This window comes from Diorhabda sublineata, chromosome 2, assembly GCF_026230105.1.
Source record: "Diorhabda sublineata isolate icDioSubl1.1 chromosome 2, icDioSubl1.1, whole genome shotgun sequence".
NCBI classification, from domain to species: Eukaryota; Metazoa; Arthropoda; class Insecta; order Coleoptera; family Chrysomelidae; genus Diorhabda; species Diorhabda sublineata.
This window is the reverse complement of record NC_079475.1, coordinates 10077305-10365662: the sequence shown is the minus strand read 5'-3', so window position 1 is coordinate 10365662 and position 288358 is coordinate 10077305. Positions and strand designations below refer to the sequence as shown.

Genomic DNA, 288358 nt, shown 5'->3' with positions numbered 1-288358 from the left:
GACACATTCACGTCTTTTTTTAAAAACATTTAATTAACCTTAAAAGGTTTTTATAGATTCAATAGATACGGGAAAAAGAAATGGAATACCATCTTAATTTTTACTACATATGGAGAGTGGAAAAAGATATAGACAGATTTTTTTTCTAATCTATTGTTTTTGTTTTCTATGGAAATGAATTGGTAAGAAATATTTGTTAATAAATAAAGTGAAGGACCGTTAGTTTCATCCCCTTTAATGTGAAAGGACTATTGAAAAAAAATGATGGTTAATACTTTCCAACGGAATTTACAAAATTATAAGTTACTATATTCAATTTAATTATTGAATTATCGTCACTTTGAGCAAAAAGAAAACTCATCGCATTGTAAAAGTGATACCTTCGAAGGAAATTTTGTTATAGGAGAAACTTCTCATAATTTTATAGGAGCATTTACCTCCTGAGTTTTGTAGCGTTTGTTTATAAACACCGTGTATATCTGTTCGTGTTCTGATAGAAAACAAAATATTACATAATATATGATCTAATTTTGTTTGTAGGCAAGTTTATTTACGCTGTGAATGGACCAACGCCTGCTCTTACCGTCCAGGGTATGACCATCAACCCACAGACAGAATCCGTCATCGATCATTGGGCGCCAAAAGAGGTAACTACTTACATTTTTTACTCAGAAAATGACTAAAACATTATTGAAAATTAGCAAATACGAATTCAAAATGAATAAATTTATATAACTTCTATAATTCTTCAATAACCATATGCTGGATTCATCCAATGTACAAGATGAAATAATTTTATTTATTTGTTTGTTATGCTTTCTTCAACTATGCTTAAAAATTCAATGTGTGGCTCTAGTTTTTTGAATTGATTAATCTTTTACCTCCAATGATTCCTCTTAAGCTTCTGATTTCTTGCTTACACTATATAAAATAACATTTTACTAGTTTTCAATTAAACCTAACTTAGATTTGAAAAAATACACCGTTACTCATACTATTTATTTGAGGACAATTAAAGTGTTTCCACCTTGTCTTTCTCTTTCATTTTTGATCCTCAATTTGCAAGATATCTTCTTTGAGGAGTTTCAATGCTTCAGTTACATAAACAACTTGTTGAAGTACTTGCTGGATTCATAACTTAATATTCTATTGCTTTCATTTATGAGTGATACAAAAAGGGACTAAACCTAACTGATAACATTCTTAACATTTGTGGAGGCAGTTTGATGGAATAGTGCCATATCAGAAGAGAACTATTTTCGTTGTTTCTCGTTAAGTGAATACAATTTTTCACGTGGAAAAACAATGGAGGGTACCGAAGGATTAACAATTACTTTAGCTTCTACATAAATGGATAATAAAAACCGTAACCTTGTACTTAAGAACTCTACAATCTACCTAAATTAACATGAGAGAACTGATGAAGTAAATATTACAACCAAACGGGTATGCAATATTTTACAAGAAAGATTACAGATGAAGAAACTATCTGCAAATAGTGGAGGCATTCAAGCTCAAAATGGTATCAAACCTCCGAATTATTTAATGCAGCTCCGATTTTCCTGAACATTTATAAATAAGCTCAACTTACCCTCCATATCAAAATCTACATTTTCGCAAGGTGTGCTAATTGTTTTAAAGGGGTGAAAACTACCCCTTATCCAAAAATATATTATATTATAGTTTTTCCTACTTTTTTTTATATTTTATATATTTTGACGTTTCAACACTTAAAAATCTTTAAAAACTACCCTTATGATGAAAATAATATAAGAAAAAATCTGTTAACGATTTAAAACATTACAAATCATCTCTTGGTACTCTCAAATGTACCTTCAGGCAACTTAGCATCAACAGAAAAAATCCGTGCATCAAAATTTGAAACTTTTTCATATCCTATAATCCAAAAAAAAATTTCAAATTCTTATTTTTTATGTAACTCCATTAATTTTAAAGCTATCACATCATACCAAAAACCTTTTTAAAGATAATTTTCAGGGCTAAGTATGTTAAAAGGGCATGAGACCTTTCACATTTTATTAATAAAGGGTCAAAGGGCTGTGGATAAGCAATTGTCGCACTATAGTTACAGATTAATTTTGTTATAACTTCGTCAATTTTTATGCTACAAAAAAAATTAAAAGAGCAAAATAATCGTCATAAAAAATGCTTTGATTTGATTGTTTATATGTTTTTGTATCTCTCATAGTTATGGAGAAAAAACGGCGAAAACAAAATTTTTTTTTAAATAAAAAAAAGTATTATTTAATGCTCATTTTTTTCAAAATTATGCATTTCTAATCAGTCAAACTTTCAGATGTCGTGAATAACATCCAAATAAAGTATTTGGTATAAGGCATAAGTTTGATTTTGATTTTCAATGAAGTGGCATTCGTTTTAGTGCAATGTTTTATTTTAGCTTTAACTATTTTCCATCATATCTCACCGAAATTTCAGTCGAAACGACTTCTATCAGTAGTCATTTGAAACTACTTGTTAAGCTCTTTAAACAGTATTCTATGACTTTTTGTTGAAAAATGTACCCTTTTTCCGTTATTTGAGGTTAAATGCTCAATTCAAGTTATTCATGTTTCTATAACTTGCTTTATTTTGGGTGAAAAATTTTTCCTCCCCTGAAAAGAAGGGATTACACACTTCGGCACTATATGGATCTTTTTTTTTGAAAACACACTTATCATCTGTCAAAATTTCAAATAAATCGCTGCGGCATTAAAGAATTCGGAGGGGAAATGCCTGAATACCTGGCCTAAAAATGAATGCCGAAAATTTTGACGCTGATTAAAAGCTCGCTTGCAATAAAACTTCAAAACAGATGTTTAAGGAAATTTTTCTATCGATATATCACATCATCAAGATAGCAAATCCGTTTTTTAAACCAATAAGGTCATTGCCACAGTATTTTCAGATTTGGAAAGTATAATATTTATCAATTATTTGTCTTTTTCACGACAATATTTAGTAATTTTTAACGTCATAAAATTAAAATTAAGTCAGATCCAAGCGATATCATTTTTCAACGTCCTATCGACTTTAGCCAGAAAAAAAATGTCCATGTAATGTTAATAATTCAATGGATTATCCTGCGAATTTCATGTCGTATATAACGTTTAGAAAATAATTGCTGTGTTTGGAAGATAATTATCTACTTTTTTTAATTTTTTTTTAAATTCAACATATAAAGAGCTAAAAATGATGATTCGTCTGTTTGCACTTTTCAAATGTGATGTATGTTTTCAGGAAACATTTGGAAATCCTCATGATATTGCAGTATGTCCGAATGGATCAGCCCTTTATATAGTCGAAATCGGACCAAATCGAGTTTGGAAATTTGATTTAGTCCACCCAAAATAATAATGAGAACGTTTCATTAGACTCCAGAAATAACATTTAAAATAGTGTATAAAAGCTTCCTCTTTTTAGGTGCATGAAAATAGCATTGGACATTTGATTCGTAGACATAAATAATGTCTTTTGACGAAGCTTATTCGTTATAATCACCGAATATGTTTAAAAAAATTTTAAAAAAGTGTGCATATCAATCTCATTTGTAGAAAGCGTTTTTCAAAATAATGTATTATAAATATTTAGATATTTCATCAATAACTTTATTTTCTGACAAAACTTTTGATGAAATTCAAATAATAGTCCGGCAACAACAACAAAATCTCTTAGTGAAGTAATTATTTTAATCAGTTTGTCATGACCGGTAATTTTAAATGAAAAAATTTTCTTGAAGTGGTAGAAAATTGATTGTATAGTTCTGAGAATCAAAAACAGCACGAACTTTAGACTGGTAGGTATTATGCAAAGTTCACTTTGAAAGAAAATCTACAGATATGGTATCTTGTAACTTTTTATCTTTTATTCAAAAAAGAAATCAAACTTTCATGTAGTAGTTTTTTCCTAATTATTATATCCTCTAAGTGCTCCATGAGCTCCATTTTCATTAATTTAGAGAGAAGAAACAACAACTAATTATACATTTCGACGATCTAACCAGATCGTCTTCCAAGAGACATCATTTTTGAACTGGAGATATCTCCTTTTGGTTATTTCCTAGAAGATATGAAAATTGATCGATAAAGGCGGCCAGATATATTTATTACTTTTATCAAATTATGTAACAATTACTCAATAAGTCCTGTTACTAACTAAAAAAAACTGTTTATTGCCAAAAATCGATTTTATTCATCAATGTAATCACCTTCAAGAGAAATACAATCATTCCAAGCCTTCTCTAACTTCTCGATGCGGTGATTGTAGATGGATGTATCTTATGTAGCAGGCTTCAGTTTCAGCAACCGCTTCTTCATTTGAACTAATTTAAGAGCATTTTTTTGAGTTCAGAAAATAGCCAGTAGTCACTGGGGACCATATCTGAACTATACGATGGATGACGAAGCAATTCAACCATCGTTACCATCGACCTCTGTGTAGTACTCTTTATTGATTGTCTCTCCTTTCTAGACATAGTCAATGAACAATATTCCATGCCTATCCCAAAATACTCAAGCCAAAACCTACACTTTTGAAGCCATTGCTGAGCTTGTACAGTATTTTTTTATCAAAAAGCAATGATAAAACACATTAAATTATTTTGAATTCATTGTTCTGAAAATAACAAAAGTAGTTTCACTTAAATGGCTGTCAGTTTTTATGACTAATCGAAATGTCATAAAATTTTCATAAACGTCATATAAATTTGACAATGGCAGCGACATCTGTATGTTCGACATGTGATAAAGAAAAACTTTTCATCTTCGGATTAGGCACATTTATTGAGAAAAAGGTGACAAAATTATGTATGTTTGAAAAAAAATCTAAGAAATTAATAAAATTATACTTTTATCAAAAAAATACACACACACTCTGCTGCTTGAAGAGTTTTCGCTAATTTCATATGATTTTGCAGATAAAATAAGTGCAATTCAACGTAAGGAATTCAATTTTTTTTGTTCCTTTCCTGATGCCTGCTAGTAGTGGATTTAAAGTTAAGAATAGACGATTAAAAATGTCTCTTGCAGTTTTTTCTTTATATAAATATTTCAATGTTTAAGTGCATTCAACGAATTTCCAAATTTATTAACCAAGCAAAAATTGCATATTTATTTATTGCAAACCGTTTTATGGAACAATTACATGAAGAACTTCTTACTTCAAAGTACCAGTGATTAAAACAAAAATTACTGAAGATTTTGTTCAAGTTGATACACTTTCCAGTCCTTATTTACTGGACTATAATGTAACTCCCGTACTATAGGGTATTATGGAAATATGACATGGGTAAATAATTAGGTAAATTAAAATTATCCGGAAAATTTAAGTTATGTAATTCAATTCAATATTATGAACTATCCATACTAGAAAATAATGTTTATGTAGACAATAAAATCATATATACTACTCAGTTTCGTATAAAATTATTTCAAGTCCTTACAATCTATTTCCCTAAAACGAACACTTTTCGTTCCATTCTTAGACAAATCGACATAAGTTTGGCAACGCTCTTGAAAAATCGACATAAGTTTGGCAACGCTCATAAGTCTGAAAACGCTACGAAAAAGATTAAAACGATGCAGCTTCAGATAGTTATACCTGAGTCATGATAACACGTGCTGATCGAGTTTCAACAACAATTTCCGAATTCCTGCAACCAAATCGTTCGACAGAACGTCCAGAATCTTCATTAAAGAAGAATTAAACCTGCCTGGGAAGTGCGTATGTGATCAGGTATCTATGCGGAAGGTCTCGTGGGTCTGTATTTTTTTTGATGATCACGTGATGGGCCAAAGTTGTCTGGAAATGCACAAAGATTTACATGGGCAAATGGACAACGACCGAACACTCCGTCATCTGACATATCTTGCAGGATGAAGCCACGCCGAATCTTAATGTTAATTTTGGAGCATGGACAGGCACACGAGGATTCGTTGAATGGCCCTCACGTTCATGTGACCTGACACCCTGTGATTTCTTCCTGTCGAGCCTTCTCAAAGACCGCGTTTTTGCAAAAGGACCACGGATCCTTCCCGACCTCCGAATGCAATTGAAGTGGAATCTGAAACTCTTTTTTTCATCACATTTCAAAATAATAAACTTTAACACATTTCCCTTTCATATTGATAAGCGAAGATTGAAACGGTGTCTTATAAGAAAAAATGATAATTTCTGTTATTTGTTTACTTGAGCGCATGTTCATATTTTGTCGATGATTGCGTTAAAACCGGCTGATTTGTCTATTATTCTTTAGCTGTGAATTATTTCTTGAGTGTTTATGTTTATAGTTTAGTCCCTCTTAAGAAAGGAACTATTGGTTGAAACTAGTGCACTAATCGCAAGTCTTCATAGTCTAGGCAAAAGTAACCGCAGCATTGCCGTCGAATTAAAAACACCTCAACGTACCGTGGACTACAACGTGAAAAAATATACATTCACCAGGATTTGGCGATAGAAAACGTTTGGGATGTATGAAGGATTTTGTTGATCCAGAATTAATAAAAAATTCAAGAATATTTTATAAAAGAACTGACTGTAATCACCCCAATTAAATGAAATTAATTCTAGATCTCAATAAATAATGAATAAGTCTTGACTTTGTCAAATAGCTCATTCAAATGACATACTAGCAATAAGTAAATTTACAATATTGAACAATTTAATAAAACACCATATTTACATATATATAAAATGTAATTAAACGTCTGGTATTTTGTAACACTTTAATAATACACTGTTACAATAAAGACTCAGTCTTGTTTCTTTTACTATTCAACATCTTGAGATGTAGATGTCCAGCTTTCGTGCCAACTCTTGGGAGATCAGCCGTGACATCTCCTTGAAGTTTGTTTTTCATCATTTGCCCATTTAATCCTTCGATCTTCCATGATTCTTTCGACGTGGTCTCTCCCAGATCCTCGTCTCTATTCCGTGATTCGTACTATCCTGATTTTCAGATCTTATCTTAGGCTCACTCCTTCGATATTTCTAAAAGTTTTCGTCTGTGATACATCATCAAAATACTTAAAGAGAGCTTGAATGAATTGGAAGAGCAGCAGGCATCCTTTGTGATTGTAAAAACTATCATTTATGAAACTATGTTTCAACACCTGCAAGTTTAAATACCATTTATTAACATAAAATATAAATAAATAAATTGGTTTCAATAATCTGACTACTGTTGGAAGTCAAGAGTATATAAAGCACTCTATGCGTGTTCATGCTCTCTTAAATACTAATCCTATTATGTGCAAAAGCTAATTGATTATATTTATGGTCGTCACGTCACATAAATACAAAAATAAGGGTAAGTAATTTGAGGTTGAACAGAAGGGCGGACAACTCGTCTCCTTGTCTTACTTCCGTGGTGATATCAAAGATATCTGTGTATTCTTTTCCTAGTCTGACCTTCAAAACACGTTTTTATATAAGTCTTATTATCTTTTCTGGTATGTTATTCTCTCTGAGCCCATCACATACTTTTGATCTTGTTAGGCTATCATAAGCCATCCTAAAGTCAATAAATAGTATGTATAAATCTCTATCATATTCCCAGTACTTTGAGGCCAGCTTTTCCATGATAAATATTTGGTCAGTAGTTGTCAGTCAGTCAGTTAGTAGTAGATATACCCTTTGGTTTGAGCATTCTAGTTCATCTCCTTTTTATGAATGAGGACTATCACTTCCTTCCATTCTTTGGGCATAATTTCCAGGTTCCAGACCTTAATTCTAATTTTATGGAAGACCTTCACCATTAATCTCCCACCGTACTTTATTAATTCTACTGATATTCCTGCTTCTCCTCATCCTCTTAATTACATTTTCAATTTCTTTTATAGTTCACGTCGGCTTAACTAATTCCTGGACTTTCCCGATTTCAGTGTCTTCCTTTGCAATATTCTTTCCCTGTGTTCAATACTGTTTTAACATCTCCAACAATATTGCCTTCCTTGAAGTTAATGGAGTGTCTAAAGGACATATGGAACCGCTTGAGTAAGACGTTGAGGACGGTAAATTTACAATAAATCTTTACCAATAGTAGACTTATGATTCTTCACAGTCACATTAAAATAAGACGAGATAATTCGTGATTTAACAGTGTACGAGGTCTGGCTATTAAATAAATAGACTGCGCGCCTAGAGAGCAACGTATCAATCTCAAATTTCTCGTTAAATTGAAAAAAAACTCCGACTGAGTGCGCGTAAATTGTTACAAGACGCCTATGGGGACAATTCTCTATCTCGTGCGCTTGTTGTTGAGTGGTGTAATCGCTTTAGTGAGGGCCGAGAGAGCACTGAAGATGACCAGCGCCCAGGTAGCTCTGTGACTGTTTCAACTCCGGAAACAGTGACCAAAGTCAACCAAATTGTGCGTGCAGATCCTTGAATGAGCATCCGGATGATTTTAGAGGATGTAACAACGATAAAGAAACGGTAGAAAAATTTTAGACGAGAAATTACACATGACAAAAGTCTGTGCGAAGTTGGTGCCAAAAAATGTGACTCCTGCCCAAAATTTCTTGCATCAACGGGTCTGTTCAGATTTCCTTGAGAGGCTAGAAAAAGATCTGCTTTGAAAGGGACCCGATTTGAGTCGATAGAAGCGGTAAAGCAAAAAACGGCAGAGCTCCTAAAGGCCTTCACCAAAGAAGAGTTCCAGCACTGCTTCGGTCAATGGAAAAACGTATGGAAAGGTGTATGGCGAGAGAAGGGGAGTATATTGAAAGGGAGCATTCAAATGTAGAATAATTTTTGTAATAAAACCCTTTTTCGTAACCAGTCTTGTTATTTTTCAATAGCCAAAAGTGCTTCTCAATGTCATCAGTATTATCACTTACATCTTTTTATCTTAATCCTTTTGAAATGAATGAAATAACTATTTGGAATTCATTGGTTTGAAATTTAAATAATAGTTTGTGTGCAGTAATTCGGAACACCCAGATTGTTAGTTCTTACCCAATCAAATGTTCATAAGCCACGATTTTCCCATAAAACTCGAAATTATTTTAGCGGTAATTTGAACCACGACAGAACCGGTTCCTTATAAGGATAAATCAACTCCTGCATGAAATGTGTTATTTAAATATGACTGTTTTGTCATTTTATCACCGATAAAGCGCCTGTTCTTATTAAACGTCTACATCTATTTATCAGTTATTTAAGTATTGTTGATAATTGATACCAAAACATTACAACATGAGTGGTTTCGGGGAAGTTTCGACTCAAAAAATAACAAAAAATATAGAAAAAGCAATCCCCCAATCCACAAAAAATACTAAAGCGTCAATATGGAGACAATTTATGGAGTTTTGTCAAGTACGTTACAAAAAGTAGCAGAAATATTGAAGTAATGGGCCTATAAAAAAGAGGAAGGTTATAAAAAATTAGAGGATTATGCAGTTAAATCAATTTGGAATTCAACTGCGAATTACATGTCATTTCAGAGAAAAGAAAAGTTCTGTAGCATTTAACAAGAAATATATAGTAAAAATGGCAAAATTGTGGAAAATAAACAACCCAGAGGGATTTCAAAAAAGATTCTTCCATATTGCTCATTATGAATCAGTTTGAAAGGGGGGAGAAGCTGCAAACTATAGAATTTTAAAGAAGAAAAAAAAATCAAGATGAAACTTCAACAAGAAGATTTGAATACAATACAATATTTTCAAAGACGACACCAAGTGGGTCAAAAAAATTGGAAGGCTACAAAAAAAATAAAAACATAACATCTAAACGACTTTTTTTAACTCTAAATCCCTCTTGGAAAAACAAAAATTGTAAATCAACCAAATACTCTGCAAAATTCGACTCGATATTACAAATAATAAAATTACCAATCATTCGAACCGTGGTAGTACAGTTTCTTTAAACCCTAAACCTACAAATTGATCCTGAACATCACGAAAATCTTAGTTCTTAGTTCCTTAGGAGCCTCGAATGAGGAAAATCAAAATATTCTACATGAGTGAATACCAGAGAAGAAAATTAGCCGAAAGTTATAAAAAAACACACTTCATATAAATATTGAATCCATCATCTTCTTGACAATACTTAGTTAGAAAGAAGACTTATGAAGATCAAGTCCTTTGAGATCATTTAGTGTTTTCAGTATTAAGGCAGAGCTTGTGTGTGCACGTTAAACTTCAGTGCAATTCATACTACAAAACCTGAGAAACGCCAATGAGAATACCTTAGTTTTAATTTTAAACTTTAAGTCATTAATGAATTAATCCCGCGCGTTTGTGGTGAATTTATTCAACTTCATGTATGTGCAAAAAAAATTATTATGCGTTTTTTAATAAACAGCTTTAACAAAGCAACGAAAAATATTTTTAGTATTGTTATTTCCAAATAACAAGGTATAGATGCGTCAAAAACGAAAAAACAAAAATGAAAAGTTCTCATATGAAAAAGTTATGAATGTTTTATTTTAAGCAGCTTTGGCATAATCTTATGACGTATTTCCAACAAAGTACGCACATTTTTTTTAGATTTACGATTTAATTCTTGGACACAAACCGCAGCCCCAATTTGTTTGTGCCTCTTTGGTTCATTATTTCCATTTTCTTTAGATTCACCAAGTGAGTTTTTGATCATCGTTCTGAGTTCAAAATATCGTACATCATCGAGATGACACATTGCCTTGTAGTTATGATATTTCAAGGTTCTCTAAAAACGAACGCCTTTTCTGATGCATATAACCTGAATTAATTTGGTAAATCACCCTTGCATTGCAAGCAGTTGTTCATCAATGGTCATATACTCACTGGTTGATTATGCATTTTCGCAATTATCAAAAAATCTTATAAATTTCTTCTTCTTCTTGTAGTAGGACGAGGTCCTGTCAGGTCTGTCATCTGCCCTCTTGTGACGCCGATGTCCAGCTATCGTACCAGCGTTTTGGGGGCCTACCGATTGGACGTCTTGTGTCTGGTTTCTCTGTTTTGGCCCATTTGGCAATCCGTTCTGGAGCCATTCGTTCTACATGGTCTCTCCATTGTCGGCGTCTTGCTCTTACCCATCTAACGACATCTTGTACTCCCAGTTCTCTTAAGGTATCTGTGTTGGGTATTCTATCGTGGAGTGTGGTACCCTTTATTGTTCGTAATATCTTCATCTCTGCTGTTCTCATTTTTCTCTTTGTTTGTGTTGTGTCTGCCCTTGTTTCTGCGGCATAGGTTAGTATGGGTCTGATACAGGTCTTGTAGATTCGCGTCTTACTTTCTATGCTCATATATTTATTTCTCCATATAATGTCCCGTAAATATCCCGATATTCTAGTTGCTTTCTTGATCTGCTTATCTACCTCGTCCCTTATGTTTCTGCTGCTCGTTGTTTCTACGCCCAAGTAGTTGAAATTCATTACTTGCTCTATAATGCGCTCATTTACTACCAACTTGCATCTTATTGGGTCTTTGGATATTACCATGCTTTGTGTTTTCTCGCATGAGATTTGCATGTTAAGTCTCTGTGCCGTCAGGTTAAATTTATGAAGGAGGCGTTGTAGATCGTCTCCATTTTCAGCTATAAGTATAGCGTCATCTGCGTAGCAAAGGATTCTCAGGCGACGGTTATTCATTTCGAATCCTGCATCAACTTCGTTTACACTCTCAATTATTTGGTCCATCATTACGTTGAAAAGGCATGGGCTGAGGCTATCTCCCTGTCTTATAAATTTCTTCAATTTCTTATTTCTTAGACCTTTTGATATATTAATGCTTCTAAATGTTCTTGATTTTAAGTCTTTTCTGTTTTAAAATTAGTTTTGTTTAATAATTTTTGAAATATTGATAAAAAAATGACATATCGACTAAACTTAGTCTTTATCAAAATATTTTGATTAGAAGTTAAATCGAAGCGTCAATTTTTTATTATCATCTAGAAAACACCAATAAATACATTAATAAACTGTCATTAATCGATTATTAAAAAAGAAACCCCTCATTTTCTGCGACTTCATTTAGTATAACATCCTTAATAGTAGCTGGCCACTGCTCACCAATATAGTAGCAGTTTTGACGCTGGCAACTCCAGTTGCTCGAAGTGGAGAATTTAAATATGAATTATGTGAAAAAGGAATTATATATGATTCGCTTTGACACGCAGCTCTAACTTTTTCGAATAATTTCCATAATATAATAACGATGTTATCGACGGTTGTAACTTGATAACCACACACATCTAATAGGGTGGTTGACAAAATTTGGAAATTAGATTAAGACTAAAACTTAGCAAATTTTTCACCCCAAAAATATATTATTTTGAGAAAAATAGGTGTTTGACGTTAGTATTTTGAATTTTTAGAAATAAATTTGAAATTGACCCGAAAAAGGCAAAGACTGTCTTGAATGACATCACACCTCTCGAAACAACCGTATTTGTTTATGACACTCAATTGTATTTTTTAATAAATAATGAATTCCATGTATTAAAAATACTGTATAGTGCCCCAATTTGAAATTACAAGTATAAAAAAGCCAAACAAACCATTCATATACGTTCCAAACAATAAAGAAATACGAAGAAAGTGGTTAAAAATGGTAAGGAGACAAGATGCTCTTACTTTATCAACTAATTCCACAAACTATTTCTGTGAAGATCATTTTGATGTAAGTATCAAACAAAAATGATGTATATAAATGTTCAAAATCTACCATAATATACCACACATAACAAATAAAATGTTATGACTTAATTAAGTTAAAGTTATTGAAACTTTGTATTCGCGAACCTAAAAATCAGTTAAGTATTTTCATTTCACAGTGGGTAAATCTGACTCTCTCTGACTGGTAACTGCTAATTAAATAAAACTTTGTTCCTTACATAATACTTACATATAAATTTTAACACTGAGGACTTTCGATGAACAAACATTGCAAAAATTTGTCAAGCATAACGACGTCAATTTTTAGGCAAATTTGTGCAGTTTGCTTTGTTAAAAAAATCCTGATTCCATGGCAAATTATAACTGTCTTTCAATATTAAACTAAGAATGAACTTTATTAATTTAACAATAATTGGTGAAAACTCGAAATAACCTGGTCACTTTTGTCGATTTTATTTTCCAAAAATATTATTAATCTTTTATTATTTTTGTAGAAAAGTTGTTTTTTTATTTACTAAATATCATAGTTAATCAATAGAAACTCAAAGCCATCCGATTTATTCTTAGTGGAAACAAGCCTATTATTCCAAACTTTCAATTTTTCTTCTTCACTCTGTATAAATCGTAATGAATAAAATTTGGTACCTAGCTGATCCTGATCTGTATAGTTACAAGTTAAGAAAATTAAGTTGTTAAGGCGAAAGAGCCTTCGGGCGGTACAAGTTTGTGTTGAGTATAAAACAAAAAAAAATAATGAACAGTATACATTAACTAACTGAAGTCTCGGTCAAGTTACGAAGGGTGGAATGCTGATCACATAATATTTTAAGTATTTGATGTAATCGTTGGAATAACGATATTCAGCAATTGATTGATTCAAACAAGGATATTTGAACAAAGCGGGGTATCAATGAAATATTTTATATATTTTGCTTCGGCGTATGAGGTATTTTTTGTTCCTGATATTCTATATTAATAAATAAATCAATTTCTACGGGAAAATAAATATTTTAATAAATCTCCGATAGACTGTAAATAAAAGACAAATTTATATAAAACAATAATTTTATCAGCAATTAGTACACTTAGGGTTAGTTTTCGACATAATCACCGAATAAATTGAGATATTTGTCATATCTGTGGACAAGCTTTTCAATACCCTCTTAAAAGAAAGTTGCCACAAATGAATTCGAGTAAAGTACAAAAGAGACTTTGAAACTGGAAATTCCGTAGACAAAGTAGTGATGGTGAATCTGCGGTTATCTTTAACCATTCAGTCAACTCATTGAACCAGGTAATCTTAATCGACAAATTTCTTGACTTCCTTCAACCTGACTCGGCGAACATGTTTACGTGGCTATAGCACAACGCCGACTGATGCCTGAATGTCAACAATGGCAGAGTGTATAGTGCGAGGCTTACCTTCATCGCAAACTTCTGTCCGCGTAGCGTCTCGGCCCTCGTATATATACTCTTTTCTAGCACATTTGATTGATGTCTTACTGACTACGAAAAAAATATTTTGCAATTAACAATAATAGCATACAATGGAAGTTTTTACTGCCTGACTATCAAAAATACTGACAATTTATGGTGTTCATTCAAATAATTTCGGGTTGTTATGATTCATAGTTATTTACGTAACTAGTTAGGCCTAATTTGAAAAACTCGCTGTACTCGTTTTGGAAAATATTACGCTTGTTGAACAATATCACTCTATTCAAAACGTGTTTATGTACAACGTTTTATCTGTTATGTCAGAAAAATACATTTTAAAAAACGAAAAATTACAATGAAGACGTTTATTCATTAAGTTGCGGCAAACAAACAATCTTAGTTTTAATATAACGTAATTCTTTTTATAAATTTTATGAAAATACAATGTAATCATTTATTTTATTGTGACTCAGCCTTTGTCGTTTCTTAACTCGCGCTCTTATAATATTTAATAGAATCTTTAATCACAATCAAAATATTATTGCGGAATCAAATGGTGTTAGAGGTATTGTTATCATTGAAGCAGGTCTTGAAGTATTCTTACTATAGAAGCAAACAACGATTCTATTAAAGAAGTCACAACAAGTTAGAAATAATTCCTTGAAATGTCTTCTTATAGTGAACCAGACATTCCATTTGAAGTAATATAGTCTGCAAATGCTGCAGTGGGTAGTTTAATAACTGATTAAAACAAGAAGTGGATACGCGCTGGCGTACCAAAAATTTGAAAAATGCGATTCGAAAAATATAATAGAACATCAACGAGAAGGTACTACGAGCTTATTTTGAAAATTTGGAAACATTGAGTCGAAGTACCCAAAAATATCGTTATTAAGACGTACACTAGGCTTTTGATTTGGCTGAAGAGACGCTCAGCATGATACCATACCAAAAAACAAAAGATTTTGTCGAAGGAGAATGTAGAAATATTTTTATTTGCAAACGTACGACTTAATTTACTATATGTTTATAATTTATTATTGAATAGATCTGTTCCCTAGGTCGCAAAGAAAAAAGGGATTGCGATAGCCTGCAGGAAGCCTGAACTGACGTTCTTACGAGAAGGAAACGTATTTGATGAAGGCCTCTTTTTTAAAATTACAAATTAAAATTACAATTTTAGATAAAATACTTGTTATTCGTGAATTTGTGGTCAATTAGCAGCAAAGATTGTTCAATAGCTGGGTCCACCTAATGTTAAAGGATATACAGGACATTGTTTCAGACGATCGTCAGCGTCTCTTAGAGACCCAAGAGCGGACATTGTAAAAATAAAGCAACACGGAGGATGGGAATCCAACAATGTAGCCGAAGGATATATTGAGAGTTCATTAGAAAATCAAAAAAATTAAGAAAAAATTGACATACATGTAGATATCACAGCTTCAAATGAAATTATCATTAGACAAGAAGTTCAAAAGAATATTCACCCAGAAAATGGACTTACTTTAAATAACTGTGTGTGAAATTTGGTTTCCAGTATACAACATCTTTCTATATTATATGTGCAAGTGCAGAGCGCTTCTACAACCAACAAAGTACTGATCAGTCTGAGGTACTTTGGCTAGATGCTTCGACACTCGTCATTAACGAAGCACACTGATAATCTCCATTCAGGGTGAGTCATGAGGGAGGGTATCTTGTGGCTAGTACCATGGCTACCGTAATTCAATACGGCAAATAACAATTTGGCAACAAAAATGTCTAGAGGCTACTGGGATCCATTTCGAAAATTATTTTCATTTTGTTGTATTTATTCAAATCTTATTTATGCACTTGAGGTCTATAATTTCAATTACTGTTTTAAAATGGTTGCTCGTTATTGTTATTAGTTACTGATTTTTCTTCATCTTCTTTAATGTAAGCAAAATCGATGTTTTTCCTCGTATCCTCTGCCGTTTAGTTATTAGAGAGGTTATCGCTTCATTCTGCCGTCGTTCATTCGATCTATATGTTCGTTCCGCTCTCTCTTTCTTCCCAATACCCAATCGCTGACGTTTTCAATCTTACATGTTCTTCTAATGTCCTTGCTTCTCTTGTTAATATAGGCCGGATGACAGCCTTGTAGATCCGGGATTTGGTCTCGATTCCTCTATATTTGTTTCGGAAGATTGTATCGTTCAGGTTGGTAAGCTGAGGTTTGTGCTGCTTTTGCCGCTTGGTTTCATCTCTTGTTGTATAATTTCATCATCTACAACCACTTTGCATCTGATAGGTGTTTTTGAGGTGGTCATACATTTCGTTTTTGCTGCAGATATCTTCATTTTTGCTGCAGATATCTTCATTTTTGCTGTAGATATCTTCAGTTTTGCTGCAGATATCTTCAGTTTTGCTGCAGATATCTCCATTTTTGCTGCAGATATATTCATTTTGTTGCAGATATCTTAATTTTTGCTGCAGATATCTTCATTTTTGCTGCAGATATCTTCATTTTTGCTGCAGATATCTTCATTTTTGCTGTAGATATCTTCAGTTTTTCTGCAGATATCTCCATTTTTGCTGCAGATATATTCATTTTGTTGCAGATATCTTAATTTTTGCTGCAGATATCTTCATTTTTAAACTTTTTCCGGTTGTGTTGAGTTTGAATAGTAATCTTAGTAGGTCATCTTCGTTTTCTGCAATCAGAACATCATTTTATACCCTTTCAGGTTACGAGTGCTCTTATTACTTCGTTCATAACGATGTTGAACAATACGGGGCTAACAGAATCTTCAAGGAAACAAGAAGATCATTGATTTTAGTTTGTCGTTTTTCTATTCTAATAAATCTTAGTTGATATATTCGAAATTTTTAACATTTATTTATATTAATATCTTATTATGTGATATATCAATAAGGTGTTTGATAAGATTTTTTAATTCAGTGAAAATTAAATTAATACGACAACATTGTTTTATATGTCGTTTTCAATGGTTATTTATGTTGTTTGAAAATCACTTTAAATGATCACGTATCAATAGTTATTTTTGCTTTCATTTCCTCTTTAAAGACCTTTTTTAATGATTTTTAATAACAGGAATTTTCAAATAATTTAAAATTTCTTCTTGGGTGGCAGAGCTTTGGATGAATGTTGTATTTCAATTCTTTCTTTTACCATCATATCGATGCGTACCATATGAGGATCAGATTCTCTTTTGATAATATTAGAGCATTGAAAAATACTATACAGCCTTTTTCAGCCCACATTATATATCAGGTAACATAAAAACACCCTCTCAATATTCTAGCTATTCTTGTATAGTTTAGTGAAAAAACTAAGTACAAATTAAAACGGATAGTGTGAAATATACAGGATGTCTCTTGAGTAATTTCTACATCTCAAATATGCTGTTGTCAATAATAGTTATTTGTATGCCAAGGACTGAAAGTGATACTTTATTGTAAGAGTCTGAAAATTGCGAGACGAAAAAGCCTAGGATAGGTTAGGTTAGGTGAGGTTAGATTGGGTTAGGTTAGGTTAGGTTTGGTTAGGTTAGGTTACGAAATTAAAAAAATAGAGGAGGGAAAGGTGATAAGCTACGACGAACTTCAGTCGGTCCTGAAAGAAATTAAAACCAAAGTAAATAAACAAAATAATAATAAAATAAATAAAAATAAGAAATTACCATATTGGTGGAACGATGAGATAGAGAAGCCCGAAAAACATATACAAGAAGCGGGGGCGAAGAAATCTATATAATTAATCAAAAGCGAAAAAATTGGCAGGCCTTATACGACGATCTAGAAAAGGACATATGGGGCGATGCGTATAAAATAACAATGAAAACGTTAAAAGTCATCGCCCCATACAATCTAAATGAGGAGCAGCGGCTAGAGGCTGCGTCGTTACTCTTCCCTAAAAAAAGGGAAAAAAATTTTCGAAAGGAGAGCGACGCGGAAATACCAACATTTATTGTAGAGGAAATCCTAGCCGCTGGGGAAGAAATCCAACAGGGTAAAATCCCCGATCCTGATGGCCTGCCGTCAGAGGCAATCAAAACCCTGATTACAACGAAACCGGAAATGATTAAATCCGTCTTTAATGAACTACTGAGTAGGCAAGAGTTTCCCAAGGAAGTAAAAGTAGCAAACCTGACATTGTTGCTGAAGCCTGGGAAACCCCCCCATTCGCCGGCCTCATATAGGCCGGTATGTTTGTTAGACTGTCTGGGAAAATATTATGAAATACTTATAAAAAAGGCTCGAAAAAACCTTTGATAATAAACTGATCTTCTTCAAGGTCCCGGGGCCACGGTAGTCGAAGGAGGAGGGTGTTGCTGGAGATGATCCATTCCATACTCCTCTACTCTACGGGGCACAAGTATCGGCGGAAGACATGAAAATAAAAAAATATAAAAACATATACATTATGACACAACGAAAACCGCTGCTTCGGATCTGCAGCGCATATAACGCCGCAAACCATCGCGGGTGCGATTCCCATTCATATATTGGTCGATGAGAGGGTCAGAATATACAAGAGAGTCCAAACTGGTCGAGAAGGGAAAACAACGGAAAAAATTAAAGAGGAAGAAAGTGAAATCAGGGTGCCAAGGCCGTGTGGACAAGGACTCTGATACCGGACGTGACGAAGTGGTACAAGTGTGCACACCGCAGAACCCACTACTTTTTCACTCAATTTCTAACGGGGTATGGATCATTCGGGAAATATACATATGGACTCAAAAAGCGCGAGACGACCTATGCCCCAGCTACGGTGTGACGGAGGATCCACGTCACGTGGTGCTAGAGTGCAGAAACAAGAGGAACTAAAAAAGATAATAGGAGGTGACGTCCTAGAATAGACAAGAAGGCTTACGACCGGATTGTAGACATTGTTACGGGAATAATAAGGGCTAAAGAGGAAAAAGAAAGAAAGCGTGACGTCTAATATTGGGTTATTTTAACGTGTATGTGTTGTCGTAATTTATTTATTTATTTTATCCGTTTTTATATAATACAAGCTTTTAAATTTTCAACTCTTTTTATTTATACGCCCTTTTTAATCTTTTATTTATACAGTTTTTTACGCAGATTTAGACTCCTTTAGTATTATTTTTTATTTATACAGTAGGTTTAATGTTTTTATTTATACAAATATTTTAAGATAGGATAAGGTTAGGATAAGTTTTACTTATTTACAAATTTTAAGTAGGATAAGTTTTGTTAGTTTTTTTATCTATACAATCATTTTATAGAGTTTTTTATTTATACATACGTTTTGTCTATTTTATCTATATTGTTTTGTCTGTTTATGTGTTGTAGTATGTGGTTTATGTGTCCTGTCTATTTTATTTATATTTTATACATTTATTTATATATTTATAGCTTTATTTTTAAGTCGAAGAAAAAAGAAAACGGAGTAAGGAGTAAAGTCCGCACATGTGACGCGAAGTTAACTTAGAACGGTTCAACATGCTTGGGTGGGTTAGGTTAGGTTAGGTTAGGTAAAGTTAGGTTGGGTTAGGTTAGGTTAGATTAGGTTAGGTTGGGAGAGATGGAAAGAGTGAAAAAGAAGTTTTATTTTTTTGGAAATTTTTTTTCCAAAATTTTTAAATTTTGAAAAATATTATATACTTTTATTTACATATATGTAGAATTTTTTGAAAATATAAATTTTTTTGCGTTTTCCGCCTTAATTTTAATTGCTTTTCTTCTAGAACACTGTATCTCGTCATTATTATAATTATTATTATTATTATTACTATTAATATTATTATTATTAATATTATTATTATTATTATTATTATGCGAAAGACTTATGCACTACTCAGCTTAGAGCAGGTATTATTTACCTATCCCGGATACAAAGTATCAAAAGTATTAGGTTCGGTTGATATAATGAACTTCGCACTTTGTGGCAAGTATTCAGTATTACAGCCTTCTGGATGTCGGCTAAGGTGTTTTTTGGTAATCCCAGTTTGGCGATACTATCGTGGAGGGTCTTAGACACGACGCCAGTTGCTGACATAATAAATGGGACTATTGTCATTTTCGAGCACCTTCTGCGACTGGTACTTGTAATACGGTGTATACGTATTGAGAAGACCGAACTTGTTGGCCAGTTTCTGGTGGATGATGTTGCACACTTGGTTATGCCGGTGTATATAGTCGGTATTAGCTAACACACTATAAGCAGATGTTATATGTTGGGTGGTCTCTGATGTTTGTTGACACTTTCTGCATTTGTCAAATTGAGTGTTCGGATCCTTAATAATATTTTTCTTGTAGTTATTGGTGTTAATAACTTGATCCTGGATAGCCATCATGAAGCCTTCAGTCTCTGGAAAGAGATTGCCGCTAGTAAGTCATCTGTTTGAAACTTCCTTGTCAACATGCGGTTGGTTGAGTCTATGATGATGTTTACCGTGTAGTGCCTTCCGTGACCACTGTTCCAACCTTTCGGTGTCCAATACTATATTTAAGTCAGATTCTGGCGATACGAGGTTGAGAGGTGAATAATTCTTATCCGCTTTGGATATAAACCGGTCCAGAGTTGAGACTTCCGATTTAATATGAAAGAATTTACGTAGTTTCATTACCTGTCGAGAGTGCAGGTTGATAAGGTCGATCAAGCCTCTTCTACCCTTCCACCTTTCGGGGTAATGTTGTTCTAATAGTGGATGAATTCGGGTGGTGGTTCTTCGTCATCATTGTTCGTGTCAACCTCTGAGTACCCTCTCTGAATATTATTATTATTATTATTATTATTATTATTATTATTTTAGTGGTGGTAGTATAACGAAGAAGACCCGCCAAATGCTTTTGTTTGGTTTGTGAACTTATTTAATCTATTTTAGACCTTATTATTACCAGATTTATTGCGAAAATGTTAAAAGAAAAACGCAATCTCCTCTCGAAAACGTGACTTTGACGGATTTGTCACTATTGAGTCTTTTGTTCAATGTTGACAAGCGGTAAAAATAATTTGCTACGCTGAATATTGGGAAAATGTGGAAAATGAACAAAATTCCGACTAAACTCCACCTAAAGCTTTAAGTTTGTCTTGTACCTTTCAGATGCCCTAAGTTATCAGTTTACAACTTAGTAACAAGTATTTACTCAGGTTTTATAATCTTGAAATGCAACAATGCAAAATTATTGTCCAAAATTAATGTCCTAACCTAACCAAACAACTCCCGTACTTTAAGCACAAAATGAATACAAGTAACCTGAATTTTGTAAATTGCTTGAAAGCTCACTTGGACACTCATTAAAAAAACTGCAAAAATACTCAGTTTCAGCTTTACTAGTTCCACTAAAAAAGATCTTTGGGGCCTCTTAGTACCATAAAACAAAAAAAAACAATACAAAACAACTCTCAATATCGGAAAAAAACAAGAAAAGCTAATACGGGTACATACGAGAAAATCAATTATTTATATTTACCCCACGATCTCTAGTTTGACATAAACCATCTGTTTTTTAAATCCCCTTCAACATGAATATCAAAATAAAAATCTCTCTTAACCACAATATTTTTTTCTTTTTTTCAGTTGAATTTTTTTAGTTGCATTGAAATTTATAAAATAGATCTATAGAATCTACTCAAATTGTTTAGATTTTTTTCAACATTGCCAGCTTTCTCGTTCCTATGTACGAGAATATATTGAAAACTTCTTAGCCTACTATAGAACCAAACAAAATTTCAATGTCAAAATTTTTTATTACTCAACATATTCTCCTTTTAATTGGATACATTTATTACCTGCAACGTCTTTAGACCTTTAAAAAAATTTTTCTTCTTGCTCTGCAAACCAGATCTCCACAGCTTTTATCACCTCCTCGCTGGAAAAAAATTTACGACCTGACCTGAAACTTTTTATCAGTTGAGGAAAGAGATGATAGTAAGACGGAGCCAAATCTGGAGAATAAGGGGAGTGCTCTAGTAATTCAAACCCTGAATCACGAATTTTTTGCATGGCAACATGAGATTTGTGTGCAAAAAGAAAACACCTTTGGATAGCTTTCCGCGTCTTTTCTCTTCAATTTTTTCCCGTAGAATGGTCGGTAATGTCGAATAGTAATCTCCCCTTATTTTTCTGCCGTTATCCAAAAAAATCGATCATGATTACTCCATGGCAATCCCAAAAAACTGAAGCTAGAACTTTTCCAGCAAATTTTTGGACACGTAACTTCTTAGGTCTTGGAGAACCAGAATGTCGCCATTCCGTCGAATGTTGCTTTGTTTCTGTATCGTTGAAATGTATCCAAGTCTCATCCATACTAACAATTTGGTTTAAGAAGTCTATGTCGTTTTCAAATCGAGCACAGATCGAACGCGATGCTTCTACCCTTGCACCTTTTAGTCAACATTCAAACATTTGGGGATCCATTTTACAGCAATTTTTCTCATGTACAAATTGACATGAGCTATATGATAAACGACGCGTTCGTATGAAATATTCAGTGCTTCAGATATCATCCGTTTTAGCCCAATTTTCGGGGACTGACACAGAAACTGGCCTTTCCGATCGGTCATCATCTTTAATGGAAAATTTACCTCTTTTGAAGCTTGCAGTCCAATTTATCATGGTCGCATACAAAGGACATTAAACAAGAGTATTAAGCATATCTTCGTAAATCTGCTTACCCCTTAACCCTTTTAAATACAGGTATTTGATGATGGCTCGATACTCTTTTTTCTTTTAATTTATTGCGTAACTCTGGTTTACTTCTTTGACGTTAAACTTTACACTGACACTTCTAATAAGTTATTGTTCGTTGCTATGGTAACGCAATATTTTTTTTATACATGGAACTGGTCTAGGCTAATTAGATATCAATACATCCTTGTATAAATATAATTATTACTTGTCTTACAAGTACATGTGTCAACTAAACAGTATAAAAAAATCAAATCACAAGTACATATATATTATACTATCTACACTCCTTTGTATTCTCTTGTATAGTCACGACTTTGAATGTTTTAAAGATGCGATCGGGGTGAGAAAACTCGTGTCCAGAACTGTAGACTCTCGTATTCAAATGAGAAACCGGCATAATAAAAAACCAAAACACCTCACAACATACCAAAGTTGCCACTAGTACCGTTTCATCATTTTTTTTTTTTGAGAAATATTAAATTTGAGTGAATAAACAAAGAACATTCTCAAACCATGGACTTTCAATAAGATATTTGTCTATTCAAAATAATTAATGATAATTCTTTTATTCGATATCGTTCGTATTCTGCTCATATTTTAGTTCTCTAATATTTGTCATATTGAACGTGTTCCATAAAAATATTGAGGATGGATTTTATTGTAGAGGACCATTTTTTTATTTCAGCCTCCTATAGGCTATAAATAAAAGACAAGTCCATATAAAACAATAATTTTATCACCAAAAGATTGAAATATTTGTCATATCTGTGGACAAGCTTTTCAGTACTCTCTTCAAAGGAGTTGCTACCAATGAATTCAAGTAGAGTACAAAACAGACCTTAAATTTTCTGGAAATTCCTCAGACAAAGCAGTAATGCGGTTTTCTTTAACCATTCTATCAACTCGTTGAAGCAGGTCATGGATTTCTGCAGCACTATGACCTTCAGCCTGTAGAAAACGAATCACATTTCGCAATTCACAGGATCAATAATGGCGGACATGTTTACGTAGCTGTAGCACAACGCCGACTGACGCCTGAATGTCAACAAAGGCGGAGTGTGTAATGCGATAGCTTCGAAGTCACTTACAATACATGCTCACTTTCTTCTGCCCGCGTAACGTCTGCACGGAACGATCTGAGGTTGAAAAAAAAACGGCCCTCGTATACTTTTATTATATTAATTAATTGGGCTCGTATTTACATCTTTTATCACTTCGATCCAGTGGCATTGAGATTTTAATGGAAAGTACACACTATCGGCTTATAATAATAATCTTGTTACCTTATCATGGTGAAAATTTGATTTGAATCAACCATATGGTGCTTGAATAAAAAGATCATGTTGTGGGCTAGTTCAGTTGCTTTGCCCCTTACAAACTTACAATAAAAAAATTATCAAGGAAATCATTTTTAACGGCAATGTATGGTAATGGAATGAAGAGCAAAAAACGAATACAAGAAGAAGGGCAAGAAGAGAATAGCTCAACAAACTGACAGGCATGAATAAGAGCAGCAATCAAGGGAATGATAATATGAATATTGAAGAAAGTACAAGAAAATGTAAAAGACGGGGAAAGACGTGCTTTGGTAACTAATTACTTAGGCATCTCCAAAGAATTGAGTCGTGGTAAATTGAAGTTCTGGACATTCTGCAGGTGAACTCGGTGATCATGAGCCACATCTGCCTGTTGAGTAGATTTTGCAAAAACTGCTCTAGGCGAAATTATACTGAGCACCTCAGAAGAGCATTTGCTGTGGTAGTATCGGTAAAATAGAGTCAAGTTGGTGATATTCCTTCTAAGTTGTTTCTGGTTAACTCTGAATTTCGCAGTCGAAGTGCTCTCTTTTGTATTGAGTCGCGCACCTTCAGAGTATACTTGAGAGCCGAGCAACTAATAGGCGAGCAATATACCAAAAATGGACGCATCTGGGTTTCGTAGAAGATTGAAAGCTGTTGCGGCGTATATAGCTCTTTGGTATCAAAGGGGGTTCAAAGTTTTTGTGAAGCTGTCTTGTCTCAATATCTAACAGGACCAAATCCAGAGTTGCATTGACCTCAAACCTTTCTGAGGTGTGTCCATCTATAGCGACCTGGATGGAGAGATTGAGAAAGCTACTAAACCAGTCGATGGGTGAGGACAACAAACCGTACGATCTTCATTTATTTAGAAGTTTATGATGCCAAATCCTGTCAAAAGCTTTCAATATGTAAAGTGCGATTGATCTAGATTCTTCATATTTCTCTATAGCTTCAGTCCATGTGTTGGTGACATAGATCAGTCAGTTACCGATTGATCTATGTTTCGGAAGCTATATTTATGGTCGCTGATGATGTTTGTAGACTCAAGATATATAAAGATTCGCTAGTTAAGGACTTTCTCCATAATCTTGGCAATTTCTGGGACTAAAAAATCGGACGGTAATTATTGGTTTTTTGTTTTTTTTTTTTGGTATGGGTTGAACTCGAGCAATTTTCCAATCTATAGGAAGATATAAGATAGAGAAAAAAGTTGTTAGTTCAACTGCGTAATTCTTCAATACGATTGGTGGTATACTAAAAGTATAATAAAAGTCGGTACTTGGAATGTAATGTCAACTTTTGATGAAGAAAATAATAATAATAATAGAAATAATGGAGAAATACAAAATACACGTTTAGAATTGCAAGAAACAAAGCAAACAGGAAGGCTCACAACAAATATAGACGGGTTTGGTTATTTCAACAGCGGAAATAATAATAACAGATTTTTTGAAGGTGGATTTATAATAAGAAGAGAACTAATAAACACTGTTATTAATTTCAAGGAAATTCCGGAAAGACTATGTAAAATATGGTAGCACATACAAATGTAAATAATAAATGGACATGTGCCTATAGAAAATAAAGAATAAAAACAGAAATACGAGTTTTATGAAGATATGGCAAGCAAACTAAAGAAAAGCTCAAATTCCGATATAAAGATGGTGGTAGGAGATTTTAATGCTACAAGAAAGTAACAAAAGAGAAGAGTAAGTATAAGCAAAGTAAAGAAAATGGAAAATTACTTATTGAATTCGCTATGGAACGTGAAAATTTGTGGTTTGAATCTAGAAAATACATTTTTATAAGTTGCTGCTTCAATGAAGAATGCAATCTAAAACAGCTGGGAAAAAAATAATTAAGATATTAAATTTCAGTTATTTATATTTGTTATCCTAATAAAAAATTGATCTTGATAGATTCTGCTCATTTTGTGCTTCTAAGACGGAAATATTTTCTATACGTATTGGCAACGCTGCATTCTCTAACATGACTGAAGATAACGTCTTATTTATAAATTGAAGATAGTCGTACAACACAAAATAAAAATATGGTCGGAGAGAAGCGCGCTAACGCGATGCCGAACAACTATTTTATGATTCGACTTTCATCAGAGTCGGGGAATAATGTGATTCGGGAAAGAATATGAGTATTTCAGGCATTATTTGTACAAGAATTAAATAAATCAATTCACTTCACCAACTTGCTTTTTAAAAAGAATTTATTTAGCAAACTGAGGAATTAATAATATAGTCTAAGATCTCACCGCTTGATCTTGCAGGTATCTGTTGTTTTTAATGAAATTAATTTCAAAGGAATCTTGAGGATCTATGGAATGGATTAAAAATAGGTTGGTGCCTTGTAAAAATTAGCTGCAATTACCTGTAATTAATTTTAATGTCATTAATATACTAATATGACTTGCCTATATGTTTTTTCAGTCAATTCAATATCATATGAAATAAAATGATGTAACAAATTAAAATAAAAATGGTTGCCAGCTCTCAGTCGGCCGCAGCAATAGGGTTTCCAGGTGTAAACAGGTATGTTATTGTTAATTAACTACTTTCGCCGTTTTCTTTTTTAATTTTTATGCAAAATCAAAGTTTTATATACATTGAACATGAAAATCCATGGCTGCCAGTTGCACAATGGCCACAAACAGAGGTTGTCATGATTTTTGTGAACGAATCTCGCTCCAGGTAAGTGGAAGCGCAAGAGAGAAGACGCACGCATTTTACGAGCGATGAATAAGGACAAAGCTTGGCAGCTGCGACACTTATACAGTTTATGTGCTGTTTAGGCATTTCGTAGTTTCATTTCATTATGCCCAAAAATTTATTTTTAATACATAATAAGTAAAAAATTCCTAAGACTTAATTTTCACAACTTTATACTAGTGTTAACAGCACGTAACAATTCGTGCATCTTCTCTCTTGCGCTTCCACTTACCTGGAGCGAAACTCGTTCACAAAAATCATGACAACCTCTGTTTGAAGCCATTGTGCAACTGGCAACCATGGATTTTCATGACTAATATGTATATATAAAACTTTGATTTTGCAAATAATTTAAAAAAAAACGGTGAATGCAGTTAATTAACAATATTATACTTGTTTACAACTGGAAACCCTATTGCTGCGGCCGACTGAGAGCTGGCAACCATTTTTATTTTGATTTGTGACATCATTTTCTTCCAATTGATGTTGCATTGACTGAAAAAACATATAGCTGCAACTCATATTAGTATAATAATGACATTAAAATTAATTACAGGTAATTGCGGTTAATTCTTATAAGGCAACTCATGATGTAAAGACTACAAGGTGTGTTCTTCCCAAGGGCTCATTTTTAACTCGTTCTGCGCATCTTTTAAGAGCCAATGAGACTTCGCTCTCAAATAGGCGCGTCGTTTTGAGAGCGAATTCTCATTGGCTGCTTCCCAGCTGGTGCGCAATAGTACACCTTGTAGTCTTTACATCATGTATTTAATTCAAATGTTTCAAATTGGCGCGTCGTTTGGAAGCGCATTCTCATTGGTTGCTTCCCAGCTGGTGTGTTATAGGACACTTTGTAGTCTTTACATCATGAGGCAACCTATCCTTACTTCATTCCATACATCCTCAAGATTCCTTTAGAATTAATATCATCAAAAAACAGATTAAACGATGGGATCTTAGACTAATAGGTTAGTTCCAACCCATCAAAAAACTGTCCTTGGTACGGTGACGATTCTGCGCAATAGAGATTACGTGTTCCAATATGGCGGTTACCATTATACGTCGATTCTATTTTGTGTTCCAACCGACTTAGGTATCGTTTTTGAGCCGTTACAGTGGCGGTCTTTTCTAGTTGATAGCAATTACTGTTACAAGAACCGTGCATAGCCGGAGATTGCGCAGAAAATATCTATAAACCCCTCCAATAACCGTTCCAAGAACGGTCCAGACTAACATGTTGGAACAAACCTAATTTAAAGTTACACTAATCTGACCTGCGTACTAGACGAATATCAAATTGAATGAACAAAGTATTAGTTTTACACACTTCTTTATACATTTAGTCTTATCTCATACAATAATAACTATAAAATTAGATAAATATATTTATGGTTCATTATAGTCACATTAATAATAAATAATTGAAAATGATACCTTAATGGGGTTAATGTTGAATCTTATAAAACTGACAGACAGACTAAACACAGTCAACTTATAGTAACGATAACTTAATGAGGTTAGAATTCATAATAATAAATAAGTAATTGATGATGATACGCCGCTGTGATAAGGTTTGTTTTGGATTACTTAACTCCAGCATACTATATACAATTTAATAAATTCAGTAATAGAGTAAATATGTTTTCTCGTTCCGCAAAATTCGCGTTAGTCTCAGCCATTATCTCTTAATTTGTCTGAAATCACTACCAAGTTACTTTCTCAAATGTACGAACATAAAGTAATCGATGGGTGCCAGGTAAGGCCAATGAGGTGATTTGTGAATAAATACGGATAATTTCACTACGATAATAATATAAGTGACAGGCACGGGTTGTAATGAAACTTAATAAAATCATTAAAAATTTGTCAAAGAGAATAAACCTTCTACAAGTTAATTTTTTTTTTATTTTGAAAACGTTGCAAAACAACTGACATTTTTTACTACTGAACTGATCTAAAAGTAGTTCAAAACAACAAAATTTATCTCAAATTTTGCCAATTCTTAAACCATTTTATATCCATTTATTAAATAAATATGTTTGATCTTCGATCAGTTTAAGCGAAATCATTTACGACCATTGGTCCTAATTTCAGCCTATATAAAAACGTCAATTCAGATTCTACACCTATCTATATTATAAAATGAATTGAAATGTATCAAATGAAAAATTAAGTATATGAAACGAGTCACTCCCCGTACTTAAGACTGGAAGCTATTAAAATATTCTTAGAAGCAGTATAGCAGGAAGTCCAAGAAGAATAAAAAATCCAGTTCAGGTAATTTCAATTCTGTCTACTCTTATTCGAAAGGCATTTTTATTCGAGCGTACAGTTTTTTGTTACCACGGCAAACGCTTCGTGGCCATAATCATTTGGTTTTTTCATCATCTAAACAATTCGATTTAAATCGTAATTTCTCGCTTGTAGATTGGACATACTTTCATTGGCGTGGACAATATTCTTCAATAACAAACATTTTTTTTTACTTAATTACAAAAAAATCATGTAACTGATATTAGTGTTGTAAAGTTCAGAGCCTCTTTTCCTTTCTTAGTGAAATTATTTACAATATTCCAGAGTTATTGCATCTTTAGAATCAGCTTCACTTTCCCATTATAATAATGTAGGGTTGTGATGTGTATTTGGGGTAATTTCCCATAAAAATAGTGAAAAGTTTAATACCCTGTACAGTAAAAGATAAATTAAAGCATGAAAATATTTTGCTACCAAAGCATTTGAGTAGTAGATCAAAGTACTAATACGATATTTTCTCGTTTTTTTTCAAATCACCTCGTATTTTATGTGAATATCGAAAAGTACTACCAACATACTTTTTTTGGAGCATTCCCTATACTAAAATTTAATAATCTTAGAGATATTTTTATTTTTCTTTGTAAAACAATGATTATTTATACATTATTTTTTAATTTACTGGTTTGGTTTTTTTTTGGTGTTTTGAAGAATTTGAACCAGACTTTCACTAATGATAAAATAATATGATCAAGATATCGTGAGAATTTTCAAATAGGGACTTGACAATTTTGAATTTCGAACTGTTAGTGTCAGTTTATTCAGTAGACATAACCTTTTCATCATGGTGAAGTACACTAACGAACAACGTCTGCAAATCTTAAAAATTCACTACAGAAATTCGAAGTCGGTAGCCGCTACTTTAAGAGCGTTAACTCCGATTTTCGGTCGTAATTCTCTACCTAGTACACAGGCAGTAACAAGTTTAGTGAAAAAGTTTGAGTCTACATATTCGTTGTGTGATGTTGCCAGTGAGACTACGGGTTAGTCGAAGTGTCGAAAATATCGCTGCCGTTGAAACGTCCGTAGCAAATGATCCAAATCAGTCGTCAATTCCACGGCGTTCTCAAGAGTTGGGCATCGCCAAGACCACTTTATGGCGAATTTTGCGTAAAGATCTTACTTTATGACCCCTCCACACTCTCGCGAGAATCTCGCTGAGAATCTTCACGAGATTATCGCAAGAACGTAGTGAGAACTTCTTTGGGTACACACTCTCAAAAAACTCTCATTACAGTTCTCACTTCAGTTCTCCGCTCGATAACGATGGACGCTGAAGTGACTGCGCCAAGTTATGTGTGTGTTGTGTGCATTTGCATATTATAATTATGCGTAGAGAAAAGAATGACTCCACGCATCATCGTTTTTTAGTTTATTCTTCAAGTTCGTTTGTCCAAGTTCCGTTCATATTGATGCCTTGCGGTGCACAATATCGGCGACTCGCCCGTTACCGAGAATCATACGAGTGTGGAGTCAATAAACCTTATCGCCCATTCTCACGTTCTCGCGCTCCTTTCACGCGCTGTTCTTCAACTGCGCCAGAGAACGCCGGAAAAAGCGCGTGAACTTGAAAAATCGAATCGGCTCGGTTTCTCACATGTTTCTTGCGTTCTCACGAGAGTGTGGAGGGGCCTTTACACCCATACAAGATCTGGCTCACTTAATAATTGAAGCCGATGGACCATTTGAGTTGACGTTCATTCTCCGATTGGGCCAAGATGATCAATTTCATCGCAAAATCATCTTCAGTGACAAAGCTCATTTCTGGCTCAATGGGTTTGTCAATAAATAAAATATGCGCTTAATGAAAAACCACTTCATCCACAAAACATAACTGTTTGGTGCGGTTTGCATGCCGCCACGAATTGGAATATGTGGACTTGTACAGTATGTGATTTCAACAGGACGTTGCCACACGCCACGCAGCACACGTTACAATCGATTTATTGAAGAACAAGTTTGATGAGCGTGTTATCTCAAGACCAGTCGATTGACCGCCCCATTCGTGCGATTTAACGCGTCCAGATTTTTTCTTTGGGGCTACATTAAGTCATTGGTTTAAGCTAATAAGCCGACGACGTTGGAAGAGCTCAAAGCCAACATTGAACGCGAAATAGCATCCGTTTCGGCCGAAATGTGTGGCCGAGTCATGGTAAATTGGGTCCGACGAATCATCCGCTGCAATCGTGCTCGCGTTGGCCATATGAGCGAAGTCGAGTTCCATTCATAAATGTCAAACAAGTTGGGAGATAGCGATGGAGCAGTTCAATCTTACAGTCTCAGTAAATCGAGAAAATCATGAACGATTAAAGACTTCTGTGGCAAAAGAAAATTGAATTAATGTTTTGTTGACAGTTACTGAAAACCAAAATATCCAGCAAACAAAAAACTACCGAGTGTCCGCTGGGAAGGTATACTACTTTGTTTTGTTGCCATTTTGGTAAACATTAGTGTTGACAATTCTTATTTGACAATCGTGAAGACGTGGCAAATTTATCGATTACTGTGACGATAAGAATGTTGAGTGAAATTTTTGGGAAAAACAACGTGCAAAAAGACGCACTATTTATCGTGTAGTGAATAATATTGTAGAAAGAGTTGATAGGCTCAAGCATGGAAAACAACTTACTGCAAGATCGGCTGAAGACATTACTGCTGCTCAAGAAAGTTTTCAAAACAATCCATCAACCTCAATTCGACGCCGTGGTCAGGAGCTTACTCTTCAAAGAACATCTTTGGCCACAATTTTGCACAAGATTTGATTCGTTTCTATCTAAGATTCAGTTGACATAACAGCTTACAGCCGTACATATACCAATAGGATGTTACAGCTCGTCCATGACAGCCCCGATTATCATGAAAAAATCATAATGAGTGACGATGCATTTTCATTTGAATGGATATGTGAATAAATAGAATAGTCGATCTTTGCATCTATTAAAAGTGACAGTCTGGTGTACAATTTGCTCAGAAGGAATCATTGTACCTTACTTCTTTGAAACTGAAAACGGTGTCAATGGAGAGCCATGATTGAAAACTTTTTGACGCTACGACTACATGCTTTGGGCTTGATTAACACGTGTTATCAACAAGACGGTGCCACATCGCATACAGCCAGGTTTACAAAGGAATTACTGCGAAGCCTCATTCCACAATAAGTTATTTCAAGAAATGGTGATGTTGATTGGCCTCCACGGTCGCCTGATTTGTCTACTCCGGACCTCTTTTTGCAGAAATCAGAAACGCTGGATTAGCTCAAACAAAATATTTGTGATAAAATTAATGAAATATCGCGTGAAATGTGTGAGAATGTACTGAAAAATGTGCTCAAAAGGGCTCGCATTTGTGAATCTAACAGAGGCGGACATTCATCTGATATTGTATTCCATACATAATTGCCGACATTAAATAAAATATTTATCGATATATATTTCATTTCATCAAAAATTATAAACATCGGGTGCCTTTCAAAGCAGATCTTTTTCTAACCTCTCTAACCGTCAAGGAAATCTGAGCAGACCCGTTGACGCAAGAGCTTTTGGTCAGGAGTCAGATTTTTCGGCACCAGCTTCGCACATACTTTTATGTTTACAGCCTCGGCCATCATCCGGATGTTAATTCGACGATCTGCACGCACAATTTGATTGATTTTGGTCACTGTTTCCGGAGTTGAAACAGTTACAGGACGACTTGGGCGCTAGTTATCTTCAGTGCTCTCTTGGCCCGCACTAAATCGCTTACATTACTCAAAAACACGCGCTCGAAATAGAGAATTGTCCCCATAGGCCTCTTGCAATAATTTATAGCACTCGATGGGAGTTTTTTCCAATTTAACGAGAAATTTGAGACAAGATATCTAGATACCCAATGCCCTCTAGGCGCGCAGTCTATTTAATAGCCAGACTTCATTGAAATCGCCATTATTCCGACAACTTCCTATTACCTTATAGAGACAGCAACTTGGCAACTTCTATGAAATTTTTTTCATATAATTTAGTACTAAATAACATAATAATTAGTAAAGATAACACATTCCTACTTAACAAGATCTAGCAATATAAAAAAAAACAGATTTCGATTTTTTGTACTTTTTTGTTAGAAGTGAATCTAAAAAAGAATCAACAGGTTCTATTCACGTGGGTATGGTATACGCCATTTTATGCCATATCACGGGCACACTCAGATCACGAAAAACTTTAAATGCATTAACGTAACAAAACAGATTAATTATGTATAATAGAAACTGGTTCTACTCAGAGGCGGACAATAGTTCTTAATTAAAAGAAATTTTTCAATAATAATTCATATAAAGAAGGGTATTTTCCCGAATTTTTTTGATAATAGAAATAATGCACTTCATGAAAAGGTTAGGTTAGGTTAGGTAGGTTAGGTAGGTTAGGATAGGTTAGGATAGGTTAGGATAGGTTAGGATAGGTTAGGATAGGTTAGGATAGGTTAGGATAGGTTAGGATAGGTTAGGATAGGCTAGGTTAGGTTAGGTTAGGTTAGGTTAGGTTAGATTAGGTTGAATAAATGCATTTTTAACGAAATGTGGACAATGTATCCTCTAGAAATTGATAATTCATTGAATAATTAAAAAGAATAATAATTAAACATGCTTTTTTATTATGTCTGAAGTTTACTCTTCAATAATTAATTCATAATCGTGAAAATATTGTTCGGGTCGGGGGCGGAGGAGACTTGAATACCAAGGAAAAAAATTACTAATCACTCCAATGGGTCGATCGCGGTTAGTCGATTGGCCAAAAGTGGTGTACAACATGCCCATTAGAAGAAATACGATTCAAAATTGAACAGAATCTATAATTCCAAAATAAAACCGGGAATCTATAGAGAATTGAATTTTATGAAGAAAATGTGAAATGAAATTTTTTATTTAACTCGATAATTTCTGAGTTATTTGCGATTGAAAATTACAAAAAAAACACGTTAATCAACATTTTTTCACGAACTCGAAAATTACGCATTTTCTGGAAAATATTATTCTTATCAAAACTGAAGCTTATAAAAAAACAAAGAAATTAGTCGGTTTAAATTAAATTTTTTAAATAATATTGAGTAACTTATGAGGCACTGAAAGCCAATTTTTTCTTTTTCGTAAATTTATGCAGAGGTTTGACCTCAAATAACGGAAAAACGATCAATTTTTCATAAAAAGTTGTGATAAACATTTTTAAAGTTCTTTTTTAGACCTTTGAAATGAGCTTTTATAATACTGCCTAGCATAAAAATTAAGCGAACTATGATGAAAATAAGTGGAATAACTCGATTTGAAAAAAAAAAAGTCGGTAAATTTGACACCATATGCGGCAAAATTAAAATTAATCGTAGCCCATGTAAAATTATCTTCAAGTCCTAACAACACGTTATAAAAGTTTGAATGGTTTGGAACACGTATATTTTGAAAAAAGTTGTTTAATGTTAATTTTTTTTTATTTAAAAAAACGTTATTTTTTCAAAATATCTCAAAAACTATTGAATCAACGAAAGAATTTTTTTGCAACTAAAATTTAGCTTTTATTTCACTGAACAATTTGCATTGTTTTAAACTCACGTAGCTTGAAAATTAAACGAGATATAAGCTTATAAAGTATTGATTTCAATGATAAGGGAGAGTGTTTTTTACCCTTTAACATATAAATTCTCTGAAGAAAAAAGCCTAGAAGAGTTGCAACTCTTATGGTTTTGTAGCTTATGAAATTCCCTACAAAATGATGCATGGATGAATGCTAAAAGCTTAAAGGGAAGCCTTGTTATTATTAAAAAACCGAATACATTTTTCTAGAGATAATGCTGGAAAATCACGAAACGTCTAAGCTTTGATCTTTTTGGAGTACGAGTATTTATTCTTTTATACATGCTGTTTCTCCTTTTTATTTATATATTTGGATTCCCACATGTATAAATACATGCAAAAAATAATATATATGTATATTTGAATTAAAGAGCGGCTCTTTCGTGATGAACACCTGCTTAAAATTTCTTTCTTTATATATACATATATTTGTTATATTTAAATTATATATATTTTTTCTACTCAAAATCGAAAATAAAATGATTTCATACTTTCAGCCGTTTTTTAAATAACTGTATTAGGGTAGTTTTTAAGGATAGTTACATATAAAAAAAAGAAATAGTACTTACATTGTAAAAAAACAACAATCATTTCACATGTTTAAACATAATGAGCCCTATAATTGCTTCCATTTAGTAATTTGGAATTTTTTCCATTCTGAGGAGTGATTTTTGGTGGTTGTATTATTAAAAATATTGAGGGTCTGATTTTTTACACTTGAAGAAAAAAATTCTCCTATTACGATCCAATATAAAAAAAATTTTATGTTTTTACCACATTTTTTAAATAATCTTCGTATGAGGGGTTGTTTTTAAATGTAGGTGAGCTGTAAAATATCAAATTATTAAAATCATGATACAAAACAATCAACACTTATTATATTTGAACATAACTATAGCCCATTACCGCTTTAATTCGTTAGTTTTCAATTTATTGGAGTAAGGGGTGATTTTCATCCCTAAAAAATAAAAAGCATACTTTGCGACCAAGTCAGGTTTGAAGAGGAGGGTAAGATGTACTTAATTCCAAATGTTCAAGAAGATCTACGAAGGTCTTTGAAATTGTGAGGTTTCGGTCGATTTCAAGCTTGAATGGCTGTACTAATATTGGCGGATGTTTTGGCAATCCGTAGATGTCATTTGTACGTCTGGATGCAACGTTGTGGTTCCTTGCAACGGGGCATTATCCATAAGTTTCGTGTAGGTACAATTACTTTGTCCTTTGTATATAGTTGTGACTCCCAGAATCTTTCGGTTAAAATATCTCTGGAAAGCAGCTGAAAAATAGGGTTTCAAATATCGAACTATGTGATTAGTGAACCATGCAGAAGCTTACACCCACTGTCGTGGATATCTCCTGCGCGATTTGTGGCTTTGATCTTTTGGCAGACAATAATTGTAAAAGTTTGTTGAAATTTTTATTACGAAATCTTTAACAGTCGGCTATGTAAAAATGTGGAACTCTTCACGATATTGCGTATCATCGTCGCGCAGGGGCCATGCTAATTTTCCAATTTTAGTATATGTAATATGGGCAAATTTAAATAATTACGCCACTGACCAAACGAATCTAATGGGTACTCTATAGGGATTCTAAAACCAGTCCCAATCCTACAATAAAGACGTCAGTTTATGGTCGTTAACCCCTCCTACCTATCTACAACAGCACTGATTGTATTCAGACGAAAATAGGCGCACTGAAGGACAATTTTATTTTTATAAGCAACTTCATTGAAATGTTGAAAAGTATAAATGGAAATTTTGTGGTAGTTGAAAATATTCGAATCATATCTATCGTGAATATTTTCGAGCAAACCAAAACTTAACGTTATAGGAGGGTATGTGATTCTCTAGATTCGATGTCGAATATAATTTCTTCGTTACAAATATACAAACGTTTAGATGAGTGAAAAAACTACTGCATTTGTTTTTATTTTTTTTTTTTTTCTCAAGAATTTGACTATTTTAATTATTTTTACTATGTAAATACGACTTTCAAATTAAAAGGGCGTTACGATTCTCAAATATCTACTTTGCTCTGCCACTGACCTCATTACCTTATTGTGAAAAAAGTTCCATGCCAATTTGGCAGATGGTCGAGGGTATGCAGCTGTCAACTGAAAGAGATTTAATTTAGTGATGACCTATTTATATCGCAAAATGGTATTATAGACTCAGAAATTGACATGACACTGGGTTTAATGGTAAAATCGATAAACCTATTGCATAATATTTTCTTCTTCTGTCATACACTCACGTAATTTTCCCAGAAAATTTTTGTATCGAATATTATCAATTTTGAGTTTCACCGATTCCAATATCCTATATCTGATCTGGTTGTATACGGTAATACTGAAAATCTCATAATAAACCTCAACAACAATCAATAATAGGTTAGGTTAGGTATAGATTAGGTGAGGTTAGGTTATAATTAGGTTAAGATTAGGTTAAGTTGGATTAATATTAGGTGAAGTCAGGTGTTAGGTTAGATTTTAGGTTAGGTTAAGTTAAGTTATGGTTAGGTTGGGTTGGGTTGAGTCGGATTAGGTTAAGATAGGTCGAGTTTTCAAAAGGCATTCAAAAACATAAAAATAATAGTTAGTACATACCATACTACTTTATACAGCAGCCATATGGAGGGAGGAATTGAAAAATTATAAGAACTGATATCGATACAACAAAAATGGCGTCAGCATACCGAACGGTATCAGCGCAAGCGCTGTAATTAATCGTATGAGCCCCGCCAATTGATTTAATTGTGGCAGAAAGGTGTTTCCTTTATAAATTGGGACATAAATGTCTCATTTCGTACGTTCGTTAAAAAAAATAAAGAAAATACCAGATGACATCCACGAACTATGCAATTGCCCAGATGATACAGAACATGTAATATATGAATGCGCCCGATGGAAGGAAGGAAGAAGGAAAATAAGGAAAGGGTTAGGAACATTGGCTGTAGAAAATTGGGGAAAATACAGAACCTTGTGAAAAAAAAAATTAATGAAGAAAAAGAGATAAGAAATGCGGAAAGAAGTAAGTAGTTGAGAAAACAGTAGAGGATAACATACGAGGGCAAAACCTCATTCCGACTCCCTCCTATGTTAATAGTGGAGGGTGGTTTAGTGAGCTCACGAGCTCATAGCATCGCACAGCCCGCTATGAGGAAGGTATAAGCTTCCACCCCACATCAGGGCAAAGAAAACAATAATTTTTTCACCGTTTATGTAATTTCGGATACTAATAAGTCAATTTGAACACATCTGAGTCCAGATTTATGCAGTAAATTTGACTTAGGGTTACAAGAAATGAAAATTATGTCTTTACTCGTATAATGAAGAATGGTAAAGTCCCCTAGTCATTGCACTCATTTGAGCAATTTTAAGCTCGTGCACGCGCAAATGCTCAGATCAGTACGAATTTTAATATTTATCTAAACCAATTTGTAGCAATAGTTCTCTTTTTTTTTCATTTTATTCTATTACTGCTTTTATAAAATGTCACGCTAATGTCAAACCAAATAATAAGCTTTCAAAATATCTTTCTAATTCGATTCACATCATGTCTGATTATCCCGCAACTAACAGCACGTGCACTCATTGATATTCATTTTTACTTCTTTGGTTATCTTAATCAATTATTCATTACCTTGAATCGTTTATTTTAAGTAGACAAGTCAATTAATAATAAGTTTTGTGATATTTTCTAATAGATAATCTGTCTATTATTGTGCCAAAGAGTAATTGTGTTTGTAAATGAATTTGTGGTTTTGATTTTATCCTACTTTGAATATATTTAAATATTGCACACTTGTTAGAATCGAAATGCAACCATCAACACATCTGTACTAATTTCGATACCATCATTTTGAGCGATTTGATGTAAATGGTGGGGTCGGAACGTTCTCAATTTTTGTCACATGTTGAATACAGTATCTACAGTTTTCAGCGGCTACATTTTTAACATCCGTCTTATTGGATCACACTACAGTTTAAAGTAGATGGAAGCCACCTACTTTCTTATAATTTATAAACTTATAAACAGTTTCTAACAAATGTTGAACATTATAACGTTCATGGATATTGTTATATGCACAAAAATTCTTGTATTTCACTTTTTCTATTACTGCAACCTGGTATTTTATTCTTTTGGCGACTATAACAGGATGCATTATTCTTCCAACTATCATCTTTGCCTCAACCTGTAAACATTTTCGTTATTTGGCTGCTATTTTAAAGAAAACACTTTATAACACAAACCGTTTTATGGCTCAAAATGCATTGACACAGCCAAATGCGTTGAAATGATATATAATTCTACCCTGTTAGGTTTAGGTATAAATATGTAGGTAGAGTTTATTCTATTGCAGGTTTTTTGCAGTTTCCCTGTAACCTGGTGAGCCGTTTGTCCAAACAAATGGCTGACGACAGGGAATAATGCAGCCACAACTGAACCCGCTTGGCCCTCATTCCAATTTAAAAAAAACAAAAAAAAATACAAAAAAAGTTCTCTTTTCTTTTTGTCATCTGGACAATGGGGGTTCGCTTTTCTTCCTTTTCAGTCAGGGCTTCAAGTACAACCCCACAGCCCCAGCTCTGCAGATGAGTAGCTTTTAATTCTGAATTCTATTGCATCTCATATATTAACTGAAGGCTAATCACTTTCTTGGATCGTGAAAAATTTTATACAAAAATATAGTAATATAGGTTGCTCCAAATATTATAATAAAGTGTTTTTTCTACTTTCAGTTAAGCTCATAAAACATTTCTCTCTGGCGAAAATACATACATGAAATTTTCAAACCAAATCATACTTTTGAAGTTTGCTTTTCACACTTGGAAGCCCCCAATATGTGTAAAATGTTGAATTCATCATCTTTCACAATTACTTGAGGTATGTTGGCATCTGTTTCGAATTAAAATATTGCGGGTATGAGAGATGGTAGTGACTAAAGATATTACCTAGCCTAACCAAAATTTTTCCGGTTCAGTTTTTAGATCTTTTTGATTATTAACGAAATTTTTAATTTCAATATTATTTCAAAAAATTTTCAAAATCTTTGAATACATGTTTATCTTGTTATTTGGTTATTATAAGGTGCCGAATTGGCCGGGACAGTCATGGATTTCCACCTTGTGTCCCGGATTCTTCCACGCTCAATATTTATTCCGGATTCATGTTTTTTGTCCCGGATTGTGCAGAATTTATGAAAAGGTTCTTATTTTCAGTATTTATTTTAAATATATTTCAACTAGAATTATTTTTACAAAATTTGAACCGAAAAAATAGTTTCTAAAAAAATATACTTGTATAAAAAAACGATTAGCAATACTGATGTCAGTGGCGCAGCAAATTTTTCAATCAATTAGTTATATTGAGGTTGTTTTATATTATTGACGACGATTTAATGCATTTTCTCAACTGCAATAAAATTTTTACAGGAAACTTTGCTTATATTGTTTAGAGCTCGTCCATGACGTAGACAGTGAAGCCGGTCCTCTCTAGTTATAAAAGAATTCTAGAATTGGGTGAATTCACGGCGCCTTAGATGTTGGTAAATCTAGTGTAAGTGTTTAAATAAATTGAATACGTTAAAGATAGTGTATATGAATTCACCCCACCGATAGAAATAGTATACATAAATAATAAAAACATTATAATATGTGGAAAACGATTAAAAGAAGTCGAGGGGAATTTTTCTGTTCCAGTATTCTAAACGACAAGCTGTATTATAACTTTGACTCACTTTTTAGATATTCTATTTATGGTTTCTTATGTGCCAAAATTATGTTGTGACTACTTTTATATTGAAAATTACTAAAATGTTTTAATTATTTTTATTCTGGAGATCTGGATAGTTTAGCAGTCACGTCAGTAAATAATTTGATCTCATAGTAGCCATCAGTGTAATTTTGAAATTAAATGTCAGTAAATAATTTAATGTCATCATCAGAGGTAATTTGAGGCTAAATTGGCATAATAAATGCCTGTGATTGTTACTTTTTTGCAGAATACGGTTTGCATGAACAAGAAAATTTTCTTTTTCCTTTCTATACTACGTTAACAAACGATCGGAAATTTCCGCCGTTTGCGACTCTATTTAAACATATTTTTTTTAAAATAGATCAGAGGGGAATATTAAAGACAAGTACATTGAAAATCCCAGAAGATTGAAGGAAAGAGACAAAGGAGTAAATCGCTAGCACGATTAATAGATCAGATAAAGACAATTATAGGTCATGAACTATAAAAAACCACGAAAAGGTTAGATTAAGAGAAATCGGCTTAATTCTCAAACCACTCCGTGCATCTAACAGAGAAACTCCAGATCGCCATTTTGTTTAAAGCTAACCGCTTTTCCTGTTTTTCTACAATTTTTTGATATGTCGCTACGGTATATAATGGAAGAAGAGAGAGAGCGAGAAATTTGAGCAGTTACTTTTTCAAATATTCATCATCAAAAATTTTTCATCATTTTTATAATAAAAGATAATTGTTGAAACATATTTTTCCAAAATTCTATTGCTCCCGAATATCGGTTATTCGTATACACTTCTAAAAGAAATATAATACGGCACAGTACAACGCTGCCTACACATGCATGTTTTAAAAATCCATCGAAAACGAACCATATGGTACCAACGTATATATAAGATTTAAAACCTATTAAAAATGTGTCCATTCACGGCAACTTAAAGTAACCCTGAATGGGAACTGACAGTGTGGTCGTAGCATGTAACAAGACAATTCGTTGAAGAATTATAAAAGTACTTTCAAAATTAAAACTGATATTCAAATCAAAATAAAATTTCAAATTACGTGTATTACGTAAGTTGCTACTTAAATTATTTTGATAAATAAAAACAAATATTTATATTTGGATATAGCTTAATTGTTTTCCAAAATATTCTTCAAATATTAAACCAATTGTTGAATAAAAAGAAATCATTGGGCGCCAAACAAGAACTGTACGGCGGATGATCCATCAATTCGATATTCAAAAACGTTTTCGTTTGAACTGATCTGCGAAAACTCACATTGTCGTTGTGGAAAATGATTCGTCTTCTGCGATTGGTTCCTCTGATTCTTTCGAATACTTCTGGCGAAAAAATGCTGGTGTATTAATCAGATTTGACGGTTCTACGTTGCTCTATTGGAACTGATGGGACACATCCAGTTATTCCGAAAAAACAGGCGACTATTTGTTTCGAAATGCAGCTCCCGCGAACAAGCTTTGTTGATGTTGATTCATCTTGAAAGACCGATACAGTCGATTGTTGTTTGGACTCGCGTTCATGTCCATAGATCCATAATTCGTTGCCTGTCACGATCTTATAGACGTTTTTTGAAGTACCGCGAGTGAATTTTTTCACCATTTCTGTGCACAAATCGACACGAGCTTTTTTTGAACAATTGTCAAATTATGGGGTATCCAACGCGAACAAATATTTTTGATAGCCAAATGCTCATCCAATATTGAATGTATGCGAGTGGAACTAATGCTCAAGTATGCTTCAATCTCACGGTATATCTCATCTTGCAATATCAGTTTACACACAGCATCAATGCTTCATTGCACAACGTTTCAAGTACCTGTAAACAACTCAAATAGCACTTGTATGACAACACGTTCTGAGTACATTCACTATTAAAAATGTCAAACTTCAAGATGTCAATGTCATATTTGACATAATCACATCAATGTTGCCATATGTCAAAACAAAATTAGCAGCGCTCGTAGTTGTTATCTTTCAGCAGTACACAATTAACAAACATAAAAGTTAGTAAGCAATTAAGTCACAATTCCTAGTTTCCAATTCCTAGCCAAAAAAGAAATATCACAACATTGACACTTACAAAGAAACCAAAAGTAGAGAAATACGTAAGATATGTGAAGCACGAAACTACAAAAAAAGAGAAGAAGATCGACAAGCAGTTGGACAGAACAAATAAAGATGGTGGGGAAAAAATGATGAATAAGATTGTAGGGAATAAAACAGAAACACAAGTAAGCAAAGAATGGAAACAGCTATAGAAAGAGGAGCCCATGCACTGACTTAATATCAACAAGTCTTATACTTGGAAAGGTAGAAAGGAAAAAGCGATTGCAAGCTGTTATTAGAGCCAGAGGAGGAAACACTAAATATTGATACGTTAATTCTAAAGAAATTAATCGTTTGATACTTTTCCTCTACCAAAAAAATAACTCAATAACAACATATCCTACTCATTATAAAGCTAAGATGGCTTTGAGATGCTACAATCAGAAAAATAATGGAGGCTGTAGATTTTTTGCTATAGACTTTTGACTGCGAGCGTGCGACTTGTGTCGATTTTTTTGCTCACGAATATAAGAAAAGCTATACAAGTTGAATAACTTTCTTAATTTAGATTTGCCCAGGTGTCACAAGGAGATCTTCACAAGCACGCAAGACGCCATTGAAAATCGAAGGCATCAGGATCAAGTGAGTAAGTACTTGTATGCTTGTAGAGTGAAGATTTTTTGTGGCAAAAAATCACATTTCCTTTTTTTGCAAACTCACAGACCAAATGGTTAGGAACTATTTCGTTAAAATTAAAATGTCTCAGAAGAATATGCTTCAATATATTGAACTAGGTTTTATATAAAAAAAACTACGATTGAAAAGACAAGCAAGATTTTTGATATATTCATCCTCTGGGACCGAAATTATGGTCAAATACAATATAAGAAATATGAAAAAAATAATAATAAAATTTCCACTTACTATTTTCATACATACCAGACCATAATTTCAGTCCCAGACGATAAATACATAAGTATTCGGAAGCTCGGAAAATATATTAAAGTTAGTTCACTTTGGTGTTTCATTGCCACGTTCCCAATAAGAAACCTTCTATTTCAAAAAATGCAATTTAATAGTTGATGAAAAAATTATATACTATATCATTGTGTACAATAATATATTAATAAATTATTTTGAAGAGCACCGTGTAAACTTCTAATGGATATAGGCAGATGGTCCAAATTATACTTTTTTTCAATAGCAAAGGCTTGTTCTCAATGTTGAGATTATAAGAAATGCATAACGACTTGACTGATTGACTGTTTATTTGTTGAATCTCGTTCGGTTTCGGTAAATAATAGTCACAATTTGAAGCAACATAAGTATTAATTAACGCTGCTTATACTTTTTATTGATTCACTAATAAGTTCATGTTGATATTTATGTAATGAAAACATTAATTGCGTGTAGAAGTTAATTTCATGATTTTTATTTATTTTGGTAATGCTAGACTTTTCTAATTTTTTACTGAAACGTAATTTTATTGCTTCATTAGAAATCATGATTTGAATAGTATCCTGCCAGTGCATTTATCCTAATAGTGCGAAAATCAAATCCGATCATTCATTCACAAGAATATATTATATGAAAAAATCCAAGGATTGAGAAATTTTTATCTGCAACTTTTTATTTTTTGGCCCCGTCTTTCAAAAACGATTATTTTTATTACATATGTGAATAAGAAACAAATTTGAAAACCATTTTTCCCTGATTTGAAGAACTTATTGAGTTGAGAAGCTGAAAGTGAATATACTAGTGATAATAGATGGTTTCGGAAATATAGAACTTTTTATTCTTTTTTTTTTTGGAATTTTTGACATAATGGTTGAAATACAGCTTTCTAGCGAAAGTATGCGAAAAACTATATGAAGTATTATGTATTTTTTTCCGAAAAATGTTAGATCAGTATAGTTTTCTGGGAAATCCAATTTTCATGAATTTTTCTCAATTTTCCGAGCAGCTTATAGCTTTTTCGAACTCCTAGAATTACTATGACATCAAAATATAATTTTTTCATTCAACATATTTTTTTTGACAAATTATGATTTACCAAAAATGCGCTATTACTAGATATCTCCTCACAGCGATATAGTGAGCTCAAGCTGTTCGCATTTAATTTCTATATAGCTGTGTAGATATGCCAAAACGATAGAAATTCTCGCTAATATTAGTTAAAAATGTGATAATGTCAAACTTTTTGAAAATTGTAATCAAGATTTCTGCACAACCACCAAATTTGAACATTTTTTGAAAGCAACATATTAGAGTTGCTACTTTGGTTTCGAGATATGGCAACGCTTATGTCAAATCTGACGATGTCATGATGGAAATCATGACATTTTTAATGGTGAACATACTCAGAACGTTTTGTCATACGACCGCTATTCGAGTTGTTTACAAATACTGGAATCATCTTGTTCAAAATATGGATATAAATCGCGAACATTTTTTGTGCGATGATTTTCAATGACTTTCCACGTCGATTAAACCAACAGCAGTGTGCCGATCAACTCGCTTCGATTTTTGTTGATGAAGTACCATCTTGAGCCACCAAATTCAATCATGGTCTCACTTTGTTACAGTCGATACTGAAATTGCAAGATCGTCATGTGACATACATTAAGATTGAGGTATTCTTGAGCATACATTCAATATATTCATGAAAATTTGACTGCCAAAAAGATTTGTTCGCCTTGGATTCTGCATAATTTGACATTCGCTCAAACAAAGCTCGCGTGGCTTACCGAAAAGAAATAATGAAAAAATTCAATCTCGGTGCTTCAGAAGAAACGGTCAGTTCTGAATTTATTGCCAGAATGAGAGTAACCAATCGCAGAAGACGAATCATTCTTCAACATACATTAGTTCAAACATAAATGTTTGCAACAGACAAAACACCGAATTGATGGGTCATCCTACAGTCTTTGTTTGGCACCTAATGATTTCTTCTAAAAAATGTTGATCAAAAATAAACTGCGGGTTGAACATTTTTATACACCTGATGCGTTCAAATCACATATTTTGGACGTACCTCAATCGGAATGGAGAAAAAGCTTCAACAATTGGTTCAAACACATGCGAAATGTTTTGATCTTATTGATGAATATCAATAAATCCAGTCATGTACAATTATAAATAACTTTTTTATTTGTCTATCGCAAAAAGTAGCGACCCTCCTATGGCTTCAATTTAGTATCTTCAAGAGAAGTTACAATAAATGCAAGTGTTTACAAAATTGAAACTTTTATTTATGAATCATATTTTTCCTTTCATAAACGAATTATTATGAGAATTGTAGAGAATAAAAGTTTTAAATAAATTAAATTATTTTTCTATTGTTTTATTTCTAATGTAAACATCTAACAAACCGTCAGTCCACGTGGACTCATCATATCTCCACTGTTTACCAATGAAAACATCGAAGATGTCGGAAAGCATATGTATGCCAGACAGTCTGTGATAAGCAGTGGCGTCGCTTGATGAGATTCATTTAATTAATAAATTTCTTTAAATAAATCAAAAATAGGCATATGAAGACAATCAAATTGCACAGTGTAGTGAGAATAAAGACAGGTATGAATATAATAATAAAGATTTAGATATACACAGCAAATTATATTCGAATGCTTAAAAAGAGAAAATCTGATAATGCAATCATAATAAGAATTGTTGAATTAACTAGATTAAATGAATTTTCCATTTATCGAGTAGTTACGAAAGGGGTTGCTGTGGATCATTCACAGAACCGAAAAACATCTAAATAAAAACTGTTTTAAACACAAAAAAACGAATAAACGGATACATATTTTTAAAAGTATTTATAAAAATAATAAATTTATAAAATGAGGTATCTACGCCTATGATAGATCAAACAAAATTGTCGATAAGGGTTTTTATAATCTGTAATTGATATTGGAAGAACTATATTGCAATATCATACTGCATAATGAAGTTTACAATTATTACAGAGCTTATATATAATTATATACGTTGATAATGTGTAACTATAAAAATATTTTATGTCTCATTTCTCCTCCTACTTCGGGAATACATGAAAGCCCCTTTCTTATCAACCGAATATCTCCGCCCATGTTTATATTTCAGGTACCAGCGGCCTGTCAGTTCTTTCTACACAACTTAATTTTCTCTTCGAGATAAAAAAGAGAGAGAACGAACCAAAAGCTTTCGTTTGAAAGAGGGAGAGAGCTGTTCATGAAAGAGCGCTTTGCTTGAGATTCCACTTGAAACTTCCGAGGACTTCATATAGTGGTTTAGATCGCACTGGTAGTACTTTGTAGTTCGACGCGTATGGATAGACAATTGTTTCGTTTCCTAGTCTGGCGTTTAAAGCTTTCTAGTTACTAGCCTTCGGCGGTATTCACTGTGTTTTGGTTTCATAACGGTCCATCTATCTCAACCGAGTGTTTTGGTTTTTTCTTCAAGTGGTGTGTGTATAATTCAAATCATGTCTCAATTACAAACAAAATTCATGTTGAAGAACAAGTGAGAATTTGGATTTCAATAATTTTTTTCAAAGTAAGTTATAGTTTAAGGTTACTAAAATTGAAAAGCGATATATACACGAAAAATATTTAAATTTGTGAAACTCAAATGCCAATTTACCTACTCAGTTTCCAGAGATTTCCTAAAAGTTTACGACTTTCAATAGAAAATATTTGTACAGCGTTATGAACAATCTTTTCATTCCAAAAAAAACCTAAAAAGTATTTCCAAAATGACACTCGAACATACAAAAACAAAGATAAAGGCAAACCAAAGAATATCGAAATGTTTTCAATATAGTCTTAAATAAAATCGGTTAGAACAGAAAAGGAAACCCGCAGAGCCTTCATAGAAATCGAAAATCGAAGTTAATGATAATGACAACACCACAAAAACAAACAAGAAACTAGAAACGATGACTCATTCAAAATTATGTATATAATGGGGCGGTTATCAAGAACCACGGTGAATCTAGAAGCAAGGAAAACGAAGGTAAGTAAACAATTCGGAACACTGAATGCGATAATAATTATATCCAAAAAAATCTCCAGAAAGGCGAAGCTACATTTGTTCAAAACAATAATAATACCAACAGTGAGCTATTGATGCAAAACGTAACAAAGCAGATGATATATCATGTTGTTAATAGTATTAACTTCAAAATGATATAAAATATTATAACGTTTCTTTATCCTACAGTACAAGAACATGCTGTACGCACAGCGCGCGTATTGTTAAGCCACCCTCGGATAAAACCACGAATGGATGCGAAGAAGTAAATTCCATCACCCCCTGTCATTTCAACAGATCCTCGTTTGCGTCGCAGGCTCGCGCGTAGACTCCTTCCTCCCCCCTGAGTTCTATAGGAGATTCTGGTGGTCTTACCTTTTAGCCTGTTGGCTATACATTCTTGACTTCTTGGTTTCTGGACGTCTTAATGTGTGTATGCTTTCGCTGCCTCGAGTAAATTCTTTTCAGCCTCCTTCGACAGGAAAAGATCTAATTCGAGTGGTCCTTCACCTTCTTTCCAACTGTCCCCGGTGTATAACTCGGTACTTGCTTATGAAGTACGGAGTTACCGTGTGAGGGTTGTCTTCTTATGAGTTGACTCGGAAAACCTAGGATGTTGGAAGTAAACTTAGCTTATCCATCCAGTTGTCTTCTCGGCCTCCCGTGTTTCCTTTAATCGTCTCTGGTTTAACTTGCAAGTTCAATTAATTCCTCGTTACGATGTTTTTCTGCCCTGTCGTCTTTGATGTCCATTACAATTGACATAACTGACCATTATAAAGGGTTATTTTCCTGAAAAATTACTTTCAAACGTCAAGCGATACACATATCTATTAACAACAAACAAGAAGTGATAAGGCTAATCAAGCAGTTAGCGAGAAATGGTGCGCTGAAGATGAGTCAGTCTACTGTTTCGTCGTTACCAAGAGACTTGCAACGGTTCCAAAAGACAAAGATGCATATCCGAAAGAACATCGCTGAGAAATTAGGCCCATACTGGTGTTAAAGTCCAACAAGAGCTTTGATAAACACGGGGAGTGGCTGTGAGTGACTGGACATTCAAAAGAAGACTCAAGCAGCTAGCCTTGAGTCAAAAAAAGGTCAGCTACTGGTTCCAAATTAACTCCAGTCCACCGAGCAGCCCGTTTACGATTTTTCAGAGAACATGTTAATTGTACAGACGAACAACGGTTCTCCGTTTTGTTCTCAAATGAAAGCAGAGGGTTTCTGCATGGTAGCGTTAGAAGAGGACGTGTTCACAGAAGACCTGGATGTAGTGTTGCACAAAAGAAAACGTACCTTTTGGAGGAAGTTTGGGCGGGAATTTCAATTGAAGCATAAACCGAGCTGGTTCTTATTGAAGCTGGCGGTGGAACGGGGGGATTAACCAATATATAGAAGAAATGTTTAATTTATTACATCCTTACGCCAGTTTCATGGGCGTAATGTAGGACAGTGCTCGTTCCGTGCATCAGTATTTATAAGATGTCGAAATTGCCTCAATAGATTGGCCAGCGCGTAGCTTGGACTTAAATCTTATCAAACATTCATGGGAAGAGAAAATTTGGGGCTATTAATACTACAACAGCCACGAAATCGGAGTTTAATATGGCGCTCACTGAAGAAAGGGATAGCATCGAACAGGATCGAATAAAGAAACTTATTGGAAGCTGTTATTAAGGCCAGGGGAGAGAACACTCAAAATTGATAGATCAATTTCAAATACATTTTTTTCATCGTTAGATTCCTTTCCGTTTGATACTTTTTCTTCACCAAAAAAATTATTCAATTAAAAGCTAAGATAGATCTGCAATCAGAAAAAGAATTGAGGCTACTGATTTTTTGCTGAAAACTTTTGACTTCGAGCGTATCGATATTTTTGCTCACTAGTATATGAACAACTATACAAATTTAAGTTGAATAACTATTATTTTTAATAAACTTTCTTAATTTATATTTGCGTTACAAGGAGATCTCCATCAGCACGCACAATATAAGTTATGTCTCATCGATCTAGGATTTAAAAGGATTTTTCTACTCATCCCGTAGTTTATTTTATATCTATACAATACGAATACTACACTCGCCTCATAATGTTTCAATTCGCTTTGAAGTATTCTTCGTTAACCAATTCATTTTTAGTTATTCATTTAAGCAAAGATCAACGCGAAGTAAGTAGATTCATATTTTAGTTTGAAAAAGGTCAAGTAACAAGGTCAACTATAATTGAAAATATATGTCTTATTATAACTGATAGCGTTCGCACTTGTACTGAACTCGTTGAGATACATTCCGTTGTAAAAGATGAAACCAGCATGAAATTATGAAATAAATGTTAATGATATCGAAAACACAGGGGAGAGACTCAAACTAACAATAATTAAATTGAAAATATCACAAAAAAAGTGGGTAACTAAATCGAAATAAAGAAAAGCTTGTAAAAACCTAAAAATACTAATATAATAGAGCTAAATAAAGACACAAATAAAATAAAATCTAAATAGAAACTATACACAAGAAATCTACAATGAATAACGAAATTAACTTTTAAAATATACTTGTGAAAATTAACTAGACTACAATTCTAAAATAGGTAATAATTTGTATTAAAAATCGATAACAACATTAAACCAATGCGCTGTATCCTCCGAATTGAATATTATTATTATAATTAAAGTCGTTTATAAAGTAGAAGGCACTTTCCAGTAAATATGCCTCATATTATTACAAAATACGGGAATTGATGTAATAGATTTGATTTCAATTGACAAATGATTGTGTATTTTTTATGCATTGTAAAATATCGAGCCCTCAACTAATTCTGAACGTGAAGTAGGTAGATTAAGGTCATACTTCACGTTCGTAAGTGCATAACTGTGATCGAAATAGGCGAGCGGATTCAAAGATAAATAAGAAAGGAAAAGTCAATATTTTCAATATTTTGAAGAAGCCCCTGCAGTTGTTTAGTCTGAGTAAATATCTTTTGAAATTTGATGATTGGTTCAAGTTGAGTCGCACTACACGTATGCCAGAAGGAAAGGGCATATCGGAGATGCGACTCAATAAGGGCGTAATAAACTGTTAAGGAGGTGGATAAGCTCAGTTCTTTGGAAACTGATTTTAGCACAAACCAGGCAGAACTTAATTTTTAAGATATAGCGGCGATATCTAATTTCCCATTTCAAAGAATTGTCTACAACAAGCCCTAAGAATTTTACTGATTTAACGACGTCAATGGTGGTGTTATTTAATTTAATATGAAAAAACTTTAGTTATAGAAACGTACCATCATTTGAGGGTGATTAGATCACTAGATATGATGATATGATATGATATGAAAAAATTGTTTGGTGGAAAACCATCACTGAAGAGGAGAAGAAAAGCTCTGGCAAAAAGAAAACTCTTTATTAATCAAACCAAACTCAAGGGTTATCTGATGTCTTTAGATAGTCGTTTTGTTTGCCAAAATTGTCCTTCAAGCGCTTCCTCAACGAATGCAAACAATACTCACATACGCATAAGATCAGTTTAATCTAAAACCCAACCTGAGACCAACACTCAACTCCCCCAGAGAAATTATGAAATTCTTGTAGTTCCTCAAAGAAAACCGATCTGCATCCGAAAATATGAATCATGTAATTTATATATTGCAATAGATTTTGTCACAGACGTTGTAATGTAATGTAATTTTCATATTTTTTGTTTCTGTGCCAATGCCCAGCTATTTTTTCACTGAAAATTTCCCCGTATAATCATAATCCAGAAATCAACAGCCAATGTAATTGAGGACATACATCAAAGATCTATATAACTGTAACAGTTTTTATTTTGCTTTCACCTAATTTCAGGAAGTTGGATCGTTAAATTTCTTAGATCTGAGTTTATATTATTAATTATTCCCAGAGTAATTTATGGATAGGATGATTAATAGACATATTACTACTAATACTTTCAACATTGGTAAGTGCTTTTTCCGAAACACATGTACTCATTCATGTACGTGCACGTGAAATATACAACATAGGAGAGCACACGTTTCAAATTTTGGTGTTCTATAATAATATTTAGTCGTACATTATGGATTAATTATTATTTATGTAACCAGAATGGAATAATATGGATTTTTAAATTCTTTCCAAGACAAAAAGAAAGGAAAAAATGGAGAAGTTTGTAATGATTGTAGGTTACTACCACTAGACACTAGATATTTTGAAAAACTTCTGATCCACTAAAAACACAGTAAGCAGAATTATTGCGAAATTTCATAAAATAAGAACGACTGAAATTGCATATCAACAAAATGTTAGCAGTCGGTTATAGTAAAGTTTTCAGAAAAAATAAACTGCACTCAAGTTTAATTTGTTCCCGAGCTCAAATCAAAACTTTGTAAAAAAAACAATAAATTAAGCAGAAAAAAAAATAAATAAATGAAGTAATTTCAATAATCTGACTAGCGTACTCGACGTACATCAAACTATTAAGAGCCCAGTATCAGTGTACAAACTGCCTTAAATACTAAATCTTATCGTATACAATAATAACTATGAATAATTATAAAATCAATTGATACGGATATTTATGATCGTTTAGAGTCACATTAATATCAAATAAAAATAAGTAAGTTACCAATTTCCTTACTTACTTACTAAGATAACTTACAAAGGCTACTGTATAGGTTTGAACAAATAGCGAAAGCTATTAACATACAAAATCAAATCTGTTACAGTATCCAGTGAACCGAGAAGATTTAAACTCGCGATATATGATCAGAGTTTAGAACAAGTGATGTCATCCAAATATCTAGTAGCGAACATAACAAGTAATAGAAATTTAAAGAATGAAGTGGAAGCTGAAACAACAAAGGCGTCATTAATAATATGAGAGATGTAATTTAGCGGAATAAATATCTGACCACCAGGAGCAAAGTCAGAATGTACAAGACCTGTGTGACACCAGTAATGACATACGCCATAGAGACCAGAGGAGGCTTTTAAGAACTACTGAAATGCGAACGCTGAGATCAATAGCGGAACACACATTATTTGACCACAAGATAAATGATGAAATAAAGGAGAAGGGAATGAAGAGACTACGCGGACAGAATGTCAGATGACTGGTTGGCAAATATTGCAACGGAAGAAAAACCGAATACATGCCGACCACCAGAACGACCACCTATAAGATGGTATGGAAGCTGGTCTTCATCATCCCAGCTGCAGCTCGACTACCATTGATGCAAAAACAGGACTAAGTCTTAACGTACGATGAAGAAGACACTTTGATCAGCGTACAAACTGTCTTAAGTACTAAATCTTATCGTATATAATAATAACTATAAATAATAAAATCATTAGATAAGGATATTTATGATCATTTAGACTTCTTTGCCGAATGATATTTTAAATTTCACTTTTGAACCGTTGCCAAGTAAATTTCAGAGAATTTTGTGTTGAAATATAGTAATTTATATATTGGACGAAAAAATATTTGTTAATTCCAGGAAAATTTGAATTTCAGCGATGAAAATGGGCAGGAGAAACTAACCGCCCCTGAAATTGTAAATAGATCCACACAAATCAGTGGATATTTATTAACATCGGTGTCAAAGGAACAATGTGAAACTGCATATAAACAATTCATGGCAATTGGGAAACAAACTGAAATTCTTTTCTGAGAATGTGTGGATATTCACATATGCTCAAAATTCAGGAATAGCAGCTTAACATTCAATTCACTAAACGTGAAAAACTACGTTGATAGTTCGAACCAATATCTCAACAGGCTAATAGAAAAGGAAATCTCAAGATGAGCGTACAGAAACAAAACTATTTCAAATAATCCACTAAGTTATCAACAGTTGATTTGACTCATATAATAAAGCATATAAGCTGAACGAAAACATCGATCTTTTCCATTTTCATTCGCGAAAAGGCATAGATGTTAACAGATGATAAAATTGGGTCTTGAGAATGAAATTGTATTGTATTTTTGACCAATTCGTGGTTAAAAAATATCAATAAAATAAGCAAATCAATAGTAACGATTGGATAGTCGGATAGTTTAAGTTTTTCTTGTGTCTTTCAATTCATTCTTCTTTTTTTTTAATTCAAAAAATCTCAGGTATTTACGGCTTCATAAAACTATTGTGATTTTTTTAAAGTTATACGTGAGATTTCTAAACTTCATTCCTGGCAGAACCCATTATAACTTTAATACGAGCCACCTGAAGTTTTCAAATCCCCATTTATCAACCCAAATAATTGTCAGAATGTAAAAAATCTTTTCTCTGGGACAAACCAACTAATTTTATTTTACGATTCAGCTGTTCGTTATTCAAGAAGATTTTAGTTTTATTCAGTATGGTACTCAGGTAAAAATTATTTTGGGTTCAAATCGTTCAATCATCTTGTCAGTTGCACATGTTCCTAGAAGGTTTAATAACTTAATTCCGAAGAAATTTTTCGTTTTACCTAATGTATGGGCTTTGTCGAATCTTTCTGAAGGAAACTAGTTATTTAAATAATTATATATAAACTTCCATTGTGTTTTCAGGTCCTAAAAACAACTGATTTGATTTTTTCCTTATGAAAAATCACTACGTATCACTCAATTTATACAAAAACATTATTTTTTTCTCATGAAAACCAGGCATTTATATGTTTAGATACGAATAAATATCTGAAAAACAAATAGATCGGGTACTCACAATAAGTTTGAATGATTAAATTTCATAAAAATCTTTTTTTATCATCTTAGAATATTGGAGAATAAATTCAGTGCTAATAGTGAACAAAAAAACAAAAGAAATTTCATAAAAAATTATGTTTAAACAACAGCTAAAATTATGTGTCACTCCCATTTGCATTATGGTGGAACTTAGTTAACAAAAAATTGATAATTGAAATATTACAAGTCACAACGAGGAGGTGGCTGGCTTTTTTAGTTTCAATCTTTGGCATATTATTTAGGGATTTTAGTTTACCAAAAATAAAACCATCTCTATCTTCATATCCTCTCTACCTCCTGGGAATGACAGGGAATCGTGCATTTCCTGCTTGAACCAGTTTCTGAATTTCTTCTTCAGTCTATCGTGACAACATTTGTAATCATTCCAATTTATTAAATCTATATATTGAGATGCATCAAAATTAAGATGAAGTAATTAAAATCATCACCATACTTTCATTACATCTTGATCCAGCTGCCATAATGTCCAAGTTCCTTAATATATTTCCTAGAGTCAGTTACCATTGCTAAAACAATATTTTCTGAGTCAGATAAAAACTTATTTCTTCGATTAACTAAACGTATCTATACTGTTTTTCGAAGTAACTAGTATATTAGATGAATTAATGAATAGCTCAATCCTTGAGCAGAAGATTTCACTTTAATACTGTAGCACATCTGACTATAAGCTTTAGTAACAAATCGGCAAGAATTTCAAGATTCCGAGAAAGAGTTAACCAACGGGAATGACCAACTTTTCGTGGTTTTCTATTTGACAAGTCTTCATGAAAATATTTCGATTAAAACTACAGTAGAACCCCGGTTATCCGTGCCTCGATTATCCGTGTTCGCGATTATCCGTGGTGCGAGGAGAATAGTAAAAAAAAAATCAGGGCGCCCGACTTTTGAGATGGAATACCCATTTCTTTCCTTGCTCAATACCACCCTTTGGAGTAATAAATTATTGAAGATTTGTTGGGTAAAAAATAAACACCTTGAATTTATTCGTATGTACGTAACTATTAAAAATATGCACCCATTCATTACAAGAAGTATCCGTATCGGAGGAGAGAAATTATGTAAAATAAAATATTAAACTTTAAATGTGTACATATGTAATTAAGGTTTCAGACGCCTGACCTATTATTGATTCTGAGAAGCGTTTATGTCTAAGTAGAAAGAGTCGCAAAGCCTGAATTGCTAATTCATTCCAGCAAATGGTTTTTGTTGATTTTCCCCCTACTCAAACCTCACTTTTGTTCACTTTCAGTGTTTCAGTAGCTTCTGATTAGTTTTCACCTACTGATCGGTTGGCTAGTTTCTTTGTTTATTGACTATGGCTTCAAAACGTAAGCGTGTCGTGCTTTCTTTGGAACAAAAAGTGTTCATTATTAACCGTGTCTTAGATCGCGGTGAGAGTGTAAGAAAAGTGGCGGGTGAGTTTGGTGTGGGAGAGCAGACAGTGCGTGATTTAATTAAACGAAAGGATGAAATTTTGCGGTTCATATCTTCAGCTGATTCCACATCTCTACTAGCGTCAGGAAGAAAAACAATGAGGAAGTCAACATTATCTGACATGGAATCAGCTTTGTTTGAATGGTTTAAACAAAAACGTGCTGAAGAGATTCCTATCTCTGGACCGATGGTTTGTGAAAAAGCTAAGTGGTTTCACGAAAGGTTGAATATTGATGAACCATTTGGAGCTTCACAGGGTTGGTTATTTAGATTTAAAAACCGGCATGGGATTAGACAATTAGACATTCAATGCGAAAGTCTAAGTGGCGATTTAACAGTTACTACAGTTTTCAATGAGGAATTTGGTTCATTGATCTCAAAATTAAACTTGTCCCCCGATCCAATATACAACGCAGATGAATCAGGACTCTTTTGGAAAATGTTACCGTCGAAAACATTAGCTGCGCAGTGTGAAAAGTCAGCTCGTGGACATAAATCTAATAAGGAAAGGCTCACTGTCATGACATGTTCAAATGCATCGGGTACACACAAGCTAAAACTAACAGTGATCGGGAAAGCTAAAAAACCACGATCGTTCAAAGGAACAGACGTGAAAAGACTTCCGTGTAACCATTACAGCCATCCAAAAGCTTGGATGAATCAGGCTATTTTCAAAGAATGGTTTTTTCAAGATTTCGTGCCATCTGTGAAGAAATTTCAGGAAGAAAATGGACTTCCAAAGAAAGCTGTTCTCCTACTTGACAACGCTCCTAGTCACCCATCAGAATCTACCCTGAAAACCGAGGATGGGCTAATTTTTGTCACCTACCTTCCTCCTAACGTCACATCATTGATACAACCAATGGACCAGGGCGTCATTTCTTCCTTAAAACGGAGGTATAAAAAGATTTTTCTCCGTTTCCTTCTCCAAGAAAATTGTGTCGATTCAATGAAGGACCTCCTCAAAATGTGGACAATAAAAGATGCCATTTTTGCTGTTTGTGATGCGTGGGAAAACTTGCCATCGAGTACATTAAGACTTTGCAGGGCAAAAATTTTGGACCAAGAATATGGGGAAGAAGACAACATGGATGAGCACGATGATGTACAAACTTGCCTTGAACTGTCTAGATCTATTCCAGATTTCATCAATGTTGACCGAAACGATATTGTTGATTAGCTCCAAAAAGATGAAAATGAGGAGGGGTTTGAAATCCAAACTGATAGTGACATTGTAGCGCATTATCTTAGTAGTGATACACCATCTACTTCTCAACTGCCTGATTCGGAGGAGATTGATAGTGACACAGACAATTGTTTTGGTCCGACAGAAGAGAAAATTCAACCAACAAAAGCAATGGAAGCAATTGATATTCTTCTGAATTTTTGCGAGCAGGAAAATTTTGATTTAAACGACGTCATCAGTCTCAGAAAAATCAGGACCGAGGTGAGAAAAGTTATTGCCAACCGTAAAAAACAAAAACTGATAACATCTTATTTTCGACCTATGTAAATTCACTCTCCGATGTATTTTTCATTCTTTTTGATTTTTTAATTACTAAGAATGCATTCGATTTATGTTTTCTTTTGTATTTTGTACATAAATATAAACTGTTGTTAGAGAAAATATGTTACGTATTTACTTACAATAGCGTCTAGTAAAATATTACTATCTCCGGGAATATCTCTAATTGGTGTTAATTATATTTGTACATGCTTATAAGTGATAATTTGGATGTACTGATTTACATTTCTACAAAAATTGATGTTTAATAAATTTTTTCTCGATTAACCGTGGTTTTCATTTATCCGTGTAAGGGGGACCCCACCATTACCCCGGATAATCGGGGTTCTACTGTACTTATAAAAATTTCAAATAAGTACTTCTGGTTAACATTTAAACTTTCCTAATCAATTTCTGGCAAATTCAATTCAATTTTTTTTATAATTTGCAAAAGTTCTTCGCAATTTTCAAGCTGTTTGTTTATTGAACCAGATTATCCTCTAAGAACCATAGTCTGTCCATCAAGATATTGAAATAGGGGCCTCAAAGTTTCATTTGCATATAATATACAAATTATCCATTGCAAGGGTTTTCTTGGACTAATTTTTAATATTTTGATGACTCCAGATTAACCGTTCGTAGTAAAGGGTGGGCCAGAAAGGCGCGGGTGGTGGGGATGAGTGTGATTCGATCGTGGGTCAGAAAGATCAACAAGAACAGAAGACACAATTCTACAAGTCAGAGTTTCAGTTCATCGCAATCCTGGTCTATCGACTTCGCAAACGATTAGCCGAACTTGTGGTATCCAGAACATCGAAACAACATTAAATTACACCCATAGGTATTAAATTCAAATTGTGCAGAAATTACAGCCAAATGTATATTTTTATATTTAAATATTCTCCATTCTGCTCAATGAGCTTTCGTCTGATGACTCCGCGCTCATGAGAGTTCTGATCCTTATCAGCAAAAAACTGACCAAGGTCATCCTCATTTGTGAAAGTTTGACCATTCAAGGAATGCTGCAAACTTTGAAATAAATGGTAATCAGATGGTGCCAGATCAGGGCTGTGTGGGAGATATGACATCACTTCCCAGCCAAGCCCCAATAGTGTTCTACGAGTTTTCAAAGACGTATGAGGTCCTACATTATCATGATAGAGCACTAAACCTCTCCGATTTCAAAATTCTGGCCGTTTTTCTTTGATTGCTTCATCCAGCTTAATTAATCGTTGGTTGGTTCCTTGGAAGTAGCTCAAAAAACACAACACCTTCATAATCTCACCAAATTGACATTATGAGATTTTTTGTTGTTTCTCAGCTTTCGAAGTGGTTTGTGCAGGTTCATCATGTTTGCTCCATGATTCTTCTCGAACTATGTTACTGTACAGGACCCATTTTTCATGGGTTGGTTTTAATACGTTTAAGGTCCATAACCTAACCTAACCTAGCCTAGCGTCATGCATATTTCTTTATAGTCGAGAGTGGCTATAGATCCATAATCTGAATTCCAACACTGTAAATGTGAGACACGAAACGCCTATGACGGAGCTCCAAATTTAGAAAATTTGATGCAATGTCATTCTTACTCAAATATTTTTAATAAATGGAAATCTGAAAAAAAAACCATTTGAACAGACTCCCTTTTTGTCGCAATTTCCTAGATAGTAAAAACAACTTTTTGGTAACTCATCTACAACCCTACATTAATAGAAAATAACACGATGAGGAACCTAAAAGCTTGGATTGAATGATAACATGCAAAACTGCGTATTCAAAATCGAAAATCTACATGCTTCTGCCGATTTGTATATCCGTGGATTGAAGAATTCAAAACCAATCGATTCAGGGATGTAAAAGGAATATTTTGATATATACGATTAATGATATGTAATGAAATATATTGAAAATTCAACGCATATTCAAATTCAGAGTTCTCCGTGCTTGAGGACAGTGTTGTGAGATGTAAGTGCTAGCTAGTGAATCCGATAAGAAGAATAATATTCAAAAAGTTAAGTGACGTAATTTGAGTATTTGAATTCGTTTCGAATACGGTAACTCTAATTCTGATTTCCTTTCGTTTTCCTACTTTTTTACTATTTTCTTATTAAAAAATATATAAAAAAAAATATTAAAACGGCTTAGTAATCACGGTAAACAATTTAAAATGTAAGTAACTAAGCTGAAAGATAATTTGCATTACTGACCTACTAACCTGGTTGTTTATACTTGTATATAAATAATATTGACATTATTACAATTATGTGATGATAATCTGCACTAAAAATGTTGACATCACATTTTTAAGCAAATTAATAATGATTATAAATTATACAAGGTATTATGGTGAACGTTTTGCAGATATTTCCCACGTAAATCGTTGCTTTGTGATTTATTATTCGTATATTGTATCATAAATTCGTAAATTTTTCGATTCTTTTTATTTTTTTATATATGTATCAGATTTTAAGCGTGTATCTCACATATAATTTCTATAGAGATATTAGTTGCATTGGTTCTCCACTTTCCACATTTCAATATCCAATATTCAGTTCTTCGACTTAGATAGCTCCTCCTTATGTTTAACGAATGTTTATTTAACATGAAGAACATAAAATGGAAAAACGTTTCTTAAAAATAGTGCCCGCGATCTCGCAGCTCGCATTCTTCAAACCTATTCTTCATATTTCCGGAAACTCTTCGACAGATAAGGCTGTGTATGTTATTTATCGTTATTAGTTTACTCACGTAGACTCGAAAATCAGCTGGAATTGAGTTTAGGCTGCGGAGTTAAAACCATTCATAATTCTGTACAAATAATTTCTATTGACAGTATTGTGGGCTTTTTGGAAATATATGAAAACTGAGTAAATTGGCAGATTATATTCATACCCCATTCTTTGTGCTTACCTAAGACTGAAAATATGATCTGAACCAGAATTGGTACACTCCGAACAAGTTTTCTACTTTCTTGTCTATTGGTACTATTATCGCTATTCTTCACACTTCTGGCATTGTCTCTTGTTCTCATACATTACTTGTAGATAGATTTTCATTTTTAGAGCAGTTTACCGTTCTTTGTATTATTTCCTCTTTCGATGGTGACAGTCTCTTAATCCAATCTTGTATTGTAAGCTTTTCCTATTCGTTTTTTGCATTTAATATTTCTTTAACTTGCTCTTCCCATCTTTGAATCGTTTCGATCTCATCCATTATTATTTCCCCATTCTTCAGCTTCCTTTATTCTACTTTATTTCTCTATAGAAATTCCTCATTTCTTTATTTACAAAGTTTTCTTCTATCCACCTTATTCTGTTCTCCATTCTTTTTCGGATTTTTTGCCCTACACGTTAATTTTTCTTCGTCTCTGTAACATTTTCTGTTTGGCTTGGTTTCTTCTTCGTTAAGTAGACCATCCTATAGTTTGTGGAAAAGTCCTTGCCAGTTTGGAACATATCATGTATCTTTTTAGCTCTAAATAACTACAATATTCGTCTTGCTCAATCATCTTTCGAAAATTGTTATAATAAAATATGAAACTAGATTACTTAGACTTGTAGATAGATTTTTTTCTATAGCAAACCATACTCAGCATTCAAAACAAGACTTCCTGTGGCATCGATGGGTTATCAGTTAACATAAAATTTTGAAATCTCAACAATTTGGTTTCCTACCTTTGATTTTTCGTGATTTCGCTAAGGCCTTCGATTGTGTTGATTAACAAACAAACATATGGCATCCGAGGTATTTCTTTTAAATGATTTGTATCTTATCTTTAATGTAAAAAACAGCTCATACGGAATAATGATAAAATTATGAGTAATTTTCCAATTGGTGTACCTCAGGGTTCAATTTTAAGTCCAATTCTTTTTTTGGTATTCATCAATGATGTCACAGAATTAATAGTAAATTAACTTTATGCTGATGGCACCGGTGGAATGGTCCAGATATCTGGGCTCCATATTTTACCATGGCCATTTCTCTGTTTACAGAAATCTTTATCCTACAAAGGAGCTTTACAACTTCTAAAACTCAACAACGATTTAGTACGATCTTCAAAGTTTCTTGGTCTACATTTCGACGGCGCCCTTCAATGGTGTGTACATCTGTACATCTGTGTCTAAGCAGCTCGATTCTGGTTCTGCTTTAACAATTTACTGCTCGTTGTTCGAATCGCATCTTGTAGTTTGTACCTCTTCGAATCTATTTTCAAATCAGTTTATTTGGTTCGCAAGCACTTTCAAAAGAGAGATCCATGCATGAATACCCTACTAGAAGAAAAAATTTGGACATTTACTTAATAGTATCTGATAAAAAATTCCATCATCTTTAATGCCTTCAGAATTTCCGGAGGTATTTTTGCTTGAAAGACCTTATTCTGTGGCAGAATTGTACAATTTACCATAGACTGACATAATTTAATATTTAGTATCGAGTAAGATATTAATATTGAATTATAATTATCATTTAGGCAAATTATTATTTTGTAATATCTAATTAACATCTCTTTTGGTTGTTACAGGCGTTATGTGGTTGATTATGGTATCTGTGGCTTGGTTAGTGGGTACAACAATAGGAGTTCCATGCGAAGAAGCACGAATGCGATGCGCCTACAGAGATGGATGTGGAAGGGTTCTACAAAAATATATAGTTGACTGTTCAACAGTTTTACAAGGTGATAGATTTCCCACTAATTGTCCAGAAATATGCCAATATACACTTATTGCCCTCACATCTACTGAAGAAGGAATGGAATTGATGGACGTAAGTTAGATCTTTTCATTTTCTGCTTAACGCTGTATACGACGGAATTCAATGATTAAAAAAGTTATGGGTAATTTTCCCCTACTTTCATCGTAATGAAAACAAGCTAAAAAATTTTCTGTTTCAAGAAAATAAACTTCAGCCTGCGTTTTTGAGTTACTAGATTTTTATAAGAAAATATTCATAGTTTTTGCCTTACATTTGGATAGTAGTGGCCAAAAATTGTATATACAGTAAGATCATGTATACATTTAGAAACATCGCACTTTATTCAATTTTAATCTTGGTGCTGGGTCAATAACAATAGTTTTCATCATCTTGATGTGTAATATACTATGTTCCTGTATTGGGCAAATTGGGCAAATACCGTTATACGAACGATTCTGTTTTGTGTTCCAAACGACGTAGTTATCGTTTGTGAACCATTTCTGGGAAGGTCTTTTCGCTACCTAGTTGATAGCAATCACTATTTCAAGAATAGCGCATAGTCGGAAATTGCGCAGAAAATATCATTTAAACGCTTTCAAAAACGGTTCATGCTAACATTTTAGAACAAATTTAATGTATTTATCAATCAAACATCGATAAATGTTTCTCTCTGGTATGAAATGGTTTGCCTAGAATGTATTCGATAAAAAATTTCATTCTCTTTCTGAAAAAATTTATGAAAATCAATTTTTTTGTCTGGAAGTGTCAGGCAAGCCTTTTTTATTTAAAGTTTATGTTGAGGGAGGAAAATTATCTTTGATTACGTAACATGTTTTTTGTTTATTTTGTTCTTTTTAATGTCTACTTTAAGATTATCTTGATTTGCGGGCTCAGAAACGGCCGGAAACATCCAGCAAAACAGCTTAAAATCCATTGACTCCGAACTCATTTTTGATAAATAGAATTATAGTCAATGAATATAATCTAAAATAAATTTTTACGTACGGCCCACGACTCATATTCTTCTAGATGATTAACAGGTATAGGTATACATTTTTTATAGATGATATCCACTATCACTAAAAGTTTAAACTCAAATTCGCATAATTTAACTATTTCAATTGTCTGAAGAGTAAAATGTTTTGACATTTCTTAAGGGTTTCTTTTTTTAGAGAGAAATTTCCTCCCTCATCACACACTTTAAACAAAGACTGATTTTTTTCTGAAAGAGAATGAAATTTTCTATCTATTTCATACCATGAGATAGATTTTTTCAATAATTAATTTATTTAAACATTTTTCCGGCCTTACAAATCCACGCAAACCTCGCATTTCCAATTCCTATAGTTTCGACTATCAATTTTCATAAGAAAAATTACGTGCACGGTATGAGAGGACTTTTTAGATTTTCAGCTCCTGGACTAACGGCTGAAATATCCTTCAATGTCTGAATAAGTGTATTTTCGAAAAACAGTATTGCTCAAATATCTCTCAATTAATGTGGTCTTCTAAATTGAGCATTGAATTACATGTAATATTATGTTTCTCATCGCAACATTAAAACTTGTTTTTTGTAAATATGAGATATCGCAACACTGATGTAAATACATATATCAATCATAAAGTTTAAAATTTGTAATGAATGATGTACTCAGAACGTGTAGTTGTTATACGAGTGCTATTTGAGTTGTTTACAGATATTTGAAACATTCATCGAGGTAAAAAAATGGAATTTAATCGCGAACATTTTCGAGCGATCATTTTTTATGAGGCAAATTTGTGGGTCTATGAGCTATATTCGGTTTACGGTGGATGGGCTGCTAACCCGTTCCACTAGCCCTCCTCCTTTTCTCGGGCTTGGGACCGGCAACACAATCGCTAAGCTACTCAATCCACCCAGCGATCATGCAGGCGGAGTTGTGAAAATATCAAGGGACAAATCATCAGCAGGACAAAGAAGCATTGGAAGACCTAGGAAAAGATGGAGTGACAACCTCCCAGGTAACTGAGCAGAGGCAATGACGTGAAGAAAAACAGGCAATGATGCCTATACACAGCAGGAAGAAGAAGAATTTTTTATGACTTTGGACGTGGTTAAACCAACAACAATGTATTTATCAATTCGTTTCTACTTTTGGAGATGAAGCACCATCTCTAACCACTGTATTTCGCTGGTTTTCTGAATTCAGTCGTTGTCGCACTTCGCTACAAGATGAATTTCGTCAAGGTCGTCCAAAATCGGCTAACTAAACAAAAATCGATTGTATGGATCTTTCAAGACGCACGCACGAAGCATTTCGAAGCAAATGGTTGCCTATTTCTTGTAATTACTGGACATATGGCCACAGTTCTATTAGAGCAAAGTAGAACGGTCAATTCTGAATGGTACACCAGCATTTGTTTGTGAGAAATGTTCAAAAGAATCAGGGAAACCAAACGTAGAAGACTAATCATTCTGCACCACGACAATGCGAACTCTTACACATCAGTTCAAAGAAAAACTATAGATTTTATCTTATTCTCTCTTAAATCATTTTTCATCTGGGAGGTCAACGGAATGGAAAAGTGTATTAGTATTAATGGAGAATATTTTTAAAAATGCTGTAGCCATGTCCAGTAATAAATATTTGTTTTTATTTAATTTATTATTTCTTAGACTTTTTGATATATTAATGTTTCTGAATGTTCTTGATTTTCGGTCTCTTCTGTTGATAAAAAATTGACGATTCGACTTAACTTCATATATATTTTGGTAAAGACTGGAGTTGAGTCAAAATATATATTTTGATAAAGAGTGTTAAGTCGAAACGTCAATTTTTTATCAATCTCAAAAATTATTAAAAAAACTAATTATAAATCAGAAGAGACCTAAAATCAAGAACATTTTTTTTCGTAATTTTTTTTTACCAAAATGAGTACGAATAAGAGGTTGGCTTTCATAGTTTCATATCAAAATTCTTGAGATAGTGTAGATAAAAATTTTATCATTGAATTGTCTATTTTGCAAATGTACCAAATTTTAGTTTCGTTCGTTATGTTATTCGAGATCCATAATTCACAATTAACATTCAAACAATGTCGATTATAATAACTAAAATAAATTAAATATATCCCTGTAAGCAAAAACATATCAATTAGAATTCTTCTCAAGTAATTTTACGGCATTGAAAATAATTTTTAATAGTCGACTGTCGATAGAATTTTTGATTAGTTCTGGTGAAACGAAATTGCAAATGGTTCAAGTTTCAATGTCGATTAAAATAGTTGTAAAAAATTATTTTAAATTTGCAAAGTTCAACAAACTTTGGAAGACCTAAAAAATCCCACCCCAATCGTTGCCAAATCTTTCAATAAAAACGAAGACATTAACAAAAATTATCCAATTATTCACATATTATACGAGAGCGGTTCGAATATTATCGAGACAAATGCTCTGATAAATACTAGTTACATATTTTTGCCATCCCTCCGGAAGCTTTATTTGTTACAGTTATTAAAGAATTTCTAATACAACTCGGACATTCATGTCCACAGAAACAGGAGGCGTTCTTTCAAAGGTCCCAACATGTGGTGGTCGCATGTTGATAGATCTGGATTGAAGGGAGGAAAGAATATTCAAGTATTTCCCATATTGTATCGAGCGTCAGTTGTGCTGAAATGCTCTTCCATTTCGATAATTTCCAGCTTCCGAACCGTTCTTTCGAAGGTTCGAACATGTGGTAGTCGCAGGTTAATACTTCCAACCGTATGAATTTTTTGCGATATTGAAAGTGCTCGTGGTTGATAAACTCTGCATTCAAATACTAATGCCGAGTTAAGAGCTAATAGAATAAAGGAAGAGACAGATAAAGACAAAATGAAAGCGATAGATGTGACGAAGAGGCATACAAATTGATATTTAACTATCCTGCCAAGGAATAAATCAAGAATTCAGAATATGGTGAGATGGGTTGGGGAGCGTAAGTTAAGTTGGTTATATTTCTGTCGAAAGAATAACAGCAAATAAACAAAAATCAAAAACAAAGAAACCATTAAGTAGATCACCAAAAAGATTATATGTATATGCGGAAGTATATTTTTAAGTACCACAATTGGCCAACATTTGAACAAATAAGAACATAGAAGAACATGGCAAATTTTAGCATAACGCAAGTCGCATCTAATGAAACAAAAATGCTCCTGAATTTTGATATTGATCTTGAATTTATAAATTCATATATAAAACACACAATACGTTACAAAAGTATCATGTTAGATCAAAGTAGAAGTGAATTTAAAATATAGACGTTGAAATACGTGGGTTGCTATTTGTATTTTGAGATATGGCAACACTGCTTTGAATATGTGAAATCTGACATTGCCATTATAAAGTTTGACATTTCTAATGGTGAACATACTCAGAACGTTTTGTCATACTGTTTACAGATTACAGAAACTTTGAAGATCGTCATGTGACATATCGTGAGATTGAGGCATACTTGCACATTATTACCAATTACATACATTCAATAAAGTATGAGCATTTGGCTATCAAAAAGATTTCTTCACGTTGGATAACGCGTAATTTAACAATCGCTCAATCAAAAGCTTGTGTCACTTAGTGTAAAAATTAGCTGAAAAAATTCCATAGCCGTGCTTCAAAAGACATCTATAAGATCGTGACAGGCAACGAATCATGGAACTATGCTTATGAGCCCGAAATTTAACAACAATTGACTATATGGAAGAAAAGTTTTCGCGGTGGAATCCCTTCGAAGCAAATTGTCGCCTGTTTTTTAGAATAACTGGAAATGTCTCCACTGTTCCATTAGAGCAACGTAGCATGGCCGATTCTGAATGGTACACCAGCATTTATTCGAAAAAAGTGTTTGATAAAATCGGGGAAATCAATCGCAGTGACGAATCATGTCAACCACGACAGTGCGAGCTCTCACAAATCAGTTTTTGTACTCTGAAGAAGTGATTAAATTGGTTAAATCACATGTTTTGGAGTTACCTCGATCGGAATGGAAAAAAATGCTTTGACTATTGGCTCAAACGCATCCAGTAGTGTATTGATCACAAATTATAAATATTTGTTTTTATTCTAAACCTCGGTAGCAACCCTCGTAAAAACAAACGCCTCCAAAATTCACATGGACAATCATTTCTTAATAATTTAAAAGCAGCGAGGGCAAACCTTTCAAATTCTCTTTATTTTGGGAGAAGCAAGAAAATTTTCACAATCTATTAATAAGCTTAGCATATTCACTTGCCAATAATATAAGAATAGAAAAGCTTCTGTCTTTCTTGAGCAAAAATAAAACGATACACCGAATCGTGTGGTTGAATGTGCTTTGGATGAAAGCCAAACTGTGGTAGACCAAAAAGAAATAAAATTGAAAAAAGTAAGTAGCACGTCACCAAAAGAATAGTCATACCGATTCCATTTCGGTAAAACACTAAAATAATGAATTGATTGGGAATAATCACCTAATTATTTAACGTAAATGACTTTTAGATATACTATTATGTATCCAAGATTTATTACTTGTTTTTAGGTAAATTAATACATTGCATACATGACACTAGTCTCCCATTTTCTTGAAGGCACTCCTAGATGCAGATTTTATTTAATAACTTAAATAATAAAACGAAAATGTGAAAATATATAATGTGTCATTGACAATTTGCAAGTATATTAATATTTGGACCACCCTCAGCACAAATATCAAAATGAAAATCTGTTTAACGACAATAAGTAATTTTTTCTTAGTTGTTATACATAAAAAATAGGCAGAAATTTCTTTAATTTCTTATTTTTTAGACCTTTTCATATGTTTTTACTTCTAAATATTCTTAATTTTAGGTCTTTTTTGATTTAAAATAAGTTTCCTTTATAATTTTCATTTAGTCTGTATCAAAATATATTTTGATAAAAACCAAACGAAACGTCAAATTTTTATCTCTTCAAAAAATTATAAAAGAAACATAAATTTTAAATCAGAAGATACCTAAAATCAAGAACATTTAGAAGCATAAAAATAAATATCGGCCATAAATTGAATTATTCGTGGTTTATTGACATTTATAAGATATAATTATGTATTTTATTTAAAGTGATTGGTTCTTTTTATCATTAATAACTTCCTCATTCCTATGTATGTGTACTATTTATAAAAATTCTCTTTTTCTTGTATTTGATTCTCATTTAAGAAATTTATGAGATATCTCATAACTTGTTAACGCTTTCTTTCATCATATTGATGACCCTTTAATCTATTTTCTAAATACTGAGATGTCTGTCCTATGTAAACAGCGTCACAATCATTACAAGGTATCTCTCTATAAAATTGTATTATGTCCTTTATGACTTATACTAATATCATATTTATTGAAATAATAGTTGATGGGAAAGTCCTTGTACGTTTTGATGTTTAGTTTTTGTTCTATTTCTTAATTGGTTGTATTTGTTCATCTATTTCTTCAATATGTAATCAACTTTTCGGGATAAATATTTTTTCTTAATGAAGGTTTTGTTTTTTGAACAACTAAATATCTAATTTCAAGATCAGCCAAACTTATAATCACTTTTTTGTAACACGATTTGAGGTTTTAATATTTTGACAACCGATTTGGTTTTGTATATCATGTATACCATAACCAAGAAGTAGGTGAATAATAGCTTTAGAAAAAAGGAACAATATAAAACAATAATCAAGACCAAAATCTAGAACTCATCTACTGTTCATAGATTATAAAAAAACTGACGATAAAATAGACAAAGTTGTATGAGGCTGTATGAGTTTTTAGGTGTCCCCACAAAACTAACTAAGATTGGTGAAATTGACTTTAAATAGAACTGAAATCAAAGTATTATCTGAAGGAAGGTTATCAGAAAGTTTTGAAGGAAAAAGAGGGGTGAAGCAGGGGGACACCTCATCCACTTCACTTTTTAACCTCACATTGGAGGTAATCTGTTTTTATTGTTTGTAATTTGATATTAAGATAATTGATTTTGTTATGAATAAGAATTAATTCTTTGATTTATGTTCTCAATTTCATTTTTTGATATAGTAGATTTTTTTTTATTAATATAAGCCCGTTCAAAATCTATTCTATAAGCAGATTAATAAGTAAATTGATTATAAGTCACTAAAGTGAATCAGGAACCATCAATTGAGGATACTCTAGATCTTTTGACCATATTCTCTTCAATCATCTTTTAGTAGTGGCTGGTTGAATAGATTATTTATTAATTCATTGTTATGGTTATTGGATCAATATTTGTGGAAAAGTTCTTTATCACATCTTTGATTAGTGGGATGATCAGATCGTCAGGAATTATTTGGTTAGTAACTTACCAAGGGGATTTACTTAACATACGGAGTGTTTTGTATTGAAATGTTTGGGTTTCCTGTATATGTGAAGATTTTCCGCAGCTCCTTAGTTCTATTCCATACGACCAAATTGGTATGAATATAGTTTTGTAGATAAGCAATTTATTTTCGAGTCTTAGTTGAGACCTTTTATTAAGTAAACACTGCTATTTTGTAGTTTCAAGTCTAACTGTTTTCTCTTGTTTTTGATATGCAGTTTCCATATAAGTTTTCCATATAAATACAACCCTAAGTACTTGACAAGTGATTTTAACAGAATTGGAAGGTTTTTGATGAATATTTGCGTCGAATTTGCTCAAGTTAGTTTCCTCAAAATTTTCCATTACTAATAATGCTTTATAAACTAGACACGGCCATTGTTTTGACACAAGTGGAAAGGTGAAATAAGTTCAGCTCCTACTCTCACTTTTATTGTTTAGTACCTAATCCTGTACTTCAACCCAATAAATTCCATTATTCATTGATGAACAGTGGTACTAACCAAAATTTCCTTTTGTTCTTTGAAATACGTATTAAGATGTGGTTCTGATTGATAATTTGCAGACTCAAAGCATTGGTTCAAATTATATACGTTTGTTTTAGTGCGAATGTGGTGACAAATATTGTGAGAATCAAAAACAACGTACTGAAGTTTGTAGACCGGCGGTTTTACATTCTATACATTCCTCAGTAGTGCCATGTACAGTAGCCCAATGGATTTGTATGGCTGATACACAGTGTTCAAAAGCTTTCGAATATTATAAAGAATATTGCAAAGCCATGTTCCATGGCAAGAAGTGTACAGCAAGATGTAATAACTCCATTAATATTTTACGGAAGCAAGAGAAAGCTGCCAAACTGAAGACCTGTAAATGTGATGGTGAGTTTTTTGGTTATTTTAATTTTATAATGTGAATTTCAAGTAAAAAAATTTTGCTAAGACTATTATCTCAATTTAGTACTACTACTAGGCTCGATATTATTTTCTAAATACTTCATAGGCATGAAAATGTGAAATAGAAAAGCATTTAATATTAGTTATTCTAACATTCTAAGAAATATCTTAGATTACCTTACCAATTGACCCTACAGCTCAGTGTGAGCCTTGGCCTCCTCGTAAATTTGCCTCTAAATTGGTTTGTTCTTTACCAAAGTTTCATTGAACTTGATGAACTTGATCTAATACGGGGTCTATATGTTTTCTACTACTGTATATTTTGGCATTTTTGGTTCAAGCATCCGCTTGTCTCCCATGCTTTGAATGACGATAACAGTTTACCTTCAGTCTCTGAAGGCGATACAATTACACTGTCGGACAGTGTAATTGTTAGTGTTGGTGTAGTGGTGGTGTAAACAGTATATTCAGTTTGAATGACGATGTTTTTATTTCCTAGTATCTCATCGATTTTTCTATTATTTCGAATTCTGTTTCTATATATTCTTCTGATAATTTTTCCCTCAAATATTCTTAATCTTTTTTAGTCTTTTTGTGTCATTACCCAACTTTTACCGCCATAACTTACTATTGGTGTTATTAGAGTCCTGTAGATTTTTAACTACGTTCTTCTTGTTATTATTTTGTTTTTCAGCAACTTTAGGTTCGGTTCTTTATATTATTTCTTTTATTGAAGTGCTTGGTTCGACTTGGTTTACGTGTTGGTTTAACGCCAAAGTTCAGGTTGTCTGGAACGCCATTTTTTATCGTGGTATGCTCCGGACAGTGTCAGCGAAGAAAATATAATACTCCAGTCAATAGCAGTGATGACGAATACGATGAAACCAGTACTAATTAGGAATAACTAACCCTTATAAAAGGTTATCTACCACTATCAATTAGCCATCAAACCTTAACCGATACACATCTGCGTTAACAACAAACAAGAATTTTATATGAAAATGGATATAAGTAATAGAGCTGCTCAAGCAGTCACTCACGACAAGACCAGTGCGCTGACCATGAGTCCTCTGCGTCCAGAGTTAACCGTCGTTAACCAAAAGTCTAGTAACTTTCATCGAAGACTCGTTTCTGGCCCCAAATTAACTCCAGCCTAACCCAACCTATACTACTCATTATAAAGCTGTGACTAATGGGTTTGAGCTGCTGAAATTAGAAAAATGATGGAAGCTACAGATTTTTTGGTAGAAACTTTTGACAGCGAGCGTGCGATTTGTTTGGTTTTTTTTGCTCGCGGGTGTATTTATTAATATCATATTACAACATTTGAACAAAAATATAACGAAAGATGCTTATTTCATAAGATTTCCTATTTTTTGTAGGTTTCGAAGATTACGATTGTCATGGTATTCAACGAAATATGGATAAACTATGTTTCCACAAGCATTCCAAACATCGTAATCAAACACATCACGAAAATAAAGAAGACGAAACTCCGACCGTTATAATTACCAGCAGTGCATTTCAAGCAACGATTAGTTGGTCATTTATAGTTTTATTGGTGTCATTAGTTACCTAAACGATATACTTTTGTGACTCAAATTTTAGTTATCTGTTGAATCTACCTCTTTAGAATTAAAACGTATTTATTTATTTGAGAAAGTTGTGATATTTAAGCTATCAAACGAAAACTAAAAAGCCATATCGAAGCTGCCTCGGAGGAATGGAATAGGAATTTCAGTTGAAGCAAGATGATCGCTCAAAGTTTAAAACACAAATCATTTATTAAAACAGACCAAAAATTAGAAATATTTATTCAAGAAAATAAACAAGACATTCAACTTTTTTCCAATATGATGTGAAAAAGATGAAAATAATGTTAGAAGTTGAAATAAATTATAGAATAGATCTTTTATAATGGAAACATATATTTAGACGTTAATTTCATTCTATCATCAATTGTTTCTACTTTACCAGTTGGTTAAAAAATTTGTTTATCTTAAGAAAAATACTGTTAAATAATGAATGCAACCAGAAAAACCAACATACCCAAACTAATATATCTTTCTTATATATGCCATATATGTAGAAAAGTATCCAATAAGATACGCCTTTTTTTCTGTTTTAAGATAAAAACAAAATGCAGGTTTTATTTGATAGAAATCCAAAAAAAATTATATGAATATACATTTATTTAATTTCTTATTTTTTAGACCTTTTATATACGTTTATGTTTGTAAATCGTCTTGATTTTAGGTCCCTTCTGTTATAATATTAGTTTTTTTCCAACTGCGAACCACTGGTTAGGTAGAAATCAATCTTATCGCCGATAATGTAGATTTCGATGGTAAATGAGATGTAGTTCGCAGTTGAAAGGGACGATGGCAGCAGATAGCGTTCGCTGGGAGATCTTCAACTACATGAACCAAATATACCACTTTGTTTGGTATACCACTCTGATGAGACGTAATAACATCGAAACTAGTCAGTGGTTACACACCTCTCCTTGCTATTGCAAGAAAATGGGGAAGTTAATAGGTCGATTGACGATAGAAGATGTAATTCAATATTCGTCGATGCATTAACTCTTTGAAGAACGGCAGCATACATTTTCAAAATGTTAAATTTTGAAAGTATTTCATAGGTGATTAGTAGAAATCATTTATTTTGATATATATAATATATTGTAAAGAAATGTATTTGGTTTTCGGTCTCCTTTAATAATAATAATTTAAATTATTCTTAGTTACATTGAAATATGTAAAATAGAATTATAAATTATGCTAAAATTGTTTAGATCTTCTTAATCTTTAATATCCTTGTTTCTACGTAATCGATTTTTCATTTCAAATTAACTATTAAATAAACATTGAGGACTAAAACAATAAATGATAATTTATAGATGAATCATTAAAAATCGATACGGTTTCCTGTAGTTATAAATTGTATAATATTTTTTGTCAAATGAAATAAACATGAATTAAAGCTCAAATATCGTGAATTTTTATGAATAGGAGAGTAATAAAATGATGCAGCATTTACAAATTAAATTCCTGAACGCAATCATAATATTTGACAATTTGACAACCAAGTACCTCAGACAAAGAGTGCATCCTTTGAGACATTTCAAGTTATGTGCTCTTTTGACATTCAGTTTTTTGGGTTATTGGGTATGAGATTTACGCATCTAACGAGGATTATTACGTGACCAGTATCTACAATTATTACGTTTCCATTAATACAAAAAGTGTCCTTATCGCAAAACATAACATTATTTTAAAAAATTGGATCGTTTTATTGTAACATTTTTCCATCAAACTCTTCAGAATCGTCATCTGACAACTCTTGAACCAACCATACTTTGTATGGATGGAATTTATTATCACGTAAAATTTTCATTACGGATATTGTCGAAATATCAAGTTCCCTGGATATTTGTCTAGTTCTCAAATGTGGATCGTCTTCTAATAGGACACAAACATCTAAAGATTTGTTTCCAGTTGATGTAGTTTCTTTAATCTATTCTACTAATTTACTGACACTAGATCTTGTTATGGGATTTCGGTTAGGATATAAATTATTAAAGATATTATATGTTGACTTCTACACCTATCACCATATCCTAATATCATTAAAACATCGATTAGTTATTTTTCATATAAACGATCCATTGTGACTTTCAATAAACTTCAACAGTAACAATTCATTTAAACGTCAAATTTATTATTGTAGCAGTCATAGCCACCTAAATGTATTATTTTAAGTTCGGCGGAGATTTAGCTGTAATTCCGAAATTACGGCATTTAGATATAGGTAACATTAGATGAAAAATAATAAGTATTCCTTTATAATTTTCAAAAGCGAGAAATATACAGGGTGATCTATTTGATATAACAAAGTTCATTATTTTTCCGGAAAAAAGAGAGATCTGACAACAATGTAAATACATAAAACTCACTCTGTATAATTTTTCATATTCATAGAAATGAGAAATCCATCAATAATAAAAAAGCGTAAAGAATTTGTGCAAAAATGATGTTATTTCATGAATTCCATTGTGACTGTGACAGTTGGAATTAAAGGTTGCTTCTTATATGAGTGTATTATTTTAATAAAGACTGATTTTAGATCGACACGTTACAAATATTTACTCATAAACCTAAACCTAAAGACCGCTCAGCCACGAAACATTTAAAATGGTTTAGAAATTGAGAAATTGAAGAAGTATAAATTTCTTTGTTCATAAATTGTTTCGATTTTATGTCTATTTAATTCGAAACTTTGATTCTGAACAGATCAAAATATTGATGTATTGACCCAGGAGCTTCGGTCTTTATCAATTATTTTTACACACTGACAATTTGCGTGATTAAGAATCATGAATTTCACTCAAATTGTGTAGGTATTTATGTGTCGACGCTAGAGAATAATGCAAACGTAGAATTACCCGCCCACCCCCTATGAAAAATATATTTTCAAAAAACAAACAAAAAAGTCACTAAGCTGAGGAGAGTCGCTTACTAGAGCTCTCTTTTGGTTTTCTTCTGGCCAATGATCGTTCGCTTTTCCTCCTTTCTAGCGAGTACAGCAAACACAACCCCATGCAACCTAACCCCAGCTCTGCAGAAGAGCAACTCCTATATCAGGGCCAACCCAACAAACCTTCCTCCTATTCCAAATTTCCATTATCCTATCAAAAAATTTTTCCAACGAAATCCTCTCTCTATTTCTGTGAATTATTTCTAATGTATTTGAAATTGAATTTTTAAAGTTGTAATCATGTTTTTTTACAATATTAAGCTGTTTTGCTTTTATATTGATTACTTTTTAATATATTTTCTAAAACTGAGATGTAAACAGCGTCACAAGTACCTTGAAATGACGGTACTTTATACTAATATCATATTAATTAAAATAATTTGAAAGTTGTAGTATATACGGTGAGGAAAACTATTTTTTAGACGACGCCATCTGAAAGTTGCGTTTTGAGTGTTCCATGTAGTGAAAGTGACAGTTCCGTACTGCAAAACACTTTCGGGACGCTCTGGGTAGATGACTTTAACATCCTTAAATGTGATTCTAGCCACTTCAATGTTGACAGTTGACAGTTTCACTTCGATGATTTTGCATAACCTCAAATTTTGTATTTTCTGAAATTATTTGTTTTATCCGAATTTTTGTCTAAATTAATTATTAACAATGAATGATGATGAAAAAGAAAACTTCAGCTACTCGAATCCACGAATACTCAAATTTTCAGACTCGTCCTACAAAGTAGCACTTTCAGTCCTTGGCATACGAATAACTATTAAATTTTGATATTTAGGTTATGTTTTTTCCACAATTGATCATAGTATTTATCTTTTTCTGAATATCTATGTTATTTATTACTTATTTTTCAGGATAATTATTTTCTCTTGATGCAATTTCTGCTTTTTTTAAAAGTTATGTATCTTAATTCAACATCTTTCACCTAAATTAATCATATTTTTGTGACGTACGATTATTAAATTTATAAATTTCAAATCAACTATAAATAAATTAATTGGGGGGCTGCTGCTTATTTTTGAGATATGACAACTAACGATAAAATTATTTTTAAAAAGTATTTAGTGTGGTTAAAACAGATATTGTTGATTTCAAATTATATTTGTGAAGTATCAATGCTGTAAAAAGAAAACCCTTCATACTATTTTTGTTTTCGGAACTTTCGTTTCCACTCCCAAGAACTGTAAATGAGATTGTTTTATTTTGATTGGTGAATTATATATACTATAAATTATATCGATTTAAATTTTTTGTAATAATTAAGTAAATAAATTTGTTTATAAATTAGTTTTTTCACATGATTGTTTATAATAATAAAAACTGTACTAACCACGTAACATATAAAAAGAGCCTCTCCAAAAATTCCTAGTTAGCATTCATTTTTTTCTTTCTAATTTACAATACGAACCCCTGATAATAATAGTTATTTATGATGTGGATGTTAAAAGAGATTTTTTATTTTATTAGTGAAAAAGTTTTACGGACACACTTTTAACACTAGAGGGATCACGTAGAAAGAATGCCAGAAGACAGATGAGCAAAGTGGGCTAAAACTAAAACTGTAGGCAGACCACCAAAGAGGTGGTACGAGAGCAAGAGTTCAGCTTCTCAGGAAGATCCAGGAAGAGGGCCAAACGTACAGGATTGAAAAGAACCTGATCCTATTGAAAAAGAAAGAAGAAGAAGACTTTTAACACAAATTTCATGCAATGCTTTTTATACTAATGCCCTATTTTGATGATAAAATAGACGAATTTTGATTGACATTGTCAATATTTTAAGGTCATAAACGTTGTAAAGATTATAAACGAGTCACCAAATGAGATGAGAAATGCTGGATGGTTAATGTTCATTCTCTTATCAAACATCGCCGTTTCTCCTGAAATACATGTCTGAAAACCCAATACTTACCAGACATAATACGAAAACTACTACAGAGATCGACAAATTTGACAACGCTATCGAAAAAGATTAAAACGAAGCATGTTCGTGTTTTTGACAGTTGTGTTTATGATAACACGTCCTCGTCTAGTAGACGCGTTTTCAGAATGAATAACCGATACAAGTTCACGCTTAAAAAAATATTTTTTCTTGGTAAGTCGTATCTACGTACAAACGTCGATTGCTAAACAGTGTTTACCGAATTTCAACAACAATTTTCGAACTCGCCGCTACCAAATCGTTCAACATGCGGAAGACTTACCAGAAATTCTTAAGAACGGGCTCTGTTGCCGACGCGCCGCGTTCTGGACGACCGTTATCTGTAACAACTTACGAAAATACGAAACAATCTATAGTTTCGGATATCGGGAGAACTTCGATTATCCGATTGTTCTTTACGACGAATACATGCACTATCGACCTTACCATGATGATGATTCAGTATTCCATTTTGTGGTCGGATGAAGCAGCTTTCAAACTGAAAGCTATGGACAATCGGCATATTTGCGGGTTCAGAAGAATTAGAACTGTCTGGGATGTTTGTGGGGGCATCCATGAGGGGGATTTCGCGGGTGCGTCCTCTTTTAGGGTCACGTGTCGGACCAAAATTATCTGGAAGTGCTCGAAAATTTACGTGGGCAAATGGACAACGATCCAATACTCGCGACAATCCGTCAGTTCATGCAGGATGGATAGGCAAACGAGTATTTGTTAAGTGGATGGCGTGGTCACTGTGATTTCTTCCTGTGGAGTGTTTTCAAGGACAACAAAACACGAACTCTTCCCGACCTCTGAACTACTATTGGAGAAGAATTTGAAACTCTTTCAAGGCAGCTTGATATGCCTCATTGGACCCGCCTCTCCGTTAATAATCGTTGCCGTAAATGCATTTCGAATTCTTTTTATAGTTTCTTCTAGTAAATGTTGGATAATGTTAGTGGATAAGTGATAAGGAAAAGAATAAGAAAAGCAGGACAGTTATTTAGACTAGCTCAAGATAGGGAGAGTTTTGTCTTGCTGATCGCCAACGTCAAGGGGACTTGATACGGCACGCTAAGAAGAAGATCTCCATCGATTACTGCCTGTTTCTATAACTAAACATAATGAATCATTAGTTTGCAAATGCTGAACAATTATTGTTTTGAGACGCATTAATTGATGTTCAAACTTTTATATTGACAGTTCCCATAATTTCCTATAAGTAGAAGGTGTTCCGACTAATTGAAACAAATATTGTATCGTTCTCTCTCTCCTCCGAGCGCTTCAGTTAGTTCTGCGCATCTTTAGCGCGCATGAAGCATGCGTAAGTGAGATAAAGTGTCTCGAACGAGAAAAAAATGGCCCGCAAGCCGTATCAACTAGGCCCGCGATCGCAGTGTGTTAAAGAAAGAAGAATCATGTTTTTTAGATCATTTAGACTTCATCCGATTCCTCTACGGATGTTTTAAATACTCGTACTCTCAAGTCTACGGCGTTGTAACTAAATTGAAATAGGAAACATCAGGGAGTTTTGTGTGATTTCACTGTATAATTTATCAGGAATCATTGGCACCCAAATATTTAAAAATGGACCATGTCATGCAACCTATAATTAAAATTGTAAATTTTATAAGGAGCAGAGGACTAAATCACCTAAAGTTCAGGCAATTTTTACAACTTTTAGACTAAAAGTTATCTGATGTTCCTTATTTCACCAAAGTTCGTTAGCTCAGTCGAGGAGTAGTTTTAGAAAGATTTCTTGCATTACTTGACCCTATTCAAGCTTTCATGTTAGAAAAAGGTAAACCAATTGATTATGACAATGACTGGTGGATTGATTATGCCTTTTTGGTAGATAAGAATAATAATAAGTAATAAGAATTGACTGATCTAAATATAAAGTAACAGGGTAACAATCTGATTAATACTCAAATGTATTCATACATTCAAGCATTTGAAGCAAAGTTGAGACTGTGAGAAAATCAAGTAAAAAATCAAACTTTGGACCGTTTCCTTCATTTAGAATCATTTGGGGTACAGTGAACCAAAAAAATTTGGATAAATATTCTCAACTTCTGCAAAATTTGATTACGGAATTCAACAATCGTTTTGTTTCGAAGACCAATTTTCAACAATCCATTCAATTTTGAAGCTTCACAGGCACCAGTTCATTTGCAAATGGAGTTGATAGATCTTCAATCTGACATTATTTTGAAAGAAAAATTTAATGAGATTAAAGCTCTTATATTTTATACACGATATTTCAAGAGTTTGGATAATTACCCAGAATTAAAAAAGCATGCAGCACACATTCTCTGCATGTTTGGTAGCACCTATTTATTTGAGCAGATGTTTTCCGTCTGAAAATAAATAAGAACAAACATCGCACAAGACAAGACGAATGAACATCGCCAATCAATTCTCAAAATAACGACAACTAATCTGATACCTGACATCAATCAAGTATCTGGATCCTCAAGCTCAACATAATTACCTACCGTCTTTTATAACTTTGATATGATGTTTAACAACCGTATATTATATACTTATATAATTTAATAAATAAAATGTTATAATAATCCAGTTCATTTTTTTTAAATATAACTGTAAGTCGGCCAGGAGCGGAGTAAAAGGATTAATCTTCGTATTTTATCCTACGACTTCGAATAGTTATCAATTTGCTAAATTTATCTCGTTTATGCAAAGTCGATTATATCTACTACGTTGTTGGTGAAAAGAACAAAAATCGTGACGTGAAAATTTATTGTTGTATCACGAGAAACTCAATCCCAAAGATCTCTTATAGGTCCAAACAAAAAAATAAAGTTTCGACAAAAGAAAATATTCAAAATGGTTGATGTGTTTCAGATCGATGACTCAACGAAATATGTTGGAAATCAGAATCATTACTCTTTCAATGATGGTCAGTTTCGGTCAAAATGATTACTTCAAGTTATTCCTCCATGAAACACTAATTTTTTCTTTTAATAATTGTTGCAATAATTGCCTATTAGGTTTTTGTCATTTTCTGTACAGTTGCCTTTAATTTTTAAACGAATAAAAAATTAAGTATCACCACTTTATAAAAAAAGCAAATTTTCAGGTGAAAAATACCAGCTATGTGCGACAATCTTCAGATAACTGTTTTTAAAGTCGACTTTACTTGAAATACGCAATAAATTAAAAGAAAAAAGATGTATCGAGCCATCATCAATTACCTGTATTTAAAAGGGTTAAGAGGTAAGCAGATTTACGAAGATATGCTTAATACCTTTGGTAATCAATGTCCTTCGTATGCGACCGTAAAAAATTTGACTGCAAGCTTCAAAACAGATAAATTTTCCATTGAAGATCGGGCCAGTTTCTGTGTCAATCCTCGAAAATATCGATGCAGTTCATGACATGATTTTATCAGACCGTCGAATTGGGCTAAAACGGATATCTGAAACACTGAATATTTCATACGAACGCATTCATCATATAGTTCACGTCAATTTGTACATGAGAAAAATTGCTGAAAAATGGATCCCCAAATGTTTGAATGTTGACCAAAAGTGTCCAAGGGTAGAAACATCACGTTCGATCTGTGCTCGATTTGAAAACGATGTAGACTTCTTAAACCGAATTGTTACTATGGATGAGATTTGGGTACATTTCTACGATCCAGAAACAAAGTAACAATCGATGGAATGGCGACACTCTGGTTCTCCAAGACCTAAGAAGTTCTTGCTTCAGTTTTTATTACTGAACATTCTACGGGAAAAAATTAAAGAGAAAAGACGCGGAAAGCTATCCAAAGGTGTTTTGTTTTTGCACACAAATCTCATGTTGCCATGTAAAAAATTCGTGTTTTAAGGTTTTAATTACTAGAACACCCCCCTTATTTACCAGATTTGGCTCCGTCCGATTATCATCTCTTTCCTTGACTGAAAAAAAGTTTAAAAGGTCGTAAATTTTCTTCCAACGAGAAGGTAATAAAAGCTGCAGAGGTCTGGTTTGCAGAACAAGAAGAAACATTTTTTATGAAAGGTCTAGAAACGTTGTAGGTTCACTGTAATAAATGTATCCAATTAAGAGGAGAATATGTTGAGTAATAAAATATTTTGATATTGAAATTTTGTTTGGTTCCATAGTAGGCGAAGAATTTTCAATATATCCTTGTAAAAGTGAATAATTTATAAAACAGTAACACAAATTATATACTTTTCTCGCAAATATAAATATACTATGATGTTGTCTTAATACGATATTTTATAAAAACGTAACAAACCAATAATGACTACAACTCACGAAATCAGAGAAGAAAATATCACTCGGATCCCGATGGCACAAGAATAGAAACGGAGTAGGAGGATGACTCTCTACCGGCTGGCTGACTGCACGTTATTGCTGGAAGAGAAGCCTGATAAGTAGGGTGAAAGGGGGGCGCATCACCACACACGATGTTGGCCACACAGTGGACCACCCAACTTACATTACCAGCCCCGGGCCGTTATATGCTGCCATGCAACAAAAAGAGATACGGGCAGATAAATAAAACCATCTGCTGATCTAGTGTTAACTTTAATTATTAATTCAAAGTGAATTGAATTATATAATTATATATATATATATATATATATATATATATATATATATATACAGGGTGACATCAATAGAAATTATTCATAAATTCACAATATTCGGAAAATATGCGAATATCTACAGGGTAAGCCAAGAAGTGAACAACATGCCATTTTCTTAAACAATTCCATCTGCACGGCAGATCTACAAACTAACAATAATGTATCAGCAGTGACATTGACATATGACATCGCCATACTAACATCACACAGACATCCTATAATTGCATCAAATAAATTACAGTTCCATCTTAACAAGAAACTTTAAAGAAAACGAATCGAAAGAGTCCGATCGCAAAGACGACTATAAACAATCAACCTCTACCACAACGCGAAGATGTCAAATATCTTGGCGCGGACTTGGACAAGTGATTAACCTGGTGGAAACACATATTCATCAAATGTAAACAATTGGATTTTAAAACTAAGGAATTTATATTAGCTGATAGGTAGGAAATCCCAATTATCAAACAAAGTAGGTACTAATCTACAAAGCATTCCTCAAGTGCCAAACTTTGTCATAACTCGTGACCTCCATATGCCAACGGTTAAAGCATAAAAACGGAAATAAAAATCCATAAGTTTTGAAAAATAGGTTAAGCCTCCACCCAAACAGGTTGGTATCTAACCTAAAGGTGCAACCAACAGTTCAGCGTAGACTCAAAAAGCGTCTTCCATACGACCTAATTAGAAGTTTCTAACGAGTGTTGATGTATTTCCAATAACCAAACCTAATTGATCTGTATAGCTATATAAGAAAGTAATCAGTGGATTTCTTTTCGAGTATGTCAATTTATATTGTATTGTCACATAATTTGCTTATTGTTATAGATTGCAAATGAAGCGGACAATTAAAAAAAATAATTCCTCCGATATTTGTTAAAGTTAAAATATGTCTTTTCATTTTTGCAAAATGTTCCCTTTACTTACATCCATTGGTCGCATTTAACGGACGTATCGCAGAGCGCTACTGCTACCTATCGGGAACGGTAACGATTAGGAACGTGTTGTGCGTTCGATGTCAATACTATTATGTTTTCTGTGTCTTGTTACTCTATGACAGCTATTTTGGTTGCTTTTATCCAGCTTTCCTTATATTCTTAAGCGAATTCAATCATTTTTTTATAAGAATGGTTACAACTTGACGTTTGATCACAAAACACAGTCCTAGCACGAATTAAAAGCGTTCCGAAGCAAGGAGTCTACTCCAGAATGTGTTGAGTTCGTAGCGTATATGTCTCCGAACGAATCCGCTATGGTTGTACAACAGTTGCACAACGGTTTCGTCCGTTGCTTCCTAATGGATCGATACATTACTTCTGCTACCTATTTATTTCACGTTTTCTTAGATCTATCCACAGAACATACCCAATAAGACGGTAGACTTCATCGAAACTTCAGCAACACAAATTTTGTTCCGCCACTTACCAATCGTGACGCTAGTGTAGTGAAATTGTGTCATTACTGTCAATGTCAATTGTCAAGAGGAATAATCATTTCAAGATGTAAGTCCCCATTGGGATCGTGTACCATAAATCTTAAAAAATACAATGATCCTTAAGTTAGGTAGTTAACGCTTTGTGTCACCCAACCAGATGATTAATAGTTACCATCAGGAGGTGAATCAGGGGATTTAGAAAAAATAGATCAACCATAGACGCTATATTCATCTTAAGACAGATGCCGAAAAGGCCATAGAGTACAATAAAACCGCGTTTATGTGCTTCATAGATTTAACAAAAGCATTTGACAGAGTGAGATTACATGACGTCATTGAGCTACTAAAAAACGAGGGTAAACCAAAGGACAATAGACATCATTCGGGACATGAACAACGGAAATAGCACATATGTAAGAGTAAACAACGAACTCTCCAGTAAAATGCCAGTATCAACAGGGATCAGACAAGGAGACATTACTCTTCAACATTATAATGGACGAAATCATAAAAGAAGTCAAAACGGCAGGCAGAGGATACAGAATAGGAAAACATGAGTTTAAGATAGTTTGCTACGCTGATGACGCGGTTGTGGTATCTGAAGATGAGGATAATCTGCAAAAACTGCTACACAGATTTGAAACAGTTGCAGGAGAATTCAATATGATCATATCGAAACAAAAGACACAATCCTTGACAATAGCGAGAGAACCAAGAAGATGCAAACTGGCAATTTATAATAAAAGTGTAGAACAGGTTATGTCTTTTAAATATTTAGGGGTTAACATCACGAGCAATAGGAACTTGAAACAAGAAGTCAAAACGCAAACAACAGCAGCATCTAGGATATCAGGATTCCTTCGAACCGTGATATGGAGGAATAAATTTTTAAGTATCGAAAGCAAAACACGGATATATAAAACTTGTATCAGACCAGTAATGATATACGCCATAGAAACGAGGGCGGAGACTGCAATTACTAAACGGATTCTTAGAACAACCGAGATGAAGACATTACCCTTAATCACAGGGAAAACACTAAGAGACAGAATAAGAAGCAATGAAATCAGAAGAATGTGTGACGCTCCGGATATAGTGAGATGGGCCAGAACTAGAAGAAGAGCATAGAGAGATCATGTCAATAGAATGAACAACGATCGACTGGCGAAAATCGCAAAGGAAGAGAGACCCAATACAAGTAGACCGCCTGGAAGACCACCAAAGCGCTGGTATGAGAGCTGGTCCACGCAGTCACAACTTAGGCTGCCTCTTTGAAAACACAAGACACAGTCTTAAAATAAGAAGAAGAAGAAGAAGGAGGTGAATCCGTTTACACACAAGAGGTTGTATCTATTTCTGTGGATGATACTTTTAGTAGATACGTTTTCTGCTGCCTCTAATTAACTAAGCCGCTATCCCATTGATCCGAATTTCATATCAAGAATACTTCAGGTTGAATGGAAGTGGATAAATTACAGTTACTGTATAATTGACTTACGTGTTGGAAACTATTTGAGCATGAAAAAACTTTTCCATGTAAGAACCAATCGATATTACAAATTGTTTACTTGTATCCAGAACATATCAACAGCGATATCCTTAGATAAGGCACTTTAAAGATCAATCAATCTCTTTAATTACACAGACCAGTGTCATATTAAAAACAAGGAAGAAAAACTGAAAGACGACAATTTCGTGTGGGGTGTAGTAATGGCGTTGATATAGGAAAAATAAAAAGAAAGATAGAATTTAAATGCTCTGTATTCACTCACAATGGAAACATTTTTGTTGTTATCAGAACAAGTCAGTGAGGTTTTAAATAAGTTGTCTACAGCATTCAGCCGATAATTAAAAAAATTACAGTTCAACTTAAAATCAACATATACACCTCACATGCAATTACATATAAACGATTTCTGATTAATTGATTTAAAACAAGTCCATATCGTCTGCACAGCCAAGATCAAGAAAGTCGTCATCATAAGTGTTCAATTCAGCCCTTGAGGTATCGAGTGAATCATTGGAATTAATTACGGGTGGGGTAGATCCCTCCATACCGTCTCTACTATTTTCGTATCCATCAGTCTCTGGAGTAGGAGGCGGATTCACGAAATCTTGATCGTCAGTTTCCTTTTCTTTTCTTGTTGGATTCTGGGATGCCAACATTTCTGCTCTTGTTAAGAGATCGGGAAACATTTTTTCTCTTGATTTAGCTGAAATAAAGTGATTCATAAACAAAATTAATTTTATTTGTATAAAAGTAAATGGAAAATGCGCTTTTATAGTTAATCAAACTAACTGACGAGAAAATATATATCAGTGCAGTAATAGCGAGGGATATTCAATATTGTTATAATTCCGTATCAGTTTTCATGCGAAATGCAACTGCGTTTTTTTTTAGTTTTTGATTCAACTATATTTTATTCTTTAATTCTATTAATTATAAAAGATTGTGTTTTGATATATAATTGATTTATTGCATCATACATGACCTCGTCTTACGAATTATTTCAATCTAATATTTCAACCAATGTCTGACTGTTATATAATACTCTGCCAGTTTGTTTTTAGGAATCAAGTTATGAATTTATGAAATTATTTTATTATTATCTGTCTTTGACAAATGTGCAAATTTTTAATTTATCTAATCGTTTTGTGGGGAAAATTTAGTCCAAAAATTCCTTTTTATGCTATCCTAGTGATTCAGGACCTCTATAAAATTGGCTGGCCCAAGTCAAATAAATGTACTAAAACTTTACCGTAAATAAAGGACTTTTCGAAAGATTCAAGAAAATGTCTTCCAGGTTTTTCAAACTTGGTGATCCCTATTTGAATAAAAATAATTTTGTGCCTTTTGTTTCACATAACAATTACAAGCAACAAAATTATTTTGATCTAAATAAAAAACTTGGAGACCTTTTTGTTTAATTTTTCAAAAATTATAAATATTTGGTTTGCACTTATTCACGATGAATTTTATACTTCTTTTATTTCGTATTTTTTCTTTGGGAGACGATTGCCCAAATGCGTTGAAACAACTGCTGGTCTTAGAAGATTTTGTCCAAGATCATCCAGGAACATTTGATCACTAGAAACCACTATATATTTTTATATTCTTGCAAATATATGTGGCACCGTAGAAAAACCAAACAGAGTTCTTCAGAAAACTGAATTCTTTGCAACTACGAAATCTTTCAAAGAACAAATTATTGCTAGGAAATAACAATTTTTCGGTTTCCACCTAAGGATGGCCAAGAATCAAGCAGACGTTTTTCAAAATACAGTTTCCGATTTCCAAATGTTTAATAACAACATTTACCATTATTTAGATAAGCAGTTCGACTTCAGCGACGATAACCCGTCTATCTATGACAGAGGATATCTCTTTTGAAGGTCTTTTAGAAGCTGGCACTGCACTTGGTAGGAGAAATGGTGTCGGACGGTGTTCAGAAACTGATGCAGTGTGGATTTCATAAGATGCTAACTTCTAATAACTTTAAATTCAGAGATATTTTGTTTAGTTATAAACAAAATTTTGGCTCGATAAATGCTGCACTAAACCATTTTGTGAGTAAAAATCGAGTCTAAAAATTCTGTTACTTGCTATACTAGTGATTCTGACAAGTATAATGATATTCATTTATGAAATTATTGTATTATCATCTGTATTTGACAATCATGCAAAATTTTTAGTTTATGTTATAGTTTTGTGGGAGAAAATTGTCGTTTTACAACTAAAATTATGTTAGAATTCGTCTATTTTAAGGTGTCAATACTGTAATTGCGTGTATCAAGTTAGTCTTATAACATTATTTTTTGTGTTCACTGTATAATCCAATCTTGCTTTCTAAAGAAATAAAGTTCGATATTACAATTACTACTGATACCACAACAATGATATATACAGGGGAGGCCAATAAAAGCGTGTTAATTTTTCAAAAGTATTATATATAAATTATGATGAGATATCACTAACATACGATAATCAATTTTTACTCACCAATTTCCTGTCGTAGTTTCAAACGTTTTTCTTTTTGTTTTTTCTTAATCAAATTTTTATAGTTCTGTCGTTCTTCCCCAAATATTTCATTTCTTTGATCCGGAGTAATATGGTAATCATGTCTTACCAAAAATAAATAAACACCTCCGGGGGTTCTTCGCCGTGTTTTATTCTATTAACATGTTGTGATAAAAAAAATATGAGATTAGGTAAATATTCATGTTTAAATACGAGGATGGTCCCAGTTGTACCTGCCCCAACAACATGTCTAGGTCGGGCCAGGTCCTTCTAAAACCATCCTCTTATATGGAAACTTAATCTAAAATTGTTTCTTTGTATGTAAATGATATGACTGTTTTCGTAGTGGGATTGTGGCAAAATTAAATACCAATGTGTACTAACCCTAATATATTTCCGGGTCTCGAATATTTATGTATTCATATTCTGGTACTGAAATTACGGTCAAGTACAATATAAAAATGTGTATGAAAATATAACAATGTAATATAGAGTAAACAATTTTTATTATTATACTTTTGAAAGCTCGGAAATATATTAGAGTTAGTACACATTGGTGTTTAATTTTGCCACAATGCCCCTATGAAAACGCTCTTAATCTAGCTGGTAAAAACTTCGTTCCGATTCTATAGCGTTTTCAGTCAATCTTTATTGCACTCGGTCCTCAAGTCCCCTGGTCTGAGATCTCTCGTCGACATTGCCTTGCTTACTCCTTTTATCTAGATCATTTTGGTCTTCCTTGTTTACGCCGTTCCAGTGGGTTCCAATTCATTATTTGTTTTGGTATTCCATACTCACTCATTATCTGGTATGATATGGTTTTGTTAACATTAATCATTTCTCTTATTGTGATATTTGAAATATGTTGGAGCTTTCTGTAGATTTCTGCTTTTTGGCGCCAAAAATCTATTTCTAGTGATAATAGTTATTCTTGACGGTAGCTGCCACGTTTCACGCCCACATATAAGACAACGCTCTTAAAAATTGTGTTAAATATTTGACTGGACCATAGTACCAAGTTAAGTGCTGCAATTTTTTCCTTTTATTATTCATTCTTCTATTTCTAATTCCATTCTGCCACTGCTTGTGATTTTTGTTCCTAAATACATGTATTCTTCATTGACCAGTATTTGTCTTCGGTCTTCAATTTGTAAATCTTCTATTTCTGATCCGATACATACATACTTAGTTTTTTGCATATTGACCTTCCACCCCCATTTTTTTATATTCTGATATTCGTGGAAGAGTCCTAATCGTCCATCGTGTGATCACTTAGTCAGATACCCATTCTGTGACACGATCTCAATGTTTCATCTAAATAGATTTTGAATATAATTGGCGATAGACTGCCGTTTGTTAATCTGGAGGTAGAGAAAAACTGGTTGTTTATTTTATTTTTCGGGGAGGAGTTATCTTAGCTTGAATCAGATTTAAATTAAGAGAAGTCTTTTCAAGTACTTGCTAGGGTTTACTCAAAGAAACGTTGTCGTAGGCTTTTGTTAACGAACGGGTGTTTCTACCTGTTGCCATTTTTTTTACAATGAACCGGTTGAGTTTAAAAATACGGTCTACACAGGATCATCCTGCTCTAAGACAGGCCTGTTTGTATCAATACAAATTTTCAATAAGTAGTGATAATTAAATACGGTTATCTATGAAGAGTTTCATTTTACAGAATATGATCAAAAAAACAAATGCTCTAATTAAAAAATTCAAATTTTTCCTAAACTATAAAAGTTTTTATTTCAAAAATTTAGAGGTCTATAACAAAAAGGATAAAAATGGGTGGGAAGTTCCATCCAATTTCTTACCATAATCAACATACCACCATCAGCTTCAATATCTTTTACTTTATTGAATATATCTATAGCTTTTTGTTTGCCTAATATATTTATCGCTTTCACTGAAAAATTTAATATTAGATAAAATCCTATTTTTTTTATAGCATAAATCTCAGTAAATAATTAAATATAAGGTCTACAATCTACTTCTACATTTGATAATAATTTTAGAATGCATACAAATTAATTCCTCTTTTTCTTCAAATAATTTATTGGCAATGTCTCTGGCTAGATCTTCTGGTTTACCATTTATGTCTATTTTTAAATCTGAAATAATTTTTGCTACACCTTTGATGTCTCTATCACTACTTGTAGATCGACGTATTTGTCTAAAAATATGCAAAATACAAATAGTAAAAATAATAATTAGGTTAGATTGTGTTAGGTTAGACTAGGTTAGGTTAGGGACACACGTTCTGAAATAGCCTATAGAAACATCTAAATTATGGAGGGTACAGATAAGGGCATCTATGTACTAGACAACTTTTAGAATTGTTAGCTATGAATATGAAATATTTGATAATTAAAATCCTTGAAAAAATTCACAGAAAAGTGTATATTTAGTACCTACTAAATGGAAATTTATTAGGTACTAAATATAGTAAAAAATTAAGAAAACTATCATTATCCTCATCTATCTGCTAATAATTAAATTAGAAATAGGATTCCCTTTATGTATTTACTGTGTTAAATAACTGACATTCCACCATTTAGTGGAGTAAAAAAGATATTTTTGAGTTGACGTCAGATAAACCGTGATATTTCTGTGAATTCTAATAAGATTTTTCTACAGTAAGTGTTCTTAAATACAGACTCTTTAACATTCAAATTGGGAACATATTCTTGATATTTTTAGTTTTCTGTGAAATTAAGGATAATAACAATTCAACTAAAAGGCTTGTAATCAAAGTTACTTTGTTTTTTTTAAATTTAGGGGTATGACGACTTTGGGTACACATATTTTTGGTTCGTATCAGTGGTTAACATGTTATGTCAAGTATAAGTATAATGAAGAAAATGTAGTACAAAGTGGACAAAATTGAATTTGGAGAAAAATAAGAGCATGCAAATGTCTCTGTTTGTTTCAAAAAATTGTGTACTTGTAGCAATTGCTACAAAACAGTTCAATGTACAAAGAATTTGGGGAAAATTTCATGGAAAATATCCTGAGTTGGAAAAAATGGGACCTTCCCCAATGTTTCCTCCAGAACCAAAAAAAAATTATTGTATGGATTAAATTTAATGCAAAGAAGTTTCTAAAAACAAAAAATAATTTAATATTGTGTGCTAGGAAACTAGCAGCAGAGTCGAAAATCCATCATGATGCAAAAAATTGGATTGGATGTTAATGTTTTCAGCCATATTTTAACTAAAAGTTTTTGAAAAATAATCTTCTGGTCTTAACACAAGAAAACTTGGCTACAACAAGTAGCACAGGAAAGAGGAAGACAAGGGAAAACAATACAGCAAATGAAGGGAGTAGCCAAGGATTGGAAAAACTGGATAAAAGAATGAAAACTAGAACCCCAATACTCTGATAATAGAAAGGGCATGAAGAGTTCTAGTAGAGAAAAAGATGGTTGCAACTTCAAGTGTACTTTCTTCAAAAGAAAATATTTTCATTAGCCCTAAGTAAATAACATTTATTAAGTAAAATAATAAGTGAAAATCACTGCATTATTAATAATTATTACTTCTAGCTTGTTTAATTTGAGTATAAATATAGTACTCTGTCTAGTTTTACTCAAACTTGGAAATATTATTCAATACATACCTAAAATTAGTGTTTCGATCGTCATGCCTTCTTTTATTATTTGTTCTTTCAACTACTTTAAATTTGTTTTCATAATACTTGTGAGCTATTGTAAAATCATAGGATTCAACATCTCTTGATCTGTCTTTCTGTACAACATCACAGTTATCTAGAGTGGCAGCTAAAGTATCTTCTTGGAGTCGATTGCTCCATATATCGAATTTTTTATGTTTTTGAGATCTCTGTTGAGGTTGTGGTTTTAATCGAATTTTGGGTTTTTTAACCTTTTTTGTGTTGGGATCGGAGTCGCTATCGCTATCAGATTGACGTTCCTCCTCATCACTTTCTGATACTGGATTCGAGGGAAGCCTTGGTAAAGGCTGAGTTTTTGAATAATTTGTAGGACGTTCAAGAGGTGTATATTCATCATCAGAATCGCACAACTAGAATTATTAATTTATTAAAATAGTTAGGAAAACTGACTACATAATTACCTCTCCCTCTTCAAGAACAATGTCATCGTGTTCCATCGCTAATTTTAGTAACGAAACTTGTTGATTATATTAATAAATTTAAGAAAATGTTCTTCAGCAAAACCTAATTGTCTCTAACATTTCATTCTGTCAAAAATTTTTTCTTTCATTCCATTTCCCTCCTTTATCAACAAAACAATTACAGTGTTGTACTATTTCTGTTTTACCACGGGTTCGAAATATTAATCATAGAGGGCTGGATTTTAAAACAAATGAGAAATTATTATTTCCAAACGTCTTATATATGTAAGATAGTTGTCCTAAAAATACCACTATTTTGAATTTCAAATAACGTTTCCGAATAAAAAAAAATTTCCAAAAATTCATTATACTGAAGCTGTAGAGCTTATATATTATTGGTCCTCATACGCAATTACAAGAAGAAGCATAATGCGTCATGCGTCTTGTTTATAATTTACTTGATTCAAAGAATACTTAATAACAGTTTATAATACTTATTAACTTCTATCGTATAAACTACAAAGTAGTTACAATTTACGTACTTTCTATTTTCAGTTATTTTTTTGTCAGAAAACTTTGTCAATAATCTGAATTTATTCTGGAAAAATTAACATTACTAAGTAATTTAAAACATAAATGTCATCAATATGGCTTCGACTACAATAGAATTTGCTGTACAAATGACTTGTAAAAACTGCATAGACACAATAAAATCTCATTTTTCTGATGTCCAAGGTATCAAAGATATACAGTTCTATTTAGAGCAACAGAGGGTAGTTATACAAAGTACACTACCAACATTGAAATTATTACAAATTCTTGAATCCACTGGTAAGAAAGTAGCTATCAAAGGATACGCTGGTGGACAAGCTGCGGTTTCAATATTGGAAGCTGGGAATGAAAGTATTCAAGGGGTTGTTAGATTTATACAACCAACTTCAGATATATGCATAGTTGATGGTACAGTTGATGGCTTGAAAATGGGTACCTATAGAAGTTATATTTATGAGTGTGGAGATATTTCTGCAGGTATATATTATTTTCTATGCTTTTTTGTATGTGCAGTATTTAAAAAAAATACCTAATTCTCAATGTATGATACAAAAAGCAAAGTACTATTGATGAAACAAAAGCATTCCAATAAACTTGAAATAGATCATACACACTGCCAAGCATAAAATTAGAGTAATTTGAAGTTATTTTACATATTTTGGTTTTTTGTTTGGTTGTACCTGTTTGCTTGAATTAGCAAGTTTTTGTTGTTTTGATAAGCATTTGACAAAAAATAGCCCCTCACCATAATTCCTAAAAACCATTATCAGTATTTTATTGTTTCTGTTATTTCTCTGTCTATTGTATAATCAAAGTATTTCAATGAGAAGTAATTGTGTTATTGTGGCGGCTTTAGAAGATGGTCGCAGTTAGTGCCAAATGTCAAGAAACATTGATATAAATCTCTCAAGTCTGCAACGAGTAAAGCAGTGGTACAAAGAAGCTGATTTGCTGAACCAAAGATCTGGTTCAGGACTTTAAGAGCTGGAAATGACACTTTCTCATTTCTAGTGCTTTGAGAAACCCAACGGTCATGCTGGAAACAAAAGTGAGTGGACAGTTAAGAGGCGATTTTATGCTGCTGAATTATCTTCACAAACTAGAGCTACTGTACCGCAGCTTTCCTTTGAATACCAGATTGAATTTTACACGAGAGCACCTTGTTGGACAATAGTGGATTGGAGTGCGCGATGCTCTCTCACAGGCTCAGATAAAAATCAAAGTCATTGTTTATTCATCAAGACAATGCTCAGATTTATTTCTAACTGTCCATTAAAAGGTTTATAGCCAAGTACAATATTCTAATGCTGGACTGCCCACTTTATTCTCTTGATCTTACACTGTGCGGCTTCTACCTCAAATCAAATCTAAAAGGAATAAGATTTGAGTTTGTGGGAGCTGTGAATGAACTGACAGAGACAGACGTCCTGTACTGTTTTAAACAATGGAAGATTCTCATGAAAGGATGTAGTGATTAGAGAAGGGGTATATATTGAGGAGGATGAAAATATCATACCTTTTCAAATGAAGTTTAACCACTTTCAGAAATTTAACTTTATTGTTCCTTTTAAACTGAGTATAAAATACCAAACTGTTTTCTTTTTACACAAAATCAAAAATATGACTGAAGATATGTCTCTGAAAAAAAGATGAAGAAAGTTTCCAGCATACAACAGTTATTGGAAAAACCTGAACTTATCAAGGCGATTTCAGATTTAGATAAGTTGTATTAACTTATTTTAATCCTTGGAGTCTACATTTAAATTATGTGCACTTGTGCAACACTAACAGCTGGTTTCATAATTTCTCCTAACAGGCACTTTAACTAAATGTTTCTTTAGATTAAAGGGCCCTTTAACTTGGATGTTGGATTGAAGTGGTTCCATAATCGATTTGTAATGGTCTCTCAAGTTAAGGCTCCTTCAAGACGTTAAAATGAGATCGGCAATATTCCATCCTTTTCCAATGGGTCGTTAGAAAAAAAAGATAAAACGTAGAAGTGTTATTTTGTCGCTAACATTTCTTTTGGTTCGATCTTTGGTAGTTTTTCAATTCCTTTTTTATTTTGTCGCTAATTTTTCTTTTGACTTGATCTTGGGTGGTGCCCTGTTGTGTTTTGTATTTGCCAATTTCAATTATTCCATTCAATGATTATTTTTATCATTTTTAACCGTATTTACATGATTACAGTAATAGTAATAACACCTAATTTTAACGTTTAAATTATCTTGCAGACATTAGTATGTATTGTCTACTTCTTCAGTCTTCTTGAATTTGGCCTTTTGCCCTTCGGCACCCAGCCAGATTCATACTGTATTCGCGTATTCCCTCTATCGAGACCATAAAATAAGAAAAAGGAGCATTTCAAAACATGTAGTTATTTTTTAGTACATGTGTGAAATAGGCTACTTTCTTAGGTGTAAAAATGAGTATGCAATCAATCATTTTCATAAGTGGTCGTAGGAAAAAAACGTTATATAAGGTATGAATAAAATTCCCAAATTTCTGCAAATTCTAAAATCCTGAACTTGATTTGCAAACGTTGTTTCAGGTTGTGAAAACGTTGGTAACATTTTCAATCCAACAAATAGTCCAGAGGGACATTCTTATGGATATTTGGACAAAATAATCAGCGATGACAACAAAAGAGCAACATTTCGTTTTGAAAATAATGTTATTAAAGTATCAGATTTAATTGGTAGATCCTTTGTAATCACTGAAGAATCGGATAATACTAAAAAAATTGTTTGTGGTGTTATCGCGCGCTCGGCTGGTCTTTTCCAAAACCCCAAATTAATCTGCGCGTGTGATGGGACAACAGTATGGGATGAGGCATCGAAAAAATCTGCATTGTAGAATGTTAGCATTTATTTATTTTTTATCTAAGATACAGAGTCATTCCAAATTAAATTTTCTTTAAATTTGGTTCAGACCTTAAAAGCCTATAGTTTTTAACATTTTAAGCAAATTAACGTGCAATGCAATGCAAGACGTAATATTTCCTGATCAAAAGCTTGTGCAGATGAAGTTCAGTTGATTGTTTTATGCAAGATCTTGCACTTGCAGTATTATCGGTTTAGGCCGCTTAACATGATGCAAGACATTGCATGCAATTCCTTGCAAGTCTCTTACCATTGCATCATGGTTGCCACTAATCAAAATTTCAAAAGTAAAAGTAAGCAATTTCCTAACCTCAAACACCGGCAATAATTATATCTGTCTCTGCCTTACTTTTGGAGTCTGATGGACATTTTAGCTAGAGAGTTAGTCGATAAAACATAGAAAAATTAGTTGGGAATGGATGAAGAAACATTTAAAAAACTCCCGAGAAAAATGAAACTTAATATCAGCAAATTAGAAACTCATTTGCGCATACTTTTGATCAAGAAATATTGCGTGCATTGCAAGTTGTCTTGCATCATGTCAAGCGACCTTTAGATGTCATTTTATTGCATGCAAATTGCAATTCTAGGGAAAAATTTAGTTAAGAAGAATAAACAGATTGTAAAACTTAGCATTATTCAAATTCCTTAAACTAGGTACAAAATATTAAATGAAATTTGAGGTTAGGAATGTTCTGTCCATCATATTCCAAAAGAAAAGTAGCAGACGATATAATTTTTGCTGCTAATAATGCACTGACCACTTTTTTCTTGGTGACTTTACCTAGTTTAGTTATTTTCATTTTTTAACCGCACACAAATATTAAATCAAATATTTCTCTATGTAATATATTCACATTGCAATTTCTTGGATGTTGTCTTAAATCATGTCAAGCGGCCTCTTGAAGCAAATTGGGGATAGTCTCATATTAATTTCACTTCTTTTTCCAGTAACCACAGATTGAGTTCCTTGAGCGTGAACCCATATAATAGTTATAATTATGGAAGTATTTTGATTTCTTCATAATTGATTTATGTGATTTACATCTAGGACTAAAGAATGTATGGTTTAAGCAAATTTTATGGAATTTACGGTAGATAAGGAGTCTGTGCATATTGCTATACATGAATTTGTATGCTGTTGCTGAATGAATATAATTAAATCAACACAATGAAGGGGTAAGAACCAAAAGGGTCTAAGCAACAATATTTTACTTTGGAGATATTAGAAGTCAAATCTATGTTAACATTTCCACACTTTACCTGATGAACTGTCGAAATTTACACTTAATTCGTTTTTTTAAATTGTTACTTAGACCATTTTGGTTCTGAAATCACAAGCCCCTAGTAAAATATCTGATACCTTTTGAAACCTTATCTAATTGTGCAGATGGCAGTTTTCGATTTAATTTAGATTTTGTATTGATATGGAAACATTTAAATTGTTATTATACCTGATAGCTATTGCAACTACTCTCAATACATGAGCCTAGTTCAAACCCACCGCTTTGAAAATACATCCCTCAAAGAACGATGCATTCCAGGAAGACTTTTTATCATATCATGGGGTTATCAATTTTATTTGCTGCTTCCTCACTCTTAATCATACCTCTGTGAGATTAGCGGATTATCCAATATAGGTTTTTCTTTTTCTAACCTCAAAGTTAATAAAATAACTTATAGAATTGTTAATATTGTTATTAAATAAACATAAAAAAACCTAAATGAATTTTTGAGTCAAGTAATAATGCCATGACTAAAAAGGTTAAGTTTTTTATATAAAATATTCAAATATACATAAAATCTTGATATTTAAAAAAAATAGCAGATTATAAAAGATAATAAATATATTATTTCAATAATACAAACATTGTGGTAATTACTAGTTTTAATCTAAAGCTATTGGATTTTTACACCATACCAGAAATAGATCAAAATAGATAGTTCAAGATCCCCCTTATGGAAAATCCAATATCTAAAATAAAAAAAAATTATAATATTTTTATTTCTCTTTTTACATAACTTGAACTCGATAAAAAATTTATATTCTAACAAAAAGTTGAAATAATATTGAAACTGTTGTTTCGATGTGTACGTTTAGTACTGCTAATGAACCAAGAGATAGCACTGAATCGAGAACTCAAGTTGGTTATCTAAAGATGGTGATTGATCTGGGGTTTGGATATATTTGAATTGAACTAATTCTATACTGACGTCACAACTGAAAATCAATGAGAATAGTTTTCTTATGATGTTCAAAATTTGAAATTTTTTGCGATTTTCAATTAAATATTTAGATATTTTTTCACTTTAAATTAAATATTCTACTTTCTGACATTATTAAATATCAAGAACTTTTTAAAAAATGCATGTACCCTATTCAGTTCATATTAACTGTAGTGTGATTAGACCTTGAATGTTGAGAGCCGGCAACAAGGTCGAGGGTGGACAGCCTGTGAAACAAAGACAAACTGTCAACAGTTGCATGAGAGATGGAGATTAGGAATGACCGGCAGTAAACTTATAATTCATAATTCAATTGTACATAGTGTAAAAAGAGCAAAACTGAAACATTTGATTCATTAATTACATAACCAACAAATGTAACATTAACCAAATTATATTTTTTATAATAATCACTTACAAGCTGGGGTAGAATTGTTTCCATGTGTTCTATAGTAACTTTCGATCGAAATTCCATTTTTGCCTGTTTAATAGATCTAATTAAGGCTTCTGTTACTAAAACTTTAGCTATTTCTGAAACTAGTTCAATTGATTCGTTCGTTATTTTATTTTTTGGATTTGAAAACTTAGTTTTGATAGCTTCTTTTACAATAGCCTATGAATAGATGGAAAAAAATTAATATTTTATCAGAACAATGCAATTCTCACCGCCACTATTAAAAAGCGGACTATCATAACTTGTATTATTGATTGCATACAAATAGTTCTCTCGGATGATCTATAATACATGTTTTATTATTAACTTTTAGGTTTTGATTGTTCAATCTGTGGAACCTTGTCGTTTTTCCAGATATTCATGATAAGATGAACAAACTTCATATTTTTTTCCACACCTACACAATTCAACAATTTTTTTTATTATTTTCCAAAAGAACTCGATTTTCCCCCGAATTGTTCTCTTCCTTAATATAGAATTTAATTATTTCAGACTAACACATGGAAAATAATTTTGAAACATATAGAAATGACAAGGATATCCACAAATGAAAATAACACAATACTCCACAGAGTTTACAGTTTTGGCGAGAAAATCACGTTGATTCTGACTCACTCAAAACACTTGTCTTATCAAAATGTGAACCTTCTTAGGAAATAATTTCTTATATTTATAAATGCAAAAAATTGTTGACCAAGTATAATGAATTTTATAAGAATAAAGTGAACAAAAATACATTGTTTTATTCAAAAATAGCATAAATTGTGTTAGAGAACAGATTATTACTTACATGATTAAATGATACATCAATCTCTAGAGGAGCAGAATTTTTCACTTCATCAGTTATTTCCGCCATTGATTTTTTTATTCATCATCATGTTTTAATTAAATACGGTTTATTTGTATTATTAAAATTTCAATGAAAATTAATCAGTATATGTTTAATCTTTCAGAAACAACTAAATATGTTTTTTATTGGTTCTACTCATCTTCGGTTATTGGACTGCAATGGCCTTTTACTAATTTGTTAAGCAGAATATGTTTCATTTGATAATTGAGATTGTGGGTACGTAAAACTTCAAACACGTCATGCTCCTGATCGATATTTATAAGTTAATTACTCCTCAAGTGCCAGATAAAGTATTAGGTTTCAAAATTGTGCTTTAAACACAAACTGAAGAATAGTAGAATTTGTGTTTTTGAAGTAGAACCACAAATCTGCTCAAAAAAATATTCCCTTATGGTATTGGTTGCTGAAATGAGTATTATTTAATAAAGAAGACTATATATAAAAGAACCTAAGCTCAGGGGCGTCGAACCCATAGGTTTTTTGGACAAAATATTTGAAAAATTATAAAGCAAATATAATCAACTATGAATTTGTTATTGCAATGAAACTAGTGAAATAATTTTCAATATCTCTCTCCCGAATTGGTATTAAATGAGAATATTTTCCAGCCTGACGGTGTTATGATTCAACCCTCAGTTCCAGATGATGAAGTAAAGAATATTTTCCCATATGTGAATGTAATAATATTTCCTTCAGGAAGACAAATGTTCAAAATTAAAAATATGTTGTATTTCTTACAGTTATTATGTGCTCGAAGTTTAATGAATAAATTGATCAAATGTCCGAATATTATTTAAAATCATAACCTTACAGCTTGTAAAGCTACCCATGATGTAAAGACTACAATGTGTGCTATTGCGCACCAGCTGGGAAGCAGCCAATGAGAATTCGCTCCCAAAACGACGCGCCAATTTGGGAACGAATTCTCAATGGCTCTTTAGAGATGCGCTGAACGAGTCGAAAATGAGCCCTTACATCATGAAGCTACCTTCAACAAAAAAATAACTACTTTGAAAATATCACAGAGCAAGACTATATATTAACCATAGATAGCGAATAATTCGCTAATATCAGCGATCACTCCTTCGACAAGTGATGATGTCTGTCTTAGGACCGACTCTGTGGGACATTATGTATGATGGTTTTCTGAGAGTAAAAACATCCAAAAGAGTTGACCTTCTAGCATTTGCTGATAACCTTGATAACTATGTTGGAGGTGACAACCAAAAGATTGAGATACGGAAATTTCTGTGGGGATTTCCATCTACGTATTTATCTCATAGAGATATTACCATAGAGTAGGCATGCCTACAAGTGAGAGCGTCTCGCGAATGAAAAGAGAATCATTTATGTATTTCTATCTCTTTCTTTTGTTGCGTACTGCGCATGCATGTCTCTGATTCAACGGGCAATGGTAAAGTGCGTGCACGAAATCTAATCAACGCGCATGCGCCATTAGACAGAGACAGCAATACATAAATTATTCTCTCTCTCTTTCTATCGGCCAGACGCTCCCACTTGTATGGGCGCCTATAGCATGCCTACTCTATCTGTAATATCTCTATGATTTATCTAACCGAGGAACGAAATATGAGTTTTGAAAAATGGAAAGACGCAACTTTATTTTGAAATCAAGTCATTACTCTGGACACAAATAAGCAAATTGCGTCACTTATTCTACATGCAAAAACTCCAAAAAATATTCATATTTACTTTAGATTTTTAGCACTAGCAGCGCTATCTGTGTACAGAAGCTTGTAATTAATTAATTAATTTTACTAGAAAACATTCTTTGTTAAGTGCTTAGTTCTCTTTGTGTCCAATAGAAAATTATATTGATATACAGGGTGTGTCAATCTCACTTAAAAGTTCAGTATTAGGGTTATTTCAATACATTTCAAAAACATTTATTTATTAGATGTTTTTGAGGTCCATATTTTGAAATTATCTCTAGCGAGCGAAACATAATTTTTAAATAATGAGAATAAGGTTTTTTTGAGTCCTTTGAGAGGTGTTTACAAGTTTATATGAGAATCGTAGGTAAATAAAAGAACGCTCTGTAGCATATATTGTGTGTTAAAGAAAAATAATTTACTTAACTGACTTTCTTAATAAGATGCAATATCCTCTAGTCGATTAAATTGTAATTATTTGTTAGTAAGCCAAAAATCGAAATCGCTATGACAAGTGGTAGATGATTGTTAGATAAATAACAAAAAAACAATGTTTCTTCAATTTTTATAACAAATAATTCAAACTACATATTTTGACGTTTCTAATTGGTACTGCTAAATAATTTAATTCATATAAACGTACGTTGAAATTTTCCAATATTGTAAGTCAATTAAATTTTTCTTCATCAATTGTTCTAAAATTTATGCTGAGAAATTGATATTTTCTACAAAAATTGAATGTAACACTATTTCACTATGATATCCGAGGTAAATCCACAAAGAAAGTTCCGTTTGGTTAAAAAAAACATAGATACATGTACAGGTCAGAAAACATATTTTTTATACTGTTAACGTAATTTTCTATGTAGTTTCCAACATTTTGTAGATACTTGTCATGCCGTAGCACAAGTTTTTGTGAGACTTCTTTATAGAAGGTTGCCGCATGTGTTTGCAACCATGTTGTAACATGTTTATTCAGTTCGTCGTCAAAGTTGAAGGAAAGATTTTAGTTGAAAGAAAAGATGAATGTCTGTAAGAGCGAGGTCCGAGCTGTACTGAGGATGATCAAACACACATCAGCCAAATTCTTGGAGCAGTTTTTATGTCACGTCACAGTGTGAGGTTGGGCATTATCGTGGAAAAAAACAAACACCATTTGACAGTAATCCTTTGAGATTGTTTTGTATTGGACGGTGTAATTTCTTAATGCACTCACATGTGCATTGTTTGTTGTTGAAATCAAACGGCGAAACATCTAACCAAAAGGTGGAAATGAGTTGTCAAGATTACAAAATTTGCTTAGGGGTGTCGTAAGATACCAAAGCTTCATCCCCTATCATCCCCAACACCGTCTTCATTGTAACGTAGAAATTGAACTCACATTGTGAATGTACCTCGTATGAAGGAAATACTGAAATTAATTATGAAAATATTCGAACCAAGTCGAATTATAAATTTTTTTGCAGTTTTACAAAATTTTCAAACATTATTATTGAAAAGTAAAGAACATTCTGTATGAATAGTATCTAAGCAAGATTTATACTCAAAGACCGTAAAATTAAACCTCAAATTTTCTCAATTGTTCCAAAAAATTACTCAAGGATTTTTATAATCTGAATGAATTCCTCCTCACTGATTAGTAATTTTAGTTATCATACTCGTATGTTTAGAAAAACAATGGTTATTCTATAAAAAAATTTTCTTGTGTATAGTATTCAATTTTTTTTAATGGTTTACAATGGAGTCTGGTGTGTTTATTTTGGAAATCTTTCGTTTATATTATATTCTGTTATTGACCATTTTCAGACCCTTTTTTTTGTTCCAAGTATCCTTGGGATGATATTCGCTATATTTGAAAAATAACACGTTTGTGGAATAGTTTGTTCACATTATAAAGAGGCTTTAATACCGATAACGAAAAATGACCGTGCAGCTCCTTTTTGGATGCATTTGTCTTTGTTTCAAGAAATGTGTGTTTACATTTCGATATTTTTTTTTATATTCATGAGATGACATTCAATAGAATCCTCTCTGATTGTTTATTTAATTTGGAGATAAGAACCACCTTAAATCTGGGAAATTTTAAAATCACAGAATTCTCGATAACAAGATAACAAAAATGTTTTGTTTTGTTCTATATACATATGCAGCTATTCTTTTGGAACTTGAAATAAATGTCAATAACATTATTCTACATTCTACGTTCTTCAATTAACAAACATTTTCATGTGCTTACCTGTAATCAATAAAAAAATCACTAATTCGAAAAACGAAGATATGGCGTAGAAAAACAACATTCAATAGAATCCTCTCTGATTGTTTATTTAATTTGGATATAAGAACCACCCTACAATATGAGAAATTTCCAGTATTCTCGATAAACACTCAAAATAATACGAAGATAACAATATATAATGAGGGTTGATTACTGATAACTTTTCTTCACATTTCGAATTTATTTTTGATATTCAAAGGAAACATAACGTTCAACTGAATCTTTTCTGATATCGTTTATCTAATTTGGGGATGAGGACCACTTTACACTATGGGAAATTTTGAAATCAAAATCACAGAATTCTTGATAAATAATCAAAAATAATACAAAGATAACAAAAATGTTTTGTTCTGTTCTTTATACATATGCATAATTTTTCAATGAAACAGTTACTGCTGAAAATTATCTCTTCATTTAATACACTTTTCGTCATCACCTCTTTGTTTAGAATCGCTTTTCACATTTCACACACTAAAAATTCTTTTCTCTCATTATTAATCGAATAAAGAAAACATTTTTATACATATTTGTATGATAATTGATTGTTACTAAACTAATAATTTAATTTTCTTTCGAATTTTCAACACAGTTGAGTGTTATTTTCATTTCATTCAATCGATATCGCAATATTTATTCTCCAAAGTGCTTTAATGTGCAAATTCTAGCAAGTATATGAAGAATTTCGAATGCAGTTCGAAAGTATGTATCTGTTTGTGGAATAGTTTGTTTATTTTGGATCGATGGTTTACTTCCTAAATACCTTTGTCTTTGTTCGAAGAATTTTCGTTTACTTTATCATTTCGAATATATATTTTTTTGATATTTATGAGATAATGTTCAACAGTATCCTTTCTGAATGTTTATTTAATTTGAAGATAAGGACCACCCTAAATTATGGGAATTTTCAAAATCGCAGAATTCTCGATACCAAGATAACAGAAATGTATTGTTTTGTTCTTTATACATGTGCAGCTAATTTTTTGGAACTTGAAATAAATCTTATATATAATATATAACTTAATAACAAATAGTCACAAACTATAGACTTGCGTATCATATTTAAGATATCGAAAACAATTAGTCTTTCTGATGATGTGTCTCACATGGTATATCCCTTATTTAAAAATTATTTGTAGGGTGAGTGGATACGAGGAACTTGAAGAATTTTAATTGTTTCTTTTTCAGAATTTCACAAAAACCTAACGAATAATGCCAAATATCAGGATGGACTGTGGCTCATTCTGTATATACAATTTACGGGCTACAATTTGAAATTATTCAATTACACTTATAGTAATATAAACTTGCAAGTACCGGCTAATTTATTTATTATTCTTTAACTGTGAATTGTTTCTTTATATGATTGTAATTTAGTCTCAGTTACCCTGTGAAGCGCCATAAAGTGCTGGGTTTTATACTTTTTGGACCAAGACATCTTTTTGTAAAGTTCCTATAAAAATTGTTTTCGTTCTTCCAAATCGCTAGTCTTCATAATATGGACAAAAGTATCGTACAACTTTAAAAAACTATGTATCAGCCCAGTAGTTTGGGCGATAGAAAACGTTCAGGGCGGTCTTGAAAACCACAACACTCAGATCGATTAAAATCTAGAGATTTGCCTAGAGTGGAAGAGAGTTTTAACCAGCGTCTGATCGGAAAGAAAATTTATCTTCCAGCATTACAACTATCCCAAGGATCCGTATATTTGAATATATGAAAGTAATTGGAAAGGAAGAATGTACCGAAAGTAATGATTGGCCGTCATAGTCGTCCGACCTCAATCCATTGAATTGTTGTGGAATAAATTGGTCAGGTAATTCAGAAAATAGTGTTTAAAAAACGATTAGAACCAAATTGACAATTATTTGTCGAAATGTATACAGAGAATGCCAAAATTGTGCACAGATATAATAAAAGCAAAAGGGGGTAACATCGATGAATAATAAATTTATATTTGTAATATATATGTTCTTTGAAATATAAATATCAAAATCGATTGTATTTTTTTTATTTGTTGTGTATCATGCAAACTATAGGGTGGGCAAAAACTTTTGATTGGTAGAGTACGAATTTATTTTTTTATGAAAAGCTCACTGTAACATCTATTAATGCTGAAATTTGTCCAATAGTAATTATGTGTAGAAATAAAATTAAGATCTTTATTCATCAAAAATGTTTTATAATAATAATTTAATAACCTCGGCATTTTATAGTCTATTAGTGGATTATACAGTTACGTTTTGCGTTTAACAGGTACCGTTTAACCTTCTATTAGTGCCTCTGCCTAATTCCAACCCTACTTCAGATTCGGCTTAACCATGCGACGGAAGAAGAAATTTTTAGACCTTTATAAGTATATTTGTTTAGTTTAACGCATCAGTATTTGCTGTTAAGCCGTAAATAGTGTTCACAGTATTATAAGATTAGTAATAAAATCGCGATATTTACAACAACGAAAAGATGTTCCAATTAATTTCCACAAAACTTATTATTTTAAATGTACGCGATTGTATAAAATACGATTACCCGAAATTTACTGTACAAGAAACTGTCGATTGATGTTCCCGATTGACTGGAGTTGGAAAGTCCACCGTTTTTAAATTATTGCGGGGGAGAAAGAGAGCAGGCCAAGTAGAACTTCCCAAGAAAAGTCCAGACAGACCAATAAAAGTCCTTGATGAAGACACATAAAGTATAATTCGAAGAAAAGTTCACTCTTTTTATTTTAAAAAAGAAATACCCACCCTAGATAACCGCAAAGCACTTTTACTGGAAAGCGATGAAATTGTTTGCTGGCGACGAAAATACTTAAGAAGTATAAAGCAGTACAGAACAGAGCAGAAGAAAATCTTTTATCTTGATGAGATGTGGATTAGAGAAAGATTAAAGAATGTGGCAAGACAAAAATATAACCAGTACTCGCCAAGCTTTCATGGAAGGCCTGTCAACGGGTATTAAGGTGCCTTCAGGTAAAGGGAAAAGACTAATAATCGTCCATATTTTTGAAGACTATTTTGATGAATTGATAAAATATCTTCCGGCTGATTCAGTAGTTGTTATGGATAACGCAAGTTATCATTCTCGGCGCATAGAGAAGACTCCAATTTCATCAATTTCATTTTTTGTATAAAAGTGTACCTAATACTATGTACATAATGCCTAATTTTTATTCTGTTAAAATAAAATTCTTTCCTTTTTACGAGTATCCTACCGGCACGCCTTTGGCACAATATTTTCAGTGTTTGTGAATGGATAACAATAGGCTAAACCCATAAATTGACCCTAACCCGGGTGGTACTACCTACACTTGATAAAAAAATTTTTATAATGAAATCAATGCCAAACTATGAAAGTGGCTAATATTCGTTGGGTCACTCTGTGGTACCTTTGCATACCTAATGAGTTTTTATTGCTCCATACATTTCTGAAATAAACTATAGTCATTCCTTCATGTTATTAACACTAAAAGATTGATATAACGACAGTCATTCCTTCATGTTATTAACACTAAAAGATTGATATAATGACAGTCATTCCTTCATGTTATTAACACTAAAAGATTGATATAACGACAGTCATTCCTTCATGTTATTAACACTAAAAGATTGATATAACGACAGAGTACTAGCTTTTAAACAAATTCATTAAATATCATAAACCCTATACTGTGAATAGAAAAAGTGAATAAAAATTTAATATGATATATAGCGTGTATTTGGAAAAAAAAATAACTTCAGTTTGCTATAACAACATTATGAAACAGCTTTTATTTTATAGAACAATTGTAAAATGTGAGGCCGACAACAATTTATAATTTTATCATAAATATTATTATTATATCATTTAAGAGAATGTAGTTACTAAACTCCGGTGTATAAGCTAATCATCCAATATAAAGTAAACCTTACAATGGAAAAACTAAAACAATTTTTAATATCCATACTGAATACTCATCTCATTACCATTACATAATTTACTAACACTTATACGAATGGGCGTTATTTTTTTCAGCTACCGAAAGCATGAAAATAAATGGTAGTAAAAAGAATGTTCAGTATCTGAATATTATGTTAACAAAAAAAAATTAACTTTAAATATGATTTTTTGGTGGTCAAAGTTATGATATAGGTTTCCTCATGACTTTTATTATTACAAGTATTATTTGCAGCAAATATTGGTGTCCTTAGTAACCAATATAATTCATTAGTTTTCACTGTTTTTTCATGTAATCTAAAGAAGCTTATACGTTGCATCATTAAATCATTTTATATCTCTATGCAATTATGAATAATTATAGATTTCCAAAAAAAGGAATACGCAACGATTTGTGCAATTATTTAGAAAGTGTAAGCTTATTCTTGTGCTTATATATGAGTGGTCTAGATACATATATACATCTAGATATTCAAAACTCGTTATCGTATTTTCAAATTCCACTGTATGCAGGACAGCCAATAAACAACAATATTATACTCACGTGACTGTTCGAAGCAGTCGGCAGTGCATTTATAACGGTTTCATTTTATTAATTGTAAAACAATCATAGATTAATGTATAATAGTAACATTCCCTATTTGAGTAGAAAAAAACAGGTTCAACTAGAAAAGCATAGTCGATACGTGTAAATATCAAACCTATAAGATTATCTAGATCCAGAAGAATGGTGGGTAAAAAAGAGGACGATGTCAGATTTGTCCCTAAGCAAAAAAAAGGGAAGCATAACTTGTGATAAATGAAGAAGATATGTTTGCAAACATCATGCTAGCGGAGAAGTGTTGCGCCAGTTATGCCTCTTACAGTCAGTTTTTTACCAAAAAGTTGCGTTTTTATTGTTAAAGAGCGTAACCATGGAGCTTTAGATTTTCTAGGAAACTTACAAACATTAGATAATATAGGAGAGATGCCCAAATGTGATCCTGGTGAAAATAACTGTAACAAAAATCAGAAGTTGTTAGAAGATTGGGCAATCAAACTTCATCCTGCTATGGTACACCCGTAAAAAGTTTTAGCCATGACAGTTAAGGGTTGAAATTTAATAATCGATACTAAATCGCAATGCACGTCATCCCCATTGTATTTTATTGAAAATATAATTCCAGAATGATAACAAATTTTATAAAAAGCAATAATATAATCATTTGTTTACGTTAAAAAAGACTGGAAACACGTTTTTTTGGGGGGGTTTGCTTCTAGACCACTTATATATATATATATATATATATATATATATATATATATATATATATATATATATATATATATATACATATATATATATACTATTTAGAGCAACGATAGTGTTATAATTTGTAAGAGAGCTATTTTATGAAGTTGTCAATTATTAGTTATTTTTTCTACTTATCGCACAATACTAAGCCCCGTAAATGTAGGTTTGAATCTAATTCATCTGCGCCGATAGAAATACCTTAATGAATTTCATTCGCATTATGTTGAAATATATTTTTCCTTATAAAATATTTTTTAGAAATGTTTATGAAATTATTATGCTTTGTTCTTGATCGACTACATAAGACTTTTAATCGAAAAGCTTAAAATGGCATGAGTAGAAAGATTTTTTTTAATATAGCCGGTGTAGATAATTAACAATTTAAAAATAAAATTAAATACAAGCCAATCTGTTCTGATATACCTAAAAATAATTATTTATCACTAATATTAGGCCGTTGTCATGATTTTACTTTGAAATTTTTTTGATGCAATTCTTCTGTTTGTTCTTTCAACTTTAATAACGTTTCTTGCAAAAAGTCTGTAATGTGTTTCCTAGCCTGTTCTTCGGTAACATTTTTGTTTCTTAAAGTGTTAACCATTTCGGATAAATCTAGAGGTTGGCCGTAGTTGAAGGTGAGGTTTTTTCGAAATTTCAAAACGTAAGGCGGTTCATTAGGTAACACATCGTCCATTCCTATATGCCAAATAGGTAAAACTATGGGCGTTACAGGCGCTTCGTAGATCATTCTGCCAACGCCCCACTTAAACCTCATATTTTCTTTAGTCATGTTTACTTTACCTAAAAATAAAAATGGTACATTTAAAGTAGAACAAAATTCGCGATATTTTATTATATCGTTGCTGAGGAAACAAATTAAAATAATCAAACTGTATATAAAAAGCCCCGGAAAATTCAGGCCAATAACAAAACTAGAGACATTGTAACAAGCTGAAGTTTTGTTAATATTTAATGAAGATTGTTCATCTGGAGTTTATTTCTACTGTTTAAAAATTTTTAGGTATTTCGAATGTAATTTTCATTTTCAGTTCTGTGAGCCAATTGGTTCTTTTACCCCAGGTAGGTAGCTAACCTCGCCTGAGAACCCTCCTCCTTTATCCGGGCTTGGGACCGGCAGTGTCATCCGAAGAGCTACTCAATCCACCCATCGGATGACCAGGCGAAGCATCCGCACTATCAGGATGCCTACGAGATATAGTCTGATCCAACCGGTACATGTGCAAAGACTTGTATCAGACCCACCATGACGTACAGCACGGAAGTCCGCGAGGACACTAACAAGACGAAACAAATGCTGAGGGTGGCCGAGGTGAAAACACTGAGAACAATAGTGGGGAAAACAAGAAGAGACAGAGTAAGAAATACAGATGTGAAAGAGCAATGCGGGATACAAGACATTGTGAGATGGGGAAGACAACGTAAGAAGCAGTGGTACAACCATGTAAGACGGATGAACGAGAACAGACTTCCGAGAATAGTCCTAGAAAACAACCCGCCCGGCTCAAGGCCTCCCGGGAGACCACCTAAAAGGTGGAAAGATAGTTGGCAATCCACCTCTCAGGAAAAGATGCAGAGGCAGCTTCAGAATTAACAGATCGACAGATCTCCAAGAAGTAGAAGAAGAAGAATTTTCATTTGTAGTAATTACAAAACTTGAACGGTAATGAGATGATGATCTGTTCGATTTAAATTTTTTACTTAATTCGTTCAGGCCTCTTTCAACATATTTAGTTGATTCATTACCTTGGATTTTCCCAGTTGAAAAATTATTAGAGAAGATGATCTTTTTCTAATCACATATCTTCTTTTTCTAATTCAAGTTCGAGTATTTTCTTTCTTCTTGAGATCAGGATTCACACCCACACTTCAACAACTACCAATAGCATATTTTCGTAAATAAAACTTGTAGTTAATACGCGGCTCTCTTTATACAAATATCCCGTACAAATTTTCAATACCGTTCAAGTTAAATATTCTTTATGATTAAAATCCTAATTGATGAATTATCAACTCGATATTAATCTATTTAGTTAATTGCGTCCTGTATTATAAATCCCTTTAAATCTAAAATAAGTTGATGCCTAAAAACATATATGTACTCGTAATTATTAATATTTATTTTTATTTTCGAAATAAATTGTAAACAAGATGATAATTATCAGCAAAATATTTGTTACAAATAAAAAAAAAGTTTCAATACATTCATGAACTGAATTTTTTATTCTGAAACATTAAATTTCGATGTGCTAATCGATATTATAAACATAAGATTTTTTTTCTTTATTTAAATAAAAAGCGGCCCATTGAACTAGTTTGTGAAAGGTAGACGAATGACGGTCGGCGAACCGAACATCAAGTTTATGGATTGACCTTTATTTTTGAGATTGCTGTATTATTTCTCTTATCGCATTACAATGGATTTAGTTAAATAAAATTTTGGTAATAGATATATACATTTTCGATCATTCATTTTGATCTTAACTAAAACACTTCTAAATGCATAAATTGTATAATTTGTTCATCTAGTTCAAGGTTAATCACCTAAAATAATGGTATTACTTATAAAGCGTTAATTGGCACCTCGAAATTCAATTATTTATTTTTTCCATAATTTATTATCAAATATTATTCGTACGGTTTCTTTGAAGAGGTGATTCATAACGGTGAAAAGTTATTCAAAATTCGAAGAATATACAAGAATTAATGGGAAAATCATCTGATATGAAATTAAAATTGTGATCGCAGCAATTATAAATATATCAATTTACCATTATATATTTAATAGTCTTATAACTTAGACCATATAATGTGTTCGATATCGTTTTCCGAACAGTTGTCAATATCGACAAAAACTGTACAATTTCCTGTACAGGGAAATTTACGTCTATTAATTATGACACTTTTGTAATTTTCTATATTGAAATTTACAAAAACAACGCCTCTTATTGGTCGTATAGAGCTGCCAAAAGTCATTGACAATTGACATTTACTTACCATCGGGTATTTTGTATGTTTAATTGGTTTCGTTTTCATTTAAAACAAAATAATCAAGTTGTGTTTGATACATCCTTAAAAAGTTTTTATATGCTATTGGATCTTTTTGCAGAAGCTCGTTGTTTAACAATTCAACACGTTCCAAGTCGAACGGCTTGTTTTCCTTTAATTCCAAAGCCAAACCTATTTACGTTTTGGTTTTTTCCGAGAATTTACTTGGCAAACTTCTACCGCAACCCAGAAGTCCTTACATTTAAGTCCATAATCGAACAGAAAATTAAATAAAATCATTTCAACATGGAATTAATTATCAGGTTAGGCTAAATGCCAAACATAAACACGACACTGACACGATATTTGACCATGGCGCACAAACTGTACAGAAATATGATAGGGAATGGTATTTCTGTAGAGTATTCGATATCGAAAACTACATGTTCGTATAACTCTATGGAAAACTATAGAGAAAACAACATATTGTCATATTGCCTTTACGAGATATTTAGAAAGTTTTGACAAACAAAGATTTTTTTGGTGGGGAATTACAAGATATTTTCTAAGATAATTTACTCAGAAAAAATTCATCGTAAGCTTCACCGGCGTCAATACCTTTCTTCCATGGCTCTAAAACCTGAATGGAATAATTCCCTTCTTTCTTCTGATAATGATGTTACCAATTAACCGTTCTGCTTTTTTTCTTTAGGAGAGAACCACACATTTCATTTCTTTTCCCAAGTTCTTGTTGAGCGTGTGTTATAAGAAGCTTATATAAATTTATAACCCATTGATTACGACTAAAAACTACCAAGAAATAGTCCCTATTTAATTTTTTACTCGCCACCACGGATTAGCAAGCTCTCTATTATGTGGTTTATCTTTTTATGTATTACTTCTTAGTGTCACTACTACAATTCATGATCAATCTATTTTCTCAGCCTAAGATGCTGCTACGCTATATTGAAACCATAAACTAAACCAATAAGAACTTCGTCTAAAATACTCTATTCAATTTGTTTAGTAAAATTTTTGGTTTAATAAAAAAATCTCTTATAATATCGATCCATAAATTTACACATTTCGATTTTATGTGATGATGAATTACTATAAACTGTAAGGAACATTTTAGGTAACTACACCTTAAATAAGTGTTCAAATTCCAAAGGCGGAGTAAACACGTTAAGTTTACATTAATTTCGGTAATTTCCTTGAAATAGATAACAAAATTTTAGTGTCTATATAATTCGAGGCGACATAGTTACGATGAAAATTGTTGGTTATAAAAATATATTGGAGATAAAAACGTATCTGTTGATAATGAATCGGACATTTTGTATTTCTATACGCTCCAGACACACCTGACACCCTATCAATAGAATTATAATAGACGAATAGCAAGTAAAGTAAATTATATCTTATATAATTCGAGCTTATGATAATGTTCACTATCACATAGTAATAAATACTCGACGATGTTAATTTTATTCTCAAATTAGATTCAGTATCCAATCTGTTTAGTTCCGTGTCGATCTCCTAAATAAATGAATAAGAACAGAAAGTGGGACCCTGCAAACCATTGGCCTCGAGTAGTTTCAATTATGATTCAGACTGTGTACCCGAGCGTTAATTATCTTGCCTTGAAGAAATTTGGTAAAACGCCGACACATCGTTACGATTAGTGAAATTATTTGCATCGACATCTTGAACAGATATAGCTAGAAAGCATCAAGTAAGAGCTAGATGTTTATCGATGGAAACTACACTTCCGAATGTTGTATCTTTTTTCATACTTAGTGCAATCCCATTTATTCTCAAATTTGTACTTTTCATTGGACAAAATATTTTGAATTCTATATTCAAAACCCAATTGAATGATTTACTTATACAGAAACTAAGCGTCCAAAATTGCTGAAATTTTAATGAAAATTTCTCAATGCATGCCCAAATATATTTCCAAGCTTTTATTGATAAATGCTGACATCTTCAGGAAGAGAACTAAAACTTCTCTGACAACTCTCGTATAAAAAAAAGACAAAGACTGAATATTGCTGGTGCTTGCAGTGAGACCGGCTTCATTCCAAATTGATTTTTGCTTCTTATATTAATGTTTAAAGAATAAGACATTGAATTCAAATAATAAGAAACAATTCATTATAAACTTCAGAAACCAATATTCAAAGCTTTCTGGAGAAAAGTTCAACAAATGTGATAATGCTACTTTACGGTTATAGCTTTAGCATCCAGATTTAAGTATAAAAGGTTTTATACAGTATAACTTTGACATAACTGAATACTAACCTTCTGGAAAAAGATGCACCCATCCGCCTTTAGCAAGTTGTTCTATACAAAAGTCCACGGCATCCTGGTAAACCCCAGCACCTCGAACCACCGGTATACATTTACCAAGACTGAAAAAATACGCGTGTTGAGCGCAAGTATAACAAATATCATGCGCCGCAAGTGACCACCTCATCACCTTAGGACTTAGAAGATGCCTCAAATTTAATGTTCCTATAAAAAAAGTAATTAATAAATGATTGTAGAACAATCATCAAATAAATCATATAGGGTAGCCAAGAATCTACACACAGATATCCAGAGGCGCCTTGTGCCAACTGGTTAATAATCCGTGATTGTAGCAAGGACATCTCCAACAATACCTAAATTTCAAAAATATCAACGAAAGTCGTTAGAATAAACATCTTGTAGAAGCAGTAAAAAATCGTTTGGTAAACTAACCTAATCTATACAGTATTGATAATTTTCATTTATCGGTTTGCGACGTGAGTTTATAGACCAATATACCAACTATGAAGTTATAGGTGGAAGTTTTTTTGGGGAAGTATGCTTGAAAACCCACTTAAGTGTAACATCCTCAAATAAGCTCTACCTCACTTAGGAGGAATGTTTCAATACAGGTGAGTTAGGTAGGTTAAATGAACATAGAATCACATCTAGTGTCTGTAATATTTGTTTGAAAGAATATTTGCTAGACACCCATTGCATTAAAAATTGAAAAAATGTACAATAAATTAAATGAAAATCACAGGCAAGATAATTAATAATTATAGTCGTAGCAAAACAAGTATTCAGTAATTATAATATAGCAGTTATTTCATAAAAACTTTTTTACTTTGTTATCACTGCTAAAGCTTCAAAAAGTTACTGTTACTTAATATTACTTTGTCTAACATGCTAAAAATACATATAGAATCAGGTAACTCGGAAAAATTTGAAACGAATCATTAAATAGGCACGAGTACGATTTCCGTGGCGAAAATGAGGAATGAAATTTTTCGATATCTCGCTCCATTTTCGAGATATCTATAGTTAAAGACGAAAAAATCTACCCCCACGGGGTCTTCGCCTTTAAAAGCATTCGAAGCACACTTCTTGCTAGATAAGATGGAAACAACATATTTCTACATTTATTTATCAATGAAATCTTCAAATGATTGTTATTTATTTTATAAACAGTATTCTTTCTTTCTATTATTTCTAAAAAAATGTTGAACTATTCCTATATTCATCATATATTATGTAATATTTATCAGGGAGTGATGAAAGTCATATATAACTACCCATTTTGTTTTAGCAATCTGTTTTTTAAATATATTATTGGAATATTATGATAAATTATGTAAAAATTAGATAAAAAATTATTTAGTTTGTTCAATTACAAGACTTATTTGAATTTAAGGTGATAAAATCTATGTTCTAGACAAAGTATTAAATGACATCTGTTCTATAAAATATTAAACTAATGTTTAATTATGACTTCAAGCATTGATATCTAGAAAACGAAACAAGATGTATAAAAATTTTATTATTCATTTTCGATTAATTTTAGTCTATTTATGCTAAATTCATTGCAGATTGTGGTGCCATGGAAATTGTACTCTTCCCATTAAATACAACATAGCTTACTTTTATAACTATATGATACGGTTTCTTCTGGAGAAGTAGAAATAGAGATGTTCTAGAAATTCCCTCTATTAAAGAAAATATTTGTAAAATGAAACTGCTATGTTAACTTTCATTTTGTAAAACTTAGTTGGAAAGATTTACAGTCAATTAAGTACTTTGTACAGTTAAGTAATAATTTTAGTTATAGAAAAATAAAAATTAGATCAAACACAAAACCTTCAGTTCTGAACTTCTTTATTTTTTCTATATAAATTATCTTATGGCATAAAAAACAAAAGATCTTTTATAAGTCTTCATGAAGTCTTAGATACCTAATAACTTAAGAATCAATTAACTTTTTGATTAAGTTTCTATATTTCTTCTATTTTCAAAGTTGTGGCTGATGATTTGATGTGTCAAAAATAATAATTTCCTATATAACCATAACAACAGTAAATAATACTTTCCTAGATATTAGAAAAACAAATGAGTAGAAAATCGCCATACAATTCAGTGAAAGACTTTAAAACAATTATAATGAAATATGTGATATGACAGACCAATGTTTATATATTCAAGGTAACTATAAAGTGCAAAACTTAGATAATAAATTACTTATTGCCAATTTCCAATAACAAGCTTTTTCAGGAGAATACTTATGCAATATTCTACTTTATTGTTAAAGAACTTACCCCATATACCAGGATCATCAAAGCATGAATGGTGATTTGAAACTGTTATCAAAGGTACTTGTTTAGGCCTATTATCTAATAAATCGCTTATAACATGTCTATTGTGAACTTTAGCTCGATTAAAGAGATCTACAAAAATACGCATCATAAAAATATTCCTCCAATGAGGCAATTATGTACTATTACGGATTAAAATTTTGCTAAATAGACCCACAGCACATACGGTAACAGCACTAGCAATTTTCCAAATTGTGGTAGGGCTCCTTAATCTAGGAATGATCCAATCCAAGTTGTATGCCATTATGACACCCTTAAGCTGCCTATTTTTTGAAACTCGGATATTCCAATTATTCCACAATTATTTAATACCCTTGTTTTTCAGTGATCTTAGGTTTAACATGTTCACTTATTTGAAAATATATTAATTACATAACAGGAATAAAATTGTAATACAGACAATATGTGAAAATAAATATTTTGCTATGTATTTTAATAAAATGTTATTATTGTATTTACTATCTTGGTTACTGCAGGGCGACAATTAGATTACTGATCATTATTTTTAAAATTATCCACTGGCACTTACTATCTGACAATAATAACCTTGAAATTTTTAGCATGACGATGTCATTTAATTATGAGAAGCGTTCGAAAGTGTAAGCTTCATCGAAATAGTATTAAATCACTTTCGTATCTATTAGTTACTCTGCTTATAAGCAATTGTATGAAAAGAACTTGTTGTTAATAAAAGTTATTTCATATAATATAAGTAGATTGACTATCTAAAACCTAATAATTAGAATCGAAATTTATCTATGGCCACTACCGCATAAATTAAAGCACGAGCTCTGTGGATGTATAGAAAAAGTTTCTACCTTTCAATGTCAATTTTAATTTGAAAAGTGAAAATATTTTGAATTTGATAAAAGTGTTTAGTATTTGCGGGGGGCGACCAATTCAAAATTTAATTCAATCAATTTTAACTGAGATGGCATAAAAACTTGTTCTATGGGTGAGTAATAGCCTGCTGACTGTTTATTTATTTAAAATACGCGCTTGTAACCTCTGTTACCTACAATACAAACATTTTATATATAAACTGCGAAAAAAATTGTTTGAATTCTGACTTTCTACAATACTTAATATTATATACGTTATTTATTATGACGTTAAAAAATGCAGATCTTGATGTTTATTTTCATATGAGAAATCATTACAAAAAGATAGAAAATATTAAGAGTAATTATAATTTTTCTTTTCCAAAAGCTGCAGCCAAGCGTGCCTTTTGCAGTTCGACACACTGCAATACAGTACAAAGAACGATTAAATTTGAAAACAAGTAAGTAGATATTGTACTATTATGTATAATTAATGTAGTTTCACATTATTATCATACTTCAATAATAATTTAAAAAATGTGAAATTGTGATAATCAAATACAAGAAAATTAACACATAAATTTAGTTGAAGCTTGATTCAATTGGTGTATTCATTTACTAAATATAAGTGTACACTTCTCTGTACTAAAATAGTCATAACTTCAATGCATTAACCCGTCCAAATTTAATTTCTGATTCTATTTAAATAGTTATAAAATTTAATTGCAAACTTTGGTACTTTAAAATTTGTATCAATTGTAGGCACTTTTCAAATTTTGTTCATATTCCTTACTATGATGTTCCCAAACGACATATTTGCTCCTACTCTGAAGACAGAATTAGTGATACAGCTTTATTACCTCGACCTAGAACTCGAAGAAATCCTAACGATTGGGCTCCTGATAAAATGGTATGTAGTTATTTTGTTTCTGTATACTTAAATAGTTTCACAAGATGTTTTGTAATAAAGTATTTTTTTGTACATCAAACTAGAAAACTGTATATAATTCAATATATCAACTACATATAATGAAATTGTGTTCCAAATAATAAGTAAGATAGGTAATGGTTATCTTTAGTAACACCTGTCACCTAAATGTAAAAAAAAAGAAACCAGTATATATTGAAATTATATTTACAAACTGTTTTTTCGCCTTTTTTTCCTTTTTAGTTGGATTATTGCTAAAAGCTTGTTTTTTGTTTTATTTTTTTTAACTCATGTACTTATATCACCACTAGTGTGATTCTTTATTAAATTGTATAAGTCACAATCCGAGAATAAAAACTGACATTCTGTGTTATACATTTTGAAAAATAACTATTTTGTAGTTAGACAAGAAGTACAGATCCCAGTCAGTGGGTGGAATTCCAAAAAAATATAAAAACATGAAAAAAAATAATTGTCATTCGTCGCGTCAGCTCCATAGAAGTGAAAACTATTCAATACAAGAACTTCATAACTCTGAACGTACAAATAGAAGTTCCCACCGAAGGAAGAAACACAGTAGTAGTAACAGAGCTTCCTCCAACGTTTCTTGTTCAACATATAGTGGTAACGAAGAAGAAAGTGAAATAATCACAGGCAGTTCTAGAAGATCCATTGAGAATAAAAGAGGCGTAGGAGATAATAGAAGTGTGGGATCGTAAGTTTTTAATTTAACATAGTTTTAAGCAACCTATATAGCCTGGGATTGATTTATAGCGTTTTTGCATTTTTATCCACGATATTATCCCTATGCTCCCTTGATTTTATATACCTCACTTTGGAGGATCTTCTGTAGAGGCTCTCATCACGCACTAAACACAAGCTTCCAGCCTCAACTGTATTCGGGACCTTTCTCCTTGGCATTTCTGTATTTGTTACTCAATTAATCCAAGGTATATGTAGGATTTTTCAGTGCATTCACATTTCGAATGCCAAAGTTTTTTGGAAAGAGTACTGATGATAGGGGGTAAAACTGCAAATTAATATGTGATCACCTCTGCAATGTTCATGATATAGCCGATTTTACCATGTTAGATTCCAACACATGGTCTCTGATGCTTTGAAGCGCTTCTCACACCTTCTTAGGTTTGTGAATTTTAGGAGGGTAATAGAGCTTTGACATTGTTGGATTACTTACAGACAACTTATGCCTAATAGTACATGTTTATTAACAATTTTGAAGTCTTCCAAATTTATGTATCTTTTTAGGATTGAAGAACATGAATATTTGCATTTTCTATTAAGGATCACTGAAGATATAATAATGAATAATTATATTTCAAATGAAGATATCCAAAGAGTTTTTCAACAACATATAGCAATGAACAAACATGTATTAGATGAGGTAAATGATATTCTATTTATTTCAATGTTTTTCCTTCGCATTTCACTCAAAGCCTACAATCTCTACACCATGACAGCATATTTACTAACAATTATTTATAAGTAGATTTCTGATGGTAGTGATCGTCGTGGGTCATAAGTCCAGAAGTAGTGAAACTACGCTTCAACTGAATCATTGGATGTGTCGTTCTTATTCCTAATGCAGTCCTGTAGAGGCCTGTACTATCTTCGAATAATTAACTTGAAACTGGTACCACAAGATGCGCCCAATGATTCCAACGTTGGATGCTGGTATGTTTGGACGCGTCGCATGGCATTGAAACGTTGACCATGGAAAGTAGAATTTTTTTACCCGCGTCAAAGTAGTACCCAACGTTGAAACTAAGTTGGAATCAACACTTGTGGTACAATTACACACACTTCTACGTGTAAATGTTACATGTTTTGTATGAAAAACCAAAGTTTTGAACAAAAAAATTCGGTAGTATGGGTACTGGTCTTAGTGCCGATGATGATGAAGAGCTAACACAGTAAACAAAGTTCGATAACTACTTGAACTTCCTATATATACATAAGTCGCGCGTGCCGAAACTGAATGAGTAGCGTAGCTCCGCAAAGATCTAGGCGTTCGAGAACTGTTCGCTTCGCTGTCCCGAGAGAGAATGAACTTCTCTCAATGTGAATATCCGAACATAGATTTAAGCAAACCAATCTCGGGTTAAACGTGGCATGCGGCTGTTCGGCCAATCAAAAACAAGACACCACATGGTAGGCGGCTGTTCGACCCATCAAAAACAAGACACCATGTGGCTACACTGTTTCTATCAAGCCACTCTAGTACCATCTATTTTCCAATGTCATCTGACCAATAGTAGTGAAACTATCTACCGTTTTGAAAAGAGAAGAAATTTTCCCGCTATCAATTAAGGTCATTCCTACTATTAATACATTTTTTTTTATTTTATTTTAATGTAACTTTAAAATAAATTTATTTTAGAAAAAAATGGAACAGCACATAGCAAATCTTGCTGCAGAATTGAACCTTTCGGATAATGAGCTGGAGGTTGAGAAGAGGAGCCTCGAAGTCGGTCCTTCTTACGTTAATATATTATGTCTAAATGCCACTTGCGAATGTGAAAGTCCCAAAAGCGAATTCGAAGGTTTTTTGACATTTCTAGATGAAGAACCTGATAAAGAATACTTTGATGATACAGTTTATTACAAGCATAGTTTAGGTAAGTGATCATTGAAATACTGAAAGTTTTAATAGTTTATCTGCGACTATTTTGGTGGAAAAAAATAGATTTCATTAAAAACAAAATTTTGGTTTCTATTAAGACGCGTCTGAGGAAAAAAAGAGCATAAATTGAATCCGTTTAATGTATAAATGTCACTTGAACTACTTCTATTTTGTGGTGAACGAAGCGAGCAACTGAATGCATCGAGAGTGTGGATGGCTAACACTCCAACCGTCTTCACTTACCAAGATTTGTGTCGAGGGTCTCTATGAGACACGTCGCGAGAGTGTTGAGCGGACATAAAGATCAAGTTATGAGAAAAAAAATAACCTAATTAATTGAACAATCTATCTAGCCTCGTTATAATTTGATCATTTAATTTGAGTTGTATTTCATTTTGAATGTAATCAGAAAGTTAATTTGTTTCAGGAAGAGTTACAGAATGTACCGAACCGACAACTTCATCAGTGACTGTAGTAGCTAAAGTTTCTAATCAAACTTTTCTAGACCCTTCCACTACAGATTATCCAATGCCTACAACAAAGTCGGAAATTGTTTCAGCGAGTAATGAGGATCCAACTGAAAAGGGTATTGTTTAAATTCATTTGATAGTTAAAACTTTATTACACTACATTTATTACACTAATTACAGCAATACTCACAATTTAGTAACTATGACCTAATTTTAGATGTCACTTTTTTTATCAATCGCATTGTTTATATCGTTCGCCGTATTCAACTATATGCTTGAATATACTTTCCCAAGAATTCCAAAACATTGTGAAATTTTCTGGGTCCAGTTATACAATAGTCCAACGGTTACCCAATAATAAATTGAGCCACCCATCATCTTTTACAGTTCTTATTACATGACAGGATGGCGTGCGACTGTGTACCCTTCTCAGTTATCTTAATTTGATATATATTATATGACACACTGAGAATTTTGATATATTTGTGTATACTTCCTACAATTCGTTTTTTCTTTTTAATTGTGTCTTATGTTCTCTCACCATAAATTAGTCTTCTTCTGTTGTGTGGTATTCATTTTTCTTTTTATTATTCCTCTCTTACTAATATATTTATACATTCCAGATCTTCATATTAGAGAAATATTGAGTGAGGTTTTAATAACCGATAAAACTAGTCCCGAAGACAGTCTTCAAGACATACGTGAAAATATTGAGAAAGCGTGCGACTGTGACCTTAAAGAATCTGGGAAAACCTATATTATAGAACAAAAAGAAGCTATGTTGCGCGTTTCTGAAAATGAAGAAAAATGCATTCCAATAACGGATATTCCATTGAAAATCGATCGTGGTACAGACACGGCATTTGCTGAAGAAATACCCAAAACAGCAGATGTGAACATCCAAATCAATCTACCTCCGATAAAAGTTTACGAACAATCTATCCAGACGTCTCCCAGATTGCTATCAAAAAAACCGACAACTTTCAACAGATCCACTCAAAGTATCTCAATGGTATCTAACCAAAAATGTGATACTGACGATCTCGATCCATATACTGTGATAACACGTAAAGATTCAATTCCAGAATTTAATCCTAAAGAAGAAATGTCTTTGAAAACTTCCACTGAATTGGAGAAAGGATTGAACACTTTTTTAGAACAAAAATTATTAGGAGATGATTACGATTTGACACCGGAAAGGGATACATCAGAAAAATGTAATTTTTCAATGACCGATGCGGCTACAATGTGCCATCCAACCAAACCATTGATGGGTATTGTAGAAGAAGAAAGTTTGCTATTAGGAGATCTGTATGCATTAGATGATCAAATATCTTTGCAGGTGAGAAATTTTATTTTCATAATAGTGACGTAAAAATTTCTAATATTCGAAATTCATATGAAGGTAGCAATCAATCGAGGTATGGAAAGAATAAAATTTATTGTTGAATGTGAACGATGGCGTCAAAGTTGATAATTTGACCTTAATTACTTGTACAGTTCAGTCATCGATCGATTGATATAATTTTTCAGCACACGCTGAATTGAATCATCATTTATGAAATGTTTAGTTTAGATAAATAATAATTTCTATAACCAACGATTTCTGTCGACGTTTTTATCGATCAGAATTTTGTTTGCAATAATCCTATTGTTCATTGTATACAAATTTTAGAGAATGCTGAATAACAGAGAAACTTATGTGTGTAGGGAAAGTTTCGCATATGAGGATAAAGGATCTTCGAATTCACATCATGTGGACGCCTTCAGGGGATGGCTTTCGGATAAAACTAACTTGAGATATCTCAATACTAAGAGATTTGGTAAATTAGAATCAATGTTCAAAGTAGATTCTGGAACCAGTACGTCATCTATTTCAGTAAAAACGTAAAATTATCTTTTATGCAATAAAGATTTGAAAAATAAATTTGGTTTTCCGAGTTTTTTTAGAAAAATTATATACTATTTTATGTTACGCCTATTCTTAACCTTGTCAATTGTTAAAGTATGAAATTTTTCTTTTGCATTTTATATATTTAAAATTAATAGTAGCTAAATTCAATAAAGAAAAAACAACTTACTTGTGAAAAATGATTCATATAGATTTATTTTCAAAAGTGCTGGACCAGCTGCAAGCTACATAACTAACAATTATATTTGTGATCTAATTACTAATTTTTAAGCTTTTAAAAATACTCTTCTAATCGATTCTAATGAATACTTAAATAAATATAAAACAAAAGCAGAAAAAATCTAATCAATCCGCTGTAAAAATTTTAAATCAGCAAGCTCCAGATATTGGAACAGCTCTCGTGAAGGAGCATAGTAGACCTTAAGATTGCAATGCAATGTGGTCCTTAATCTACTTCTAGTATTCATATTAAATAAAACAAAAGATTATCTTGAAAATGCAACAATTTATTCATTTTATGACAAAACATATAAAATTAGTACAGTATAAAAACCATTTACATGTGGTTATTTGAGATTGATAATGCAAACTTTTGTTTTTTACTTATCGAAGCAATAAATATATTTTATCAAAAATTTAACCTCAATAATCTACATGCAATTTTCTAGGTGTCATAAACTTTTGTAAAATCTCATTGGTAACTTCGGCTCTTTTTTTTTGATGTTCTTGTACAAGGGGAGTGAGTATATCAATAAGTATCTTCTTCAATTCTCCTGTTAATAAATTACCGCTACTATAATCCTTTCTAATTTGCTCTAATTTATCGTCATCTTCTAAAAAGAATTTCAAGTATTGGTAAGTGATATCAACATCACAATTTCCCCCTAGTTTCCTATGATCTTCTACTGTGGCCTGTCCTCCAGAAAATGCATATTTGTTTATCTTATTTTTTACCTGTTTTGGGGTATCACTACAGTATATTGTACTATTAGCTTCAGAAGCAGACATCTTTGTTTGTGCACCTTGTAAAGCGGGGAAAAAAATCGAATGAAGTAATGCTGGTTTTTGAAAACCAATTCTAGGACATACATCTCGTGTCATTCGAAAATATGGATCTTGATCTATGGCGCAAGGTATTAAGCAAGGAATCTTTTTATCCTTGAATATGTCAGGAAAAGAGGTAGACAATGCTGGTGTAGCTTGAACAGCTGGAAATGCGATTTTCCCTATTACAGTACTATCATCAAAACCAAAAATCCCTTTGACTTGATTAAAGGTAACGCACTTTTGTATCCTGATCATATTCCTGTAAAATTCGGGCCTTTGACTGAAACATAAAACAAAAAATTTTTTTTTATAATTATACATATCTATTTGAGTAGGATATTTGAGGAGAATCAACAAGAAACAAAAAGAGTCAAAAAGCAACATTTGCTCTTAATTGATGTTGGAAATTGAAGTTCGATTACTACCATCAGCATTCCATGAAAAAATGAAATAGAAATTGAAATATATTTAATTTTTTCTAAATAAGAATTCATTTTACTAATATTACCCAATATAATCGACATCAGAGAAAATGAAAGTTTTCTCAACATCAAATCCCACTGCAATTATATCTTTAGCATTTTCATAGGCCAATTTGTGTGCTTCCTCTAGAGATAGATCCCTCCATAAAGTCTTCTCATCATCGGTCAATTGTATGACCAGAGGAACATCAAAAACATCTTGCAACCATTTACAAAACTAAAACAAATATTAACATTAAGTTATTACTACACCAAAAAAACTAATCTAATTCTACAAATAAGTGTGCTGCCCAAAATATTTCTAAACAAGACATGGAGGTGTTGATTCAAAAAATGCAACCATTCATTGCAGAAATGAGAAATAACTATTAATCATGGTTTCATAATGTACAGCAAATATTACCTGAAATGGGATTAAATGCCCAAGATGAATAGAAGTAGATGAAGGTCCTCTTCCGGTATAAAGGTAAAAAGGTTTTCCAGCTTCATAATTTGTTAATATTGTGTGCATATCACGATGTGAAAAAACAATACCTCGCCTTAAAAAATGATGTACTTTCTTGCCTGTTACTTTTTCAAATCTGTCTAATAGTTCCTTGTCAATCTTAGAACTGCCGAATCTTTCTAAAATGAAGATTTCAATTTTTGATTTAAATAGACAATTGTGATCAGATTTTCATTTATTGATAAAAATTGAAATCACATTTGTAGATTATTAGTAGAGAGAATACCTTACTAAATGAAGACATAGACCAGTAGAGAAAGAATCTGTACATATATGCAGTATACAGTATACTCAGAGCAGACTAAAAAACTTATGTTGCCTGATAACAAATAGGTAAATGTTGTTTATACTTACTGATCAATTTATCATAATCTATCCCAGTTTCATTGCTGCTTGTTACTGTCCATGGATCCACTATGTCATCTTTATTTTGATTCAGGTTTAATTCTACTAAATTATTTTCTACTTCTCCAGCCATATCTTTGTGTAATACTGAAAAATTAACTAAAGATATATTATTTCTCTGTCAAGTGGTATCTATTTGTGAGGGAAAGAAGTTAATAAAAAATCTACTAGTACTGGTAAGTGTATATTCTCACGTACTACTCCATACAATAAGTGTGTTGCAAGTTTAAAATTGATTGTAGTTATTGAGACAGCTGTTATTGGGAGACGATAATTAGATGGATCATCTATTTTGTTCAATACTCACATAAATAAATAAAATAAATAATATGTATATCAATCAATTGCTGATAATTATTCTCTAATAAAATAAATTGAATGTAAAATTTTATACTTAAATACTATCAGAACCAGCTTTACAGATGTTGATGTAACCTATAATTTATAAGTCAAATTTAAATAATAAGAAAGGTTAAAGCTTTCTTCTTTTTTGGAGTTTGTAACAATTTTCACGGTAGCTAGTTATTTAGAAGTAACTAACAATCCAGATATTTTAAAGAAAATAACTAACTAATTTGTTCTATTATTCTGAATCATACTTAGAATATATTTTTATATTTGTTTTAATTTAAGCCCCATTTCAAGTGCATAGAGCTAAAAAATTTTATAGAATGAAGCAGAGTAACAAAGTCAGGAAATAAGCTTTGTGGTTATATTTCTTATTTAATTAGTATTTTGTGGACTTAATTCAACCAATAGAAATTTAGAACAGGCCCTCAAGTGTGAACTATGGGAATTAAGCTTTAAAAATGACATGTCAATAATCAATATGGTAACCTCTGTTTTTATCTTTGACAGAGAATTATTTTATTAGAAAAAGAATTGTTAACAATTATTTTTTATTGTATTAGAATTTATGTAATCAAAGTGTTCATAACGTACATGTATTTAAACCTCAAGTGATAATAAAGGTAAATTAAAATCTTTTTTGTGTATTCAGTTAATAACAACTGTTACAAGTGGAAAATATTTTCAGATGGCAAATATAATTCCTCCTCTTGTTAGCGATTCTCCACCACCTCCCCCATCGGAAGATGAAGAAGAGGACGAGTTTGATGATTTTCGAGAGTCAAATGATCTCTCATATGGCTGTGACAGTAAGAAAAATATCAATATTTATGATTATTGTAAATATTTTAATAGTATAAATTATTTTGAAAATACCTACGGATAATTTATCTTAATCTTCTTAGTAATTGTTTCCTTTTTGTATTTTGAAATTAGTTTTTGGCTTCAAATTCGAAATACTTCTTACATTGTCTCAAGTAATTGTTTTAAAGTACATATGCGTTACAAGTAGCTTATTTGTGAGTACTAACTTTTTATCGAATGTAATAAATCTCGAAAATAAATTTATATTTGCATCATCACTACTAGAATGTTTGTGAAATTGTGGTTAAATTTTATGTGCAACATTAGAATTATGTAATATTGTATGTAACTAGAAAAAATTATTTATTTCTATTGATGGTTCACAGCTGAAAAATAAGTTACATTTTATTACTACCTAAATAAAAACTTATTTGATTTAGCAGAGTAATTAATTTGATGTTCACAGTAATACCATGTTTCATGCTACAGAAAATACTTATTCGTTAAATTCTTTGATTGCTATAGTATTTCTTGTGATTTGTCAAATAGTATGTCAGTTTTCCATCATTTGTATTTATTGACAAGAAAGAACCAACAAAATTAAATCAGTCATAGAAATTTTCTATTGCCCCCTTACCTGAAAATTAGGATTATAAATTAAGGGACAAATTGAAAATAATTTCAGTGGTCGAAATTGTGGCTAAACTGCTTTGAAATTAAGAAAATTAGATGTATTAGTTTAAATGTTTGAACACGCAGAGGTTGTAGGAACTACAATGTATAACCAAGTTAGTCTTTAAATTATATTTCTTTATTTTTAATACATGATATAGCTCTATACAAGTTAAAAACATGAATTGTTATGTGTGAACGATGATACCCTATTATAAAACACCGAAAAAACTTATTTTTTATTGTACTGCATTTTTATAGTTTTTACTAAAATTTATTTATTTGAAACTCATTAAGTAGCTTACATTACTTTTTTACATCATACTTATGTGTAGTATTCTGAATAATTATATACATTAAGTTAAAAAATATTACTCATGATGTGATTTGTTACAAAAACTGAAGTTCTTTGTCATTTTAGGTTTTTCCATAACATCATCCCCGGAACAGTCCCCCAAGAAAATTCCCAATGAAATGTCAACTAGTAAACATGAATCAGAATTTGATTTCGCACCTGATAGCAAAAATAATGGACAAATGGATGATGGTAAACTTAGTAGTAAAGTTGAAAAAGATGTTAATTCCACAATAAAAAATAATGAATCAACAATTAGTGAAGGTTCAAGTAGTTGTAATCATATAGCAGAAGATTCCAATGATCTTATTCTAAAAAATAATTTTGTTAACAAAGATTTAGATGTTGATTTTAAAGAAAACATTCCAAGTCAATTGATTCTTGAAAGTACATGTTTCAATCAAGAAAAAGAAATTTGTGATAATAGTGATAAAATAAATGAAACAACTCACAATAAAAGTACTGTACTTAATTTAATAAATGGACATACTGTGAATACAATGAAACACAGTAGTGCAGATAATAATTTATATACAAATTGGTCTGCTGATTTTGTAAATCTTCAGAATGAAGAAAGTCATTTCAATTCAGAAAAGTCATTATCACCTGGTTTGAATCCAGCTAATGTTGATGATATACATAGGATAATTTTCTCTATTGAAACTTCAGAAAATCGTTCTACACCAATAGATGATGTATTATCTGAGAACTTAGATACTTCTGATCAGACTTTTAATGACTCTCAATCCTATCCTAAACATTCCAATATTGAAACTTCAAATCTAGTCATAGATAATGTAGAAATTAATTCTGTACATAATGAGAGTATTCACAATATTGAATCACATTCACCCAAAAATGTTTCTTTAGAAACTAATACAATGAAAACTGTTTCGGCTTATTCAGATTTCAAGAGTGGAGATGTGAATTTTGGAAACTTCACTGAACAAAAAACATCTTTGGAACCCAGTTTGAATAATAAGGAAATTGAAAGCTTTTCAAAGGAAGAAATTGGAATAAAAAATACTGGTTATAATACCATAGATATTAAAAGTGAGGAAATTCAAGATGCTGATAGAGAAAATGATTTTACTAATTTCAGTGCTAATACTGTAGACCCTACACAAAATATTTTAAAGTCGAATAATAATGATCTAATATCATCAGATAATTCTGATTTAGACAATATTGGTACATTTGTTTCGAAAAATGGGGGAGATTTATCAAATGTATTAGAAACGGCTGATGAAGAATTTGCAAATTTCGCTACATTTTCTGCTACAGATGAAGAGGAGCCAAGTAAAGAATCATCTATGCCAAGTAAACCAACAGAAGATTTAACCATTTCCAGTACATATGGAAATTTTGCTGAACTCCCAACACAATCTATTATATCAAATACATTAAGTAAAACAGAAAAAGATGATGATTTTGAAGATTTTGCAACTTTTCCTGTCAAAATCGATCCTGATCCACCCAATCCTAATATGTCAGATGATGAATTTGGAGAATTTGGTGACTTTACATCATCTACTTTCGATTCTCAAAATCAACCAACTCCAGGAACATCCACTCAAAAAACCGAGTATACACTTTTAAATAAAAAAGAAGCATTGATAAAAGCTCAGGAGGTCATAAAAGATATGTTTAATCCAATCGAAGAAGTGTTAGATGACTTTCAACAATTTGACTTGATAAAAGACGATTTTATTTTCAATCAGATACAAGACATTACCAACACACCAGCTTTAAATTACCATTGGTCAAAATCTACCAGTCAAAAGTTGCTTCTGAAAAGCTTGAACATTGACTCGAGAAATATTGTAAGTATTTTGAGTTTCATTTATAAATTATTAAATACAATTAATTACTAAGTTATCAATTTCATACATATTCAATAATATTCTAACTGGCTCTAAAAGCTTAAGAAATTTACAATGCTTTTAGTTCTCAAATATGAACTTAAGGAACTAGTTAAAACCGATAGTTTCTGTCATTTCGATCTCAAAAATTGAAAAATGGCAGAAAATATTCCATGTCTTCTACTTTTGAAAAATTGTTTAGTGAATGTTTGGGGCCAGTAATATATTTTTTCAAAAGTAACTAGTTTAAGATAATCATTTTGCCTAAAGCTTTATAGTGGTCATTCACGAAATTCATCAGTACCAAGATTCGCAGCTAATTTGGGTCTCCAACCATTGGAACCTGTAAAAATGGAATCTATAGCCCCAACGCCATCACCATCAACACCACCTATTGTTCAGACGACCTTTCAGGCACAAACAGATATTCAAGAAGTACCTAATGCAGAGTTTGATTGGACTAGTTCTGGTCTAGTGAATCCATTAGATTGTAAGTGTTTAGTTGTAAATTTTATTTTATTTCAAAGTATTAAGTTTTGTTTTATAATTACTCAAACCTACAAAATAAAAAAATATGTGTTCTATTGTTTCATAGTTATTTTGAACACAAATGGTGCTGAGCTCTAATGCCGTAGGGTACTTTTTTTAATTGGCTCTGATTCTGTAGATTAATTGTTATATGTAAAAAGAGAAGCTTGCACCATGTACTTTGCAATAAGAATAAGCTATTCAATTGAATGAACAGAAATAACATAACTTATACCTTATGTAGAAGTATTATAATTTAAGAGCACCAAAAGCAAAGATATTTTGGACAGTGCTAACGGAGCGTAATCAAGTTACCTGATTAAGGAATTTTTGTAAATGGACCAGAAAACAAAGCACTAGGGAACCTGATATATAACTTATATTAATTTCATTATTAGGTATAATTTTGATAAACATTTCAGTAATATTTGGTAAAATGAAATTTTACCAAATTTACAAATTTGTAGAAGAAAAAAATGTTAGCCAGAGAAATCAATGAGAATATGAAATGTCCATACCATAAACTGGACAAGGTAGATCGGATAGAAAATCATTTTAATCGAACAATCCATTTAAATATCTAGACATCTCAGCAAAAATTTGGTTTTTGTATTTTTTGGTTCTTTGTTATTATTAAATTTGGCATGGTCAATCGCTAACAAATGCACAATAATAAACACCTAAAATCCATTATAAAATTAAAAAAAGGTTCCATAAACACAGAAAAACTAAAAATATGTATATAAACATACAAAATCGTAGAAAAATTGATGAAGGTAATACTTGATTTACTCAATCCAAGATTATGGTTACAAAAAAGCCCTAATGTTTGATATGAGGCCAAAAGCGATGAGACTACAGAGATGGTTACTGAAAGTATATAATCAAAACATTGATAAACAAAAAACTGCATTTTCCATTTTTGATAATATTATCACGAGAATGGTCATTATTATCATGTTTGAGAATTCCGTTAATACTATACATTATATGACCAATTAATTTAAAGGAAAACTCCATTTTTCTAATTATATTTTAATAATTATCCTAAAATGATATTTTTACTTCACTAATTGCTACACCGAATAGAATTTTTAGCTAGTGCATAAGAGAACCTTGACATACTTCTTTAACATTTTTCATGCTTGCTATGGATTCCCTACTCCGAATTCCCACTAATCCCAAACAAAACCTTAAAATTTATTAATGTGCACCTACATTACCTTGTAATTTAAGACTGCCAAAACACATTATTAGATCTAGAGCAATTAGTTGCATCTCTAGATATACCTAGTTCTAGTCCCAGTTATCCAACTTTATCCACCAGAGTTCAAGAAGATTGGGATGTATGGTTAGAGTGTAAGTATATTTTTAGGTTGAACAGTAGTGTACTGATAAAAAAAAAATTTTGATTCCAAAATTTATCATCCCGAACCATAAATTACATTAGGATCAAACTGAATGAGAACCAAATTTAATATCCTTTTTGGGAGTAGTAGTGTGGCACCTAATTTTTTTTACCTTACGTTGCATTTATACCACGTACCATCTATGTTTACAAATATTTCGCAGAAATTCGATCCTTTTTCGTTTATAGTTAGTTTCGACACTTTCTTAACAAGACTCTGAGCTATTGTTAAGTTGAATGATGCTAATAGAGACGCAGAGAATAAAAGTAATAGCGAGACAGCCTGAAAATGAGTTTGCTGACGTTATCCTGTTTAAATTGGATGTAATTAAACGAGTCAATTGTATATGCTTAACAGATCTATGACGTATCAACCATATGCCGGCTGATAAGGTTCCATCTCGTGCTAGTAGCATGTTATGATAGTGCTCGTTCACATACGACACACATCATCTATTTTGACGAAATTTGGCTGCTAGAGTTTAATCATCCACCACCCTATAACCCTGATTTTGCTTCCAGAGATTTTCAAGTTTTCTTGCACCTCAAAAAGACCAATAATCGAAGACTTCTTTCTCACACTGGCTCCATTAACAGGCTGCAGATTTCTACGACAGAGAGATATACAAGTTGATCCCACGATACGATAATTCCAGTGACAGCTATTTGAAAAATAGCTGAAGCATTGATGTTGCCAATTAATTTGATTTTGATTTTTATTCAATCTTCGTACATCATTTAATACTATTAAAAAAGGGATAATTTTTGTCTTAGCTCTTAGTATATTTAAAAAATAGTATAGTAATGGGGTTGAATGTTCTAAGAGTATTGCTTTAAAAATTATTAAAATGCTTTATTTATATTTTTTCTTATTAATGCAATTAGGTTCAACTTCTGGCCCCACTAATTCGGAAGATTCTAAGTCTGGTGTTCAAGCAGATAACTTCGAAGAATTTACTTCATTCCAATCATCGGAACCATCTCAACTTTCAACTAGTTGGCCTAACGTACCTTTAAGGGAAACCTACATATCTGAAGTTACACAATCCCATATCGATGTTGATGTTTATCTACAACCGACAATTGTTACTCCTGAAATGCCCAGAAAAATTATAAGCACCGAGGACGAACCAGAATTTACCGAAACGAACGTCGACGTTAAAGAAATTAATAATATCCAAGACGATGATATTGAATTTGATGATTTTCAAATGAGTACTCCTGTCAATAATAAAGATATTGAAAGTAACAGAGAAATAAACGTCGGTAATATATCTGAAGAAAATATTCCAAATAAAAACATTCTCGAAATACAAACTGATGACAACTACAGCAAGCATTCTAATGAATTTACCGATTCTTTTAAAGTTTTACCAGATGACTCTCTCATAAATTCAAATATATTAACGAATACATTAAAAGCTTCTCAAAGTTATTCAACTAATTTGAATGAATTGTTGGATAAAAGTGTATTAGAAATTTCAGACATTCCAAGAAAATACTCAACAGATAATTTACCAACAAATTTTCCGACACCTCAATCTATTTCATATAATTTTGGTACAACTGATATTTTTGAGAAGCCTTCAACTTCTTTATCAACATGTGACTCGTTTACCAAAAAAGATTTCGAGAATTCTGAAAAGGTTGGGATACACGATGAAAAGTCTACGGAAATTGAAATTAGTCATGAAGACGACGATTTTACAGATTTTCATTCTTCGGTTCCAATACCCCAGCCAAAAGTTCCTACGGCGATGCCTGTCTTAGAACCTTTAAAGCCTACAGTTGTTTATTCTAGCGCTCCTTCTAGTCAGATCAATTGGCCGGATCCAGGAATTACCGATGATGAAATTAAGAAATTTGAAGTAGCATTTGCAAAACCAGTTGTCCCAAAAACTGAAGAGACACTTAAAAAAGAAAAGAATGTTGAAGTAATTATTAATAGCACCAAAGACGTGACAACGCATCCTAAGAAATCTGGTACACCTGCACCAAGGTAACGTTTTTTTTTAATTTTTATTTTGAATGATTATTTTTGATATTTGTTCAAATTGATTCAAAAAATAAAGTACTACTCTGGCTATTTATTGATATTTCAATGGGTAGGCTTCACAGGAGGCGAAATAGGCTGTGACTATATATTAAATGTAAAAATAAGGAACAAAATTTCTAAACTCTTGGCCATGTTGACTTATTTTTATAAATAAAAGGAACCTACATTTTGTCGAATTTTTTTAAGTTCAATAGGATTTATTATGAATATCCTATATATATGAATATGTTTTCCTAAAACCCACTTTTTGGAATATACAAAAAAGTTTTTTGACAAAGTTTTGGTATTATTGTTCATATATCTTTTCATTAAACAGGATGTTTCATAAAGTCAGAACAAACTTTTGTAATTAGGCTCAAACAACTTTATGATCAAAAAGATTTAAGATTGTGTACTTTTCAAGAATATAAATTGCATAAAAGTGACCAATATTTGAAAATACGTAAAAAAATGACAGTTTAAAATTCAGGATAATATATAAGATGATTTATTATCTCTGTAACTTTGTTTAAAAACTATTTTTGTATTTCTTAAGACAATGTATTTTTTAAATTTCGATTTATGAATTGATTGATATTCTTCCTATATTTTCAGGACTGAATTCCCTATGTGGGACACCTCTCCAGTGCATAAAGTGCATAAAAAATTGGACCCGAAAAAAATAGAAATAAAACAAAATCCATCTACAGAAGAAGATGAATGGACAGATTTTGTTTCTGTCACAAAACCTTCGCCAGTTCATAAAACTAAACTATCAGATAGAAATAAAACTTCTAGTCCCGATTTAACCCTCTCCGTCCTCAACTTAGGCAGCATACAACCCGCGAAACAACCAATTCCAGTAATTACTCCTCAAGGTTTCGTCCAAACGAGATTATCTAGTAGTACAAATTCAGTTTCCCAACAAAAATCCAATTGTATAATTCCCAAACAGTTACCACAGTCACAGCCGTCTATTATTAGCAATCAATTCGCATCTCAAGCTTATAATGTTGGTTTCAATACTTCTCCATCTTACAACTATTCTACAAATCCATCACAATCATCTGTCCCCATTCCAAAGAAAAAATCTAATCAAATAAGTGGGAATTTTGTAATAAATGGACAAGAAGATGATGAGTGGGGTGAATTTGTATCCAGTCCATTACCTCCTCTTCAAAATTCTTCCAATACCCCAGGGCATCATAATTGGAATCAGTCAGTAACAACTTCACGATCCAATGCTGGTCAGTACTTTAATCAAAATCAGTTTTCGATTGGAAACGAAATAAACAGATCGAATGTGGTGACACAAAAAAAGACTAGTCAGTTACCTGGTTTGGTTTTGCCTGAATTGGATTTTTTGTCTTTAAGAGAGCGAACGGGAGTATCTAAAAAGAAATGACCAAGGAATCAGGTTGTACTGTAAGGTTGTGTATATTTGTACAGGTAGAGAATTCTAAACGGGATCTAGCGGAATTATGATATACGAGATAAAAAAATATTTTTTTAGAAATGTAAAAATCGCTACTTGAATAGTACCATTTTTATTTTCTTCTAATATAAAAGTCAAAGAAAATATAATTGAAAATAGTAGTACTAAATTCATAAAAGTATTATAAACAAACAACGTGGTCGAATATCGTCTGTCAACCATCATTTCTTCTTCTGTACATTTTCTCCAATCAAGTTTTGCAGTTATTATTCCTTCCATCATACTCTTCAAAACATTTCTTTCTCCCAGATAATCTAGCTTTTGCTTATCTTTAATATTTATTTATAACTAAATTAGTTTACCTAGTAGTACCAAAGTTTGATAAACTAAAATTGAAATTGGAATTCAAACACCAATGGCGGGGGGAATCTTAATTATTTCTGATGTTCTAAATAATTGTAATTTAAAATATTGGCTTTGTTTTAAACATTTTACTGCTGTTTTTGATATTTCATATGCAACATTTTTATGTCAAGTAATGATTTAAAGTGCCGCATAAAACGTCCCTTCATATGGTACTGACAAAATAAAAAGCAGAAGTTCTGAAAAGGATCGAGCACAGGTAGCTGTCTCAAATTTAACATAAAGTTCGGTTTCCTCAAAACCTTACGGTAGAACATAAACAAATATCGATGAATGATAAACAAAGCAGTAAGTACCTCTTGTAGTTTATAACACATACTAATATTTTCGATCCCTATACCATTGGCGTTTGAATTCGAGATTTTTATGTATTAGTTATGTAGCTGACGAAATTCACTTTTAGTTTGTTACACTATAATATTTATTTCAAATATTGTTGATGGAGTACTGCTACCGCAAGAACCTCAATATAACAAATAATTTCTAGTAATCTTTGAAAAATGATTGAAATTATACAGAAAACTTTAAAAAGAGTCTTATACCCCTATTTGTCCATTTCTGCTCTGCTCTGCTCTACTTTCTTCTTTATCAGTTATTTTGTTCTTAATCCTAAAACAATTGGCACTATTTCTCATTTCTATTTATAAATAATACCTTCTTTTTAGATGTTATGCATTTTCTCATTTTTTTCATTATTTACTGACAGTTTTCGTTTTTACTCTTGAGAATACAAGCGATAAAAAATTTCAAATAAGAAATTTGAAGAGAATACCCATGAAGAAGAGGAAATTTTCAATAAACAAGTCCTGCTAGGAATACCATCTCCGTTATATATAATTGTTTAAAAATTATATTTGACATTTCTCCATATTTTGAAAATATATATTATTAGAAATGAGAAAAATTTTTTATTTTCTTGGAGAATATTCTTGTTTTTCAAACATTCAGTAATTTACTAAAGTTGTAACTTTTGGTTAGCAATCATATTGTCATTAATGATTTTTTTGCTACGTCAATTAAGATGAAAAAGTTTGAATTATTCAACATGGTTTTTAGGAAATGTTTTAAATAATCATTTTAATTTCAAAAATCTAATCACAAAATATTAATTGCGGTATTTCCCTTAATATTTATTTCAAAAAAGTGTATCATTATCTTTCAAAAAGATGGATAATACACTCATATTTATTATGAGTAATTTGAAAAACTACTTTTTATATTATGTAATTTGTATTTAATTTTAGTTTATATTTTAAGGATGTTGTTCAGAACTTTTGTAAAACTGATATAGAAACGGTTTGGTCGGCCTATTGTAAAAAAAATTATATAACATATTGATAGAAGGTAGAATAATACCATTCAAATAATTGGAAACATAAATAAAAAAAATCTATTTCCATTTTTCTTCCAAAACCATTTCGGTGTTATTCTAACACAAGTTTAGAAAGTTGAATAATTTGTTATATGCACATAAATGTAACAATAATGCAGAGTTTCAACCAACATGAAAACAAAAGTTTAATAGGCAATTATTTGAAAAACAAAAAAAATTTAATCTACGTTTAAATGAGTATTTCTTGAGTTCTGTACAACGTTCGCATCTTTGTTATGATTTATTTTACTATAAAAATATCATAGATTTGTCTGTTGAACATATTTTTAATATTTATGTAAAAAGTTATTAGATATAGAATTTTGAGGTTAGAAAACTTCATAAAAAATTGAAAGTACAGTTATTCTTTACTATACTTGAAATATTCTGTAATTTTCTGTTTTTTTGTTAATACCACTTGAAATTTATTTTAAATCTAACCTCGAAATTTATTTACATTGCACTTAAATTTGTATTCAATTTTAAGCATTTAAATCATCAAGTTGTGCCTTATTTTTTCATTTTTTACAGCTGAACAATGTGAATAATTAGACGGAGTTGGGTTTAGTAGAAAAGAAATTTTTTGTGTTGGTATTTGTAAAATAAGAGATTAAACAGAAATTATAGTATACCATGCCAACAAACAAATTTTGAATCATTCTATTAAACCATATGAGAATTTTTCTTTTTATACTCAGCGCTCTTGATTCGAATTTTCCAGTTACCTTTCCCTTGAGGTTCTTTTTACTGCTGTTGTGCTTCTATTGCCATGCCATGTAAACAATCCCTTTTCAAACTTAATTTTCTCTGCACGACTTCTATTCCATTTTTTCTGCTATTTGTCGAAGTTATGTTATGAGTTTCAACCAGTTGATATATTTTCTTCGTAGTCCTTGTTTTTGTCCAACACTTGAATCTTTTCAAATTCAATTGAACATGTCGGTTTTTTAAAATTATTTTTTATTATTCTTTTTATCCTAAATTAACTTATGAATAGGTTGTGCTTAGTGATAGGTACATTTTCGGAAAAGATTTTAGGGGTTTTTCCCGAACAAAACCCAAATTGGCTTTTATTGGAAAAAAACTTTTCAAGGGCATTAATTCGAAATCAAAAAAATGAAACCTCCCAATGGTTGTGTTCTCATCGCATTGTACTCCTTTTTCAACAATTTTGTAGACATTACTTTTCTAGTAGAGAATCTTGTAAAATTCTTATTTGCTACTAGTGTAACAATTTGAAAAATTCGATAAACAAGTTCTCAACACAAAAAATGAGCGAATTGCGCAAAATTTATTTCTCAACAATAGTGCACTATAGGAAATAAATTGTTAAACCCGTTTTTACAGTCACTGAGGGTGCAAATGATTAGATGTATACTTAAAATCAAAATTACTGTGCAATATTTTTTTGACATTATTGTTGCCCTGAAATTATTAGAATATAAGTTGTTTTATGTAATAGTTTGATTGGATATAAAAAATAACATTTCGAAGAATAATTATTTTGAATTTTATATTGAGTAATTTATAATTAACAGCTCGTTCGAAGGAGATAAGTAATGGAATTATGGGAAATTTCACAATTTCTCATAAGAATTTAGAAAAAATAGTAACTCATAAATTTACATGAATCTAATCTAATCCGCATAATGTACTTTTAAAATTCCAACAATTGAATAAGTACCTAGTTCGAATATTTTGATCACAATCCATCTTAAAACTTAAAAATAGAAATTATACTTTATATAACAAATCCATTGGACTGTTACATGAAACAATATAATTAAGGTAATTTTTGGACACTATTTATATATTTATTACATGTTTCTTAAAAGCATTTCATTGAGTGATATTATTTAGTATTCCTGGTTGTAAATATTTTTTATTTTTACAACAAGGCCAAAATATGGTATTGTTCTGTACTTAATGTTATATATTATGAATGGTTATTATTTTTAAACGGTATATAAGGAGTGATGTGAATAGTTGTTACATAGATAATCATCTCAATATACAATACCCACTTTCACTGATATTTCTCTACATTCCTAATCTATCGGTTTCTTCTATTGAGGTAATCAGTGACAAGTTTGACCTGTTCCGGTTTGTCAGTATGTAATTATAATCTCTTGAGTGAGATTATATTTGCAGTGTCTGTAGTCAGATATGAATCTTAAACAAAATACGAATTTTTGTTTCAAGTGGTAGAAATACGTTGATGAATGTTAAGATCTGTCTATGATAGTGGTCGCCAAACAGTCGATCGCGAGCTACTGGTAGCATATGGATAACTTTTAAATAGCTAACGGTCACGCTCGAATTGGAAACTTTGTTATTGGGTTGCGACCGATGGGTCAAGGTTGTATCGATGAATGCAAACTACAGCCGTCGCGAAGTTCGCAATCAATAGTCACTCCTTTAACGAGAGTGAGGTTATGTTACATGTGTGTTCAATTCCATAAGTTCAACTTTAAGCGTATTCCTGGTTTATTTTTAGTAAGACTAGCTCGAGCAAAAACTTATCATTCTCGTGCAGAGTAGGAACCGATTATTTTTTCACGCAAGTTAAAGATAAATGAGTATGTTTGCTGTTTAAAATGAGTATCTCACTTGGAAATAAAAGAAAGGTTGAGCGCCATTCAAGATCATTTACAGTGGAAAAGGACTATCCGCTGAATTCGATACTGAAAAAAGGAATGTAGTTGAAATCTCAACTCAATGCTCAACAATAAACTTTTTTTAAGACACGGAACGAGAGCAAGGTAGCCATCGCCCAACATCGGAAATCGTACGAATATGGTGAGTTGATTAAAGCTACTGTTTTAGAAGCTGCAGATACAATATTTGATACCTTTAAAAACAAAACTTATATTATGTCTAAAATGGAATGTGGTCAGCTTTCCGTTAATACGATACAAAGAGTTGAAAACATGAGCTCTGATGTAACTTCTTAGCTAAACTAAACTTTGATCGTTGTAGTTATTTTTTCTTACAATTTGATGAATTAAGTTATATAGTTGATAGACCACATTTAGCCGTTTGTGTAAAAATGGTATTTGATGATTTTGAATTTTTTTCGCCCAGGATCTCATAATTCAAGTTTCAGAGAGATTATTGTGGAAATATTACATTTATGATATTCATATAGACTTAATTTCTTTGTTTGTAATGTTTTTTTCTATACACTTTATGTCCTTAATTCCGTTTTTCTCCGACATCTCTTCTTACTGCGTTTTGCTTTTACATTTACCAGTTTGCTATACAAAAAAGTGGTGGAAGTCTCCAACTATATTTGTTACAAAATAAATTTAAACGAATTAGTATCATATTTTATTCAATTATCAATAATTGTATAAAACGTGTAGACCTATGATAAAAAAATTTTATCGACTTAAAAGTATATTATTTAAAACACAGACACCTTAAAATAAAAACATATTTTATTTACACAATCAACATGCCTTAATGAATATCATTAGCAAAATATTTAAATGAACATCCATTTGAAAATAATATTAAATATTGTCACATAATTTTAATAGGTATACATAAAAATACTCGATCATAAGCATTTTATATCAATCCTATAAAAATGAACCTATAGTTAACCTAAAAACAAAATTTGGATTACTTAAAAATAATTTTATTAAAGATCATTTCAATCACAGTCTTTAATTATTATCACATTGCGTATTATCGTCACTTCGCCATTTTTGGTTAGCTTCGCGTCTTGCATCTGGCACTAATTGACTGCGCATACCACCTAGAACGTTGCTTGTAGCCTCCGACGCTATTATAATTGGTTTCAAAATAGTCGGTGGAATCTGACGCAAAACACCGCCTACAGCTCCGCTGTAGCCCTTTTGTTCTTTTTCGTGTGCTGCTACTTGAACTATAGTGCCAGCTGTCTCACCAATACCCTGTAAAAATCATAAAATTGAGAAAATATCATCAAACAGGAAAATGGCATAAAAAATCATTCCACGCTAAATGTTCAAGCGTAAAATGACAACCTCCTAAATATTATTGACAAAAAACAGTAGAATCGAGTTAATTTGGTTACTTTTACTAAGAGAAGAAATTACATCCAAATTACTGGGCATTATCAAAAAGTCAATTTATAGAGTAAAACTGGATCGAAAGAAGAATATTTTTCCAAACCCTATTGAACCGTATTCAAAAAGGTAGATTCACAACGTAAATTTAATTTGCATTTTCCGTGGCAGCGCTGCAGGTGTAGTTCTGCACATACACAGCAGTCACTGTGGATCAAGCGTAACGATATAACGCCGTTTTCAGTTCGATGTTGATTCGTGCACATGGAGGAGAGGGATTCAACAGTTCAAATGGCTGGTGACTATCTAGTGCAGTAAAGAATGTAGTGAACGTTTATCATGGTGATTGATGACGAGCTGAACGAACATGTTATACTTCATGCTTAAGACTTGTGTTGAAACAATAATTCGTTCTTGTTCATTGTAAATTGTGAGATGTGTTAAGTATGTATTGGTACTTGATCCAAAAAGGCTTAAGTAGGGATGGTAATGATAAATATGAACCTAAGTATTTTACAATATAATAGTCAATTGTTTTTTATATCTTTTATGTGAATCAGAAATAACACCAAAAATATTACTACCTCTTTCATTAACATAAAAGCATTTGTCATCCCTTCTCGAATATCTTGTGGTTGATGATATCTCTTTCTCTTTCCTTTAGATTTAGCTACCATTCTTACACTGGGACCAGGTGACAACATATCATATGCTGTTTCGGCAGTAATCTGAAAAATTAATAATAATAATCATAATATATCATTCGAAGAAAGAAAAATTGATGAACTTTAATTAGATCTACCTGTATCAAATGTATTAATCTAGAAGTAAGTTCCAAAGCAGCCATAGCTGTACATGTAGTAAAACTATTAGCACCTTTTTGGAGACCTCTAACGATCCTACCATCTTTTTGATATTGTTCAATAGGTAACCAAAACAAATCTCGTACTCCTTGGACTAGAAAAAAATTAAATAAAAATGAATTAATAAAAAAAAGAGTTGTAATTACTCTCTTTACCAATAAACTGATTTTTTGGGTTGTTATATAATTTTTTTTCTTTGTAATTATCATTCTGTATAATTAGGTTTGTGCGGTATTCAAGGTAAAAGCAACCAACTGTTTTTTAGATCCATTTTTGTTCACAGGTAGTAAATTTTATATTATATTATTAGAAATTTTTTTTGTAGAGTAGTTCATTTATTTTTTTATTTAGTTCACTTTTGAGTTTTAAAGTGAATGATTTTGTGCAGATACAAATGACATATGTGCCACAAGTTTTGTTATATATGTGGACCCCCATGTTTACTGACATTACATGACATATTTCGTCCAATGCTATTGATAAATAAATAAACTTTAAATTTTTGAACTATAGTTTTGCTTGTTCTAACTCGGTTCCATTGCAATTACTTTTGTACTATCACGATGACCAAGTACTTCTTTCAAGGTAGTATAAAACAATACAGGTTTCAGTCAAGTTCACTTCTGCACTAGGTTTAGTAAGCATTCTTTATATGCCTGTACTTGTGGCTTTTCAAAATAGTTTCTTTGTAAAGGAAATCAATTTACTAATATTCCACAACTCTTTTCAGACCTCAACTCCAAATCAAATTAATCCGTGCTCTAGACAACAGACTAAATATCAATTAAAATACTTTTAGAGCTTCAATGAGTCATAATTATTCATTAATTGTTTATTTTGGACTTTATTGAAAACCGTGTTTTTTTTTTATTGACGTACTTACACAGTTGAACAAGTGTATGCATCGGACCTACTCCACCCAGCAAACTAGGCAATTGATTTTTTCGGATGTCACTTAGCCATTCTTGAATTAAAAATGCCATAAGTTTGTCAACTCCTAGTAATCCATGTCTATATGTTATCTTTTTCAATCTCAATTCAGAGCAATTCAATTGTCCGAGACCCATCAATAGTCCAGGAATAGAACCGTGCGTCATATCTAAACGTTTCCCATGATAATCGAGTCGTATTGGCACTTCCAGGCTAAATTTAAGTTTTCTAAAAAAAAATTCGCTTAGAAATCTTTATTTTTAGATCAGGTAAATTCAAATTTTTAGTACCATATTTAATAATGAAATAAACTTAATAACACGCACTTTTGATGATAATATTAGTAAAATCTCTTTCTATTGACACAACAGGTCCATAATATGCAACTTAGGTCAATAATTTAGATATATAAAAGTAATTATATTACCAAGTATACATATATATGGTATATTTGAAAATTTGTGAGTGGATGAATCTTTTAAAATTTCAAACAGATGCAATTGGAACGATGTGGATACACTTGGTAAAATTGTATGTGATATGAGTTATGACACTTATTCCGTACACGCCATATAATGAGAGATATTTCTCTGGATGAAACCAAAATTTTAAAAAGTAATATTAGAATTATTTTACCTAAAGAATACCGGAGATCCGTCTGAAGAACTCGTAGTGGAATCTGTTGACACACTATCAAAATCGAACTGGTGCCTACTCTCTTCCATTAGCATAATCAAATTTTCATCGACTGCTTTCATGGCTTTTTTCTTAAAAATATCTCCATTTTCTATACTAACAGTCATGATTGGGGGTTGATGAGTGGGAGTATTATGTTTTGAACGATTACCTTGATCATCTACAATGCAGAGTATGTACATGTGAATATAAGAGATGAATAATGAATGACTCTAAACTGTATATTAGAGGTTCCAAAGATTTTAATTTTAAATTCGATTTTTTTAAAAATTCGTTCCAGTGGTTTACACTTGAATTTTTGGATATGAGGAACATTACCATTAAGTTGAAATTTTTTGAACCATTGGTGATATTACTAAACACACTGTTTACACTACCACTACACCATCAGTGTAAGTAGTTAAACTGTTTATTTTCAGAAATTTGGTAAAGGTAGCTTGAGCACGTGCAGAGGATGCCTTCTGATTGATACAAGCACAGAGCCATGTATGGACTTTCTGTAGACCGCATCTTCGCTGGTTGGAGAACGTTGAAGCGGACCTGATCCATCTAGGGGTTGGACGTTGGAGTTATCATGCTCAGGACAGAAAATATTAGCAGTCGTCGATTGTTGAGAAGGCACTGGATCGTAGCACCGGTTAAAGAAAAAGAAGATACCACGAGGTTTTTTACAACACCAACTGAAATTTCACCTCGAGCATTGATAGTAATGTCTCCAGAGAAAGAAAGACTGTCCCTAATATGTGACTCTGGAGATTTTGGAACATTTTGGTATGATTTTTATAAAAGTATTAATCTCTGACTAGAGTCCTTTATTGGCAAAGCTAAATTAACATTAACATTTTCGATCGCCACATTAAACAACTTGAAAATACTTTTTTTTTAAATAGAAATTACTGAATCATAAGAAATTGTTGAGAAATTCTTAAAAAAGGTTAGGCCTTGAGTATATTGGACTGATTAAGATTTTAAGTCCTAAAATCTACGTTTCATAAATTGGATATTTATTATTAACTACAGGTGACATAAAATTAAAATGAAAATAAATTAGAAAATATGTACCTTTGAAAAATAATTATCAGAACATGACTTTTGAATACTGTACCAATGAGAAATAATTAACAAATTTGCTTCAACTCACCTGATTTTGCGGAACTGTCATTACCAAGATCACTAAAAAAATGTATGAGAAACAATAACGAATCTTGATCAATATTGAGCCTAAGAGGTAACATTGATATTTTTAGACAGCATTCTTGTGTTGGTAGTTTCGGATCTGGTCTAATATGTAATGCTTTTATCATAACCTGAAGAATAAAATATCTGAATTTGTTGGTGTTACTCATAATGCCTGATCCCTCGAACCTTCCATATGTCTTTGGTTTTTATCCAACTCAAAGGACCAGACAGTTTAAGTGTTGGTATAAGAATTACAATAGTTTGTTATTAAAAAATTTTAAATTTAAATGTGGAGATTTGCTGTTCTGAAATAATCAGTTTAATATTTCAATAGCTACGTAGTACACTCCATGAGAGTTCTCGGCCGCACATAGTAAATAGAGTGCGGTCGCAAAAATCTTTATACACTCGTCAGTGACAAGTCTCGATAAGCTTTAAACAAAATTTCAACTTGGTGCTTTGGTCCATTTATATGAATAAACTTCTACAAAAAAAAACAAAGCGACTACGCATTGAATCAGTTTTATTTATAGTAGTCAAACTAGATTGACGATATGAAAACATTCTAGAAAAAATAAATAGAAATTTCGACAATATAACGAAACTATTTTAAAAATCAAATTTCATTCACTGGTCTCGAAATCAATTAATTATTGGACTGATTATAATTGAATTCTTGTGGGAAATTGGAAACGGTAATTTTTTAAAATTAATATAAATCAGAGTATTCAACAAAGAACAGGGCATATTTATTCTTACCATATGCGCCTGTGACTGCTTTGGTCTACTCTGGCTAGTATATTGATATAAAAATTTATTAAACTGGCTCGATTCCAATCTATCCACGATTTCCACATCAGATATTAAAAGTACTTGCCGGGAGGCTTGCACCGTTGTTTCGGGATAAACTTCATGTTGAAACCTAATCTAAAACATAATTATAATTAGAGTAAGTACGAGATACGATTATGTTATGCTGATATAAAATAAGAAACAGTTTCATATGTTGTTATAATTTTTGATATGTCTTCATTTGGTTGGCAAGATTTTCAACCACCCTATATAGAACTCAACTAAAGCTCTAGTTTTAGACAAATTGCCTTTAATTCCCGTGAATTCTGCTTTTTCTAGCCATATATATAAAATCGCTAGACATGCACTGCTTTTCTAATTTTATGTAACTCTTGTTTCGGATTGGCATTTTGGTTATCTATCGCCGATGTGAACATCCACGATTCACGATGACATGCAATAATGACGATTGACCGATCTTAAAGGCAACTAATAGAAATGGATCTTCATCATTCAGCTCATCTGAATCTACTGCTGGACATAAGTCTCCCGTAATTGAATCCATTTGAGTAGATTATGTACTGCATCTACCAGTTTATTGCATTTTCTAATTATCGTCAGATCATTTCGATGGTCGGCGTCTCCTACTATGCGTCTTAACGAGGTCTCCACTCAAAAATTCTGTATTCCCAGCGTCCATAGGAAAATTTAGCTACGTGGCCAAACCTGTGGCACTTGAAGACGTTTGATTTAAAAATTATGATTTTGAATCATATGGAAAAAACGTTTTGGAACTGGGTATTGATTATATTTTGTTTTTTACAAAAAAGTTAGTAAAATATGGAATGAATTCATTAAAAATAATTTACCTTATTTAAATGAAATTCCATATGAACGTCATGGTTTCTATTAACACCTCCTTTGAGTATCCAATTCATATTAGCCTTCTTTTTATGCACTTTACTTTTAATGAGTACCTCATCTTGTTTAGTCCTCGAAAAACTAACGCTGTCATTGAGCCGAGTTTCGGAAAATTGTACATTCACTTTCTTATTTTCACCCTCGGATTTATGAAAATCATTTCCGCCATATATATTCCATACAATCGTCATATCACAAAGAGTATATTGGGCGATAGGAACAGGAAATGACTTAGGTGCTTTCAAGTGATCTGTTTTGCCATCAGGGGTAACGTAATGATATTCTACGACTCGTAAAGGATCATTGTCCTGCCAAAGAACGTCAGGAATTTGTGGGCAATGTCCAAGTCCGGAATCTTTTCCTATGAAACAAAATTCGTCATCAGTATCGCTACTCCTATTAGAATTATAAGTGACATCGCCTAATTCATATTTCACTTGGGGTGGCAATTGTGAAATGGTATCTTGCTGAGCCATGTGTTTTTCGCCAGGGAAATAAAATACTTCGGGATCTATGCCAAAAGCCGAGATCTTATCTAAAAAATAAAATAAGTAATCAGATGTATTAACATCAACATGATATTAGACATAAATGCAAATTTGTGACCAACTAGAGATGGAAAAAATTAAAAGTAATAGTATACTAATATCGTCAATTTTAAAACTGCTCAATTAATAGAAGTTGGTCAATAATTATATTAATTTCTAAGAGCTGATAGTATGTATAACAATAATCCTGTATACTATTGTCTAAAACTAAATAATAAGAAATTGTAGTGTTCCAAGGTTTAATCAATATTATAATTAGAATCTTAGATAGAACTTCCAGCATAAGTAAATATAAAGTTGAAGAATTTGACACAAAATTGGATAGTCTTTCAAAAAATAGAGCGAATGTCGACATATTTCCGGATTTGTTGAATTTAATAATAAATTTACACTGTTGTGGATTCACTTACCTTCTTTCGGTACATCCTTTTCCTTCATAGCCTCTCCCAGTAAAGAATTAACATGTTCATGTTGACTCTTTGACAAATTACTAATCTGCGGTTCAACCGAAACTAATTCTGTTTCCACGCGATGTCTGGGACTAGAAAATGGAGGTGCCGAATTCGTTGAGGACGGTTGCACTAAATCTCCATCGTTTGCAAAATAAATGATCAATAACATCAACATACGACCACTATCGGCGCATGTATTGATTTTTAGAATGTTGTTAGACACTCGAAGGTCTATGTGAGGATGAGCTCTATCTTTCTAAAATTATGAATATTTCAAATAAAATGAATTTGTATGATTGAGTATAACAAAAAATGGTTGGGTGATTAAAAGTAACGGTTGGCAACTAATGATTTACTTTTCATATTTATCACAGTTTTCAAAGACTGCTAATATAATTTGTAAAAGTAGATATACGATTTTTTATTGTTTATAATCCAACTCTACTATTATAACAAAATCAGTCTATATTGTGCTTAAAACAATTTAATATACGTGGCGTAGCTGTTAAGTAACGAGACTAGCGTTGCTACAGAAAAAGTTGAATGCGATATCTGTGTTTAGAAAAACCAGTGTAGCCGTTGTTTTTGTTTGTATAGAGGCTGTTTTTTAGTTTGCCATGAAAAAGATCGAAGTAAAAATAGAACAAGGGATTGTTGTGAAATTCGGCATTAACTTGTTTGTGGCGTCCACGTGTTTTTGAGTAGTTTAGCATTTACAAGATGACCGAGAAGATGTTGAAGACGATTCACGTTCAAATTGCTCTTCAACGTCAAAAACGGATGAAAATATGGAAAAAGTTGGTAATTTTATTCGATTTAACCGTCGGCTAAGTAATTGTGCGATTGCTGAATCTATAGGAATTGACAGAGAATGTGTGCAGTCGTAAAAGTGAGAGCCAGGAACTAGAATGCGACAAGAAAGACCAATATCTAATTGACTAAAAGAAGTGGAGGAGATTTTAAGAATGATAGGAATTGTTAAACGAAAAGAAAAAAAATTGAGTAAAGGACTCCACAGAGATACTTTATTTTACTTTGATCATCAATACAGAATGTTTGGTAATAAAATATTGCGAACGCCATTTTAAAAGTAAGAATCAATTGAATTCAATCTAATTAGTTTAGTTTATGAAGATTCTTGAATTAGATGTAATATTATAGAATCTATAAGCCACAGATTATTGATCCCTATAAAAAAATTCATATTTAAAGATTTCTTACTTTATCCGTTGTTTTTAAACTAAGCTCAAATAAACCTAGTTCAATAACATTGACGTAATCTCTAACCAGATCAACGGGAGCTACAGATATTTTGCCATTTTTTGATGGTGCTTTCTCGCTTAAAAATAACTCGCATTCTTCAAAAATGAATCTCAAAGTGGACGAATTTGATTGAGCTGCAAAGTGAGAAGACATGCTGAAGTTTCCAATTGTGAATGCCGCTCTTGTTGCTAAGTTCAGTGGTCTGAAACATACATCTATTAATTTACTATCTTGGAAAATGTTTTTTCTACAACTGCTGAGGTTAACCTAATTTCTAAAATATTTTGCTTATATTGTGAGAAATGTGTTTTCTCGCGGAACTTTGGCCACATACATTTATATGTAAAATTAACGATAATTTAATTGCAGAGTTACAAAATACCTGTAATCTATGGCACAATCCCATACATTAAGATGTAATTCCGTTACAACTTCTTTGGCATGATAGTTGGCTATCGGATAATCTTGAACATTAAAAAAATCCAATAGCTGTGAGATCCAAGTGTTTGGTTCTGCACACATTCGATGCTTCAATGTACTTTTGTTTAAACCAAGAGCCACTCGAATAGTCTGAAATGAAGATAAAATATTTCACAAAGCATTTTTCAGTGTAAGAAAAAAATGTAATTGTGAAGTACCATTCCATCAAACCCTTTTGTTGCTCCCTTAAGAGTATATCTCACGAAACAAAGGAATTACTTTAGGCAACTGAGGCTTAGATTCCAAAAATATGTAGAATATCAAAAAAAATCTATAAGGCATTTAGAGGTGACTTGAAAAAGTGACTGAAACCAAATCTTTAGTGCATTTTATTAGTATTGGTATAAGTTTTTGTTATTCACGTATAAAATCGTTTCAAGATTTTTTTTTCGAAATTGTCACTTTTGAAGAAGTTCTAAAAACGAAAAAATAAGCCTTTAGTAAACCCACATTGATGAACTAGTTAACTTTATATGAAAAATGTATATTAAATAAGATTTCACTAAAATTATAAGTTACTGTTGACACGGTAACAAAATAATATCACAGGTGAAACATGTTGAAAACATTAGAAATTATGTCATACCTTGAGGTGATGTGTTTCATGGCCAGCTTGAATTCTAACCGAGACTGTAAACATTTCTCTTTGCCCACCTCTATTTTTTGAAGTTACCAACATGCCTCGCTCAGATTTGTAAATTGTTGGACATAAATGTTTACCTACAGGGGCACCATATTCTTTTAGAGGCTGCATTTGAGAGGGTATGGACATCATATCTAGAAGTAATGCATTAAAAATTAAAAAATAATTTACATTTTTTTTTAAACTGACGTCAACGAAAAGAATTGTTTGAAATTGTCTGAATATATTTTCAAAGGTGTCAAATTTAGATAATAAAAATACAGGGTACATCCTAATTTAAACTCTTTCCAAAAGTGTGCAATGGGTTAAGATCAGGACTTCTTAAAGGTCAAACTAATGCACTTCCTGGATAAAATTTTGTTTCACTTTAGTCCCATGTTGGCCTACATAATCATTTATTAATAAAACATCTGATGTAGTCAGTAGTTGTAAGACCTAACATAACCACATCTATCCTAGCCTCCAAACGGCAACACTCTCTTCATCATAGCTTGGTGACGTAAACTATTACCTGACGCAATTCCTAATGAGACATGGGTATTTCCGGCGTTTTAAAGAAATAATTAATTTACGTCATGCTGATATCAGGACGCATATGGTGATTATACCAACAAAAAAACTCCTCGCCCTACCATGCTTGTAATAAAGCAACAGAAGCATAAAATTTTGACTATGTGTTAATTGCACCCTATGGTGGCCTAGTACCGCTCTTTTTTAGTTACCAGACTTCCAGGTTTGGGATAGAGCTGTCGATGCAGTATATTGTGTCATTTTGAAAAAAAAAATGATCCGAACTTACTGTAGGATGGCGCACAATATAACATTAAGAAAAAAATAATAATTACCGCAATGATATAATTTTGCATTCTGTAGTTGAACACATACAAATCCTAAGGTATCATCTCCTTTATAACCACTAACTACGAATACGTTAGCATCTTCTAAGCTCAACAGAAATTCGCCTTGCTGTCCTGGTATGACATTATTGCCCGAATCTCGAACTGGAGGATGCATTTCTAAGATTCCCCGTCCTATTTGGATACTTAGAACAAAATCACTTTGTGATTTGATGATTGGTTCTTGAACCTGCAACTGTTTCATTGACTGGCGCAGTTTATTGTCATAAATTGAAAAAAATATATTCTCTTCTGATTCTTCACTGTCACTTTCGCTTTCTAAAATTTATATCAAAATTAATATTTGTTCATATAAACTTATCAGAGACAGCTATTATTGCAAAAAATTCAAATAACATTGTTTAAATAAAATTATAAGAACATAATATTATCCACCATTCAATTTATAATATGCAGAAAAAAAGAATCGAGATTGTGTACGTAACTAGAAGTTTCAGCAAAATGGCGAATATACGAGGGTTTTTTTTTTAACATATAGATTTTATTACTAAAAGTAAGGTACAATACAGCTTATTTCTCTACAGAATCACTTTGACGATATTGTAATACAACCCGTGAGCTGATCACATTTACCCACTGATGTACAAGGTTTGAAAGAATCCTATCATATGATTAGAATGAACGTGATCCAGACAACCCGATCATAGTTTCCAAAAAACCCTTGATAGACTAATTGTAAAGAGTTGTACTACATTCGTCGTTGTGTAGCATCTTATGTTTATTATAACTCACTTGAACCCATCAAATTAAAATTTACTTCATGTAAACAAAAGCTTACCATACTCTAGAACACCTTTACACAATCTAAATGTATCCTGACCATCAACAATTATTTCTTTTTCGCCATAACAAGAATAAGTTAAATTCGTTGGTTGTGATTTCACTTTAGGAGCACTTGGAGTCCATAGCAACAAATCGTTATTTATTCTGTTGTACAATAATTCGTAGATATGTTTTGACTTCAATTGGGCAGAAATTTGAGGAATATATACGTCAATGTGAAATTTAGCAGATTCTATAGTCGATTCTATGAATTGTTCTAGTTCGTGTTTGTCACCTGGTAGTATTATTTCGTCGTTATCATCTGAAAAATTCAAGTGATGTTCAATGTAATTATGCGACATATTTAACGTTGAGCTTTCACTTGGGTGGATAACCCCTTGGATAGGGTTGTCCTCCATCAGCATCAGACGATATATTATGATCGATTCGAGCAATACGAGAAATGTCTTAAATGAACTTACCATTTGGATGTTTGGAATGTGGGGTATCGCTTTGATGTACCACTTTTTTGGCGCAAAAAGGTCCTGGTACTTCTTTAATATGATTTTCGAAAGCACCGTAACAAGAAGCAGTCATAATATTTTGTTTGGGTTCCACGTTATCCTGTTCGTTCTTGGGAAATAATTTCAGAGTTAACCTAAATGAAAAGTTTATATTAACGAAAAAAAAAATGATATTATTGGTAGGCTAGTAGTTAGATAAAAATACTGTATTGAATTTTCCAATTTCAAAATTAAAACTACTCATTTGATTACAATTTTTGAAATGATATGAAATTAATTTGTGTTACCTAATTTGGGACCGTACATCTTCCATGGAATATCCATCTTTGTTAATGAATTCCGCTTTGCCTACAGGCAAGGGAATAACATTTTCGTTTTCATAATATAATATGTCCAAAGATTTAGATTGCAATGTAAATTCTTGAAAATTATGATCAGTCGCGACGCTCGATTGTATCACAACATCGGCAAAAATTAAAGACAAATAGTCATTCCTAACGCTTCTATTCCACCAAGGAATTCTGTTGATATCATAGGATGGACGGAAGTCTGGTACTGGGAACCTATAAATTTATTACAATTGAAAGGGATTATAATTCTAGTGTTTCTGGTGATTCAATATTAAGAAAAAAAAGTTTTAATCAATGAACATTTCCGTTCCAAAATCTTCGTCCTGTAGCTAAGTAATTTTTAGAACCGTTGGTGATATTCATACTGAACATATTGTTTACACTATCACTACACCAACGCTCATAATTACACTGTCAGACACGCGTTTCGGCAACCAAGTTATCATTTTCAGAGACCGAAGGTGTCCTTGGTTATCAAAACGCTCATCAGACAGTGTGAATGTGAGTGTTGGTTTAGTGGTAGTGTAAACAGTGTGTTCAAAACATCCCCTAGCATTAAGGTTGCTAATTAAACTGTTAATTAAAAATGCACAGTATTCTATTATCATATATAAATGAAAATTATGAAAAAACTTCTAATTTTATGAAATACGTCCTCTAGTGGAGGATCTGATAAAAATTTCCTAGTGTTTTTCGGGGTCACTATAGTTATAATCCTTTTTGCTGAAGCTAAAATATAATCCATTCCTGAGATATGACCTACGACCGTTCATAGTTGCCCACCCGGTACATAAATAATACTCAAGTCATAGTTCTATTTTATATTTTAAATACGAAAGCAAACCACACTGAATACTAACCTCAATTTTGCATTTATGAACGGACACAAAATTTTCCAGTCTATCTTAGATTGCAAAGTGTTCGGAAATAATTGCATATCATCATGTAATTTTTCAGGCGTTTTCCATGGATTACACATTGAAATGTCAGGGGCGCAAATATTTGGAGAATTTATTAATGCATTTATTCTGTCTATGAGGGTAATATCCAGTTCCAAATCTAATTTTTCCAATGACAGCCTAAAATTGAAGTAAAATCCAACTGCAAATACTTCTAACATAATAAACAAAAATTAAATTAATAGGAAAACAAGCAAAAAACAATAACTGCAAATTAAAATTGATTAGTCGTTGCAGATTTTGAAAAATTTTTTATCAAAAATAATTCGTTAGCATATCGTTCAGATGTATTACAAAATCTTCTTGGCTTTTCCTTTTATTTGTTCAGGTGTCAATGTTGTTATGTGTTCTCTTGTACTCACTTCTTCCACTGCCTTCTGTCAGAACATTGCAGAATCTTCTATTCTATATAACTTTTCAAATGCTAAGTCCATTATATAGTAATTTAAAATACTTACGTTATGTCTGATTTGGGGCCGCCCCTTCTAGTACCATTTTTTAATTTTTCTACGCGTTTAAAGGACATTTTTAAATTCGGTATTGACCCCGAATTTGAGGATTTGGGCAAAACACGTTCTTTGAATGAAATTAATTGGATATATTCTGCAGAGTTGTTTGATGTATTATATAGACATTCGTACAGTTCTACTTTCATAAATGACAACTCTCCAGATATAGAAAATGCTGAACTAGTAGTTTTTTCGGCGCCATCTATTTGAAAGGGAGCAGCAAACAACCTGAAATTTTTTTTACAAAATTAATTACTCACTTGAACCTTGAAATAATTTATCATAGCCATATATTCTGGCACTATTGATTGAATCTAGATGTCTGTATTCCTGTACTCTTTTAAGTATTGAGTTGCTCAGTTCAGTTAATAGTGGGGTTACACTGTCTCTTACCATATACACTGTTTTATCAACATTTACACTAAGTTTATTATTACACAGTCAATCATAATAGGGAATAAGACCACTATTAACGTTTTTTCAATTTCACTTTCATTCATTCATACTGGAATACAATAAAACAGTGTCATCAACAAACATTATATAATCGGATTTGGCCCTAGATATTTTAACCTATGTACATATAAAAGGTATTATTGTAGTGGCACCAGAACCTTGTGCCACACCTATATTTGCAGTTTTTGTGTCACCGGTATATAGAGCTTTCTCCAATTTCAGTATGTTTCGAAAAGGTTATGGCATACCTCTGTTAGCTCAATTTTATAAAGCTTTTGTAGTAATAACATAACGTTAGCGTGGCATAATTAAACAGTTAATCAATACCCGATATTAACCACAAATCATATTTGGAAAAAATCCAGAGTAAAAGTATTTTTACTGTTCCATGTTATGTATAACATGTCAGGAGTTAGTTAGTTAGTTATCACATAATTAAACGAATTTTCTAAGTGTAAACGTACTAAATAAATTTTTTGAAAAGTGATTTTCCACCTTCAGTTATTAATTATGCGAATTAAAGTTTAATCAAAATGTCAGAAATCGTTTTATATAATTAATGTTATTTATTTTTGTCTCATTCTAATAAATAATGTGTTTACTTCATATGAATAATTTTTGACTTTGGTTTTTACAAAAACAATATTTTCAGTACTCCAGTCATTATCAATTAATTGATATTTTTAATTAATATGTCTGAAGGAAATCTGCAGATTGTTTTGATCTGAAAAGAGGGAAGTTTGGTTGTAATATGAAATTTAGTTTCAGTACTAATATATACACTTAATGTTCAATATTTCACTTACTTTATATTATTTGAACAACAAGCTTTATCCAAAAGTTCTCTACCACGATCGAACTCTTCAATTTCGAAATTCGTAAAAGAAAACTCTTGCAATTTACCAAAAAAATCATCGACAATTTGTTGCATTCTTTCTACACTCGACGGAGCTAAAATTATATCATTTTCTACAGGTTGAAATAATATATCTTCTAATAATAGAACAGTAGCCACTGCATCAATTCTTATTCTGAAACTTGATATTTCAGCAGTTGGATCAGAATCAATGTTATTATCTGAAAGATGATCCGTTAGAAATTTATTACTTTAATATATTTAATTAATTTACATCGCCGTCTAGTTCTAGTAGTTTGATCTGTAACAGAACTTATTATACTAGAATTAACGCTCGATTCCATACTGCTACCAAGACCAGACATTGTACTTTCAAATATTCCACTTACGTTACTTTTCATTGGTAGAAAGGTATCTTCCGTACTCTCATCTAAAAAAATGGGATTTAATTAAGAGAACTTATAAATAAAATGTGTACCTAAGGCTCCCGATGACCATCCCTGTGCCGCTTTTAGACCTGCTATCTGTTCATCCGATAAAGTCTGTAATTGATGTTGCAGTTCTTGCTCTACTCTTTTGTAGTCCCACGATGTCATCGGTTTTGCTTCACATTTTCTTCTTGGAACGACGTTACTAGAAAAATAATATAATAAACAATGAAAATTTAGAAAACTAAATACTCGAATAAAACAAAATCAGCAGTTTCATTAATACCTTTTAATATTATGTTACAAGGTCATTTACATTGAGATATATTAAGAGACTGGAGGATATGACAGAAGGCCAGTAGAGAAGAAGAAGACATGTAACGGTAAGAGTAATTTCACAAAATGTGATAAATGTTGGAATTAGACCACTGCTCTTCAACTGATCAGCAAAGCAGCTATAATAAGATTCGTATGAGAATATGAAGACTGGAATGTTCCATATTTGAGTATGTACTTTTCACGAATGAGTCCAGATTCTGTTTATATACTTCAGATTGGAGAATACCTTTTTATGGAAGAGGTGGCGAGAGGTATTTTCCTTGCAACATAGAACAACAAATTTTGAAGTGGTGGCCTTTCTTTAAGGGCTCATACAGAATGAGTATTGTTGGTAAAAGGATCATTAATTGCTCGTAGGTACATTACAGAGATTTTAGAATCACATTTAGTTCCTAATTCCCCTTTTATAGACAATGACATTACACGGAGTTGGAAATTTCTAGCTTTGATGAAATTTTATAAAAAAATAAGAACTCAATTTTAGTTATCACTTTTTAAGGGTGATATCTCAGAAAGGGGTGGACTGAGGAAATTTTGTTATAGGAAAGATTTCATACGAGCAATCTCCTTCTGAATTTTGTCGCATGAATTTAGAAACATCTTGTATAAGGTGTCATTTCATTTCATTGCCTTTAAATTAATGCATAAAAATTAATGAAATATTGTTTTATTTATAAACTATACTTTTGGGTCGATTTATTGCATTTAAAAACGATACAATAATATTAAGCTCTGATTATTTTCTACAAGTATTATGATAAAAACTATCAACTTTTTTTAATTTTAATTGTGGGTAGTGTAAGTGATTCATTTCTAAATACTAACCTTGTAACCTTTTGCATAAATTTGCAGATTTAATGCTATTTTATGTTTGAATACATTGTAAAATTGCTAATTTCAAAAGGATTGTTTATTGTATATAAAAAAACGTTTAACATAATGTACAGCTGTAGAGATCAATGTACATATTTCCGGATCTACTATTTAGCTTACCTTGTATCAACCGTATCGGGTTTTGATAAACCATCTATAACCTCTATAAGAACATGGAATTGCCTTGGTGATAAGAATATTATAAAAGAACCAAATAGAACGTCTATAGATACTTTAGGCCCTTCTGTATCTTCAGATTGTTTTAATCTGACTTTAACCTTAAAACATTAATCGGATATCACAAAACTTATTTCTGCAGATATTAATATTCATATGCAAAATTCGATGAATGTCAAACTATCAAAAGCCCCTAATCCGTGTACAAGCTGCCTTAAATACTAAATCTTATCGAATACAAAAGCTATAATGGGTATTTATCGTCGTTTAGAGTCACATCAATATAAAATAAAAGTAAGTAATTTGATTCGTGAATGGAACTTCAAGTGGTGAGATAATTCACAAGTTGGATCTCTGTCTTGGTTACGTTAGTGCAATGTTGCGAAAGTTTTAATTGTGACCAAACTATAAATGCAAGATTCTATCAATAATACAAATCAAAAATTATGTTTCCTTATAAAACAGCCACTAATTATTTGTAACAGAGAATGTTAGTCTAGATCAACGCCACACTACTGGTAAGAACGTTTCCTCTTGTCTGTATTCAGAAGATTGGTTGTACACAGCTGCCATACCATGGCACTACCATATCATCCCATTCACAATATATTTTGATTCTAATGAAAGTTTTCTGTTTCCTTTTTGAAAACGCGTGTCTCAATAAGTGGATCAAAAAAGAAATTCAACCCCAAAATAGAAAAACATAAAGATTGAGACTAAATCATTTTTTTAATCTTACCTGTTGCTTATCAGTAATTTTTGCAAATTTTATAACATGCCGGTGATCGTCCACACATTGCTCGACTTTTTTAAAAACATCTTTAACGTTTACTTTTTCAGTATCCATCAAGGAATCTTTAGCACGATTAGAAGACTCTATCACAGTAACTAAAGAATCATTTTCTGTTTCGAATTGAGACTGAACGAAAAGCGATTTACTAAAAGTTCTAGCTTTACTCGAAAATTCCACTGTCGATAGTGTCACACCTGTTATAGAAAAAATTTTTGTAGTAAAAGTATTTTCCATATATGCTTTCTTTTGGTCTTGAGTAGTGTTTGTAGCTTCATCAGTAGATGGATCGCTACCTGCTTCATCTGAATATTCAATTCTAAAATGAAATATGATAAGTTAATAGTTTCAAACTGATTTATTAATAGTGAATTTTTTTTATTAATATACAGCACTTTTACAATCTACTCTATAAACATAATAATAAGTAAATTGTCTATAATTCACTAAACAGAGTCCATCCATATTCTAAGAGTATTTATTGTGGGATATATTCTGGTCATATTCTTTTCAATCTTCTCTTTGCTAGTAGCTGGTTGAGTAGATTATTTATTAATTCTTTGTTATGGTCAATGGATCGGTTTTTGTATCTTGTCTAATAGTTTTTTATCACATCTTTGATTAGTGGGATGTTTAGGTCGTTATGAATTGTTTGGTTAATAACGTACTAGGGGGCTCTACTTAACATACTGGAATGTTTGGAGTATCTTTGAACACTATCCATTAATGGTGAAATAAAACAACATTAACTCATAATATTGTAAAGGGAGCTTGCATGGTTTGAGATAATAATAGTTTTGGATAGTATATATACAACTTTTATTATTATTTTTAATTATTATTATTATTTTTTTAAGTCTTCGATCAATATTTATAAAGAAAAAAATCATTGAAAATTCAAAAATTTTGTTGATAGCTGAACCTGATGTTCTTATAGCTACTTGACAAAAAATTTTGAAATATATCACTAAACTAGATACAATATATACAAGTGACTCACCATGTAGATATTTTTACATATTTTCAACTTTTTCAATAAAATACTTACAAATCTATATTCATTAAGACTCCTACTCCAGTTGTGCTATTTTTAGGAACATGTTCAATTTGGAGAACTGTATCTACAAACTTTACTTTTACTCTGCTTAATACTGTAAGAAATAAATTATTACATTCGATTTTCAACAATGTTGTCTAACCAATACTTACTCGAATCTATGGTTTGAGCAAAAAGTTTAATTCCTTCATAGGATTCTATGGGATTTGATGAATTCACTCCATCTTGCCTTGCACATTCTTCTGCTAATTGCATGGAACTTGTCATTGAGTTCCACATTGATTCGAACATTGATGTAGCTGGAATATTGTTTACTTAACAAAATAAACAACAAATTTAATATTAGAGAAGCGTTTTATAACAAGTTTAAATTCTAACAACAATTATTTTTTGTCAATATACATCAAGACAAGAAATCTACAGGTCAACTAAGTATTCTAAAATTGATGGAGCTCAAAAGCAGTGACAAACCAATGAATCATATGCATAGCAATCATGTGCCAATAAAATTTTTTGTCAAAATTGAAATCGATCTCTCTGATATACAGATAGTTCGAAGCTAGCACAAAAAGCTAGTTCAGGTATTTTTGGACCACAAGCTTTCCATACTACTGGTAATAGGACGAGATCTCAGGCAAGGAATGCCTTCTGGTGTACCCTCTTCAACCTGACACAGCTCTACCGGCTGTTATCTTATTTTGTTCAATAAAACTTTAGTACTCTCAGTTCCTATTCTCAAGTAGTTTGTACTAATTATTTGCTGCTTCTCTAAAGACTATCGAATTATTAGTAGTTAGTTAGAAAATACAAGAGACAATTTTATACTAGGTTCTGATAAGAATTCTTTAAATATGGTTGAGAAGTTTTAAGCTTAGAATTATTGAACAATATTATTTTACCAGATTCATTTCTTTTTTTGGGTTGAACAGTAATTTTTAAACCTTTCACCTCAACATAGCTAGAATCTTTTAGTATGGACATAAACGGGACACTGATAAAAAGGCTCTCAATATATCCATCTACAAATTCCAATGGCCAATTTTGTTGTTCCCCTAATTCGTTTAGTGCCTGTAACAAAAAAATGATTGAAATGTGGATAGTACATTCTACATATGCTAAATATTTGGTACTATTTACATTTATAAATCAATAAAAAACACTCTAATTCATCTGGACCATCAAAATTAATAATTTTGACAGTCAGCACCCTACCCATAATCAACCAACTTTATAGATGTTTCACATTAATATACAATGTTCTAGTTAATATTTTAGCTAGTGTTTAGAACCCTAGATGATGTTTTAAAGTTAACAAAGTAAATATGAGCAGACGGACAAAACAATAAGCAGAAAATTAAGTACTAATTAAACGTTAATTAAGTGCCATATTACAAAATTTTCTTTAGAAAAACTAAAAAAAAATTACTATTAATGTCATGATATGAAGTGAGGATGATGTCTAAATTAAGGAATTTTCTAGCTAGGTAAGTGTATAAAAAACAAGAAGTAATAAGAAGAAATTATATTATTGGAGAATTCTTTGTACTATCATATTGATAGGAACTGATATGAGTTGTAATTTTTTGCTCTATTTACAGAATACAAGAAAATAAAATCACCTCATGATAATTGGAAGGCCAATAATAATGAAACTTCAAAGCAATAGAGATGGAGTGAAAATTGTTAAAAAGGACACTAACATTATACTTATATTTGTTATAACAGAATAGTTGATTTGCTCACAAAATGTTCATAAGATTCTTATTCTAAAAAAACAATAACATCTGAGTACTAAAACCTGTCCCAAATTCATGTTTAAATATAATTCTTTATAACAAGTGTACAATGGTTCTCTTTTCATTTATTACCCTTTCCAATTTTATGTTTGTAAGGTTTTCTTATCTTTCTACCTGTGAAAGTGAATCTTCTCATTATATTCTTCCTTTAAGTATGGTTTAACTTGGCTTAAAACCTTTAACAGGTAGAATTTATTTATAAGTTTTTATCATGGATACTTGCTATTATTGGTTTTTATTGTACTGAACTTCTTAATAATATTTTGCACTATTTTAATTAAATACTAAATTTATTTGAATAAACCAGGGCCAAAGAGTATAAAAATATTAAGAAGCCACAATGGGATCAAATATAATACATATAAAACCCTTACCAAAATAATGGCTTTGTAAGTTTCAAACCCCGAGAGAAGATAATTCAATTAAATAGAGTATTAGAGAAAATTTTTGAGCTTAAAAAAATAATATTGAAATTGGTTTACCTACTTTACAACTAATTAAATGAATTTACTTTACAGCTGCAATCTTCAATTTCATTTAATCAGCATAGAACATTTTAGGCTTAATGATTAAAGATATAAACAACAGATAAAAGTATATGATTTGTAGGTTATTCACAATAAAAATTTCCACATGTTTTCAAATGTGCAACTAATATATGATGCAAAGATTATAATGTAAACAAATAAATATACTATTTGTAATATCAAAAAATATCAATTATCAACTAATAAATGTAATGTGAATATTGTAATATTTTAAAAATGGATACGAAAAATTGTATTGCGTCTTTAGCATTTATTACCTGAACATCAAGGCTGATATTTTCTACAGTTCCAGTGCCATTGTATAGGTCAATATTCAGTTGATCTCGTGTTAATTTCTCTTCAAAGAACTGTCCGAGGTATCTTTGAAGCAAATACGCACACACATTTTTTTTTATACTCTCCGGTAATATATTTTGATACCACGACATTTTACTTGAGAAATATACATGGGATACAACTCTAATCACTCTTTGTTGTACATACAGACTGACATTTCAGAACGAGCAAAATATTTTGACTAAACAGGAATCAGCTGTTTCCGTTCATGCGCAAACATTTGACTGGAATCAGAGAATCACTAAATATATAATTATAATAATAATAATAATATATTATGATTATAAACATATAAAAGCTATTTTTTCACGTTGCAGCAAAGGAAGAGAAAGATGAATAATTGCAGACAACGAGGATATTATCTAAATACATATCAGCAATCGGATTAAATACTAGATGGAGGCCTAAAATCACACATAGACATAGCGCAGAGAAGACGACAGATTGTCAGTTTAATGATACTGTCACTGAATCATCACAAATATGGAGACAGTATAAATGTGTATATTAAGTTATGTTTTTTAAATATAACAATGGAGCTAAGATTGTTTTTAAAATATGGAGAACAAAATAAACAAATTAAAGAAAGATTTTGGTGTGGTAGAAGATTTATCTGACATACAATTCTTACAAATTCATAAAGAAAATTATAAAACTGAAATCAATGAAAATAATTTCGGAGAAAAACTTACTACTCTCTATATCATTAAATTCAGCATATTCAATTTGGTGTATTGCATGAAGCTGTTGGTATTTATTTACGTACGTATTTTTATGTTATAAATTTTTGCAGGAAAGCATATTACAATTTTTAGGAAAGTTCCTCTGAAATTTTGAAATTAGACCTGAAGCTACAAGATGAAGATTTGCAAAAAGAACTGGAAGTTTGTCGAAACTTTTTGCAGAGAAGTAGAAATATAAATTCTACTTTTTTAAATCTGAAAAAATTTTCAAGACTTTGTGAAGCTCGAAGATTGATAATAAATATCGTACTTAAAAAAGAACCAAGAATTTCTTTGTATAGAAACGATGAAGATGCTTTATGTATAAAATATACTTGTGATTCTCCCAATATTATGATAGAAATATGCTGGAAAATAGGCTGGGATTTGAAGAATTGTGACATTTTGGATACCATTGAAGTGTATTATAATAATTTTGGTAAGTACTAGTTCTTTTCAATATTTCAATAAACCATCTTATATGCAGCTGTTTCAAAATTAATTTTTCCTTAGTTTTTCACATCTCAAAAATATGTAGCAACCATCAATCAAATTATTTATAATTGCAATTAAATTATAAAATGGAACTCTAAATTTTACTTATATTATTTTGGTTTTTTTATCATTGATAGCTTTCTTGTTCTTATGTATGTGAACCATTTCCAAAAACATATCACAAATTAATTGTTTGTTCCTGTGTCCGAAATACAAGATACTTGATTAATTGAATATGAAGTACGAATGCTAAGAAAGCACTTCTTTGAAACTATGTTTTTCACTATATATACCATCTACGGCCTAAATATTTATCTGGTGTTTGAGTGGCAATGGGCATTTTTCCAAGCACCAGTGTTTGATGCACAGATCCTCTAAAATGACAATTTGGAATATGGGTTTGAAGCATTGGGCACCCATGTGCTCAAATGGGTACTCAAATTGTGTGAATGGGAAATGACTCTTCTAATCTATTTTCTGAATACTGAGATCTCTGCAATGTCGGAATCGTTACAAGGTACTTGACATATAACTTTTTTTGTTTTTGGGTGTTTTAGATTGAGTGCAGTAAAATATTTGGATCATGTATTATTTCCTTTAGGACTTATAAATAGGAATAAGAAATCTATCAATGATAACAAATACCTAAATAATTTAAGTAAAATTAGTTTTATTTATAAATTTAAATGCAACTAAAGATGAAACCATTTATAAAAACAGATTTCTATTTTGATTTTATTTTTATTTGGATATTTATGATGATCTTTTAATTAATATGATTACACAAATTGTTAGTGTCAAATCATATTTTGATAAAGACCGAAGTATGTTAAAAAGTAAATTGAGATAAAATATCATAAATTGATTAGACATGTTTTTTTAGAGTTACCAAATTCACAATTCATCCAGGAGGAATTAGAAGCTCTAACTCATTCTTCTTTAGATTTTAACATAAAATTAAAGTTGTGGAAAAAACTTATGTCGGATTTATCAGAACATACCAGACCAATTGTAATACTTGATAATGAACCAAACGATCAATCCGATAATGTGTTAGTTATTTCTGATAGTGATGATGAGAGGAGTGAAATAGTGGACATAACTAATCAAGTTATATATGTGACTGATTAAATCCGTAAATGTTGCAACATTATGTTTTTCTTAAATTACCATATTTTTGTTTCTCATTTCCATCATCTTACAAATAGTTACTGCTTTTTAAATGAGAAATTGTGGAAGAATAAATGATATTATTCTTATATATGAATCTTTCCTATTTTTTAATGTACATGTACCTACAATATCAATTTTTCTTGATAAACAGGGACATGAAGCAAAAGAGGCAAAACTTATGAGATTCTGAGCAGTATGATGGATCTAGATAAAACAAAGTGCATTTGCGAGTCTCGGGAAACTTTGTGAAAAAAAAATTGTATTTTTGTACCTGGAGCCATCTTTAAGACCAAAAAGCTATATACCCCACAACAGCTTCTGATCCACAATGATTTTTAAATTTTGATTCAATTACAAATCAACAGTTTTGCTCCAGGAAAATGGAAGGAATTTGAAGGTTAAAGAAAAGTCTTTGTTAAAATTAAAAATAAATAGATTTATTGAATATTTCATGTTCAGTTACAAATATAAATTCATAGTAGAAAAAGCGGCCGATTTATCATTTTATTTCTTCATATTTTTGTAAATAAGGTAATAATTTATTAACAGAAAATATAATATTAAATAACATGTGCTTATTATATTAATAACAAAACATATATAAAAAACAAAACGCTGGTATTTAATAAAGTTTGTCAATTGATTATTATTGCACTTTTTTCGTTATTTCATGAAAGTTAGATATACATATGTGTTTTTAGGCAAGTGTTAGGCGGTAAATTCGTCCTCTGTTTATTTATGTCATTTTATAATCAAAGTATCGCAATTTTCAAGAACATTTCTTATTATTGTGAAAATAAAACACCAATGAACAACGTGGTGCTATATGTTATTCAAGTTATTTATTATTAAAATTTAACGTTTACTCCGGGTTTCTTCACTTCCTAATAAAGTCCCTATTAACTATTATTTACCTAATAACCAAAAATTCGGTTTGTTCACATTCTGATAAATTGAACCTCCGAATAAATCGAATTATTTGCCAAATAATTATTAGGAAGTCACAATTGTCATTTAAAGAGTTTAGTAGAAACTTAACCTAAAATATTATACATCAAAAGTGGTTTATTACACCCATATATGTGATACTTCTATATGGATAGTTTCTATAAGTGGAAGCTGTTCCGACTAAGGAGCACAGAATGATAACGATTTCTCTATCCTCCGAGGTTCCAGCTCGGTTCTGCGCATTCTCAAGCATGCGCAGTATAGATAAAGTGTCTCGAACGAGAGAGAAAATGCGTAGGGGCGTTATTTCCCATACCAACTGTCCATATATGGTTATACCTATGTGTGATTAGTCATTTTTGGAAATATCCGTCATACAAATATAGGAATTGATTAAGGAAATACGGCTAATTCCGATCGTCATAAAATTGATTATTATAATTTTTGGTCCGTTGATGAAATTTTTTATCGTTTCCTTTTTCATTATCAATTATTCTGAATATAAACTATAATTTTCAGACCAACACAACTTCACGACTATTTCAACATTAACCTTAACAAAACACGTGCAAATTTAATTAAGCACAGATCGTTGTCACAAACACAAATCATAGGAAACTGTCAATAGAAGAACGTTTTTTCGCTTATTTCTTTACTTATTCAATACATGGACGATAGCTATATAGGCATCTTTCATAGTGTAACCAACAGTTCGGATTTAAACAAACTAGGGTAAAGAAACTGTAAATATTTATTCGACAATTGAAAGTTCCTACTAAAGTTATGCGGCTAATAACTATTTGGAAGTTTTTTAGAACGCGAAGAAACCAGACTTTGTTGTTGTTTCTAATTATTGAAGGATTAACTTCCTATAAGATAAGGGATCGAAATCCCTTGGAATTGAGATACTTATGTAATAAAGTGACTTCGAATTTGACTACGGTATAAAAAACAGTGGCGTACTTTGTTCTTGAGAAGAAGCAATACAACAATATATATATATATATATATATATATATATATATATATATATATATATATATATATATATATATATATCTGAATGTTGTTATGACTTTCGCGCGCCATTGTCCAATATATGTACGGTCCACAACAGGTAGGTATCTTCAGGACTCTGAGTAGGTCACTAGAAGTTGAACCGATTGCAGCTTCTATGCTATTGACGAAACGGCAAGAGCAAGACACAACCCACGACGTTCGAACGTCCCAAAAATCGTATATATAATGCAAAGTGCTGTTCCACTACTCTAAAAGAGCTGCTATAACAGTCTGCAATGGGCTTCGAAAAAGTAGGTAGCACAAGAAAATCCCCCAAATCAAATAAATAGAAAGAAATGATTATAAATCATTTTCTAGGTATATCGCATTTCCATATCAACTACTCAAAATATTCTACTGATACTTTTCCGTTTTACATTAATAAAAATATTAAAACAAAATCCTAAATACTATAATTATAAAAATTTCTATTATTACACTGACTTTCTACTAAAATGATCGCCAAGAAAGCTTAGTAAAAAAAGGAAGAGACATTCAGGATCAGCTTTAAAATAATATACCTCAAATAAAACTCAACCGTTTACATCAAGAAATACATAAAAAGGACAACTAGATGCTTGCAAGATCTAGACCAAACAGTGAGGATTAATTGAAGAAGCCTTCTTCAGATGAAAGTGGTTACAGCGATGCTGGATGTTTATTTTCTTTGGGGCGAAACTCAAAAGATAAGAATAGAGAAAAAACGGGTTAGATGTGGGAGGAGGTTCGAAATAACACTTTTATTTGTTTCTTTTAAGAAGGAAATATATTTTTTGTTTTACACAATTTACCAAGCTCTTAATATTTTGAAAAATAATGAATTTAATCATTATTTTTCTTTGTTTTTCGTGTATAGACTATATTTATTTTCAAGTAAATATTGGTTTTTTTAATAGAGCTTGTACCATCTGTAAAACTATCTCAATTTTGGCACTTTTTCTTTACAGTAATACCAATAATACGTACCCCAATCTTAGAGGGTCGAAATCACATTTTATCATATTAATTGTCTTTACAAAAGCCTCTTCAACCTTTCAAATAACTTGTAACTTGTAACCAGTATCTTGCCTTATGGATTGTCGTACTTCATTCATCCAGAAGTTAAACTCTGTTAAATAAATTTCATATATAATGCGATAAAAGTTATACATTGTGGAAACACTCAAAATTGTTATAATGCTTCTCCTTTTGATTAATATTTTAATGTAAAACGGATGTTTTGGAAAAAAAAACAAATACTTTGTTATTTTTTGGTCTTCGATCTACGCCACTGCGTCGTTAATGAGCACCATTATGCTAATTCAGAAATGTTGGTTGATTTTATTGAAATAATACATCTCGTGAAGATTCGGACGATATAACAATCTTTACTTCTTTTCCAAAAGAAATTATTTGATGTATCGAATATCGAATGTAACAATCCAAGATTCAAAATATCCAGAAAATTAAATCGACAGTAACATTTCAATTTCGTCGTAACTACAAATTATCTAAATGCAAGTTTTCCGTCAAGGAAAATTGTTTCTTGTAATTCAGTATCTCAATTGCGCCAATAACAGATAAAAACGAGGTACGATATGTCAAATAATTTGTTGTTGAAATGAAAATATTTAAAGTATTATAACACTATTATAATTTAAAAAGGAAACCGAATTTTTATTTTTATCTGTAAAATGTAAAATTCGGAGTTACGATATATTGAAGTATTAACGTCTATATAAAACATGATGCGAGTTCAATTTCACACACAATTACAAATAATTCTGTTCTGAATCAACTCAATAATCACGTTTTCAATTCCTTTTGGAAGAATTAATGAGATATTTACAACAATGCGTTAACAAGTGTTTTTCTCCTGTAGTTTCGGTATTTGAAGCCATTTCTCTCGTATATATATCTAAACCGTATTGACCCTCTTCAGGAAAACTAATGTTGAAAGTGACAATGTCTTCCGCAACACTGTGAGATACGAATTTCGATAAACGTTTTTCTTCTACGCCGTTTTTGTGTAGAGTTGCCATGAAGTCTGTCAGTTGGCGAGACATACGGAACTGGATCTCTAGCTCTCTTCCAGCAAAAACCAATGAATCCTACAAATAAAAACAAATACCTATAACGTATATTTTAATAAGAAGATATATCATCGAGTCAAAAACTTGATTGGTTTATGCATTTTTGAAATTTATGTACAAATCACAAATTTACGTAAACATACTTCAAATTAGAAGCAACGAGATTCACTACACTGTACCATATCATGATCTAGTTTTAAACATCAACGACGGTTCACGTGTCCAAGAAGAATGTACTGAGAGTAAACGGCCGACACAGTCACCCGATCTCATTCCGATTGAGTTGTAGTGTGACAAATTGTCAGAGAAGTCAGAAAGCAGTTTCCCACTTCCACTTAACTACTTTGGAACATCGACGACGATTATATTTATGCAGAAAATGTCAAAATTGTGCAAAAGGAGGTTATATCCATGAATCGAAAATTTAAATAAATAACAATTACAGATGGTCGTTTTATTATTACTATATTTTTATTTATATGTGTTTTTTAAAATATAAATATCAGAATCGATCGTATTTTTATTTTGATTTATTTATCGTCATCAAACTACAACCGAAAATATTTTCAGTGTTCAATTATTATATTCAAATCCTACCTGATGGGTAATAGGTACAAGTCCAAACAACCTTGTGGCTTTGGTAGGACCCCATTCTCCACTAGCACAATCTGGTAAAGGAACCATGACAGTTTGTAAATCTTCACAACAAATTTTGAACTTGCATACACTTTTGAATTTCATCGGCTCTCCCGTTAGGTATTCTTTAGGGGTGACAGCATTTGCAAATATGTCCAGTAAAAAAGCCCCGCTACAAGGTGCGTGTACTCTGAATGCAACCATATTTCCAACAACAGACTGTAAGAATATTTTATATTTGATTATAGCTAATCATTAATAGCACTATATATTTACTTACTTGCATTACGAATCTTTTAAGAGAAACTCCATCGAAGGTGTCACCTTCACTGTCGTAGAATTTCAGATTATAATGAAAGATGAGCGTGGCCTGCATGTGAGAGGGCATAGCAATTCGAACTGTGGCAGCACCTAAGAAAATAAATTTTCGTTATATAATTACTCAATAAAATTCTCTATATTAATTATTATTAGATTATTGAATCATAAAATGAGGGGAAAAGTGAAAGGAAAATGAAGAAGAGGCCGATCGCCTATGAACAAATCAAACAACGTATCTTTACACCAGATTGCAGATCGAGAAATACGAAAGGAGACAAAAAAAATGAAATAGAGACATTCCAAAGAGGTCCCAACCCCCATGACTAGCAGTAATAGAGAGAGGGAGTTGTGGAATATTGTTTAAGTAGTGAAATTTGAAATTTCACCTTTAACTGGTATTAAATTTTTGTGAGAAAGAAGAAATTAATAAAATAGTATTAAAATAAGAGATACATTAAATATTAAAAAAAAGAAGAAATTTGGAAAAAATAACTAATTCATATAATTAAAAGAAATTTACAAAATAATCTTAAAATAGAAGAAGATATTTAGTTTATATTTCGATTGAAAAATGAATAAGAAGTATTTTTGAAATAAGTGGAAGAAAAAGAAGAAATTCAATCAATTTATCGAATTCATTGAAGGCAAAATGCATATAAAATAGTCTCAAAATTGTTTTCCTTGTAGATCAAACTTTCCTTTTCATCCGAAAATATATTTTATATGATTAGAATGATTATGCATCTAGTTATTAAATCTTTATTTCTCAGAATAATTCGACCTAGTTATTATGTATTACATTTTGATTTTGCTTGAAATATAATATCGTGTTAGCTCTATGTTGTTTTAATAATTGAATGATCATCATTACCAAGTAATAACTAAGACGAAGACACAGAGAAATAACAATATATATATATATATATATATATATATATATATATATATATATACAGTGCTTTTCAGATAAAAGTATCCACCTTTAATAACTTTTGTAATACTGGTATTTAGAAAAAATCCAAAAACACGTCAATTTATGTTGGAAGGGGCAAGCATTATGGCTTATTTAAACTTACTGGAAAAGCCACCCCCTCACCCCTAGCAGCATCCCCTTTATTTTTTTAAATTACTTTTCATATTTTTTATGTAAAATTTGGATACTCCTCTTTGAGCTGATTTCAAAAATGTATAATACTTGTAGGTTAAAGTGGTTAGTTTATGAGATAAACAATTTTTCTTTTAAGAGCACAAATTTTACTTATTATTTACTTTCACCTTATTTGCCTGTACTAAAATGGGTTGTACAACAGTTCAAACTCTTTAATCTTTTTAACTGTGCTATTTATTCTACTTAAAAAATCCAAACAACAAAAAACTCTACTTTTTATTAAAGTTTGACATTGTCAACTAGAATTTGTAGTCACTATTGATAGTGTAATTTGATACATTATTTATTTTGTTTCTCTGAAAAGGTTTACTCTTTGCAAGAAAGAATTGAAATTGTAGGTTTATACTACCAAAATAATAATTGTGCAAGAGCTGCTGCTAGAATATTTAACGAATTACATGACGGAAGACATGCAACTCATAAGTATGTAATTCAACTGATGGAGAAATTTACCACAACAGGGTCTGTTTGCAATAAAGTGCATAAGCGAGAGGGACTCGTAAATAACGAAGCAATCCAAGTGGCAATTTTAGGGCAAGTCAGCTTAGAGGCTCAACAACCCCAATCGTTGTCAACAATAAGTAGAGCGATCGGTGTTTCATCTTCTACAGTTTTCCGAGTTCTACATAAATTCAAGTACCACCCATACAAAGTTAAGTTGGTGCACGAGTTGAATGAAGATGATTTTGATCGTCGTCTAGAGTTTTGCGAATCAATGACGCAAATTATCAATAACAATCCACAATTGTTAAACAATATTTGCTTTTCTGATGAATGCTCATGGTCATTAAATGGCTTAGTAAGTAGGCATAATTGTAGATATTGGGCTGAAAGTGATCCACATATTATGCGTGAATTCCATACACAACATCCCCAAAAGTTAAACGTTTGGTGTGGTATCCTAGGTGACCACATTGTCGGACCTTTCTTCATCAACGGAAATTTAAATGGTGAATCATATCTTGAGTTACTCAGGGAAGGGGTTGACCCACGTATTACAACAATAATAGAAAATGATGATAACATTTCCGAAGATTTACTGGTATTTCAACAAGACGGAGCTCCCCCACACTATGCTATGCCTGTCCGACAATTTTTAAACGAAACATTTCCCGCTCGTTGGATAGGTAGAAGGGGGCAGATGATGGAGTGGCCACCTAGGTCACCGAATTTAACACCCCTAGACTTCTTTTTATGGGGGTATTTAAAAACAAAAGTTTATGCTACCCAACCAGAATCTCTGGATGATTTACGAGAGAAGATAGAAAATGAATGTCGACAATTAAATCCAGCCGTATTAAGCAATGTCAGAGAGGCATTTCAAAATAGATCATACCATTGTATGGAAGTGAATGGTACTCATTTTGAACACTTATTGTAACTTCATAATAAATAGCACAGTTAAAAAGATTAAAGAGTTTAAACTGTTGTACAACCCATTTTAGTACAGGTAAATAAGGTGAAAGTAAATAATAAGTAAAATTTGTGCTCTTAAAAGAAAAATTGTTTATCTCATAAACTAACCACTTTAACCTACAAGTATTATACATTTTTGAAATCAGCTCAAAGAGGAGTATCCAAATTTTACATAAAAAATATGACAAGTAATTTAAAAAAATAAAGGGGATGCTGCTAGGGGTGAGGGGGTGGCTTTTCCAGTAAGTTTAAATAAGCCATAATGCTTGCCCCTTCCAACATAAATTGACGTGTTTTTGGATTTTTTCTAAATACCAGTATTACAAAAGTTATTAAAGGTGGATACTTTTATCTGAAAAGCACTGTATATATATATATATATATATATATATATATATATATATATATATATATATCATATATTCGGTTTGATACAGATTCAAATAGAGAGATTCAACACATTACGATCCTCACATTACAGTATGGCGTCAATTCATGACCTATTCGTAATTTATTTATCAGTCTAGATCTTCGAACAAAAAGATGAAATTATTGTGGTTATAAACACCTGATTTTTATTACCTGTAGAGTCCGTGTACATAACAGCTTTTGTATTAGGATCGGAGAAGTAAAGTCCGTATCGGAAAAACAATGATCGAACGAAAGGTAGCTCCTCAAACTCTTGTAAAGTAATAGGACTTTTGAGCAATTGCCATTCTGACTGCAGTGGGAAAAACTCGTAAATAAACTCTTTGGGATCAGTAAGAAAATAGTGGTCGTCGTATTCATATCTAAAACAAAAACATTTTTCCATCTGTTATAGTAAAATAAATATGTATATGCGCATTTCGAATATTGAATATTGAAGTTTTACAAAAAATACGAGCATAGCGAGGAACAAAGTTGGTGATTTTTTTATTTTTGAGGTATGTCAACAAGAATTTATGAATTTATTAAATAGGAAATCCACCCATTCCTATATTACTAGACTGTTATTGATCATATTAGTCAATGTCCTGTTGCAAATGGTTTGTTTGAACTATGGAGGGTAGAGAAGGAGGAACATCTCTGGGATAAAAAATGTGAGCTGATTTTTGATGGGAAAATAGGTGGCGCTGATTATAGAGGGTATTCTTTTTTTAATATTTTTAAACGTTGTTTAATTCTTTTCACCACCCTACTTAATATTCTGTTTTCGTTAGTTTATAGAAGCTGAAGCTAATTTCAGATATAGCAAGTGTTTAACTTCAGATCTAAATCCCATAGTACAATCAGCGCCACGTATTATCCCTACAGAATTCAGTCCATATTTTAAACGTATCGTCCATAAGAGATGTACCTCCTTCTCTACACTCCATAGTTTTAACGTTCACTTTGTCACTTGGAATCATCATCATCTGAATTAACGATTTACCACTTCTGCTCCATATTCGTTATAATTGCAAAGAAAATATTTAGGCTAAGGAGAAATGGTTTATGGAAAATCGTTCGTACGCTAAATTGTTCCCTCAAATCATTAATCACAATGATACAAAAAACTTTCAGATTACGAGAATTTGGGGCTTGTTTCCAATTTTTAGTATCTGGACATTGTTAACTGGGTATTTTTGTTGGAGTATCCAAATTTTAGCATTGCATTTCTTAAAAGGTCATGGTTGATTGTATGGAATAAATCTGGTATCTAATAAAATCGAAGACTAATCGAATTAAATCGAAACTAAATTTTAATTGATAGAGACCTCAAATCGAAATCATTCATCGCCAAAACTCTAATCACGGTTTAAATTGAAACAATTATTCTTACTTACCTCAAACTATCTGATTTAGCTTTATTACCAGCTTTTGGCGCTTCTTTAGCATTGACTAGATGTCTGGCTCCCCAGTTACATTGCACAAATCTCCACGCTCCAGCCACGTACACAGCATTCCAAGAGTTCCTGAATCTATTATCTTCGAATCGGACACCTGGTTGATATCCTGCTGATTTAGAGTAACCCTTAATCACCACACAATGGAGCCCAGCATAACTGCAAAAATATTAAATGAAATTTAATACCAGCTATTTCTTAATCTGTTTTACCAATTGGATGCTTCATGAGTACTTACAATAACACTGTTTTTTTACAATTAAGTTATATTTTTAAGTAACGCATCTAACAGATTACGAGGGCTGCTGTTTAAGTTTTGAAGTGGATAAATAAAAATCAATATTTATAATTGAATATGGCTTCATTGTTTTTCAAAATATTCTCAATTAAGATTAATATACTTTTGCATGTGTTTGAACCAACGATCGAAGAATTTGTGATTTGAACGCATCAACAGTTTCTTCGGATGGACTTTACGGCGAATGACCCATCAATTCGAAGTTTTAACTGTTGAAAAACGGTTTTGTTTGAACTGATGTATGAGAGCTCGCATTGTCATGGTGGAGAATGTTTCATCTTCTGCGATTGATTTCCCTGATTTTTTCGAACACTTGAGATCTGTCATGATCTCATAGTCGGCTTTTGAAGCACGGCGATTGAATTTTTAGAAGCTTTCTTTAAAATACAAAATAAGATTGCGTCATGAAAGTTTTAAATAGATATAAATATCTACTTTTGTTTGTAAGAATTAAATAAAAAGAAAATGAAAGTGAAAAAGTGAACGGGATGCAGTCCAGATCGTCAATATGACTTTTTTTAGGGCATTGTTTTATTGTTAACTCACCTGCATAATCTTTTAAAAAGCACATGATAGCTTTCAGTTCCATTTTTAATTCCTCGCAGCAATCCCATTGGCGTATCTCCTCTAAGGTTATCGTCAAAAGACATGGTATTCAAATTTTTTACCGTAATCCATCTGAATATTGTTCTGAAATAAAATATTCTCGTTATTCAAATATTATTTGTCACAACTCAATAACGTATGTAAAATTTGTAGTGCAATTTTCAAACAACGAAATAATGTCATTTATTCGCCATTTAAATTATATTTAAAGAGTCATTTTCTTCAATTCGTGTTGCATCGCATACTGAACGATGTGATTGTTTCACTTAATGACATCAAATAAGTGATGATTTCACTCAAGGACATCAAATTATCTGCCGTTTACAAGAAGCGACGTCTCATCAGTGCATTTCGCGGGATCGCTTCGAGTCGATTCGACCTACATCAATGAATAGAGTTAGTACCAAGTTAGATCCCATGTTTCGAAACATGCCTGGACCAGACTTGCAAACTAGCCTTGGACCTATCTAATTAACTAAGCCTAGCCCAAGCTTGCAAATCAGTCTTGGGTCTATCTGGACAACTAGGAATGGCCCGGGGTTGCAAACCATGCGTGGTACATTGTTATCATCCCCGAGTTTCATCAAGCCTGGCCCAGACTTGCAAACCAGTCTTGGGTCTATGTGGACAACCAGGCCTATCCCAGGGCTGAAAACCAAGTGAGGGACATTGTTATCATTCCAGAGTCCCGCCAAGCCTGGACCAGAGTTGTACATACTTGGCACAAGTTTGGGCCTATACTGGGCCCATAGTAAAATCCTATATGGGTCGTGCTTTTTAACGCGACGCGCCTCTGATGTTAGAAGAATGTCAAGATGTTTTCTGTTATTTTTGTTTCACGAAATCGTAAAACGATTTCTGTACATATAAGGAACTCTCATAAAAACTGTTGTAAATTTGATGAAAATACTGATTGGGCACCGCATATCATGAATATAATAAATTTAGAGACAGATAATACCTGCAAGTGGTTAGAACTAACACGCTGGAGTGAAGCGCAATCAGAGGAAGATTTTTATTTTTATCGAACGTTTCCAGCAAGTTTTAAAGTAGATAGTGGGGACGGATTTCGATTCTGCGTCCGCGAAAACACGAAAACACTTCATTGGGAACAACTCAGTTTTTTTCGTGTGCTGGTGTAATTACACATTCATTAATCTAATTAGCAATCGGGGTTCTACATTTATTATGATGGAAAATTAAATTAATACCTAGCTTTTTCTACATCCGATCCGCATCTTCCCACTAGTTGTCTAACTAAGTCTGTAAAGGATTTTTGGTCTTCTTGAGCTACTGATATTGCTATTTGATCTACGTTAGCAAATTCTACTGGATCATTATAAACCTGAAATAACACATGGAAGATTTAATTTAATTTTTCAATAACAAAAAAAATATTAAAACAGTATAAAATGAAAATAATAATTCTTGGGATTGTTAAAGTTGTTGGTGATTTTTGGAAAGTTTTCAGGGATGCAATCCCATTAATTGGTTTACTTTCCATGCATTATGACTTATGCTATAACCCTTCTAATAATAGTTTCCGTATTTCTTCTCAAAAAAGGCGTCTACGTTTGTGATAGCGTCCTCGCTTAAGGACATTATAGTGGGGCCCTGGAGGTAGTGAAAGCTGGTATTACTCCACTTCCATATTGGGAGCGAATGGTCTCGTCTTCCTTGAAAAACAAGGAAAATCCCTGGAAATACCAACGTGAGACCAGATATTAATTTCTATCATTTCTAAAAAGGTAACCACTTCTTTAGACCGTTTATCTGTGAACGGAGGTATCGTAAAAACCGTATTTTAATTATTTAACAAATACTACCAATTTAAAGGATGATCGGTCATAAATATCGATAACTTAGTTGCCTGGAATTATTAGTATCTTCAAAAAAACATTCCAGTTACAGTGGGAAAACACCAGACACCAAATTCAGTATAGAAATCGTTGCCATAATCAACATAAACTCAATCCTCTTTTCCATAAACCTCGATGATTAAACTGCTAATTATGTTACCTGAAATTTGCTTAGTGCTGGTGGAGCGGGTACAGGAGCGAGGCTAGGATAGGGCTGAACTTCCTCATTGTAACTGTCGTTGTGATCTAGATACAAAGATTCGGCTTGCATGAATTCACTACGTTTTTCATTGATAAGTTCCAACATTTCATGACTTTGTTTTTCTACCAACGCCGCCGTTGCCGCCCTAAAAAATAATGTTTTTTATTTAATTATTTAATGATACATGATGTTAACAAGGAACAATATCTTTTCAAAAGTGGTAGTATGTTCGTAAAGTGCAGGGAAGCAATTTCTTTTGCTTTCACGGAATTGAGAATATGTATGTGAAATAATGGCAATTTTATATAGATATTATTAAAGAAAATTATATTGAACTTTTAATTTTATTTACTGGTGACACTCGTTTTCCACGGATCCTTTATGAAATTGGATATTGAAGACTTGTTTCGGTAGGTTTATGCAACTTTACCCCTAATTGGTCGTGATTCCGTCGAAGGCGCGAGGTCCAATGTCTTCTTTCACAATTTGGAAAACTAATTAACCATCCAAGCTTCTTATCAAATTTTACCATCTTATATTACATTTTTAAGCATTACCAATTCGTAATAAAGTTTTCAGTTCTAATTCTGCTATTTTCTTTATCTCAAAGCATTTGAAGTCATTTTTCCGTGAAGACAAGACTCTGATCGAATGTTCGATCGAAAATAAAGGGATCTGCGTGGAATAAATTCTCAAGGTAAAATTTGAATTACGTGACGAATGTAGAAGGCTTAATATGGGGGCTAATAAGAAGATAATTGTCCAAAAATATTTATTTTAACGTGGAGCTTATAGTGCTTTTATTCGTTAATCTTTTGTTTGCTTGATCCTATGTGGTTGGTTGACTTGTTCTGAACTTTTCCTCGTGTCTTCTTCGTTCCCAGATATTCCTTGACCTGTCTCACATTCTCCATCTGTCTTAAGTGGTCGTATCATTTCACTTTTGTGGTTTCAATTATTTCAATATCGATGGAATATTAAGAAATTAAAAAATACATTCACATACAAACAAAAAAATGACGAAGCGAAATGAATAGAAGAATGTAAAAAGATGAAAAACCCATTCTATTAGTACATACCAAAATGATGATTATTTAATTAGCGATATTGACAACTTATTTTTAATGACGAACGTGAAGTTAATCAAATGTCTTATTTTGCATATTTCTACATTTACATTTATTATTTAAATGATTGTGTGCCAAGTGATAAAATAATTTCGTTTTGTCGATGAATCTGTTGCTAGGTTATAATATTGACAAAATTATTTAAACGAGAGGACAATATTTCAGTAGTATTATCATTTTTCAAAAGCTCTAATCCTGAAAGGAAATTATTCCATTATTAACTCGAATCCAAAGAATAAAAGCATTGAATATTATAGTATATTATTCACAAGGTGAAGTTTTAGAAAAGTAACTTCTAAAACTTACTCACCTCTCATGTTCTAACATTTTCCTAGTAAGCGATTCTTTTTTCTTGTCTCTTCTAAGCGTCATATTTTTTTCTAAGTCCTCCCTCTCTTGCTGATGTCTTAACGTCAAAATGTTTTGATCATCTCGTTTCCTCTTCATTTGCATTTCCCTCTCGAATTTTGATGTCAGCCTTTCAAGTTCTTTTTCCCATTCATCCTAAAAATACCATAAATAGTAATTAATATTATATATATTATAATATAATTAATATTATAGCTACTATTTTGATATTACGATACGAATTTCAAAAAAAACTTTAATAATAATATTTATTTTGCATTCATTTGATACGGATGATAAATTCGTTATCATATTTATATGGTAATATTGATATTACACAATGAAAGTGCCAGAAGTACGTGGCTTGACCTAGAGATGGCGGTAGTTGCTTGAAAAATACCACTGTATCAGAAAGTAAACAATCTATACATCATATGTTTCAATTTTGAAGACCCCATGTAGTTCAGTACACTTTTATTTGGAAAGCATTTAGCTCAACCAGTATGAATGTTGAACTAGATTCTACTCTCGTTTAGACTGCTCCATCGTTAAGTAAATTATTGCCTGCGAAGACTAACATCGCTGTGTTTGACCAAATGGGTTGACGACTACAGGAATGTTGTCTTTTCTTCTATTGAAAATGCCATATAATAGGCCTTTTAAAAAGTGCAGTACATCGCACATTTACTGAAAATTCGGACAATCTCACTCACAATACAACAAAAACAGTATTGTGAATATTAACGCCTAATTTTTGCTTTTTTTTTTCACTTTTTATAATAATACAAAACCACATGAAGATGAAAGTAAATTTTATCAACAAAACACCCTTCACATGTCGTAGTTGTAATGTTCATCACAAATATAGGATTCTTAATATTTTTCTAGTTTTGCGGCAATATTTTTTGAATTATTGGATGTACTTATGGATTGATAGCTCTATGAAGAAAATTTCTACTTGACTTTTTCTTTGAGACGTGATTTGTAAATCTAACGAACGATTTTCAACGAATGGAGTCCATCTCTCACGATTTTTTAGCAAACATTTTATTATTCTCATATTACAGAATATATGGTGTATGGCAGACGACTTCGAAAATATTATAGTAAAAAACTAGAGTAGAATTTTGATTTAGTATATGTATCAAGTATTTTTTACATTGTGTCTACTCCAGCTTTTGACCAGTTATAAAACTCAGTTAGTTTGGGTTTTTCCTCTGCACTGTCACAATTGTTATTTTTTTATGAGAGCCAAACAAAGTAGATAATTCTTTTTGCGTTTTCTATGCAGCCATTGCTGGTGGAATATATGGCTTATTTGTACCAACAATTTTGAAATTCGAAGATACTTAAATAAAAGTTCTGATTTCGCAAATTTGATGGCCTATAACTCAGAAACGAAGGGTCGTTCGAAACAAATTTGTCTCATATACAGCATTATTTTCACGTCATCTACTCACTCCCGAATTTTTTGCCACGGAACTCCCTGTATAAACATTCTATTACATTATAATGAAAATGCCCAATACATCTTGGAGGGAAAAGATGATTTCTAAAGATAATTACCGTCATTGTTATTCAAATGGCGTTTAAAACTGTTGATGTGGTCTATAAAACATAAACAATTAAAACGAACAAGGTCATAGAATTATTTTAATTCAGAAAAAAAATTATTTCGAAGGGGTAATTAGAATATTAATTTTACCATATTATCGTTGGTTGCAAATCAAGCAAATTCAGTATTGAATTGAAAATTATGAATTGGATGAAGTAATAATTTGTATGTTTATCTGATATGGATAAACTCAATAAATACCTAATCAGTTTCTAAACTCATTTAATCATTAGAAAGCTATAATTGCTGGTGGCGAATTTTGAATTTAGTATCGTATATCCAACTTATATTCAGCGTGAATATTCAAACTTGTACCGAGTGATTTTATGGCTGGTATCTTTTTGGCAACACTGCGTGAATCGTGTGTGATTGTCAAACTTGTTCAGTTTGGTCTTTAACTTAATCATGAATCGACTTAACGAACGAACAGCTCTTGAAAATTATTGAATTTTACTATGAAAATTCATGCTCGGTTAAGAAAGTGCATCGCGCACTTTTTCCAATTTATGGGCTGTTTGGACAGCCTATTGAGGGAATTATTCGGAAGCTTGTGACTAAATTTCTAACCCAGTTTACACTATTGGACAAACACGCAAACGTACAGTGAGGACCGAAGAAAATATTGCGGCTGTGTTACTGATGACCGTGAAATGTCGATTCGCAGCAATTGGGCCTCTGTTACTCCACTACGTGGAAAATTTTGCGAAAGGATTTGGGTGTAAAACCTCATATGGTATGGCTGGTGCAAGAATTGAAGCCACACGATCTCCCACAACGTCTAACATTTCGTGAATGGGCGCTAGCAAAGATATGCAAATTGTGTTCAATAACGAAGCTCATTTCTGGTTAAATGGATACGAAAACAAGCAAAATTGTTGTATCTGGAGTGAAGACCAGTTAGAAGCATTCCAAGAGCTACCAATGCATTCCGAAAAAGTCACTGTTTGGTGTGGATTATGGGCCGTATTTCTTCAAAAGCAACGATGGCCGGAACGTTACTATGAATGGCGAGCGCTACCGTGTGATGATTGACGATTTTTTTGTACAAAATGGAAAAATTGGACATGCCCGACATGTGGTTTCAACGGTGCCACATGCCAAATTGAGAGCCGCCTTCTGTAAACAGTTGATTTCACTTTTAGGGCCCGTTAATTGGCCGCATAGATCGTGTGATTTAACGCCTTTGGACTATTTCTTGTAGGACCATGCTAAGGTTAATGTCTGCAGAGATCAGAGATAAACCAATAGCAATTGATGCACTGGAATACCGACGATATGTTGGAGAGAGTGTGCTAAAATTGGACCTTGCTCTTGGGCTATCTAAAGCGGAGCCGCTGCCAATATTTGCATGGAATCATCTTCAAACATCAAATTATACTGATTGTTCTATCAATTACAATAAAGATTTCAACAATTTGTGTTTTTTTTTAAATCAAATCCTATACGGCTTAAAAAATTACTGATTATATTGAAACAAAATGGATGATGTAATGATTTTCTATACTATTAGAAACGTTATTAGGTATGAGTGCAGTTCAGAAAATTTTATGTTTTAAATGAAGTAGTATTGACGATAAATAACAAAATAAATAAGAAATAGTTGGTACTAGAAGAGTTCTTCTGCTTCATACTCGTAAAAAGAAGTTATTGAAATCAATAATAACTGGCTCAATTAATTCATCATAAATATTGTTATCTTTTCATATAGATACTAATTAAACTGTTCAAACTACCAGTACAGTAACACTTACAATTACACTGTCTGAGACGCGTTTCGATAACCAAGTTATCGTCTTCAGAACTAAAACCCATTAATTTGAGTTACTACTACTAAATTTCCTACCTTCCCTCGCGGAAAGCAATTCCGGTGGGAAAACTTCCTTAGTGGGAATACTCATATTTATTTCTTGAGTACTAAACTATAGAGTGGGCTGTAAGGAATGATCCCTTTGTCATTATTTAAACTGTTCTCACATATAATAATCTCAATGCTTTCGAATACATCCAACAATATATTATTGGATAAATGTTTAAAGTATATCCATTAATGTTTAGGAGCTTTAGTATATATGTTCAGCTCTAGCAAGCTCTAATAGATTTTGTTAGGTCACACTGTATATACAAAACTCTAAACTTATTCAAAGTTTCCTCAACTTACCCTGAATTCATCCCTAATTCGTTTCTCTTCTTCTTCTCTTTGCCTTTGGAACTTTCTATACAGGTCGTCTTCTTCTTTTCTATGTCTCATTTCTAATTTTTTCTGCTCATCTCGGTCCTGTAATAATACGTATTATCGAAATTACTAACAATTACAAAAGGATTCAAAGAATTATAATACGAGGTGTGGCCATTAAGTAACGAGATTAAGACTGCTACAGAAAAAGTAGACATGCTCCAAAGGTTAACTACTGTCTGGTATTAATATATAATATCTACCGTCTCTGTAGACAAACCAGTGTAGCCGTGGCTCTTGTTTGTATAGGGGTTGTTTTGTATTTCATTGTAAGAAAATGATCGATGTAAAAATAGACAAAGTATTGTTCTGAAACTTTACTTGAAACTGTAACTGAAAGAAGCTCGTAAAAATATTTGTATTGACACTTTGAATGCGATTATGTATTATATAATTATCATTTATTATGTAAAACAAGAACAATTATAGAAACTTCAATAAATAAGCCGCGAGCTGCACGTCTTATGTGTCAATGTTGTAAAATGTTTCGAACCTAGAATCGAAATTGGGAAATTACGGAGTCTATAAAATGAAACATTCTTGATAAAAAATATAACTTAATATTAGAATGTGATTGGCACATGTTTAATAACACAGGTGTCTGAACAAGCTTGAATCACAATTAATTAAGATCGATGTCAGTTGACTAGACTCACATTATCATTCGATCAAATAACGACAGTTTCTATTCTTTCGATTCAAAATAAATATGGTAAGCGTATAAACATCAATTGGAATTAAAAGTTTCATAAAAGAAAGTTGACAGTGAAATTCTTTAGTTGGAAAGAGAAATAAGAACTGAAGTGATGAAGATAAATAACAAATTGTTTCTTTTAATACAATTTAATATTATGTACGATTTCCAAATTAGTAAATTTTACAATCTACTTCAATTCTTGGAATTTTACATGTTTAGAAGAGTTGGCGCTTCATATGCATGATACTGTAGTTCATTCATTCAGTAATCTTTGAATAGCGAACGAAAAGGCAAAAAATTTTGTTTACCTTCCCTATTTCAAAGAGTGATGTCAATTTTTCATTTCACGATGCAATTACTTTCAATTCTCATTGCTAAAGCTCCATTAATTTTAAATTATGTCTCTTTTCAAATTCCTCACAACGTTTTCTTTACATCTTTAATTTTCCTGATCCATATAATTTTGTCAACTATAATCTTTGCTATTTCTTCTTCTATTTATGCTTTTAGGATGTTGCTTTTTCTCTCGCATTCGTTAGATATAATTAAAACAACTCAATGGTTTCTTTTTGCAACCCTACCAACTTCTTCATTGAATCCATCTCTATAACCTTTGTGTTTAGTTTTTAAGGAATTAACCATGTTGTTCGCTTCCAGCTATTACGTTTTACAGCTACATGTATGTGGTATGTTTAGCTTTACGATCCAAGGTATTATAAATTATTCATTCTGTAACTCCTTTACTTTCTGCTTCACAGATTCACCAATTTTTGTAAGACATAAATAAAAAGATAAAAAATTACAGTTTATCGCTTCACTGAAATTGTATAAGAAAAATAAAAAACCAATTTTAGTCACCACCTTTTAAGGGTGATATCTCGGAAAGGGGTGGGTATTATAGGAAAGACCCATCATACGAGCAATCACCATCTGAATTTAGATGTACCCTTTTGAAGCGAAAAAAATTTTAGAATAGTAAAAAGTATAACCACTTGAGAGATTGGGTACGAAACTAAAACGGAAGATGTTTGACTGGAATATTCAAAAAACAGTGAGACAGAATCTGAAACAAGCACATAATTGAATAAACCTCTATGTGAATGAAATCGGTGGATAGGGAATCAGTTCGTAGCCCAATTCGAGTTATTTGGTCGTGGAGAGAGCGCATTGTCATGGTGGGAGTACAGTTTTTCCTTTGCTAATGGAGTCGTTTTCTCTTCAGTTCATCGTCAAATCATTCCAACAATTCGACATAGTTCAGCCAAGTGGCCATTTTGCCATTCTACAGGTAGCCAATGTAGATCATATGCTGTTAATTCCAGAACACAATTCGAGTAATTTGATCGTGGAGAGAACATGTTATTATGGTGGAAGTACACTTTTTCCATTACGATGTGATGAAGGTTTTTCCTTGTTCTCGTACGAAGTTTTATTAATTATATTGGAATGAATTGCTTTCTTTTAAAATAGTGATTCCATTATCATTTTGTTATAGCGCGATAAATTAATTGCGAAGTTGCCGATTTGTAAAAGAAGATTCTAATTCACGTAAAATGGGCGTGTGAAACTGAATTTCAGCAATAAAATAAAGTGTATTTGTTATAACTCTCGATTATTGTAAATAGACGCCTCGTTATGTATTAACTAGGACACCTCGATAAATAGCCTGCAGCTTGGTGATGAATTTCCAATCAACGTCCTTCAAAAGTACGCCAACTGGATTGCTGAATTTATAACACAGAACACCCATCATAAAAATACTGTCGTCGACTTCTGGTGAAAGTAATTTAGACAAGAGTACATATTCAAGGTCGATAATGGTTATTAATCATTCACAATTCAATCCTGAAACGCAGTCGATACATTTCAGGTATAATTTTTCATAATTTTCTTAAATTTCTTAATTCTTTCATATGGTCTTCATTTTAGGTCTCTACCAATTAAGATTCCGTTTAAAAGGATATAATATTTACGTTTCGACTAGTTCCAGTTTGGTGCAGGAAATTTTCATTGATAAAGATCTAAAAATAAAGGTAATTTATCAACAAAATTTTCAATGATTTGTCTCACAGAAAGACAAACAAAACTTTATTTTACATTGGGCAAAAAACAGACGCCAAACGCTCGGAGACCACTGAAGAAGTGGGATGAGAGCTAGAGCTCAGCATCTCAAGAAGAGATTTCGTTATTAAAAGGTTACTATTAAAGAAAAAATAAGAACTACCTCTCTATCTCTACTAATCTTTGTTTAAGATCAACCCTTATTTTCTATTTGTTGATTATAAATTTTAATTTTTTAGCAAAATTTTTATTTTATCCACAGATTCGCAATAGGGTTGCACGATGGTAATGAAAATATAATAATTGGAGTACGATGAATTCTTATTCAGAATTTATCATTTCAATTTCTTCTAATTATGTTTGATTGATTTGATTTTTCTATACAATTTATCATTAATTTCCAGAACAATAACTGAAACGACGGTTTTTACTCTCATGTAAATAAACACGTGTTGTGTGTCTCCGTCAACAACGGCCAGTATCGTACCTGTACATATTGTACTTAACATTTTTTGCAAATAGTTTTAAATCAAAACAGAAACGTGTACGCGTTTTATTATGTAAGGTAAGTCGAATAATAAGCAAAGGAATACAATATTAAGTCACTGTTTTTCACCGATGAGTATTTGATTTATTTATAGGTTATTGTACAGTCAGTAATGCTAGCAAGACGCAAAGGGAGCAAGATATAAGACCACGAAGATCAGGCGAACAATGCAGATTTGCGTATGAGCACGGCGCAGTTACGTGAATCACAATCGGAACAGTCACGAGTTGAACAGACAATTAGAACGAAGAGGAACGCGCAGATTCATAATCATCAGACATAGAAGAATTGACCAACAACGTTAACAAGTTCTTCGAGCATTTACATCGATTTATTTCCTCCACTAGCATCTCAGTATAAGCCTGATGTTGAATATTACGCTCATTTCAAGAATTGTAATTTGAAATATATTCGTTACTTTAATGAAAAATACTTTATTAACCTAAATAAAGCATACTTACATTGTCTACAACCCTTTCGATAAAGGCCGCATGACATGGTGCAAGAAAACGTGCAAGAAATTGCATGCAATTCCTTGAAACGTCAAAATATTACATATACATGTCGTTTGACATGCTATATTCGTCATGGTTGCCACTAATCAAAATTCCAAAAGTAAAAGTAAACAATTTCCTAACCTCAAACTTTATTTAATATTTTGTGGGCAGTTTGAAATTGAAAATAACAAAGCTACTTAAAGTAAACAAGAAAAAAGTGACCGGTGCATCACTGGCAATAATTATATCTGCCTCTGATTTGCTTTTGGAGTCTGATGGACAGATTAGCTAGAGAATTAGACGAGAAAAACATAGAAAAATTAGTTGAGTATGGATGAAGAAACATTTGAAAAACTCCTAATGAAAATAAAACGTAATATTAGTAGATTAGAAACTCATTTGTGCATACTTTTGATCAAGAAATAATGCATCTTGCATTGCATTGCACGTTGTCTTGCATAATGTTAAGCGGCCTTAAGAACATCTCTACACACTTATAGAAAGTTAGTTATTTTTATTGTACTAGAAAAATATTTCCTAGATATAATTTATATGTCAAAACAACGTCAGATTGGACATGTTTTTAATCTAATTGACTGACACTGTATAAAAGAAAAGTCTATGAACTATTATAATAAATTTGCGGAAATTGTGAATAAATTTTTATCTTCGTATGATTTGTATGTTTTAAAATGTAAAATATGCGTTTGCCTCTCGATAAAACTTGCCTACGCGACGCTGTTAGTATGTTTTGGTATTCTGAAAAATATTGTAATAATCATATCTACTTAGCGAATATAACCTGTAAAGGAGTCGGTTCAAGCTTGATGAAGTTGTGAATATGACGCCACGTCATTTTTTTATCAAATATTTGGGCGTTATTTATACTATAAGGGGCGTGGGTATTTGTTTTCGATTGATTATATTGTGACTGGGTATTGGTCATGCATTTATGGTACATACTATAATGGTTTTTTTTTAAATAATAAACTTATTAAAATGACACACCTATTCTTATGTTTATAGCATCTATGAAAATTGACATTAAATAAATTTATTACACAAGTAGTAATCGCGTATTGAGTACAAATATTTTCATTATTCATCTGACACAGAAATCAATAGTTTTTTAATATTTGGTTTCTACTTTTAATTACAAAAAATGGAAACTGCCATTCGTTATTGATTATCCCAACTATAGTTCAATACTAATGCAAAATACGTATATTGCAAATATTGCAAAAAGTGCATGTTATTTGGACCAAATAAATATAACCCCATAAAATATAATTTTAGAATAAAATACTGAGCGTTAAATTTGGAATTAATTTTTGTTTGTTTCTGAGAATATCAATGTACAAAATGTGTATTTTCCAAATTTTTGTGCATATTTTATTATTTTTTAGTGCATAGACTGCAAAATTTATCGCATTTAAATACGATATGAGTAAGAATACATAGCTTTCAAACTAAATGAAGAATGGGGACACGGTTCACTTAATGGAATACTGAAATAAGAAAGCAACGAGAACTTAGAATCTACATTGCAATGATTGGGAATATGGAAGGGAAACGTGGAAAACTAGAAAAAATAGAAACCATGGAAATGGACGCCCTGGAGCAAATAGAACGTCAAGATTAGATCCAATCAGAAACGATACAATAAAAAATATTGATGGAAAGCTTCGGAGAGGAAAGATTGCCAAAAAAAATAATGAAGTGGATCCTACAGGAGAATATAAAGAGAGGAGAACCAATATTACCATAAATGCATGGAATAAAAAAATCAATGAGTGTACGAAATCTGAACAAGAAAAAGTGTCAATTAGGTAACGAACAACGTCGTACGACTTTTTGGGTACAAAATGAATATTCCAACCCAAATTACTGCAACCACAATGAAATTGAGAATTCAAAATAGTAGGTTTATGGATTTTATAAACTCAGTCGCATAGAAACCAGGACACGGAATTGGCTTGACTCAGAATACAGTTCAATCAAGTTTAGCGGTTCGAAATGTTGTTTTAAAGAGAAAATTCCGAGAAATGTTGTCAGAAATGAGACCAAAAAGGACGAACATGGAGAATTATTGAATTTAGTGATCTAACGTGAAATCAGGAATAGAAAAAAGGTTTGCATGATTAAGCTACACAGAAAATTTCAGTAAAATAGCATTTACCGCTGCTATCATCTCTCAGTTATTCAAATCATCATCCATTTAGCAATTTTTCAAGTTTGTTAACAAAAAGTACTCGGAGAGAGCTAGATCAAGTAAATATAATTGAAATTAATCCACTTATCAGATTTATGTTAATCTCGGGAGAATAATATTTCGACTCGAATTCTTGAGAATGGTATTATTCATCGACTTGAATGACGAGTTCGAGTACTGCCTAAATATGTATGAAAGTCGAGCAAGGAAGATGAGTCGCAATATTGGGACTCTCAATCATTTTTTAAGTGACAAGTACATCGCACTGTTGGAGTAATGGTATGCTTATCTTTCAAGGTTTCCTTCAATTTCTTGAGAGATAATATGAATGCACCTCAGGTTATTAAAAATCCGACTATTAAAACCTTTTAATACTTCGATGTGGCACAAAATTGTCTCTACCTTGATCATTAAGATACCCGATTTTTCCTGAATTAAATATGTTTAGGATATAATCGGTGAAATTTTAAGGAATTCACTATGTACACTCCAAACTCTGATGACTCTTCGAAGTAAGATAAGATAGGTGACAGGTAACGAGATACCTCAAGAAGATATCAATAGTCTGATTAGGAGTATGTCTTCTTTGCAGTAACGAAGCCATTTAGATTAACCTCACCCGATTGAAGCAAAGTTTGAATTACTCACATATAATAAACTACTAATTATTAGCGAAGTGAAACATTAAGGTTTCTATGTCACATAATATATTAAAGATAATGAAGAAATGCCAATTGTTATTTACTATATTTTCAAATTGCTATATGAATAAAAACAATTTTTTTTAAAAATTATTGTCCCCTTGATTGTGCTAATTTAGCACTGTATTCCTATCTCAGTTCTCACAACGATTATATCTCTTAGAACGAGACAAATTTCACACCAGACCTAGATCGCGTTTGAGTGCACTGTATAATTTATATACAACGTACAACGTTCATTTGAAAAAAAATGCAAAACGCATTATAAAAGACAATTGCTAGAAGTATAATAAACAGAATTGTTACAAAATTCACCGCAACGGAAAGCATGAGGTAATCTCCAAAAGCTGGAAGACCAGAAATGAACAATGATGGAAAGCTAGATATCTTACTGTTATTGGATAGAAGACGATACTCATACAACTACAACAGAAATTGTCAAAATGTTAGTCAGTCGGTAGTAATAAAGTTTTGAAAGAAACAAAAATTGCACCCATATAAAGTTCAATTAGCTACAAAATCTTTGGGTACGAATCGTTCGTATTTCTTTCACGAGAATTCAACAGTTGAGCGATATTTGGAGCATCTTGATACAGCAGTACTAATTGCGGCATTTCCAGATCCGAATAATAGGAAAAACTTTGATTCCAGTGGTACCAATGAGAATGTTTACCTCTACATTATCTTAATGTTCTAAGATTTATGGATGCCCAGTTTGGTGAATAATAAGTCGTCGATTAATGGTTAGATAAGTGACTTAATCTTACACCCCTTGTTTTTTTTCTGTAGAACAGTCGGGGCTCCGTTAAGCGACTAGGCAATTTAGAAAACTTAATGGAACTAATTATTATTATCGAAAACTGTAATTATTACTAAAATGAATCGAGATTCTTATTTATTTTTTTGTTTGATGTTTCCTTGTGACCCATACTCAAATTATTTTTTTAAAATGCAGAAAAACAAGCTTTTGAAAATATTGTAAACAACCTATTTGCAAAACCATTGATGATTTTTGTCACTGAATAAAATGAACTGTTTGATGTGATTTTTCTTTTTTCTTGAACATAAATATTTCACTTTTTATGAAATTTGTGCATTATTTTATCATACACTCGCGAATAAATAAATCAAGGTTCACTTTATTCGACACAATTTTTTACAATGGTCATTTGATAGCAGCCCTATCAGGTGTTTTTTCAAAATGTCGGGTTCGGTGATTCCATTGTTTAAATTATGTTTTCCGACCTTGAAATATTTAATTGGCGTGACTACGTTTTCCAGTGTATAACAAAATTATACATAAGATAGGTATTTCGTTATAAAATACATAATGTAATGTTGATATAACTGACAAACAATGCAGTTAAATACACATAGAACGGACGTTATCGAGAAGTGCACTTCCTGCATGAAGAGTGAATGATCATCACCGTGTACCTTCCATAACAAGATAGAAGTGGAATTGTGTATTCACAATCGAATCAGTAGCTTTCTAGGTACTTACCATTAAAGAAATACTAAAAGTACATATATGTAGAACAAGATTTTCTTTTTTTTTAACAGTTTATCTACTCTTTAAATATTAGTTATTATCCATAAAAAATAATTGTGTAACAGTACGACAATTGTCGTACTGGTTACGATTAGGTAGAACATTACTTTTTATCTTCAATCAAATCTTTATATGGTCAATACTTGTGAATGCTTAATAAAAATAAGAGAGGATAACGTTTAATCATCATAAAATTGAGTATATTGTTTTTGGGGAGTCGTTTTGGCTTTACAGCAACTCTGCACCTATACCTAAAAGATATTTTCTACAATACTTTACATCTTATTGTTCTGCTCCCAAACGAGGCTATTTTTTTGGGGTCTTTATGTCCCACTTCCCTACTCCTTCAAGGTACTGGAGCTTTTTAACGAAATAGGCTGTACATTCACAGAGTAGATGCTCTGCTGTGTCCATGGCTTGTTCGCAGAATCTGCAGTTGTTTCATATCGTTTGTCTTCATTACGAGAAATTCTTCAGATTTCTTAGCGGATGTGGAATCTTTTAGATTATCTTAGGCTTGGAGTGTTTCTCCACTAAGATTCTTTAACCATTCGTTCAGTTCGTTCTTAATGTCGCATCTCGTAAGGCCACGGACGTGCTCTGGTCCAGTTTTTGCCTGGTAAAGCCTGGTGGCCTGGAAGCTAAATTAGGGTTACCTTAATTCGATGTATGGACTCTTGCAGAACAAACATTCACAAAATATTTAAATTTAAATATAAAGACTGGATCGTAATAGTATTCTATGTTTTTGTATTCCATTTTGAAACTGATATGGAGAATCATATGAAGTGGAAGATGTTGGCCGGGAACTTAAGATTCAGATTTGCCTCAAATTTTTAAGTATCAAACCTGAAAAAGATGTCGCTAAGAAATCCAAAATATAGTTGTTGGAGTATAGCAACGATGCGCACACTAAATATAATTGTGCCTGTGCGAAATGAAAATGCCAGGTAGACGGGAAACCAAGAGAGCCAAATTTTATTGCTCTTCCCCTTCCGTCTGAAGAGCCCCGAAGGATGACCCACCACGGTCAGTCCGCCACCAGCCCACGCGACAGCCAGTCGCATTCAGCAGTTCACATCCAGTTATCAGTGTTTTTTACAGTCCATTCATTTATAATTAAACGAAAGACTTTTTCAAGTGCATTTTATATACTGCGTTACGTGCATACTTTTATTCATGTATTATTGTGCTTCATTTATGTATTATTAATAAAGTCAATCTAATAATACTTATTGTTTATTAACATTTAACAACAGGTTAAGCACTGAAGTGAACTAAAGTAAAGTGAATTTTTCGCACGATGGCAGAAAGCGTAAGGTATAACGTGCAAAAATTGAACAGTGACAATTACTCCACATGGAGTTTCAAAGTGAAGTTGCTATTGATAAAAGACGGTTTGTGGGACGTGGTTCGTCAAGATAAAGATGCGGCCACTACAGTTCCTCCCGCAGCCGGAGCCGACACCGCCGCGATCGCTGCTGCTGGCGCAGCTACTGCTACAGCCGTTACCGCTTGGCAGAAGAAGGATCAAGACGCTCAAGTCGTGATTGGCTTGACAGTTGAAGATAGCCAATTGCGATTCATCAAGGAGAAGAAAACGGCGCACGATCAATGGGAGGCATTGAAGTCACATCACCAAAAGAATACAACTTCAAATAAGGTACACCTTTTAAAGCGCGTTGTTCGCATGACTCTCGAAGAGAGGGGAGACATGGAAGCTCACGTTGCGAAAATGTCAGAATATTTTGATAAGCTCGCTGCACTAGGCGTAGAAATGAAGGACGACGTAATTGCTTGTTTCTATTTATCGAGTTTGCCGGAGTCTTACGACACTCTCACTACGGCTTTGGAGAGTAGGCCCGAATCAGACCTCACCTCTGAATTCGTGAAGAGTCGATTAATCGACGAATTCATGAGGCGCAAAGGGGCTCAAGAAGTAAGGGAGATTTCAGGCAAAGAAACAGCGATGAAGGCCGAGCATAAAGCAAATAGCAAATAGCAGTCAATCTAATAATACTTATTGTTTATTAACATTTAACAACAATAGTCATCAAATGTTACGCATACTTCAAACGCAGGTGAGTGGGTTAATTATAGTAATGATGCTATTGAAAGCGATCCGCTCCATCTCTCTGATGACAGACCCAATCCTGCTCTCAGCAATGATCGTATGGGACATAAAAATATAAAAGTTAGAAGAAGAGACTTCTCTCGATATAAACAAGTGCAAACTGATAATACCACAAACACTGATGTATCGTGTTCGCCAATAAAAAAGCACAAAAGGCTTTTGACTCAATTTGTGAGTGGATTGAAAAGAAACTAAAATAAATTTTTGATTATTTTTAAACCAAAATTTCACTCCAACTTTGATAAACTTAGATTCGAGGGCGCTAAGGTGTTTTCTGGAAAGAGGCTTTGGAAAATTGTAGTGTAAATGCTTGGGATAATTGTGCTAGACATACTGAAAAAAATATAGAAGGATCGGTTTAGTCGACAACGAAATTTGATGAATGTAGATATCGAACCAGTGATAATAAATATTGATGAAGACAGCTTAAAGTTCGTCCATTTCGTCAAAAAACATGGAATATCATTTCGTTGAAAGCCAATAATGTTGTCTTTAATGAAAACTATCACAAATTACTTAAATGAATCGAAAATAAATTGTAAATGTCATTGTTATGTTGATAAAAAAAATTGAAGGATTGATTTAGTCAAGAACGAAAATTGTTGAATGTAGATTTTGAACCAGTAATAATAAATATTGGTGAAGACAGCTGAAATTCCGAATCCGATGGACTCTAAAGCAAGATTCACGAGTGTGAATCTACTAACGCTCCTAATATAAATCAGTTTATAACGTGTAATTTTCATTTAGTTAAGAGAACACCCAGTTGGTAAACTAAACATTATTTCACATTTAGTCCAGTGACCACAGCCTCTGGTTTTCTGGATTTAGGTAGTTCTCAGGCCGCTAAGCGATATATTTTTGTTCAAATTTTCAAAATTCCGAATTTTGCAAATAACTCAAAATCTATGTTAAATTTCGGAAAAAGTGAACGGATCAAAAATGTAGTTTAAGAAATTTTCTACAAAAAAGGTTTCCTGTGATTTTTTCCTAAGAGCTGTCATTTCTTTGTAAAATGAGCTCAAGCTTCGAGGTCGCATCTTACTCGCCCCACGTAGAGTCTGAGGGAAATTACCTCCCCGGCCGAAAAAGAAACTGCTATGTCTCCTTGAAAACTCAACATTTCTGGACAAAAGAAAGTGCATTTTACTCGTTAGAGTCTCTACTTTTTAACTGCATATGCAAAAAATTCAGATTTGTAAAATTTTCTTGGAAAAACAACACGAACGGGATTGTTTTTTGCTGGTTGCCTGGGTGAACTTAAACACATTTGTCTGTGACTCTGCTATACCCAGCAGCGAACCCCTTGCATGAGGTCGTCAATTAGACGATTACCTTTAAAATGAGACCAATTATACTTTTGAACTCACTCTGTAATAGGAAAAAACTGCTTTTATCACTACTGTATTCACTGGACTATGTGGAGAACTACATAAGAGTTTTAAATGTTGATACTAAACAAATTCTCTGAATACTTAGTTTTGCAAAACTAGAATTCTATTGGAAATTAGTCTTTAACATAACAAGAATGGACTTTGAAGAATGGAAATATAAAAAAAAATTTATCATAATATTAACGAAGACTAATATTTTGAAAAATTTCTGTTTCCAGATAAATGTATCACATAATTGAATAAATCTTATCGGTACAGGAAATGTAATATAGTCACACTATAAATGGTGAGAGTTCAGTGCCACTTCAATATCATTTAGCACGTCGATATAAAAGGCGTGCAACTTAATTTGTGAGTGGGTTGAAAACAAACTAAAATAAATTTCTAATTATTTTTAAACCAAAATTTCACTCCAATCTTTGGTAACTAACTAATCTTGAAGTTTTTTTCCCATGCTTGTGTAGATAGTGTCTCTCAAACGTCGATTGAGGACGCCGGATTATTTTCCAACCTCTGCATCCATTTTTTTGTGGTAATCATTAAATATCTTTACAAAAAGATATAAGAGCCGCCCTACTGCAAACTGAATAGCAAACAACTTGTCCAGGTCCGCATCACAATATTTAATTTTCAGTATCAGCGATTCATTTAAAAGTATAGATAAACCATAAAATTACACAAAAAACTAACCCCTTGAAATCGCCAAAGTAAAACCAGTTACTTAATCGAATAATACTGAGGAAATAATTCGCGTAAATAGTAGTAAATAAATAAATACATAATTTTGTGATCAATAGTTAGTGTTAATGGCGAGAGCTCTAGCTCTTTAGTATCATGGAATGTTGAAAACAGTAACTGATTGTTTTGTTGTATAACACATTCCATTTGTAGAAATTTACCATACAAATGCACCGAATACATACATATCTTTGAATAAATTGAATTATTACAAATGAGTTGATATTGTTTTTCAAGAAGAAACATTGTATTTAAGAAAATTGTGGTGGTCTTGTTGTTTGTTCCCACAATTTTATTCTTTACTTATGTAATGTCCTGTATATATAAAGTATGAGACTGAACACAACTTTCAATTTCATATCCGCTCCTAGCCTTTCGTCTACATACTTCCACTTGAATTACTACATATATCCTTAAAAATGGGTCGACGACATCAGTGTTGGTAGAAAGTGTAATTTGATATACTTTTTATCAATTCGGTTTAATCTAATCCAGAGGAAGAATCTTTAGATCATTGATCTTGCAATTATGCAAATAATGTCGCAGAAGTGTGTGAGAAAAGTGAAACTATTAGTTAAATCTGAATCATTAAATCGCTCGTATGCTCGATAAATTGATTAATAGAAAGTAGAATGTTCAGTTTTTCTAATGGATATATATCGAACACAGTACAAGGACTTATTTCTCCATAAACAATTAGCAAAAAAATTAATTATAGTATATTTTGAAACTACTAACTTGAAAAACTAACCTAGGAGGAAACAGCCAACTTATTTTTTTCTGTAGCTTAGTGAAAATTATCGAATAAAATACCATAAGATACCAGTAAAAATTCATTGTCTATAGCAGTGTATTTTAGCCTAAAGGGGGCGCAACCATATCAAATTAAAAATCGATAATTATTATTAAAACAATTATTCACAGAACAAAAGCAAAATGATATTTATTCTATACTTTTCAATTGAAAGAAATGAGAGTGACTTTAATAATTATTAGTGATCCCCTTTGGATCTGTCTGGAGCGGCAAATTTTATTAAAAGAAAGTTTTATGATAAAAATGGACAAGTGGCCATTGTTCGATTATACCCTGGTTTAACTTGGTTAGCAGACAGAATCATAGATAACAATTCAAAGCATCCTCCATATTCTTCTTTCTTCCATTTTTTGACACATTTTTTCGCTTAACATTTACTCCTTGGTGCATTAGACTCATTGCTATCTCTAGTATATCGATCAATTTTTTCTTTTTTATAATAAACAATAAGAGTTTGTTTATTTTCATGATGTGTATTAAAAACAATAAAAATCAATAGCACTAGGAAAAGTTTTCAATTCCACCAAATCACATTTTTTTATATTATTCGCTTCTTTTCCTACCCGATGCTTATTTGAATGAAATTATGGTTTGTCCAACGCCAAATTTCAAGAAAAATTGTGTGGCTTGGCGTGGTTACTTCGCACAGGTCATTAGCAGGTTCAGAGGCAGTCCCATGTTCATATTGTAACTAGTGATCTTCTAGGATTTCGTCTGTATCATTTGCGTTATCTTCGGCTTCATCAAACCACTGCATCAAAGTCTCTTCGAAGGTTTTATCACCATAACACCCCCTTCTTGACAGTCCAGCGGTTATTTTATAATACAAAAAAACTCTTAATAGAAAGGTGGCGTTTGGTAGACCAGGATAGACTTAATTTCAATTGTCCACCTAAATTCCATTAGAAATTCGAAAGTAAGATTTAAGAAAGCTGCCCAATCACTTAAGGACTACATGGCTTGTCCTCAGACGTGTAAGTTTATAAATAATTTCAATTCCATTTACTTAGCAGTCTACCAGTCTTTGCAAAAACAGAAACTTAAAAACGAAGCGTAACGCTTATGGTTTGCTAATTGCGAATTTTTGCTGTCACATTAAAAGTGAATTAAAACAAATTAGTAAAGTAGACATTGTTATTAGTTGTTAAATTCAGGTGTTTTACGAAACACCTAATTTTAATTTTCATAAGTATTAGAACAAACGGAATCAGAAGCTAATTTAAAAATGCAAAAAAATTATGAAAACAACTGCAATTGAAGAAGTAGCAATTTTAGATCATATCAATTCAAATCCTACGACTAAACAAAAAATTGAACAAAGAATTTCCTTTTTCGCGTTCTGAAACATCATAAATTTCAGTTTACAGAATACATTCAGAACAGGAAATAAATAGAAATGACCCAGACTAATGCAAACTTTTCATTCAATATTTATTTTTTGTATGAATGTTCCTTTTATGTGAATGGATCAGTAATTTTTATAGACAAAAAGAAAAAAAAGGATATTCATTTAAGAAAAAACAACACCAAAAATTATCATTTATCATACTGATAATATTATATGTATCGGTATTAATAATTTTCGTGAATTTCTCGACATGAATCACACACCAACTAGTGACGTTAATACAGTCATAAAAGCAGAGAAATTTCTAATATACAACAAATAAATCAATAGAAGTTTCACCATTTGTTTTATGTTTATGTGAACATAAAACACTTCATAAGAAGTCTTGAATTGAGGATGATAAATTCTCATGGGGAAGTCATGCAAGCATGGAAAAATCCATTTCTGGACGTGTAATAAACGATATTTTCTATAATACTTTTCGAAAAAAACGCAAATTAGGATGAGAATTGTGTTAAAAACATTTTATTTTCATAATACTCGGCGAGATCTCTAAAAAACTGTAAATGATGATATTCTTCTAATTTATTTAGTTGAGAATGAAAGATGTTTGAATGTTTGCGAAAACCGTAAATTAAATCTTATTTAAAAGTATACTCATCATGAAGGGATTAGTACAATGGACTAACACCCTACATTCTAATAATCAAATTACTCACAAAACAAACACATTATTGATAATTAGCTTTGATTACAAAAGATATGAAGTGTCCTTTTATTTGATGTTGAGTTTATACAAATAAATTGATTGCATGATTAATAATTGTCGAACATTTGGAAATATTCACTTAAGATAGTTGTGTCTTCTTGAAGAATCGTGTTTTTCAAAGCCGTTGTGGTTGTAAAAGTTTTCATAAAAAGACAATATGGTGTCAATCAATCGGAATCACGTTAGATAATTCCATTCCAATGAAGTAAAACATAAAATGGGCTTCACTCACCAAATAACAATCTATTGGTTTTTCCCTATGTACTTTGTACGATTTTTGTAATTCCGTTTGTTTCAAGGCGTGTGCTATATGAAGGGCACTTGCGTCGAATCTCCCATATTGGTACGAAGGTGAAGTGTCACGATGATAATAATTATTAGGACTGGGGCTGCTATATCCGCCATAAGTTGGCGAATGCGGCTGTTGATGACTGCCATTTATGTGAGTCCGTATATGTAGACCTAAAAAAAACATTAAAGCGTTTATCCAAAGAGCACAATAAAGTAATAAAGTCGAAATTTAATTCTCTAGTATTTTCTTAGGTTTTTCTAGATAAATCATTTTGATTCTTTGTTTCTAATGATGAAAAATTAGTTGCGAAAACTGGTAAAAAACGACGTTTCGGACTTTATGACAATTTGTATAATTATATTAATTAATGGATCACCTACAACATAAACATCAAAATAAAAATAAGAATCGGTTTATTTTCAATATTTATGTAAATATAAGATAAAAGATAATTTGATATTATACTGTGTGAGTCACAAAAAAATAGTCCCCCACCGATATATGGAAGTATTATTAGATTTTATGAAAATACTGTAGATCGATTTTTGTGAGGAATTCTTGTAAGGACATATTTTCAACACGTTTTTATTATTTTCATCTGTATGTTTGTAACTGACTTTTTGTCCTTGATTTCACCCTACTTGTAAGGATCTTATTCAATTTAAGCTTCGCACAGTTGTCCAAGACTGCCGACAATTCGATAATTCGGTTCAAATATATGATTAGATTCGCTATTATTCATAAATTTTTTTTGTATCCTATGTACGAGTCTAAAAAAGATAGAACTAGTGGGCGAATTACGTAAGAGCGCAGTCTCAGACTTACAAAATCGAAATGCAACTATAAACACATCTGTACATACTCAAAATAGTAAATTGAACTAAATACAAAAATATAAAATACAGTTCAAACACGCTTTTAGAGTTACTTATACTGAAAAGTGAAAAATTAATTACATTTCAAAAATCCTAAGAAATTATATGTCACTATCATAAAATTATGAAAGCGTGGGGTGCTTTCAATGACATTTTCATAAAAAATATGTATTTCGGAATAAAACTAGTGACATAAAGTCTTAAATTACCATTTTTAGCTGTTAGGTAAATGAATTATTCGGAAGACCTGGAATAGGTATCAAATCTAGATCTAACAGGTTACGCGCAAAAATCTTTACCATTTGAGCTAACTTAGAAAAACGTACGAGCTTATTAAGAAAATGAGGAAAGAAAGGGAAGGAATAATGGAAAAGGAGTTCCTAATTCACAATAATCGAAAAAGATTTAGACAGTCCCTGGAAAGGTTATCAGTCTCAGATCTATTGGTTGAAAAACGAAAAGTTAATTTAAAAATGTCATAGAAAGCATACCTCGTTTTCTCATTAACAATTCTATGTTCATGTCAAGAATTATTTAATTTTATGTTGATTATGATTTTTAGTATTTTTAAACTATAATTTATTATGATACAAATATCTGTCTGATAGTGCCAAATACTTGGGAATCACCCTAGACAAAAAACTCAAAAAAAAAACAACTTGATATAAAAGCAAGAAGAACTTCATTGATTGATAGAGAGAAAATCCAAAGTCTCACTTGAAAACAAAGTCCTTATCTACAAATCTGTCATCAAGCCTCTATGGACATATGGAATAGAGCTATGCTCTAATACAAATATTATTCAGAGATCCCAATGTAAAATATTCCGTCAACTAGTAGATGCTCCATGGCATGTAATAATTCACACCATTCACTATAGAAACCCACCCAAATCCACTACTAGTGTGGTTGGCACCAAGAAACTCGAAAAGACTGAAAAAAATATAGGCCAATAGACTTAATATGAGGTATAAGAGGTTGCAACACTGGATGTAAGCCTCACCAAGACATTATAGATGTTAGATTATCTAGCACTTGCGAGCAAATTAACCCAGAGAATGTAAAAAATATCCTGATCGTTAATAAAAACTTGTAAAAAAAATATCTGTCTCTTCTACATTCCCAGCCCCTTATTTTTGAATCTATACAAATAAATTGAATTTCAATGTATAATTTAGAAGTAACTTCTTTTTACTAAATTCATATGAAAGTAGATGTTTGCCTATTTGTCTGTCCATCTGTTTGTTCCGGCTATTCTCTGAAAGGGCTGAATGTAATTTGACGAAATTTTCATTTGCGGATAGCTAATATTATAAAAATTAGCTTAGTCTATTTTTATTTCAGATATTCTACATATTTTGATAACAAATGGAAATACACGAGAAGAAAATCGAAACTTCAAATTAGGCATGTACGAGGATGGTTCGAATATAAACCGGAATTTTTGAATAAACACTCGCAAAAGTGGTTGTGCTGGGAGTTAGACTGGGTTCTGTTACGAAGCGTAGAAAACAGCCAGGACCCCGTATCCTCTTTTTTTAATGTACTTATAGTAACAAACGAGAAGAATGTACCACTGTCTGTTACTCTTCGATCATTATTCGTTTTTTTTTGCTCAAAGATAATGTAAAATCCACGGAAATTCATCGAAAATTTTCCGAGCTATTTTCTATAAAACTTTCAGTGATATGAAATGGATTTGTATTTAGCATTCAAATTAATAACCTCATTTTATATATTTTATTAACTACTACTATTATTACTGTTTATAATTTTGTAATTTTATTTAATAATAATTTCCAAATTGTTTATGAATTTAGTGAAAACGATACTAAACAAATATGTGAATAACAATGTGACAATAATAAATAAAGTCATGTGTATAAACATCGAGTTTCTAGAGCGATTTACGATTTTAAAGATTATATATAAATTATGTCAATAGTTATATAAATAAATAAAACCATTGTTACAAGGTCTACTGAATGAATTCGTTTATTATGAATTGCCTTATCATAGTAGCTAAATATTTAGAGACAAATTCAATTAAGAAAACTGATTCGAGTATTCGAGTTTTAGAATAATATATTCCGTTACAAGGCTGAATAATAAAAAAATTAATATGAATTAAAAATTCCTAACTTGATCGTTAAATGCAGTAACGGATTTAGATATATAAGACCCGGAGCTAAAATAATAACGGGTCCCCTTTAAGGAATTAGGTAGCCCGGAAAAATTAAAAAAAAAAATATCAATACGTTAGATTTGTGGCATCAAAAAATACAGATTGTCTTCCAAATGATGGGGCCCTCTTGGTCCTGGAGCTCGGGGCTATAGCTCCCCCTAGCTTAAACCGGCCCTGGTTGAAAGTGATTTGGCCCCAAGTTATGTTATGTCTGTTATTAAGAAACCTGCTAATCTGCATTATAATCAAAATATGTTTATTATATTTGCACTATAAAATAACTCGACTTCAACCGTTGTAGATTCACTTAATAAATCAAACTAAATTGTTTTTAAAAAGTTATTTTTAATCTTTCTTTTTTATACAAATTGTTGATATTTGTTAACATATTTTCAATGCTTCGATTGTTTCTCAATTTTGTATCTGCAGGAAAAATTGTGATAATAATTGGAAGACATTTATCATTTTTCAAATGCTCAAAATTGTTCAGCAAATGATATCATATTCTTGGACGATATTTTAGAAACGTTTGATGTAAAAAACTAAGTCGAAAAAATTAATAGTCGACTGATTGAGTATGACATAGTCTTTTACATTAACTTCTTCCAATTTACAGATCTTGAAGAACAATTCAAATTTGTCTTGGATCAGGTTGAAAGTGTAGTAAAGTGTAAAACATCAGTAAAACCATACGAACTGGCAATCGCCAAATGAAGTGGTATGCTGCACATATTTTGAATACGCCGCCCAATTTTTATAGAAAATTATAAATAAAAAAATCCTAATCAAAAACGAAAAGGAACTAGCTCTGACAATACTTGGTACACTTAAACCACGAGAATCAGTCTCTCCAAGGTAGAAAGACTGGTTTGCAGTTCAAATGTTTAAAATAATTTTGACCATAAGTCGACTAGAATTATGTATAATAACATCTTTCAAATAGTTCTCATAATTTATTTAATTCTAGCATATTTGTTCAATATTTATTAGAAAAATCGAATTTACGTTTTGATAACGGATATAATTAACAGGTACAAATAATTTAATATGTTATTAGGTTATTTAAAAGTAACTTAGTAGTCTGTGAGCTCCTAATCGACTGATGCAGTTGGTCTTAGTGATTTGGAATATTTTTGGTTAAACATTTTTTAACTATACAGAAATCAAAGTATTAATAAGTTAAATTTATTTATTAGCATACTATATTTCCTATATGAATACAATTTATGACTTATACACTACCGGTCAAAAGTTCCCAATAATCCATTCTTTGAAATTAAAAAAAATGCACTTTAACAAATTTCTCTTTCATAATGATAAGCGAAAGTCTAAAAAGTGTCTTTGTTTATACGAGAGCATGTTTATATTTTGTATATTATTTTTCAACAAGTATTTATAATTGTACTTTTGTCCTAATTAGCCCCGTGAGACGGAATACTGTGCAGTGATAATACTTTTTGGACCAAGACAAGTTCGTAGACGAATTGTTTTCTTCTAAGTTTTAAAATTGCTAAAACCAAGGAACTATCGGTTGAAACGAATTAGAAATACCTCAACGGAAAGTAGACCACAGAGTGAAAAATATGCATCCACCAAAAGTTTTAGCGTTAGAAAACGTTCAGGGCTGCCTTTAAAACCCACAACCGTTGAAAACAAACGTATTGTATTGATTTGTAAACGTGATCAACGATTCACGGGCTCAAAGATAGCAGCTCAGATCAATGAATTTAGAGATTGAGGTAAACTGGCAGCGCAGCTTAAAGAAATAACGGATGTTAGATTCATGTAAGCCTGATTGTAAAACACGGTGGAAGCTCGGTAATGGTTTGGGGATGTTTTGGAGAATGGGCGAATGGAGAAAAATTGAAGAGATTTTGAAGGAAGTAACAGCTAGAAAGTATTCATGTGGATCGCCATCACATGGTTAGGATAGGTTTAGCAATCGATCACGCACTATCGATTAACACATTCGGATTATTTATTTCTAAGCTGAACATTAACTAATGTGGGAAGTGGGAAGTAGAATAATAAAAGTCGAAGCGAGTTGATCGGCAAATTTCTGTTGCCATATGGCCCCGATTGACTATTTTTTTTTACCAAGTTGAGAGGTAAAAGATTTAAAAGAAAGTATAAAATTGATAGGGAAGCTAATAATGTTAACAAAATATTCCAAAACTTACCTTCCGAATCATTGCTAACTCGACTAGGTCCCCTTATTTGTTCATTAACAAAATTCGAACTCTTTGGAACGTTAAGAGCTGATCTAATTCCAACTGAGGATCCATCTAAATGCCCCGCTCCAATTTTCGGTACATGACTATTACAATACACTTCTTTGTCTTCCTGTCGGTGTTGGTTATTATAATACGTTTTCAATGTCAATTTCGTCCCACAAATGGCGCACTTGAAACACCCACTGTGGTAAAACGTAAAGTCTTTTAAAGGTCCTACTCGATCTACTTGATATACAGTTTCGTTGCACCTTAAGCATGTACTTTCGTAAAAATTTGGGCGGTACATAGCCTTGTAAGAATTCTGTAACATTTTTTTGTGTTCAAAATTATTTTTATGGATATTCTGGGACGGTAATTTTCGCTCTGATAACGTTGCTTTACACGCACTCGTAGATTTCAGTCATTAATTTCATTAAATGATTATTTGCATTAGCACACTTTCTGATGTTGGGATGCACTAGAACAAAAAAAGATTGTTATAGACACGCTATTATTACTGCAAACGATCATTAATATGCATGTGAAAAGTCAGTGGCGTACTTTTTCAACACATCAACAGATTAATTAATTTATGTGCAACATCTATAACACCACGATAAGACCTATGGTCATATACGGAATAGAGAGAAGACAACAAAACAAAAGAAGTAATGAAATGAAATTTTGAGATATGGCAATAAATCGGACATTACCCTAATAAAGTTTGTCATACGTGTTGTCATACGAGTGTTATTTGAATTGTTCGTTTATCGACGTGGATAATACCACCAGTGGTGTACAGATCAACTCGCTTCGACTTTTTATTATGAAGAACTATCGCTGGTTTACCAAATTCAAACTCAAACGCAATGATAAGAAGTAGAACCCACCAAAAAGGCATTAAATTTGGTCCATATGAAGCTATGCTCGGAACGGAAGTGAAAGTAGGTTCTCCTATAAAACTTGAAGCTCTACTTGATACGTGAGAGCACTAACACTGAAAGCAACCCAGTGGATTGCACTGAATACGATTGATTAGAGCACAGAACTCATCGATACTGACCGCGTGGAAAGTTGAAAAAGTGAGCGAGTGAACAGATGGATGTAACAAACTCTAAATATCCCATGGTTACAATTGGTGACAATTGGAGAAAGTAAAAACTAGTCTGCGATTGGATAGAATTGCTTACATCGCGTGACTTAGTATCATAGGGACAATTCCTTGAGAATTGCAGGCTAGAGAAACTGGCCATGCACGAATTTCGAAATTTTCTATGTACTCCAATGCTAATTTTTTATATTGATTGTTTGAAATTGAATAACCTTGTGTTAATGTGAAACCACGGCAAATTATTTATGCTTTTTACCTCGAGGCTCTATATAAAAATTCATAATACTCTTCAAATGACCAAATCGCTATTTTTAATAAAAAATTTGCTTTTATTCGAATCTTTCAATTCTTATAACCCTGTAGAGAAGATTCTACTGAATACGTAGATAACCATGAAAATAAAAATAGGGCACTTTTCAACTATAATACAAAACATGTTTGAGTATGTTTTTACTTCGGCCACGCCACGCCACGCCACATCTGAAGCTATGCAATCAAACGCTCAGTTTTATAAATAATATTCGTTTCTTATACATGACTTTCGATAAAAAACTATCATGGAAAAAACTTTTAGACGATTTAAAAAAAGAATACCAAGCAGTTTACCACAGTTTACGTTTCCACTAAAACTTCAATATTGAAATCCTTGGAGATCATTCAAAACACAGCTTTACAAATAGCTACAGGCGCATTTTGTACAACCCCACTTAGAAGCTGACAATGCCCAAACTGGTTTCCACTTTTAAGCTTGCATCGCAGACATCTATGTCTTTCATATGCTTCCGATATCGCTAATAATAAAGAGCATCCAACTCCTACGAACATCTTCACTCAACGTTTCCAAAAGATATACAGCACAACAAAATTGGACACACCATTTTAAGAAAGAGTCAGAAGAAACCTTAAGGATCTACAATTTCCCAATTTTTTTTTCAACAAATATACTAACCTCTCCCATCCTGGTTGATTCCCATTTCTAGTGAAATCAACCAGGGATTTCCTCTTTTCTACACCACGAACACAAAGTTAAAAATATACAGCACAGAAATTAGAAGAAACCAAGTGCCTGTCGGGGAAGGACGAGGAGAATCTTCGAATATTGGATAGATAGATACTGGGACCTGTCAAGACCGATGGAGGGAGACCTAAGAAGAGGTAAAAGAGGATTGTATAGTGATAAAGATCCAAATACTTGAATGGTTTGGACATATACGAAGAAGCCCTGATACGGAAGATAACAGAATAGCAGCCAGCCATAGAACGACCAAGAGGTCGATGATCCAAATCACGTTGAGAACAAGTAATGTAGGATATTGCAGCAGGAGGCTGGTGAGGAACTGAAGACAAGTCTTGGAGGATAGAGATAAGTGGAACAGGATAGTGAGGGAAGCAAACAAGAAGCTGTAACAGTTTGGTGAGTCAACAAAGAAAAGTCAGAGGAGTATTTCACCGCAAAAGATAAATTCTTCGAGCCCGATAGGTTAGGGTTTAATTTCAAAACTCCAAAACAGAAGAGTTTTCATAAATGTTTAATCAATATGAATTAACTTATGTTAAGAACCATTTTTGTATATTAGTTAGATTTAGCTCTCTTGGATTATGTTCTGTTCACAGGCTTGAAAAAATGGTTCGATGGTCATTTTCCTACAATGAAGAGGTGATATCCACTGTTAATGACTATTTTGAGGAGCTTGTAGATTTTTAATATAAAAAGGGTATCGAACTTTGTTGTTGAATTTCCTCAGCTAGCACGGAGTCCAAAATATAATGCTTTCAGTTTTGGAAAAAAATCAAAAGTTGTAGAACTCTTTCAGTTTAAGAGAAGAGTCGTAACTCAGTATCAAAATGAATCGTGTCGAGCAGCGCGTGGGGATTAAATATTTGAGTTTAGAAGAGTTGATTCAACTGGGGCACCCAAAAGCGTTACCACAACCGAAAATGTTGAAAAAGTTTGTGTTTTTGAGTTGCTAGATCTAATTAGTATCCAACTGAACATGAGAATATTGTCTGCACGACGGGTAACATTTACAAACACATACAATAAAAAATTCTTCAAGACATTTGAAATCGTCTTTTAACAAAGCATCGACAAGACAAAGGAAGTTTTCTTGCAAAAATAGTAACAATCGAGAAATCATGTATTCATCACTATGTTGTGGAGACCAAAGTACTGAGGAAGAGAAGCAATCCTCAGCAGACTTATTTTTTCATTACGAAAACGTTTTTTTAAGAAGATTATCTGAGATTATTTATTTTCTCAATTCCAAAATTACGTAGGGCGATCAAAAAAGAACACAGGAGGAAACTGCGCGAAGGTGTTCTGTGTAATTAAGAAAAAGCATTCAGTAACAGGTCTGACATTGCATCAGCCGCAATAGCTAGGGCAGATCTTAAATTAGTAAAGCATCCATCATATTGTCCTGATTCGACTTCTAGCAATTATTGACTGTATGGAAATTGATTTTATTCGGTTAATATGCAGTAATTCAGTGATTTGATAGGTTGAACAATCTTTCTTTGTAAACTCATTAGAATATTCGCTGGGAAAAATATCTTACCTCTAATGAGGATTATATTGTAAAATAAAGATGATATAATTATCAATTTTTATTTGTAAGTAGGTCAGTTGTAAATAAGAAAATGTTCCTATTAGATTTAATGAATAACTGTGTCATGTAGTTTGGACATATTGTATATATGTAAATATAAAGCGAGTGTAAAAAGTAGGGAATACATATTATTAGAAAGTATTTTAATGGATTTGGAAATTTCAATAATTTTTAGTTTCCTAACTAACAACGATATACTCTTGGGTAACATTCATTTTTTTACGCAACTTTACAATACTAAAATATAAATAATTATGCGGCTTCTAAACAACCCACAACTAACCACAAGTTTATACTATTACAAGATAACAGATAATTTTCATTTACGAGATTATCTCAATACCGCTATACATAACTTAGTGAATTAGAAAATTCCTACAAGATTAATTAGAACGGTACAAATCATCTTGTTTCTTAATGTGTTTTTATGTGTATACTTTCTTAAAATGAACAATAAACAATGCTGCAAAGAGCAAGCACCATTGGAATTTTCACATCAATTTTGCGGTATATAAATATTAACGAATTGTTTGGTGTACTAGTATAAAATTTTGAAACTTTCTTGTGATATACTTTCAACGTGAAGTTTAATTTACAGCATATGAGGTTTCATGAAAATACGATGGATAATTTTATCAAAAACAAATTAAAGCAGTAACGTTAGATTTGAATTAATGTCTATCAACTAATTGTTTCTAACGCCGAATCCATCACTGAAAGCATTTTGAAAAACGAAGCTTCTTTCAGAATGACTTTCCATTTAAGCACAAAAACTCGCTAATAAAAAGAAAGTCGTTGGTATATTTTTTTCGTCTCTTTCTTTGCACATAGGTTCGCAAAAGCTCCAGTAGTTTTTGTTTGTTTTTGTGTGGTTTTATTGCAAGTTTATAAGAGAAAATGTTTTTTCCTTGACAACGTGATAAAATAAGCGCGATCTCTGTAGTACCACCACTTTATCACTCATTCAACTCCTTCCGGTTTGTAGGTTATGGTAGGCACTCCCGAATCACTCGACATCCCAATTGTGAAATTAAATTTGTTGGAATGATTTAACGAAGTTGAAAGTAAAGATGATGAACTACTTGTTGGAAAAGATTTGATACTAATTCAATAAATAGAGAAAGTGATATTAAAATCTTATATCAATGTCAATAAATAAGTTCTCGATATACTAGGAAAAATATAGCTAGTTATATCCAAAATATTGATTTCGATAGATATGTCTACGCCTAACAATACTTGAAGCCATACTAGTTTCGTTAAGTTCATTATACATTCCAGACAAACCAGATAAACCGGCCGAGTTATTACATTATTAATATCATATAGATACTAGAATTGAATCGAGACTTCTCTGACCCAATGATGCAATCGAACATCTTATAACCCTTCAACGTAATTGGAACACCGCTGTACCTGCAATTAAATTTGTGTTTATTGCTAATTAAAGCATTATTTGGAACTAAACTCAACGCATATCGATTGTTTCCAAACGTATTTTGTTTTTCCCTTAGGCTACGAGAAAGGCCTCGAGTTTTTATTATCATTATGAATTATCCCAATAATCGTTATTGGGTTATTTTGAGGAAACAATTCAGTCTTGCCTGAAAATTATCTTCGAAATTTGATCAAAATGTATAATAATATTCCAATAATTTCGATGTAACTGTGAATAATCATTTCTTTCTTGAATATTGAAAATGGAATTTTGATATTAGAACTCTGTCAAATAATAATTTAATAAAATGCAAAATTAGATCGAAACGCCAAAAAATAATAATTGCAGTGATACTTCAGCAATAATTTGAAACCAAAGCTCTGTCAATTTCATCATAAAACTCAACGTTTTCAGAGTATAATGAAATATTGATGTGTTAACTGAATATCCAAAATTATTATTTAAAAACAAATAAATCATTCTCTGTAATGAATAATTTATCATCTAACTTATAACATACACATTCTTTGAATATAATTACATCATTTATTAATTTGTAATATAAGAAATGTGTAGGTGTTAACTGGCAACTCTACATTGCAAAAGTAAATTTTTTAGGTCTGTTTATATTGAACAAGTTTTAATAATTGAAGTTAGAATAGTTTAATAATCTATTGGCACTAGGAATAGTAAGAATGTATTTAAACAAGTGACTCTTTGAAATTAAACATTTTTGGATGACTTTCGCTACCTACCTCTGTCATACACACATGAAAACCCGTTTCGTTAAGTATCTTTTGCACTTAGACCCTGTTCACTCTCCCTAGTACTGAGGAAGACTACGACACGTATTCTCTTCTCGTTAAGGGTTAATTCCAGTGGCTATACACCCTTGTCATCACTTTTAGGTCGTTGTATTTACGTTTTTGCTGTTTTGGGTAGAATCTTCCTTCCCTAACGCTTGTGAGTTGATTCGAGTACTAGGATCTCTTTTTTGGGGTGAAGTTTTATATTTTTTGTTAACTTTGGTGTATCCTTAATTTTTGAGCGGCTTTGTGGTTTGTATGTATCTAATATGCCCAAAGATCTCATTTTCTCTTCGGTTCCTCATATTTCCTGCATTCTTCTGCATAGTTAGTGAAATTTCTCAATTCCTTATTCAGGCGTGTTCCCAATTCCTCGATTAGCTTTTCTGCCTTTGTGTGCATCAATACTTTCGTAGTAACTTTATACCTTATATTTCATTATTATATTATACTGGACCTGGAATTTCTTCCTATTCATTTCGCATGTTTATTTCGTTTCGTTACGCAGTTTACTGTTTTTATCGATTGATTCAATTCAATTCAATATTAGACCTTATTTGCCCGCTGGATTTGTAGATCTTGGTTTTTATGACCTAGTCGGCTCAATGGCTCAACGTAAGAAGCTTGAGTAAAACAATTCCTTTCGAAACAATCGTTTTTTGACTGTATTCCAAATTTTGTCTCTAGTTATTATCAATTCCGTCAAAACTACAATCTAATATCTGCTTACAAATTTAGTGCATTTGGTTTTATTGCCAAAATTAGGCTGAAGCCCTAGTTTGGGTGATTCTCAAAATAATATGACTGAGTTATACAGGGTAGTCCTGGAAAAAATACGGGAGTGAATAGATGACGTGAAAAATTTCCATTTATTCAATTAATACATTATTTTTTTTTTCTAAATACTTAGTTTATAAATTTGACACCATTTGAAACATAATTTTGATTTAGCATTGATCAACAATTTCAGATTTTCTCTGGTATAGACTAAAAAAACTCAATATCTATAATGAAGTAAATATAAAAAAGGTCCAAGTACAGAACCTCGGAGTACTCGAAACTCGTTTGAAAGCACGTCACTGAGAACATCAACATTACAATATATTGCGTCCTTCCTAGTAAGATATAACTTTATTATATATATTATAAACCCATATTATACAACTTTAGTAATAATATATCGAAGCTTACAACATCAAAAGCATTCTGCATATTAATAAACAGCGTATAATTTAATAATAAATAAATTCCATGCTAGAAATATTATTTTTTGTTTACATGTTGTACAGGGATGAATTTATCAATATATAACACTCATTACATCATAAAGATACAGTGTTTAATCAATTGACAATAATATACACTGAGTATTTATTTCTAGTGATATTATTTTCTTCTATTTAATCATTTACTAACCCGACCCTGTAGTAATAACATAAGGTTTCTCTCTTAACCTCCTATTGACTTCTTTCCCTACTCGTATTCGATAACTTCGCCAAAAATAATAAATAATTTCAACCACATCCTTCGCACCAAACCTACACTTAAATTAATATCCTCTTGATGATGTAAACATACTCACCGATTGATTAAAATGTCTATTGTATCACTTTACACCTGATGTCTTTTTTAAATACTTACGCACATTATATAATCCAATTATTAACTCACGCGGCGAAATACGTCGAAAAACAGATGAAACATACTCCTGGCAATAAAAAAAAATGATCACTAGCACCAATAAGAGTGATTATGTTCACTTCGTGGCCATTTTGCAATCGGGTTTGTAGTTTATGAGAGACCGAGCAACACTAACAGTTGAAATGTATCTGGTCGATGGAATTGACTCGCGTAGTCGGTATGCCGAAGTGTTCACCTGTTCTGTTCCTGCATGGCATGGGGACGAGGAAAGGTCAGCTTAGAATACGAGTACGACGTCAGCATCGAGGAGAAATCGCACCGAGCACGCGGCATGTGTATTATTGTTCGTGAGAATGGAATTTACAGGGGAATCCTGAAAAGTCTTTATAATATATCTATAGATATGAATATATTTCCTTAACATATAAGATATAAACAGCACGTGGCAACGTGGTTTCCCTCGCGCCGAGCTTCAGCGATATAATTCCATAGATTAGAGAGAGAATGGTCGTAGAGTGGAGGACATAAAAATTAGTAGTATTTTTATGTCTCCCAATATTCAAATATAACAATCAACGAACAATAATAGTTGTTGGTTCGCCGTAAACATTCGTGTTGCCACTTGTAAATCCCTGCATTGTATTGGTGAAATAGAGGTTTTTTCTTCGACTTTTAAGACAGTTTTTTCTTGATTTTTACATTCAAATCTTTCTAACAACTCTATGTAGTATTCGCTATTGATTATCTCTTGTTGATTGTAAAAACACTGCCTTCTGATATCTTTACGACCTCAACTATTTCACGATATAACCAATTCGTAGACACCGTCATCGAAAACCAATAACAAATGGTTCTTTTCGATGGAGCAGAGTTCGGATAAGAGCGGGAGTTTGTAGGGTTAGAACAGCTCTAAAAACAAGTTCTTGGAAATATCAAACAGTTAGAAAAACATGGCTCAATATTGGAATTGAAGTGTAATGTTGGTTCTACGTTGGAGAATGTATTGGTAAACGTCACATTGTTGGATATAATGTTTGAATAGATTTCGATTAATTAAAAAATTTTGTAAAATGTACGTAGGTACTCTCAAATCAATAGAATATTATTTATGCCAATGCATTCTTTTTCGAAATTAATTGGTGATAATATAAATATTTTTTGTATTAATTCTATTTTTTATGTGGAAAGCAAGCACAAGATGAAAAGAATTGCCTTGATAGTTGATTCCAAAGGCGTGCTCTTCTCCAAAGTGAGATGTCCCGATGAATTGACGTCCTGGAAGTCTGTACGCGAACTTCGTGTGCATGAGCCACGTCTGCCTGTCGAGTAGATCTTGCAGATTCTGCTCTAAGTGGGATTATGTCTTGAGCTGCCGGTCTTCTTTTTAAAAAAAGAATTCTGGGTCTTTGCTGCATTAAATTCAATCAGATAGCTTCCATCCTACTCCAAAATATTTTCAAGATCGATATTCATGGTGATGGTGTGTTGCTACTAACGGATTTGGGCCCCTTCGTTGGGATTTTATATACGGTCCAGCTGGTCTTCACGAGTACGGATCGCATAAGATGTCGCCATAAGACGTTGGCATAGAATTGTCTACTTACTATTTGAATATCAATGCCTTCAGTCGCCGACGGCATCTTGTTGATATTCAACACATCAGGTAAATATCAATGATTAGGCGCCGCCGGTCAAACAGTCGACTGCACGTCGGTATGTGAGAAATCCTTCACGTGGATAGTTTTCTACTTATTTTTGTTCCTCTTTGGACTACTTCGACTAGTCAATTACGCATTTTATACCAGATTTCAATACAAATTAAATCGCAATATGTTGGTTCTTGTGTGAAAAAGTCTATAATTATGTACGATATAGAAATCCAATGAAGATCGATTTGGTAATTCAATATTTCAATATTATTTTTTGATTTTGCTCGCACGAGATTAAGATGAAAACGGTACATCCCCCAGAAGTCCATAATAGAGGTATAAGGGCTTCAGTACAACAGGTTTCGCCCTTGTACCCTGAGGCAGCATTAGCGATATGAAATGTTTATACACCCTCATACCATTCAGCCCTGGGCAAGTGGTCACCTTGGCAAAGAGTCATCCATCCATCCAATAAATCAGACTTAATCCACACTCATAACAAACAGAACGAACTTTTTCTTCCGAATTTGTTGCTATATTCGTCCAGACGAATCAAATGAGCCCAAACTCGGTGGGGTTGCGTTGACGGAGTTCCTATGGACACTTTCCAGCTCTATCATTAGACCCTGATTACCATCTAGTATCGAAGTACTCGACAAAAAGAATCAAATGAACTGAAACTCGATGGGGTTGCTTCGTTTAATTACGGAGTTCCCGGGGCCATCACCCAGCTCCATCATTAGACCCCGGTTTCCATCTAGTATCGAAGTACTCGTCAAGACGAATCAAATGAAGACAAACTCGATGGGGATGCGTCGGCGTCGACGGGGTACCTATGGCCTCTTTCCAGCTCTATCATCAAATCAGCTCTATGTCTATTTTTTTGTATAATAATATTATTGCTTCTAAATGTTCTTGATTTTATGTCTCTTCTGTTTTAAAATTAGTTTTTTGATAATATTTGACAGATTGATAAAAAATTGACGTTTCGACTTGACTTCAAAATATTTTGGAAGTAGTCCAAGTTAACTTGCAAGATTTGATTACAAACAAAAATATAGGTTTGGTGTTACTAATTATCATAGAAAAGCGAAATGTTGTAACATTTTTTTTAAAGGGGGTGGTAGTCCATATGAAGTGGGAAGTTTATAAATCAAATTATTCCCTATTGATTCAAATTGCATATTTATGTACAATATGATCAATAGTTTAGTTAATACGTTCTTTAACTGCAATTGTCTATAGACAACACACAATACCCTTTTTAACTACAATTGTCTATAGGCAACACACAATACCGATGTATGTATCTTAACTTAAGAAAAGATGGCACCAATAAGAATCACGGAATTCCACTTGTTAGACAAAGTGAGACAACCAAAGCTGACTAACGTGAAAAGGAAGTGGTCGTTGTAGTTCAAATTTTTAACTTGTTATCGTTAAAAAACGGTTATTTTGACCTTTTGTGAATAAAAAATATAAATACACAGTATAAATATCATAATAATTTGTTTGAAATAGGTTGTTTGATTCATCGTATCAACGTTTATAAGAAATTGAAATTGCAATTCCTTCTAAGGTTTATCGTGTGTGTCGTGTTACCTGTTTTCTACCTGTTATGACAACGATTCTTGCACCTGCTTGGTTGTGATTTAATCGTTGTTTAATAACAATTAGAATTTATTCAATATGAATTCTCTCTCATGGAAGAAGATAGAAGATGAAAATGGTTTTATTTATTATTTTAAGTAAGTATAGATAAGTTTATACAATATTTCTCGATGTAGAAGAAATTATTTGTATTTTGGTATTTCATTATCGAAGTTTGTTGATTCATTCACATTTGAATACAGTTCAATTTACCTGAAAAATGGAAATGTGGGTTTTTTGCTATCAATTGATTGTAAATAAGAACTGATTCTTAGGTGAAAATAATGCTGTGATATGAGAAAAAATTTTTCGTACTACCCCTCGTTTCTGAGTTATAGGCATTTAAATTTGCGAAATTAAAACTTATATGTTCTAAATTTTACATCCAAACATTATGAATGTTTAATGAATGATTACGTATGTCTTTGTAGTGAATTTGACGGTATAAATAATTCTACACTTGTATCCTGATGACCAGGGGTGGCTCATGCCCAATGGTTAACAATCCGTAACTTTTACAGGGACAACCAGTGGCATATTTACCAAAGGGCCATGGCACGTGGCGCAGGGAGACAGAAACAAAATACAGAACATGAGTCTACGGGGCGATCGTGTTGACGGCATACGCGATGGTCAGCCCATGACAAGTTAATATCGGTTCTAGAAGGTATAAAAAGTGATCCCACGGAAGGCTTTGGTTAAAAATGAAGCTCTTGGCTCAATTAAATTGTCTAACAACGGTCATATTATCGGAATTTTGAGGATCTGTGTTAAAACAATTTAATATAGGTGTTGACGCAAATGTAGGGCTCCAGTAGTCATTCATCACTTTCATAGAAGTAAAAGGGGATCTTTTGATGCTTTTGAAGAAGCTTCCCAATATGCGACCAATTGTTGAGGAAGTTTCTTCTTTTTCTTTCAATGCATATCCATTAATGGATGTTCGCGACCACATTTTTCATGGCTTCTCTATCTCTAGCGGTATGGATCAATGTCTGAATATCTTGTATACCCGTCCACTGCCTCACGTTCCTCAACCATGACATCCTCTTCCGTCCCAATCCTCTCTTACCTTCAATCTTGCCCTCGACTATCAGCTGAAGGAATTGATATTTATGGCTTCGCATTATATGGCCAAGATATGCAATCTTTCGTTTCTTCACGATGTTAAAGAGTTCACGGTCTTTATTGATACGCCTGAGAATATCCTCATTCCTCACTTTGGCAGTCCATGGTATCTTCAGGATTCTGCGATATACCCACATTTCGAATGCCTCTAATTTGTTGATGTTTTTTATCTTAAGGGTCCAACCCTCCATCCCGTAAAGAAGCGCTGACCAAACGTAGCACCGCACAAGTCTCAGTCTAAGATCAAGATCAAAGTCGGTACATGTAAATACATTTTTAAATTTCATGAATATACTTCGAGCTTGTTCAATTCGGCATTTTATTTCACCGTCCGACGACCATTCTTCATAGAGCCATATTCCTAGATATTTAAATTTTTCTACCCGTTCTATAGTTTTTCCATTATATGTTACTCTAGATTTTCTAAACGTATTCGCTTCCCTAGTGATAATCATAAATTTAGTTTTTTTGATGTTGATGTTTAATCCCATGTTTTGGCTATGTCCGCCTACTATATTAATTAGTTGTTGTAGGTCATCTATATTATCTGTAATCAGCACTGTGTCATCGGAGTAACGTATGTTGTTGACCCAGACTCCATTGACTTTGATCCCAATGTCTCTATCTTCAAGTGACTGTCGAAAGATGTCTTCAGAGTATATATTAAACAGGAGCGGCGACAATATACAATCTTGACGTACTCCTCTGCGAATCCGAACTTGCTCAGTTAGACCATGATTTACTTTGACTTTTTGGTGCCAATACAGATTTTCGATACAACGAATGTCTTTTCCGTCCAAATCCAATTTTTTAAGGAGCTGCATAAGTTTGTGATGTTGAACTTTATCGAAAGCTTTTTCGTAGTCTATGAAGCATAGACAAACATTTTTTCTTTGGTCCATTTGAGGGAGTTTAAAAGACGCAAATATTCTTATGATGCAGTAACCGCCAATTTTGCATTTGTAAGGAAATTGGATACAAATCTGAACTTGCTTTATAATTGGAACAATTCTTGACATGTGAAAACAAAATAATTTTGAGGCAACTTAACCTTTTTATTAAAGAAAGAGATTCCATGTAGAAAAATAGCATTACGCATTTTTCTGTTCACATTTGTGCATCACTAAAAATGTAAATATTTGATAAATGGTGTCAATTTTTGTATGGCCTTGTTTAATTATTAAACGGTTTTCATTCCTTGATTTATGGGGCGGCAAACCTAATCGGTCCAGGCCGTCAAATTTTAAAATACGTCACTGGGGATAACCTGTATAAAAGATAGCAAAAATTTTTTTCAATAATTGTTGCATCAAGTCCCAGAATACCCTGTATATGCTGAATAAGTATTAATACTTTTTATTAGAGTTGAAAAAGCTGACTAGAAATAAAACGATTCAACGTATAATTTGAGTGTGACTTTAAAGCATCAAATTTCGATATTCTAGGTCGTATATGGCGAAATTTATATACAGGGTCGGACGAATTTGTGGCTTAAATACGACTTTTATGAAAAATTGTCTCAAATTACTTTATTTTGTGTATTTAGTAAGTTATCTAATAGTGTTTGTACATGTTCTGTTTATTTCACAAGTCTAACAACATCTTTTGCACAATTATTATTATGACTTCTTTCGAAGTAAAAACTTGAATAACGAATTAGAAAAGAGAATGATAAAATGTTACAAATACTCGATCCTTTTGTACGGAATGAAGGCAGCAACTTTAAATTAAGCAATAATGAAAAAACTGGAAATCCTTGAAATGTGGATATTGAGAAGGATACTACGAATATCATGGACAGATAGAATTGCAAATGAGGAAATTTTACGCAAAATGACAACAAGCAAGAGAATTATAAACTACCATAAAATCCTACAAATTAGAGTCCAATTCTTTCTGCGGTGCAATAAACCATGTCAAATCGAGGATCTTAATAACAACCAAAATACTGATCAAGACAATATGTCAATAAACATTTTACCTTTTGTAAACTTTAATAAAAATATTTGCTTTAAATTTAAACACTCTATATTTAAACATGTTTTCTAGTAAATCAACTGGGGTGAGACAATGGGACCATCCAAAATTCAGTGAAATTAAGCAACGCCTCGACGATTGTAACTACGTGAAGTACTCCATATATAGGGTGGCTTTGAAATTTCGAGTACTGCAGAACGCATTATATAGTAAGTAGTTCATGATCTTTTCAATTAATTGAGTTCAAAGGTTCAAAGAAATTAGTTTTTTCCCCAGATAAGGCGACATAGGACATAATAGATCCAAATTTATCTTAATCTGACGCGCTTGAATATTTCAAAGTGGCGAATTTTTTTGTACATTATAATATACATTATATAACATTTTGTTGTTCTTGTTATCTAAGCTTTGCAATCCAGGTCTCTATGACACTCGAGTAATTCCTCATTTAGCATCGTGGGCTTCCCTACCATAATAACCACCATTTTGTTTTAGTGGATGACGTGCCGCTATCTGTAGTATCTGGAGTTTTTGAAAAACATCGATTGGGTGCTAATGAAGGTTCCCTGTGTCTTGAAAGCTGTGAGCTGGAAGCAGTGCTTTCCGACATTTATTTTGCTTCGAACAAGAAAAATCATACAAACATCGACGTTGATTTCGCTGCTGAACTAATGCTCAATTTTTTGTATAATGTTTTCGATAAGTAAGTGAAGTCCTCAATGGAAATCTAATATTCAATTGATAACAAATTAAATAGAGTAAATGTAGCATTACAACGAAATTATTCTCGAAGAAAATTAATATGTGGCAGTTTTTTCTTGTCCAGTACGCTAGGAATGTGGAAACTGAAGGTCGTAACTTTTGACAAAATTGTTTATATCATTCTCCACACTTTCTAAGAGGTCAAAATATGATTTTTCTTATTTGGCGAAAAAACTAACGCCCGCATAAACAATATTTAGAAGAAATTGTAGATATTAGAAAAACGTACAAAGCTAGAAGTTATCTATCAAGTCGCAAAATTAGAAAAACAGCTAAATCTAAGCTTTTAATTTTTTTGCAATGGAAAATTATATATTATAGATAGTTCGGCATAAGTTAGGCAACTTTCGAATGTTCCAAATTTCGAATTGGTTGAAAATAGTTACAAGAACAATAGTTTGAAAAAATTTGGTGTTTTTTATTTCAGGGACAGAAAAGGCAAAATTCAAGTTATGTCGTCTAAATTGACTTTGGCAATTTTGAGTAATTGTGATTTGCAAGAAGTATATAGATACATTTTTCAGCAATTTTCTGATCATAATAACTGCATAACTCGCCAAAGATTACATTCTTTTTTATTAAAAATAATCGAAATTACTAAATATCTACACGAATACGCAAGCTATGGTCCAAAGTTGATAAATATATCAGTGGAAAATTGTTTTCTAAACGTAAGTTTAATACATTCAGTACGAGGATGGTCGTAGAAGTACCTAGCCTGACTTAGAGATGGCTGTCGTTGCTTCGAAAATACCATTAATAGAAAAAACACAATATATACAGCGTATGTTTCAAACTTAAAGACGCCACGTTGTTTAGTACTTGTTTAGCCATCAATAGTGGATGCTTTCGGTTAATTTGTAAACATGAAAACCATCGGTCATCGTTTTGTGATGTTACCAACAGTAAAATATTGGGTAGCAGAGTTTAAGCGAGGCTTTACGACCTACGATGACCAGCATCGCAGTGGTCGACCAAATGAGGTGACAACTCCAAAAATGTTGAAGAAAATCCACTGGATGATCGTCGACTGAAAGTGCGTGAGCTAGAAGACATAGTAGGCATTGCAAAAAGTGTGGAACACTCCATCGAGTGTTTGGCAATATATGAAATAGAGCCGTTCCATAATCATAGATGGAAAGTGGGTATATCACTTCAAACCAGAAACAAAAGAACAATAAAAACAATGGACTGAAAAGGGAGAACCGGCTCCAAATAAGACAAAGACCGTTCCATATGCAGACAAGATCATGGCGTCAGTTTTTAGGGATGCGCGTGAGATAATTTTCATTGACTATCTTGAAAAAGGAGAAATTATCAAGGTAAGTATTATGCGAACTTACGTTTGAGTTAAAAAATCAAGCAAAAATGGCGGAATTTTACTAAGAAGAAAGTGTTATTCAATCAAGACAATGTATCCGTTATTGCAATGACCAAAATTAATTAATTAAAGTTTGAATTGTTATTCACTCTATTCGCCAGATTTAGCACCCTGGGATTATTTTCTGATTCCAGACTTGAAAAAAAGGCTTGGTGATCGAGCAATGAAGAGGGGATGTCAACAGTATATGGAGCTAAAAGGAGATTACATTGAAAAATAAATATATTTTTTCCAAAATTTTTGTGTTTTCTTTGTTGAGCTCGGTACTTCTGGAACCATCCCAGTATACTAAAAATGGATACGTGGGATCATTTTTATGCGTCATGCTTTGTAATAATCTGTTTCAGTCTCCCGGCTTTGTAGGCATAAACGAATCTACGTTTATATTGTGGGCAGAAAACCAACCAAAAATACTCAATTGGATCCCGATTCTTAACAGAATTAAAATGGCAGAACCAAGTAAGTGATTATAACACTCAGCAAAAAATATTTATTTATGTATCACGGACGACAAATTACCTATTATAGCCGACCGTGCAAATTGAGGTACAGCTGAGACAGACAGTTTTCTCCGGGATGCTTATTACATTTTTTCGTCGACCTGTATATGATTATGTTGGAATTTCAGGAACGTTGGTGATATTCATACTGAACACACTGTTTATACTACACCAAATCTCACCATTACACTGTCTGGAAGGTAAACTGTTTACTCAGTCGTGAAGAAGATAACTTGATTATCGAAACGCGCGTCAGACAGTGTAATTTAAGAGTTGGTGTAGTAGTATTTAGTGTAAACAGTGTGTCATGTAATTTCTTTGAAAGTAATGACATAATTGGAAGTTAAACGGTTTTCCTCTGGGATTTGTCACGTTTTGACTAAACTACTTTTATATAGCGTGGTTTCCAAGTTTTAGATGAATCTACACTTGAGTAATTCTATCTTGTTCCAATAATTGCCATGTTTTGACTTAAGAAGCTGCAGTTTGATGAATGGTGGTCCGTTACCAAACTAGGCATAAATAAGTTGTGGAAAACAGCTTTTCTATTTTAAACGGCCCTACTATATGACCAGAATTCACCTTTAACCACTTTTCTATTTCTTGTTTGTACTAAGTGGTCTTAGCGCCAAAATTGAAACATATAATGATTGGATTCGAACTTATCGCACTTACCTTTTGCATACTTCACTGCTGGATGATAAACATGACTGCTGTGTCCATCCAGAACTAATGAAATTCGATTTTGGAGGTAGGCATGTCAATATTCAAGCAAATAATTTAACAAACGCAAAAGTGCGTTCAAAAAGAGAATTGGCAACTTAACTATTTCCTAAAATTTTTCCACCAATTTGTATTTTTTGTCTACGTTTTTCTATTTCTAACCGCCCTCTAACAAAGCCTACGTGTAAACAATCTTTAGTATTATAATGTTTCCCTTATTCATTATAGAGCACCGTCTCTTAATTAAACTTCACCATATATAATAATTAACTTTTTACTACTCGTATAATTGATGTAAATTCACCGGTTATTATTCACTATTTCGTTCGCTGTAACATTCAATTATATACTGACTTCTCGCTGTTAAACAAGTACGTATTTATACAAGAAAGGAATTTCTCAATTAATTCTAGAAAGTGAACGAACAAATAAATAAAAAGGTCTTATAAATTGGTTCTAAATAATAATATAAATAAATCACCGCTGTAATGAGAACATGTAAAAAAAAGTCACATTCCCCAGACTTAAGACTCTTCCACCATAACCGAACAGGATCGGCATCACGGACCATGTCGTGGATGAGTACCTCCTAATTTTAGCAGCTATAATATATGACATGCTACACAGTTAGTACAGAGCTTCATTTGGTAGTTTTTTTTTGTTTTAGCCTTACATTCGATCAAATGCACGTCCTGCAAGACCAGCCCAGTTCTTGGATTACTGTATAAATGTACAAAATGTAGGCGTTATACTCAATGCCAAAGATGTTTCTTCACAGGTCGAATTACCAGCTCCCATAAACTTTCTCATTCGATGCGGGAATATTGCACAGTAGTGGGAACAAGTTATAGCAAGAATAAATTATTCAATAAACTTCGTAAAATTATACCTTGTAGTCGAAATGGTCAAACGGTCGTTGTAGATGCAAAACCAATGAGGTAACTTCACTAATTAACCACTTTTCTCAGATTCATATTTCATCTTAAAATAAAACTGACATAAATATTATTCATATGAACATAACTGTTTCCGGGTAAATATGAATTACATGGAAAAACAATCAAAGAAACCGAGAAAAAGCTACGTCAATATTATTTCTAAAATCCTCTATCTTACTCAATGGTTTTTAAAATGTTTTCTTCTTGTAAAAGTGGCCATATGAACACAAATGATGCTGATGCATCTTATTAAGGAAGTGTTTGTCATTTTTTACATTTCTGGATATCTTTTAACTTTGTTCGTGCTCATAATGTCAAGGGTTTCTCAGAGCTGCTTAATAACTGCATTTAAATATTTATTTTGTTGTGGGATGAGGAATTTGTTTCATTTTGAAAAATAAGTTATTAATAAGATTTTGTACTGATTTTCAGTTCCATTTCAATGTTTCCAGATTATTTCTTAACGTTAACACTTATCTTGGTTGGTAGTTTCCATTTCCGATTTGATATTATTTGGAGTTTTTATGTACGAATGCATTTGTTATATTTATGCCCATCCAAATTATGATTTATCAATTGATCATTATCTTATGTCTCCATGCCTTTCTATCTTCTAATTTTAAAATTTTGCCAATTATACGTTCGAGGACTTGATGCAAAAGTGAGTAGATGTGGCGAAAATACTGCTTTGGCAAAAAAATTCTCATACGAACCCTCGTTTGAAGGAATAAAGACAACCTGTACAATCTAAAGATAGCAACAATTCATTTTTCCATAGATTTTTGCTTAAATGACAAAATTTATGATCATTTATGATTTATGTAGATTTTTAGATCGTTGTATAAGCTAAGAAAACCGTTCGCCATAAAGAGACATTCTTAAAGAAATTATCATAAATTGTAATTAATTAAAATACTTATATGCAGTATTAAATCATTTCTAATTGAACTGGATAGTGTCGAACATCGTGTTACTTACACAAGGAAAAAATTGAAATTTGGAAAATTAAGTTAGTTTACCTACAAAAATTATAATTATTTATTAATTTTAGCAATGATCAGGATTGTATCGTGACCACAGATAAAAAAGAAGTTTGCGATATTAAACCGATGTCTTCGCCGCACGCTCAATTGGCTCTTATTATAAAACGATTGGAAATGCAAAACAAAGAACTTCAGCAATTTTTATTTACGGAAAATTTGAAAGAAAAAAAAGTTATGAGATACTTGGAGGAGCATAGGATACATATTAACGCACAAATAGATAAATTAAAAACGTTAAAGGTATATTTAATCTAATGCTTAAAATATGACCCAATGAGGATAATCTGTAGCTCACTATCTAGACTTTTCATATGATAAAATTACATTAGTAGTAAATGCAGTCTCATCAGTAAACCTTTTTAATATAAGTAACATCTTCTAGTTTTCTCTTGTGATAATATGATGAAACGCTATTTATGTTGCTGTTTCATCTGACGTTTTGTTTTCTTTGGGTCAAATATGATTTTAACTTCCTCAAATGTCCACGTTCAGAATCAGTTTAGGGGTCAATATTTTACAACGCAAAAAAATGCATAATCACTTGCCAATTGAAATCAAATCTTTTCCCGCATTTCGAAATAATTTGAGGTCATATTTTATGGAAAGTCCGGACATACTGCGTATTGGTTTTTCTATGGACTTTAAACTAATTATTACCTATTACTATTACCTATAATTTTGTTATTGATTATTGTATTTTTCTGTATATTGAAATTTAATTTTATTTGAATCTTTATTTAGTTATTTTTATGTTTGTTTTTTTAGTTTTTACAAACTTTTATCTACAAATTGTAACAATTTTTTGACAATAATACATTCCCCTCTCTCATACTGGTTAACAAGCTTAGGTCTCGATAACTTAAATTATGAGTGTTGGTATAGTGGTAGTAAACATAGTAATCAGTAAAACTAGGCCTAAGTTACTTTTCAATCTTTCAGTAGTTTACAGTTGGGATAGTTAACTTTTTTTAATTTTTAGAATTGTATAAGTTCTAATAACATTTCTCCCAATCTCACTTTTCGTAAATCAACCAAGAAAAGGATTGCGGAGTCAACTCCAGTTATTAGAAATACTTACAAAATAGATCGATCTGAAACGAAATCTATAGACATACTGAGTCCTATAGCTTCAGGTGCTGAAACTGTAGAAAATATTAATGATAATTACGAAGGAGTTCATGATACTGAAGATACAAGCGGAGATTTTATAGAAGATAAAAGCTCTGCATACGGCATTGATGACATTAGTACATGGATAGGGGGTAAGACATTATTGTATGAAATATTATAGATATATAATGAGTTTGATTTCTATATTTATTTTGTTTTTTATTCAAAATTTAACAGTGTAACTGTTACAGCAAAACGAATACTGCTTACCATTGTGTTTGTATTAATATAATTGGTTACTATCAATCAAGGTATTCAATTTGTAAAGACAATTGCATAAAAATTGCTACTATTTTCTGATAATCGATCGCTGGAATAGTTTACGTGTTGAATATACAATCTTCTACAGTTAATTTTTCAAAAAATTTAGTGACTCAAAAAAACTGCATTTAGAAGACACTTATGCGATTGATTGGAAAATTATTTTCGTACGAACGTCCTTAATACACTTTCTCGTTCTAGTTTAACTACTAATTACAGATAAACTTACAAGGACACCTTCAAAATGAAATTATTAGATGAACATAACTTTTTCTTTACTTCTATGGTATATTAATTTTTTCTGCAAAAAATTCAGCTATAATATAACAAACGTCATTTTCAAAACAAACATGTACTTTTATTTTCAGGACCCCCAAACAACGGGCTAAAAATTAACATGACAACCAAATCTGTTTCTAAAACATCTCCTGGTGAACTCCATAATAATTTAGATGAAGCCTTGGCGAAACTTCAACAAATATTAGCCAACAATTTTTGTTTAGATGAATCTCTAGGTCATATAGACAATACCAATTTGAAGTATGCAATGTCAGAAGTCGAGGGTATGCTGACATCTTTCATAGATACCGTAGAAAACAGTAGAGCCAGTTCTATAAGGTCAAAGAAAAAACAAGATGAAATTGGTGTTGCAGTTTAATATATTTTCGGAATACATTTCTTCACATAGTTTCGGAGGGCTATAAACTTTCCTGGAATCACAATTATATCTATTTTTGAGAATATGAAGCCATGTTCTGTAGCTAGTTCTCCTCTGGCAATATGAAAGATGTATATTTTCGATAATGATAAAGCACCATGAGGATCCGTTGCAATATTTATTTCATAAAGCAGAAACAATTAATAAATTCTGTGTCAATCCAGAAGTATCAATTCTATTATTCTTATCGAGTAACTGTTTATATTTTTCCTATGACAAGTGGATTTTGAAATTCAATTAAATTTGAGCAAAAATTGTTTATTTTATTTTAGTTACATCCATACTTACACCTAGCAGCTATGATTCCCATTATCAATAAACACTGAATAAATTGTAATGTTTTTCTAATTTATTTAAACTGTTTTTAACAGTGGGTTGAATTAAAATATACGATGGTGTTTACTTACTCAATTTATTTATACATTAACATTAAATTCACTAAACTATGCCCTAAGACTAAACACTTATCTAATTCTTGACACACTAATTTATTTAAAAACCCTTCACACTAAAAGTCTAAACGCACTACATCCCTACACCCTTATAATGAGTTAGTTATTTTACTAGAATAAAATTTCCTAGAGTATAATGTATATGGGAAACAACGTTTAATAAATTCAGTCGAAGCAAAACTTGAAAAGTTATATTATTAAGAGAATTTCCTCATAAATATTTTTAAAACTATATCAGGCTGCGTATTTATTTCACACTTAAATTTGCAAACCCAAATTTAAAATATAGTTATTCCGTAGAAAAATCGATAAAACCCAACATCAAATTAAATATTTTACGCCTTTAAAAATCTGTTTTTTTTTTTAATTAGGGCAATTTCTAAAACACTATTAAAATTATTTTTTTACCCGTATTTCATTGTTGTTGGTGATTTGGAATAACCTGTACAAATTTCGTAAAGGTATGTATTATGTATTCAATATTTCGGTAAATAGAATCCTTCTCTGTTTATTATTCGCAGCAATCTTATTGTTAATTTTTATAACTATATATCTCACACACTGACAAAAAAGAATGTGTCGACATGTTTTTGTACGCCCGATTTCAATCATTTAGACAAAAGTGACCCATTTTGTCTTGTTAATATTCTGTGTAATTGTTTACAACTGTACGGTATAAATGGTTGTCTACTTATTAGGAAAAATTCTTGAAAGGATGTAATTTAGTTGTCAAGCAGATATTTGTATTTCACACAATTATTTATCTACATTAGCCACATAATCATTGATAAATCAGGTTAAAAGTTGATTGAAGTGGAGAAGTGGTTATACTCGATAGATAATATAATACATATACATATAATATTAAATAACACGATGAATTTAACATATCAGTTTTAAAATATTAAAATATCAGTTTTAAATACTAATGATAATTATTTTTATTAAGTGCTTATCTGTGTACCACTAATCATTACCCTGGTATCCCGGTAATTCCCACACAACTTCAGATAAACCTGGATTTCTATTCGAGAAGTTGATTATTTTTACTCCAATAAGAATAAAAACTTTGATTATCAGTAAGTATTTCTGTTAATGATCATTACTTTCTTAGTTCATTATTTGTGTAAGTTAATTCAACCAAAGTATTCATTAATATTAGTGTTATGCTATTAATAGTAGACAATTTGAAATAAGGAATATATTGTACTGTATGTAGTCTTCATTCGAAGACTAAAGTAGTTGATAAAAATCGTATAATTTATGCAATTTGTTAAAATAAGTATTTCAATACTGGAATAAGAAAATTCCGGAAGCTTGAAACATACATAAAATATTCAAAACTAACAGACTTTAAAGTTGAAAGTAATAATACCTAGTTATTACTATACATTTGTCGAAACAATTATTTAAATTAATTTATCAGTTAATATCAGTCAACTTAATGTTTATATCTAGGGCTGCCAAGAAACTTTTGGTGGCCCATGGCAAAGTTTGGCCCAGAGCTCCTACTTCCCATTACAAAATGATCAAAATCGGAAATTGAAAGTAACCTTGTTATTGAGCTGGCCCAATGTCTCATTTTTTAAAGTTCGTTTAAATCTTGATGAAAATTCGTAGTATGAGTTGAGCTTTTCTGAAACATCTCTAAACCGATAGGTTAATTGCTTATAGGACGAAAATATGCAATATATGATAAATAAATTCGAGGCAAGAATGGGCAAATAATTTTTTTAATTTTATCAAATATTGTTAGAGAGATCTGTGACTGCATTATTCTTTTCTGTTGATCTCTTTCAGCTTAACATGACTAGATACAGCATCCAGTGTTATGGAATTGATGTTAATAAGGAAAAAGTATGTACACAGTCAGATTCTCCAGTTTTTCCTAATTATAAACCAAATTATGTTTTCTACAATTTGGGAAAATCAGAAGTTAGTGTAGAAGCGATATATGGGACAGCTATTTCTTGGATTGGGATAATAACAGGGCCGGTAGTTGTGAAACCAGGAGAAAGAAAAATTTTAGAAATTGATGATAGAGTTTATTACGTTACAGGACAAAAAGTTCGCAATCTGTATGTAGATATTTAAATAATTTAATTTAATAATTTAAATGAATTTTAAGGCCTTTTTAACATTTACATTTCTTGTTTCTATGTATATGAATCATTTCTGAAAATTCCCTGTACTTGACTCTATATCTTCTTTTGAGAGTTAGACAGACTTTATGTCCTACTGATTCTATCCAAATTTTCCTGGGTCTTTCTTTTCTTCTATATTTTTGTTTCTCTTATTAGACTTTGTGTTTCTCATTAAGTTGTCATTATTGTAGTGGAGTGCATAGAGCTCTAGTACACTGTTCTACCGTTGATGGATATTCTTCATTCGATGATGGTCCTGAAATCCCTTTAAAAATTGATATAAACAAAATTGTGAAAATACTTGTTAAATTTGAAGTTGGGAAAATACCAATTGTTGGTAAGGTATTTGCATCCATTTTGGATTATTTCTGGCCTTCAAATAAAGCCAATGTGTGGGATCAAATCAAAAATCAAGTTAGCAATTTAATTGATCAAAAAGTAAGAGAAGCGATTGAAGGAATACTTGGCGCAGAACTCAGGTATGTAAGAAATGTATTGGTGATTCTATGAATAATGGACTATCCAAAGTCATTGGTCAATATATATATATATATATATATATATATATATATATATATATATATATATATATATATATATATATATATATGTATATATATATACATTTTAATTTCATGGAGTAATAATATTTAATTAATAGTACTAACAAATATTGCTAGTTAAACAGCATGCTTTCTCCGAAATTATAGAAAAAATGGTGATAGTCTATTCACAATATAGTAAATAGTTATTTTCCTAACAAGTGCGGAAAGTGATACTTTCCCGCACGCGACTCTAGTTGTCCCGAACGACGCGGAGCGAAGTTCGGGCAAGCGGTCAAGTTCGGGAGAGATACTTTACGCACGAGTTAGGAACATTATTTTTTCTACGACCGCATATACAAAAAAAGTATACCAACCCATTTTTCAAAAATTATTTTATTCCAACAAACATAATAATGTACAAAATTTTAACTAAAAATTACTAATTGTTATAAATATTAATATTGAAAACACAATTTGTTGTATTCTGTAGACTATTAAGAATTGCCGGTACAGTGGAGTTATTTGGTTTCAACTAGAAGGTAGATGACGTCGGTGAGGATGGCATCGGTTGCAGGTCGCATAAAGATGACGATGACGGTGACGGCAAGGATTTTAAGTCATTTGGTAGGGAAGAGCTCGGAATTAGTTTCATTTGCAGCCTTCAAAATGGCTTCGGGAAGTTCTTCGTCGGATGAATCCATTGTATTGTATCGGATTCGGTTTAATGTGGTTTAATTTAGAAGAAGATTGCACATATTCGGTCACTTCCAAGACGTTTTGAACAACTTTGACGTTTTAGTAAGAATGTACATGGTTATATAAAAAATATCTGTATTATTTTATATTTTCAAAAAATTAAAAATGCTACAAAAAGCTAGAAAAGGTTTAAATTTTTGTTTGATGGTCTATCTCGTAAATATTTATTTACCTGTAGTAACATAGTTATAATCTCAGAAGTAAAAAACTATTTAATAAGGCCAAAATTTGCATAATTCTACTTTCCCGCACTAGTGCGGGAAAGTGACAATTTCGAAACTAAAATGCGTGCAGGAAAGTGGGTTAAAACGTACGGTCGTAGAAAAATATATTTTTTCAGTACACGTGTGCATATACTTTTCAACAATGTGTGATATTGTTTAATTGACTTTCTTTTTTAAAAAATACGTTTTTTGAAGAATTTTTTACGTGATCGTAAGAAAAATAGTGTATACAACTTGTTGGGAAGTGTATTTCGCACTTATTACTTTAGTTAGATATAAAAAAATTGATAATATAGTGTTACTCCAGCTGAGACAATTCATGTTACAATTAATTGGCTCAACAGGCATGGGAGGTTGAGGCTAGTGTATCATAAGAGATGAGGAGCATAACCTGGCAGTTTTGTGAACATGTTGAATAAATACACGTGGTGTAATAAGATCAATTTAGTATTATTTAAAAGCGCTCGGATATCATACATAAAATACAAACAATTGATAAAGTTAAATTTGTTTTTAATTTTCAATTCCTAAAAGGCGGACCTTTATAATATTAGTCGTAACGATTATTTCTAAAGAATTGACAATAATTTTGATTTGATAAATATGAATATTGTTGACGTTTTATAGATACAAGCAGTCTGAACGGTATCAATTTAGAGGACAGATATTTTGTGGAACGTAAAGGGAGATTTCAGACCTTTCTTTTTATGTTAGGTTGAGAGTAACACTTGTTAATTAAAACTTTTTAATCATACTAACCTTATTTTTAAGGTCGCTGAAAACTCAGATTCAGATGTTGCATCAAGAGCTGGAGCTCAATTTACCCAACACGGGAGAACATTATTTTACAATCGCACAAACTTTAATTGGATTTGAGAAGAAATTCACGTTTACTAAAGAAGAAGATTCTGATTATGCAAATATCAATTACTTTCTCTTACCTATGTATTCGGCTGTAGTTAACATGAAGATACTATTTTATCAATTTGGAATAGTTAATCAAGCGAAATTGGAATTAACTAATGACAATATTAACATGTTAAAGATGTGGATGAACACTCTTATAGAAGATAAAGATGGGGCAGTTCAATACATTAATAAAGTTTTTGTTGACCAATACTATTTAGAATATGAGACGTGTTTTCCTGATATAGTGTACAATTCTATGGCAGCAGTGCGTCAGTATTGCGCGCTTAACGGTTTTGAATATATTGATTATTGGCGATCAATTTTAAAAGATCCATTTACTACGAAGAAACCCTACAACACTGCAATATCGTACTCCACACACTTTTCTCGGCCAACGCCTCTTTTAGCTAGAGAGATGATACCTATTGAAGTAAGTTGTCCATTGCAACCGAAATTAATCAACGGAAGAAGAAATAAAATGATAGGAATCACAGTAGCTATTTTCAGATCATCTAGGAATATTCCGAAAATTCAAGGGATGGTTATCCACTACGAAAATGGTGATTCGATAAATTTAGGAGAGGCATCTTCCGAAACAATTCCGATAGATTTCAAAGGAGCTTATTTGAAAAAATTGACAGTATGGGGATGTAATGCATTAGATATGTTTGAATTTTTGTTTACAGATGGTCGTACAGCATCCTGTGGATCTAATGTGGATTCAGCAAATGTAAATAACGTTTTTGAATTAGATTATCATCATATTGCTGGAATTATGATCACCAATGATGCCACTGGCTTAAAAGGACAATCCGCCAGCATATCTGTATCGTATCAGTTAACCCCAGAAGAATGATCCGAGGATTTTTTTCTTTATTATCAAGTTTTATATATTTTTAATCGATAATAAAATGTATCAATCTATCAAATTTTCGATTTTTTTTACAATTCTTCAGTCCAATATAATCAATTTCAAATATATAAATATCCATTTCAGTCCTCTGTTCTTTCTCCTCAGTTATTTCCACTCTTTTTAAAACGAATGTTACCGATCATATCCGTTTCTTTTTCGGCATGTTTCTTATTCTAATTCCGTCCTTCACTTGTACAATGCTATTTGCTTCCTTTCTGCACACATGCTCTAACTACCTGGCTCTTTCATTTTCAAACTTTTCAGAGAACTTTTCTTGCTTACCTTACCACATACTTCTATATTTTCAGCACTCGGCAATATTTCTTTCTTTGGTGATTGCTGTTTTTGCTTTAAAAATATTATTTAAGTACCCCATTATTTTACTACTCGAATTTCAAGCCCTTTCGTCCCATCATCCGTATTCCTAATCAGCACACCTAAAGTTTGTTCTTGGTAGCAGCATTGGAACTGGACCAGTTCATGAGTGTATAAAGTTTGTTCTTGGTAACTGCACTGGAACTGGACCAGTGCAGGCCAGTTCATGAGTATATAACTGCCAGTGCAGCTACCAAGAACAAACCTCTAGATAGTCGAAAAACTCATTCGTCCTTTGCCTTTGCACTTCCATATATTTATTATTTTCGCCATTCTTCGTAAAGCCAAATCTTTTTGATTCCTGTACCAATCGATTATAGACTTTTCCTATTCCCTACAGGATCTGGCTATTAAAATTTTCATTATTTCTCTATTGTTCTTATTAACAGGCAACAAAGAATTTGATTACGAATTATTGCCCAATCACCAGCTTTGGTTAATAATTTACTAATATACTATGTTCGCCTTAATTTATATATCTTTGAAAAGAAACATATTCTCCATTTTTTTTCAACAGACTCCTGAAGACGGTGCTCTTGTATTTGTAAGTCGAAGAAGTCTTCCGCAAATCCGTTGACGAACCGTGTGACCTCTACTTAGACTTAATCCTTGATTAGTTTGAAGCGGTTGTCACCTAAGTGTTCTTTTAATTTAAGAAGAGGTGAAAATCACTGGAGGCTAAATCCGAACTGTATGGGAGATAAGGAATAACAGTCCACCACATCAAATTTCTACACACTCTTGTATTGGACGAGTGAACGCTTAGTGGAATGCACCGTGTGTAGACCTCGAGGAAACACTTTTGGAATTTTATGACAACACTTGTATGCATACTGATGATCATGTATTTTACTCTAAAACTTTTTTGAATTTTACGTGGATACTAAGAAATCGAAAGAATATCTCGATGATATGTTTAATCTGAATTTCTGATATTTCAACTGAGGAGGATTTTATAACGTCGATAAAATGATTGAATATGCAAAAAGCACAATGTCAATGTGCTCCATTCGATATATTTCTACTTCAAATTTCATTTTTTGCTATAATCAAAGTATAATTCAAAAATCTTTTCATATATTGAATTCAGCCTACAGATTCCAGATATTACTTTTCGTTCTTCTTTGAACGTTTTTCAAAGTCAAATATGATATACCTATCCACAGTAGTTTATTACCGTTTCCACGAAGAAACTCGATATTCACACATTGGCGTTGAAAAATGTGATTTTATAATTAGGGTATGCTAAATATTTTGTAAAAACCAGCAGTGATAATTCTATGATTAACATATTTCACGTTTAAACTGCTAATGAAACAAAGTGGCTACTTGGCAATACTCTGTCTTTTCCAATATGTATCGTTAGAAAAAGAAACAACATGTACCGAATGGTACAGGTAAATCATTATTTGTGGAGTTTTGTATAAAATATTATCTATTTTATAAAAATAAAACAGAGACGTTATTTAGACCTACGATGGTGCATCTTATTCTTGATATCTGTCAACTGTCTTAATAATTTTACTACCACGTTTCCTACGCTGAGCCTACCGGCTATGCAACAAGCAGCACGGCCACGTACCATATCAAAATATATTGCAATAGAATATAACATACAGAACTAGAATATTCAATAATTGTAAGTAGTTAGTTCTTTCTGATACTTAAAATTGTAATAACATACCTCAAAAACTCTAGCTTACATACAAGACAATCTTCCAATTATTACATCTTTAATTATTTTTACCAGCACACTCTTTCCTAATCCATAATATTCTTTATCATTGATAGCTTTTTTGTTCCTTATTTGTAAACCATATCTAAAAATAATCTTTTCCTATTGCAGCATATCTTGATGTGGAACGTGGCTGCGATGTTTGTTGTCTAGCCGGTACGATTCCCGGCATAGAGAACGCGGTAGTAGAATTATTAAGACAGTTGACAGAAATTAATAATAAATAACGTTTCTGTAAATAAATATAGTAAAGATTTCTTTTAATGGTTCATATACAAATTTTTAGTTCTATTTCATCAATTTCAATACAATATTTCTTTTATGATTTTTTTATTTTGATATTCATGATATAGGTGATCTATTAATTAATATAATTATGCAAATTGGCGGAAGTAACATGTTATTACAAACAAAAATCAAAAAAAATTATCACGAAAAACATAAAAAGGTCTAAGAAATAAGAAGTTGAGGAAAAATAATATAATATATAATATAAATAAAACAATCAATTAAGAATTTAAATCTTTTAATTTGAAGATTTAGAAGAATCATTTTTTTCTTGTGCTACTCTAACTCTCGTGCTTCTTTTCTTGCCGTAATTTCAGTTTCCACTTCCATTAATATTTTTTTAAATATTTTTTTTACTTCTATCAGTGGATTGGCTGTTGATCTAAGTTGTTGGTTCAGAGACTTTTTCAGTTTACATGAATACTGTATTCACATTATAAGAATCAAGACATTTTTCTGCCTGTAACTTTCGCTTGCTTTTGCTGCCTGACACTACAGTAGATTTGGTCTGCAAAACACAACGGGTCACATGCAAAACATCAAATAACTTAGTCTTTGCTTCTTTCTACAAGTTTTCGTATTTAGCTTGGAGTTGTTGAATCTTTCCCAAAATTGGTACTAAGAACTCTTTTTGTAATCATTGTCAAGAATCAACCAGAATAAGAAAAATATTACAATAGAAAATAATAAATGTCACCGATTAAAAATAGTAAAAATAATTGTTGAATTGAATAATTGAAATGAAACTTCTATAAATGATCTAATTTATTTGTTGTGCAATTAAGGGTTAATAACTTTTTCTTCCAATATGTATTGAAGTGTTCTACTGCTATCTCCAATGCAACAGCTACATATTTTACTTCAACCCTAAACTTCCAATTATTGAAGTTTTCTTAGGGTAACTGTTAGTGAATATTCACTAACAACTTAAACTTCTCATTAGCTGGAATTTGGTGTCGTACAACCTGTATTACGATAGATCGTATAATATGTGTCCATTTCATATATGTAATACTCCTATATGGACAATATTTATTTTCTCTCTCGTTCGCGACACTTCATCTACAGTACGCATGCTTGAGAATGCGCAGAATCCAGTTGGAACCTCGGAGGATAGAGAAATCGTTGCCATTCTTCTTTATTTAGAACAACTTCCACTTATCGAAATTGTCAATACAGAAATATTACATATATGATCTATTTATAAATCCAAAAAATCATTTTTCATTAAGTAACAATCTATTATGTATAATCTTATGCTAGAAACAAATCTGGACCTGTTGAGAGTGTCGACAGTGGAGACAAGAATCGAGTCACATCTCGTACTGCAAAATGAGCTACAAAAACCAGTATCGAAAAAATGTTATATCTAGTAATTTAGTAAAAAGTGCAAAATTAGAAAAATACATTTAAAGCACTCATGTTTTTTCTTTGTCAAAAATTTTTTTTGGTTACCACCAATGAGACTTTTTTGTTACATTGTTTGAATGAAAACACATTAAATGTCACAGGAACTTTATTAAGAATTCGTTTATAATAAGAAAAACTAAAACTATGAATAACATTAATACAAGTTTAAATTGAACAAAAGCAACAATTTTGTATTTCTACATCATTGATTTTTCGTTCTGTATCTTTGTAACAACTTGTTCTTAATCCTTGTAAATTAATAGTGCATAATCGCAAATGTGATTCATGAGTCTCACAATCTTCATAATCGCTTGTTGATTGTCTGGATCTACCTCATCATCTGCGTCATTATGATATGATTTTCCAGTTCCGTTTTCCATTTGTTCCGTCTTATTAATTTTGTTTTCTTGAGGTATAATTGCTTCATTCGATCTATTTATTTTTTTATTATGCTCTGCATTTTGTTGAGAAAACTCAGCTGAAACATTGCAGGTGGTGGTATTCATCTTTGTTGAAATGTCAGATTTAACGTTCGGAAGTAACTTTGCTTTTTTTGGTATATGGACACTGTCTAAAATTTGATAATTCATAATAACGTTAGTACCATAGTATTTGGCCGGACGGAGAACTAAAAATTGTTATAATAGTGTACGTTCCAACAACAGTCAATGTAATTTTATTATCGAACAAACAATGGATTCAAATATTCAATATTCCAAGAAGCATTTGATCTAATTTCGGATTGTTTTTAGATCCAAATTGATTAATTTTACTATAATTATAAAAATTATCATAGTTTTAATCTCAATTGTTAGTGCAAGGGAAAATGTTGGTGTAGCGTGAGACTATAAAGTGTGTTCATTTTGTCAATAGTTTAGTAATCCTTCATTTCAGTAAATCAGTAGAAATTTATTTTAAAAAGACTTATTAGGTATCCAGTAAATCCAATATGTAAAGTTAAGTTTCAAATTTATGGGATTTAAGATAATATTCAAGTAACATTTTCAAGTTCTAAAACATTCTCACACATCGTCATGTCATAATTCGATGGAAAGGCTAAATACACTGCATACCCTGCAAATTCCTGCTATGTCACTATGCGCTTGCGTGCTTTTAAACGTATTATTGAATTAATAATAATAGTGAGATGTTTTCCTTCTCTGTCAGTTGATAAATTAGAAGATAAAAAATATAATAAAAATCCGTAGTCGTGTCACTAACTAAGAAAAACACATTTTTTTCCAAAAATCGATATTATTCAAAAATGTAATATTCTTCAAGAGCAATATAATAATCCCAACGCTTCTCTAACTTCTCGGTGCCGTTCTTGTAGAAGGATTTGTCTTTTGCCTCGAAACAGTCTTCAGTTTCAGCAAATGATTCTTCATTTGAGCTAAATTTCTTACCGCGAGCATTTTTTTGAGGTCAGGAATAGCCAGAAGTCACTGGGGCCAGATCTAGACTATACGGTGGATGACGAACCAATTCAAAGTGTAATTCGTTCAATTTAACCATCGACTTCTAGATCGGTACATTATCTTGGTGGAACAATGGTTTTTTCTACGACTTTTCCTTGATTTTTGTAGTTAAACGATCTCCATTTTGGAGATAGTCGATGAACAATATTCCATGCGTATTCCAAAATACTTTCCAGCTGACTATTGGACCTTTGGACGCTTCGGACTTGGTCCACCCACTCAGATGATGTTGTTTTTGATCGACTGTGAGTAAACGCGGCATCCACTTTGTAAAAAGCTTTCTCATGCTCAAATGCTCATGCATAATTATAAACACACTGCCTTCTAATATCTTTAAGGCCTCAGCGATCTCACGCAATTTCATTTTACGATTAGATACAACCAATTTGTGGACTTCTTTGATATTTTCTGGAGTAACCATCTCGATTGGACGATCACAACGTTCATCATGATCGGTGTCTGTACGACTACGTTTAAATTCAACAAACCAATAACAAATGGTTCTTTTATATGTATATTTGGAAGCAGACAAAATATAAAAAGAGCAAAGGTTGTTGTGGCGTTTTTTCAAGGAGGTCTATGTTCATCAATCAACATCTGGAGATTGAAGAAACTATGGCAGGTTTTTTTAATTTTCTGGCACCTTCAAGGAACAAGTTGACTAAGTACAATATAAGATTGAAAACAATGATTTGTTAGCTTATTTTCCTTTATATATGATTGTTGTTGAATAGTGTCAAGGAAACCCTTTTCGGAGGACAAAAAAAACTTGATAAATAACATTTGTGGTGAGAAGGGTTAATTGTATTTCTTTCAGATTTCACGAAACTATAACAATCAGGAAACTATAACCCGAAGAAGATCACCTATCATTTGATTGAGAATCCTAGCCTACAACGAGATTTACATCAAAATTTCCGAGCACCCATTCTTAGGATTTTGCATGAAAACTGTTTCTTCCACTTTTTCTTTCCAGTCAAAGAGAAATTAGAAAAATTTTAGCTATTTTCTATTCAAGTGCGAAGTTGATAAACGAAAAATACACAAAAACCATCAATTTTCCAACGTTTTGGATTTGTTATCTTTGCTAACTCCCATAATTTTTTTGTTTGATTGTTGAAACATGAACATCAAATAAAAACAAATGAAGTATAATAGGAATTATAATTACATTTTGATTACAATAGAAAAAACTAGCAATACGAATTATACTGATATAGATTTTTTTAATAAACTTAATATGGAACAATAAAAATAAATTGAATATTGATATGATACAAGTATTAACATGATTTAGTTTTTCTTTTATGTTTATGTGACATCTTGTTGTGAAGTTCATCTTTGCATCTAGCTAGTAAAAAATCGCAAAGGTGAGATATGAGTTTTGCAACCTTCCGTATCTCTCGATAATTGTCTTCAGGTACCTTATTCCTTGCGGGATTATCATACGTTTGTCTAGTTTTGTCGTCCTTTCGGTCGGTAATATCTAGTTTTTCCATTTGTTTCGTCAATCCAATTTTTTTTTGTGGAAAGTAATATCCTTAATCGATTCATTTATTTCTTTACCAAACTCTGCCTTTCTTCTCGAATATTCAGCTGAGAAATTGCAACTGGTGTTATGTATCTTTATCTTTATTGAACTGCCAGATTTAGCGTTTGAACGTGACATTTCTACTATTTTTGGCATATTGAAGCTAACTATGATTTCATGTTCACATTAACGTAAACAGTATAATGCTTGGTCGGACGGAGAATTAAGCATTGTTATTAAAAGGTACGTTCCAACCAAGGTTGTAGCTGATAGGTTAACCGGTAACTTGTTCCATATATTGAAAGCCTATAGACCAGAACATTGAAATGTTTTTGTCGATTTTTAAGGTCGTTTTCAGGGATCAATAAAAAACCGATTATACGTGTAATCTGATAGAAAAGATGTAAAATATTCAATAGTATATATAGGTTGTTCCATTCCAAATTTGATAATTGTAAAGAAAATTGAAATTGCTGTATAATACTTAACCCTTTCGCTTTTTTGTTTTTTTGCGTGTAATTATGGTACTCAACAGTTTAATGGGCTATTCAACACTCAAATGATATGGAAGAATTGTTGATTCATTTTTTATTTCAAGGGGATAGCTAGGGGGTACTGGGACACATAGATGGAAACTTTGTGCGGGACACATTTAAACCAATGGTATTCATTATAATTTTATTCACAACAAATTTTCATGTATGAAAACTAGAAAAACAATTTTTCCACAGAAGAACATTGCAAGCTGAGCAGAAGGTTGTTGTGCGTTTTTCTCTCTTATTTTTTTTCCACAACTGTGACATCTCCTACGAGTTGGTCCTTCATTTGGAAGATGATCCCCAACGTTCAATAACTCTTTGGGTGATTTTGATGGTCTGCCGTATTGGCGTTTTCTAACAACCTTGGCATATTTTCGAGCCTCAGAAATCATTGACTCCGCAAGTGGAACCAGAAAATCCAGGAAAGAAATTTTCTTATGATGTGTTTCTCTCCAAATAATCCATGCATTTACCGTACTTGTCATAAGCAAACGGTAAAAAAGTTTTTTCTACCATTTCAAAGACTTACGATCCATGTCATAAATAACAATCAATTGGTCAGAAAGATCAACACCCCCCATGAACCTATTGTAATGGGCCACAATTTCAGGACAAGGAATTTCCTTTTTATTACCAACTTTTTCTTTTCTTTTCACAAAGTTCATATCATTTCCATGACAATTTGAAAGCAGCGTTACTTTTCTTGTATTTTTCCACATAACCGCCCTAGTACCAAATTGATTATGGACAAATTCAGCTTCACCCCTGTTTCTTTTCTTTTTTTTTTCGAATTTAGACATGTTTCTGCGATTGCCAATCACTGTGCCAACACAAGCAAATGGAGAGTTGTTTATTCATTTCGTCGACGTGAAAAAACGATCAAAACATAAACTAACCTCTGGATCTCTCTGGATCACGAAAGCTTCGTGACGACTGATTCTCCAAGAGTGGATTCGGTATTTCTGTTGGCATCCTTTCCACAATAAATATTGAAATCATATGTGTAGCCTGTTTTGGAATCACAGCGTTCCTATATTTTTATTCCACGCTTTGTAGGTTTCAAAGGGAGGTACTGTTTCAGAGAACTCCTGCCCTTGAACTTAGCCATGGCTTCATCAATACTTTGGAAAGTGCTCCCACTCCTTGCTTTTTGAAATCCTTCCTTCAAACAATCAACCACTGGTTCAATGTAGTACATCTTCGAGGACAAAAGTTGGAACCTATTTCTGGATATGGCCTGTTTGATTGCAGTGTTTTCCATTGAAGAATTAGTAGACCAATAATGTTGGAATATTGGAACCCTCTTGTAAGACAAAATGAAGTAGCATCCCTGTACAATCTCGTGCTGATCGGTTAGAACAGCATTTTTTATCTTTCATTGTTTTGTTGTGTAATCCATAAAAAAGATTTTTTGGAAATATCTTGAGAAATACGTCAAGCTCAGTTGATCCGCTGCTCAGATCAGCCAGAATGCTGCATGGTTTAGCACTAGGGACATCCTTTCTTGGAGTGAATTGCGTGTGTAGTTTCTTCCAATGGTACGAAGAAACAAGTGGGGAGGCAGTTTGTACCTCATTATCTAAACTAATGTTCTCTAGTTCTTTATTGTTTTCATATTCTCCTCCTGAATTCTCAGCAGAAGAACCAAGATGATTCGCTCCTGGAAATTCTGTAGACACATTCGACTTCCCATTATCTTCTGACTCGTCAGGTTCAAATACTGAACCGCTATCTTCATAAGGGTCCTCAATATCAGACAAATGTTCAACCATATACTGTAATTCAGCCTGACACAGTTTTCTTTTTCTGCAAAAAATAAACTTAAAATTACCAATGGGACAAAAAGATCCCAAAAAACATAACCAATGGGACGTATATGTCCCCAAACAAAATTATCATTTTCTTGTGATCCACTAAATGAGTTTGCAGCTAACAGGTGACGATTTTATTACTGGATATACTCTATTTCTTACCTAGACATTATTTGAAAACAATCACAGCGACAAATCACTCGAATAATCAGAAAACTTGATAATATTTGAGAACTTCGTCTACTCCATTTTTAACATATGTTTATTCGTAGATACGGTTGTGAACTACCAGCGGGACTTATTCGATTCAGTTTAACACGTCTCACTTTCCCTGTAGTAACCAAAAGATCTATAATGTAGACAATATTGAACGATATAGTTATAGAGGGAAAACGGATAGGTTTAGAAATCAGTGAAAACAAAATAAAAATAATGAGCTTTGGAAAGCAATATCAAGGGAAAAGGTGAAACTTGGCGTGTATGAATTTATGGAAGTAAAAAGTTTGAGTAGCTCGGCGGCATAATCAATAATAGAGGAGACAGGAGTATTGAGATTGAAGAAATTATTGAAAAGTAAACTACTCACAAAAACGAACGAAGATTAATATGTAGAACGATGATAAAGCCAGAAGTGGTGTAATCAGCTGAAACCAGAGCCGGACTTAGAGTCATCGTGGCCCCCGGGCCAAAATACTTAAGGGGCCTATGTAAGGCGGGCGTTTTACGTGAATTCTTACATCAAGTTGATTTTTCATTATAGTCAATTTATTCATTATTTCTAACTAAAAATAGTACAAAATTACGTTCATAAATTAAAAACATTTTTTTCTTATTTTGTTACCTAGAAATTCTTCAATAACACTAGTGCAGTCAATCGATTTCATTGATGCGAGTAGAGCGCAGCAAAACAAAACACGATCACTTGTTCCGAGAATGCAGTGTTTCCTATGTTTCGCAATGTACGAGGTGATTTCAAGAAAGCCTAAAAAACAAGCGCTCGCGTACACTCGTAAATATGTAATAAAATATCTACAGCTCATCCGGGGAAGCGTAGTTTATAACTCGTCGTTGTGATTTTAAAAAATAAATCAGCGATACCATGCATTGGGCGCAACTTCGAGCTTTCATTTTTTTAAATATGATTTTTCGGAACTTTTAAAATGATTGCGCATAAAAAAATTTATGTTGATTTTGAACATTGGCTATGGATGTATTTTTTCGCTTGCATTCATATGTTTAAAAATAAATCATATGGCTTAGGCCCATGCCTAAGTCCGGTTCTTGCTGAAACAATGACATTAACTAGAAATTATGAAGAAATATTGAAAATAACAGAACAAAATGGGATCAAGAAAAGTTAGGTATCAGATAACAACTAACCAAAAAATAACAGACGAAATCAACGGCGAAGATATTGCAGAAAAAAATCAAAACTCAGCGAGTTGAGTAGTTGGGGCGTGTATTGAAAAAAGGAACCAAATCTATAGCATTCAATATGATGCAATGAGATCCGAGTGGTAGAAAAAGATAGGCTTAGGACAGAAAGGTTTAAAGAAGTTGAAGATGACCTAAGAAAAGAAGTTATAAACTGGCAGGAAATAAGAAGTTGTGGCGGGGAATAAGCGACAAGGTGTAGATATGAACTATCGGGACTGATCCTCCCCAACAAGAGCATCTGGAGAGCATGTATGTGGCGCAGCACCATTAGGAGTTGTGAATCATTATTATTACTATATTTTTCTGAGTTGACACGAATCTGTCAAAAGTCCCATTGTCATACGCCATCTTAAATCATATATAGACGCGGAAACGCGAAATTAGATTTCAAATTAGGGAGAGAAAAATTGAACTTTTTCGCCGATCGTTCTACATTTCTAATATTTCGCTTCAATAATCGATTTCTCATATTGAGAAATGCGGACTAGGCTAATTATTGCTGAAATATAGGATTCACGTTCAAAAATTTGATTTATGTTCCATACCTAAAATATTAATCGAAATGTTCGCTAGATTACTTTCGTTCTGACAGCAAGCTGTTTTTTTTATCATAGTCGTATATGAAGAATGACATATAGCGGATATTATTTCCGATGGATTTAACCGAAACCGACAAGTAATTTTTTAACCTCTGTATTTCTCGATTAATGTTCTTAACGACAACACCACTCCTTAGACATATATCTGGCATCTGTCCAATTTACTAAATACCTTAATATTTCAGATAAAAATTTGAGTAGATAACAATAAAAAAATCTTTTATTGATATTTGATTCGTAATCTCAACTCCGAAAAGGAACGAATTTGCCAATTGAACTAAAATCTAGTAACTAACTCCTAACATTTTATTGACTACGAATCAACCAGGGTTGTATGAAAACTATCAATATATTTGTCCAAGAGATAGATTCTTACTGAAACTTCAGCTGTTTTTGATGCTTAGTTTTTCTTTGACAATCGCATAAGTGAGTCGATGTGAGCAAATGGAAAAAATTGAGTCTTGAGCTGTCATTGAGATTCAAAAAAAGATGCTTACAGCAGATATAATAAATCTGACTGACTAAATGACAATCTAATTTCTAGATATGGAAAAAAAGTCGTGAGCAGCGGAGCTCCATCATGAAAGTCGAATTTTTCGTCGAATGAAGAATTTAACTAATACACAAACAAATCTTTCCATAAAATGAATTTCTTGGAAATGATATCAATTCTCAATCTAATTTCATTATATGGAAAATTTGCTATTCCTCAATAACTTTTCATTTCACAAGTTAACTCTCTCTCTTTCGAATGAAAATTCATAATTTCAATAGACCCGGTGGTCTCGAACCTTCTTGTTCAATTCCAATTGACAACAAAGAAAAAATTGTCATAATGACAAGAAATTTCGAAAATGGGAAGTAAAAAAAATCACCCTAGCAACGATCATACTCGTATTATTCATTAAATAGGAGGCGGTCCAGTTCAACAATTACAACGATCAAAATGATTTCGGGCGTTTTGTGCTAGAACTGAAGAAGAAAACTTTGAACTTGAGAAAGACAATTCTTCAACATCACCCCTACTAGCATACGAAGTTCGAACCCTCTAGTTAAACTTTTTCTGGCCAAAAAATAAGAAAATATAACAAAAATGACCATAAAATGGAGAGGGGTGGAGATGGAAAGTTTCGACCTTAGACCGGAAATCATCTCGCAACTAATTGAACCTACATGTGAAATTTCATTTTTCAGTCGCTTTTCGTTTGACCTGCAGAGGTGAGCAAAGGTCAAAAACCACTTTTTTTGCACTGCGATTCCTCGAAATATTCATTTGTTTTCAATCAAACTCTAATAACATCAATCCGCCGATAAAAAAGCCATGTATGCTAATTTTGAACCAAATTGGACCCAAATAAGAACTGTAGCTTAAACATTAAAATTATTAAAAGTAGCGGAGAAAAATTAGTAACATCAAATTTTGGAGAAGGCAACATGCAGGGAGATTGATTAGTGTGATAAAGTTCAGTGCTTCCTTTGTCCTTTGAAAATTTGAGCGATTATAGACTTTAAAGTTATTATTCAAATTTTGAAATTATTCTATTCACTACGTATACGTCTTGATTAACACAACAAGTGCTTGAAATAACCTTCAAAGCCATCTATGAATGCTTGAAAACGATAATTGAAAGAATGACGAAGTATTTCTATAGAAACATTTCGAAATTCAATCCGAATTCTCTCCATCTTGTTATCCCTTGTTGTTGGAGGTATTTTAATGTGACTCTATAGACTCTACTAGACTATTTCTTCCGATCCATTTTCTAGGAAATAGCTCAATTAGTTTATCATTAATTAGTTGATTAGCGTGAGTGGTGAGCTCTCGAATATCTATTCATATTCATATTTAAATATTTTCAAATACTCGACAAATCTATTGTCGGACTTTTTACCGGGAAAACCTCCAAATACCAAATTTCGTGGCAATAGGAGTTCATTTCACTACATCCGCTTTCCATTTTGAAGCCGCCATTTTGTTTGTAATAAAGCTAACCCCAATTTCGTATATCAAATTTCAACTCAATCGTTCGTGTTGGCCAGTATATGTGAATTTTTTTAAATTTCTATTCTTGTTCAAATTATCATTTATATTTGAAATTTTTTTGTCCTATGATTTACTTCGAGTCATTATGATGAGAATACGTAACGATTAATCTAATTTAAATTATTCATGATAGGTTTTGTTGGGACTAGTTTTTATTTCTGTGGAATCGATGTGTGCTTGCCCAATTCCCTTTTCATATTGCATGTTTTCGATACTACTAAACTCCGAAGTAGGATACTCAAAGAGTGGATTGTAAATCCAGTGGAACAGTTGAAACTATCACGACGTTCCATTGAAATTTAGACTAGTGAACACGATTTTAGTTGGTTGGATATTTCACATTAATAATCCTTTGTTTCCTAAAATATTTACCAATATATTCACAGTTAGTGTGCACTTTGAATGAAGGATATAATTCATTGTTGAACTGCATATGAGAGTGTAAGAGCGTAAGAACGAGAATTATTCTTTGTTGATAAATCATAATGGTATACGAGAGTTGACACGAAAGTATCTAATATCTACGATTTGGTATGGTTCTTCTCGACTTTCTTCAGAGTACTTTTTATTTGATTGATTAACACGTTTGCATCGCTGTTTTCTGAATAGTTCTAGAAATCTGTTTTCGAAATCGTCTTTTCGTCAAACCAGCATTTTCATTTTTAATCCATGAAGTAGCCAGATGGTTCGTTGGAACTGTATAGAAACTGGTGAAGCTATGACTCAATTTTTTCCTTCTGACTGCGCCACTTAATCTTTTTGGCATTTGAAATAGTTGAGCATACCTGGCATGTTTTTCTGTTCCTTTATTTACAAATGTATAAGCTGATCATATGTTTATAAAAAAATTAGCAATAAAACAAGTAATATTAACAATTTTTCGGTTAATATAATAGAGAGAGAGAGAGATAAACTTTATTGTGGCAAGAAAATTTTATGGACAAAGAGACGCAATTTCAAATTAGATAACATAAAATAACAATTTGGTTTGCCATAGAATAAGATCTTTCAAGCAGAAATTCAAAATCATTTTGAACAATGACGGCCTAATGCAAAATGCAGACCTAGAAGTTTTTGAGTAAATCCATGAGATGCAACGACACAAAAGGTTTTGCGATTGTCCGATAGATGCTGCTATAACCAATTTAACAGTTAGGAGCTTTGAAGGGTGTTAATTAAGGAAATTTTAAATCTATTTGTATTAAAACCTTCTAAATAGTCGGATTTGAAAATATATAGTGAGTGAAGGCGCATTTTAAAAGAATTTTTAATAATTGTGAAACAACCCTCGACTACCAAATGGTTTTAGAAAATATGAGACTTTCATCTAAAAACCCTTGTAAAAACTCCCCTCCAATCAGTCATTCGTAGCTGTTAAAAAAGGCTTAGCATTCATGTCGCACATCAGGAAAAAAATGAAAATATTACGTCGCGATTAAATGGAATACAAGACTTTTTTGATGGTGGCGGTTGAGGGTAGGTTTGTGTAATGTATGGATATTAAATGTCAAGAGATGTGAGCCATTTATAAAAAGGATGCGGGTTTGCGAAATATCGTTTCTCAGCAACGGACCGACTCTTTCTGGTCTGCTACTACATATTTTTGTGAACGAAATGATATTAATAAGAATAAAATTCGACCATGTAATTTTTGAGAAAAAACATGTTTTTTATACCTGTCATTTTAAGCCTCAACTTTGATAAGTTGGTATAACAACAATCCGTATTATTTTTTGAAAATAACTGCAAAAATTGCTTGACAACTCACAGTGGTTTCAAACGCCGAAAACATGGCCAAAAGTCCAAAAAAAGTTTCTATTTGTTAAGTCAAACCGTTAAGAGATGGGCGAGGAATTTTAACCTGGACTGGTTAGGTAAAAACTCAAATGGTTGGAATCATCTGGCAGTAGTATTGATAATGTGAACGTTTTAGAAAATGAAGATGAGCATCAAGATTCTCCCGTATTGAAAATGATGATGAAGATTTTGTAAATGTCGAAGTTAATGAAGATGAGGAAAAGCCCCAAGATGCCTCTTGTCCTCTGTACAAAGAGGGAAACTAAACTAGTTTGTTTCCCTAGTAAGAAGAGAAACTTGAGTTCGTATGTGTTATACTATCAAGTCCAAAAAATTTTTCTATTATTCGTAGTATAAAATTTTCCCACAAATTTGAATTCGCTCCTCGAAAAAATTTTTGAAAATAAGTGAGGCTCTGGGAAGAAAGTGAAAAGTTTTCGAAAAGTATTCATTTAAGAGTATTGAAATTGAATATTTAATTTCAATATATCTTGTTAGAGTTCTTTTTGATATACAGGGTGTTTTCATACGACAAAATTCTGGAGGTGACTGCTCATATGAAAAGATGGTTCTTTTCTATAATAAAATTTCTTCAGCCCACCCCTTTCCAAGATATCAATCCTAAAACATGGTATATATATAATTTCTGGGGGCTTAACAATTTCAAATACAGTAAATAACCAAAATGAACGAGGAGAGGCCACTCAAAGCATCCACTCTGTCCATCCAGCATACCATACATTGCAAAAAAATCAGTAAACGGACTAAAATAAATATATACAGAACGGCAAAAAGGCCAACAGTTGCCCATGGAGGAAAAATAATGAATCTTACTTAGAGTCAATCAAAAACTAGAACGTGTTGATGATTTAGAGCAGTATTTGGCCATGTTTACAAGTGATAAATCAGATTTTTCGCATCCATCACTTTATTTCGGAATCAAATTGATCATCATCTGAATGGACTGCAGTTGGTGAACCAGGTCCGAAAAGTCCAAAGGCACAACAGCGAGGAAGGTTATGGCTTTAGTATTTTGGGGTGCGCATGGAATATTGTTCATCGACTATCTCCAAAAAGGAGAGACAATCAATAGCGAATGCTATATCGAGTAAAAGGAAAATCGACCTCATATGTTGAAGAAAGAAACACTGTTTCACTCATCCACCGTATAGTTCAGATCTGGCCCCTCAATGATTACTGGGTATTCACTGATTTCAAAAAATGTTCGCCGGTAAGAAATAATACCATAAGTTGCGAAACACATATTTTCAAATCTATCTAGATATTTGTATATTCAGTTACAACAGTCACAACACAACACAACACAACACAATGTATTCAAGTCTTCTAACGTAATGCTCGAAACAATCTGTAAAATTGTAAATAGTTTCAAAATATGTAGATTAACGATTGCTACAATCCCTCAAATTATCAAATTGATATCTCAAAGAAGAGACACTGAACTTCATCACACTAATCAATCACCCTGTATACTGGGCGGTTTGTGTGTCAAAAATTATGGTTTATCAAACAATCGAAGTAGTACCAGACAATTGATTGTACCTTTGCTATGAATCTGAATCAGTTAGTCCGACCCTTTATGGAGATCATCCATTTTGTCGATTATACAGATTTGACATAGATTTAATTGAGTTGGTGTCATTATTAATGATGGGTAATTGCTTATTGATCTATATTGTAATGCTATTCAACCTTCTCTCAAAAGATTGCTGAATAATGAGAAATGAATGAGAAAATACCTAAACCAAACATTGTAAAAATTTTCATATTCTAATTAAAAGTTCTTTAGATAAACAGTTTTGTTAGAATGGAATACATTAAATTTCACGTGAATAGATTGTTGACAATACAAAATTGAATATTTTTGACAGTTTTTAATGTAAAATGAGAAATGCAATAACCAAAAAAAAAAACGTACCTTCAAGCAATAAAAATATGAAAAATGGTTGAAAATGTACGTAGAATGTTATTATTTCACTTCGTTTATTCTCCTTTCATTATTTTGTAGATAAAAACTCTTTTCACTAGTGTGCTACCATAAAATAGTTTGATTTGGAATTGTTGTAGTTAGAAAAGGGAATATGAGTATACGAGGATGGTCCTACAAGTACCTGGACCAACAAAAATATATTTATTTTTCAAAGTAAAATCCTTTTGGCTCCTTACACTTTTTCCAACGATGTTCAATTAGTTCGATACTTTTTTTATAAGAAGAATCGTCAAGCTCCTCAAAATAACCATTAACTGCAGACTTAACCTCTACATTGTTGGTAAATCTTTGATCACCAGGCCATTTTTTCAAGCCTAGAAATAAAAAATAATCCGAAAAAGCTGATTCTGGCGAATAGGGTGCATGAGGTAGGAATTCAAACTTTAACTAATTATTTTTGTCCATTGCAATAACGGATGTGTGAGCTGGTGCTTTGTCTTGATGGAACAACACTTTCTTCATAGCCCAATGTGGTCGTTTTTGCTTGATTTCTTCGCTCAAACGTTAAAAGTCAATGAAAATTATCCCACGCACATCTCAAAAATCCGACGCTATGACCTTGCTTGCAGATAAACGGTCTTTACCCTTCATTGGAATCGGTCCTCCCTTTTCTGTCCATTGTTTCAATTCTAATTTTCTTAGCTTTGTTTTTTTCATATTTGGTATATTTATATATTCATTTTAAATAAAGGAAATTGTGTCCAACCATTTTTTTGCTTTCTTATACGACTCTATACCTCAACACCAGCAGAAAAAACCAATGTAACCAATCCAGAAGATGTAAAATCTGTTCAACTGGTTTCAGCGTATAAAAAAATGGCACCCGATGCAATCCGATACCTGAATTACAACGTTATCAAGGCCTCGATAACACCTGTTGTGTGGTATAAGAGCCGATCCTTGTGATTTTGGTAAATTTTCCAATAGTCTGATTAACCGTATCGAGAAGCATGTTGCCACTAAACTGAAGAACTTCCAACGATTGATTAGTAAGACTTAAAATTTCAAAGAGATCAATAATACAATGTACTTGAATATCATCCATTTTTAGTGAGAAAAAAATAATTATAGAGTTTAGGGAGAGCCGTAAAATATTTTTTGATAACACATATATAATAATAAGTGATTCTGTGGTTAGAGTTCCACTGAAGATGCCGTTAGATCGTATGTAATAAATTTAACTTATCTTCTAGTCAATCTTTATGATTTTTCGTAGCGAAATTTCTTAAAATAAACTCAACTTGGCCTTTTTTCTCAATTTCATTGAGGGAACAGTGACATGGACAAAAACGCACAATTTTAGTTATTTATCTTCTCAGTTTTTAATGATAAGATGTATACAGAGATCTTGTCTGTTCTGAATTTACTGTTGCTTGGAAAAATATATTGGAACGCGAAGAAGTTTGGTCAGTTACAAATTACGTAGAACAAGACCTTATTATACAAATTGAAGTCAGTGATGATGGTATGAGATCATAAATAAGGGATGATTATATTGCAGGGAGCAACTAAAAATTGGAAGGAAAAGATTAAATTGGAGACTGAGAAAAGACCAAAATGGAGACTCATGACACATCATACAAATAATAAATAAAAATAGAAAACGATGATTAATTTCGTGAATAAACATCCTATTGAAATACAAGCTACTTAAAATTGATATGTTGATCAATTTCAGAGCGCAACTTTTTGAACACAAGTGCGATAAGTCTAGTTGTTAATGAGTTACAGGGCGTTCAAACCTTTTTCAACAAACTTTGACTCGATATGAAATTTATTTGAACCACACTTTTTTCTTAGCTGTGGAGTAGTAGCCACCTGTTTTTTGCAAAGTATGGCCGCGCTAGGTCATATTGAATCAATAGTATTTTTGAGTAATTTTGAGCATTTTGCTGAATATATTGTTGTTGATATCAATAATATGGAATACATGAAAACAATACAATGAAAAATATTCAACACAGAAAAAACATTAAAACCCAAATAATACCAAAAATATCATCGTTTCCCAAATCAGATTCTTGTGGATCCGGGGGGATACTTCATCAATATCAATAATCACTAATGCGCTGATAATTATCATCTCACCAAATCTATGTTCCGACTATGCTCAAAAAAATAATATGCGCATGGATTGCTGCCATATTGAGCAAAAAATATAATACCACCATGTGCCATTGTCTTGTATTTCTCACCCAATTTTAGATTGCTGTTTTCCTATCAACCTCATCAACTACAGATTTGGTACCATTATAAAAATCACGTTAGAAAGTTTGGCTCAATTTATCTCGTCATCATGATGTATACTAGAATCAAGTATCACATTTTTATTTTTTCACTGTACATGACAAAACAGAGTCTTTTATTTTTGATAGCCAAACATAGTTGAATTTATGAGTAATAATTTTATAAACTCTGGAGGTAACTCCTGCGTATTTATTTTTAGAGTGCGACATTGAAGCCATTCACAATTTACTTAGTGAGATGATTGCCCTTATTGCAAGCTGGCTGAATCTGGTATTTGTCCGTGTGTAATCTGTCTGTTATTCTTGACAGTATCATTTCATCTAGGGCTTTTATTATATAATACAGTGGAGAGGTGACTGGATAGCTTCTAAAATTAACAGGATTTTTCCCAGGTTTTCAAATTTCAGTGGATTTTCCCTGTCGCCATAGCTTGAGTATTATTTTTCTTCTTATGGAGCTGTACACTCCAGATATTAACAAATCCTCACAGCTAGATATTTCTTTGTTGTTTATCGAGATGGTCACTAGGACCGACCTCTCCAGATACGAATGAGCTGGCTTCGATGAATGCCGATGTATAAGGTTAGGCCTGGTGCTGGTGTTTTCAGGGAATCCCCAGTTGTTTTCCTCACATATTTTATTTTGAATGGAGGAACGTTATATTAAGACCTAGTCTTTGTAGAGCCTTCTTTTGTTTCTCCTTTAAAAGATGAAAGTGGAAGTCTCCACTTAAGGAAATTCGTTTGATGAATTGATAAACAAAAAAATACCCAGTTCCTTCGGCTATCGAACAAAGTTGGTATGACTGGATATTGACATAAAGGTTAATAGCAAAAGTGGCATCATCGATTTACTTAAAAGCTTTTATTCGGTTGATCATGAGTTTTCTCCTTAATTACGTACAATTATACGAGGATGGTGCCAAAAGTACCTGGCCCAACAAAGAAAACACAAAAATTTTGGTAAAGAATATATTCTTTTAGATCCATTCACTTTTATCAGCGTTGATCAATAACTTTGATACCTTTTTGATGTTTGAGCTGGTGCAAACATACTTTTAGTTTTTTATCCGTTGAATCAAATTTTTTTCCAGCTAGATATCTACTGATGCATCAACCAAGTTGATAAGTGATGATAAAGATCAATTTTCTAAAATGTCTACGTCACCATGAGTAAACTCAGGAAGTTGATTAGTTTGACCTATTCTTAGTTTTGGCAAAGTTGAAAATTGTGGTAACATTGATACGGATTTCATTGTTTGTGTGAACAATGTGTTTATCCATAAATACTTGGATAGCTTATTTAATGTTCAATTTTAGTGTTTTTAAGGGGTTCCACTCTTGAAGTTTGAATTTCGATTTAAACTAACGATTGTGTCGCATTTATCATTTTCTGTTTCACGAAAAGCATCACATCATAAATGGACATCGCGTTTTCTACAACTGCACAATACTATCTGCTGCTTTTTTATAATTATATGGTGAAAAGAAATCTCCAAGAATGATATTGAATATAATAATATATAGTCAAAGAAAGGTGAAAAAAATTATACTTTGACGGCTCTAACAACTTATCAAAACTCCATATACTGAAGGAACTGTCCTGAATAACTATCAGGTTAACAAAAATTAAGTCGTAAAAGTTTTTTGTTTGTAGTATGAAACAACATTGTATTCTTAGCCAAATACCGATGTTTTTACTTAATTTCTTGATTTAAACGTAGCCAAGAGTTCGCAAAACACTCGTCGATGATAGATAGTTTTTTCAAGATAGTCAATGAAAATTATTGCCATCGCAGCTTATAAAATCGACGCCAAGACCTTACCTGCAGATAGAACGGTATTTGCCTTCTTTGGAGCAGGTTCTTCCTATTCTCCCCATTTATTTTTCTCTCTCATGTCCATATTTTTAGTTGATATGCAATTTATTGCACTTTTTGAAATGCCTACTATATCTTTTAGCTCGTAAACTTTCAACCGACGATCACCAAGTACCTCTTTGTGGATTTTTTTCACCATTTCTGGAGTCGTCACCTCATTTGATCGGCTGCTGCGATACGGCCTCGTTTAAACTCTGCTCCCAAATATTTTACTATTTATAACGAAGGAATAGTCTTACCCAGAGTAGAATCTAGTTCAGCTTTTATACTGGTTGGAGTAAGGTCTTTCAAATAAAAGTATTATATCACGTAAAGGTAATCAATTTTTTTTTATGTTTACAAATTTACTAATAACGTTAATTGATGGCTGCCAAATCAATACTAAACATGCTGTATAGATTGTGTACTTTCTAATACCTACAGTGGTATTTTCCAAGCAACTACCGGTCATGCCAGGTATTTCTGGGACCATCTTCCTAATATAAAACACGAAATTATGATAAGATAAATTTGTACTGACGTTTTTATGTGGATAGAACTTAGTATGATGTGAAATTTCAATCACAGGTTATCAATTTTCTTAGATATTTGTCTAGGATAGGTTTATGGTTCGTTTTCTAAAAAGACAGGAGTATCTAAATATTTGTTGGAATTTTTTTACGCTTCGATTTGACGGTAACCGTTTGATCAAACTTTGTTATCAATGTAAATTAGTGAAGAAACAACAATTTGTTTTTATTCCTCACGCGTATCACCATGATTTAATATCTGTAATATTTCAATTCGTCCTCTCTCTGACAACTGTATACTTCGAAACGTTATAAAAATGAAAATATTTATAGCGAAAATAGTCAACTGATTTCAAATTCCACTGTAATAACCAAATAATTGCTGGTGAAGTATGCACTGAAATGATTTATGAACAAAAATGAAAACTTTCACGTTGAATCATTAGAAATTCTTTATAACTGAACGTTTCAATACAATTAAAAAGTCATAGGGTGACGTTGACGATCAAGCTAATGTGATTTAAATTTCAACTGGAACTATCTCCATTATTTAAACAGAATCTGCCGAGAGGATTATCTAGTCACGATCAGGATATTGCTTTGTGAGCTGCGACAGATATGTCCACTGCGCTATCGGACGCACGTTGCATTTTGTCTTGACAGTTATAAATGACCTTTATGTTGTGGCTTGTGGTATTATGCTGGTTTCTGACGCTCCGCTACCTTTTAATTTATGGTAAAGATAATGTGTAATTTGTTTTAATTATACATACTTTTAGCAGTTGAAAGAGATTAAGGTACATATATTGAAAAGAAAACATTCGGATATAAAGATGTAAACAACGAAAAAATAAGATGTTACCAAAAAGAATCGTATTTTTAACCTTTGGGTTCTATCTATTACTATATGTGAATCTGGTGTATTACCTTTTCCCATTATTGGAAAAAATCTATATCGTCAATTCAAAAAAATATGATTAGAACTATTGAACTAGAATTCGGATATAGGTATAAGAAAATTTCTCATGTTTTGCAAAAGTATATACTTACCTTCAGAAACTAAGGAAGTAAACAAGGTTGTGGTCAATGCTCCTCAACATGTGAGGCGCGCTTTTCTATGAAGAAACCAACACATAGTTCATAGTTTTGTTCGAACATTTTTACGTCACTGAGCAAATTGTTGAACTTGCCCAAGCTTTTGAATCTATCACTGTTAGTACTGACCTCTCACCGATAACGCAGTCTGTAGTTTCTTCTTCTCCATACCCCAGCTGGGTATTACCAATCGTCCGTAATGCCCAGAGTGTGAAGATGGTATATGAGATGACCGTGTCTGGTTGAAAAGCAAGTCACCAAGCAAATTTCGCTGATGTTGAAGAGAAGAAGTTTTTTGAAACGAGATGCAGAAGACCCATCTACATATGAGTGTCTTCGCTTGTCTTATACCAGGAGTTTCCGTCCATCTAAGCAGAGATTGCCTTGCAAGACGTGATCAAATTTTGGTTACACTAAGGGTGGGCTCTGGGACCATTGATGGATTTGTTAAAACCAATCTTGCGAGTTTGAAATTCAAACGACATTGATTATTGTCGTTATTAAGAAGACAACAAGTTTCTAAGGCTACAAAAATGGACAAAACTTTTTTAGTTGATAGAAGCTAAGACTTAGAGACTTAGACTTAGTAGTTATTAACGAACTCATACCATTCGATTATTTCACACTGTAAATAGGGTCAAATGGTTTTATCTACATTATAAATGAAATTTGACCATCAGCAGTATTTTTTCTAAATTATATTATGAACATATACACGTTTTTATAATTTGAGTGAAATAAGTGTGAAGTCGTCGAATTTTTACCATCAAGACAAATATTAAGGACGATAAGGGATAGCGAGAAACACAACAAGAACCTTGACGAATATTTCTCTGACGATGGCTAGAGATTTGTTGTTTCAGAAGTAAGGATATTCATGAAGCTTCCTGGCGCACAGTCGTCCTTCCGCCGGTCGCATTGTTCTAGATTTATGTCCTGGTCGCACGTACATTGTCCTGTTATCCTGTCTGTCTGGTGCACACATAATGGCCGCAATGCAGTTTCAAACAGGAGTTGTTCGTCTCTAACCTAAACTAACCTCGATCTGTATTATTCAAATGACAGACTTAATATGTAGTTAAAGAGAGGCACAACAAGTTATATTTAATGAAGACGTAAAAATATACGGATGTTGAAATATACTTCCATCAAATAATGCATGAAAATTATTTTAGTTTTCCTAGAATTTGTATTAAAATCATAACTAACACGAAATTGAATTGTCACTAAATACACCGAGATCCTGAAGTAAAAGATCCATATTTTATATAATTAATAATGTAGATTATGAATATTTGAACAGACTTATGAAAACCAGATTTTGCATGGAATATCTTTGAAAATATTTTTTTAATATATGAAATATATGCTATTACCATCCATTTATTTTGAAGCACTCTATTTCACATTAATATTTGACCAATCAAAATACTAAAAAACAGAATCCCCAACGTTATTTTGGTTATGAATGAAAAATGATTAGTATAAAACTATAAAATGAAGTGCTGAGTTTTCGTATTTTACCAATTATGTGAAAAATTGAATTGGAATCTAGCCTATTTTGATAAATAATAACAACAATAAGTAACATTTGGAGCGGATAGTGCAAAAGCGCTGCAGTGTTGCAAATCTCTCAAAAAATTTAGAAGTAAAAAAATAATAACTATATAATATTATTGGAAATACCACACAATATTTTCTATTACTTATCCAAGAGAAAATTACAAGGATGATTCCAAAAGAACCTGGCCTGACCTAGAGATGGCGGTAGCTGCTTGAAAAATACAACTATATTAGAAAGTAAACATTATACACATAGTCCGCTCAAATTAAACCGAAAAATAAAAGCGAAGCTACATAAATTCTCATCAAGCTGAAAATCAGTAAAATTGTTTAAAATACAATTTAAAATGATATTTGAATGTTCCCCATCATTTCCGTGTATGGGAAAACATTTAATTCAAGGTCAAAGGTAAAAAGAAATGAGTTTTTCGCGATTATCAGCAAAACGGTGAGTTTTATCATAAAAATACCTCAAACAAAAATTGTAGACCATAAAATTATTTACAAAAAACGTATGAATACTTTTTTTTCTACGAGCCACCGTTTCTGAGATATAACGATGCAAAAAGCTGTAAAAGTTGTAATGTTTCAGATTTACTGCATTTAATGGCTATAAATATCAAAGCTGCAGAACAACATCTTCCAACTTTAGCAATTGATAATTAATTTTATAAACTTATGACAGTTCCCACTAGTCAATAGAAATTTCTTACAAATACTCACAAGTTTCGGTTCATTTTAATGTTGTAAGAAAAGTTTACTGAGGAAAATATCTTGGTGAAACCATTAAATACGACTTTTACATCTTTTTGAATCATTATATCTCAGAAACAGTGAATTGTAGGAGAGAAAGTATGGATACGTTTTTTTGTCAAAGATATTTTCATGGTAAAATTCACCGTTTCTCTGAAAATTGCGAAAAACTCATTTTTTTGACCTTTCACCTCAAATAAAATTTTTCCCATACACGGATATGATGGGGAACATTGAAATTCTATGTTTAATTGTTTCTTAAACAATTTTACTGATATAGCTTGATGGGAATTTATTTAAATTCGAATGTCTAAATTGACCGGATTAACAGCATATGTTTCAATTTTGAAGGCGCCATCTTGTTTGATATTTGTTTGGCACCCATCAATAGACAACGTTCTCAGTAAATTTGTAAATTGGTCATCGTTATCTGAAACAGTACTTTTATATGAAAGGTATTAGCCCGACCAATATAAAAGCCGAGCTAGATTCTACTCTACTGATAATTTGGACATGAGACAGCTGTGTGCAAGTTGAGTGCCGCGTTTGCTCACAATGGAACCAAAACAGCTACGTGAAGATGTTTCCATCGAGTGTTTGACAATGTTTTATAGACAAATTTTAGCGCCATTTTATAACAATGTATAACGTGGGCCTATAAATTTACAAAAGAACAATCAAAACAATGGACTCAAATGAAGAACCGGCTCCAAAAAAGACAAAAACCGTTCCATCTACAGGCAAGACCAACGAGTCAGTTTTTTGAAATGCGCGAGAGATATTTTTCATTGACTATTTTGTGAAAAGAAAAACTCTCAACGGTGAGTATTGTGTGAACTTATTGCCACGTTTGAGCGAAGACATTAAACAAAAACGGCCACTTTTGGTTAAGAAGAAAGTGTTGATTCATCAAATTATATATATTCGTTATTGCAGTGACCAAAATTAATGAATTTTAGTTTGAATTGTTAACCCATGCTAGATTTAGACCCCTCTCTGATTATTTTCTATTTTTAGACCTGAAAAAATGACTAGGTGGTCAAAGTCAATATAGGTAACTTTCCCTTACATCAAACACAAAAAATAGCGTTTAGTATTATTTTCTAGATAGAAACAACACGGAAAATATCACAAGAAATAGTGTTTGAAAGTATTTTACGGGGTTTCAAGAACGTTATACATAACATCACTGAACTTTCATGTTACTTCTTGTGCTATTCATGCGGTTATTTAAAAACAGGCAATTTAGTTGATGCACAGAATGCAGGAAATTTCATTAACGTACTGAAATAGCCGGACTACTTCTGTTTATAACAGAAAAAAACTTATATGCTGAGGTTAACAAAATTATTGAATGAAACTTTTTGAAAGCATGTTTTTTTGATAAACATTATATTGGGATATTTTTTTTGTGTCGAAGGAAGTACATTCCCGATAATTTCTATGTAAAAATTATAAATTACCTAGCATAAAATTCGAAATTTGCATTTTGTTAAATTTCATTATTTTCAACTTGATTTGGAAGTGATCCTTCGTAAAAAGTTTCACGGTTGAAAAATCATGAACAGTGAATCGAATTTAAGGCCACATTAAATCGTATTTTGGTTAATTACCTCCAATAATCATAAAGGTATATGAAGATAGTTAATAACAATATGATGCTTTATGGTCGACTGAAGGGATGAATTCTTATACATTTAAACTTCCCCAAACGGCACTAGAAACGTCTTGATAAGAAATGAAAGGTCTAATGAATAAAATTTCGAATCACGTAACAACTAAAATGCTCAGAGTTCTCAGGAGAGCTCTTAAACCCTATCCTCAGTGCAATTGAAGGCCAGTCCCGTTTCATGGGTACTAGATGTGGAATATCATTTCCAAAATATACTGTGATTGATTAAATGAAGTTAAGAATTTCTGATATTTATGAGCAAAACATCTATTTTCAGCAATCTTGCAAGAAGCTATTTTTTCAGTTATATCATGAGGAAGTTTGAGTGATGAAAATCAAAATAATAGTTTTTATGATCACCAATAAATTGGAAAATACAAGTGTCGTTTCGATTCAACAAAGTATGCTGTGTTAGAGGTGGGTTAATACAACTTTTGCAACCTATGAAAAACTAAGCGTTCATGAATAAAAACATAAATTCTTGGATCAAAATCCTCAATTGGTCTGGTGTTAATAGTTCATAAAAATGTTTTCGAGTTTACACATTAAATCAACTTACTACTTTGATAAAAATTTCATTTTAAAATTGGGCAATAATCATATCTCTGCATAAAGGAGGAGATGAAGATCAGGCATCGAACAATCGTCCATTTGTATTACTTCCTACGTTATATAAGATATTTTCCTCTTAAATAACGTTTACTACAGCCTAAAAAACCTTCACTCAACTGCTAGAACTTTCCTCTAACCGTTTGTGGTTCATGCACGATGAGGACCCTGTCCACTTTCGAAATTTGTTTTAATAGGTGTGGTCTTGCTCTACCTTATTTATCTGCCACTGTCCGCTCAACCTCTTGAGATTCTAAGAAAAATACTTGAAACTTCGTATTAGAAAAACAATTACATTTCGATTTTTCATATCATTAACTGGAAGAGAGACACTCTACGGATTGTTAATTTGCTTGGAAATCTACGGAAAAACGAAAATAACAAAAATTAAAGCTATTGAAGAGAGAATCAATGTTTGAAGCGTTTTCAATGGTGATCATAGTTTTAGATGGACTGTTTGAGGTACTTATTGCTGGGATGGATGAAATTACGTTCAGAATTTTAATTTTCTATCATTTTCATTGATACAGGAAAATGTTGATAATAGAAAAAACCCCAGTTTATTTTTTTAAATAATTAGGAACTCACATCTAGAAATATATGAATCTTGACGTTATTTTATTATAAATTGGAATATTTAATATATCCCTCGTTTCGCATTTCATATTTTTCCCGTGAAAATGTTTGCTTTCCATCCGATAAAGGATAAATAATGTATACGTACACAGCGAATAAAACAATGTCTCTGACACTATCGAAGTTATTTTATTTCAACACAAAGATGTATGGCAATCTTTTTGGAATGGAAGTGCATCTTTTGCAGGTTCTAGCCTGCCAAAATACGATAAAAGTTTGGAAGCAATACCAAAATATACTAAACACGCCGAGGAAACGATGATATATTCTTGCAGCTCTGCTCTTCTTGTTTCCGAATCACGAGTTGTTTATTCTAAACAGCATATTCATATACTACAACAGAGATGGTTGGAATATAATATTCGTTCTTGAAATTTTTCATTTGATTTTAAACTGAGCCGGGCTTTCCCAATTCGAGTTGTATGAAGAAAGTATGGGTAGAGAAATGTTTATATACTCAATACCAAAAAAAACCTGACAAATCATGTTATTCTTATTAAATGCTTATTTCCATCGATGTGTTGGTTTTTGAGGGCATTCTAGTTATTACAGAGAATTTAGGGGTTAAGTCCATTGAACTAATCCCTTCGGGATTAGTAAACAATTAGATAAAGCTTTTGATTTATTTATATTGAAATTACATGTCGGACCTATTCTAAAGTGTAAGTAGTTTTTCACACAATTAAATATCTTTAATTTATTAACCAAGCCTTCTTTATGATTAAGACAGACATGTTATTTTTATTTTGGTCCAGAATGATGATTCTTTAAAACGTTGACGAGCTGATGCCTTGGTCAGAGAAGTCCGGAGCATACGGAAAATTGCCGAAAATTTTGGGGTAGCGAAGTTTACCATTCACTACGCACTCTGGCGTTTCCGGGAGAGCGATAGCTACGATAGAAGGGCTTGTAGTGGGCGACCAAAGGCTACAACGACAGTAGAAGATCGATTTATTACGCTCTAGGTATTGGGAGATCAACTTTTAACGATTCCTGAGGTTCGAGTAAGACTTTAAGCATGAAATTTTATCAAAGCGATCCACGACAGGACCACAACTCCTGGAAATGCATCGAAGAGAAAGGCGATCAAGAGAACGATTTGCTTAATGTACCATTCGTGAATCACGGCCTTTTGAAAGGATATCAGCTATGATTTGAGATGGAATTGATTTGTACGCCCGGATTGAACTGATTTTCAAAAATAATGGGGATGTGACTGCTTGGAGGTACATTGAGGAAATCCATTTAGAAGCTGTGATCCCATTTGCCCTATTTATTGGTGAGCAATTAATTCTAATGCAGGATAATGCTGAATACTTGCAGCTAGTGGGAATCACAGTTTTGGACTGGTCTGCACGATCTCCTGATATGAATCCCAAAGAGTATTGATGGGATAGTTTAGTGAGTCGTGTTAGACAACGTCATCCTCTTCCTAGTGACTTGAATCAACTCCAAATTGCTCTTCGAGAAGAACGGACTGCTATGCTGGTGGAGTAAGTCCAAAATTCAATTTCTTCGATGCCTGATAGGGCGAGAGCTAATAAACCTAATAAAAATAAAGAATATTCTACATTTTTTGTAAATAATCAATAAAAATTGTCCAGTTTTGATAGATTTTGTTTAAATAACCAATAAATTAACCAATTTTTAACATATCCGGTTTTTTCGCTGCTGAATTTATTCAAAAAGCCACTGAAACAACGATTAAAAAATTGGTGGAGTAGAATGTAAGTTTTGGTGGATGCGACCACCAAAGTCAGGACGTTGGACATGAGAATTAATAGTAAAGATCCATTTAAGAAGAATTAATAACTTTTGAACTTGACAAAAACATAGACAAATTAAAAAATCCGTCAGCTGATCGTATTCACCCACAGATCTATCATGCTCGAAAGGATCATAAGATAAGACATCGACCCGATTAACTTGAAATGTTTCCGAACAATAATTAACGTGATACGGGTTAGTTTCCGGTTAACCCGTTTAAAGTTTTCGAAAGGTCCTATAATGAGTGGTACGTTTTTGAATTTACACCCTATACAGCCAAAAAGGATATACATTCCCTGGCCAAATTATTAGACGTACTGCTTCATGTAAAATATTAATTAACGAATGATATTGTACGATCCTATTTTTAAACATTTTTACATTATCCAATGCAAGATTGTCATGTCTCCTGTTTTTTAGAATTGCGATTTCACACATGAAATTTTTTCTAGGAGCTGGGTTTCGTTGATGATCGCCTCTTTAGTCACTTCCCTTTTCATCAGCTCTCACGCATTTTTAATTGGGCTCATATAGGGGTTATTACTCGGCCAAACTCACATAGAGATATTTTCTTCTGCAAAAAAGCTTTCCGAGACAAGTGACAGGTAGCTCCATCTTGCATCCCATTTGGAAACCATTCTTTGAGCTGCGGAATCAACCGATTTGTTAACTCATTTATCTTGTCTCATTTTTCCTTTTCTGACCAGATCATCACGATGTTTAATTGTTGGAACGGTGAAACAGTCAGTACGGTACTTTTTTTATGCAGAGCTTTATTAAGCAAAATTTCGAATGTGCTTTCGTTATTGAAAGAGATCAGTCAAAAATAGAAAAATATATAAACTTGTTTGTTTTCATTGCAGCTGTCGATTCGGGTTTCTTAGCTGGGTAACAAGCATTAAAATCCAATTCTCTCAATTTTTTTTCGAAAAGTACATTAAAATTTAATTTTCGACTTCCCCTGATTCATTTTTTTATACGTCGTAGACTATCTTCAGAAACATTCAATTTTCGAGATATTTCCAAGAAAATGTTTTCGTTTTCACTTTAGATTGTTAACTTGACTTAACTTTAACTTAACGCATTTTCTACCCATAATAAAATAGTCAAATTCTTTCTTCTTAAACACTGTATAGATAATATATTAATAACTGAGTAATACAACGCTGTAAAAAAAAACAAGTCACAGAAGCACGTCCGTACCTGAGGTGAATCAGGTACAGGTTTGCATTTATTAATACAGTGTTGCCATATGTTGAAAATAAATACAAATAGGTAATCTATAAATCAAATATAATAGTTTTAATATACAATAACGGTATAAAAACTCTCGAGAAACATGAAACATAAAATTCACAAAAAAATACAGTGCCTCTAATAATTTGCTTCAAATGTATATGTTAGTTAAGAAAGACTAGATCAGAGAGGTGGAATCAAATTTCAATTATCTAAAATAACGAAGAAATCGATACTCGGATATATATTTTATCGATTCGTTCAGCGAACTAAATATATCTCTCTTTTCATTAAAAAAATTCCGCGGAAAACGTAAAATATAATCCTAATTCCATTAAGTTCCAACCGTAAATCTTATTCGATAACCCTAAAAATATCATAATGAACAAGACATAGCTCTTTTCCTCATTTTTAGTGTGGCAAAAGCCTTCGGAATGCAATTAAATGTCTGTAGATAACTTCTTTATTCTTAGCATCGATTGCAGATATATTACTGTAAATGGCCCGTCCAATTTTATTCGATATCGCGAAATGTATAGCCGATTGAATGAAGCTTTTTCAGGATCTCACTTATTACATTTATTTCTAGCAGCGTCTACTGATCACAGCGATACCTACTGTCTTTTCACTTCCTCTTAGTAATAGAGGTGAAGCGAAGTATGTGGGATTCTGGATACGGGATATCAAATGAAACTAAGAGATACAAAATACGAAAACTTTGAATTATATAGAAAATGGAAATACCCCTTTAGTTGAAGTAAACGTATTCATAGATCACATTAAAATCGATTATTTATTTCCAATTTTTTATAATCAAGATAATGATTTCTCTAATTCATTGTCATTGGAAATAGCTGAGCTGTATCAGTATCTCTAACAGACTATTCTAACCACATCAAAACTTTGATCCAATCACGAAAAATACAATAAGTATTATCGCGAAAACAGCAGTTGCCTTTTAAAAATATTTTTTATCCTTAACTATAGAGGGTACAGAGAAGGGGAAGTATCTCTTGGCAAAAGTTGAAGAAGTGTCCAGCTGTATATGCTACATAACAGTTCAAATACCTTTCAAGAAGATACATGCCCAAGAGGTGATACATTGTTGGTTCAAGAAAACTATTTTAGCAGCTAAGAGATCGAAGTATATCTTAAGAAAGAGTTAGATGGGACCTTACATCAGCATATTTAGCATATCAAGCAAAAGCAACTGATAAGAAAAAGGTCTTCTGCAATCATTTCCACGTCATATGTGCACTTGACTTGAAGCAGGTTTCACTTTCCAACAAATAAGATGTTTTATTTGCGTCAACTTGCGACATATAATTCAACGTTACATAATTGCTCTTGATGAAAGTCCACGCGTTTTTGTGACCAGAATGCACTGCTGAAAAAGGTGCATATGAAATAGCATCTTACATTTTTGTTTTAAAAAGTATTCCAACAGAAGTCAAGCAAATTGTGCTTTGTACACTTGTCTGTATTTCTTCATTTTTGTAATATTTCATTATGTTATTGATCAACACCAAACATTGAAAACCATAGACCATGTGTTTGTTATGTGGACCATGCGCTAATAAAAAGAACAAAAAAGAAAACATCTATTGATATTTAACTACCCAGAACCTATTAACTAGTTAGATCGGCGAAAAAAATAAATTGGAAATTATGAATCAAGATTTTCTTCTTTTTCTGAACTTGTCTTAAGAACCGGACGCTTAACACCTAACCTGACTGCTTGATTATTTTTACTAAACTCATTACTTCCCTGTACATATTTGTTTTATAAATTCTTTTGAGATGCTTTATCAACAGGATTTTGAAGCTTGTGATTACTTAAAAGAGGTCTATAAACATTATAAAACTAGAATTACAAACTATCTTTCATGATCGCAAATTTCTAATTGCAATTAGCATTTTCAAACTAAATTAAACACGGTATGTCAAAAATTTGACGTTGTCTTCAGAGTTATATTTCAATCGAAGACATTTAGTTGGTTATGTTCCTATTTAGAATGGTGTCGCTCATATCTAAAGATTAAGACGTAAGTGATAACGTGATATTGATCTTGAATGTAATACTCTTAAACTTCCTGGCTACCGGCCTATTTATATGATTACTGAATATACATAACCTCAAATGTATATCTCATCTGTCAGACATTACTAAAATAATGTCAAAATCGTTGTTTGTTTACATCAGAATTTATATTTATCTTAATTTTTAATCGAAATTTTGACGGTCATGGGCAATTTTGTGGAAAAAATGTTATCCAAATTACAGCATTATTTCATAAGGTAAGCTTTTAAACTTTTAGAAGTGAAAATATTTATCGTATTTATCCAAAATGCTGCGAAGCTAGATCAGGCTTATAGCAATCCCACACTTAGATTCTATGGAAAGACAAATCTAATCAAATCTAATAGAAATGATGCTGTGTATAAAAAAATTACTACAGTTCATCATTGAACATAGTTATTGAATAAATACGCACTTATTATAACGATTAAACTTCGATAATCAGAACGCAATGTTGCCAGCTAGTTCATTCTTAAAAATAAGGAAATATCACTATAGGTATAAGATCGTAACTACAAGACGAATGCAGGAGAGCCTTTCAGTTTCAAATAACTTGGCAAAACTTGTGAGAAATTGAGGACTTTGCAGCAAGAACGACGCAGCTCCAGTTTTAATGAAAATCGGGGTTATGCGCTGTTTACAATGATCAAAATATTAGCTATCGTTTGGTGCAAGATCGACGCAGCTATGGTGATTGGGTATACTAAAGCATGTAATAATGGAGATGCGTCATACTGTATTTGGAGCAAGAAAAACGTAGCTCCGGAGCTACGTCGCTCTTGCCCCAAACGCGCATCGCATTTTGTTTTGACGTTTATTAGATATTTTAGTAGTTTAACTGTTTGCTTTAGTTTTCTACCTTTGCTATAATATTCTTAGTTGTTATTTTTGAGTTTATAACAAGTGTAATATGTTAGAGGAATTGGACAGTGAACCTGAACCTTTTAGTGGTAGTTCCAGTGATGAATATGTGGCAGATACAGCCGACAGTAGCACATCAAGCAGTGATAGTGATAGTTTGGAGGTTAGAAAAACAAACAGGAAGTCTGTAAATGAATCGCAGTGGGTTCGAAATAAGAAAAAGAGACTTTTGGCTACTGGAGCAAGACATCTTAATAGTGTGAATAAAATGGTCGGTCCTAGAGTGGTTGGCGAAGACTGTAAATGCAAATTTAAATGTTTCGAAAACTTTGATGAACAGGAGAGAACGCAGATCTTAAATAAATTTAATGAAATTGGCGAGAAAGTAATGCAGGATACTTTTCTTGTAGGCCTAATAAGTACGTCAGAAGTAACCAGAAAACGTCCTAAGACAGGAAATGGTCGGCAACGAAACATTTCCCATAAATACATGGTAAGTATTTACTCACCTTTCAATTTATTTTCTGAAATAATCCATTTTTTTTAATTCCAGATTCGTATTGGTTCAAAATCCCACCGAGTATGCAAAAAAGCATTTGGTGCGGTTCATGGTATATCATCTAAAAGAATTGATCGCTTGTCAACTTTCTTAAAATTTAACGACGCTATCACATCTCCTAAGGATGGTCGTGGAAAGCATCACACTAGATCCAACATGATCCCCCCAGAAATCGTTGAGCAAGTAGATAGCAATATTTGCAGTTTTCCCAAGAGATCGTCTCATTACAGTCGTCAAAAAAGTAATAATAAAATGTATCTTTCACCGGAATTAAATGTCAAGAAGCTGTATGAATTATATCTAGAAAAATATGAAAAAGATATGTTTGATATATATGGCCTAAAAGAAAAAACATCTTTTCCGTCCGAAAGTGACTTACGACTTCTACTTTAGATATTTCAAGGCTAATTTTAATATTTCGTTTGGCAGCCCTCGGTCCGACACTTGCAAGACTTGCGACGAATATGAAAATATGATGAATATGAAGAATTAAACCAAATTAAAACTTCTGAACAGCTCCATGTAAGCAGAGCTCAAGTATTCTTTGATGCACTCAAAGAAAAAACATAAGAAGCTAAAAATAATCCCGAGATAGAAGTACTCTGCTTTGATCATCAACAGAATGCACCTTTACGTATAAAGTCCCTTCAGGAGATGCATTTTATCTTAGGCAGTTATGGGTTTTTAATTTCTGCATTTATTGAGCCAAAACAGGAATTTCGCATTTTTACATGTATGATGAAACCACTGGCAAAAAGACACCCAATGAAACCATTAGCTTCCTAGATCATTATTTAAAAAATATAATGTCCAAGGATGTGAATACATCTTCTCAGACAACTGAGCTGCTCAAAACATGAACGGAAGCCTAGTACAATATCTATTCACTTTGGCCCAAACTAAACAGTTTCAGTCGATTCTTCATTGATATCCTGAACCTGGCCACTCCTTCTTGCCATGTGACAGGTCATTTGGGGTTGTAGAAAAAGCATTACGAAAAATCGAACGAATATTTACTCCTCAAGAATATATGACACATTATGACAAATGCAGCAGAAACTTTGAAGTGGTCCCAGTAGAACAAAACATGATTTTTGACTTAAATTAAATTAAATTATTTAAAGCCACATTTTATGAAAACAGTCATCAACCAGCATAGACAGAAATTTGCGATAAGTAAATACAAACTTATTTTATATGAAGCAAACAGTGGAATCCAGTGCAGCGAGTTTTGTAATGTACCTATCTATAGTACATTCAATATTCAACGTTCTACGTTAGATACCAATACGGCACCAAATCAACTGTATAAAGAAAAAATGCCATTGAAAAAAGTAAAATATGACAACGTAATGGTGCTGGCAAATCAATACGTGCCAAAAAACGACCTATCTTACTATGAAAAATTAACTTTTGCTCAGGGGAACACAGGTAGTGACGTTGAAATGACCAAGGACGAACAAACTATTGAATAGTATTAGATTCTATGACTTATTATCATTGTTTTTGTCTAATGAGTAACATTGAATAAAGTTTATGTAATAAATATATACAAATTTTGCGTTCAAATGTAATTTTAGCTCTTTCATTATTGCAGACACGCACACTTTTTGAAGTTTTGGTGCAAGAATGACGTAGATCCATTAAAAAACAACTTTTTATTTGCTTTAAAATATTATATTTTTAGAATATTTTCGGTATTTGTAATTGTTGAGGTACGTGCTTTTGGCAGTTTAAAACGTAAAAGTGGTATCTAATAAACTATGGCGCATAAAAGTTTTTTTTTTATTTTCTCAAAATCGACTTTTATGGAGCTGCGTCATTCTTGCTGCGGAGTCCTCAATTGAACGAAAGTTTCGTCGTTATTATTTCAACAACTTCGTTGCAATGCTCATCGATCGATGATTCAGAAGTGGTATCGTTGATGAAATATCAAGAAAGTGAAAAAACATCAATCAAAAAAATTGTCGTTGCAATTTGAATTTGAGGTTTACGATTACAGTTGAAAATTAGATATTTCTGGTGAAATCCTGCAAGATGAGTCCAAATCTGTTAGAGAAGCGGCATGGAAATTCAGTATTAAGGTGTGTTTAGAACACGAAGACCTATGCTGCTGTGTCGAACGTCCCGATGATGTAGATGCAAGTAAAGACGTGAAAACGAAGTCAGATATTGTTGTTGGATCCACAGAATTACGTACATGTTCAGAAATGTAAAACTGCAAAACAAGTATGTAGTAGGTCTATTTAAAGATCTGATAAATACTACACTGGAGTCAAGCAATGGTGTCAATGATGGGTGGCTTGGCACTTTGATGTTAGCAAGCTTACCGGAAGAGTATAAGCCTATGATGATGGGGTTAGAGAGTTCTGGTATTCAAATCAGTGCTGATGCCGTTGAATTGAATCAAAACTCATACAAGAGATTAATATATCAGAGTCAACCGCTTTCTACATAAACACTGAAAAAACAAGAAATAAGATATGTAGAGTTTATATCGTTGTAAGTGCCAAGGTGTATTGGTTTGGGAATTCCACAATGTCCTCCTGAATTGAATACAATGAATTCATTTTTTTTGGGATATCTCAAAAGCTAAGATATGCTGCACCGGTAAATATAAAGAAGGGAATCATCGATATAATGAATTTCCATTGTGACGCTCTAAGACAGAATCTTGGAAAGCTCCTCCAAGTCCTTAGATTGCGTAGAATCGTTTATATCAATTCTTTCTGTTTTACGAAGGTGCACTTTATGACTGCATTTCAAAAATATTGATATTTATGAGTGAATCAACCTAATATTCATTTTTTTCTTTGTAAGGATAAGTCGCCAGAGAAAACTGTTAGATGAAAAGAAAAAGGGAATTGAGTATTTCAGAGAATGTGCCGATAAATATGGAGATATGCAAATGGAAGAAATTAATCGTAAGATGAATGGATCTTTCCAAATTGTTGATGGGGTATTAGATATGAAAGATCCGGTGGATATGCCTCAACTTACTCACATTCAACTACAAATGGTGAATGATGCTTTCGTGGGGGATCCAAGCGAAGTCATCACCGAGAAATTTAGCTTGAGCATAACGAGACGAGATCTATTAACTTTGGCAGATCTCAATTGGTTAAACGATGAAGTTATTAATTTTTATATGAATATGATCATTGAAAGGGGAGAGAATCCGAAATGGCCCAAAGCTTACGCATTTAATACATTCTTTTATCCAAAGCTATTGAGAGATGGTTACCATTCGTTAAGAAGATGGACCAAGAAAGTTGATATTTTTGAAAATGCTCTCATATGTATTCCTATACACTTAGGCTTCCATTGGTGTATGGCCATTATTGATTTGCGAACCAAATATATCAGGTAAGTATTTTCTTTTGGATATGAATGAACAGTTGTACCAATTTTGCTTGAAATTTGTGGGGAAGCAGGAAAAACGCATAGGATACTTTTCATTCTGTGAGATATAACGCATCTCCGCTGAAATAGTGTCATAAGTCGAAAAAAAAAAACAAAATATCGAGTAATCAATTTATTTTTCCACTTTTCGGATGATTTCACAAAAACTGACATATTTTCCGCAATAACAACTATTCTCATGAAGTTAATTAGGATGAATTTTTCAAGTTTTTTAGCACTAATAATACAATGAAAGAGTTTTTCTTCAAATTTTTTGAGTTGTGACACTATTTGAGTGTAGGTGCGATATGTATAAAGGAAAGTCGTGCATGAAACTTGGTATAACAAAACACAAAAAACAGAAAAACGAGAAATTAATCAGTCAAAATATCATCATAGCTTCTAGCCGTTAATTTTTTAAAAATGATATAACAAAACGCAGCTCACAGATAAACACAATTTTATCTATGGTTGAGTATGATTTGAAATTTGAGAATTGACGTTGTTGATGTGTTTGTTTCGAGTTTCTACTAACTCATCGTGCCGATATTATCACTAACAATACCGAAAAAATGATCGCATCTTTTTTGACATTGCGAATGAAACAACTGAAGAACAAGAAATTGCTCATGAAGAGCGCCGCTTTAGTATGACTCGACTTCGAGCAAAGCGAGTTAGTCCACGAAACAGAATGAAATTTATCACACTAATAAATCATCCCATGTAAGATGATAAGTCGAATACTGATATTTCTGTATTATATTACAGATATTATGACAGTACTGGAAACAGCAACAATACATGTTTGAAAGTTTTGAAAAAGTACTTAGAAGATGAGCACCTTGATAAGAAGAAATGTCCTCTCTATACGACCGATTTCAAATTGGAAAACTTAAAAGATATACCTCAGCAATCGAATGGAAATGATTGCGGTATATTCACATGTACTTACGCAGAATTTATAACAAGAGATGCTAAAATTAGGTTTGACCAAGAACACATACCATATTTAAGGAAGAAAATGGCAGTAGAACTACTAGCAGGTGAACTATTGGTTAAGTGAATATTTTTTTTTGTATTCAATGAAATTTTCTTTGTTATCGATTACGATAGTAACGTTATCAGCTTAAAATTATAAATTATATTTAGTGAAAATAACAAGTTTTGTCATTTTGATGTAGTATGTACAGAAAATATTTGAAGAAGAACGTTAGAATATCCTAGATATAGATCAACTATCCTAGTTTGACTCTTTGGTTATCCTTGCATCAAAAAGACAGAAAGAAAGGGAGAGTGATTGGATACATAGAATGATTCCTTCGCCCTCTTCCTTGAGGTAATGTCACCTCAGTGAGATAGACGCTAGCTAAGCGCGGTGACCACAGCTACACTCAGGTGCGACGGAGGTGATAATTTCATAAACTAAAAAAGTATTTTGAAACAGCTCCTCACACTGCCAATCTCTTCTGTTATGAGTATGGTGCCTCAAGCGTTCGGTATACCTTTTGGCTTCTGACGAGTTACCAGAAGCCAAATCATACATCAAATGTATATTTGCATATTCACCATTCATTCTACCACATCGAAACTTTAAATACGATGTGATAGTTATTGATGACAGGTTTTGAAAAGATTGACGCTTCTAATTTTTTCTTCAAGCCAGTAATATGATCTCCCATAGTATTAGTACAAATGTTTCTTTATTAATAAGTTGTACAAAAAATGTTTGATTCTGTTTCAATATCTCCTGTAAGTATTTTCAATAAATAATTACAATTTATGATAATTTTCTTCAGAATGTCTCTTTATGATAAACGATTTCTTTGGCATGTTTAACGATCTAATTTATGTCTCTTAAGCCATAAATTTTATCGAGTTAAAAAATCGATTAAAAAATTAATTTTTGTGAAAGTTGTGGATTGTAAACCTTTGGGTCCCTTGCCTTCTTATGGTAGTGTAAAATTCCTTCGGAAATAGTTAGGCAAACACAACCTCTACAATCACCACAGCCCCAGCCCTGCAGAGGAGGTATTCCCATATCAGGGCCTACTCCAACAAACCCCACTCCTTACAAAAATCGTCCTTATCCTACCGAACTTTAACCAAAGAATCTCTCTCTCCATTTAAATGCCTATTACTCAGAAATAAGAGATTTCAAATCGATGAATGTAATATAACATTCTCCTCCCTGTTTTATTTTTTTTTTCTAGCTGCATCCTTAATATGTATATGTTTTTTTCCTCTTTACTACTACTATATTCCTCATCAATCTCGTATATGTTATATTGCTCTGAAGTTTTTGCACATTAGATCATCTCCTTTTTAATGTAATGGTATTAATTCCTTTCATTCTCGAATTCTTCTTCTCTTGTCAATCCCCTACCTCTACAGCTGAATTTTTCTTCAAAAAATTCCCCACATGCTTCCATTATATCTTCTATCTTTATTTTTATATAGCTTCCTTTATCTTCTTCTTCTTATTATTGCCTTTCTCTCTCTTTCTCCCATTGCTCTTATTTCGTTCCAAAAGTTTCTCTTATTATTCCAACAGTTATTTGATAATTCTTCTCCGAATTGTTAACATGTTTTTGCTTTATTAATTTCTTTCTTGACTTTGTTTCTATGGTTTTGTATGCAAAAAGCCAGTCTGCACTTGCATTACTTAACCTTACTTCTATTAAATTATTCTCGTCTTGGTATTATTCTCGATTTAATTTCATTGAATATAGATATTTTCATTAGAATTGCAAGTTCAGTGGTATTTGGTAGCGGTAACATTATTAATTCATATTTTTTCGCCCCTCGGGTCCGCCAATGTTCATGGAGTTCAAATCAAATCCCGTGATAATAGGAAATGCGAAATCCGATAAGTTAGCGATAGAACATTTAATAATCTATGGTACTCGGTGAACTTACCGGCTTTGTGTTCCCAAACTTAACACGTCCACTATGCAGACGGCAATATCCGAAGTTTGCTATTGTTTCATAAAATATAATTGATGTTAAATTAATAGATAGTACTCTCTTGTTAACTTTTAATAATTAGAGAAATTTAATTATAAAAATAATGGAAAATACTTTAACATATATACAAAAATTGAATCTAAAACCATTGTGAAATATCACTCAGTTTAACAACTAAATTTTTGGCAAAATTGAGATCTTCTTCCGCTTCATCAATTTCCATACATGTATTATAATCTCATGCTTTTCTTCTATTCTATTTTCAACATTTTAGGGGTGGGATTGAGGCTCTGCACACTTTTATGTCATCTTCGTCCTGCGGAACTTTTATCAATAATCTCGCATTCATTTTATTGGTTTATTGAGTTTCTTTTCATCGGCTCATTTGGATTTCAACGGTGCTTTAATATTTTCTCTTCTAGTAACTGTAATTTCTTCCTCTTCTTATATTTATAGAGCTCTCGAAGACGGCACTCCTCTAAACGTGAACGCAGATTTGTGAAAACGATAAATCTAGGTTGATTGCTGCCATTTTCTGGCGGATATTTTTCTTTACCTGACTGATTTACCTCGGATTGTTCATGTAGACTTTATGTTTGAGGTGTCCACATAAAAAAGAATCAAGAGGCGTCAAGTTAGGGCTACGTGGAGGTCGAGAAAAATCACCTCTTTTGGAAATTAGTCTTTTAGGAGACATCTGCCTCACAGCCGCCATAGTTAACAGGTCGCTCCGTTTAGGGGTGGTATAAGGGATAGGATCCTTTGGCATCAATTGTTTTCTAGTGTTTGAATTGGAGTTCTTTGTCGATTAACTTTTACTTTTTGCTCAAAATTCTGTAAAACATATTTTATCTTGATCTAATGTTAATTCCATATGGAAAATACATCATTTTTCTGCGAGTCATTTCAAGTATTTGTAACACGACCCAATTATCTAGCTAGAAAGTTTCAATTGCGATCAAAATATTGGAATTTCCATCTAATATCAATCTTGCGGTTCTCTTGAATGGAAATTATTTACAACAGTCCGAGATTTGTAGTTACAACAACTTGCTTCCATACTCAACTGTTAATTAAGAAATCACAAATTCATCAACCCATAAGCGATGTTGAATTATCAAACTAAGTGAAACACCAAAGTTTGAACTAATCCTATCACATTTCTGTATAAGATAATAATCTCAGATAGATCAAGAATTGTATTGATGTGTTATACATTTCAATCAAAGAAGTTTGTATATTCCAATTATAAACTTGAATTATGCGAGCAGAATTATTAGATTCATACACCAAAAAACTATTCGGTAATAATACTGTTAATCCATTCTGTTTAAATTCCTTTTTCTGTTCTAAATACTCATCGAAAACGAAGATTGTGGTCTAACTTAATATATTTCAATAATGGAAAAACTGTTATTATTATACTGAACACACAGTTCACATAACCAGTACTGACAATTATACTGTTTGACACGCGTTTCGATAACCAACTTATCGTCTTCAGAAACTGTAGATCAACTGAACTTTGGTTCAACTTTAATCTCTGTTTATTTGGTTATCGAAACCCGTGTCAAAAAGTGTTATTGTGATTGTTGTGATTGTGTAAACAGTATGTTCATTTATTTTGACTTTTTACATAAACTGTAATGTTCAGATTAGGCCGTACTAGTTTATTCTATAGAGTGCGTATTTATATCAGGATCAACAAGTTTGGATTAGGTTAAACTGGTTTATCCTATCGGGCTTATAATATACTAGTTTGGAATACATTATACTAGTTAATCCTATCGCGTATTGGAGGAACTAGTTTAGTTTAGGCAAAACTAGTTTATCATGGAATTGGTTTTGGTAACGGATAGATAGACCAGCCCTTAAGGCTGTAAAATCTCAAAAAAATATGAAAATGTTCAGTTAGATTCTATCATCAGCTTAAGGATAAAAATTCCATACAATTTCTGTACATGAGAAGTCATTATTTGAAACATTCGAATATATTGCTTTACTACATGTTGTTCTCGAGAAAAATTGAAAAATCGAATGTTCGCATACATTTCCAACGTTGTTTCATTGCAAATTGACTCGGACAAGGCGTGAAATTGAAAAAGTTTATTATAAAAATAGCCGGTATATGTCTCTTATCCCATATACGAAACAATTACCGTAGCTGCAACTCTTCAGTATTGCTAGTCGTAATCTTGTCCGAATGTTACGATGCACTTGAGAATTGTTTACAGGAGCCGTTTCCAATTTCTCCAATTTTAGTGCTATTTTTATTGACGGAAAACCTTCGGCAAAGCAAGAAATTTGTGAAAAGATAAAGTTCAATCCCTCTGTTATCATTAACTGTAAATACGGGAAAAATTATTGAAATATTAATGCATCTAAATGTTTTAAAATGAAATGAAATTCATCCACACGGTAGTTAAAAGTCGAAGCGAGTTGGTTTAATCCACGTCGATAATCAAAGAAAATCCCCGCACAATATTTTCGCGATTCAATCTCGTTTTTTGATCAAGAAGAAGTTTCAAGTGTTCATAGATCCAGGATTCTTCACCTATCATGATTTTATAGAGTCTTTTTCCTTGTACGTATCGACACAAGCTTTTTTTGGGCGATAGTCAATTTGAAACACTTGCTTAGGTATGTTTCAATCTCACAATATTAGTTTCCGTCTAGCATCGCTGTTTTCTGACACAACAGCCGATTTTGGACAGCCTTCAAGAAATTTATCCTGTAGTGAAGTGAAATCTAAGTGAGTTTGATCGGCACACAGCTGTTGGCTTAATCCACGTCGAAGGTCATAGAAAATCATCACGATTCAATTCTGTTTTTTGACCAAGATATTTGTTCTAAATATCTGTAAACAACCCAAATAGCAATCGTATGAGAAAATGTTAATTTCAAATCCATTCCAATTTATGAATTTCTTGAAAACCTAATTTGGTTATCAGCTAAAATTCTTAAAAACTGTTTTTCTGCATTTCAGTTTTATTTTTGTCAGTGTCATAAATTGTATGATATTATCGTAATAAGGGTTGCTGAAATCTTCGTTCTGTATATTTAACGATATCACGTTTCTATGAGAAACAATATGAGAATATAATGATCGGTGGAATTGTGAAAATCGTTTGACCAGATAAAGGTCAAGTAGCAAACTTTGAGAATATTAACTTCTACAAGATCGGAAACTTTTTTAATTTAGCGTCTTATCCGAAATGTCTGGAAACAAAAATAGTGGAAATATTCTCCGAAGAAAATTTGGATCTTCCAGCCATGCAAAATTTATCGAGTGCATTTTTATAAGGCGAGGACAGACGCCATCCTAACCCTATAAATCAGTGATCGAACGACTTTAATGTCCCAATATGATATGATTACCGGACCCGGATTCGGCTTCATATCTGGAAACCGCTGGATATAAAAAGAAAAATGGCTCATATTCGGTGCGATTTTGATGACAAACATGGTTTTCATTCCAAAATTTTTACGAAATAATAAAATGAAAAATAAGGTACTTACTCGAGTTCTAAAAACTTTTCTATATATCAGTTTAATGAAAAAGTTTATATATATGTGACAGCAAAGGAGTAGCTAGAAATATATATTGATCAGTTAATACACTTTGATGTCTCATGAATAATATAGTAAATATAGAGAGAAAATTATGTCAATCGTCGCTAGTTTTGCTAAAAATACTTGACATCAAGAATCCAGAGTTTAAAATGGTTAACCATGATAATTAGTAAACAAAAAACAATTTTCGTATTGAAATAATGAAAGGTTAATCATATTTTTGAGAAATAAAATCGAAAAAATGAGGCTTTCGACCACATGACATTAAACACCAATCAGAGAAGCGCATGGAAACGTGACGTCACACCTCACGGAATGCCATGTTGTAGCTGTCATTTCCATATAAGTGAAAAGATTATTTCGAGTTTTGTTGTTGAATAAAGTTCGTGTTTAGTTTAATCTTGAAAGACAGGTACAATTTACCATGGAATCAGGATTTGGAAAAGCAAACAGTGTTTAATATATACATTAAAATGATCTTCACAGAAATAAATTGTGGAATCAGTCGAATCTTGCCTTTTTGCCATTTTGAACCACTTTCTTTTCGTTTTTATCGTTCACTTTCACTTTAACTATAATTTATAATACGAATATTTCATTATTTATTAAAAAACAATTGACTGTCACGGATGTTTCGCGAGATGTGACGTCACTCAAGACGCCATGACAGTGATTCGCGGCCTTTTTCGCAGTCAATTTCATTTCTAAAAACTCAAAAAACTGAAATAGATATTAAGATATTAAGCTATTTGAACTAATTCCTAAATTTTATCAACTAGTCTATAAGCGTTTCTTAAAGACACAGCTACAAAAATTTGAACCATTGTCTAATATTGTAAAATATTGTTGACATTTATTTTTGTATCAAGAGAACGATGAGAATTCTGTGGTTATTCCTTCACTAGTAAGAAGTGATCCGATTAAGTGGTCTCATTCTGCCTACTCCACGCATCAAATTCCCCCTTTTCCAGTTGATTCCAAAGCCTCAATCAGCTTACTCCTTGGAATGTTACCAATCGCTACTGGTCTTGAGCTAACTGGTGAGCAAGCCGCCTGGACCTCGTAACCTATTAGCAGGATTTGATTGTGTGGAGTTCGGCTTCTCGGGGGGTTTTAAAAGAAACGTTTTGGCCAAAGTTGTTTCGGAAAGAAGTGTATGAAAAAGGTATTTCCAAGTTGACGGTAATCCTCTATTAGATAGCTCCTCGAATAAAGATTGACTTGATTGAAAATTTAAGTGAAGTATTTTTGCATGCATTTTGAAATTCAAATTAATTTTTGACGTAATCGAAATTTTGAAAAAACAACTGCAATATCAATGCACTATAAATATCAGTTTAAATAAGATCGAGATGAAATCACTCTCAAAATACGTACAAGGATTATCGAAATTTATTTTTGTGTTGATGAAAATTTTGGAAAATCAACTGTATCAAATAGAACAAGAAGTTGAGCAAAGGTGGAAGAAATATCAGAATCAGTGACATACATCAAGAAGTGTTCCTTTGCTCTGAGGGAAATACGTCGATTTGTTTGGCCAATATAGAAACAGGGGCAATCTGAACATGGGATTTCATGGTGTTCATTAGATATTTTGTCTTTTGATGTATTTGTTAAGGAGGGCGAGTTTTTGATGCTACAAATTATAGAAATATTGAATTGTGAATATGATATAGTATATATTTATCTAGTATACATATTTATGATGACGAAATCAACTACAGTTTGTTAGAGCTCTCATTTAAGCGAAAATATATTAGTATAATATTTCATGCTAACAGCACGGAATGCAGATAATAATGCATTTTTAAATGTACGCCTATGTGAAATAGTCGAAGTTGGAACCTGTGATATTTTTAATTCGTTTTATTGTAGCTTTGTTGCATGGCGAGCACCGGAAACTTCCCTATTGTTTCGATGATAATATTTTAGCCAGCTTCCGGTCAAACTTCGCTTTCCCCTACCACCTTTATGACACTTCCCTTTTAATGTAGCCATACTTTATCGTTTCTGTGTTTGTATTCATTTTGATTTGTAGTTTTCATAATTTTATCCTTTATATTTGCTTGTATTCTCGCCTACAATGACCCGTGTTGCACTAAAAATCTCTGTATGCGAACATTTTTGAGTTATGGATCAAATTTACGCGTCGTAAATTTTCGGATTAGTTGTCCCTGATGTAGGCACATTCCTCTGGAATGCTTTTTCGTATGTGTACGTTAAATGGGGCCATGTAGGACATTTGGCGGACATTCAGATTTTTTACTTAATTAAGTTGAATAAACGACCAATTAAAATCCTTTTCTGTGGGTTCCAAAATCATGTAATTGAAAAAAAAAAAGAGAAGAGACAATTCAACAGAGCATATATTGTGAAATGAGGTGAAATTTTTTTCTATATTATGGTCTTCCTGAGAGCTCGGGCTTTTTTTTTCTAAAATATCAAAGTAAACTATTGAAATTTGTGAAAAATCTGATATATTTCATTCGAATAGTGGCACATGATAATATTGTTGTTAACAATTTATTTCTCTCAAGTCGTGGTGGTTGATGCCATCAACAAGCGAAAGCTTATTTAGGTTGGGGACTCCCTTGGACCTTGGACTATCGTTTAATAATTTCTTGAATTTTTGCAATCAAAAGCAAATTTTAATTGTCAAATTTTTCAATGTGAGGAGTCTAGGATCACTTTGTAAAATACTATTAGGCTTGTTACGTTTTTCTTCAAACATTTTGAATATTCCTTTGTTCACGTATTGTGGCACAGTAGTCACTTCGGATTTATTTATTTTAACTTTCGAGTTTTTGGAGAAATTATTTTTTTATCGACCTCCCACTTCATTTTGAAAAATTGAATAAAACCTAGAAAACGGTTTCGAATTCTTCCTCTACCTATCTACACATCAATCAAAAGTAAATTTTAATAAATTCGTGGTGATTTTACTCTATATATTCGATGTTCTACAGCTGCCAGGTTGGAAGTATCAACAACAATCACCAGACTACAAACTCAACCTCAACTCTAATATCTGTGAATCCTGTTGAGAGCTGCAACCATCCTGGATTCATAAACCAAATACCGACGATCTTTGACGTTGTCTTCAATTCGGGTATCAAGCCTGAACGAGAGTTGTTAAACCACTCTGATGAGACGTAATAACGTCGAAACTAGTCAATATTTACAAATATCTCCCTGCAATTGCGAGTCATTGGCAATGTTAATATCGATAAATAGGTCGATTGACATCACTCTCTTCATATAACATGTAATACAATATTCATTGAAGCATTACCCAGGAAAGTAGTTGTTTTCTCCTTTGAAAAACGTAGGAATACATTTTCGAAATATTAAATTTCGAAATTATTTCAGAGATGAATAGTAGGAATAATATATTTTACACACCTCATTTATCATCGGAATCTATATTATCAGCGTCTACGCTAGGTTTCTACCTAGCAGTGGTTCGCAGTTGGAAGTGAGGATGGTGCCAGCTAGCGTTCGCTGAGGAATGTTTACATTCATAAGCCTAATACCGCCGTCTTCAGTTCGGGTATCAAGTCCGAACGAGAGCTGTTAAACCGCTCTGATGAGACGTAATAACGTCGAAACTAGTCAGATGTTGAGATCGACGAATCTATATACCAGAAAAAATATCCAGCAAATCTCGGTGCTCCAAGTACGCTCGAAATAATTCGCTAAGGACATTTGTAAATGAATTTGAAGTTTTTAAATCAAAATTCGTATTTCAGAGACCTATTTAACCCGGTAACAGTAAAATCAGATATATCATATCTACTAAGATGAAAATGTATTCAAATAATTACCCAATGATTTCATCAAGTTATCATTAAGCAACAAAATCGGTTTTTCGTCCATTTTTTCCCGACTAATACAACTAAAACAAGAAAGTTGACATATGATAAAAAATATAGTAACAATTATTAGTTATATAGCCAACATAATTATTTATTTTGAGAAAATACTCAAATTACCTATTCTGAATATTTATGGTGCAATACAGACGTAAGCCGAAATAAACAAAAGCCCTCGTGAAATCGTTTGTAACTTTAATGCCCCCTAATGAATTTAACGTGTCCTGGAATAGGGAATATAACGCCCAGGACAGTGCTTCGTCTTAATTTGGAAGCTGCCATGTTGGTTCCCGTAAACGTTAACCGAGTCGAGTGAAGTGAAGGCAGCTCTTACCGAATGCACAGTCGTAAAGATTTCAATCACTGGATACACCGCTCCAAATAGCCCTGACTGCTCTTTATTATTGCACTTTGCAGTTAAACTGGAAAAGGATACGTTTCTGCACATAAATTATTGTTAGTTAGACTGTGTGTAAAGTGAACATAATAAGGAATATGTGGAATAATGCGTCTTTCAAAAATATTCATTTTACTTTACACATTGAGCTAATTTCAGTCCGTTACTACAAGTTTCTACTACAATAAGTCCTAAATGATTATAGTTCTATCATTTTGAAAACGATATTCGAGGAACCTCTCTCTTTACCATCGGCAGAGTACCAGAAATATGAAAATGATATAGTGAATGTTTTGTGCTAGAAAATGATGTTTACTAACAACAAAAACACTGATTCTACTTCATGCTTTCGTCGAGAAGTTAAATACAAATGTAAGTAAAATCGGGAAGCTTCTTTAGTGTATAGATCGTTATAAATACTAGGAACTTACAACAGATACAAATTGATTAGGAAGGACACTTATCCCCTTGTTAGACAGCTAGCATTGGGAACAATTCTTGAAAAAATTGGAGGAAGATTTCTACAGAGCCCATAAACAAATATGGAAGGTACAAGGACAAAAACTGCAAATCAAATCAAATATCAAAAAACAAATGGATAGACTATCTACGTAGCTATTTTAAGGAGAAGGTTATACCAAGAAAGCCAACATATATGAGGAATAACGTCATAATTCAAAAAGTCAAACATGCGCTGAAGATCTTAAGAAACGTAATCAACTACTGAAGTACGGTAGCCAAGATCTCTCGTAAGAACCTTGCTTTATGGTAAAATACTAGACCAGTACAATTTTACTTATGTTTAAGAAGAGATCCGCCTGGATATAACACTGAAACTCATCACAAAAATTATCACCAACAAAATTAACTAGATCACATCACTAGAAGTTGTGCAGCAAACCGGCATTTTTATGATTGATTGACCTCATAAAAGCTTTTGACCGTATTGTGCAACAGAAGTATACGTATCAATATAATTTAGTTACATTGGAATTTTGGAACCATTTATGATATTCATACCTAACCTAACCTAACCTAGCGTAACTTAGTTATCGAAACGAGCGTTAGACAGTGTAATTGCGAATGTTGATGTAGTGGTGGTGTAAACAGTGTGTTCAATATAATCCAGACCATAGAAAACATATACTCGATCACGTTCAGACTCGCGTGTGTTTTTGAAAAAAAAATTACGTTAATTTAGATATCATACCGCCTCGAATAAAAACAAATTGTCATAACAAAAACTTACCAAACCAATAACAATGTCAAGATTTTGTCCATAGTAGTTTCTTACCCATTTTGCCATATGATGTGTTGTCATTCTCAGAGGCAAATGAAAACAGGCAAATTGGAATGTGCTGATATATAATCTCTAATATTATACTGAGATTTTGTAGACCACTCAGGAAAGTTCGAAAACATACTATAGACAAGCTATTCAGTTTTTTCCAGGATATCACTTTTTATTTGGTGCTATTATGAGCTCGAAAAATTGTCAGATAAGTTGGAAAATTTGAGGGCTTAGATATATAATTCTATTTTGATTTTACCTTCATTAAATTTCGTAATCATTATCAGAATTATCAAAATGTTTTTATAGCAAATGATCACTGGAAGTGTCTTCGTCGTAAATCAGATAATCAATTTCTTCTCCTAAAATACGCTTCAGGATAATCTGGGACGGTAATGTTCTAAACTAAACAAACTCAGACCAACACGACTGATGGTTTTTCATCTAGTTTTAACTACTCGAGGAAATTAATAAAAATACAAGAGAATGGGAACGCGTGTTAATAAGATAACGTTAGTCAAGATAACAGCACAGAATTTGACAAGCAGGGCCACAAGCCAACCACTCAGAAGGAAAATAACCATTGACTCGGGTTTTTTTAACATAGGAAACATTAGAAAAGAAGTAGATAAGGAAAGAATCAGTAACCTCAATGGACACATGAAATATTTGACAGCTTCTATCCACATTATCGTGAGGTACTGTACGAATTTCCAGAGCATTACAACTGGAAGCGTTTGAAATGGAGTTTTTTGACACATACTGAACTTTCTTAAAGGAGTGAAATTAATCAATATGGTGTTAACTCTGAGCAACTCACAGTAGCAAGAAGATAGGACATAATAGACCCTTTGGGTCGCAGTGTATATGGAAGCCTGAATACATGCATCTTGAGGATTATTGAAACAAACGAAATTGCTAAGCATGTGCGCAACAAATGAATCTCAATGAAAAAAAGTTTTTCACCTTGTATAATGATTTTCATTGCCGAACATATTGAAAGATACTTATTCTCAAAATTGAAAGGGACTGTAAATTCTCTAGTTGAGTAATTATTTATATTTTTAATTGATATCATTTAATTAAAGAAAAATTAAATTAGTCCGGTTGTTATTTGAAGTTGAAAATTATCCTGTTACCCTGTTAGGGGACATGGGTTTTCTTAAGGGATTACGGGAACAGCTGCGATTGTAATTAAAGCTCCAATTAGAAGGCACGGTAACCGCAAAATTGAATCAGCGAGCTTTTATAGTTGAACCTTAAGTGAGTGGCAAAATGTAATGGAATGTTTATTGGACAAACATTTATGAGTGAAAAAGAGTTTGAGGATTTATGGGAAGATGATATGCAATATAAATATCGTCCGTGGTTATAAATTTACTACAAGTTGAGGGAAATTGATATCCCAGATAAACTGATCGGACTCATAAAAATAACAATGGAAAATTCCAACGCGAAACACAGATAATCGGATATACGAAAAAAAGTTTGGAAAAAGCGCTAGCAGAAATGAATGAGAAAACAAAACATACATGTCGCAGCATTTATCAAGAAAAAACGAAGTATATGTTAAGTGCGCGAAGGGATAAAGTAAAGAAGATGCTATATATTAGATGATACTGTTTTCAAATAACGAATACAAACACAATGTGAGAATAATATAAATTGGAAATACCAGCCAGTATCTAAATAATTGGAAGGTTAAAAAAGACGAAGAAAGATTGAAAAAATACTGAGGCGAATCCTAGAAAAACAAAAACTTATAATCAACGAAATGGAGAGCTAGAGGTATAAGTAGGTAAAAGTATAGAAATAAAAAATTGTTTTTGAAATATACAAAATGAACAGAATTATTAACATTATTAACAATTAAAAATAATTTTTAATCATCGAACAAGTTTTACTTTTTATTGTTTGGTCAATAACTTCGATTCAGAAAGTATTAAACGTTTGTTGCAGTTTGAAATTTGAAACTACTCATAATTTAAAACACGTTCAATTAGAATAACCATTAGATATATTGTTTCAATTGAAATTTATGACGAAATGAATTTTAAAATTATACCCACATCAAACTATTCTTGTTCTATTATTAATTTCAAGTTTCACCTACTTCCATTTCACGAATTCTTAAAACAAGTTTACTTTTCTTTCGAATTGGATAGACGTGACAAAGTCGCCGATTAAAAATATCAATCAAAAATTGAAAAATGTATTTAATTACTTATTCAATAGATAAGATAACCGTGAGTGAGTTCAATAAAACTTAGTTTTGATAGACGTAAAAAACAATCAGATGAGTCAAATATTTTTATGATAAACCCAAACAAGTTTATTTATAATTATTGTATTATATAAAAAAAATTTACAATAAATTTCATAAACGTTCATATTATGAAACAAACTTTAAAAAGTATCTTGCCAAGTCGATGCAACCTAACCTAACCTTACCTAATCTAATCAAAAATAGTTTTTACGATATAATATTACGTTACATTCAAGGTTTCAAGTGTAATAGATACAAAAACATAAAACGGCATTTGAAGAGAATAACAGGGTTGTTGTCTAACTGTATTTCCGGTATAGGGGGTTATTTTGAGGTTATAATTTGCGATACTTAGTTTACAACTTGATCAATAAATGTTTTTTTCTCTACATATATCGTTATATGTCAAAGTTTCTGTTGCAAAAAATCATAGAGCCATAATTCTCCCTGAGTATTTTTCGCAGATTGAAACCCAGTTTGGTAGAACAGTTATCTTCATATTTTTTCAAATTTCTTTCTATGGCTTCATCCATTATTTCGTAGACTGTATCAAGTAGATAAAGGAAGGAAGAGGATGTATATCTAGTAGTGTTTTTCTTTTGTTGGCAAAACTGATCAGTCCGTCATTTTATTTGTGGCAAACAAAGCGCATTCACGGTGTGAATCAATAAATTAAATTGTTCTATTGAAATAATTAATTAATAATTGACTTAGTTGAAAATAAATCCTTCAAAATGTTATATTTTTCATCTATTACATAGATTATTTTGGCTGTAATATTTACGTATCAATATTTTTTTGACAGTTGTACAGAAAAAATTTGTACGTACTACATATGTAAAGAAAAGTATCAGAACAAGTTATCGGTGATTATACGGAATAGTTTTATCAGAAATTTACCACAATTTACTACAAGTTCCACGTTCGGCGAACTCTGTAGACAAAGAATGATTTGATTTTAACACTCTATTGACCTCTGGTAATAATATAGACTTCAACTATCGATTGACAATAATTGAACAACGGAATATGAAAAATATTGTAATAAGCCGATTTAAATAAGACAATTTGCTTATTTTTCAAGAAATTTCATTCAAGGAGAGATCGTTATCTGAATTATACTTTGGAACATCATTAGTTTCTACTTCTAACACTCAAATAACTGAAGATGACACTTATTCCGATAGCAACGAATAAATATCTCCGAATTGACTGAATGATTCCAAACGAATAATAGATTGAGGCAAGCAGGAAAGTTTTCAAGGTGAACATATACCATAAATGAATTTGAATATATAACAACAATGTAGACAATTGTTCTGCCAATAGTTTCATTTACATTGTACTCATTGAATAATTTAAAAAAAAAAGTTTCGAAATTACTAACTTAAACTTGAACATTTTCATTAAAACATTAATCTTTATATTCTCTGACTCTGCCTATGATGTTGCTCAGCTCCCATATGTGTATAACTATCCAAGAAATATTTGTGATCGATTTCAGTTTTTACCAATCCAAAATTAGTTGCACCTAATTACTCGTGAACTGTCTATGAGTGAAGATGAAATGTCATTCAATTCCCTTCTTTCATTGCTTCCAACTTGAAGTTCTTCTGATGATAGAAGCTCTGTGAATATGTCAAGCTCAGTAGTAAGTTTTGGTCAAAAATTTGTTACAATTTGAAGATAAAAGCTTGTAAAAACTAAAAAACAATCATAAAAATTACTAGATAAAATAAAATTTCAATATACAGAAGAAAACCACAATTAATAACAAAATTATAGGTAATAATTAGTGTATAAGTCCATAAAAAAATTGAACCGTAGCATGTCCAGAATTTAATATTATTATTATTTATAGAGTAGAAGGCACTTTTCAGTAAATATGCCATCAAATTATTTCGGAATGTGGGAAAAATTGATATCGATTTGATTTCAATTGGCAAGTGATTGTGAATTTTTTTGCATTGTAAAATATTGAGCCCTTAACTAATTCTGAACGTGAATTATGCTCCGCGTTCCTAAGTGGATAGCCGTGAAAAGATCTTCCTAAAATTGAAAAAGCGTGCAAACGGATTCAAAGGTGATTAAGGAAGAAAGAGTCAGAATTTTTGATCTTTTGAAGAAGTTACAATTAGAAGAAAGGAATTATGATTATTGTTATATTCCAAAAATGGATTTTACGAGAACGCGTTGCAATTTTAAAAAATTAAAAATTAAAAAAGGATCACTGGAAATTTTAGTTTAACGAAAATTGTAGTCACATTCCTCTAGCTCTAAAGTATATGAATATAAATTGAATTTTTCACATCTAATTTAATGTGTGAAACACGTTGAGAGACATTATTTTTCGTAAATTCACTCATTATGCAAATATTCGCTTGTTACGAAAAATTGTACTGTTCTCAACTGGATGCACAAATAACTGAAGTAGAAAAAGTGACAATTTAATGATGAAAATATCTTCCAGTGCTTATTAACTTCATGAAAATATGGAAATACTTAGAAAATTGCTATTCGTTCTATGATCTCGACATCTGGTACGTTGCTAATTAATTAAAATATTTCCACCAGCACGTTATTTTGATACAAGTTTTAGTAGACCTACAATGTATCTTTTTGCGAACTGGAAATTTACGGAATGAAGGTAATTTTATTTTATTAATGTTTCGAACAAAACGAATAACGAGAAAGGAAGCGGAGGTGAACGCATACATCTGAGTTGGCTTATTAGTCCCGCTTTTGTCATTTTTATGGTCAACCCGTTTATGACGCCAGATTAAGGCTTCGGTAACGGCCCTATGAACATACCACTGACCTTATCTCTCATCATTATAGTCTACGGGGATTTTAACGCTCGGCTACGCATCAAATTACCCCACGGAATCAAGCCGTCTCACACAATCTCTTTATCAGGAACGTAGATATACAAGAGAATGATATCGATTATCAAATAAAGATATAACACTTTCCATTGGATTTTAACGAATAGTCGAGGTATGTATTCACAAGAAACATTTCATTATACCATAATCATAACGGATTAGTGTAAATCGTTACCATTCAAAACCGTTTGTTCGTTACAAAGTATGCTCAAGTATTTTTTGTCTTCTGAAGAAGACATGGAAACCTGGTCAAAAACTTTATTACTTAAGCATTAAGAAAAATGTTCATACTGATCTACAATGAAACATAGATTAGATCTTTCGATGTTATAACCACAAAGAACAAGATGTAAACATTGAAACATTGTTTCAAACTAGAACAGCGAATTCGGTTGCTTTCTGATTTAACAAATAAATCGAGTTTTTAAATCGATATTCATTCGGTGGATCGATATTTCTTCCCTGAAAATCGACGATTTTTTCTGTTTTGGTATCAAAAACATTATTTATCACAGGCAGTTGTACACCCAAAGTAAACAACTCTATTTATCACTTTTTTTAAATTGCCGGCAACATCTCAAGTGATGAGCGGAACCGCTTGGATCTCAGTAGATTTGATGGACTGTTGCTTTTAAAAACCTTAGATATTAAGCATTAGGAACCATAAACTGTATTATCTATTTTCTTAAACTTGTTAAAGTAACAAATACATTTAGAAAATAAATGTCTGCTTTTATACCTTTGTGGTAATGGAAATTATTCTTATTAATGAATGCCCTTAACTAAAAAATCCCCGATTTTACTGATAATAGATCCCGGAGATTGTATATTATGATAACATTCTGTAACAACAAAAATAATCCATTTGTTAGTAATCGATCTTTTAGACCTCTTTTTTTATAGATCTATTCATTAGGTTACGATTCTAATCGATTAAAAAATCGATCTCTTTTGGAAAGAATCGCCATCTCTACCCCGGTATCGATAGGCGGATAGATCCTTGACCTGTAATTGAATCATGATTAAAAGAATCAATAATAAAACTTGAAAAGACAGAAGACAAAAACAGAATAAAAGTTCGAAATATTTGACAATAAATTATTGAAAAGGAAAACAAATTACTGAGTGATTAATTCGAGCTTCATTCATTTTAATCTTCTTGGCATGGAGTGAAATAAATTCCGACTCTTACTTTGAGGTCTTTGCATGCTGCTGCTTCAATGACTTTTCATAGCCCCCATACATTTTCAGTAGGATTTAAATCAGGACTATTTGTCGACCACGGTAAAGTCTCAATATTGTTTTGTCGAAATCATTGTTGAATTATGTTGAAGATTTGGACAGGGCAATTGTTTCCATCATAAGTTTGATTCATTCTTCATCAAACTCCAGAACCATTAATACTCATCCAATCTCTAATATTTACCGAAAATTTGTCGGAAATTTAGGATATAGAGTAAGACGATATGTATCTCTAACAAAACGGTGTCACTCACCACACATCCAACTGAAAAGAATTCGAATGACTTGTTGGTGTCAATTAGCCATCACGATCATGTAATTTGACTATTACTCAGGGAGAGGTCATCAAACAAATCTTTGCTGAAGTATTCCTATTGAATCTCACTTTTACTTTAGACCACACAGAATAAATGTAAATTTCGTCGTATCATCGTCCCAGTGATTGATTGGTGCCGACAATTAATAAAAAATTAATTTTAAACAAATATATGTGTAGGTCTAGACATCATGGTTAATACTTTGTGATGATCAATGAATAGGTTCATAAATCATGATATTGGAATGAAAAATACAACGTTGCATTGCATTAGACACTATTAGAATTTTTTTGCTTTCATAAGGGACTAGTACTGGTTATAATTTGAAGAAAATTATATATTTTACATTTTTCAAATCCTTTTTCTTTGAAAAAGCATCCCCTGAAGTTTCATAGCGAAATTTGAAATAATAAGATATAATAGTATTATTCAATCTGCTCTGAGCTTTTTACTGTAACCAATCGACTGATTTTTTAAATTTTTTGTTTTATTTGTTTTATTTTACCGTAATCACCAGAATATTGTGAAAAATAGTGAAAAAAAAAAACGTTATTTTCACATATTTTTTCAACATACGCCGTTTTTTTTTTCTCAATTTTTTATTCAAAGGTGGTCTTTAGAAAGGTTTTTGACTTTCTGTTTCATATTACCAAATTTGAGAGCGCTCTCTATAAAATTATATTGGAGAGGAAAAAACACTTTATTATTATAAAAAATGATTAAAAAGTTTTTATACGTGTCTATAATGTAGAAAACGAGAAAAAATATTTAATCATGCTATTTTTTACCCTTAAAATCGGTGTTAGTCCCTATAGAATTTCATTTCAATATTCTGTGAACAATTCGAGAACTAACTTCACGACTGAGAGTTATGGCTCAAAATTACGAATGTAGGAATGCCACCGAAAAAGTGGGGAGCTTATTTGTTTCATACACATTTGTAATTTATACTAATGAGGAAAATTCTTTGAAAACTTGTTTTATCCGCATTCAACATCGTGCGCAATGGTTGAAGCACCCTTTATACGTAACTAACAAAAACATTTAATAAAAGCTTTAAATGAAATACTTGAGGGGTTTGTATCAATCTTCAATTTAATTATTATCCTTTACTCCCGGTTCATTATTAGTAAGAAATCTGTCTAATTCGAAATTACTGGAAATTCTTGATGTTTAAAAGACGTTATCAATTGTCTTTCCGTGAAACGTGCCACCGCTATACATGATAGGATTACTTTGCTTGACATCGTGAATCAGGGGATCGTTGGATTTTCGGAACAGATTGGAATTTAGGGTCGCTTGCAAGACAAATTTCGAAAGTTGGCTTTTTGTTGCCTTTTTATGTTTTATATCTGCTGTAAGGATTCTGTCAATCCTTGAATGATAAATTAAGGAATTGCCTTTATGCTCGTTGAAAAATTCGAAGAAATGCATTCCGTAATACCGACGTTTTCATGAAATTACTCAAATTCCTTTATATTTACAATAAAAAATATCAAATGAAAGTTTACACTAGACGGAAACCTCTCAAAAAAAAAAAAAAAGAAACGAGACGAATTAGGTTCGTAGGAGAAAAGATACAAGAGAATATTGGTTGCTAGAAAGACAATCCACTCAGATGGATGGATGTGACAGTAAAATCAACACCCAAATTATCCAAAGATGCTATGGAGCATCGTTGATGCATCCTGGTACATTCGACGTAACGATCTTCATCGGGATCTGGGTATCCACTAAATTCGCAAAAAATAACGAACAACAGCTCTTGAAACATGTAAGCATCGAGGCAATCCAGCTCCTTAATAACACGAACCTAGAGAGAAGACTGAAGAGGACGAAGCCTCTCGTTTTATCTAAGTGCTTAACAGAGCTTAATTTTACATATTCAGGATAGAACAAGATTGTTCATTGATCGTGATAATGATCAGATCACAATAATAGGGAGATCAAAAATTATCAAATAATTTGAACCATTTGCACAAATCTATGATGAGTTATTCTGGAACGATCTATTCACTTATTTTTAACATAGTTTTTTTGGATCTATTGAATCACAAATAGATCTTACGGCAAATGGCCAATTTGGATACTCTTACGATTTTGTTTTTCAAAATAACTTCAAGTCAAAGTCCTACAAAACGAGCGATCATTAAAATATTTGGTTGGTACTGGTCCTTCCATTGGATCTTCCACTGAACCAATGACACGCCACAATTGACACAGAAAATTATTTTTTTTTATTTTTGATTATAAAAACAAAATAAAAGACATAAGCTTGTGACTTCTCCATGAATGTTCCACAAATATAACAAAACTTGTCAGGAAAAATTTCACAACTGCAGCTTGTATGACTTTCCATATTTGTTAAATTAAGAGTGGTACTTTTGATGATGATCTTTCTGAGTTAAAACATGGACATGTGTTTTATAGTCAATTTGCAATTGCGGCTGCTACCTTTTGGTTCAATTTTCACATCAAATAAGTAACTATGGGTCAGTCGGGTATGGCCTAGACTGACACGCGTTAGAAGAACTTCGTCTCTGCGATTTTTCGGTAGTATTGACTAAGGTTTTACTGAATCTTTCACTCCACGAAGTTTGTGCATAGACGTTGACCATTTGCACTTCCATTCCTCGAGCATTTTACTCTTTAGGATTGATTTAACATCGGCAGTAGTTAAAAAGTTCATGCATTCTGCACTATCAGTATTTACAGCTTCCTTACCTGCCAGGTCTACCTCTTCGTTTCCTTTTATTCCAGTATATGAGAGGATCCAAAAAATGCTATTTTTTTGTCTTGTATATATTGCAGTTTCTGTTTGATTTTGTTTGTTAAGGAATTTGTGGTGTGAATTTTTTGAAAAGTTTGGATTTAGCTAAGGAAATCTGTGAATATGAGGTGATTAGGTTCGTTTGATGAAGCAGTGGATGTTCGTGGTTGAGGTGAGCTGGGTAATGAATTTGGTGCTTTCTATTGTCCATGGTGGAGTCTGAGAAAATTCGATAGAAAAACTTTCAGGAAGGAAGAAATTTAATTCGCTTAGATATGATCTAATTCTAGTATATACAAGTTTGGGGGTTCTGGGTTTATTTGAAATGTTTGTTTCTTGTTATATGACAAAACTAATCAATGGAATCAATATCAAATGTTGCTGAATCGGTCCAACTAGATCTGTTGCAAGTATAAATTGTACAACTTAAATTTTCATATGGATACCCTAGATATAAATAATTTGATATAAATCAATGCATACGATGTCTCAGTTTCTTTTGTTATATTTGCCGTACTCTTTTTATATTCTGAACAAGTTTTTCTGTGGGATGTTGTCATGTATTTTCCCGAGCCAATGCACGAGTAGTTGTCCCTAAATTGTGCATTCCTCACTCATTTTCGCTCAAGAAAGCTCTCTACTGAAACTTTTATGTTTCTTGTAGGGATCAGAAAACCCTATTCAGAAAAGTAATTATTACGTCAACTAACTTTTTTCATCT

General features: G+C 32.2%; 16 protein-coding genes and 1 non-coding gene across 29 annotated transcripts in view; 10 read left to right on the top strand and 7 right to left on the bottom strand.

Moving 5' to 3' along the window:
- Positions 1-5429, top strand: part of LOC130440735 (peptidyl-alpha-hydroxyglycine alpha-amidating lyase 2-like) — a 27371-nt gene extending 21942 nt beyond the window's left edge. For both annotated transcript variants that reach the window (XM_056774046.1, XM_056774047.1), the window contains exons 6-7: positions 541-647; positions 3259-5429. In XM_056774046.1, the coding sequence (XP_056630024.1) occupies positions 541-647; positions 3259-3372 (221 nt within the window). In that variant the 3' untranslated portion in view covers positions 3373-5429. The remainder of the gene's footprint in view (positions 1-540; positions 648-3258) is intronic.
- A 30656-nt stretch (positions 5430-36085) lies between these two features.
- Positions 36086-36188, bottom strand: LOC130440867 (U6 spliceosomal RNA). Its single transcript, XR_008909564.1, has one exon. It is a non-coding gene; the product is annotated as a U6 spliceosomal RNA (small nuclear RNA).
- A 10504-nt stretch (positions 36189-46692) lies between these two features.
- LOC130440734 (growth arrest-specific protein 1-like) lies at positions 46693-74840 on the top strand. The gene is made up of 4 exons (XM_056774045.1): positions 46693-46995; positions 61680-61921; positions 69811-70087; positions 71485-74840. Exons 2-4 carry the CDS (start codon positions 61685-61687, stop codon positions 71679-71681), a joined length of 711 nt encoding a protein of 236 aa, XP_056630023.1. The 5' UTR covers positions 46693-46995; positions 61680-61684; the 3' UTR covers positions 71682-74840.
- On the top strand, positions 55775-57166 carry LOC130440594 (jerky protein homolog-like). The gene is made up of 2 exons (XM_056773855.1): positions 55775-56758; positions 56834-57166. The coding sequence occupies exons 1-2, from the start codon at positions 55775-55777 to the stop codon at positions 57164-57166; spliced, it is 1317 nt and encodes a 438-aa protein (XP_056629833.1).
- Positions 74841-84373: 9533 nt separating the features above from the next.
- Positions 84374-91192, bottom strand: LOC130440731 (phosphorylated adapter RNA export protein). Its single transcript, XM_056774038.1, has 6 exons — positions 90737-91192; positions 90264-90685; positions 88670-88818; positions 88460-88551; positions 86631-86802; positions 84374-84843 (listed from the first exon to the last, which is right to left on the bottom strand). Exons 1-6 carry the CDS (start codon positions 90770-90772, stop codon positions 84560-84562), a joined length of 1155 nt encoding a protein of 384 aa, XP_056630016.1. The 5' UTR covers positions 90773-91192; the 3' UTR covers positions 84374-84559.
- Positions 91193-91383: 191 nt separating this feature from the next.
- LOC130440732 (copper chaperone for superoxide dismutase-like) lies at positions 91384-98436 on the top strand. Of its 4 annotated transcripts, none has more exons than XM_056774040.1 (3): positions 91384-91765; positions 93840-94147; positions 98309-98436. In XM_056774040.1, exons 1-2 carry the CDS (start codon positions 91384-91386, stop codon positions 94142-94144), a joined length of 687 nt encoding a protein of 228 aa, XP_056630018.1. In that variant the 3' UTR covers positions 94145-94147; positions 98309-98436. The 4 variants fall into 4 exon arrangements, with proteins under 4 accessions (XP_056630018.1, XP_056630019.1, XP_056630021.1 ...); XM_056774041.1 differs by lacking the exon at positions 98309-98436 and adding an exon at positions 97804-98229; XM_056774043.1 differs by lacking the exon at positions 98309-98436 and adding an exon at positions 97343-97583.
- On the bottom strand, positions 94142-97843 carry LOC130440733 (centromere protein X-like). Its single transcript, XM_056774044.1, has 3 exons — positions 97641-97843; positions 96815-97009; positions 94142-96145 (listed from the first exon to the last, which is right to left on the bottom strand). The coding sequence occupies exons 1-3, from the start codon at positions 97704-97706 to the stop codon at positions 96128-96130; spliced, it is 279 nt and encodes a 92-aa protein (XP_056630022.1). The 5' UTR covers positions 97707-97843; the 3' UTR covers positions 94142-96127.
- Positions 98437-107203: 8767 nt separating the features above from the next.
- LOC130440730 (tafazzin) lies at positions 107204-115100 on the bottom strand. Of its 2 annotated transcripts, none has more exons than XM_056774036.1 (4): positions 114666-115100; positions 114486-114614; positions 112186-112398; positions 107204-107676 (listed from the first exon to the last, which is right to left on the bottom strand). In XM_056774036.1, exons 1-4 carry the CDS (start codon positions 114784-114786, stop codon positions 107336-107338), a joined length of 804 nt encoding a protein of 267 aa, XP_056630014.1. In that variant the 5' UTR covers positions 114787-115100; the 3' UTR covers positions 107204-107335. The 2 variants fall into 2 exon arrangements, with proteins under 2 accessions (XP_056630014.1, XP_056630015.1); XM_056774037.1 differs by having other exon boundaries at positions 114672-115100.
- A 241-nt stretch (positions 115101-115341) lies between these two features.
- Positions 115342-121493, top strand: LOC130440729 (uncharacterized). Of its 2 annotated transcripts, none has more exons than XM_056774033.1 (9): positions 115342-115497; positions 115752-115824; positions 116126-116273; positions 116693-117006; positions 117558-117693; positions 118690-118927; positions 119360-119518; positions 120026-120744; positions 121078-121493. In XM_056774033.1, the coding sequence occupies exons 1-9, from the start codon at positions 115494-115496 to the stop codon at positions 121291-121293; spliced, it is 2007 nt and encodes a 668-aa protein (XP_056630011.1). In that variant the 5' UTR covers positions 115342-115493; the 3' UTR covers positions 121294-121493. The 2 variants fall into 2 exon arrangements, with proteins under 2 accessions (XP_056630011.1, XP_056630013.1); XM_056774035.1 differs by having other exon boundaries at positions 115369-115497; positions 121113-121357.
- Positions 121494-121799: 306 nt separating this feature from the next.
- LOC130440728 (tryptophan--tRNA ligase, cytoplasmic) lies at positions 121800-124224 on the bottom strand. 2 transcript variants are annotated; one of them, XM_056774031.1, is made up of 5 exons: positions 124061-124224; positions 123703-123840; positions 123247-123467; positions 122870-123060; positions 121800-122641 (listed from the first exon to the last, which is right to left on the bottom strand). In XM_056774031.1, the coding sequence occupies exons 2-5, from the start codon at positions 123824-123826 to the stop codon at positions 121957-121959; spliced, it is 1221 nt and encodes a 406-aa protein (XP_056630009.1). In that variant the 5' UTR covers positions 123827-123840; positions 124061-124224; the 3' UTR covers positions 121800-121956. The 2 variants fall into 2 exon arrangements, with proteins under 2 accessions (XP_056630009.1, XP_056630010.1); XM_056774032.1 differs by having other exon boundaries at positions 123703-123852; positions 124061-124219.
- Positions 124225-124558: 334 nt separating this feature from the next.
- Positions 124559-142872, top strand: LOC130440727 (aftiphilin). Of its 2 annotated transcripts, XM_056774028.1 has the most exons (8): positions 124559-124724; positions 124790-124910; positions 125999-127755; positions 128065-128284; positions 129559-129681; positions 130616-131729; positions 132381-137794; positions 141959-142872. In XM_056774028.1, exons 2-7 carry the CDS (start codon positions 124790-124792, stop codon positions 133168-133170), a joined length of 4125 nt encoding a protein of 1374 aa, XP_056630006.1. In that variant the 5' UTR covers positions 124559-124724; the 3' UTR covers positions 133171-137794; positions 141959-142872. The 2 variants fall into 2 exon arrangements, with proteins under 2 accessions (XP_056630006.1, XP_056630008.1); XM_056774030.1 differs by lacking the exon at positions 129559-129681.
- LOC130440726 (autophagy-related protein 2 homolog A) lies at positions 138313-159659 on the bottom strand. Its single transcript, XM_056774027.1, has 27 exons — positions 159416-159659; positions 157714-157882; positions 156967-157113; positions 156806-156908; positions 155707-156076; positions 154911-155068; positions 153629-153783; positions 153425-153580; positions 153101-153371; positions 151788-152066; positions 151231-151449; positions 150308-150583; positions 149979-150154; positions 149513-149818; positions 148663-148992; positions 147761-147951; positions 147077-147264; positions 146653-146896; positions 145390-145687; positions 144380-144966; positions 143478-143645; positions 142681-142846; positions 141480-141699; positions 140797-141071; positions 139853-140007; positions 139635-139778; positions 138313-138915 (listed from the first exon to the last, which is right to left on the bottom strand). Exons 1-27 carry the CDS (start codon positions 159584-159586, stop codon positions 138667-138669), a joined length of 6171 nt encoding a protein of 2056 aa, XP_056630005.1. The 5' UTR covers positions 159587-159659; the 3' UTR covers positions 138313-138666.
- A 227-nt stretch (positions 159660-159886) lies between these two features.
- LOC130440725 (uncharacterized) lies at positions 159887-163714 on the top strand. The gene is made up of 3 exons (XM_056774026.1): positions 159887-160256; positions 160310-160655; positions 161595-163714. Exons 1-3 carry the CDS (start codon positions 160053-160055, stop codon positions 161840-161842), a joined length of 798 nt encoding a protein of 265 aa, XP_056630004.1. The 5' UTR covers positions 159887-160052; the 3' UTR covers positions 161843-163714.
- Positions 162296-208542, bottom strand: LOC130440723 (hillarin). 2 transcript variants are annotated; one of them, XM_056774024.1, is made up of 13 exons: positions 208236-208542; positions 200657-201167; positions 195357-195586; positions 179586-179702; positions 175775-175968; positions 174296-174482; positions 173488-173621; positions 172217-172360; positions 171313-171531; positions 170087-170295; positions 166880-167010; positions 166561-166818; positions 162296-165981 (listed from the first exon to the last, which is right to left on the bottom strand). In XM_056774024.1, the coding sequence occupies exons 2-13, from the start codon at positions 201018-201020 to the stop codon at positions 165685-165687; spliced, it is 2484 nt and encodes an 827-aa protein (XP_056630002.1). In that variant the 5' UTR covers positions 201021-201167; positions 208236-208542; the 3' UTR covers positions 162296-165684. The 2 variants fall into 2 exon arrangements, with proteins under 2 accessions (XP_056630002.1, XP_056630003.1); XM_056774025.1 differs by having other exon boundaries at positions 208295-208516.
- A 2759-nt stretch (positions 208543-211301) lies between these two features.
- On the top strand, positions 211302-222596 carry LOC130440722 (dystrophin-related protein 2-like). 3 transcript variants are annotated; one of them, XM_056774021.1, is made up of 9 exons: positions 211302-211691; positions 214771-214907; positions 215194-215401; positions 215888-216131; positions 217189-217300; positions 218732-219002; positions 220054-220285; positions 221025-221307; positions 221845-222596. In XM_056774021.1, the coding sequence occupies exons 1-9, from the start codon at positions 211633-211635 to the stop codon at positions 222132-222134; spliced, it is 1836 nt and encodes a 611-aa protein (XP_056629999.1). In that variant the 5' UTR covers positions 211302-211632; the 3' UTR covers positions 222135-222596. The 3 variants fall into 3 exon arrangements, with proteins under 3 accessions (XP_056629999.1, XP_056630001.1, XP_056630000.1); XM_056774023.1 differs by lacking the exon at positions 211302-211691 and adding an exon at positions 212138-212260 and having other exon boundaries at positions 221845-222439; XM_056774022.1 differs by lacking the exon at positions 211302-211691 and adding an exon at positions 214138-214266 and having other exon boundaries at positions 221845-222439.
- Positions 222597-223285: 689 nt separating this feature from the next.
- On the top strand, positions 223286-228201 carry LOC130440721 (uncharacterized). 2 transcript variants are annotated; one of them, XM_056774019.1, is made up of 4 exons: positions 223286-223725; positions 224447-224724; positions 224982-225269; positions 227087-228201. In XM_056774019.1, exons 2-4 carry the CDS (start codon positions 224453-224455, stop codon positions 228078-228080), a joined length of 1554 nt encoding a protein of 517 aa, XP_056629997.1. In that variant the 5' UTR covers positions 223286-223725; positions 224447-224452; the 3' UTR covers positions 228081-228201. The 2 variants fall into 2 exon arrangements, with proteins under 2 accessions (XP_056629997.1, XP_056629998.1); XM_056774020.1 differs by lacking the exon at positions 224982-225269 and having other exon boundaries at positions 223383-223725; positions 227087-228153.
- Positions 228202-262148: 33947 nt separating this feature from the next.
- LOC130440593 (sentrin-specific protease 1-like) lies at positions 262149-267123 on the top strand. Its single transcript, XM_056773854.1, has 4 exons — positions 262149-262592; positions 262653-262945; positions 265479-266024; positions 266829-267123. Exons 1-4 carry the CDS (start codon positions 262149-262151, stop codon positions 267121-267123), a joined length of 1578 nt encoding a protein of 525 aa, XP_056629832.1.
- The last annotated feature ends 21235 nt before the right edge of the window (positions 267124-288358 follow it).

Coding starts and splice junctions, on each gene's coding strand:
- LOC130440593 (XM_056773854.1), top strand. CDS start 262,149: ATGTTAGAGGAATTGGACAGTGAACCTGAACCTTTTAGTGGTAGTTCC. Junction 262,593..262,652: donor ACATTTCCCATAAATACATG/GTAAGTATTTAC, acceptor TTTTAATTCCAG/ATTCGTATTGGTTCAAAATC. Junction 266,025..266,828: donor TTGCGAACCAAATATATCAG/GTAAGTATTTTC, acceptor ATTATATTACAG/ATATTATGACAGTACTGGAA.
- LOC130440722 (XM_056774021.1), top strand. CDS start 211,633: ATGAATTCTCTCTCATGGAAGAAGATAGAAGATGAAAATGGTTTTATT. Junction 215,402..215,887: donor TTGTATAATGTTTTCGATAA/GTAAGTGAAGTC, acceptor TTTTTATTTCAG/GGACAGAAAAGGCAAAATTC. Junction 220,286..221,024: donor ATAAATTAAAAACGTTAAAG/GTATATTTAATC, acceptor TTTAATTTTTAG/AATTGTATAAGTTCTAATAA.
- LOC130440594 (XM_056773855.1), top strand. CDS start 55,775: ATGGAATCAGCTTTGTTTGAATGGTTTAAACAAAAACGTGCTGAAGAG. Junction 56,759..56,833: donor ACATGGATGAGCACGATGAT/GTACAAACTTGC, acceptor ATTGTTGATTAG/CTCCAAAAAGATGAAAATGA.
- LOC130440732 (XM_056774040.1), top strand. CDS start 91,384: ATGGCTTCGACTACAATAGAATTTGCTGTACAAATGACTTGTAAAAAC. Junction 91,766..93,839: donor GTGTGGAGATATTTCTGCAG/GTATATATTATT, acceptor ACGTTGTTTCAG/GTTGTGAAAACGTTGGTAAC.
- LOC130440729 (XM_056774033.1), top strand. Junction 117,694..118,689: donor ACAAACATGTATTAGATGAG/GTAAATGATATT, acceptor AATTTATTTTAG/AAAAAAATGGAACAGCACAT. Junction 120,745..121,077: donor ATGATCAAATATCTTTGCAG/GTGAGAAATTTT, acceptor TACAAATTTTAG/AGAATGCTGAATAACAGAGA.
- LOC130440721 (XM_056774019.1), top strand. CDS start 224,453: ATGACTAGATACAGCATCCAGTGTTATGGAATTGATGTTAATAAGGAA. Junction 224,725..224,981: donor GGACAAAAAGTTCGCAATCT/GTATGTAGATAT, acceptor TCATTATTGTAG/TGGAGTGCATAGAGCTCTAG. Junction 225,270..227,086: donor ATACTTGGCGCAGAACTCAG/GTATGTAAGAAA, acceptor CTTATTTTTAAG/GTCGCTGAAAACTCAGATTC.
- LOC130440725 (XM_056774026.1), top strand. CDS start 160,053: ATGGAGAACAAAATAAACAAATTAAAGAAAGATTTTGGTGTGGTAGAA. Junction 160,257..160,309: donor AGCTGTTGGTATTTATTTAC/GTACGTATTTTT, acceptor TACAATTTTTAG/GAAAGTTCCTCTGAAATTTT. Junction 160,656..161,594: donor AGTGTATTATAATAATTTTG/GTAAGTACTAGT, acceptor ATGTTTTTTTAG/AGTTACCAAATTCACAATTC.
- LOC130440726 (XM_056774027.1), bottom strand. CDS start 159,586: ATGTCGTGGTATCAAAATATATTACCGGAGAGTATAAAAAAAAATGTG. Junction 150,155..150,307: donor GATGTACGGTCCCAAATTAG/GTAACACAAATT, acceptor CTTTTCATTTAG/GTTAACTCTGAAATTATTTC. Junction 147,265..147,760: donor ATGAAACACATCACCTCAAG/GTATGACATAAT, acceptor TCTTCATTTCAG/ACTATTCGAGTGGCTCTTGG.
- LOC130440731 (XM_056774038.1), bottom strand. CDS start 90,772: ATGGAACACGATGACATTGTTCTTGAAGAGGGAGAG. Junction 88,552..88,669: donor AGAAAAAGAGGAATTAATTT/GTATGCATTCTA, acceptor TAAATTTTTCAG/TGAAAGCGATAAATATATTA. Junction 86,803..88,459: donor ATGGTGGTATGTTGATTATG/GTAAGAAATTGG, acceptor ACATGTTAATAG/AATAAAACACGGCGAAGAAC.
- LOC130440723 (XM_056774024.1), bottom strand. CDS start 201,020: ATGTTACAGAATTCTTACAAGGCTATGTACCGCCCAAATTTTTACGAA. Junction 195,587..200,656: donor AGTTAGCAATGATTCGGAAG/GTAAGTTTTGGA, acceptor TGTTTTTTTTAG/GTCTACATATACGGACTCAC. Junction 171,532..172,216: donor CTTTTTAAAAGATTATGCAG/GTGAGTTAACAA, acceptor ATATTTTTGCAG/TTATGCTGGGCTCCATTGTG.
- LOC130440728 (XM_056774031.1), bottom strand. CDS start 123,826: ATGGCTGGAGAAGTAGAAAATAATTTAGTAGAATTAAACCTGAATCAA. Junction 123,468..123,702: donor AGATTATGATAAATTGATCA/GTAAGTATAAAC, acceptor TCTTCATTTTAG/AAAGATTCGGCAGTTCTAAG. Junction 122,642..122,869: donor TCTGATGTCGATTATATTGG/GTAATATTAGTA, acceptor TTTATGTTTCAG/TCAAAGGCCCGAATTTTACA.
- LOC130440734 (XM_056774045.1), top strand. CDS start 61,685: ATGTGGTTGATTATGGTATCTGTGGCTTGGTTAGTGGGTACAACAATA. Junction 61,922..69,810: donor AAGGAATGGAATTGATGGAC/GTAAGTTAGATC, acceptor CGTTTGTTTTAG/TGCGAATGTGGTGACAAATA. Junction 70,088..71,484: donor GAAGACCTGTAAATGTGATG/GTGAGTTTTTTG, acceptor TATTTTTTGTAG/GTTTCGAAGATTACGATTGT.
- LOC130440733 (XM_056774044.1), bottom strand. CDS start 97,706: ATGGCGGAAATAACTGATGAAGTGAAAAATTCTGCTCCTCTAGAGATT. Junction 97,010..97,640: donor TTGATGTATCATTTAATCAT/GTAAGTAATAAT, acceptor ATCTATTCATAG/GCTATTGTAAAAGAAGCTAT.
- LOC130440730 (XM_056774036.1), bottom strand. CDS start 114,786: ATGGCATACAACTTGGATTGGATCATTCCTAGATTAAGGAGCCCTACC. Junction 112,399..114,485: donor TGATGATCCTGGTATATGGG/GTAAGTTCTTTA, acceptor CTTTTTTTATAG/GAACATTAAATTTGAGGCAT. Junction 107,677..112,185: donor GGTGCATCTTTTTCCAGAAG/GTTAGTATTCAG, acceptor TTTTATTTTTAG/GTAAAGTAAACATGACTAAA.
- LOC130440727 (XM_056774028.1), top strand. CDS start 124,790: ATGGCAAATATAATTCCTCCTCTTGTTAGCGATTCTCCACCACCTCCC. Junction 128,285..129,558: donor TCTAGTGAATCCATTAGATT/GTAAGTGTTTAG, acceptor TTGTAATTTAAG/ACTGCCAAAACACATTATTA. Junction 129,682..130,615: donor TTGGGATGTATGGTTAGAGT/GTAAGTATATTT, acceptor TAATGCAATTAG/GTTCAACTTCTGGCCCCACT.